Source organism: Cynocephalus volans, chromosome 1, assembly GCF_027409185.1.
Source record: "Cynocephalus volans isolate mCynVol1 chromosome 1, mCynVol1.pri, whole genome shotgun sequence".
NCBI lineage: Eukaryota > Metazoa > Chordata > Mammalia > Dermoptera > Cynocephalidae > Cynocephalus > Cynocephalus volans.
In genome coordinates, this window is record NC_084460.1 from 48,585,851 (window position 1) to 48,874,208 (window position 288,358).

The 288,358-nt window shown below is 38.0% G+C and overlaps 1 protein-coding gene across 2 annotated transcripts; it reads left to right on the forward strand.

Annotated features, from left to right (window-relative positions):
• The first annotated feature begins 7,791 nt into the window (after positions 1 to 7,791).
• Positions 7,792 to 176,861, forward strand: DOK5 (docking protein 5). 2 transcript variants are annotated; one of them, XM_063102212.1, is made up of 9 exons: positions 7,792 to 8,096; positions 86,466 to 86,573; positions 91,925 to 91,982; positions 122,047 to 122,161; positions 122,255 to 122,374; positions 125,114 to 125,303; positions 140,018 to 140,153; positions 169,840 to 169,960; positions 176,389 to 176,861. In XM_063102212.1, exons 2-9 carry the CDS (start codon positions 86,539 to 86,541, stop codon positions 176,451 to 176,453), a joined length of 840 nt encoding a protein of 279 aa, XP_062958282.1. In that variant the 5' UTR covers positions 7,792 to 8,096; positions 86,466 to 86,538; the 3' UTR covers positions 176,454 to 176,861. The 2 variants fall into 2 exon arrangements, with proteins under 2 accessions (XP_062958282.1, XP_062958273.1); XM_063102203.1 differs by lacking the exon at positions 91,925 to 91,982.
• The last annotated feature ends 111,497 nt before the right edge of the window (positions 176,862 to 288,358 follow it).

The following is a 288,358-nucleotide window of genomic DNA, read 5'->3' on the forward strand; positions in this document are numbered from 1 at the left end:
ATTAGGGAGAGCAATCTGTTTTACTCAGACTGCTAATTCGAATGTTAATCTTATCCAGAAACACTCCCACAGACACACCCAGAATAATGTTTCAACAAATATCTGGGTACCCTGAGGTCTGTCTTCTTCAGCAATAGACTCCCAAATATGGCTGCATTGAAGAAAGCCTACGTTTTCCTGCCTCTTTGTGAAGACAAAGTCATGTGACTAAGTTCTGACCAATGAGGTAAAAGTGGAATTGATGCGTGCAGCTAATTTATAGTCATCAGTCTAAGAAACGAGCTCCTAAAATTGCAAACGGATCTGTCACATTATAATGTAATCATGTCTGGTTTTTTTTTCCTGCCTTATAACTCAGTACAGAAACTATGTTTTCAAAATAAAAACATTCCAGGCACAATTCAATTGTATTTTATAAGTGGAATTAAAATTCTTATTCTATGGATGCCAATACTGCTAATTGATTGCTAATCCTCTTACTGAAGCTGGTCACTTCTGTGTCTTTGGACAAGTCATTTAGTCTTTCTGCTCCAGGCTCCTCAGCTGTGAAATGTGGATAACATTACAGGGCTTGGGGGTGCTGTGATGATTAATTAATGTTGGCAGAGCACTTTGAGCATAAGAAGCGGTTCATAAGAACGGTTCATAAGAACATAAGAACATATGTTCATAAGAACATAAGAACATATGTTCATAAGAACATAAGAATGGTTCATGAGAACGGTTGCCTGCTTCACACATTTTATCCAGGGACCTCAACAGACTGTACCAGTAAGACTGGTCCCACTTATCTCTGTTTTCCAGATCAGGTTACAACGTAGAGAAAAATTAATGGGTTGCCGTAAGTCACTCAGTGAACTAGGGGAACAGTCCTACGGAGGCTTCTGGAATATTGACTTCTAATCTTCTTGCAACAACCACTGGATACACGCTTCATTTTGAAAAGGCCCTATAAGTGCCAAATGCCTTTGTTATCTAGTTACTTCTCTCTGGTCTTTTCCTCATGTATTGGTCCAGATATTTTTTGGATCAGCTTTGCAGTGACCTACAGAGAGAAGGGCTCTTCTGACCAGAAAAGAAACTCAGAAAATATCTGGGAGAACCTAATGATCACATGACTCTTTATTGTATTCCAATCAAGTTCATTAGAGGTATATATTTGCTTTTGTGTCCTTAGTTGTGAAATTTAAAACGTGAGACTCTCCCATGAAAATAGAGTCATTCTAGTTTTTAAAAATTGCATTTGGAACTTATTAAAAAAAATCACAGAGGAGAAAATGGAAATCTTCACTGTTCCTGCCAACAAATAATAACTACTTCTAGAATTTTAGTGTAGCTACATTCAGCCTGTTTTTTTCTATATAGAAAGCATATTATTAAAAATGGGACCATACTGTATAGATAATTTATAACATACAGATCCATGTATAAGAAACCCTTTTATCCTCTCTGGCCTCATTACCCACCACCCTCTTCCCTTTCTCCCAATCCCAGCCATCCTGACCTCTCATCTGTTTCAACCGGACTGTATGCCCTCCTGGCTGGCCCACTGCTCATGCACTCCTCCTCCCCACCACCCTCTCTCTGCCACTTTCTAGGTAACAGCATCTCCTCCTTCCTATCTCAGCTCCCTCATTTCTCCATCGTCCACCCTTCAAAGGGCTCAGTTCCTGCCTTCTTGTTCTACCCTTGCACAGCATCATGTAACCTTCCTTTGTGCATAACGTTACACTTACTTGACCATTTCATAATGTCGCTGCTCTCAGTGGACTGCTAACTCCATGAGGGCAGAGCGTCTGGTCTCTTTCTATCCACTCTATTGACTGCCCAGTACCTAGCATGCCTGGCTCAAATAATAGCTCAAATAATATTTGTTGAATGAGCAAATAAGTAACATCTGTTTTAATGGTTGTGATATGGATTGGTAAATGTGACTCTTCCTTTTGACTTTATTTAAGCAAATACCACCAAGAGGGCCACCCGGAAGTGCAAAGGGAACCTGACATTGGCCTGGGGCACTAGGATGCTGGGGTTGAGGGGGTAAAGTGTAGCCAGGCTGAGGAGGGAGCTGCCAGTGGAGCTTGTAGCAGGTGGATCTCTAATGAACTCACAAAAGCTCCATGAGAGAAAGAGCAAATGTTCACACACCTGCTACCTGTAGGGCATCAACTCCAAGGCAAAACCTGGAGCCAGCAAACCTTTCCTGTGTCTTTATCGTAAACAACAGTGCAGTGAACTTTTGTTGCAATTGTTGAGGGCCAAGGCTAAGCAATTATCAAACTTTCTAATTTTTTAATAGATACTATCACTTATGCTCCAAAACAGTTATGCCAATTGTTATAAATTCACTTTCTCTTCAGCAGTTTTATTTCTCTTTTTCTAAAGACTTTTGGGTAACAGCTTTTAGAAATAGATTTTTATATGACCTCACCATTTCCAGTCCAGTCTCTTTTTTTAATTCATCAGACAGGCTAATATTTTAAAAACATAAATTGGAAGCCCCTTCATGATTTCCTCTTTTTGAATAAGATGCAGTCTCCATGCTGTGTCTGTAAGGACGTGGACGACATCATCCTCTCCTTGCTCTAGCCCTACATTTCGCATCACTCCCTCCTTCTCTGGGCTAAGACCCTTCCCGCAGCCCTGCAGACTTGCCAAGCTCATGCCTGCATCCCGGCCTTTGCAAGCGCTCTTCTTTTTAGCTGGAATACACTTCCCTGATGTTTCCCATAGCTTCTTCTCATCTTTCTTACCTTAATTTAAATGTCACCTCCTCAGAGAAGACTTCCGTCACTCTCTCTCATCTATTGTAGGGTTCTTTGTTCCATAGCATACTGCTGATTTCTTTTTTCACCACCATTTGTAGGTATTTAAATTGTTTATATACTTATTTACTTCTCTCTCTTCCACTGAGATATAAGCTCCATGGAGACTGGAACCTTGTTTATGTATGTAAGTTGGGTGTGTGCATGTGTGTGTGTCAAAGCTTATTGTGGACAACCCCTGTCCACAGCAGGTACTCAATAAATATTTGCTGAATGCAGAAAGGAAGGAATAAAGAAATGCATAGCTGATGCAGACCTGTTCCAGGTTTTCTCCCACCTGATCTGGGGTCATCTTCCATGTCTTGCTTTTTAGCTGGGTAAGGACTGGTGGAGGGAAGACCTGGCTGCACAACAAACAAACTCCTTGCTTGGTGATAGCCAAATCATTTTCATTAGCGCTGGCTCACCTTGCCGGAGGAAAGGCTGCATATGTTTCTGTGACACTCCCACTGAGAGCAGCAGGCTGCGGGGCCAAAGCTCAAGTTATTTTTGGTAAGGGTATTGGACAAGTGCCATTTCAGCCTCAACCTTGGTACTTTGTGGTACTTGGTGAAAGTACAAACCTCCCTGGGTGAAGCTTGGGAGCCCATCACCAGCTCTGGAAAAGTACAGAAGCCTCTGGATTTCTGCATGTAATTTTCTGCTTTTAATAACTAAATAGTAATCATAATAATAATTATAATAATTGACTGAGTGGAATGCAGAGAGTAGGGCAAGAATTGTCCATATGTTTGAGCTAGAGTGAATTTCTGCTTTGAATGTGGTGGACCAGGTAACCCCTGGATTAATTTCTGGCTCTGCAGTGCTATGGTTAGAAGGTTCTATTTCAGTGCATGGCAGAGTTTTAAATAGTATCACTGAAATGCCCACATGGAAGAAGAGTACTACTATATGTATTCTCTCTTTAACACACACTCATTTCATTTAACTAATACTTTTTAAATAAGAGCAGGATCAGGACCTGTCTTGGATGAGGGAATTGAAGCCCACAGAGAGCAAGATCTGAAGAGGTGCTCACTCGCGATCATGCAGATGGAGGTTCAGCACTCACGCAGCCTGGCAGTGAGCGCCTGCGAAAATTTCGTACCCTAGGGGCCTCACTTCCATCGCCCTAGTCCCAGCCCTGGGAAGTGTGCTCGCTATAAGCCAAATCAAATGGGCTCAAATAAACAAGACAAAATAAAAAAGTGACAAAGTGGCTCATGTCACTGGGAAGTCCAAAAGGTGGTTCTGACTTCAGGTATGGCTGTATCTCTGGATCTGTTTGTAGTCCCACTTTCTCCTTTCTTGGCTCTTTTCTCAGCCAGACTCTCGTTTTGGAAACGAGATGGCCAAGGGCAGCTGCAGGCAATGTCTCTTTGTTATGAGCACAGTCCTCAGTGTTTGCATCTATTGGCCCCAGGGAAGACTTTGAGTGGATCTTCTAGGTCACATGCCTATCCCTATGTGCTGACGGGCCAACCTTGATCAGGTGTCTAGCCCTGTGGTGGGAGTGATTGGGGCCCAGGGCCACTCATGCCACCAGAATTACTCAGAGTTGGGAATGTGGTAGTTCCCAAATAGCAGATTGGACGTGTTGATTGAGGTCACTTTCATCTCTGTTAGTTTATAGCTTTATGGAACATGCCACAGAAAATTTTGGAATTTTTTTTTTGTCAAGTAATCTGGGCCTTATAGGAGTGTCCCTATACAGTTTAATTGGGATTCTTCAATCTTTAAGTTACCATGCCATTTTGCCTTAAACAAGACTCCTTAGGTGGCAAGTGACAGAATACCTCAGTCTGAGATAGTTTAAGCAAAAAAGGGAATTTTTTAGCTTGTGCAATTAAATAGTCTAGAAGTGACACTGAAGAGATAAAAATTGCTTAATTGACCTATCCCTTATTAATCCATTTTTCCCTTTAGTACTAAAACCATGCCCAAATGGAGACAACATTCTCCATTCTCCCTTGGAGCTAGATGTGGCCATGTGACAAAATATTGGTCCATGGGATGCAGGAGAAAGATGTTTGAAAATCTGGATCACATTTTTATTGGGAGGCTGTTTTTTATCCATGCTCTCCTCTCATTTCCTGGGAAGTGTCAGTCACTAGACTCAAGGATGGAGACCATGTCGGGAGGTGCCAGAGCTGACCCATGAGCTTGGATCCCTGGATGACCTTATGGGACTGAGCTTCCTATCCACCCAGGACAACCTACCCGCCTGGATTGTTACATGAGAAATAAACACACTTTAAAACCAACTTAAGTCGTTGCATTTTGGGATCTAATTGTTATGACATCTCATCTACTTAGTGTAACATGTTATTGGGGTGCTGGATAAGGGAGTTCTAATAGTGTCATCAGGATTTGGTTTGCTCCTCTTTATCTCTTTCTTCTACTTCTTCTGTGTAGCCTCCACTCTCAGATACACTCTCCCCTGGGGTCTCATGATGTGTTCCAGCAGCTCCTGGGCTTCTTCCATCCAGACTCCATTTCAGCCTAATGGAGTGTGAGTCTTTGCGTTACTGTTCAGTAAAAGCAAACCTAGTAACTCTTAGTTGGCCAGCTTAGGTCATGTGCCCACATTTGAATCAATCATAGTCTGAACGAAGGCAATGTGCAGGGCTGCACACCTACACTGGGAGCAGGGGACAAGTATACTTGAAGTGAAAATGGTGACCGCTGTTGGAAGAAGGGAGCCAGAAGCTAAGGAAGCAAACAGAAATGTATACTACAAAAAAGAAGTTCTAAGTGTTGAAAACTGAGTTAAAAGCAGGGATCGAGATAATGATTTTTTTTGCATCAGACATCTACAGTAAAACCAAGTTGTGACTATGTGTCTGTTTGGCAGTATACAGTTGTGCAAGTTGTGTACTATGCAACTCCAGAAGCAGAACTTACATTGTGCATCTCTGTGAATTGCTCTTTTTCCTTCCCGACATGGTCCTGTATTGCACAGTTTGAACAAATGTGCTGTTCTGTGAATGGTATATCACAGTCTGTATATTTTGCATGTATATCAATTGGATTTCATGAAACAAACAAAACCATTTACTGGATTTAATCTTGCAATTAAAGAAGATCACTTGTTTCCTCACCTCAAGTTTGATATTTTCTAGCTTGATTTTAGTTTTCTCACTTCTAGTTTAATTATTTATGGATGTTTGTTATACTCAAGGGATAAATTTTTCAGCTTTAGGTTTTGTTAGTAATTATTTCTGTTATTGTGGGCCATTCACTTAAAGCTCTTTATACCTAATGTTTTTCTTTCTTTGTTTCTATGCTACTGTGAATTTGGTCCACAAATCATGTGTTAGATAAATGTCTTCCATGAACACCTATATTTCATGGCAACCATAAACGACATTTATTTATTTATTTATTTATTTAAGTTCTAACCTTTCAAAAAGAGCTCTCCAAATGATTCTCTTTTGGTGATGGTTTTAAACTTAAAACATCATTTTCCATAGAATGGCAAGATGAAGACAGAGTGGATGGTTTTCTATTTAGCAAAAAGCCTTCTCTCTGCTAGAATATTTGCTTCTTGATGGTGTCAGTTTAGTCTCAGCTCTCCTATGAGACATTCTTGGGTGATTTTCTTCTTTAACTCATACCCATCAAGCCAAGGTGACCAAAAGCTAGTGTTCTCAATGAGAAAGGAGGAAAGTTCATATTATCTGAGTCAAAAGTCCTTCGGATATCATCAGGTCAAACAGTCCAGTCGACGACAAACGAATCCTCTCCTCAATTGCTCTGACCAAAGCTCATCCAGCCTTGATTGTGTCACCTCCAGTGAACAAGAATTGACTAATTTCTGATAATCATTTTGCCTTCGTGGACAGGGTGATGATTAGAAAGATCTTCCTTGGAGACCAACCAGTAACTTTTCTCCCCAGTGACATCTGTCCTTCAGGAGAGGTATAGGGAGGTGTCGGGTGGAGCAGAGCTGGGCGCCTTGCCTACCTCCCTTTCATCCTAGCTCTGATGGCAGCCAGCCGTGTGACCTGGGGCAAGTCCCAGGGCTTACTCTTCTGAGCTTCAGTTTCTGTAGAATGTGGATGCTAGTACCTAATTCATTACCAGCGTTAACAAGATTAGCATAATGCCTAGCAGGCAGGTGCTCAGTAAACGTTAGCGGGTATGCTGTCAGGGGCAGGTGAGTGTAAAATTCAGTCCCTCTTAATCTTATTTTGAAGGCAATATCCCATAACGTTTTTGAGAGTGAGCTCTATTGCCAGGTTAGGGAGGTTTAAATACGGGCCTGTTATTTACACAAACGGATACCTGCCCCCAAAGGAGCAGGGGAGTTTAAATGAGTTAATCTATGAGAAGGCCTTAGAACAGTGCCTAGGTAGCCATATTGATAACTACGACGGATTTATTGAGCACCTACCATGGGCCAGGCTTTGGGGACACACTTACAATGAGGCCAAGTCTCAGTCCCTGGGAAACTTACATTCCAGCGGGAAAGACAGGCTCAAACAAGGAAAATATGGCACATGGTACACAGAGGGCTGAGCAAGGAAACCCTAAGAAACACTTAGCTTAAACCATGACAATATCCCTCTCCTCACATGCCAAGGTCAAGGCAAACCATGGCAACCTCTCCTCCCGGACACGCACGCACAAAACATCAGCCCTTCTCAGGGCAAGGATCGGGACTGAAGGGAGAGGCGGGGTAGGCGGCGGCTGGAAAAAAGTGAAATTTCCTGTCCTCCTAAAAATAAGCCACCGGAGTGAGAAGAGAGGCAGGTGACCTCGGCGGCGGTCCGCAGCAGCGGGGGCGGGCCGGGGCGCGCTAGGGTCAGGAGGGAGGTGGGGGCACCGGGAGGGGAAGCTGGCGGGGAAAGGTGGGCGGGAGGCGAGGGCGGGCGGGTGGCCGCGGCCCGGCGGGCGCTGGCACCGAGCGGCTCCTCCTCTCCGTCCCCCGCTTCCTCCCGCCTCCTCCGGGCGGGCTGGCTGTGCAGTCAGCTGACGCCGGCGCTCCTGCCTCGCCGCCCCGCGCCGCGCCGCGCTCTCCGCGCTCCCCCAAAGTGGCTGCCGGCCGGACGCCCACTTTCGGGGTTCGGGGGACACAAAGTGATGAGCGCCTTCTAAAGCCTCGCCGAGCAGCCGCCGGAGCAGCTCCGCCTCTCACTCCTCGTCTTGACCCTGCCCTCAACCCTCCCCAAAGCCACTTAGGGTCCGCGCGCTTGGGGAAGGGGGTGTCGCCGGCTGTCTGGGATGGCTTCCAATTTTAATGACATAGTGAAGCAAGGGTACGTGAGGATCCGGAGCAGACGCCTAGGGGTGAGTATCGATCGCGTCCTTTTCTTCTGTTCGCCCGTTCGATGGTCTTTATCATCAGCCAGCATCCCTGGAGGGTGGAAGGAGGTTCCCAGACCGCGCGCTGGCGAACCGCGCTGCGGCTTTCTCAGCCGAAACCCGCGTCTGCCGGGGCTGTCCCTGTAAGGCCAGCGTCTAGGTTTGCAATGGATCTATCTTTATCTCTCGGGTGACTTGGCTTTCTGATGGTGGCCGCATGTTCGGCTTCGGTGACCACCGGAGCCCATCGACTCGAAATAAATATTTCTCGGTAGCCATGGGAGTTAGAGCCGGGAAACCCGGGCGGGGGTGCTGAGCCTGCCGGATGCCCCCCGAGCCCCTTCTTCCCACACGCCGCCAACTTAACTTTTCCGGGGGAGCGATCGGCTGGCTGAGAAGGACACACATGCTCCGTGTGACCGAGGCCAGCGGCCCTCTGACCTCAGGGAGAGATTTCTGCCAAACCAAAGGTCCCTTCCGAGTGCCGGTCCTGGACAGTGACTCACCGCTGTCTCAGGTGTTGGCAGAGGCGGTGCGCGCTGGCCTCTGGCCAGGGCCACCTTCGGGTGCGTAACCCGAATCTCATTTTTTCTTGTCTTTAAACCGGGTCGTGGATTTCTATTGCTGGAATACACATTGGAGACGCGCTGGAAGGTTATTTAGTGCGGAATATAATACCTGGCATAGATCAAGTGGCCCCTAAATATGCACTGAAAAAAAAAAAAAAAAAAAGAGTGAATGAATCTGAGGGCACTTGGCGACAGATATTGACACAGGATGGCCCTTTTCTTAAAACTCCCTGTTGTTTGCCCCTTTTTCTCTTGGCTCTTTGGGGGCTTCCTTCCTTCCTTGGAGCGATTGTGAGGGAGTTCTTGAGCGAGGAATTCTTGAGGGAAGGGGAAGATACTGGGATGATTTTTTCCCAATACCTCATTTCTCTTTGCCTGTGTCAAGTGTTGTTGCTGTTTTAGTTGATTGGGTGTGTTTTGGCCAGGCACAGGGGGTGAGAAGGGGGCGGAGAAGGAAAGTTTACTTTGATGATGCCTGAAATAATAATAATGTCAGTAATGATACGGAATGACCCTGTTGAGGGGGAGTGATACATTGAATATCTTTCTCTACAAATATATGTCATTTGGTATCTTTGTCTTATTTGGTCCTTTGGACTTTTCTTATGTGCCAGATAATTTTACTGAAAATTGGAAAGAAATTTTGAAGTAGTAAACTGAGCTAGGGAAGAAAGCCTGTTGGGGAGAAATATCCGTAATTATTATAAAACCCTTGCCTGCTTTGTTTTGGTCATCCCCCCCCCCCCCCATGATGTTACCATGTTTTAGCAATTATGCCCTGTATTATTGTGAATATATAAATATAGGATTAGGGAGAAATGTAATAGAACTAACCCGTTTCTATCTGCTCTGCTAAAAGTTTCTTTGGCTTCCTCTTCTGCTATGCAAAGGTTTTTGTCAGCAAGAGCAACCATTGTTGGGGTACCTAACAGAGTGACTTCTGTGAGGGCAAGAAATAATAGGAACTTTTTGTTTTTGATAACCTTATAGGCCAGCTGACTTTTACAGTTTTAAAGGGTGCATTAAAAAACACTATTCTGACTTAGATTTACTCCATCATGTCAATTGAGGAAATTGGTAAGTTACATCCATTCTGTGTTACGGAGCATTTCTATGGAAAGAGAACATGCATTATTAATGCACAAAATATGAATTATTTATAAGGATCAGAGTTTATGCCAAATTGTGACACATGGTGATTTATTTGAAAAACTCGTTACCATCACCCTGCAGTTTGTGGTAATTTAGTTTTTTTTTTTTTTTAAATATTATTACAGTTAATATAATGTAGTCCTATGTGTGTGCCAGCATTTATGGGCAGATATTTGAAGCAGAAGGAAGGGACATATAGTTAGTTTGCATTTGTTTTATATTTTACAGTATCTTGGTTGCCACTGAGCAGTTTACTTTCTCAAGATTTATTTATTTTTTTTCTGTCTTAACACTCAAGTAGGTTTTAGAATATTATTATGATTATTGCTGGTGGAGAGTGAAGGTAAAAAATGTGATAAAATAAATCTAGTCTTATTTGTTAACACTGGTTTTATCACCAGTTAATTTTTTAAAATGTTTGTATGAGATAATTTACAGGGAAAACTGATTATGTAGCTGTCAGAACAAATGCAAACTAAAGTTTTAATGGAGGCTGCAAGTAATGGTGAAAAGGATGATTCAGGGAAATATCCTAGGGAGCTTCTGTCCAAAGTAAGGAATGTTAGTGGTATTAATCTAGGCTGCATACAGCCTAGAACAACGTGCAATATGTATACTCTGAGAATGTGTGTAAATCTCAAAGAGAGGTAGGGCACTTGGTGTGGCACAAAGCAGGCACTCGGTAAGTACAGGTTGAAATATGCACTGAACTGTATAGCGAATGCATGGCCTTGCAATTCATAACCTCTGTAGGAATTAATATGACTGGTTTTATTAATGGAACCCAGACAAGCGTCTGTGGATTATAACCATGTTTGTGATGGTTTATGATCATGCAAGAAAACATTTTATGGTAAGCAGCTGTTGTGCCAAGGAATGCTTCCTCGGATTTGGAAAAAGTGGAGAAGGGGACAAATTCTGCTTCTATTACTCGTTAGCCCTATAACTCTTGACTTTTCTTGGCCTCGATATTCTAGTCTGTATTATATTTAATGATGTTCTTGGGAGCATTAAATACGATATCTGTGAAAATGCAGTGAAAGTACAAAGCATTGATTCTGATTGTATTATTTTCTTTAGCATAATTAAAAATGAGTTAGAACTGGTGGAAAGATACAGGGATTATTGATTGCCTTATCTCTTTCTATCTAGAAGGGTCCAAAGGCAATGAAAGTTCATGTTAAAATGTTTATGTAAAAGTAAAAGTTTATGCATGTATATTTAAATAATTGTTCAGTGGGACAGGAAACATTCTAAGAACATCCCCATTTAAATGGGTCACAGATAAGTGGTAATCTTCAGCTGAGATCCTAAACAGTTTAAATAATTAAGCAATCAATTATGTATAGACTTACTCTTTTATTTTAAGCATCAGAAAGCTTAATGAAATCCACCTTAGTTAACTCAAAAGTCTCTATATCTTCACATCGGCACACCCCAGCTTAATCTCCATTGGTTCATTGAGATCTCAGACTGTGTCCTGGGTGCAGTATTTGTTCAGGAATGCCGATGTTACTATTTGGGGGGCTGAGGGCAGGGATGGGGAACAGCTGTATATAATTAATAGACCAATCCAAAAAAGGCACTAAACTCTTCTTCTTAGATGAGTGGTGAATCAGGCAATTTGCACATCGTTAACCCGCTGAGTATGTGACTTAGATGGCATCACATAGGAGCCCTCAGTTCATTTCTCCCCTTGTAGTGGAGACAATTTTCTAATCACTAATTACTATGGCTTGTCCACAATGCAAGGATTTATCAGCTTGGACTTTGTATTAGTCTGTTTATGTTGCTTATAACAAACTACATGGATCTGGGTGATTTATAAAGAAAAAATTTATTGCTTATAGTTTCTGAAGCTGGGAAGTCCAAAGTCCATCTGGTGGTGGCAATGGTGACCCAGGGGTCTCACATTGCAAGATGCTGAAAGCAAAGGAAGCAGAAAGACAGACTCTCCTCTTCTTTTAAAGCCCTCAGAACCACGCCCCTGACCACCATTTTTAATCCATTCCCTATGGCATAGTCTTACAATCCAATCACCTCTTCAAAGCCCCAATTTTCAATTACCATAATAGGATTTCCCTCCCTCTTAACAGTCACAGTGGGGGCTAAGTTTCTAATACATAAAACTTGGGAACACAATTCAAGCTTCAATGAGTTTTGGGTGAACATAATTCAATCCACTACAGACTTCTCTGAATTCCACTCTGGCAAGTTCTCCAGTCTACTCCACATTTCCACTTGGATGTCTAACAGATATTTCAATCCTAATGCTTCCAAACCCTTTCATGCATCTACACCTGCTTTCTTAGTCACCTGCATCTCAGCCACTAGAGGTCCCAACATTTTGGTTGCCTAGGTATTCATCCATCCATCCATCCATCCATTAATCAAGTAATCAACCTTTGGTGTCATTTCTCTCTTCTCCCGTTATTTCTCACCCCCTCAACCAATCCATCAGGAGATTTTGTGGGCTCTATCTTTGAAATGTCTAAAATCTGACTCTGTCTCACGCCATCCACTGCCACCACCCTCGTCCAAGCTCCCATCATCTCCTCCCTGTAATACTGCAGTAACTTCCTAATTTGTCTCTCTTTTGGTACTCTTGCTCCCTTCAGTCCATTCTCAATACAGCAGCCAAAGTGATTCTTTGGAAATGTAAGACAGATCATGTTGTCTGGCTCCTGAAATCACCAATGGCTTTCCATGCAATGCAGAGCAAAAGCCTTAGAACTGGTCTTGAGAGCCTGTGCTGACTCAAAACCTTTTCTCTTGCTATTCCCTCTGCTTGGATGCTGTTTCTCCAGGTAGCTCCTCCTGGTCACCCCCTCCCCTCCTTCAGCCTTTCCTCAAATGTCACCTTCTCAGTGAGACCTTTCAGACCATCCTAGTTTATTTTTTCCCTCCCTCTTCCCCTCTATCCCTGCCCTTTTTTTCTCCCTGGACTTATCACCACCTCATATATTAGTCTGTATATTTTACTTATTTGCTTTTTGTCATTATAACCCAAAGAGCATGTTTAGTTCAGGAGGGCTAGAATTTCTCTCTCTTCTTTAATCATAGCTATACCCCAGTGCCTAGAACAGTGCCCAGCACAGAGTGGGCACCTGATGAAGATTTGTTGAATGAATGAATAAATGAATGAATAACTCCATCTCTTTGTAGTGGTTTAAGAGCATAGACTCTGACATGAAACTGTGTTAAAATCCCAACTCGATAATTGGTTGGTATGTGACTTCTGTTGAGTCATTTGATATTTATGAGTCTCAGTCTTCTGTAAAAATAGAGAGACTCTTATTACCCACCTAATAAATGATCATTGTAAAAAGCTTAACACAATGCTTGACACAATAAAAGGCCAATTAATGTTTGTTACTGCTCTCTCTTCTACTACTAAGTGCTGTTAGAGGACAGTGACACTTAAGTAGCTATTATTTTCACAGTTTTACTGCAATAGCTCTTATCATTAAAGAACATGTTGTTTACTTAGGAAAACAAACTCAACATTTGTGAAATAGTTAATGTACAAGCACCAATATTGCTTGTCATTGATGGTAGATATAGAGGGAATGTTCACCTTTATAAAAATTTTCACTATTCTTGTATAAATGACAAAGATACCAAGTAAAGAGAAGTACATTCCCATGTAACTTCAATTTGAGTGGACTCACTGGTCTAGGAGTTATTTCTGTTAATATCGGGGTCTTTCTCTTGGATGGTAGAGAATAGATATCAAAAATTGGTCAGTTAATGGCCAGATTTTAGGAAGAAATATTTTCCGACTCTTTCGTTTCCCTGTTTTACCTGACCCAGTATGCCAGAGAGGCTTTAATATTTCATTTAGGGCTTTTAGATTTAGATGTTTAGGAATCTATGCATTTTTATATGGCAAAGTCATAATCATAATATGAAAATCATCAAAGTAGAATAAGCTTATCATATACATCATTACGTATGTATATGTACACACACATGTGCACACACAAACACATGCAACCATTCACTGAGATACATGAAGTACTGTTCTTCCTCAAGTAAAAGAGGCTTTGGGATAACTTTGTCAGTAGTGAAATTCATGGTCACGTAGGCTGCATATCCACACACGTCAGTTACGCGTCCGTTAGGACGTCTTGGTATTTCTGCTCCAGTTGGATCAGCTTCACTGACATAATTTCCATGTCAGAAGCTTTTTTCCAGCTGGTATATTTCAGTCATCTTCACCCTGGTGTCCATGTGGATGATGTGATTAATTCTGCATAAATCCAGCCTTTAATCATCACAAAAATTGGTTTAGGCAAAGAATGGCCGATTTAGTGACTTTGTAGACATAAACCAAATGAGTGATATGATGATTTCCCACTTATCTGCTGATGTATTTTTTAAATGATATTTATTAGGAGACTGGAAATATTTATATTTTAAGCAGCTTTGTAATTTTTGTGAAGAATCATTATCTTTGGTACTTTAAGAATTTAGTTTTCATTTACGATATGTTTACTGCCATTTATTTTATCATTCATCAAATATTTATTGAGTGCTTACTAGTGTTAAGCTCAGAGTAAACCACCTTAAATAAGGTGGATACTGTCACCGTCCTCAAGGAACTGACAGTCTAATTTTGGACTTGTATCGTTAATAAGAGATTAATATATTCACTATAGTAAAGAGTGAACTAGTTTGAGTAACAGGTCAAATACTCAAGTGATGCAAAAGGTATCTGCAGGTATCTCTCTGTTCCATTTTTGGAGGAAGGACAGATTTGATTTTCCTCTTACTCTAGGAATTTGATCCTAGTGGAGTGGAATAAAAACTTTGGGGTTTCTAGGCCAAGAAGAGATAATTATGCCTCCTTTTCCTGTAACCTGTTCCTGTGGAATTCAAAATAAACACTCGAATTTAGAAATGCCAAAGATGTATGTGAAAATTGACATTATAATAACTTCTTTGTAGAAAGCAGATGACTAAATTTTGGATAAGTATTTGGAAGTTGTTTTTTGCAGTGTGATTGGGGAACTGTCTTTATTTTACTAGTCTCTGTTTATGCCATGGATCCTAGAGAATGTAAATGTTAGCTGTGTGTATTGTGTTCTTGAGTGGAGTTCTTAACCAGACTGCAGGGATAGGATGTAGAAGCCTTTTTTGAGATGATGCTTTGTAGCTTTTATCATATTCTTACAGAGGTTGGGACCTCCCCACCTCAGGCTCTTCCCCCTCTCATCCTCTGTACTTTCCAAAAGGTTGAGAACCACTGTTTCATTTTTTAAATTAAACTTTTGATTTTTAGATAATTGTTTGTTTACATGCAGTTATAAAAATAACACAGGGAAGATATCCCATGCGCTTTACCCAGTTTTCCCCCAACGTTAACATCTTTCAAATTTGTAGGACATTATCACAACGGGATACTAACATTGACACGGTTAAGATGCAGAACACTTTCCTCACCACACGGATCCTCTGCGGTGTCCTTTCATAGCTGCCCCTCCTGCTTCCCATTCCCATAACCCTTAACCCCTTACAACCCCTAATCTGTTTTCCATTTCTACAATTTTGTCATTTCAAGAACGTTTCATAAATGGAACCATATTATATGTACCTGTAAACTTTTGGAATTGCTTTTTTTTTTTAATGGTTTATGCATATTGTTTAATGGTCACAAGAAATCGTGTTTTAGTTTCCCTGGGATTCATCCAGATCATTGTATCAATGTTTTTTCCTTTTTCTTGCTTAGCCGTATTCCAAGGTATCTTCTCTCATTTTGTAGTTTTCTTCATCCTAACAGGGTCTTTTGCAGAGCAATTTGTAAAATGTTGAAGTATGATTTCTCACATTTTTCCTTGTGTGAGTCATGCTTTTGGTACGAACTTTATCCAGCTTGATATCCCAAATACTTTTTCCTATTTTTTTTCCACACTAAAAGTTTTAGTTTTACCTTTTACACTTAAATTCATCATCCATTTGTTGATTTTTGTGTAAAGTGTGCATTTGATGTCAAGATGCACTTTTTTTTTTTTTTTTTTTTTTGCCTGTGAATATCCAATTACTCCAGCTCCATTTGTTGAAAGGCTGTCTTTTCTTCATTGAGCACTTTTATGTGTATCTATTGCCGGGTCTTCTGTTCCATTGCTCTATATGCCTATATATGTGCAGCAATGTGTCGATATATGTCCATATCTGCAACTATAAAATAAGTCTTGAAATAGGTTAGACTGATTCCTCCAATTTTCTTCTTCTTTTTCAAAGTTGTTTAAGCTATTCTAGTTCCTTTGCCTTTTAATATAAATTTTAGAATGACATTGTCTATAACTACTAGAAATTTTGCAGTGATAAAGTCTCATTTTTTTGTTTATATTTAATTGATTTGATATGTTAGTTTTTCTGTGGTGGAAATAACATGAGTTTGGAACTCACACTTTAGTTTGGATTTCAGCTTGGCCACTTACTGGCTCTCTGGCCTTGGGGAAAATTGCTTATTCTTTCTGATCTTTAAGTGAGCATAATACTACACTTCTCAAAAAAGGCAAGTACTCCAGGCTTTTAATCCTGTGCCTGATCATAGTAGGAGCTCAATGCATGGCCCTAATATTGATTTTTACTTTTTTATCGGTAAGAGGTTGAAACGATATTTGTGGTTCATTGTCTGTAAGAACCGCGGACTGCTAGAGATTAAGTCTCTCATATCCCAGCAGAAGATCATGTCTTTGGTGACGAAAAACAAGTACCATTCTACCTTCTCCTTGCTGTTGACTTCAGTGATATATTTTATAACATCAGGTTTATTTAGAAGCCACTAATGCAACACTATCTTAGAAAATACAGTGTTAAATATACTAACACAATGACAGACTTTTGATTAAAACACTGGCAACAACGTTTTTGCCTATGACCTCTAGCGGTGTTGCCCAAATGTGAGAATTATGTCTGGAGAGATAATTTTAGGGCAGTAAACAACATTGAATCATAAAATAAGAAAAAGCGTTACATGTTATTCAACATATCTCAAAGAGTTGATGACTAATATGCCTTTTAATAGAGAGAGAACCATCCTTAGGTGCAGAATCTTCAGGTTAACAGTATCATATTTCATTGTATTAATTAAGGTTATATTGTATTAAATTTTACACTTATCTTCAAGTGTTACTGGTTTTCCATTTAAGATAAGAATGTTTGCTTCCTTTTTAAATAAGCTTATTTAATTTAAAAAGTGAAATAATTTAGTAGATGATTAGCTTATACTGCCAGTATTACCAACAAGTGGCAAAAATTGTGGAGGCAGGCGGTGGAACACAGACAGTTGCATGACTGAGGTTTGGAAAACTCAGGACCATTGTATTTATCCTTTTAAGTAGATTTTCTAAAATTTCTTCACATATACCTGCCATATGGCTTTATTTTATACTAATACCTTAGAATTGGGCCCTAAAACAAAATCTCATGTACCCGATACCATCCTCTTGTGGACCTTCCTCTGATATCGCCATAGGTGTGTATGCCACCTCTCACACAAAAAACTGTTCAACTTCATCTCAAATTTGCCCAAGCCCCTGTCTTGTCTTCACTTCATCCAGATATACAATGAATATTTTAGTGGTTAATAGAAAGAGAAATTAGCATGTCTTATGAATGGACTAACTCAAATTAAATTTAAATGCTAGCGTTGAGTTATAACGTTTACAAAATTCAAGTTTAACTGTTTAGGAGAGCAATTAAACTCTTAAAATGGATTTTATTATCTTAACATCATACATTAATTCAATAAAAAAATTTATTTTCATATCCTTTAAGAAATTATACTTCTTTGAATCCCCTAGCAAAATTGGTTCTTCATCTGAACAATTTCTCAGTTATAAAAGATTTCCATCTACCAATATGCAGATATTTGGGCTAATCTGTGAAAGAACCACTTAAAATTTTTTTTAATTGATGTATGATAATGGTACATATTTATGGGATACAAAGTGATATTTCAATACATGTATATAGTGTTTGATGTTTAAATCAGAGTAATTAACATAACCATCACCGCAAACCAACAGTGTCCCCAGATCTTGGTGTTATCATGACATTAATCTAGTCTTCAACATCCATTAATTCAGATGTAAAGTGTGGTGTGAAGTGAAGTTTGAAAGGAACATTTTTGGGGGAGTTTGTTCCTCGGAGCGGTCTTAGTCCGTTTGAATCTATCTTCTCCATCAACCTCTGACTTTTTTCTGGCTGGCTTTTTCTTGGTAGCCATATTCCTGCCTCAGAAAGACCAGCTCTGAACACCACAGTTAAAGTCACCACCTCACATCTCTCTGGAACATTACCCTAATTTAAGTCTATGCATAGGATTTTCTGAAAATTAAATTTCTTATTTTTTGTGCCCCTTGTTTTTATATATATACTCATGTGTGGGTATATGAAGATATATATATATATATATATATATATACACACACATATGATATATATAAAACATGGATAAGAAGACATAACCTATGTATATAATACATACATATATATATATATATATATATGTATTCTATCTTCTCTCACTGGTATATAAGTTCTGTGCTAGTATGTAAGTTCTATGAGACCAGGGACTTTGGGTATCTTTTTCACTGCTGTCTCTCCAGCTCTTAGCCCATAGTAAATGCTCAGTATTTGTTGGTTGAATGTATGGAAATACTTCAGGTCAGAATAATGGAAGGGGATATTCAGATGTAAGAAGATTAGTAGACAACTGTACCTATATCCTAGCTGATTTTGTTGTATATTCTATGCTGAGTGATAGGATGTTGTAGAATTTCCCATAGTTGCTGTTGGTCTGAAATCTGGAAATACAGCAATTAATATGAAAAGGTTGAATTGACCCACTTAAAATTAAATTTTATTTTATTTATTTTATTATTTTATTTTTTTGGAACAGGTAATATGTACACTTGGTACAAAATTTGAGTGTAAAATGTTTGTACATTGAACAGGAAGTTTTCCTTTCATCCCTGTCCCTAAGAATCATCTAGTTCCCTTTTCCAGAAGCAACACTGTGAATATTTTCTTCTGGAATAGTCTCTATATAAGTAGTTTTGAGTGCGTTCGAGTGCATGTGTAAGTGCACATGCATGTATGTGTGTGCATGTGCAATATATAATTATATATTCTCCCAAGCCATGGTTTTCTTATTTAGCAATATACCATGCTTTTCAATAATTGGATAGGATTCCACTAAATGGATATATCTTATATATTTATTTCCTCATTTACTCATTTTTCCTTTCTTCCTTCTTGTGTTTATTGTTAAATATGTGCATAAAGTAGGTGTTATTTTTCTGCCTGTTTTACAGATTATGAAACTGAAATACATGAGGTTAAGTTTTTGGCCAAGTTGCACAGCTCTATGTGGCAGAGGCTGGATTTGAATCCAAGCTGCGTCTCCTTTGTGGAGCATAGGGGTAATTCTCTCTATACATTTTTTCTGTTACGAACAGTGCTGCAGACCAACCCTCATCACACCCAGTGGTGAGCCTCTAGGTGAATAAATTCTCAGAGGTGGGACTTATTGTTCAAAGGGCATTAACATGTAAAATGTTATGAATGTTGTCTTGGAGGGTGTTCCCCAGCAATGTATGAGAAAGCCCGTTTCCTCTTGTCTTGTAACAGAGTGCTTTGAGAGCTTTTTCAGTGTTTTGCCAATCCACTAGGTGAAAAATGGACTCACTTGTATATAGAATCTCTTAAGCATGAAACTTGAGTTTTTGGCCATTTTATAATTACAATCTTTTCAGTTTTGATATTTAAGAGTGACATTTACTCAACTTAAAAAGTAGTTATTAAGTGCGCATTTAGAAACATATAAATCATGATTTACTTTCTTTAAAAAAAAAACCTTCCTGGGAAATGGTTATTTGGCCTTTTTCCCCCTAGAAGATAAGATAAATTGTATGTTAACTGTGACTGTATTTATCTTTATTCTAAAAATAAAATTATAAAATTGAAATTTTGATTACTATGCATTGGGTGAAAAGGTATTCATTGAATCAAATGAATACATATTGGCTCATATAGCCCAGCCTATGTTTTTATTAGTTTGGTCAATCTTGTAAAATGCTTCAAATATGTCTAGCTGGACAGTAGGGGTGGGGGATAGGGGGTGAAATGAATCTTTTTACTGATAGCTAGATCTAATTTCTGAATATTGCATTCATGTTGTTTCTAGATATTAAGAACCACAAGGCTTTGCTTAATCCAGTAGCCCGAACCTCTCTTTTCCTCTCTCTAAGCTTCGACCACATTAGCTCCTTTCTGTTCTTCAAATGACAAGCTTTTTCCCGTTTATATCTTTTCTATCTTATTTTACCTTTATCAGTTATGTTCTTTGTTGGCTGGCTCTTCATTCATTATCAGCTCAAAAGTCACCTCCCCAGAGAGCTGTGTGACCATCTAATGTAAGGTGGCATCCTTCAGGTATTCTCTGTCTCATGCCCTGTTAATTTCACTGAGGATCACTCCTCACAAATGAAATTGTTTTTTAAATTATTCATTTCTTTATTGATTGATCCTTCTACTTACCTTTAAGCACTGAGAGGAAGGTCTTTTTTTGTCTTATTCATGGCTGAATTCTCAGTGGCTGGAAGAGCATCTGAGTACATAGTAGGTACTCAATAAATATTTACATAAATGTATAAAAACCTGAAACAACATTATGTATGTTAAATTATGAAACAGACAAGTAACCCTTGTATAGAAGATACACGTATTCCTAGATCCCAAGAAATTTCAAAAGTTTTGTGGAATTCTATTGTGTGACTTCTCTTTGTAGCCCTTTTGCAGAATCCAAACTGTAGTCTTCAGGGAAGGCTGCACATGCAGAGGAGAGAGACCTGGCTAGAATAGAAAGGGGCTGATTTTCACCCAGTCCTGCTACTGGCCATCTGCTGTGACCAGAGCATGTCACTGAACTGCTCACACCTCAGCTTCCATTGTGGCAAGATGGAGTGAGAAATGCCCGGTCTTCCCCGTTACCACCTGTCTGCCTCTGAGCAGGAAGTGTGATGTGAATGTGATGGGCATGTTCAAGTACACGAACTATTCTATGTAGTCCCAGAGTGATCTCGCCAATGTCCCACCATTGGCTTCCTGAGTAGAAAATAGCAGAGGAAACTTGAGATTTTTCTCCAAAATTGCTATGAGTTGTGTCAAACCCCAAACAAGAGCTGATAGCTTTTAAAGTTTATTTACTTTGGATCACAAATGTGACCACATCTTAGAAAAGTTAAGTTAAATTTTTGGGAAAAGAAAAACAAAAATAAAAAGAAAGGAAGAAAGAAGGGAAAGAAGAAGGGAAGGAAGAAAAAAAGGAAGAAAAGGCTCATTCTGTCTACAAAAGGCCTACTCTATATATCTATACATTTATATACACATATGTACCATCCTTTGTTGTAGATAATTTTTAAGTAACTAACATTTTATATATTTTAAAAGTAATATACATATAATTGTATGTAACTAGTACTTTATATTACATGTACATGGTCAAGAAATAAATCAATGCAAAAAAAAAAACGAAAAATAGAATGAAGAGAAAATTTTCCTTCCATCCCAAACTGGTCTTATCTCCCAGGTAGAGCCATTCTTAACAGATTCTTGTGTTTTGGGGCAGAGATTTTTATGCATAGGTGTGCATAACAATGCATGTGTTTGTGTGTGTATGTATAATTTGTGTTACACATATGGGCTCATATTACATAATAGTTTTATATTCTCTGTCCCTTTTAACATGTGTTGGGACACTTTTCAAAAACTACATATGCCCAATTTTCATTTATTTGGCTATGCTACGATTTCTTTAATTAGTCCACTAATAATAGACATTTCAAGGTAATTTCCAAGTTTTGCTATTTAAGCAATGAAGTGGTAACATCCTTGGGTATACACTTATGTATATATGATACCCTCTTTCTAAGACAAATCCTAAAAAGGAAATTATTCTTAAAAAGTTGTGTACATCTACAATTTGATAAATAGTACCAAATTTCCTTCAAAGAGGTTGTACCAGGTACTCTTTGACCGACTGTGCTCATATGTACTTGTTTCTGCTAGTCCTAACCCAGAGTGTATTTAACTCCGTTCATGTGTATTTAACTTTTAAAGAATATTCTTGTACCTTTGGCCCTGGGCTCAATCCCCCCTCCTCGATTCTATTCTGCTTACGGCAAATTGAGCACATAAAAAAATGAAACCTTATTTTATCCTACCTTTACTTGGAATGTTCTGATGCCTTTTCTTTACACATTAATATCTCTGTAATGTACTCAAGACTCTGTGATCTAGACCCTGGTGTTCTCACCTGCTATGTGTCCTACTACCCTCCCCCAAATCAGTGCACAAGCAAACACAGCTCCCTCAGTTCCTCCAGTAGCCACACTCTCTTTCCTTGGTCACTGCCCTTTCACATGCTTTTTCCAAAGTTCTTCTACTTATCTTAGTTCTCTAATTCCTTCTCATTCTGAAAATCCCAGCTGGGATGTCGTTGATTTGGAGTTGCTTTTCCTAACACCATCCCCCTTCTAAACAGTGGAAGTAGCCACTCCCCACAAGTGGACATTAAATTTAAAAATTTCAAAAACTCAATTCCTTAGTCAGATGCCACATTTTAAGTGATAAATAGCCACATAAATAGTCATCAGTGGCTACCATATTGGACAGCACAGATATAAAATAGTCTCATCATTGTGGTGAATTCTATTGGACAGTGCTGCCCTATATTATTTCTTTATGACACTCATGGCCATTTAAAAATATATGTTTTGAGGGTATTGTTTTGATAATTTTACCCTCACTAGACTGTGAGCTCCACAATGGCTCAGTTTGTTCTTGCCTTGTTTCTTGCTGTTTTCCATATAGTAGGAGTTCAATAACTATTTGCTGAATGAATTAATGAATGAGTGAGTGAATTAAAGAATTCCTCCCAGCTTTTAGCTTTATTGCTGTGCCTTATTGTTCAGTATACCTTCTGGGAAGGGGCTGGATACTCTATACTTTTACCCAAGTTCCCTTCAACATTCTGGTTCGATAACTTAGCCAAACACTAATTCTTTCACTGTCCTCTGGGAATATTTAAACTTTCCTATTGGGCTCAACATTTCAGAATCTGTTGACTGACTAACTGTGGAAAGGTTGACCGTGATCCAGCTAGACCTGTGTGGTTGGCATGGTAGTGTGCCTCCCAGATCCCTATGCCCCTCTTTCAGGATTGAGGCATTTCTTCCCCCAGCTGCTAGGATTGACTGACAGCTTGCAGCTGGCCTCCTGCTAGCTCTGCCCAGAGCTACCTTGCCAAAAGTCCTTGGGGACTGCCCGCACTAAGTGACCTTTTGGGACAACTCTGAAATCATCCAAGTTCCTAGGTGGGGGTGGAGGATTTTTAGAGTTCATCGCTGAGAGTGCATCACGACTGATCTGTGCCCTGGACTGCCCTTCCCGCCAAGTAAACATCCTGCATGCAAATCTCCTCACAAGCTGCTTCCTAGGAAACTCCATCTGCAACAGCTTGGTGTGTCATTGCAAATTTGCAGCTTTAGCCCAGCCTTCTGAAGAGGGATCCGAGACTTTTTGCATGAATCTGCTTTAATTTGTCGGCCCATGTTCTCTCCCTGTACATTTCCAAGTAGTCTCAAAACTAAAATGGTTCTTTAGTTTAATTTTCATAAAATGGAAATATGGTGGTTTATTTATTATGTTGTTAAAGTGCCCCAGTCTTTTCAATAGATTTATCCATTGAATGAAAGAAGAAAATACCTTAACTGGTTCTTTTCATTGAATTTGGACTGGGTAAATGATCAGTATCAACTGTGTTTTTCTCTGGGAGGAAGAAGTTCCAAATAAACAGTAGGAGGATTTATATGCCTTAAGTAATATTACTTTTCTTGCTCGAAAAGCCTGATTACAGCTCTTTTCCCTGAGTACCTGTTTATACAACCGTAAAAGGGGGATTCTGGTTATAGCTTGTTGTAGCCAGAGGGAAGGAAAATGCTTTAGTCTGCGGATTTGATTCCACTTTAATCCTGAACAGGGCATTTGGCCATAAATAGCCCACTCACTGAGAGGTGACAATTTGATTTTTTTTCATAACTGTCAATTTCATTGGGCAACCGTGAATTTCTGAGGAACATTTGTATAATATATGGAGTTACAGAAGTCATGCTGACTGGCAGATGTCTTGAGATTGATTAAAGATTTAGAAGGAAGCGCATATCCCGCGTTGCTGAGCTACCTCTTAATGAGAGTGACAGTTTTACACATAGGACTGGAAAAGTTCTTTTATCATACAGAAATAAATTTCTGAAGTTAAATTCATTTTAGACAGAGATGCAAGATCAAGTGTGTGTGAAGGAGATTGAACGTTTTATTGACATTTAATTTTGAAGCTTAGTTTTCAGATATAGATGAAGTTGAATATTTCAAAGATGAAAAAAAGTACTTTTGTTAGACTAATTGCTCTAATATTAACTCAAAGAATGGGTCAGCTTCCTGCAAATTAAGGTCATGTATTCCAGGGAATTTGTAATTGTGATTTTAAATGGGCATTAGGCATGCAAAGTTAGAAATAGCAATTTCTCATTTTATCTTCCAACGGTTCAAACTAAGAAAAGCTTTGGCATATTAGTTGGAGAAAAGACTAATATGGAGAGTATAAGGGTTATTGAAAAAATGTTTCTTATTATTCTCTGACCTAGAGAGGCATTCAAGAGAAGATTGTATTAAATTTAAGGGATAACATATTGAAAGAACAACATCAGTTCAAGTTTTGAAATCAGAGGTGGGAAAAAAGAGCCAGCATAAATAGACATTCATAGTAGAAAGAGATTTCATATTAACTTGGCTGATCTCTGTATTTTACTGATGGGGAAACTGAGGCCAAGGGACGTTCATCACCTCTCCCAGGCTCTGGCCTCTTAGAAACCATATTTTTAAGCTGTAAAGTTTATGACCTAAAGGCATCAACCTCTGTGAGAGGTGGCAGACAGATCTTTCTATGCCAGTGATTTGCTGCCATTTTGGAAATGTTCCTTAACCTCTCCTTATTTCCGTTTCCTCCATTAAATGGTGTCAGTGATTATGGTTCTTGTTTCATAGGCATGTTTTGAAAACTAAATAACATAATTAATGTAGAGCATTTCATAGCTTGTAGGTTACTGTGAATAGCAGATTCTGAAGTTGCAGACCCTGCCTGGTTGTTCACTTGGATTCCTGAGTGACTCACGTCTCCAGGAACATAGTGAGCCCTTAACAGCGGGCCCTTAACCAGTAAACGAAAGCACAAACCAAAATGTGGACAAACTGCTTCATGCACTTTGTAGGCTAAAATTGTCATCAATTTAAACTGTCAATTTAAATAGTTTTGCATTTGAACAACGTACGGCTGTTTCACTCTTTGAATACCTATGACCAAACTCTGGTAACTGAAGTGTAAACTTGAGTAATGGAGGTGTTGCTGAGAGGCGTCTTTTAAAGGGAGGAGTGGTAGGTTGGAATGTGGTATAATCCATTGCAAGGTGAAAAATCATCCACGAATAAATTTGAATCTTCGTGTTTTGCTCTATTCTAGTTTACTCCACTTGCTATATCTAATAGAAAATTGCTCCGATACATGTACTGTGAAGTGAGAGGAAAAAAACAAGTGTCAGAAAAAAGAATTTTGGCACAAATGCGTGCACATATATATTTCTGCATAAGTATAATAAAATGAAGAAAGGAAAGGTATCTTTACAATATTGTGAAGTCACTCTGTTCTATTGTAAATTCACTCTATGAACTGGGCTGGATGGAGGCAAGGTGAGTTGAGTGGTTATTTGCTTTTTTATTTTTATGCTTCTGTATTTATTTATCTGTTTGTCTAATAACCTTATTTATTTGTTAGCTTTTACAATGTACAATCATATCATTTGTAGTGTAATAAAAACAAATATTATGACCTTAATTGTCCAGAGACAAGGAACAATGATTGGAAGATGAAACATTTTAGTGAACCCATTTTATTTAAAATATACTGGGCATATATTCATATATTGTGTTGTCCTGAAACACATTGTCCAATAATGTCACTGACATTTTCTCTCATGTATCTGTTGGGACCTTGGAGAGTGACAAATCATGTTCATCCATATGTATAAATTCATCCATTTGTCACTTTCCCTGTATATTTTATTTCCCTTTGCAGGAGAGGTATGTAGGTAGTATTACTTTCTGCACATTAGCATAATTATTGTCTTTGTCAAAAACATTTATAGGACATCTTGACAAATAGAATAAAATGTATTTTCTTTTAGTGACCATTATAATCATGATTTTAATTAAGAGCATTGATAACTCAGGGTTTAAGCCACATCTCTCTTACTGTCTTAAATTAGAGGATTGTTTTATTTTTTACATATCATATTAAGTTTACCAAGGGTAATAGCAGCTCCAGTTTGTCAAGGAAGAGAAAAATGGGATTTGGATTCATATGCTCATGTATTTAAGTATCATAGCTTAGGACAGGGAGAGACTGTGATCTGATTGAGCAAATGAAAAGGGGGAGTTGGTTCAAATTTTCAGAGTAAATCAAGCAGATTTGGAATTAAAATTTACCTTGATAATTTGTGCATTTCCAATTTTCTGTGTCACTTCGCAAGTGTTGGTGTTTGCTCTTGTGTACCAAAATTTCATTGAATAGTTACAAGCCATGATCCTCGTAAACTATAAATAAACTGTATAACAAACATATTTTGTTTAGGGCAATAATAGAAAGTGAGGAAGGAAAAGAGCATGTCCTGTTTTTGCTTAGTTTTAAAAAAGTTTGTTTCCAAATGCTAATATTTTTATAGATTTTGGCTCTGCAGCCAAATAAGGATTTTTCTGTAAAATAAAGCCATTCCAATTAACATGTTAATGAGGTCAGTTGTAGTGCAATTGTAGAAATATAGAAGTATTGGCAGAAGTTATGAACTGTATGAATTAGTGTTATGAGTTTGAATTTAATAATGGTGGGACACTTAATCATAGCTGGTGCCATTTGGCCAAGCACTTTATGCATGTACAGGGAAGACTTGTCCAAAGTCATATAGTCAAGAGAGATGTACCTAGAATTTGAGCTCGAATGCATTTAATTAACTTTTAATTTAATTCTCGGAAGAATATTTAATCATTGGTGTTGCTCCATTTAGAAGGAGAGTGAGGATTCTTACATGCCACACTAGGTCATCTGTATTCATCATCTTTCTGAATTCTCTCTTCTCTAGTCCTCTAAGGCATGTATTATGAGCTGTATTTAAGTTTTTAGGCAACCCAAGCCCAAAGAGTTTAGAAGTTGTCCAGGTTTACAGAAGTGGTAAAGGACTGAACAGAATTTGAATTTGTAATGGTGGTGCCAGTGTCCGTGCTAGTTCTGCTACTTATGCCTACCCTGATACAGACAGACCCAGAATTTTCATCAGGATGCCGTGTAGACAGGGAAGTGTATTGAATCAGGCATAACCCACAAAGGGTGTTCTGCTACCATGGCAGTCACTGTACTGCTATGGAGCCAACCATAGTGGGATGGTTACTAAGTGCAAGGAGCTCGGCTTCATTTACATTGTTTCTTTGGCCCATTTAAAAGGATCTCTGTGCGCATTAATAGGATTAATACACAGAGAGGTTCATTTATCAAGGTTACACAAACACGACACCCACATCTGTTGAGTAAGTGGACATATAGCATAGTGGTTAAATCTGGGTTTGAATTCAGCTCAGCGCCTTATGATGTATTGTCATTGTCGTCATTTTACAAATGAAGTTGGGGCTTGAAGGGGATGCACAGTTTTCTCAAGTGTGCCCAGCTAGTGGCAGGAGAAGACAAGGGTTCAAATCCATGCCTGTCCCTGCTTAATCTCTGTTATACTGATGTGTGTTCTTATATTCAACCCTTGTGATTTAAAAATTAGTAACAGGATTAATCAAATACCTTGAATTACTGCTCTAAATGGTCTCTCTTAGATATTTTCTTGAAATACTTCATTTACCTGATTCTCTGAAAATGAGGAAAAGCTTCAAAAAAAGTTGCTAATAAGGGAAAGAAGTAAAAAGTGGATTTTATGGAAACCGAAGTGAGTATCATATGACTGACTTGAAAAGCGATGGAAGAAGAGAGCAGCTGGGGCGTTTAAGCATTCTTTATGAGTTTATTTACTCCTTTAGGAAAATAGACTAGAGCTAAATTCCATAAACAGAATGTTTAAAAGGATTTTAATAACCAGAACATCTCATTCATTATAGTGAACTAAATTTGAACACTGGACACAAAGAGAATAGGAAAGACCACACTGATGCCAATACATGTTTTCCTTCTTTTTATTGTTATTGTTTGTCTGCATTTTCCAATATTTTTACTGTAATTAAAATTATATGAACCTATTTCTCCAAAAGAAAATTATTGTTTTAGTGTATCTCTTTCCATTTTTCCCCTAAACATCAAAAATGTTACATGGTTGCAGTTATTACGTATTGACAATATCATATCCTGTATATGTTTTTAAATGTTGAGTTACATTGTAAACATTACTCCAAATCTTTAAAACCATCATTTTGAAGTCTGTGATGCCTAGGTACATAATTTACTTGGCAGTTGAAACTTTTAAATTGTTTCTAATTACATAACACTCAGACTTGTAACTTTGACCATATTTTGGATTGTTTCATTGAAATAAATGTAATTATGAGTCTAGAGAGTTTGAATATTGTTATGGCCCTTGATACATATCACAAATTGACTTTCCTATGGGCCACACAATTTATGCTACTGCCAGTAGTATCTGAGGGGAGAAAGACCAGTTTCTTGGACTAGAAACCTGGCCATGAGCCACAGACGAAGCTGACGTTCTATTTGTTTTGTAGTCATCTATGCTCTGGTTACCGGATTTGGCTCAGGATCCCAAAGTAAGTAATAAAACAAAGTGGTACCTACAGCCCTCTGTGTATGTTTTGGCCCTTAGCATGAAGACATATGCAGTGTTTTGTGACTTCTATAATTTAGAGACTCTGTAAATTCTTTAACTCATCTAGGAATTTTATGATAACCAGAGAAAACTTATGTATGCACTTTGCAATGGTGAGTTGTGCTGTCTTTAACACATTAATAACTTCCACCAGATGATTTCAGTGAAATTTTGATTTCATGTGTTCCAAACCTAGAAAAAGGATGCGTGATATTGGTTTCTGAATTTTGATCCAATTTTAGTTTTTCAGTTAATACTCTGAATGCAATTTACTTGTTATACTTTCTAACAAGGGAGAACATTGAATTTAGTTTTGTGGCTTATTCCCTTTATTAATTATATTCCATTGATAAAGCTATCTACATCCACTGCAATGCTGGGAAGGTTAATAAAGAGAGAGTGTGCTTCTTTAGTAAGTTCTGCACTGAAGGAATGTGCACCTCTGGCTACTTGTATATGTATGGCACTATCAGAAACCACATTAACTATTGAGACCACTTTAATAATTGTTCCACCTAATCATTCTTGTAGTTTAAAACACTTAAGGCACTTGCCTTTATTTGTAGATCCATGCATCACACACATTGATTCATTTGTTCAATACCTTTTCATTGAGTACCTGCTGGGTGTAAGACTCAGTTCTTGGTAACAGCAGATAACTGATGAATCAGAGTAAACCAAAAATGAGATTAATGGTAAATATTGTTCCTGTGATATGCACTAACTTCATCAGTCATTTTAATATTATTGTAACCTTAACACTGTTTAATTAATGATTTTACAGTTATTCATGCAGCTCGAAATTCAAGAATTAAAAGTTAAAAAGGGTACACAGCAAAAACTCTTTCTTTCATCCTTTTTCCCATAACCATACATTTCCTAAAAACAGGCAATTGATGTTATAGTTTCTCATGTATTTTCCCTGCTATATTTCAGACATATATCAGAATATATATTATACATATATTTACAAATATGTGGTATGTGTACCCCATTTTATCCCACAAAAATGATATATATATATAGTATTTATACACACACACTATATATACACACACACACTATGTATATTATTCTAAGCATTACTGAAAGATCACCCTTATTCCTTTTTTTCTGGCAACATGGTGTTCCATTGTGTTGAATATTCTATTAATTTTGAATTCTCAAGTTTATCATCTCCTTTTTTTATTATTACAAACAGCACCACAATGGACATCTTTACATAGGCTTCTTTCTTTTATATTTTCTTCTTAATAACTGAATTGTGAAATTAAAGTGGAGCAAATTTTTATATTTATTGAAAAATATTTTTCAAATTATAATCTGGGAGTACTGATCCACCATGTATATAGAATGTTATATTATGTGTAAGAAGGAAAGGATAAGGCCGTATGTTTATATTTGTATGTATGTGCTTGTGTTTGCACAAGGAACTGAGAAATGTAGTTCCACGTCAGTGGCAGGGATTGGTGCAGGGGTAGGAAACAGAGAGGTGGAAGTCAGGCTAATTAATACATATCTCTGAAATCATTTTGAATTCTGAGCCACCTGAATGTGTGGCTTTTTCAGAAAAAATATCTATTTTAACTATGGAATTACAGACTAAAGTTTAATTCTCTGTTACGCTGACATTTTCAATATATGGATGCAAATGACATTTTTTAAAAATTAATTTTTTGGACTGGGATATCAGAAGAGTGACGTGAAATATGGGAAGTCACAAAGTAGACGTGGTTGTGGAACTTGTTCATTGGTTGGATCTAATTCAGAGCTTTGTTGTTTTTATCCTTGATTCTTAAAAAAGAATGGAAAAGTAATGATGTGTTTCCCAAACATCATTTACATATCCCCTGACAGTCCTTGTCATATCCGTGGATGACTTTTATTGTTACTTAAGTACTATTCTTCCTTTAAAATAATTTACTTTTCTTTTTGTTGAAATTTTAAAGCAGTACCATTAATGAAAAAACAATATTATTTTCCATAAGTAGAAGCTGTATTAGTTGGAATTCCTTCAGAGAAGCAGAACCACTAGGAGATACTTAATAAGGCATTTGTTTGGGGGATTGTTCCTTTCACAGCTGTGGGAGCAGGTGTACAGAGTCTAGGTGTGCCCGGTGCTAGAGCCTGATATCAGAAATGAAGATGGGCACAAAGTGGGGGGAATGGAGGACAAATGAACCTACGAAGATGGGCTGGAAACATCTGATTCACAAGGTCTTCAATCCACCTACTGCAGCAGTGGGACCATTTGCAAGGAGCAGATGGTGTCCATAATCAAGGAACTAAACAGATACCTGGCTCTGGTTTCTGTGGAGCCAAAGGAGGACCTGGCAGGTGCCAAAGAAGCTGTGGTCCAGCTGCTGCCCCATGCCAACCAGGAGGACTGTCATATCACAGACAATGTGCATGAGTTGCAATAGCATGCACTACACTGATCTTCCAAAATCTAAAAACAATGTAGGTGCTTCACTTCCACCTTCCAGATCTCATGATCCACACTAACTCTCACCTAGGCAGGGAAGAATGGCAATTCTTTGAAAAACAGTTCCAGCTTCAATGAGTTGACATAATATGAACCCAATGCAAAAAATAATTATAAAAATACATACAAAAATACATAAAAATAAATACAGTGAAAACTAAACAATATTATTAAATTCTAATTAGACACATTGCTCAATGAAGGCACTGAGCCTGAGGCTTTCTCTTTGTTGAAAAAGAAGATTAGCAAGTTATAAAGAGGGTTTAAAACTATTGCTACCAACTGAATAGATTGTACTCCCTGACTCATTCAGAAGGATTGACATGACAAACCGGAAGTCTTTCTCACTGTGAGATTCCATGTAATTTATTGTCTCAATGAAAGATTTGTTGGCTTTTGAAATGGTGGATGAGAAACAAGCATAGCTCGGCTCATATTTCAGGGTTTGTTGGTTACCTCAGTATCCACTGGAGAACTGTGGATGGCTGAAGAAACCTCATGACTTTGAGTCTCTGGGGGACCTACCCAGTAACTGTGGATGGAAGAAGCCAGGGGCTCACTTCTCACTGAAATGCCTTCTTACCAGTATCATTCATTAAGTGGCGTCTCCTGGATCCTCTGCATCCTTGAATTTGTGCCTTAGTCCACAGCTCATAGCCCAAGTTTGAATTGGTTCTACAGTTTGCCAGGAGTTTAGTCTTGGGCAAGTCACTTAAAGTTCCTTTAAAGTAGGGATGCCACGCTCTCCAAATTGGGTAGATGTGAGGATTAAATTAGGGACTAGAAAACTATGATCCATGGGCCAAAAATGCCCCTCTCCTCTGCCTGTTTTTGCAAATAGACCTTTACCAGACCACAGCGTTGCCCCTCTGCTTAAGTATTGTCAATGGCTGCTTTCATGCGACACAGCAGAGTTGAATAGTTGTGGCCCAGATGCCCTTAAAGCCTAAAATATTTACCGAGAAAGTTCACTTATGCCTGCTTTAAATAAGTTAATGCATTTAAGTTCATCTCACAAATGTTTATTGGCTACTCTGTTGAGGCATTGGGCATACAAGAGTGAAGAAAAGGACAAAAATCCCTGCCCTCATGGAGCTTACAGTCCAAAGGAGGAGAAAAAAAGCAAAAACAAAACAAAACAAAATCCCCAAATGTAAAATATATGTCAGGTGATCCAGTGTCATGGAGTGGAAGAAGCAGAGAAGGGAAAGTGTGTGTGCGCGTGCACGTGTGTGCATGCTCATGTACGTATCTGTGTGTGCAGTTGTGTGCATGCATGTGTGTGTGTGTGTGTGCATGCACGTGTATGTGTCTGTGTGTGCAGTTGTGTGAATGCATGTATGTGTGTACGTGTAGGAGTGAATTGCAATTTTAGTTGGGATCATAGGAGCTCTCCCTGAAATAGTGACATTTATACAATAACCTGAAGGAGGTGGGGAATGGAGCCATGTGGACACGTGAAGAGGAGTGTTCCTGGCAGAAAGAACAGCTAGCACGAAAACACAAAAGCCCCGAGGTTGGAGCTGTCTAGAGTGTTCGAGGACCAACAGGGAGGCCGTTGTACTTGAAGCACAGTGAGTCGTGGAGAGGAGCAGAAGGTGTGGTCACTGGGGTAGGATTTCCTTGGCCACTGCAAGGACTTTACGTTTTGTTCTGCATGAGAGGGAAGGCACTGGAAAGATGTGAGCTGGGGAATGGTGTGCTTTGAATTACGTTTTGAAAACATTACTCTTAGGTACTGGCCGTTTAGCTCAGTTGATTAGAGCACAGTGCTGATAACACCAGGGTCATAGGGTTTGATTCCCATATTGGCGAAAACAAACAAACAAATAAATAAATAAAACAAACAAATAAATAAGAGCATCACTCTGGCTGCTGCAGAGTGTACAAGCAGGAGCTGGGAGTTCATATGGTGGCCACTGCAGTGCTCATGGCAGCTTGGATGGAGGTTATAGCTGTGGAGGTGATGCGAAACAGGTAGTTTTTGGATGTGTTGTAAAAATAAAGATATGAGAATATCTTTACACATTAGCAGTGCATCAGGAAAGAAAGAGAGAAGTCAGGATGAGTTCAATACTTTGACTTTGTCAACTGGAGGAATGGGATTTACCATTAATTGAAATGTGGAGTGGAGATAGAGCAGGTTTTGGAGAAAAGATTAAGAATTCAGAGTTGAACATATTAATTTTGAGACACTTATTAGACATGTAGGTGGGAATGTAAATGCTTAGGACAATGCCTGCCATATAGGAAATGCTCAGTAAGTGTTTGCTCTTATTATTGTTGGTAAAGTCACTACTGAGGACTCAGTGAATACTTTTGAATACCTACTATGTGTTAACACTAGAGAAACAGTAATGATTGAGTCTCTACCTCTGTCTTCATGGGGAGATAGATGAATAGCTGGAGATTATATGTGAGATCACTGTTCTGGGGCAGTGTGGCTTTGGGGGGATCACACAGACTTTGCCTGGGTGCAAATCATGATTTCTTTAAAGTTAGCCATTTGCAGTTTACTTCATCTCTCTGTTATGTCCTTGTACTCATCTATAAAACAGGAACCTCAACTTTATTTGGATAATGCATCTAAGTGCTCTGTAAACATTAGCTCTTAGTATAAAAGGTGCTATAAAACATTCATTTGTTTCATAAATATTTGTTGAGTGCTTACCATGTGCCAGGAACTTGGATGGCATTGATAATATAGTGAGAACAAGACAGAAGAAGGCCCTACCTTCAAGGAGATCATAGTGAGGCTAGGGTGGGGAACAGAAGGCAATTGAAAATGGTAGGTCGAGGTAAGAATTCCATAGAAAATTAAAATCTATGTGTTCTGGAGCAGTGCTGTTCCATAGGAACATTACACAAAGCCACACATGTGAGCTACCTATGCAATTTTAAATTTCCTAGAGGTCACATTAAAAAAGTAAAATGAAGTCAGTGAAATTAACTTTAATGACACATTTTATTTAATCCAGTATGTCCTAAATATTATCATTTACCATGTGATAAAAAATTACTAATGAAACATTTTTTATTCTTTTTTCAACTAAGTCTTCGCAAATCTGGTATTTTATTTTATTTTTATTTATTTATTTATTTATTTTTGTGACCGGTAAGGGGATCGTAACTCTTGGCTTGGTGTTGCCCACACCATGCTCAGCCAGTGAGCGCACTGGCCATCCCTATATAGGATCCAAACCCACAGCCTCAGCACTCCCAGTGCCGCACTCTCCCGAGTGAGCCACGGGGTCGGCCCACAAATCTGGTATTTTATACTTAATGGCACAATACATTCTGGTTCAGCCACAGTTCAAGTGCTTGAAAGCTACATGTGGCTGATGCCTACCATATTGGGCAGCACAGGTCTTGAGTGACCAGCTGTCTGCTTTGGATTGAGTGGTCAGGGAAGGCGGAGACCTTAAGACAAGACAAGAAGGACCCAATCATGCAAAATGTGAAGGAAGCCCTTCTGTAGAGAAGACAGAACTAGACAGAGAGCCTAGGGCAAGAACGGGCTTCCTATGGTAATTGAGAATAGATCAATAAGGCCATTGGGGCCACAGCCTAGAGGACAAAGATGACAGTTGTATGACATTGGAGGGCTATCTGTGTCCAGATCTTGGAGGAATTTAAAGACTCTACGGGGAGGATTGTGGATGCATTCTGTGTGTGTTGAGAACCAATGGACGATTTTAAGGAGAAGGGTGAGATGATTATGCTATCTCTTGCTGTATGCAGAGAGTGGAATGTTAAGGAGCAAGACTAGAAACATAGATTTATTAGAGATATATCCAGTCCAGCTTTGGAAGGACAGATCTGGGAAAGTGTAGCCTAAAGAGGACTGATGCAGGTAAGTAAGAGACAGAGGGTGTTTTAGAACCATAGTCTTCAAACCTTTTTGATTACACAATTCATTCAATTTAAAAAAGCAACTCCCAATATCTTTATATTTATTTATTCACTATCCATGTGGTCTACTGTCAATCCATATATTGCAGTATTATGTTTTACTAAAACTCGATTTTTTTATTAGTTCCAGACACATATCACACATACACACACAAAATAAAAGTTTTAATATATATTTTTTTCCTTTGTTTTACTGCACTGTACGTTGGAAATAACTATTCTAGGCAGACAGAACTGCACAAGCAAATTGTACAGATTTTGTGTCAAAGCCTGAGACAGGTGGGGGACGGCTCAGCACATGTGAAGGGAAGAGTGTAAAAAGGAAGGTGGGTTGGGGGTGGTGAGCAAGTGTTCAGAGTAGTTCTGGAGAGCTAGGCAGGGGCCACTTCATGAAGAGCTTGTAGGCCATGAGAAGGATTTTCATGTATTTCTATACATAATGGGAGGCCGTTGGTGGGTTTTAAGCAAGAAACGATGTCTGGCATTTTGGTGAGCACTTTTCACTCTTTTTTTTTTCCATCTTATTTGTCTTTAACACATGCAAAGCAAGAATACATAAAAGTTTACAGTAACATGGTGACAAGAGCATACATTATTGACCAATATTTTCTCCTTTCTCTTCTCTCCACTTTTTCTAATTAAATTCTGTAAGTTGAAAATTCATGCTGGTAAAGACAAAGCCGTAATCACAGAGAGAAAGCTCATTCTGGGACAGATTGCTTGCCAGCTCACCTTGACCCCTACCTGTACCTTGTCAGAGGCTAATCCACCAAAAACTGTCCACTTATATGGAGATCTGGAAATGTCCACTGGGAACAGTACAGACACTTTTAAAAATACTGATTTACATTTTCTTTTGTTTGCATTCTTTATTCATTTATACAAAAATTTCCTATAAAAAATGCTGCTGTAATAAACGAAACTATTCATTTTTCTTGGCTGTAGTTTCTCCTTTCTTCCTTGATGAGGCAGGCTTGTGGGGGAAGGGCTGTTTCTCCATCCACAAATGCTTACTAATTAAGAGTCACACTTTCTACTTAATTTTGAAATATGTGTATGCTATATAACATAACAGTTTAAAAAATGGGCCAATTTTAAACTTTGTACTTGTGCAATTTTTAGCTTCTTAGATTTAATGAGAGAATAAGCCGTTTCCTGTTAAATTTCTGGTCATGGTTAAGAGAGATGTTTTATTGCTAATCTCTTTAAACCACAGCCAGAAATATATACTTACAAAATCCCTTGGAATAACTGACAATATTGTTGAAACGTTATGAGAAATATTGGGGGACTTTCAAAATGTATTCCACGTAGGATCTGTGGCCTAGTTTCTCCTTCCTGATCTGCCAGACTCCAGTCAGCCTGCCTTCCTGCTCTGCTTAAGTTCACTCACATGCCCTAGGGTGTGTTGGATCGGGAGGCTGCCTGGCTTGGTGTGTTTGCTGGGCCAGAATTACTCTCCCTGCTTGGCCATTGGAAGTACACCCCATCTACACATTTATCCACTTGATTTCACTTCTGGGCCTCTGGAGTCGAAAGAGCAGCCCATTAAGATGGGAATGGGCCAGAGGGCTCAGAAAGGCTGGCTTCACCAACACTGTCCATTTTGCTCAGCATGACAATACCAAATAGCATTTGTGCCTAAGGACAGTCAAACCCACGCCACCAGACTTCAACAAAACAACTACCGCAGTAATGGCTACCACTTATTGAGTATTTTCCACGTGCTCAGTACTGAGCTAAACGTTTTCATATACTTTTCCATGAAGCTTTGCCATGACCTCATAAGCTAGATGGCATCACTTTGAAGGGCGAGAATGCTTAAAAATCAGACACTTCCTGGTATCAATGCTGTTTGACCACTTCCCAACTTTGTGACTTTGGGCAAATGGACTAACTTCTGGAAGCTAATGTTTATCCATCTTTAAAATGGGGATAACAATAGCTTCTATCTAGAACTGCTATATTAAGCAGGATACTAAAGTGCCTGGTACATGGTAGGTGCTCAGTAAAAGTTATTTGTTGACATTGCTTTGCTAATGAGGACTTCAGTTTAAGGAGGTGAAGTAACCTGTTTAACTTTCTTATGCTCATAGAACAAATATTTCCTCTGGCCTTACCAAAAGACGAAGCTAAAGAATGTAAAGTAGAAAAGGTGGCAGATAGTGGATGACTTAAAAAAAATGTATTTCCAATATGCTAGTTGGTTATGCATAATTCCCTGGAGAATTTAATAGCCATTTACTTAGTCTTGATATACTGTTGATCGCTAGGTAAAGGTTCATAGCTGGAGTTTTTATCAGTTATGGTGCAAATGGAAGAATATTCAGTCCGAACTGAGCAAAAAGGAAGGTATCAGCTCCTAAGATTCAAAAGTCGAGAGTGCATCTGGGCATGAGGAATGTCTTGTTGCTGGAGGTCAAATGACACTGACAGGATCTGATCTTCTCTTGGCGTTGCTTTCCTTCATTCTCAGGCAGGCTCTTCTTCTTGAGGTTGCAAGATGACGGCAGTAGTTCCAAAACTCATATCCTTTCACATTCTTATGCAATGAGATAGGATGTGTCTTCCTCTCTCCTGACAGTTGTAGAAGAATTCCAAGACTGGTTCTTACTAGCTAGAATTAGGTCACGTGTCCACCACTGAACCAATCATGAGGTCAGATGATGGGGTAGGACAGTTGGGAAAGCCAATCACGTTGCTCTGTAGAGCATGAGGCTGGGTCTGCCTTACATGTACTCACAGAGCAGAGCTGGCTTCACAAAGGAAATTTGGAGTGTTTGTTACCAGCATGAGTGAAAAGATGCCAAATGACACCAACAGTAGAAATCCACTAGATTACTGAGTAAATAATGAGTGGACTCACCTATGAATGTTGACAGAAGTCTATTTCCTTATTTTTCCTCTGTGTTCCCTTAATTTTTTTTTCCTGCAAAATATAGTTACTTAGAGAATAAAGGAAAGAAGAAGACATCTCTCCAAGGGAAAATAGCCAGCTGTAAAGCAACATTTTATATTTCCTGCTGATCCCCCGAATATTGTTAATAATCACTTAGACCATCATGGCATTTAATGGTGATTAGCAGAGACTCAAAAGGAATTGACAGACCTGGACAATTACAGTTTGTTAAAAATATGAATTGCAAATTTTCTCATTTTTAGGATCAATTTGGGAAGTTGATTCTGCCATTTATACATTGTTTATTTAGCCAAAGATTTAAATATAAGTCCACTAATTCACCTTTTGGACCATGAGGGAGGTCAAACATGGGTTTTGGTGAAAAGTCTGGCATTTTTAATAGTATTCTTTCATGTTAAAATTCTGTACTTTGTTTTACTATTTTAAAAAGAAAAAGCATTTTTTTATTAAAAAATAAATTTGCTATATAGGATAAACTCCATTTCAGTGATGTATACTAGATTTAGTTACTGTAGCATGGCTCTGGAGAGGCAATCATAAGAGCACCTGACAGCTGGAAATAGGAGAAGGGGGATGTAAAGGGTTAAAGAGAGGAGTAAGAACAAACATTTGCGGAGTGCTTAGCATGTTTCAGAAGTTCTGCATTGATTAGTTCTTCCTCGTAACAAATGCATAATGTAGGTTTGTTTCATAGACACTGCTGGGTATCTAATTGATGTCTTTTTTTCTTATTATTTACCAACAGATACCCGGGTTGTTTAGGGTCATGGTATCTCCAAATAAAGCAGCTACATTTCCCCGCTTCTGAGCTTGGGCTCAGTCACCCAGTGGGAATTCTAGCAAAACACTTTAAGAAGGTGCAGAGCCAGCTGGCAACTTTTCTTTTGACCCTTGCCCAGAGCGTGACAAGGAGATGCTCCTGGAGGTTGAGGAGTCACCTTGGCACTATGGGCTAAGTAATTGCCCATAGTAATTGGTTTTCTGTTACGTTAAGCTGAATGCAACTCCTGATAAGTAAAGTAATACTAATAGCAGTTTCCTGAATTTTACTGAGTGTGTGTTAACTGCAAGGCACTGTGCCAAATGTTTTATATTCATTATTTTATTTAATTCTTTCTGCAATCATATTGTTAATGATACTTGCAACAATATTTCTATTTTGCAAATGAAGAAACTGAAGAATAGTGATTATAAGTAATTTGTCCTTGAATGGTTAAGTGTGCGTACGGTTCTGTTCCATAGGAAAGCCTCTGCTCTTAAGTGAGATGCATGTTGACTTTTTATAATGGGGTCCTGTTATATTTTTAGGTAAAATTGAATGAAGTAATAAGCTAAACAAAGAGATAAGAAAAACCTCTGCTAGGAAGTGTTCACAGCTGTATGTAAATTCAAGAGAAAAAAGGAAAATGTTATATTTTATTCAACAAAGTAAAGAGCAGAAGAATTAGTTAAATTTCTTTGTTCCAAATCTTAAAACTGGTTAGAATTTGTAGTGAAGAATGGCCTCCAGGGTTTGGGAAACTTAATCCTAGTTCTTACCACTACTTAACTAGCTGTGGGCTAATTAACTAGCAGTGTACTAAACTGCTCCTTTTCATTATGTATCATGACCTCTCTGTTACTGACAGATCTTGTGAATCCATCCTTTTTTCCTCCATATCATTGACAATCACTTTATCTGTAGCTGGAGAGATGGCTCAGTGTAGAGGAAATACATACTTTTGTTTCAGACAACCTATGTTGATATCCCTAATTGAATTTCCTAACCTCATTTCCATAAAGTGGGAATAACCATGATACCTCGCCTTGTCATGAGAATTACAGGAATTAATGGGTAACTGACGCATAGTACTTGATATTAATTCCAGATGATTGACACATAGTAGGTATTCAAAAATGAGTTATGACTGTTGAAGACATTATTCCAAAGAGTCAAAAATTCAAATATCTTGAAATAAGTTGCCAGCATAAATAAGTGAAGAGGACTGGGTAGGGATTGTGATAAAATAGAGAACATCTTCCCTATTGTAATTAAAGAGTCACTTCTCATATCCAGCCTGGGAGTCCAGTTTTGTGAGTTTTTCCAATTTTTTGAAGCAAAACTGGATATGTGAAATTTTACATGAAATTTGATTTTTTAAATTGATTTATGTGTTTGTTTTTCTCTGCGCAAAGAAGCCCAACATCCATGTGCAGACCATCGTTTTGCCACCAATTCATTTCTTTCTTTTATTCGCTCAACAAACCATGAACAGGTGTTTCAGAACTGAGTCACAAAATAGTTAGAGAATAAGACTGTCAAAGGAAGATAAAAGAAACTTTAAGTCTTAAAGTTGGAGAACAATGGGCTGTGAGTTGATTAATAGTTTTCAAATATATGAAGGGATTTTAAACACCTGATGCTAACTATCCTTTATTTTTTGGAGAACAGTAGAAAAAGAAAATGGATTTATTTTTAAGGAGAAGAATTTGAAATACATATGAGAAAATTTTTCAGGATGCTGAGAATTATTAAGTTTTAGACTGAACCTTATTGTGCAAAGGTGTTTTTAATCAGGGCAGGTTATCAGAGGGAGAGTTGCTTGTATGGTTTGGATGACCTTGGAATGACCCCCCAGCTGGAATTTTGAGGCTCTGATGACTTTGAATTTGATGGCTGCATCCAGCTGTCTGCTCTTGCTATTCACTGCAAAGGAATAACTGAGAAGTCCTTAGTGATTTGGACTCTGATTACTTGAGAGGGTCTTTTGCCCCTCATCTGCCATAGCTGCTCCAGTTAATGGACACATGACTTTTAATACAAGGCTCCTTTTGGAGTTCCCGTGGGAAAGTCACATCTTCTGGCTTGACAGATGCCAAATCGACATTTTCCTTCTCTTTCTGAATAATTCTGCAAAGCCCTCATCCTCCGAGTACTATACTAAGCGTAAGAATTTTCCTTTTTCACTTGTCAAAAGATGTCAAGAGTCTCTAGGAGTCCATGGTTGTACTTCTGTTTTCAGACGGAACAGGAATTCCAAGGTTCCAGAAATGGCAGCAGATCTTTTTTCTTGCTAACTTTAGTTCAGGTGTGCTTTAAAAATTCAAACTTTAATAGGGTCTGACATATTCTCTTTTCTTTTGCCTAGGAACTTCAAGTTATTTTGAAATATATGGAGGGTTGCCTAGTAACTACAGCTGCACTAGCTTTCTAAGAGAAGTTTTACTTTTTCTTTCTTTCTTTTTTTTTTTTTTTGCTGTGGAAAGGCAGTCAGGTAAGAGAAGGGGAGACAAGGTTCACTGAGAAATGAATGAAAGATAAAGGGTCTCTTTGGGGCTTGAGGTCACATAAAACTGATGTTAGAAGGAACACGTAACACTAGGTCCCTGTCTGAGGTGGAGAGGGACCAGCTCAAGGCAGTCATCTTTTGCTTTATCTTCGCTTATGGAGTTAAATTATGGAAATGCTCGTGCTCCCTCCCTCCCTCTCTCCTTCCTTCTTTCCTCACTTCCTTTCTTTTTCTCTTTTTTAAAACAACATGGATAATCTTACTGTTTTATGGACATGACTTCAGGCTCTGAGATATGGGTTAGGTTTAACCCAGTGGGAAACACGACTGAACAACATGAAAACCTAGTTGGTATCGCCACCTATTTTTCTGAGTTGGTCCAGGTTTGTAACTAACTTGTCAATCAGTTCATTGTTCAATTTTGCAGAGTTCTGTGGGTTCATGGGAGTTTTGTGAACTTATAGTGGAGCTTGGTGTGTACCTTTTCACACTCAAGGACAGATTGTGTTTTCTTTCTTTCTTTTTCTTTTTTTTTTAATACACTATGATTTGTAAAGAAGAAAACTGAGGGGAAATATGATTTAAGTTAATGAAACTGTTAGTGTTGTGTGATACTGGAAACCTAGATTTTATTCACTTAAAAATAATAGTCAGTTTCTCAGAACCAGGTGCCATGTACTTGGGACACTAGGATCCTTGCCCCTGGAACATTCCTTCCACATTTAAAAATCTCACTCTTCTAGAAGTAGGAGGGCAATGAACCTCAAAAGAAGTATTTTTTAGAGAAGGTAAACTAAATGAATAGTTTATCAGAGAGCTGGTTGGTTCGTGACGACTTTAGGTATACTATAAGCACAGTACGTCCTAGGGAAAGCCCGCTACCTAACCTTTCAGAGAGATGATGACCTCGTTTTTCTAACTAAACGTTCTTTGCCGTCTGCTGGGGACATAGCCCTGAAGTGGGTGAATCATTGGGGCAGTGGTTTCTGTCTTCTATTCCTTTTTTTTTTTTTTCTTTTTCTTGTCTTCCTCTGTGGCCATGCCACAGACAACCCCCCTTCCCGCACCTTTCTGTGTCTGGCTGACTCTTCCTTGAGTTCTACCCAGTTGATGCTTTCTTACCCTGATGTGGGAACATATGCCACTATAATATTTTATTAGTAACTTTAATTATAATAATGCACAGTACATTCTCATTGTACGTAATTAAAACAAGATAAATAAATACCAAGGCCAAGTGTCCTTTGGTAGTATCTGCCAGCTTTCCATTTCTTACTAAAAGTAACTATTGCTATAAATTTGCCTAATATAATTACAGATAGTTCCTAGGCATTTATACAAACACTGTGTGTATACCCCTAGAAATATGATTATTTGGTATGTGTATTCTTTTATTTTGGAAGATATTTTACTTGCTTACCTAGAGAGAAACACATGTGCATAAGCAGAGATGTATATCACAGGATAACTATTGCGTTGCTGTTTGTAGTGGTGAAAAATTAAAGACAACATATATGTCCATTAAAAGGGGAGTGGCCAAATAACCATAAATTACCTAAAACTGAGGTGTCCCCAGGGCTCTGTTCCTTCTGGAGGTTTTTGGGGAAAATCGTTTCCTTGCCTTTTATAGATTCAAAAGGCTTTTCATTCTCTGGATCATGGTCCTTCTTTCTTCTTCAAAGTGCATCACTTCAGTCTCTGTTTCCATTGTCACATCTCCTTTTTCTGACGATGTCACTCTTGGTTGTCATTATAAGGACACTTGTGATTTCATTGAGCCCACCCAGGTAATCCAAAATCATTTCCCCATCTCAGGATCCCTAACATAATCATATCTGCAGAATATCTTTTGCCTCATAGGGTAACATCTTCACTGGTTCTGGGGATTAGGACACGGACATCTTTGGGGGTACGTTTTCTTGTCTGCCACAAGAGTACTAAATTCTTACTTTCAGATCTCATAACCAGGAGTATCCTACCAATGTCAGTTCAGATGCAAATTTGTAGAGTTTTGAGCTTGTGTTTTTTCTTCCTTAATCCATTTTATAAAGTTAATTCATTTACCAAGAACACAATTTCTTTTATTGGTTGCCAGTGAAGAGTGGCATGAATCAACCAAAAAGAACATGCTACGATGGGTTTTGTATATCTGAGGAGATGCTAGCTACAGAAGATTGCTGGCAATCAGCCAGTTTTTCAGGTAATGGCATAAATGTCCAGCACATGCTTTTATGCAAGTCTGTGATGCTGCAGGAATTGCGGAATGCGTTAGCTGACAGCAGTACCTGACATAATCTGTCCCTTTCTGACTCTAGTCACTTCTGACTCTTAAGGTGGACGGGAGGAAGCAAAAAGAGAAGTGTATATAATAGTAAGATGTTCCTTTGCAGCGTGTCATGCACCCTGAGGCTAAAGATAGACGGCCTCTCACAGTGCGGCTCCCACATTCTCATATGTAATTCCTTAAGTGAGCAGAAGTGTGTCTGGTTATATAATCCTGTTACAGTGGGAAGAGAAGCTATATTTAAATATGCCTGTGGAGAACCCATTGTCAGCTACAGATACATATTTAATTACTGTAAAAAAAATCTATGAATTTGAATATGATGTGGGGGCTGATTTTATTCAAATTGGGGTTCTAATTCAGTCTAAAAAAGAACTGAGCAGTGTTGTTTAAATGATTGCCTCTTAGGAAATAGTATGTGTGTATGTATTCTTTAGCTCTGCCTTATTTAAGGAGGCTTTTACAGCAGATGGAAAGACATAGTGAGAGAAGAAAATTTAAATTTAACCCTTTGGAAATATTCTAGCTTTGAGGACATTTTGTCTTCCTCGGGTCTTGGGGAGAGTATGCTATCATATCTGAGCTATATTTTCCTCTTGTAATATCTTGTGCTAAGAGCTTTATTCTCACAAAAATTTAGGCCCTTCCAAGTGATAAAGATGGGAACCCAAATCAGATAGTTTGACCCCAGATGTGTGCTCTGCACTGACCCGAGACCTAGCCTAGCAATAAATAATGAAAAAATCAACATTAGGTATTCACTCATTCATTCAGTTTCTAAATAGGTAGTAAAAATCAAGATTTTTTCTAGACCTGAAAATATAAATTTGAATTTAGTTTCTGCCCTCAAAGAATTTACAAGCTAGGGAATAGACCCACTTCTAAACTAGCAATTAAATATTTAACATCTTTGCGTTTATTCTGTAACACTGAATTTAAAATAGGTTTTTCTCAGAAGCAATTCTGTTTCTACAAATTGTCTCCTGGGCTCAAAATCCCTCATATTGTCAGGTTTATTGAAAGTCATGCTTTTACTTTTAAATATAACATATCTCAGGATTCATGTTTTTTGCTCTATAATAATCTTTCAATTTCTTTTTGTTTATTTGAGAATTTAAAAATGATTTTGCTGTGAACAAAATCCCTAAAGAATTAGCAGAAATGATTTGATTCAAATATAACTTCCCACACTATGTGCAATGTTAAACCACTGAGTTTAATAGACTTGAGTTCTAACCCCTTCTGTGTCTCTAGTTACAGTTTATTAGCATTTGGTTAACTCACTGGAGCTCACCTGGCCTCAGTTTCTTCACCTGAATAATGCACATAGGTATGGATTCTCACAAGAATCAAATACTAGTTTGTAGGAATTGTATGAAACAAGGTGATGCCATATAGGTTTTTCAAGTTTTGAAATAAATCTAAAGCATCATGATTTAGGTAACATGAGATAAAATAGTCTAACTTCTGTGTCTGCTGGAGTCCACAACTTGAATTTGAATTATATAATCTTGGAAGTTACACATGCCTATTTTAAAAACTGCCTTTGCCATTCACAAGCTGTGTGTCTTGAGTAATTTATTTAATATCTCCGTGCTCTGGTTTCCTTATCAGTAAAACAGAATAATAGTAGGTTTTCCTTCATAGGATTAATGATGACAATGATACTATGGATTGATAAAGTGATGATAATGATGGTGATGATAATGCCTCTGAATGTTTATGTCCCCCCAAATTTATATGTTGAAATCCCAGCCCCCCCAAGGTGATGGTAATAGGAGGAGACTAGGTCATGAGGGCTCTTGCCTATACCATGTGAGGACACAGCCCAAACGCCACTTCCTACAAGCCATGAAGCTGGCCCCTGCTAGAGACTGGATCCGCCAGTGCCTTGTCTTGGACTTGCTAGCCTCTGTAGCTGTGAGAAATCAATTTCTGTTGTTTGTAAGCCACCCAGTTTCTGGTGTTTTGTTATAGCAGCCTAAATGGACTAAGACAGCTCACGGTTATTAAGCCTGTATTCTTCACCAGGTACTGTGCTGAACACTCTACATGCATCACCTCATAGTATTCTCAGTGACCCTCTCTGGTAGCAACGATCATAATCCCATTTTTAATAAGGAAGTCTGGGTTAGTGGAGTTAATTAACATGTCCAGGTTCACCTAGGTGGGAATCAGCACATCTATGACTACAGCATAAATTTGACTGACTTTTAATGTGTACTGTGTCTCAGGTAAGGTTTTTATTGTGCTCTGGTAGTTAGAACTGCATCTTTTCGTATCAAAAGGTGAGGTGTTATGAAGATTAAAAGAGACATAATGTATGTTAAATGTTGAGCATCTGTCCCACTGTAAATGCTAAACATATACAAGGTATTTAATTAATAAATATTTGATCTATTTTTTAAAAATTTATAAATTATAATCTTTATTGATTCTATTTCTATTATTGTCTTTAAAATTTAAATCTGTCCTGAAATGATCAATTTTCCTCTATAAGGGCACAAAAGTTACCAGTGCCCATACCACTGAAGATGAGGAATGACAAGGTTTCTATAATCTCAACTGAAAGGAAAAACATATATTCCTCATTTAGGTCAGAGTGTCAAGTATGAATGTGACTTGCATTCATTTTTTTTCAAATAACTAGCTTGTACTTTAAACAAATACCATTAAGTCTATAACATCATCCTGTTGTGATCCAGTTAAGAGAAATGAGCTGTTTAAATATGTTATACCAGTTCATTTGAAAGTGAACGATGCATTCAGTAGCTATATTAGTGAATTTGGCTCTATGCTATGTACTAACCTATTTGTCTTTTTTATTTTTGAATTAATACTTGTTTTGGCTTTAAGGAGATGGGATGCATTAGAAATCACAGATTATCTGTGGCAAATATGACTCAAGGCTTTTAGTAACAGCTCATTTCAAATTCTCAGGAGAGGATTTTGTTGTCTTAACGTTTGGTCTTTAGTTATACCTACAGCTTCACTGAACATTGAATTCTTGTTTCAGTCCTTGTGTTATTGGGCTCCCCTCTTCCTTGCTACCATGGGTTGAATTGTGTCACCTAAAGTTTCTTGTATTAGAAACTTAACCCCCACTGTGACAGTGGTAAGAGCGTGGGAAATCCTATTACAGTAATTGAAAGGTGGGGCCTTGAAGAGGTGATTAGATTGTGAGGACCATGCCCTAATGAATGGATTAATCCATTGATGGTTAAGTGGTGGTCACGGGCATGGTTCTGATGGCTTTAAAAGGAGAGCATGTGAGAAACTCTCTCTGCTCAGCCTTCTGCCATGTGACAACCTGTGTTGCTGCAGAATCACCACCAAGAACAGGCCTTCCTCAGATGTGTTCCCTGGATTTTGAACTTCCCAGCCTCTGAAACTGTAAGCAGTAAATATTATCTTTAAAAATTACAGTTTTAGGAATTTCTGTTATAAGCAACAGAAATGGACTAATACAAACTTCTAATCCAACTCCCCAAATATGCTCCTCATAAATCCTTCCCATCCCAGCAAATGGCAACTCCATTTCTCCAGTGGCACAGGCTACCAACCTTAAGTCATCCTTGACTCCTCTCATTCTCTTACATTTCATTAGCAGTTGCTTAGCAAATTCTGCTAGTTCTATGTTCAAAACACATCTATGATTTAGTTCTTAGCACCCCTGTTGTTATCACTCTAGGTCAGGACTCCATATATTACCTGCTGGACTATTGCACCTGCTTCCTACCTTGCTTCCTTGCTTCTACCCTTGCCCATCTTTGATTGAGATTATTTTTGAGACCATGAGTTAGAGCATGCCACTCCTCTGCACAAGGTTTTACTGGTCTTATATCTTCCTCAAAACAAAATAGAGCCTGCCCATGGCCTCTGAAGTTTTACAGGATCATGTCTCTGGCTCCTTCTCTGGTCTGTCTCCTACTCTCCTTCCCTCTATGGGCTGCTTTGCTCTTTCTTAATTATGGAAGGCACACTTGCCTCAGGGCCTTTGCACTTACCCTCTGCTGGAACTGTTCTTTCCTTGTGCATGACTCAGCTTACTCTCTTACATCGTGTGGCTCACTGGTTGAATGATGCCTGTCAGGGAGACCTTCTATGAGCAACCTCTGAAGTAGCATGTCTTCACCCATGGCCCTTGCCCTATGTGATCTGGCTTCATGTCACTTATCACCAGTGGTGGTGTCTTTTTTTTGTAACATGACTTCTGACACCAAATATGTGATGTCTTTTTCCGTACCAATCCTCCAATTTTCCAACAGTAACTGGGTGTTCAACAATTTAATTCGATTCTGATACTGACTTCTGGAGTTAGCACAGATCCCACAAGTTAAGAGCTCAGTCCCACAAGATGACCCCTACTTCAGATGCCAGCTGCAAATAAGGTGCCTAGGCTACCCACATTTCTGCCTGGCTGACTACAAATTTGGGAGCTCCCACGATTTCCTTCTCAGGTCAATAATTCATTAGAACCATGCATAGAACTTAGGAAAACACTTTACTTGCATTTACTGGATTATGTAAATAGTTGTTATAGTGTATTGTTTATTATTTGTGTTATTTTGTATTGTATTGTTATGTAATCTATTTAATATTTTTAACTTCATTTTTTTAAAATTTATTTTTTTGTTTTATTATTACACTATATAAACATCTTTTGTGGCCCTTTATCAATTTCTCCCCAATTCTCTCTTCCCCTCCCCCTTTCCCACCTCTGGTAACCTCAGTGTCATTTTCTCCTTTTGAAAGGTCAGGGAATTATTGTGGTTGTTGTATGTTTCTTTCTTTGTTTTTTTTTTCCAGCTCCCACTTATGAGGGAAAACATGTGGTTTTTCTCTTTCTGTACTTGGCTTATTTCACCTAACATAGTTTTCTCTAAGCTCATCCATGTTTCTACAAATGGTAGAATTTCATTCCTTTTTATGGCAGAGTAGTATTCCATTGTGTATATATACCACATTTTCCTTATCCAGTTGTCTGTCAATGTATATTTAGGTTGGTTCCAACTCTTAGCTAATTTATATAGAGCTGCAATAAACATGGGAGTACAGGTATCCCTTCAACATGATGATTTCCATTCCTTTGGGTATATACCCAGTAGTGGGATTGCTGGATCATATGGCAGCTCTATCCATAGTTGTCTGAGGGTCCTCCATACTGTTTTCCACAATGGCTGCACTAATTTACAGTCCCACCAACAGTGTAGGAGGGTACCCCTTTCTCCACATCCTCATCAGCATTTGCTATTCTCTGTCTTTTTGATAATGGCCAGTCTAATTAGCATGAGATGATATCTCCATGTGGTTTTGATTTGCATTTCCCTGATGCTTAGGGATATTGAGCATTCTTCATGTGTCTGTTGGCCATTTGTGTTTTTTCTTTTGAGAAATGCCTATTCAGCTTTTTTGCCCATTTTTTTTAATAGAGTTGCTTGTTTTTTTTACTGTTATTTGAGTTCCTTGTATATTCTGTATATTAATCCCTTGTCGGATGTATAGTTTGCAAATATTTTCTCCCATTATGGTAGGTTTTCCTTTCACTCTGTTAAATGTTTCTTTTGCTGTGTAGAAACTCTTTCGTTTGATATAATCCCATTTGTTTATTTTTTCTTTTGTTGCCTGTGCTTTTGAGGTCTTGTTCATAAAGTCTTTTCCCTGTCCTACTTCCTGAAGTTTTTCCCTTATGTTTTCTTTTAGTAGTTTTCTAGTTTTGGGTCTTAAATAAGTCTTTAATTCATTTTCAGTTGATTTTGGTATGTGGTAAGAGTTCCATTCTTCTACATACGGATGTCAAGTTTTCCTTGACACTTGTTAAAGAGGCAGTCTTTTCCCTAGTGTATGCTCCTGTTGCCCTTGTCAAATATCGGTTGGTTGTAAATATGTGGGTTAATTTCTGCATTCTCTGTTCTGTTCCATTTGTCTAAGTGTCTGTTTTTATGCCAGTACCATGCAGTTTTTGTTACTATAGCTTTGTGGTATAATTTGTGGTCAGGTAGTGTTATGCCTCTGGTTTTATTTTATTTTTTTGCTCAGGATTCCTTTGGCTATTCTGGGTCTTTTGTTGTCCCATATGAATGTCAGAATTGTTTTTTCTACTTCTGTGAAGAATGTCATTTGTATTTTGATGGGGATTGCACTGAACCTGTAGATTGCTTTGGATAGTATGGATATTTTCACAATGTTAATTCTTCCAATCCAGGAGCATGGGATGTCTTTCCATCTTTTTGAGTCCTCTTTAATTTTTTTCAGCAGTGATTTTTAGTTCTCATTGTAGAGATCTTTCACCTCCTTGGTTAAATTGATTCCTAGGTATTTTATATTTTTGGTGACTACTGTAAATGGGCTTGCTTTCTTGATTTCTTTTTCTGCTAATTCATTATTGTAGTATAAAAACACTACAGATTTTTGTTTGTTTATTTTGTATCCTGCAACTTTACTGAAATTGTTTATCAGCTCTAAGAGTTTTTTGGTAGAGTCTTGAGGTTTTTCTTATATAGGATCATGTCATCTGCAAACAGAGAGAGTTTGACTTCATCTATTCCAATCTGGATGCCCTTTATTTCTTTCTCTTGCCTGATTGCTCTGGCTAGTAATTCAAATACAATGATAAATAGGATTGGTGAGAGTGGGCATTCTTGTCTTATTTCTGTTCCTATCATTCCAGGATGATACTGGTGGTAGGTTTATTACAGATGGGTTTTATTGTGTTGAGATTCTTTCCTTCTATACCTAATTTGCTGAGTCTTTATCATGAAGCAATGTTGAACTTTGTCAAATGATCTTTCTGCAACTATTGAGATAATCATATGGATTTGTCCTTGATTTTGTTGATGTTGTGTATCACATTTATCACTTGCATATGTTGAACCCTACTTGCTTGGGGTGAATCCCACTTGATCATGGTGTATAAAGTTTTTGATATGTTGCTGTATTCTGATTGCTAGTATTTTGTTGAGGATTGTTGTGTTTATGTCCATCAGAGATAATGACCTGTACTTTCTTTTTTTTTGCTGTAATTTTGTCTGCTTTTGGTATCTGGGTGATACTGGCCTTATAGAATGAGTTTGGGAGAATGGCCTCTGTTTTAATTTTGTGGAATAGTTTGAAGAGAATTGGTATTAATTCCTCTTTAAGGGTTTGGTAGAATTCAGCAGTAAAGCCATGTGATCATGGGCTTTTCTTTGTTGGGAGACTGCTGATTACTGCTTCAATCTCATTGTTTGTTATTGGTCTGTTCAGGTTTTCTATGTTTTCTTGGTTCAGTCTTGTTAATTTGTATGTGTCCAAAAATTTATCCATTTCCTCCAGGTTTTCAAATTTGTTGGTGTATGGTTGTTTTATAATAGTCTGTAATGATTCTTTGTATTTCTGTAGTATTCATTGTAATATCTCCTTTTTCTTTTCTGATTTTTGTTATTTAGGTCTTCTTTTTTTTTTAGTTAGCCTAGCTAATGGCTTGTTTATTTTGTTTATCTTCTCAAAAAACCCAGCTGTTTGTTTCATTGATCTTTTGTATTGCTTTCTGAGTCTCTGTTTCATTTCGTTCTGTTCTGATCTTAATTATTTGTTTCCATCTACTAATTTTGAGATTGGATTATTCTTATTTTTCCAGTTCTTTGAGATGTTAGTGTTAGGTTATTTATTTGAAATCTTTCTGTAAGCATTTATTGCAATAAACTTTCAGTACTTCTTTTGTAGCATCTTGCATATTTTGGTATGATATGTTTGTACTTTCATTAGTTTCAAGAAATTTTTTGATTTCCTGTTTAATTTCTTCTTAGACTCATAGGTCATTCAGGAGCATGTTGTTTAATTTCCATGTATTTGTATAATTTCCAGAGTTTTGTTTGTTATTGATTTCTAGTTTTTATCTTTTGTGGTCTGAAAAGATACTTGAAATGACTTCAATTTTCAAAAATCTGTTGAGACTTGATTTGTATCTTAACATGTGGTCTATCCTGGAGAATGTTCCATGTGCTAATGAGAAAAATGTATAATCTGTAGTTGTTAGATGAAATATTCTGTAGATACCTGCCAAGTCCAATTGGTGTAAAGTGTAGTTTAATATTTTTGACCAGAGGTTTGTTGAATCCACAGATGTGGAACCCACAGGTACAGAGGAGAAAGCTACCACACATTTGATTGCTAGCTATTGTGGTGCTGAAATTGGAAACCCACTAAGTACTCTAAAAGGAGCCACCAAACATGGCCTCTTGGAGGGCATTTAACTTGAAAACTTCAACAGAAATATTACAACTATGAATTATATATAGTCGTGCATCACTTAACAATGGGGATACATTCTGAAAAATGTGTCCTTAGGCAATTGTATCATTGTGCGAACATCATAGAGTGCACTGACACTAGAAGGCACAGTCCATTGTACACCTAGGCTATATGGTATAGCCATTATAATTTTATAGGATCACTGTCATATATGCAGTCTTTCATTATGTGACACATGACTGTAACTGTATTTAAGGTCAGCACTAGGGACTGAATTCCTTGTGGCCCCAGAATTGAAGACTTTGCATACCATCCTGCTAATCTCCTGCATATACCTACCAGCTTTGAATGATTATTTTGGACCAAAGGGTTGTGAAATGGGGGTGAGCAGTGGTTCACTCCCTCACCTCTCAGCCCTGCCCCCACACCTCCCAGATCTAACCCAACTTTAATGCCTTCCCATTTTGAGGGGGTAAAGGGCTGAAAGGGAAAAGCAGTGTGGTGGGAAGGGGGGATAAGACTGTGAAAGGTACATCTGGGAATGGAGAGAAGGGGAGAGGCATTAATGCTACAGCAGGAAGAAGTGAAAGGGCAGCTTGGCTGCAGATAAAGATCCAACTTGGGGGTTTTCTCCTTTTGCCCCTTTTTCTCATAGAATCAATCTGTCCTCCTTGTGTACACATATTATTTACTGACAAATGGCCTCATTAGAATGCAGTGAAAATGAGGAGAACTTATCCTTTGAAACCTCTACAGCTCCTTGAAACCCTTGACTCTGCTTTTCAGACCACATGCTCTCCTAAGTGATCTGATTTTAGGCAAATCTATTCCCTGTGACTAACTTTGAAATAGCCCATTGTATGCTGTGGGGACCTGTCATTTCTCCTGTAATCATACTATGAGATAACTATGAAAATGGCTGTATTTTCTCCAGTATTCAGTGAGGAAAACTGAAACGAAGAGGAGTTAGGGAATGTATTTGCCCAAGGTCAAATAGAAGGATGGCTGGGTTTCAAACTCAGCTCTGACACTTAAAGCAAATTTACAACACACACTACTTGTTGGAGTTTTGATATTCTCCTTCTGCTATCTTATTTTGTCTTTTTAAATAATTAATTAGCATTAAGACAATTAGCGTGCTCTTGAGCTTACAGCTGAAACTGATCTAGACCAGTCCTTCTTTGATTAAAAATTGGACCCTCGAAAGAGAATGAGAAAAGTTGAGTTTTTGTCACTCTTTTTGGTTTGTACATTGTGGTGCTTGGTTGTGATTTGTTTTCAGCCAGAGGACAGCGCTTTGGAGGAGAACATTACTCAAGGCTGTTACTAAGTGGCAATGGTCACTGTCTGGTGGGAGAGCAGACGAAGGTTCTTGCTGCACTCACGTGTTAAATATTCCAAGTTGCATTGCTGTGAATCCACAGGTTATTTATAGTGTATCTAATTATGAATGTCCTTGCCCTGAAAGGAAGCATTTTCCCAAGGGTGGGAGATGGGCTAGCAAACTATTAAGCTCCGGCAGGAGAAGGTGTAGTCCTGCTCCCTTAGTTGGTTGGGATCCTTTGTAATTAGACATCCATTTGACTATGGGGTACAGAGGCATATTACAGGGACAAATGGAGATTTATCAAATGGGGCAAAATGAATTCTCTTTTGGACTTGAGCATTGAAATTCTTATTTCAGGAAGGAAGGCCACAATAAAACCTTAAACTTTCTAAAGGAGAGAACAGACCTGTAGTTACTAGAGGTGGGGGAGGGAGAAGGAAGTTAAGGAGTAATTGGGTAAGAGACACAGAATAATTACAATTTATAATGATGAACATGTTAATAGCATTAATTTGATCATCACATACTGTACACAAATACTGATAGTCAATTCCGTACCCCATAAATATGTATAATCAAAAATAAATAAATAAATATTTTAGGAAAAAAATTCTCATTTTACTTCATATGTATCCTTTGAACATACTTATGCAGGGAATAAGTATTGTGAGAGAAAACATTCATCAACCTGCCCCAAAAGTAGGTTACACGTACTTTTGTTAGTTTTGATTACTTTATTTCTTCATGGCTAATAATGATTGTGAGACCTATGGTTACAGGTGAGAGGAAATATGGAAAAATCTAAATGCTGATCTGGTTTTGAGTGTCAGAACCAGTTACTCTTGGAAGTTTCTTTATCTATAAAATAAGAGACAATAACACCTTGTTGGGAGAGTGAATTAGGCAGTGTTTATGTAGAAGCCCAGAGCTGAGGCTGTTACTAAATATCGACAATTGTTATTCATTTGAAAGTTAGCTATACAAACATTTTTTTACTATTTAAAAGTAATGATCTTTTAAGAAGTTAATTCATGCAATCCTTTTTTCTTTACTGAAATCGTTGCGGGGTTTGTTAGAAGTCGTGTTCAGGCATTCTAATGCTTCCCATTTGCTGTTTTAAAGATTTGCCAGAAGATGTGGGGCAAAGGTTAAGAAACAAATTGACTTTTTGTTGTAACTTCGTGCACAAATGTGTGATTTCTTTTTTTCTTGCCAGTTCCCAGCTCCAGGCTGCATTGTTTCCTTCCTGCTTTAACAACTTTCCCTCACTAACTTTTACTCTCAAGTTTGGCTGCTTCTCCCGGTTAAGGTTCACTCTTCTCTGATCTCTGGCCCAGAAGCCTGTTTCAAAGCAAACCAAGACTTTTTTTTTTTTTTTTTTTAACCATTTCCTGTTTTCCTCTCTTTCAGGTTGCTGGGGTTAGATTTTAGAATTGCCATGCTGACTGTTTTCTCCTTCCTCTATTTGTAATGTTGAATAAAGACAGGCTGTTTAAAGAAAACTGCCAGTCAGGGGGTGTCTTTTCTCTACATTGTGAGGGACGAGTCCGCAAAGCAGGGACAGTGTCAGTGTGGCGCCTGGATCCACAGAGTCCTAACTAGTGAATATTCAGAAAAGAAACATATTCGTTCCCTTTGATTCAGAACCGGCTGCCCAGGATGCTGGGTGAAAAGGGAAAGGAAATGTGGAAGCTGAGAAGTCCTCTGTTAAAGAGCATTAGGAATCATGATTGTTTCCTTAGGATTTCAAAGATCTTGCTGCAGACTTGTGGTTTGATTATGAACCAAGTATGTATTTGGCAGAAACCAAATACATGTGGTTAAAAAAAAACAACCCAAAACCTGAGAATACAAAAAAAGATGTCCAATTTCTGGAAGTCCCCTAGAGCCATGTAATTAAATTAAGCTGTGTTTTGCAGAAATACCTGGAGCAACTCCATCTTCCAATAATAGATATCTCTGCATACACATGGCTATGTCTGAACTCCCAGAGAAAATGGTAGAAATGTCTGTTATGAGAAAGCAGCCTTTCTTATTTTCCCTTTTCTGAACGCTAGTGTGGAAGCAGGTGCAGTTTTTTATTCAGATGTAGAGATGCTTTAAGGTCAATAGCTTGCCATAAATAATATAAATATAAGCAGGTAATGTTTATGAAATAATAAGCTTTTATTTGTCATAGACAATGTTTATTAAGGTACTGTTTGCCTTTTAAAAAATTTTTTTTCCTCGGAAGTGGTTCAAAATAGTTGAGGTTTCTGTATAGTTCTGATAAGGATGCTGAAATAATTGTCCTTTCAGTAGAAAGAGCAATCCACAGAATTTCTTTTGTTAATATTTCTCTCTAAAATTGAAAGCTGAACACCTTGCCTGAAAACATGGATTTGGTCTTTCAGTGGTGTATGAGGCCTGTTTTACTCATACCGTTGCGGTTCTAATTCCAGTGGCAAACTTCAGGATCTGTGGTTCAGAATTTGCCTTCTCTCCAGGAATGCACTTTAAAATGTTTATTTTATTTTATTTTATTTTTTTGCTGATGATTAATAGCTATATTGTGATCTGATCAAGGAAGATACATTTTGATTTGTGTTCCTGTGCTTAGGATTTCATGAAGCTTCTTGACACTTGAAATACCCTGGTTGTTCCCAAGGAACAGCCCTCAGCTTGCTTCCTATGTTGTCATGGCATCCACAGCTACATTCAAGTCTTAAATGATGGTACATCCCTACAGTGGAAAGCGTTGTATCCATTAAAAAGAAATAGGGCTATGAATATTTAAGTTGAAATGTGCCTTTGATTTGTTTTCAGATGGAAAAGTGAAGGAGAATGCTGCAGAACATAATACTTGATGTGATCCTTTTAATTTTTTTTAATACACACATAATTATATATAAATAGAAAGGTAGAATTACATCTCTGTTTGAGTTAGGTTTGGCTGCGTATACCCCAAAACTCAGAATAATAGGTTGTTTAATTTTCTTTCATGGAAGAGAAGTCAACATTAGTATGGTAGTTCTGTGGTCAACAGGAAACTTGTTTTCTTCTATGTGTCTGTGCCACTGTTCTAGTATATGGCTTCCCACCTAAAGGTCACCTCAGGGTCCAAGGCGGCTATGAGAGCTCCACGCATCATGTATCTTATAGGCCAGAAAAAAAAAAGGAAAGCAGAAGGGAAAACTAATTTTGTCACCTCCCATTTTAAGAAGCCTTCCTGGAAAGCCCACATGAAATTTTGTCTTATATTTCCTTTCTCAGTATTTAGTCACCTGGCTTCATCTGGAAGCCTAGAAAATACTGTCTCTCAGCTGAAACATTGCCCAGGGTTTTATTACTATCAAAAAGATGAGAATGGTCATTTGGAGGCAGCTTTCTGGAACTGCTCCGAGTGGCAGCTCTGGGCACTAGGAGTGGAGATGAGGAGTAGGAAGACTTCCGTCGTCTTCTGCATACATTTCTGTATTGTTGAAATTGTTGAATTTTAAGAGTCTGATGCATTACTCACAGAGCTAGCCGGGCACCCCTGTATTGTTGCATTTTAAATTGATTAGTTAAAACAAACAAACAAAACCAAGAAATGCACATTTTAAAGAAGAAATAAAGGGAGTTGTGGTAACCTGTTAGTCCAATCCAAGATTAGTGACATAGGAGAAATGGTAGTTCTCTGTCTTGTTTACAACTACTTTTTTATGCTAAAGCATCTTTGCATCTTTGAACAGACTGCCTTTCTCCCGACCCCATGCTGGGTCCCAGACAGGATCAGACAACAGGTACTTGCTCAGTTTGGATTTCATGTTTTGGTTTTTTTTCTAAATATCTTTTAAAACTAATATTTGCAGAGATACAATTCTAATGAAAGTTCTAATTATTAGCTGTCATTTAGCTTCCTAACGGCTAAATGCAGAAAGCCTTTGGTTGTTGAAGAGGATAGACATAATTATAATAGTAAGACTAAAACATATTGAATGCTTTATGGAGGTAGTATTTTCCAGTGGACAAGAATGTGGTTCTTTAATTGTGGTTTTAATATTCAACCCTCAATTTCTCACCTCTGAGATGGTAATAGTAGTGATAGCTTCTCTCTGCATCATGGGACCATTGAATGAATTAAAGACGATAATGACCATAAGGTGACTCGCTCTTGTAAATGCTCAGTACATGCGAGATGAGGATGATTTCGTTGTGTGGCCCTATGTGCCATGCATTCTAAAATTATTTTGAATTTTAATCCCCATGACAAGTCTATAAAGTTGACTTCTATTATGGTAGGTTTACTGAGATATAATTCACATATCATAAAATTTATCCTTTTAAAGTGTCCAATTCAGAGAAGGAACCGGCATCGTGCAGGTGGGTCTGCCAGTGCCAGCCAGCGGAACAGTGGCTCCACGCGGCTCCATCATCTCATCAAGTTTGGCCCAGCAGAATTCCATGAGCTAGGGGCTCATTCTATGATTGCAGAGTCTAGAATGGGAACCAAGGTGGTTTAACATAACTACCACCACACCTACTGTCAAGCAAAGAAAAGTCACCGCCCATAGTAGCAACCAAGGCCACTCCATAGCCAACCTCAGTGTAATAGAAGAAGCACCCCCCCTAACAAATGACCAAGCATCAGTGAAAAAACAATAGAAGCACAAACAATCAAGAAGAAATGATACCACTGAAAGGATACAGTAATGCCCCAAAGTCAGACTCCATGGAACAGGGAATCCTTGAAATCTCTGAAAAAGAATTTTGAGCAATGATCTTAAGAAAACTTGAAGAAATAAAGGAAGACTCAATGAGAGAACACAATGAAACAAGAAAAAACATCCAGAATATGAAGGAGGAAATCTGCAAAGAGATTAATACCATAAAAAAGAGTGTAGCAGAACTTCTAGAAATGAAAGACTCACTCAGTAAAATAAAAAACACAACTGAGAGCTTGAGCAGAAGGGTAAGCAAGCAGAAGAAAGAATTTCAGAGCTTGAAGATGGTCTTTTTGAAATAAGTCAGGCAGACAAAAAACGGAAAAAAGACTTAAAAATAATGAGGAAAACCTACGAGAGACAGCAGACAACCTCAAGTACACTAACATCTGAATTGTGGGTATTCTTGAAGGGCAGGAGAAAGGAAAAGGTATTGAAAACCTACTCAAAGAAATAGTAACAGAAAACTTCCCAGCTGTAGGGCGAGATACAGACCTTCAGATCCAGGAAGCTCAAAGGTCCCTAAACAGATTCAATCCAAAAAATCCTCTCCAAGACACATTATAGTTAATTTCACAAAGCTCAAAGACAAAGAGAGAATTCTACAAGTAGCAAGAGAAACGTGTCAGGTCACTTATACGGGAACCCCCGTCAAACTAACAGCAGACTTATCAACCAAAACCCTACAGGCCAGAAGAAAGTGGAATGATATATTCAATATACTAAAAGAAAAAAAACAGCCTGCCAAGAATTCTTTACCCAGCAAGACTCTCCTTCAGAAATGAGGGAGAAATAGTGTATTTCCCAGATAAACAAAAGTTGTGGGAGTTCACCACCACATGACCAGCCTTGCAAGAAATGCTCAAGGGAGTCATTCATCTGGATTCTGAATAATGCTGACCATCATCACAAACACACAAGAAAGAGCAAAACCCACAGTTAAAACAAAAATGCCAGCAGGAAAGAGAAAAAAGCTAAACCATTCTGCCTTAAACCCCCAACTCACATTGAAGAAGAGAAATAAAAGGGGAAATAATGATCAAAAGATATTTAAACCACCTAAACAATTAGCAATTGAATGACAGGAATTAAGCAACACTTCTCAATAACTACTCTGAATGTGAATGGACTAAACTCTCCATTCAAAGGACACAGACTGACTGATTGGATTAAAAAGGTGCATCCAAGTATGTGCTGTCCTCAAGAGACCCACCTCACCTGTAAAGACACTCATAGACTAAAAGTGAAGGGATGGAAAAAGATACACCATGCAAATGGAAACCAAAAATGAGCAGGAGTAGCTATTCTTATATCAGACAAAATAGACTTTAAACCAAAAAAACATTTAAAAAGGCAAAGAAGGCCATTATCTAATGATAAAGGGAACTATCCAGCTAGAAGACATAACAATCATAAACATGTATGCACCCAATACCAGAGCACCCACATATATTAAGCAAACACTCTTAGACCTAAAGAAGGAGATAGGACCTAGTATATTAATAGTGGGTGATCTGCATACCCTTATCTCAGTATGGGACAGGACTTCCAGGCAACAAGTCAACAAAGAGACACAGGATGTAATCTACACCCTAGGCCAACTGGACTTGGCAGATATATACAGAACATTTCATCCAACAGCTAAAGAATACACTTTCTTCTCATCAGTTCATGGTCCATTCTCCAGGATAGACCACATATTAGGTCATAAATCTAGTCTCAGCAAATTAAAAAAAAAATTGAAATCATTCCAAGTATCTTTTCAGACCACAATGGACTAAAACTGGAAATAAACAATAAGGAAATCACTGGAAGCTATACAAATACATGGAAAATAAATAATAGGCTCCTGAATGACCTATGGGTACAAGAAGAAATTAAACAGGAAATCAAAAAATTTCTAGAAACTAATGAAAATAAAGATACATCACACCAAAACTTGTGGGATACTGCAAAAGTAGTACTAAGGGGCAAATTTATTGCAGTAAATGCTTATATCAAAAAAATGGAAAGACTCCAAATAAATGACCCAACGCTAAGCCTCAAAGAACTTGAAAAGCAACAACAATTCAAACCTAAAGGCAGTAGATGGAAAGAAATAATTAAGATCAGAGCAGAACTAAATGAAATAGAGACCCCCAAAACAATAGAAAAGATCAACAAAACTAAAAGTTGGTTTTTGAGAAGATAAACAAAATAGACACACCATTAGCTAGATTAACAAAAAAAGGAGAGAGAAGACCCAAATAACAAAAATCAGAAATGAAAAGGGAGACATTTCAACTGACACCACAGAAATACAAAGAATCATCAGAGACTATTATAAACAACTGTATGACAACAAATTTGAAAATCTGGAAGGTATGGATAAGTTTTTAGACACATATAAATTACCAAGACTGAAACAAGAAGAGATAGAAAACCTGAACAGACCAATAACAAACAAGGAAATTGAAGTGGTAATTAGCAATCTTCCAACAAAAAAATGTCCAGGTCCAGATGACTTTACAGCTGAATTTGATCAGACTTTTAAAGGAGAGTTAATACGAATTCTCATGAAACTGTTTCAAACAATTGAAACAGATGCTACTCTCCCAAACTCTTTCTATGAGGCCAACATAACTCTGATACCAAAACCAGATAAAGACACAACAAAAAAAGAAAATTACAGGCCAATATCCTTGATGAACCTAGATGCTAAAATCCTCAACAAAATATTAGCAATTAGAATACAGCAACATATTAAAAAAATTATACACTATGTTCAAGTGGGATTTATCCCAGGGATGCAAAGATGGTTCAATATATGAAAGTCAATAAATGTGATACATCACATCAACAAGCTCAAGGGCAAAGACCATATGATCATCTCAATAGATGCTGAAAAAGCATTTGACAAAATTCAATATTCCTTCATGATAAAGACTCTCAACAAATTAAGTATAGAAGGAAAATATTTTAACACAATAAAAGCCATTTATGACAAGCCCACTGCCAATATTATTCTGAATGGGGAAAAATTGCAGGCCTTCCCCTTAAGGACAGGAACTAGACAAGGATGTCCACTCTCACCACTTCTATTCAGCATAGTACTGGAAGCACTAGCTAGAGCTATTAGGCAAGAGAAAGAAACAAAGGGAATCCAGACTAGAAAAGATGAAGTCAAACTTTCCCAATTTGCAGATGACATGATACTATATATAGAAAAACCTAAAGACTCTATCAAAAAACTCCTAGAGCTGGTTAATAACTTCAGTAATGTTGCAGGATACAAAATAAATGCCCCCAAATCAGTAGCATTTATATACTCAAATAATGAATTAACAGAAAGAATAATAAAGTAAGCCCATTTACAGCTGTCACCAAAAAAATTTGATACCCAGGGATCAATTTAACCAAGGAGGTGAAAGACCTCTACAATGAGAATTACAAACCACTTCCGAAAGAAATTAAAAAAGACACAAAGAGATGAAAAGATATTCCATGCTTTTGGATTGGAAGAATTAGCATTGTGAAAATGTCTACACTACCCAAAGCGAACTACAGATTCAATGCAATCCCCATCAAAATACCAATGATATTCTTCACAGAAATGGAAAAAACAATCTTACCTTTCATATGGAAAAACAAAAGACCCTGAATAGCCAAAGCAATCCTGAGGGGGAAAAAAAAAAAAAAAAAAACACCCAAAAAACAAAAAAACAAAGCCAGAGGCATAACTTTGCCTGACTTCAAATTATACTACAAAGCTGTTGTAACCAAATGAGTGTGCTACTGCTATAAAAGTAGACATTCAGACCAGTGGAGTAGAATTTGAACCCAGAAGTCACTCCTCAGGCTTATGGCCATCTGATATTAGACAAAGGCAACAAAAATCTACATTGGGGAAAAGATTGCCTCTTCAGCAAGTGGTGCTGGGAAAACTGGGTATCCATATGTAGAAGAATGAAACAAGATATGCATCTCTCACCATGCACTAAAATCAACTCAAAATGAGTTAAAGACCTAGGTATAAACCCAAAACTATAAAATTACTAAGGGAAAATATAAGTGAAACACTTTAGCAGTTAGGTCTGGGCACAGGCTTTATGAACATGAGCCCGAAAGCACAAGCAGCAAAAGAAAAAATAAATAAATGGGACTATATCAAACTAAAAAGTTTCTGCATGGCAAAAGAAACAATCCACAGAGGGAAAAGGCAACCTACAGTGTGGGAGAAAATTTTTGCCAACTATGTGTCTGACAAAGGACTAATATCCGGAATATACATAGAACTCAAGCAATTATACAGTATAAAAATAAATGACCCAATTAAAAAATAGGCAAAGGAGCTGAATAGACATTTTTTAAAGGAAAACATACAAATGGCCAACAGATACATGAAAAAATGCTCAGCATCACTAGTCATCAGGGAAATGCAAATTAAAACCACATTGAGATACCACCTCACTCCAGTTAGACTGGCTATAATCGAAGACGGTGAATAACAAACGCTGGTGAGGGTGTGGAGAGAAGGGAACACTACAGCACTGTTGGTGGGACTGTAAATATGTACCACCACTTTGGAAAACAATTTGGAGGCTTCTCAAACAACTACAGATAGATCTTCCATATGATCCAGCAATCCCTCTTCTGGGTGTATATCCAGAGGAGTGGAAATCATCATGTCAAAGAGATACCTGCACTCCCATGTTTATTGCAGCTCTGTTTACAATAGCCAAGATATGGATCCAACCTAAATGTCCATCAATAGATGATTGGATAAGGAAACTGTGGTATATATACGTTATGGAATACTACTCTGCCATAAAAAATAATGAAATACTCCCATCTGTAACAACTTCAATGAACCTGGAGAAACTTATGTTGAGTGAAACAAGCAAAGCACAGAGGGATAAATACTGCATGTGCTCATTCATATGTGGGAGCTAAGAGAGAAAGGAAGGCAGGAAAGAAAGACCACAGTAGTGCCATGATCCAACAGAGGGAGGGAACATTCCTAGTGCTACAAATTGGAGTTGAGGGGAGAGGGGGAAGGGGAGGGAGGTTGGGGGGTAATTGGTACGGAACAAAAGGTACAAAAGTAATTTCTGGTAATGGATATGCCCCCAGTATGAATCTGGCTCCCACATCATGGGCAGGAGGGGGGACAATCAACTTTGTATCTCGTGAATATTCAAAATAAATAAAGAGAGAAAGAAAGAAATAAATAAAAAGTGTCTGATTCAGTATTTTTCAGCATATTCACAGGATTGTATGACCATCACCACAGTTGAAGTTTAGAACTTTTTCCCCACTCCAGAGAGAAATCCCCTACCCATTAACAGTAGTCACTCCCAATTTTCCCTCCTCTCTGTTCTTGGAAACCACTTATCTACTTTTTGTTTCTATGGATTTGCTGCTTTTGAACATTTCGTATAAGTGGGATCATACAATTATGTGGTCTTTTGTGTCTGGTTTCCTTCACTTAGTATAATGTTTTCAAGGTTCATTCATATTGTAGAATACGTCAATACTTCATTCCTTTTAAAGGCTGAATAATATTCCATTGTATGGATAGACTGCATTTTGTTTACCTGTTCATTCATTAATACACATTTGGGTTGTTTCCACTTTTTGGCTATTACAATGTTGCTATGGATATTTGGGTATGAGTTTTTGTGTGAATGTATGTTTTCATTCACTTTGCTTGTTCACTTATCAGTCTTTCATGGAGGAGCCCAGTTTATATTGATAGATGCAGAGGGGCCTCAGTCTTAACAACTGCATAGTCTTTCATGATAGTCTTATTTGATTTCACCAGTACCATAATGATGGATATTTCAGTTGTTTCACAGCTTTTGCCATGACAAATAGTGCTACAATGAATATCCTTGTACATCATTATTTCACATGTATGAGAGTAGAAGGGTATCTTAATCTGTGTTGTGCTGCTATAGCAAAATACTGCAGAGTAATTTATAATAAACAGAAATTTACATGGCTCATGGTTCAGAGGCTGGGAAGTTCAAGAGCATGGCACTGGTATCTGGTGAGGGCCTTTGTGCTGTTGAAGGCAAAAAGGCAAGAGAGCATGAGTGAGAGAGAAGAAAAGGGAGTCAAACAGCCATTTTATCAGGAACCCATTCCTGCGATAATGACAATAATCCACTTATGAGAGCACTAATCACCTCTGGAAGGTTCCACCTCTCAACACTGTTGCATTCAGAATTAAGTTTCCAACACATGAACTTTGGGGGTCACATTCAAACCATAGCAAAAGGTAAACTAAATTCCTACAAGTGGAATTGCTGAGTCAAAGGATCTACATATTTTGAGGGAATATTTTGCCAAATTGCCCCCATTGAGGTTGTCTGGACCACATCCTATCTGTTATGAAGACCCTGAGGTAACATTTCCATCTGGATCTAGTATAAAGAATTTTTGTGACTGTTGTCAGTAATTGGTTTTTTATCTTAGGTAGGATGTGACTCATAACTCATCACTTTTGCATTTGGGATCAAGTTTGAATTATGTCACTCGCTAGGATCCAAATTTGGTACACCATTAATAAGCATATGAAATTAGATTACAAATTTTTATGTTCGTCTCACTCCACTTTTGCCCATCATGTGGTATTGGAAAAGCCAATATTCACGTAGAGTCACATATCACAAAGACTATTCACATGAGCCTTGAGTCAGCTTCAATTCTAGCTCTAGAACTTAGAGTTTCAAAACTCTAAGTTTCTAAAACTGCAATAGAACCTAGCTTACAGCCAGGAAAGCTTTTAAGTTTGGGATGAGTTTGAATAAAATTCACTGTAGATGGGTTACCTAAGGATAAATTGATATTAAAAGCAGATAGAAATCACCAGCTTTGCTTCATCTTATAATCAGCCAGAGTGAGGACACCATTGCAGGGTCTTGCAATATTCAGCATCTTCCTACACAGCTGCTTTTTGGCCTAGAATAGGCGGAAGATAGAAGTTAATCCTCTTGCCTCCACATATTACTATCAGAAACAAAGTCTTGGGGGAGTTGGGTTCCAATTAGTTTCTAGTGGAAAGGCTCCCACTTTCTTCATATTCTTTGCAAAAGTAAAGGCAATTCCAGTAAAACTTTGCAGAGACAAGTTTCCAGGAAAGCACAAAGAAAGAATTTATGTGAATACTACTGGCACTGACGACAATATTATTTATTGTAAAAGTTAGGCATTCATTTCTTTCTTTATTCCACTTGGAAACTATTTTATTGTCTGTTCACCAGGATCCAATTACTCTAATTAGAGTAGTGCATAAAGCAGGCCCTGCTCCTCATAGAACTTATAGTCTGAAGAGAGATGATTAAGCACCTACTGTAAAGCATAGTTTGTTTATGATGGGTCAAGGTGCTCAGGGTGTACATAAAAGGGGCCTCTTCCATAACTTATTTGTGCAGCAGGTATTTATTGAGTACCTATGCTGTTGTGTAGTGGATTGAATTATGTCCCCCCAAAACTCACTGAAGCTTGAATTGTGTCCCCCAGGTTTTATGTATTAGAAACTTAGTCTGCACTGTGACTGTTAAGATGGTGGGAAATCCTGTTATGGTCATTGAAGGGTGGGGCCTTGAAGAGGTAATTGGGGTGTAGGCCGTGCAGTAATGAATGGATAAAAAATGGTGGTCAGAGGCGTGGTTCTGAGGGCTTTAAAAGAAGAGAGAGTCTCTCTCTCTCTCTCTCTCTTGCTCTCCCCACTTCCACCATCTTGCAATGTGAGACCCCTGGGTCACTGTCACCACCACCAGATGGACTTTGGACTTCCCCCCTTAGAAACTGTAAGCAATAGATTTTGTTTTCTTTATAAATAATCCAGTTCCAGGTATTTTGTTATAAGCAACAGAAACAGACTAATACATATGGTGAGCACTGTGCTAGAGCTAGGAATAAAGCAGTAAAGACTACAGACAAATACCCTCCCCTCCTGGAGGTTGCAGTCTAATAAGAGTGTCTATTATTTATTTAGTGATTATTATGTGCCAGGCATTGTTCTGAGGTGCTTTAAATGTAGTAAGTCATTTGGTCCTCTCAACAGCCTGATGAGGTAGATACTATTACAATTGTCCCAGGAAGGACAGAGAGGTCACATAACCTGTCCAAGGCCCCACAGCTGTACATTTTAGAATCAGCATTTGAACCTAGACAAGTGGCTCCTGGAGCTGTGCTCTTCACTTTCATTGCATGTGTTTCTCTGTGTGCTCTGCATGTTTGTGGGCATGGGAGTGTCAGGAAGAAAGCATTAGGGAAGGTTCCTAGAGGATGTAACCTGATTCATGAAAGATAAGTAGCCAGGAATAAGGGTGCGGAGTGGCGAGATTGCTCCGCACAGAGGCATTGCGTTCAGGTGCAAGACAGAAGATGGTGATGATTTCAGGAGAAAAAGGAGCCTGGTGGTGTGGGAGGCTGGAGGTGGGTGTATATCCACATTCGGCAGAAGTCTTGTAAGTCACATGCAGACTTGAGACTTTATGTGCAGGGACTGCTGCTGTTCTCGGCCTCTGTTGTATTTCTTTTCCTACTGACTGATCTTCGCCATGACACTTTTTTTCTTGCTTTCCATGTCTGAGTGGCTGGCAATGGATTTTCTAACCAGGCTCAAGTTTGGGCAAGATGCCAGGAGGCTCAGAGCCCTGTGGTCTAAGTGGCATTTCCTCGGGCTTTGTCCAGACCTCCTGGTCCAGAACTAATTGTTGCCACCTGAGTTTGAAAATTCTTTGAAGTTTTGAATCTCTTCTCCTGGGACAACCGGCATGTCTCGGCTTAATAAATAAGTTGGTATCTGTGTCTGCCTGACTAAAGAGTTCTCCTCATTAGCAAAAATGGTCAGTCACCTTGACATTTGGCTTCCAACATGGTGAAACTTGGTTCTACTGCGTGTTAAAACACTTTAGCTGTACCTTCAGGTAGAACCTAATCCTATCAGTTATTCCCTTTTAACGTGGGATAACAGTTTCGATTTTGAGAAGACTCTTCTTTATCTAACGTCTTTTTCTGAACCTAAGCACTATTGACATTTTGGGCCAGAAAGTTCTTTGTAGTGATGGCTGTGCTGTGCATTTTAGGATATTTAGCAGCATCCCTGGTCTCTACTCATGGAGGTGCTGGTAATTTCTTTCCAGTTCCAGTGACAACCAAATATGTCTCCAGACATTGTCAAATGTCGCCTGGGGGTAACGTCACCCCCAATTAAGAAATACTCATGTAACCCTAAAGAAGTAGTATTTATCATTTACAATCCCATGTCATTCAGATGTAGATTGTTTTTATGAACTGGGTAATATGTAGCAAAAGGCCATTTCATAGCATTTCAATAATTTAAGATTTAGACTTTTTTCCTAACTTGTTTTAATTAAATTAATATTAATAGTGATAATAAAAGAATAAAACATGCAATTAGGAAAAGAATATATAAAAAATAAAATAATACCAAACCTTTACAGAGAACTTACTAATCGTTGAGCATGTTATACACAAAAATGTGACGTACGTACTGCTATCATCATCATTTAACAGACGAAAAACTGAACCTTACCAGGATAGGTTATTTGCTCAAAGTAGAACTGATAGTATTTTTTTTAATCTTTATTTTATCCCAAGATTCTCATTTTAGGGATTGGTTTATACCTCTCTTAATATCAAATTTGTAGTATAAACAATATTTTAATTTTTTGATATTTTTGTTATTATTTGATCACTTCCACAACAAAAATCATTGCTTTTTCTAAATAAAGGTCAAAATTAAAAGATAAAAATTGTATTTTTTGTTTGATAATGTAACTTTAAAGAAAACACATTCCCAGAATGCTGACTGCTGTTTTCAAGCAGCAGTGTCTACAGACAGCAACCATGATGAAACCTCCTCTTTGATAATCATTCATTTTTGATTGTTCTGCTAGTGACTTGGTAAAGTATAACGTTATTGTCAGGAGTAAATGCAATCACCGAAGAGTGAATTCAAAACAGAAAATGGCCAGTATGGCTGGGTCACCCAAATGGATGATCCCAAGGATTTGCTTTTGATCAGACGTAGGGGATTTGACCTCTGCATGCAGAGTGTAGCCTGGGAGGCAGACGGACCTGATTTCAAATCTTAACTCCATTATATATTAGCTGTGTGACCTTGATCACATTGCTCAAGTCTCTGAGCCCTACTTTTTCATCTGTATGAAGAGGTCCTAGCTCACATAGCTTGGGTGACATTTAAATGAGAAAGTGCATGTGAATACTCAGTTGAGTACCTGTCGTATAGTAAGCACTGCACATGGGTGAGGAGGTAGATGGTATGTTATAGTTAATGTGTTGGATGTGCTTAATATCTCTCATCCACAAAACAAAGCAAAACAAAATAACAACAACAACAACATCAAAACTTGAAGGTGCTGTCCGTTTCTCATCTCTTCACAACAAGAATAGATTTTGAAAACATGTTTCTTTCCTGGAAGTCCTCCATGAAAATCTGCAACTGTTTTCTCTATGGCCACCCAGGTCTTCTTTTGAATTCTTGACTTAGAATTTTTTACCACATGACTATTACTCCTCTATTACCCCTTCTGCCCTTTTCTGGCAACATCTGTTCCATGTGGGTTTTTTTAAAGAGTGCTTTCTCAACCATGGAATGCATTCCTTTTGCTCTGAGAGTGACATTCTAATTTTCTGTCTGGAGCCCTCTCTCAGAATGTCTTCTACTCAGCATTGCTCCAGTAACGTGGAGGTGTGGAGGGCTGAGCCTCACCAAAATGTTTCCTTCTGAAATCATTACAGTGATTCAATTTCAGAGCAGGCATTTTAAATAAAAACTCCCTAATTTGGGATTTTTTTTTATTTGCCACAACAGTTATATGTCTCTCCAATTTTTTTAGAGCCTGTTTCTAATTACAGGAATATATTTGTTTTAGTCTGTATGGAAATTTATTCATCTTGAGGTTCTGTAGTGTTAGAACAAAATCCACTGATATTTGAAAATATTGATGTGATACATGGCTACCAGAACCTTTCTCCATGGGATCAAAAAAAAATAGCATTTTGAAAAATTAACTTTTTAAGGAAAAATGTGTTATATAATTGTTTAAAAGACTTTTTTTTTTTTAAACGGTGTCTCTCAATATGACTTGGATGTTTGTCCTCTACCTATCCTGGGCTTTTTTTAAGCTCTCTTTTATAAATATTTTAAGGCTTGTTTGTAAATGTCAAGTTCACTTTAAGGCTCTTTGATATCCAAGGACATCATTTATGAAATTCTGGGAATCTCACAAGTTCTTAGTATGACTTTTCCCATCAACTTACGTGCTCATTTGTTTATTCACTCAATCATCCGAAACTAAAGAAATGAGAACTTAATGCTCTCCTAGGCCTTGGGCATCAGTGATTAATATATGCTTTTTTTTTTTTATTCTAAGGAGGAAGGCAAAAAATAAAAATGCAGACAAATCAGTAAGCAAAGTTATTTCAGACAATGATTTGAAGTCAACGTGTGGAGGGGAAGTACTTTAGATTTGGTAGATAGGAAAGTTTCTTTGAGCAGGTGACATCATGGTAAATTGTGAGTTCAATAATGGCCTCAATTATTTCCAAAATCTTTGCTCTGCAACTTTATTGTCCCCGTCCACTCTGCCTCTGGGCTCATTCATGTGAGATGAAATATCAGTAAGCTTGACATAAGCAAAGGCTCATAAAAGCTTTTACGGACTTCCACTTTCCAGAAGAGTGAGCAGAGGTACCTTTCCCGATTTCTCCTGCTAAGACTATAAACCCAGGACATCATACAGCAAACTCTTGAACAACACAGGTTTTGACTGTGGGGGTCCGCTTATAAGCAAACTTTTTTTCAATAAATATATTGGAAAATTTTTGGTTAGGTGTGTCATGAATGCGTAACATAAATAACCAAACAGTTCAGTAGCTTACCTAACAGTAGGCTATGAGCAGGCTATTAGAAGTTAATTAGTTAACTACTTACCTACTACTTCAGTGAGATGTAGCACCCCACCTCTGGGCTGGGGGGCAGGGGGAAGAAGGGAGCAGGCAGTGCTGGTGCAACCCTGTGGAAAGTAGTAATTAAGTAGTTACAGTAGTTAGATTTTGGGGAGAGTCAAAAGCTATACCGGAATTTTTGACTGTGGGGAGTGGGAGAGGTGGGGGTGGTTGGCACTCCTAACCCCCATGTTATTCAACAGTCAACCATATAGAAATAAAACCTAAGATGACTCTAAAAGGTGGAGAGAAGAAGTCAGGCTGGCTAACTTTATTTATTTCTTTATGTACTTATTTATTAATTATTTTTTAATGTTTTGTTTTGTTTTTATTGGTTATGAATATTCATGGAGTACAAAGCAAATTGTCACCATTCATGTCTAAGATGTAATGTTCAGATCCATATTGGCAGCATGTCCATTACCACAAATTATGATTATACTCTGTGTTCCTCACCCAATTATCCCCTCAATTATCCCCGACTTCCCACCCCCTCCCTCTTTCCCCACTCCATTTTGTATCCCTAGGTATGTTCTTTCCTCTGCAAGTCCAATGTACCACTGTGGTCTTTCTTTCCTTTCTTCTTCCTCTCTTAGCTCCCACTTATGAGAGAGTACATATGGTATTTATCCCTCTGTGCTTTGCTTATTTCACTCAACGTAAGTTTGTCCAAGCTCATCCATGTTGTTGTGAATGACAGAATTTCATTCTTTTTTATGGCAGAGTAGTATTACATAGTGTATATATACCACAGTTTCCTTATCCAATCATCCATTGATGGACATCTAGGTTGGTTCCATATCTTGGCTATTGTAAACAGAGCTGTGATGAACATGGGAGTGCAGGTATCCCTTCGACATGATGATTTCCATTCCTTTGGGTGTATACCCAGAAGTGGGACTGCTGGATCATATGGAGGATCTATCTGTAGTTGTTTGAGAAACCTCCATACTGTTTTCCATAGTGGTTGTACTAATTTACAGTCCCACCAACAGTGCAGGAGCGTTCCCCTCTCTCCACATCCTTGGGCTGGCTAACTTTTGATTCATATCTCCTGCACATGAAGCTGAAGAAGCTGGTGACCCAGAAATACCAAGAGGCACAAACAACCCCCCACCTAAAGCCTACTCTCTCTGGCCAGAGGGCCAGGAAATGGGGAATCCTAGCAAGACAGACAACTTTTACAGAATAACTGGTCTAGATCAGCTAGATACTACAGAAAATATTATGGCCCCAACCTCACCTGTGGAGGTCAAGTGGAGGACCTAGTCTTCCCCCCTTGTAGGACTGTAAAGTGTTGTCCCAACACTCCATCAAGATGATATCTACAAAGACCATCTAGGGAGAGACTTTCATCTGTGCCAGGCAATAATGAGCCCTTCCCACCATGGTGTTCATGGAGACCACATAAAAAGCCTGGACTTCAAATCCTACCCAGCAGTAATGAGGTGCTCTTCTCTGTCCCCACTGGAGTGGTGTCAGAGGAGACCTAGTGGAGTCGGCATCACCAGGTGGTAATGAGACCACCCCCACTGCAGAATTTGTGGAGGTCGTGTGAGCAGACTGAACTACCACCCCTGCCTGGCAATAATGAGGAGCCCCCTCAAGTATCAATGATTCTGAGGGGAAGTCTGGATTTTTACCAGCAGTAACAAGAAGTCACGTTCCCTTACCCCTTTCTCTGTCATAGAAGAATTAGAGGAAGAATCCAGCCGAAATAGGTTTAAGATCCAGAATCTTGTAATATAATGCCCCAAATGCCCAGGTCTCCATAAAAGTGTTCATCATACCAAGGATAAGAACAATGGATGCCCACACTGAGATGACAGAATTATCTGACAAAGATATTAAAGGAGTCATGATCACAATACCCCAATAAGCAATTACAAACATGCTTGAAACAATTTTAAACAAAGAAAATCTCAATAAAGAAACAGAAAGTTTCCCCCAAAAAATAAGATATAAAAAAGAACCAAATGGAAGTTTTAGAACTGAAAAATACAATAACTGCAATAAAAAGCCTAGTGGATGGACTCAACAGCAGAATGGGAAGGAGAGAGGAAAGAGAAAAATAGCAATTACCCAGTTGGAACAACAGAGAGAAAATGCACTGAAAAAATTAAAGTTACAGTTTTAGGAGCCTGTGGGACTATAACAAAAGACCTAAAATTCATGTCATCAGAACCCAGAAGGAAGGAAGAGAGAGGACGGAACTGAAAGAGTACTTAGCAGAAAGAAGATCACTCCTCAAGTGCTAAAAAAAATAGAACTGTCAACCGAAAACCTCATACCTAGAGAAAACGTCCTTCAGAAATGAAGGAGAAATAAGACATTGTCAGATGAAATAAGACAAAGAGAACTTGCCGCCCCCAGATCCACTCTAAAGGAATAATTAATGAGAGATTTCTAAAGAGAAAGGAAATGATACAGGAAGAAATCTTGGAACATCAGACGGGAAGAAAGACTCAGTAAGCAAAAATATGAGTAAATGTGATAGGTTCTGCTTCCCGTCTCCAGTTTCCTAAATTATGTTTGATGGTAAAAGCAAAAATTATATCTCTGTCTGGTGTAGTTCTAAATAGATGTAGCGGAAGTATCTAAGACAGTTATAAACAGGAGAAGGAAAATTGCATGAAGGGTGGTAAGGCTTATCCCAGGGAAATGACAACTTGTATTCACCCAAATATCCGTCTTATGAATGTTTATAGCAGCTTTATTCATAACACTAAGAAACAACCCAGATGTCCTTCAGTGACTGAATGGGTAAACCAACTGTGATACAGGAATACTGTAGAGAACTACCACCTGGATGAATGAACAAAGAATCATGCTGGGTGAAAAGCCAAAGCCAGAAGAAGCTGATTATATGTATGATTTGATTATAATTATGATTATATTTATACAATATTCTTAAAATGCCAAAATTATACAAGAGGACAGCAGATTAGTGGCTGCCAGGGGTTAAGGAGGGCATGGGGCAGGAAGGAAGTGACTGTGGTCATAAAAGGGCAAGTGAGAAATCCTTGGGATGATGTCAGTGTTCTGTGTCTTCACTGTATTAACATTTATATCCCAGTCGTGATGTCATATGATAGTTTTGCAAGATAGTCCCTTTAGGGGAAATTGGTGAAGGATATACAGGATCTCTGCATTATTTGCTACAACTGCATGTGACTCTACCTTTATCTCCAAATACAAAGATTAATTAAAACATGAAAAAGCATTTACATGTTTCTGCTTACTCTCCTGGGCTTTTGCTTACTCCAGGAGCATAAGCCCCAGCTAGCCTGCTGGAGAATCAGAGATCGTGCACCGCAGAGCTGAGTCATCCCAGCCAATTTCAGGACAACCTGATTTGACTTCTTACATGTGAATGAACCCAGCCATGGTTAAGGAAGCCAGGTCAGATCAGCAGAAGTGCCCCCTCAACAGATGTATCAGTTAGAAGTGATAAGTGGTTGCTGTTTTAAGCTATTAAACTTTCAGGTGATTTGTTATGCAAAAATAGCTAACTGCTACAGAAATCCTCCCTAAGACCTGAAAGATGAGAAGAAGCCAGCCATGTAAACTGCAGGGGAGGAGAGTTCTGGCATATTCTCTCATATCTTGTCAGAAAAGAACATAAGATTTTGGAGGCTGGCCTGTCATAAGTGGAGCAGGAAGTGGTGGGAAATGAGGCCTGACATGTAGGCGGGGGTCAGATTATAAAAGTCCAGGCTAAGAAATTGGAACTTAGTCTTAGTGATTCTGGCTTGGAGATCACTCAAAGACAGTTTCGCAGGTCCCTTTGGAAGTGCCAGGGAGGTCATTTTTTTTTTTTTTTTTTAACTCTGCCAAATTCTTATTGGATACATACAACCAAGTGACAGGGGTCTGCAAAGGTAGTCTGTAATCGTGACTGCCACATGCCAAGCGTTGTGCTATGGCCTGAGGTACTTGCGTTATCTGTCCCTGCGCAGTAGAAGGTGAACTTTGTGGACTTCACTTTGCACATTGCTATTGCCCCAGTGCTCTAAACAGTGCCTGGCGTGTAGTAGCTGCTCAGTAAATATTTGCAGAATTAACGAGTAAATGCAGGAAACAAAATGTGTGTTGGCTTTGTTTGCATTCAAATCACCATCTATTTGGAAGGTATGAACTACTAACCACTGTGGAGCGCTTACCATATGCTAAGCAATATGCTAAGTACTTTAAATGCGCTAGTTCATTCAATTTTTACAATAGCCCATAGGAGAGATAGCATTATTAATTCATTTAAAAAGTACAATAAAATATTATATATAATATATATATTATATATAAGCTCATATTTTCAACGTATACATAACTGCCTATTCATTATGCTTAACAATGTAATGTTTATATAAACTTGTATGTTCAGTAGTCATGACACATTCAATATATCCATCACCAAATTTCACATCCTTCCTACTAAACTTGGTCCTCTTCCAGGCTCTCTCAGCTAATGGAAACTCTCTCCTTCCACTTGCTTGAGTTAAAAATCTTGAAACCATCCTTGACTCTTTCCTTATTCTCACCTCTCCATCCAATTCCATCCACAAATCCTGTTGATTCTATTGTTGAAATATATGCACATTCTGACTTCTTCTCTCCTCCTCCTCCACTTCCATCCTTGTCCAGGTCACCATCACCCCCACGTAGTTTATTGCAACAGCCTCCTAACTAATTTCCCTGCTTTGCCTTTACCACCTACTTAAGTTGGATTATTCCTTCCATTCAAGACTTTTCATCTCCCCTCCAGTGTCACTCAGATAAAAAGCCAGTCTTTCCAGTGAGACCCATAAGGGCTGTCCAGTATGAGCCCCTCCACTTCCTGCTGGTCCTGACTTCTCTCATCTCATGCTGGCCTCCTTATTCTTTCTTCAACATGCCAGGCATGTGTCTGTTTCAAAGCCCATGGGTTGTTCCTTCTACCTAGAGGCCTCTTCCCCCACGTACCCACTCTATTTAATGTCATTGCTCAGATGTCACCTTTCCTATGAGAACTTCCCTGATAACCCTATTTAAAATCTCATTACCAGCCACTAACAATTCCTATTCACTTTCCTTGGTTTATTTTACTTCATGGTATTTAACACCATATGACATATTTATGATGTATTATCTATGTAGTGTAAGAAGCACACACATGCGTGTACACACACACACACACACACACACAAACACAAACATATATATCTTATTGATCGTCTGTAAGCCCAAGAAGGCAGCAGATTTTTCCCATTTTATTTACAGCCATGTATTTTGTACCTAAATAGTGCCTGGCACATGGTAGGCACCCAGTACATATTTGTTGAATGAATTAATAAATGATACCAGCATTCTGATTTTTGTTTGAATAGAATGCTCACTCAGTATTGGATTCTATGGCATTTCTTTAGAGTAGTTTGCTTTTTCTGGTTAGAAATAGCAGGTAGATAAACAGATGGCAACTGCTGATGGCTTCTTTCTGCAGATCTTTTGCTCTTCACTCTTTCTCCTGCTTTATAGATCTGGAAAAAAGATCAGAAAAGCATCAGAGACAGAGAAAGAAAAGGCTACATAACTTTCTCTTTTACTGCTGGCTTCCTTGACACTGGACACTGGTCAACTTTGTAGTGATGAGGGAAGGGTGTCCTGTGTGTGGAGAGCATGATCTCAGCAGTTCATGGCAGATATTGACTCCACGGGAATTTTTTTCAAAACAATGTATTTCTTGTTTAATTATACTAAAAAATACATATTTACTACAGGACATGTATTTATAAGTGAAGAATATAAACTGAAGAAAGCAGCAAAATAAGATGATAAGGTAGAGTGGCCAGTTTTTGAAGATTCTGGAATGTCTGATTAAGATGTTGGTTTTTTGCCTAAAGGCAATGGGCAGCTGCAGAAATGCTTTAAGTGGAGGAATGATGTGGTTAGGTTTGTGTTTGAAGACAACTCCAGATGTTATGTAGAAAGAGGATTGAAAAGTGGCAAGCATGAAAGCAGGGGGCTCTCTGAAACTCAGAAGATGGGGGCTCAGATGAGGGTGGCAGTCCCCTGCAGAGATAAAAATATTCTAGGTTTAGCTAGAGGGTAAAATGCACAGGACTTAGTGACAGATGGATTGTATTAAAAGATAATTTTCAAAAACAGGTAAAATCATGACTCTCATACAGATGTAGAATGAGTATGTGTTAAGATTCTACTTAACTCATTAATTAAATGAAGGAACAAAGCAGAATATTATAACTAGTTCAAAGGGCAATTCAAAGAACCTACACATTTATACATCCAAAATAGTGAAATAAATGTTGGAAAGGAGAGAGGCCTAGCTTTATGGAGAATGGTGGGGGGCAAGCAATTGAACCTCTACTGAACAAGACAGAATGTGCATATAGACTAGAATTATTTTGCACTGTTATCAGTTACCTTCAATGTACAGAGTTATAGAATAGCTCCCACAAAATCATAAGCAGCTAACCCTGAAAAGGTGCTTGCTAGAGAATGCATAGATTTTTTTTATTGAAGCACAGATTTTTTTTTCCTAGAATTGCTTTTGTGTGTGTGTGTGTGTGTGTGTGTGTGTGTGTGAGAGAGAGAGAGAGAAGAGAGAGAGAGAGAGAGAGAGAGAGAGAGAGAGAGAGAGAGAGAGAGAGAGAAGATCAAATATAGCTCATGATCTTTCTGCATGAGCAACTGGCCCTATTTACTGAATAAGTATACTCTATTTGTATACATACTGGAGGAGAAAGGTTAAAAAAACAGGAATAACATCCTTTTTATACTTAATAATTTATTAATAGTATTTTCTATGGTATAAATATTATTTTACAAGATCATTTTTAATTATGGCAATTTTCAATTTACAGATATGCCATAAGTAATTAAGCCAGTCCTCTGGAACAGTTAGAGTATTTCCAGTTTTTATCCCGTAGATTGCTTTTCCCATATGTTTGCATATTCCCTCAGTTATTTCCTCAGGGGGAAATTCCTAGAAGTAATATTTCTGGGTCAAAGTGTCGGCATAATTCCGCCTCTGGAAAGGTTGTGCTAATTTACTTCACCATCAGTAAAGGGCCGACATAGCTAATTTATTGCCTGTGGATGCTTTTTAAGTATTTTTATCCTCTTTATGCATATTTTATTTTATGATGAATTATCTCATTTTTGCTGGTATTTTTCTTTGCAGTGAGTTTAAAATGTACCTTCTATCCACCATACAACCTTCTCCAAATTAGCATTTCTTTCCTTACTAATGTACGGTATGTACAAAGGATAGGCATCATAGAATCGTGTTGTTCACTCATTAAAAAGATTTTTTTTTTCATTCATAAAATACATGATTCTGACCCAGCTCATTATATTGGTTAGCAAAATTGGTAGCAGCCTACAAATTATGATTCAAGGATGCCAATCTCCCTCTTTTGTACTCTTTATGTACCAACTTCTGAAATCCTGCCATGACAGAGTCATTCACAGGACTGGAAAATTGTAACCATCCCGGTCTCAGAAATCATCCAGGTCAAAGCTTTCATACTGTAGAAGGAGAACTTTGCAGACAATGGCAGACAGGATGGAGAGGGAATTATCCGCTGGGATAGCTGCTATCTCCTGTTTCTTTCTGGTTAGTCTCCTTTGACTTCCAGATTTTATCAACGAGCATCATTTTCTATGGCTGTTGGGGAGTCCTGGGGTTATGGCATTTCATCAGTCTCAAAGTGACAGAGAACCCTGAGACTCTGGGAGGATCAGGCGCTCATGGCGAAGTGACTGGTCAGCCCCAGGGAGTGATCTGCACAGGACAGCAGGGAGTAGTAGCCTGGACATTAGTTTCCTGCCACTGTGACTAAGGAATTGTGAGAGGTTGTGGGTTGAGAGATACAAGGGAGGCCAAGAAAAACTGAGAAGTTGAGTGAGATATTTCTCAGGTAGTTAGAAATACTTAGCACATTTGGGTTTCTGGACTCCTGTTGAGGATACTGAATATATTGTCACTTAAGGAGAGATAGTATGGAGTTCTATTCAAAGCATATACTTCTTACAGACTGCTAGGATACCTGTGAGCCCTGTATTAGGATCTTAAGTTCCCAGTTTCAGAAATACTCCCTTAAAAACTATCTCTGTAGGTGAACACTTGCTGCCAGTGAACTTAAAATTACAAATGCAAATGTCACACTGAAATAGTTAGCTATAAAGTAGTCATCCAGAAGAAAGAGCATATGGTTACAACTGAATGTCTCTTTTTAGATTATGATAAGCATGAAAATAAACTTCCTACAGATGGCTCGACCCTCAGCATGAGTTCGTGCATCCCTAGTAGTTCAACTTTTCTGGAAAAGTCCTGGAGTAATGTATAAGAGCTTGTTTTCCAGAGTCAGGCAAACCAAAGTTGGAAGCCTGTCTTGTTTCTACTAACTTCATGCGATTGAGTAAGATACTTAACCTCACTAAGGCTATATTCTCTCTTCTGTAAAATAGGCATAATAGCACCTGCCTCACTTGAGATTTTTGAGAGGATCAGTTGAAATATGCACACGAAGGGCTCAGCATTCCGCAATGCACAGAGAAAGAGTTCAGCCAAAGCTAGGCATTGGTATTCACATCCTGGATGAGAAAATATTTGATTTGTTTTGGAGGGTAGGTGAAAATAGGAGTAGTGTATGAGAAATGAGGCTAATTCAGCATTGTAGGGATGAGAATATATTTTAGAGGTTGGGGAGAATGCTCTGAGAAGAGAAAGTTGCTGTGATTACAGAATAGGAATGATGACAAAATGGAAAACAATCATAACCTCCTTCCCCTCCCCCATGTTCACCTTAACTTCATAAAATAAGATGACTATAAAAACCTAACTACATAACCCATCACTAGAAACAGACATGCTAATATGTCTGCAAGAGAAAGAACTCTTCAGGATTCATCCACATTACCTGTAGAATTGTGATGTGGACAGGGAGACCAGAAATTTGGTGGAGGGGGTTGAAAAAGACTCAGGTCAACATTTTAATATAATTTTATTAAAGTAAAATTTTGGCTTGTTGAGAGATGTGAGCATATAGGGATTCTCACCAGGGCATATTCACTTCTCTGTTTCCCACAAGACGGACTTGTCAAACAGATTTTTATGTTCATCAAAGGTGTCCTGAACCTAAAGAGTTGAGAAATACAACCATAGACCACAGGTTGGCAAACTATGACCCACAGGCCAAATCTGGCTGACTGCTTGATTTTGTAAATAAAGTTTTATTGGAATATAGCCACACACTCTCTTTTACATATGTTCTATGGCTGCTTTTGTGCTATATCTGCAGAAGTGAATTACAACAAAGACCTTAGGGCCCTTGAAGACTCACATATTTACTGTCTGGTCCTTTACAGAAAAAGTTTGCCGACTCTTGGGGTAGACCATAAAGGCCTAAATAGTCACATCTTACTAAGGCTTTCCTCTCTCTACAGCTTACATAGAGGGGGGTGTACTGTTTCCTTGTAACAGGAATTTTGTGACCAAAATTTGCTTTCTGTTATTTTATAAGTGTCCATGCATCCAGAAGAATAATTGTGATTCTGTTCAAGACACTGTGATGGATTGCTGATAAAATTAGGAACTCTAAGCAAATTCTTAATTGTTTCAGCTGCTTCGTGGCACTGAAAATCTTGGTGAACCTACCAGAATATTCTGTTAGGAAAATAAGCCAGTAAAAATGTCAGGGATTTTAAATCAGGGCTAAGCAATTATTATAGATACCAAGTTTTAAAGAAAGAAAAGACCATGGAAAAGTAGAACAAATTCTATATGAATTGGTGACAATTTAAAGCTGAAAATTAAGTATAATAACATCATCATTATCACCAACAAAATACACACTGAATGCGATTTTCACATAACTACTAAATCTGCTGTGTATCCACCCAAGTTGTCAAAACCGTATGACATGCTTATCTGTTTAAGCTTTGGCAGAGGTTTGTGTGAATTGACTTGTCCAAATCAGGGGCTTTGAAGATATTCACAAAGCCTCACATTCTTCAATCCCAGATCATCATGTATTCATCTATAGCACTGCTTCTGATTTTGCCCCCCCAGGGGACATTTGGCAATGTCTGGACACAGTTTTGGTTGTCAGCTGGGGTAGGTGAGGGTGCTACTGGCATTTAATGGGTGGAGGCCAGAGATGCTACTAAATACCCTACAATGCACAGGGCAGCCTCCACCCCACCCTTCCTATCAAAAATTATCTGGCCCAAAACGTCAACAGTGCTGAGATGAAGAAACACTAATGTATTGGAGGTGAGATATCTCAACATGAAAATTATTCTGTCGTTGAATTCTCTAACAATGTGTGGATCATTAGGATTATCTACTATTTATGGCCAGTGAAACTACTCTTTCCTATTATGGTTGGGATAAGAGATTTCTTTTTTAAATAAAAACATCTGTTAGTTGAAAAAGTCAATTTAAAGAAAAATGTTAATTAAATAATACTACACCTGGCAAGTAGATTTGTCATGTAAAACATGGAGACAGTTGAATGAATTTTTAAAAATTCAGTAAACTATTAAGTGAATGGGATTATTTTTAAGTTGTCATCCTTTGAAATGATGTCAGTGTTATTCCAACTAGTCTTCATGTATTACCATGTTCAATGTTTCCCTGTTTTATTTCCTCTAAACAATACTGAGATATTGAGGATAAGTTTTTAGTCCTCTGGGTACCAGGTGGCTCTTCTAGTGTTCTTAGGACAGAGCGTGCTGGCAGTTGAAATTTACTCTAGCTCAGCTCAGTGTATTACATTTCACCTTCAGTGTCTCTCAGACTCAAGACGGCATCTCCCCCTGCTCTATTTCAAAGGCCACTGTGCGCCACTTGTTGGAAACCACCCATCTCAGAGGCCCTCATTATGAAGCACTTGGAGAATTCTTTGTCTGCAGTCCCAAGTGGGAGGCACCGTGTAGTCGGAAAGTTCTTTATGAATATTTATGTCATTGGCTTGCAGATTAAAAATAAAATAAAGGGGGAACATGTTAAAGAACAAATTTGTCTGGCCCCACCCCAAGAGGTTCTGATTCAGTAGACCTCGGCTAATCTCTAGGCATCTGCATATTTAACAATTTCCTTGAGTGATGCTGAACCACATCCTGAGAACCACTGATGTATGATGTCTGACAGAGTAAAGGAAGCATCGTGATTGAACAGATTGCTCTCAACTTTTGTACTGTTTTACTGTCTGCTTTATTATTATTATTATTATTATTTTGGTGGCTGGCTGGCTAGGGGAAACAAACCTTTAAACTTGGGTTTACAAGTCTCTTCTCTAACCAACTGATCTAACTGGCCAACCTGTCTACTTTTGTACCATGTGTTTGAACCTTACAGCTTGACATTCTAAACTGCCTTTTCATAATTGAGTTTTCCTTATCTCCCAATAAACCAGCATGTTTTGATTTATTACACAGTGACTTCAGCAATATTGCATGTGAAATTATATGATAGCATTTTTGCAATTATTTGATTGTAACATTGCATTTTTGCCCTTACTACTTAGTAAAAAAATGAGAAATAAAAGTTTCCTAAACTTAGTACAGATGGGTCAAAGATGGAAATTGTTAGTCATGCTGAAATTGAGGAATCTTTTGCTTGTGTTCACCGGCCTTTGGACACAAGCCAGGCAAATATTGGTTCGACTATGAAAAAAATGAATGAATTAAAAAAAAAAAGTTAGAAATGCTCTTATTGAAGATTGGGTCTGAAACTGAGGCATAATTAGGAAATCAGAATATCTTCCTCGGTGAAAATATCTTTTTCTTGTAGTGGGCATATTTTTTGCATACTGTAGCTCATTCAGTTTTTGAACACATTCTCAGGAGCATGTACAAAAGAGAAAGGTTGCCAGTAATAGAATGATAGTGAGAAAACTATTCTCCACACCCTTTATTTGAACAAGCAGAGTGACAATCATTTCCACTGTAACCACAGTCCTCTGGTGGTGGTAGAACTTTAAGAGAGCTGATCATCTCATTTGTTATTCAGATATATGCAACATGTTGATAAGACTGTCTTTGCCAACCCTAGGACTGAGAATGCTAATTTTCATGGCTGAATCTCCATCCTGAAAAGGGTTTTGTGCTTGAACTCTTACTAATGGCTCTTGTAATTTGCCTTCTTGAAGTTACTCAATCTAGTGGTTAATTAGACTATGATCTGATGGCCAAAAAAAAAAAAAAAAAAAAATAGGACTGGAGAAGAAAGTAGATGTCAGTTGTTAAATTAAACCATAATTTTAAGATCTTGGTCAAATATCTCTACATCTTTCCATCTTTAAAATATTTAATTAAACATTTTATTTTTAGATAATTGTAGATTCACACTGAATTGTAAGAAATACTATACAAAGATCCTATACCCTTTACTGAGTTTCTCTGGTAGTATATATTTCCAGAACTAGAGTACGACGATCCTAACCAACATGTTGACATTATAAAATACTTTTATATACTGCTTTTAATATATACTGCTGATACTTTTCTAAGAAATGGCCACCTGTTTTTCAGTATGGCTGTACTATTTTACATTTTCACCAGCAATGTATGAGTGATCCAATTTCTCTGTGTCCTTGACAGCATTTGGTAGTGCTATTATTATTATTATTTTAATTTCAGCCAATTTGATAGGTGTGTAGTGATATCTCATTGTGGTTTTTATTTACATTTCCCTGATGACTAATGATGTTGAACATCATTACATGTGATTCTACACCATCTGTATACACCCTTGGGTGAAATGTCTGTTCGTGTCTTTTGTCCCTTTTGTAGTTGGATTATTTTTTCACTGTTGAGATTCAAGAGTTCTGTGTATATTCTAGATACTAGTCCTTTGTCAGATATGTGGCTTGCAACTATTTTCTCCCAGTCTCTACTTGCCTTTTCATCCTTTTAACGGGGGTTTTCACAGAGCAAAAGTTTTTAACTTCGATGAGGTCCAATTTATTAAGTTTTCTTATATGGATTGTGCTTTTGGCATCAAGTCTAAGAACGCTTTGTCCAGATTATGAACCCAAACATCATTGTCTCATACTTTTTTCTAAAAGTTTTATGGTTTTATTTTACATTTAAGTCCATTTTGAGCTAACTTTTGAGGTGGGTATTTTAAGTCAAGGTGGGTTTTTTGTTCATTTGTTGTTGTTTTTTATTCTGCCTGTGAATGTCCAATTGCTTCAGCACCGTTTGTTGAAAAAGACACTCCTCCTGCCTTGAACTGCTTTCTGCCTGTTGTTATATCCCTTCGTGGAGTCAATAACTGTGCAGATGAAAGCCAACACAATTGATTTTAATTACACTGTTGCTCCTGGGTATTTAGAAATAACATAATTCTTTCATTTAATTTACAGTATTAACTTTTATTACACAAAAGAAACCTAACAAACCAAAATTAAAACTTATTCTCTCAACTCAGAAAACATTGTTAACATTTTGAGATTTATGTATATATATATATATATGTATATATATATATATATATATATATATATTTTGGTCTTTTTCCATGCATTTTTAATAGAGTGGAAATTATGACATACAAAGTTTTAAATTCTACTCCCCCATAACATATTATGAACACGTTCCTATGTCATTAGAAATGCCTTCTAAACATTTGAAACTACCTATGTTGTCTTATAGATAGATAACATATGTGTTATAGATGTAGTATAATTTGCTATGCATATATAATGTATACTATCTGTATCACTGTATTTCAATATAATGACTACCTATGTTATTTTGTAGATGTTTAATGCATATTATATGTGTACTATATATCATGTACTATCATATATGCTATATGTATACCATGTTTACTCTAATTAACTACTTATGTTATTTTATAGATGACTAACACATATTACATTACATATTATAGAAGTATTATAATTTACTTTGTCACTATTGTTGAAGATTTAATAGTGTCTAATTTTCATTATTATAAGTAATAGTGCTAACATTTTATTATACATTCAGTGAGATCAGACACATATCTTACCCTCTGTATTTAGAGCTCAAACTCAGGTGAATTTAATCTTTTTTATCACCTAAAAGAAGGCAATTAATGTATGTTCATGTTAATGAGACAGAAGAAGAAAATAAAATATATTGAACTTTATAGACAAGTAGTAGTGATCCTGAATTCTTCACTCCTCTGCCAAGACCAGTAGAATCATAAGAGGTGTTTTCAGTTGACTGCTGTTTGAATGACCAAACATTTTATGTTGACTTTGTTTAGCTTCTTCGTACTGGCCCATAGGTTCTTAAGCTTTATGGTACACAGATTTATTTACCAGTTGAATGTACAAAACCACATATATATGGTACTTCAAAGGTGATTTTCGGATCAAGGATAGTCATGGCTTAACAGCACCCACCCATCTGCGCTTGAATATGAAATCCTTCTTTCATTGTTGGTGGCATTTTGGACTTTTTCTGTAGAATAGATTCCTGTTCCTTTAAGGTTATTTGTTGTCAAATGACCTTTAAAGATCATCAGTGAAGTTGAGTGGTGCCACTCAGTTCTTTGCCATCAGTGAACACTATTGTTAATTTAAACACTTATTAAGTTTTAGGCTTAAAAAAAAAATCCCATTTTATTTTGCTTTTTGTTTTTCATGTGCTAATTAGCTCTTGGCATTTTCTGTCTTTGGCATTATTTATATTTTAGTGTACTAATTTAGTTTATATTGGTTATTCCCCTCAAGGTGGTTTTGGTTGCTAGAATGAGATCCCCATTTATGCTAGCTCAACTAAAAATAAGTTTTGGTGTTCAGTTGCAGAGTCTAGTCTAGACTAGATGACTAGAGTTAGCGATATTGTATTGTATTTCAAAATAACTAGAAGAGAGGATTTTGAATGTTCTCATCACAAAGAAATGATAAATGTTTAAGATGATGGATATGCTAATTACTCTGATTTGATCATTACACAACGTATACATGTATTGAAATATCATGTTGTACTCTACAAATAGGTACAATTAAAAAATAATAAACTTGTATTTTCTAAAAAAAGTTGCAGTGATGTTGACAGTGATAGGCTCCTGGGGATAGGGATACAGATGATTTCCAAGAAACCTGAAGGAAGGACTGGATCTCAAAATTAGGAACTGAAAGATAACAAAGAACTAAATGTCTTCTTTACCATGAGTAGAAATGATCTTTTTCTCTCTAGCAGTTTTACTGCTTAACTACTGTGCATATTAGTCAACATGACCCCCAACCTCAGTTTATTACCTACCAGCATCGATCTTTTAATTCAGTCAGCACCTTTGGCAATAATCATCAGGCCCCTGGGCTGAATTTTCTAAGCAAGAATCTGTTTGGTGTTGACCAGCTAATTATTAGCTAGTTCAGTGTCTGGCCCACCTGTTCCCCGTCAGTTATGAGGAATATCATCACATGACACATATGAGCTGTCTCATTCCAGGACTGGCAACTAGATCTGTAGCGTATATCAAGTCCATCCTTTTCAGATTTAATTGCTTTTGAAGTTAGAGGTAGGGCCATTGATGCCTATGTAATTGTGATGATTTGGGATTTTATTTCTGGGACGTTTTTGAAATGTGATATTGTTTATAAAATGATATTGTTATAAAATCATGACCAGATTTGCCTTCAAATACCTTTTTTCATCTCTTTCTTAATTATATCATTACACAGTTTAGTCATTTTTTGTGGCCCTTTACCAATTTCTCCCTAACTCCTCCTTTATCCCCTTCCCCCTGCCTTTTCGCACCTCTAGTGGATAGTTCCATTGTTTCCTTTTGAAAGTTCAAGGACTTATTGTGATTGTTGTATCTTTCTTTCTTCTTTTTTTTTCTGAGCTCCCAGTCATGAGTGAAGACATGCCACATTTTTCTTTCTGTTCCTGGCTTATCTTACTTAACATAAGTTCATTCATGTTGCTGCGAATGGCAGAATTTCATTCCTTCTTATGGCGGAGTAGTGTTCCATTGTGTGTGTATATATACCACCTTTTCCTTATCCAGTCATCCGTTGATGGACATTGCAGTTGGTTCCAGCTCTTGGCTACTGTAAATAGAGCTGCAATAAACATGGGAGTCCAGGTATCCCTTCGACATGATGATTTCCATTCCTTTGGTATATACCTAGAAATTGTGGGATTGGATTGGTCTTGTTCTTCTAGTTCTTTGAGGTGTAACATTAGGTTGTTTATTTGAAATCTTTCTATTTTCTTTTGATGTAAGTGTTTATTTCAATAAACTTCCCTTTTAGTACTGCTTTTGCAGTATCCCATAGGTTTTGGTATGATGATGTGTCTTTATATTCTTTATTTTCTTTTGATTCCAGTAATTATTGGAATGACATAATACATCCATTTTGAAAACAATTTTAGTTTTTTAAATTTTACTTTCCCAAAGTAACACCACATTTCTGATTTCTGAATATTTAACAGATAAAAACATCAAAATGAAAACATCTCAATGCAAATGTCAGTAATAGACCAGTCAGTGGAGATGCTGAGCTCAGTCTTTGTATTTCCTTCCAGATTTATCAAAGATGCTGGTTAGTATTCAAGAAAGCTTCAAGCAAAGGCCCCAAAAGACTGGAGAAATTTTCTGATGAACGTGCTGCATATTTTAGGTGTTATCATAAGGTAAGTCTCAACTGCAGTAGCTTTCCAGAAATCTATTTACAGGGAGGTAACTTTAATTCACTGAGTCTGAATACCTGTCTAGATTATTTCACAGAGGTACAAATAATACTTTTTCCAAGTACAAAACATTCCTATAATGACATCTCATTGCTAATTGTTTAAAATAACTGACTAATGTGAAGCCAATCTTCTGGGTTTCTAATGTTTTGTTGTTGTTGTTTTTCAAGCTGTAGTATGGAACTTACCAGGTTGTTCTATAAATTTTCTATTTGGATAATAGGCATTATCCCAATAGTGAAGCCCCTTGAGGGTAAGGACTAGATTTTATTGTGTCTAGCACATTGTCTGATGCAGAAAAGACACTCATTCCACGCTTGGGGAATTTGGGGAGAAGAGAGAGGATGGAGCAGAAAGCAGGTGATTGGTGGAAGAAGAGCAAATTCCATCCATTTGTTGATTCCTTTACATTTGGTGACTAAATTTAATTTAGACTTGCAATTTTCTTAGTAGAAGTAAGCCTTCCTCATAGAAAAATAGTAATTGTGTTGAAATACATCATTCAAGGGCAGAACACTAAGATAAATACAAGTTTTAGTTACCATTTGGATTCACAATTTAGCTAATTCTTTCCTTGTACATGGCTGCTATGGGTCGAATATGTGCTTCCAAAGTTCATGTATTGGAAACTTGGTCTCCACTGTAGCAGTGTTAATAGGGTAGGAAATCTGACTATAGTATTTAAAAGGTGGGGCCTTTGAGCGGTGACTGGATCATGTTAACTGTGCTCTTGTGAACAGATTAATCCGTGTATGAAGTGATAAGTTATCATGCGTGTGGTTCAGATGGCTTTGTAAGGAGAGTAAGTGAGAAGGTTAGCTCTCTCACTCAGGCCCTTCTTGTTATGTGATACCTTGAGTTGCTGTAGAGAGTCACCCCACCAAGAAGATGACCCTCACCAGATGTGTTCCCTGGAACTTGGCCTTCACAGCCTCCAAACTGTAAGAAATAAGTTTAATTTTTTTTATAGGTTACCCAGTTTCAGATATTCTGTTGTAAGCAACAGAAATGGACTACTACAATGGCAATATATTTTTCTGGTTCTTGTTAATGTACATGCTATGTGTTCTCTCTTTTCAGGAAAATGTGTAAAAGCACATGTGTAATACTCCCCCAAGGCTCCGGTTATTTCCATATTGAGAAAATACTACTCTCTTGTATATGGAGAAACTATGCTTATTTTTATGACAGAACATTTTAATTTTGCTTTTCTGTCTCTAAGATTCTTTAATCCTCATTTGGTGACAATTCACTGGGGCTGGGACTTTTTGCATTTAAAATTGTATGTAAATCCAGTAGATCCGTTAGCACAGTGACTTAGCCAGATGGGGGAAGTGAACATTCTTTCCTATTGTGCAAATTCTTCAAAAGTAGTGATTTAGAACATCTTACCAAGGGACTATGTTGACACCGTGATTGATACAACTAGGAAAAGCAGTAGGGGAAGCTATATTCCTTCTCAAATTAGAGAACTAGAGTATTCTATGCTTTATAGGCATATCTATACATACATAAGGGAGGAAAGGACACAAAACTAGCCTTTGTGGCAAGTAGAAAAGGGAGTCAAGGACAGCATCTTCCGTGTATTTTATTTCCCCACTACCAGTGAAGAAGTTCCACCTTCTAGGGCCAGCATCATTCCCAGCCTTCCTTCTCTCCACAGGAGAACTCAGCTATACTCCTTATGAGTCCAGTTATCCTTTACCATTTATCTTCTGTATGTTAGATACTTCCATTATTTAAATAAGATTTTTTTTTTTTGTCCTCAGAAAGGCGTTATTGAATTGCAAATCTACTACTTAGGAGCAGTGATCCATGAAGCCAGTGATAGCATAACTTTCATCCCTTGCAAATAATCTTGAGGCAAGCTCTTCATTTCTACAACCCTTTAAACTAGTGGTATCCCATCATTTTGGACCAGATAATCTATGTCCCAGTTATCCTATAGGTACCCAGTATTTTACCTAATAACAAAATGTCAAACAACTATAGGAATGGCTTGCTTCATATTTGCTTGAGAGGACTTACCTTAAAAGGGGCTTCAAGATACCCGAGGTGGTGATTCTTTTATCTAGTGGAGCAAGACCGAGCTTAAGTGGCCAGAAATTATAGTTGCACATCAGCTCTTCTCTTGAGAACGTCAGCCAGTCTATAACTTTACAACTGACCGTCACCCTCGTTCTATCTGGTCATTTTGGTATGGCCACAGATGCCCTTGGTCTTTCCTTGCTTTGGTAGAGTTCCAGATATATCCAGAAATACTTGATTCTTCACAACTCCCTATACCTACCTTTCTGAATGTAGAAAAATAAAGAATAGGCTATGTTTTGCCAACAGAATGCAGTGGATTGAATTATGTTCCCCCCAAACTCCCTGAAGCTTGAATCGTGTCCCCCAAGTTTTATGTATTAGAAACTTAGCTCCCACTGTGACTGTTAAGAGGGTGGGAAATCCTATTATGGTAATTGAGAGGTGGAGCCTGAATTGGTGACTGGATTGTAGGACCATGCAGTAGTGAGTAGATTAATAATGGTGATCAGGGGCATGGTTCTGAGGGCTTTAAAAGAAGAGGAGAGTTTGTCTTTTTTGCTCTCTCTCTGCTCTCTCTGCTTCCCCATCTTGCAGTGTGAGACCCCTGGGCCCCTGTCACCACCACCAGATGGACTTTGGACTTCCCAGCCTCAGAAACTGTAGGCTATAAATTTCATTTTCTTTATAATTCACCCAGTTTCAAGTATTTTGTTATAAGCAACAGAAACAGACTCATACAAGACCTATACATATCTAAGAGAGAGGACAAGTAAAAAATTCATTATTGGAACTCCTCAGACCTAGTCCATCAGCACTCTAAATACTTCTGATAACCTTGACTGCTATCACTGAGGCACAAGCCACTGGGCTGCTTAATTCTCCATTCTCTGGAGTCTATTCAGTACACTTATACCATGTCACAATTGTCTTTACCTCAAAACCTTCAGCCGAGTCCTTACAATGTCCTACATGATCACGTGATTGGACTCTCTGTTGCCTGTTCAACCTCCTCTTCCAGTTTCCTCAGTCCCACCTTGCTCTTGTCCTGGTGCCCTCGGCTCCTTACTTTCCTTAGAAGATGCCACCCATGCCTACCTTTGTACTTGTTCTTCCTGTTTCCTGGAATGACGTCCCCTCTGCATACCCATGTTCTCACTCCCTTATTTGTTCAGGGCATTACTCAAATTGCTCCTCCTAGTGTGGCCATTTCTTGACCCCCTTATTTAAAATTAAATTCACCTGTTCACCCTCTTCCACATCTCCCTGTGGTTCTACTTGGCACTGTCACTACTTGGTTGTTTCCTATTGTCTTTCTCCCCACCCCAACCTCAAAATAAGTTCCACAAGAACAGGGATTGTTTTTGGTGGGGGCATGGTTCCCTATTAGTTAGTATTGAACACATAGTAGGAGCTTTTTAAAGCTTTAGCTGAAAAGTGATGAATATGACCACTAGAGAAAATGGAATTCATGCAGATGTCTATGCGCCATGCTTTTATTTAGCTTACCAAAAGAAATATGTGCCTGAGGCATCTGAAACCAGGAAAAGGAATTTTGATTTGGGGGAAATGGGGTGGGTGGTGATGGGGGTAGAAAAAGCCAGGATTTGGAGGTTTTAGGAGGACAGACTCAAATGTAAAACTAAAGTGAATTGAAAAGTTGTCCCTTGAATGTGAAAGGAGTAAGGGGAGGTTGAGCACAAACTTGCCCTATTTCAGACTTCTACCTGCTGGCTCTGGAATTTAATATGTAAATCTGTAGGGATCATGGTAAGCCACATTCTCTTTCATCTGTAATAATCATTAACCAAAGTTCAAAGCATTAGAACGGAAGAATTATCTACATTAAGCCTCCAAGCCCTTGATGAGTTCTTGTAGCTGATTCATCCTCCACACTCTTTTAGATCTGATACATTTAGTATTAATCTCTTGGGGGCGTATAAAGAGCTGGAGGAATTTTGAGATATGCATTTTTTTTTAATCTAAAATTCTGTGCAATTTATGAATCTTGATAATAAAATACTGGGGTTACAAGTAGCACACCATGACCAGATTTCAGAGTTTATTCTAATATAAATAAAGCAATTTCCCAAAGAAAAGAGGAAATGTACATTCTGCTATTTGATTAATACAGAAATGGTGTGGCGTATGTAGACATATTTCTCCTTTAGGAAATCTGTAGTATTTATGAGAGTGCAGTACTTCTTCCATTTCACTTTTAAAGATATTATTAAGAAAAAAAATGACAATTTTGCCTATCTGAATCTTTTGAGAAGTTTTAACACAAGAAATTGACTGTAGAATTTTAAAAACTTTGTCCCTTTCTCACTGAAAATGTAGCTGAAGATGCTGTCATGCAACGGTTGGGAAATAAATATATGAATAATGCACACACGGAACAACTGAGTTTTCATTTATTTACGTCTTCCACGAAGTGCCCCTCAAGCACCCATAGCTGTCAGAGATGGCTGTGAATTTGATTAACTGTAATTGCCACAATATTAAGACTCCAGTGGCTTTAAATGTAGTTCCTGACCTTGTTAAATGTGAGTTCCCTGTTTTTATACAGGAAATAAAGTTGCTCACACTAATCAGAAGGGGTTGAGAGTTTCCATGCATAGTTTTACTTTCTTGAGATGAATAAAAATCAAGAAGAAATGTAAGTGGAGGGAAGACCACCTGCTGCTTTTGAGACCAGGACAAATGGTGTGGTGGGAAACACACTGAACCGGATTTGGGAAACCTGGGTTCTCATCCTGGCTTACCACTACATGTGTCTGACAAGTTGCTTATTTATGTGTAGAGGTGACCTCCAAGGCAGGTCCCAGACAGTATTAACTTCCCCATCACCACATATTGCTGAGCCTGCAGCATTCAGCTCTCCTTGGACCAGAAGGACATTTCCAACACTTCCTGATATACAGCATTTCCCAAAATGTGTACCAGAGACGGTGGCCAAGGAGACTGTGATTAACAGGGTTGTGTGCCTAAAGAAATTTGGGAACTGCAACATTTGCATTTCCATCTTTGAGATTCATAGTCCACTGTGGTTTCTCACAGACTCTCAGAAGTCCTAAAGTTAGGAAATCTAAGTAACTTTGAGTCAGAATTTTAAAAACAGATTGGGACATGGAGCTCATTTTTTTTTAAATCACATGTTCCATGGAACAAATAAATTGATTTCTAAAGAACACAGTCTGGGATATGCTGCTTTGGGTGTTACTTTATTTGTTAAACATCCATTTGGTCCATTATTGTTTCAACAGTGAACAGAGGGATGATTGTTCCTGCTTCACTGAAGTCGTAGGGTTGACCATGTATCAGGTGAGTAAATGTTTGTGAAGGTATTAGAAAAACGAACAACCTCCAACTGCAGGGAACTCTTGCCATTATTACTTTTGTCATTCTGCCAAATCCCTCTAGCCTTCTTTGTTCTGTCATTCTGTCCTTCGTGAGTGACTAGGAATGCCACACCTTGTTCTTGGTTTCTGCAAGAATAGGATTCTAGGTTTCTGCATAGTGAGGTAATGTCCTAAAAATGGTTTCTTTGGAATTTCTGCCAACTTCTCTTTGTGTGTGTGTGTGTGTGTGTGTGTGTGTGCGTGTGAATGTGTGTGTGTGTGTGTGCACGTATGTGTGCACGTGTGTGTGTGTGATAACTTTTTTGTACTAATGACTTATTCTTTTTTACTCACTTTCCCCCTCTGCTACAACATTTCCTCTTCTGGTTTAGCTATCTACGATATGTCTTTTCAAAATCTTAAAATATGTCATGGCCCCTTCTTTCAATACTCAAATACCCACTTTGGAGTCATCCCTTTCTTGTGTAAGAAACTACCCACCAGACCATGTTCTGGAAGTTTCCTTCACTGATGCCAAAGAGGATGTGACTGTTTACATCATCATAAATTAAATTATAGTTGATTAATCTGATGCTTTTCCCAAATGGTAAATGCTCCCATACCAGCATTTCTAAGGCATAGGAAGAGTGGATAGGAGAGGTTAATTGTAGTGCAAAAAACCACATTTTTCTGATTTAAGTGCTATTACAGTCAAGGAGGTACATGTATGCACCAGTGGGCTGAAGGCTCCTGAAACATGTTCAAAACTGAATTAACTCTCTTTCTTACCCAAGCTTGGGTTTCCTACCCTGGGGGTTCCCTGTCTCATCATATGGCACCAAGGTCCATTCTGTTATTTAAGGCCAAAGCACTGTCTTAGTTCACCCCCTTCCTTATCCCCTCCCATATCCAGTCCATCACCAGGTTTTCCTCTGTGCGGATACCCTTTCCTTCCTGGTCCATGTGGCAAACATTTATCAGTCCCTCAAAATTTCTGCTTTGTCTTCACCTCTCCTGTGACTCTTCTAGACCCATTCTTCGCTAGTCCATCTACTGGCTCCCTTCTGCATGGATGCACTGGCCACACTGAAAGCAATGCATTATTTTCATGGTGGTGGCAGATTCTGTTTGATCGGGGCTGATCCGTGCATCAGAGCCTTCTTCCTTGGGAACGGATGTCTGACACAAGACTACTCAAAGTAAAGACTCCTGTGCAGCAAAGTGTGGTGATATGACCAAATCCTGGCCTACAGGATATAAGCAGGGAAGATGCCACGTCCTTCTTCACCTTTTTCTCTTTCCTGCTGCTTAGAAGATGCTGGAAGGACCATGGAGGGACGATGGCACAGCAACAGCTCATGTCACATAAAAGAAGCCCAGAGGTGGGAGTCCAGGGCTGGTCTTTTCTCCCTGACACCACAGAACACCAGGTCAGCTCAAGATTTCCTACCTCTGGGAGGGATAAACTTCTCATTTGCTTAAGTCTCTATAATTTTGGTGTTTTTCTCATGCACAGCACAGCCTAATCCTAACTAATAGTGATACAATAAAATTTCCTCATCATCCAGTGCATCTGGATGGGGTATTCTGTTGCTCACACCAGGCGTGTCCTGACACCATCACTCTCAGCTAGATTTTGAATTCCTTGAAGATAGAAACTGTGCTGTATTCAGCTTGGCATCCTAGGGCTCCAGCGTAGTGTCTGGCACCAAGTAGCTGCTTTGGATCCCAAAAATGCTTAGGGTGCTCAGGAAATTATTTATGGCCTGCTTATACTACTATTGCAAAATGAAATTGTTAGGAGAACCTTTGGTGTATTGAGAATAAAAAGGGCTGTGTAAATTACTTACCCAATTTTCTGTCATCTGAATGGACACATGGTTATGTCTTAAGAAGAAGACCATCTAGTAACGGATATAACCCTATCACATTTGTACAGAAATTTACATTTAAAAATGTATATAAAACGGGCAAGGTTAAGAAATCAAATGGTATTTAAGAGCTTATAATGAAAAGTTAACTGTACTAACTTTATGCCTCTCCCCCAATTGTGGGTTGAATTATGATCCCCAAAAGATGTGCTCAAGTCCTAACCCAGGACCCATGAATGTGAGCTTATTTGGAAATAAGGTCTTTATAGATGTCTTCAAGGTAAAATGAGGTTACTGAATTAGTAATGGCTGATGTTCTTATAAGAAGAGACACAGACACAGGGAAGAAAGCATGTGAAGAGAAGCAGAGATTAGTGTCGTGTCTACAAGCCAAGGGTAGCACGGACTGTCAGCGGCCATCAGAAGCCAGGAGAGAAGCTGGAACAGATTCTCCCTCAAAGCCTCCAGCAGGAACTAACCCTGCTGACACCTTGATTTTAAACTCTAATCTCCAGAACTGTGAGAGACTGCATTTCTGTTGTTCAAGGCACCCAATTTGTGGTACTTTGTTAGGACAGTCCTGGGAAGCCAATATACCTTTCTAGGCCTGGTGACCACCTTCAGTTCTTGTATTCATGTTCTTGGTGGTTGCTGCTGAAACACTGTGGTATGTGTTTATATCTCTCTTTCTTGTTTTATCAACTTCTGACATTATCGACAGATTCCCCCACTTTAGAAAGTTAATGATTTGGCTCATGTATACAATCTTTCACTGACTCTTTCCTCTTTCTTATGAATTTTGAGGATTACATTATTTTCAAAAAATATCTTACTGATTATATGACTCACATTCAATAACATACTCACCCCTCCATGCTTTTCATCATGGATGTGCACACGTGTTTCTTGACAATTTCCCGATGTGCTGAAAGTGTCATTCCTTTACCCTTTGCTTTTCTCCAACTTGCCAACTCTTTTTACGTCTGCATTGTCCAACTCCAGGTTACTGCTGTCTCACGGAAACGTGGGCCCACTGTTGTCACATGTTCCCTTGTTTCAAGGAAAACCGGAAATATAGATTTTTTAGTTGAAAAATTCTAATATTAATATTTTTTAGTTGAAAACTTCTAATCACGTTGTAATTTTAAAAAATACAACGTGAGCCGAATTGAATATTTCTCTAGGTTGCCTTGGCCTATAAGCTGCTTTTTAATTTTTTTTTTTAATTTTTCAATCTCTGATTTACCTCCTGAACAAATAATCAAAAGAGAAAGTGATCGACTTCCTAGGAGTCAACATGTGACACTATATTTAGTAGGTTTACTGTTTTAATACGTGTAAATTACAAGCAAAACTGTCATAATAGCCTCTTATTTCCTTTTTCTTATTTATATTAGTTTACAGTAGTTCCCCTTAAGCATGGAGGATATGTTCCAAAAACCCCAGTGGATGCCTGAAACCATGGATAGTTCTGAACCCTATATATACTATGTTTTTCCCTATACGTCCATACCTGGGATACAGTTTAATTTGTAAAGAAGACACAGTAAGAGATTAACAATAATAACTAATAATAAAATAGAGCAATTACAACAGTATATCATAATAAAAGTTGTGTGAATGAGGTTTCTCTCTCTCCAAATATCTTAAAATTTTTGGACCGTGGTTGGGCCTTGGTAACTGAAACTGCAGAAAGCAAAACCACGGGTAAGGGGGGGGCCACTGTACATATACACATTCATTGTGATGGAAAACATCACAAACACTTCAGGTACGATAAGATTTTTTTTTAGATATACTCATATTCTTTATGAAATACTATTTTAGTAAAAAACCCCATCCTAACTGTCAAAGATAAATTTCCTTCTCAATGCCTCCTCTGTTAAGAGTGCCCTAATTGCGATTGGAAAGCTGAATGTGTTTATGTGTCAGTTTTGAGGAAAATGCAAAGAATAAAATCAGAGAGAAAGAATAAATATACCATGTAGTGTGGCCATGGTTGAAACAGGATTGAAGGTGGTGTGAACCCCATGTTTTAACATCTACAGTGACATAAGTCACAAACATTGGATCATGTATCACCTGTGAGTTGCAAGTACAAGGTGGTTTCAAAGCTATACCTTGAAGTTTTTTTTTTCTTTTTTTCTTTTTCTTTTTGAGGCTACTATCAGCCTTAGAGTTATGTCAAAACTCATTGCCACTACCACAGACTCCAAGGCCTTGCATGATTCTATTCTAGCACCTTTCTCAGCCTATCCCATGCCTCTTGCCACCTTGCTACACTGGCCTCCTGTCCCTTGTCCAATCTTGGGGCTTCTACACTCACTGTTCTTTTGGTTTGCAAAACTTTTTCCCATGGTATCTTTTCTTCCTTCAGTTATTATCCCAAATGCCATTGCCTCAGAAAAGCCTTATTTGAACACTCCATGGAACTCAAAATCACATTTCGTTAATATATCAAATTCGTAGCACTTACCACTGTTGAAATTACATCATTCATTCATTTGTGAATCTTCTCACTGCTGGGAGACAGTAAGCTCTAAGAGGCCAGAGAACCTGTACTGGTGTGTTCAGCTCTGTGGCCTCAGCATCTTCATCAGTATATGGAATCCAATAAGCATTCATTAAATATTGGTTGAATTAGTGTTGGAAGGGTGAATAGCGCCAATAGGAGCATTGATTCTAGGTCAGAAAGACAGCTCATGACCTATGTGGCCTTGAGTGGGACATTTAAATTCTCTGTGCCTTAAGATACTAATCTATAAAATGGGGATAATGATAATAGGACTGGCCTCACAAGGTTAATGTGACTATTTAAAAATAAATAATGTAAGACAAGCACTTTAACTGTGCTTGACCCATTCTAAGCCCTTAGTTAACCATTCTTAATAATTAACCTATTCTTAATAAAATTGATTTTAAAATGCACTGCTCTTTTGGACAATACCATTAAGCTAGGGGTTTTACTTTGGTCGTCATGAAGAGTGGTATTTATTAAGGGGTTACTGTGTCCCAATAGGCACTGAACAAAGTACTTAAATATGTTAGTTTAATCCCACAATAGTCCCATGAGACAGGTACTATTATTTTACCCATTTTACAGATGAGGAAGCTCAGAATGAGTGAAGTGTGAGTAACGTGCCCAAGATTACGCTGATGTGAAGTGGTAGAGTTACAGACAAGAAGTTCTGGCTCCATAGCCCACGTTCCTAACCACCATGGTGCACTGCCTCCCTGGAGTAGAATCTTTACTTCATATTATTCAAATGGCCCAATATTCAAACAGATGAAAAGGGGAACCATTCTGATTGAAGCAGTCTGGAGGATGGAGACGGAGAAGAGAGATCCTTACCTCACTCTTCCCCACATTCCCAGAGGCACATGGAGATATTATATGGAACATATTGTAGATTTGTGTGCAGTTATAAGAAATAGCATAGAGATAATATGTATCTTTTTCTCAGGTTTTCCCTAATGGTAACATCTTGCAAATCTGTAGTACAGTACCACAACCAGGACATTGATGTTACAATCATCTTGATTTTATTCGGATTTCCCCAATTTTACTTGTGCTCGTGTGTGTGTTTGCATTTAGTTTTATGCAGTTTTATCACCTGTAGGTACCTGTATCCACCATCACAGTTAAGATGCAGAACTGTTCCATCAGCAAAAGGATCCCTTGCGTTGCCCTTTTATAACCACATACCTCAACACTCCCATCCCAGCAAGCACTAATCTGTCATACATTTCTGTATTTTTTTTTCTTTTCAAGAAAAGAATTATATAAATGGAATCATACAGTATTAATCATTTGGGATTGGTTTTCTTCACTCAATATAGTTCTTCTGAGAATCATCCAAGTTGCCCTGTATATCAATAGTCCATTTATTTATTTATTTATTTATTTATTTATTTTTTATTGCTTAGTAGTGTTCCACAGTATGAATTACCACAGTTTGCTTAACATTCACCCTTTGAAGGACATCTGGGTTGTTTCTCGTTTTTGCTTATTACAAATGAAGCTGCTGTGAACATTCATATACATGTTGTTTTGTGAACGTAAGTTGTTTCCTCCCCCTACTCTCTCACCTCTGGGATAAATTCCCAAAATGTGATTGCTGGGTCATGCGGTAGTTGCATATTTAGTTTTATAAGAAACTTCCCAGCTGGGTTCCAGAGTGGCTACACCATTTTGCATTTCTTTGAGCAATGTATGATTGAAACAGTTTCTCCACATCCTCACCAGCATTTGGTGTTTGGTGTTGTCACTGTTTTTATTTTATTCTGAAAGTGGTATCTCATTATGGCTTTAATTTGCATTCCATGATGGCTAATAATATTGAACATGTTTCTGTATATCTTCTATGAAATGTCTCTTCATGTATTTTACCCATTTTATTTGAATTTTTTTTTTTTACTATTGAGTTTTAATAGTGTGTGTATATACATTTGTATACTAGTCCTTTGTCAGACATGTGGCTGAAAAAATATTTCCTCCCAATGGAAATAACTTGTCTTTTCATTCTCTTGACAGTATCTTTTGCAGAACAGAAGTTTTAATTTTGATGAGGTCCTTTTTATGAAGTTTTACTTTTATGAGTCATGTTTTTTGTGTCAAGTCTAAGAACTTTTTGCCTAGCCTTAGATCCTGAAGGTTTCCTCCTTTTCAAATAATCTAAAAGTATGTAATTTTAAATTTTATATTTAAGGTCATTATTTATGTTGAGTTTAATTTTTGTATAAGATGTGAGATGTGGGTTGAGTCTCATTCTTTTTACCCATGGTTGTCCAATTATTCCAGTATCATTTGTTGAAAAAAATTATTCTTTCACCACTAAATTGACTTTTCACATTTGTCAAAAATCATTTGCTTGTATATATTTGTGTGGGTCTATTCCTGGATTCTCTATTCTTTCCCATTGATCTATGTATGTTTCTCTGCCAAAATCATAGTCTCTTGATTACTGCAGCTGTATAGTAAGACTTAATATTGTGTCAAGTGATTCAATTCACTTTAATTTCTTTTTCAAGGTTGCTTTTGCTATTCTAGTGCCTGTGCCTGTCCATAAAGTTTTAAAATAAGCTTGTCTATATTTACAGAAAACCCTTGATAGGATTTTGAAAAAGAATTATATTAAACCTATAGATCAAATTGTGGGAGAACTGACATCTTTTCTATGTTGAGTCCATCCATGAACATAGTATAATTTTCTATTTATTTTAGGATTCTTTGATTAATTTTATCACCTTCTTGAAATGTTCAACCTCCATATCCTGTACATATTTTATTAAGTTTATACCTGATTATTTCATTTAAGTTGGATTAAATTGTAAGCCCTTTTGAATTAAGTACTCTGTTTATATAAACCAGTTATTTTTAGTCTGTATTCTGACATAGCAGTCATCTTGTTTAAGTGATTTTCTTTCCTACTCCATGATTATTTGACCAATCATTAGGAATGATTAGTTGTCCTTGTATTTTGTAAAGAGCCTCAGGTTTCTGAGGGTTTATGAAAAGTTGATCTGTTTAGTCTGTCACTGGATTTGTTTGACTTAGTTATATTCTTAAGGAATACCCACGTACACATAGCAAAATAAGAAAAACAAGGCAGGGCTTGTCTGTTTGCTAGAATGTGGTGCTGATAATACCAACATCAAGGGTTTGATCCCTGTACTGTCCAGCAACCTAAAAAGAAAAAAGAAAAAAAGGAAAGAAAAACAAGTCAAAAACAAACTTCGCGTACAAACCTCATTGATTGTAGATGCTTTCTTCCCCATTCATATGTGTCTCTTACGTGAATTTCTTAATAGCATATATCTCTTGGATTCAATCTTTTTGGTCTCACATTTATGTCTGTGTGCATGTGCGTGGACACTTGAATATCATCCAAGTACCCATAAAAGCTCTCTATAAATAATGCCAAAAGAAAAGGGGTGGGGTTTTTCAAGTTGGCAAAAAATTAGTCAAGTGGTTTTTGTGTCTAGGAGAAATCATAGGCTGTTATTAGCCAAGAAAATCACTGCTCAAAAAGACATGTTGATGAGATTGGGTGTGTTCAGAGTGGTATGGCCATAAAAAAATGTTTACACTGTGTAATGATAAAACAAAAAACCAAAAACAGAAATGAAAACAAAAAGTCATGTTGCCAAATGGTGGAAATCCACTTAGCTCACTTTAAAACATTTTTGTAGATTTCTTCTTTTATCTCTTCACAATTATATTTTTTAATTTAAAAAATCACACATGTTCCTTGCAATGAATTTTTTAAAATTCTGAAATATATGAACTAAAATTAAAGAAAAAAATCTGAAGTGAAACCCTCAGAAAAAAATGCTGATGGATCAGTGTACTCATTTTAGGCTATTTCCACTGTCGACATAAATAGAAACATATTTTCACACACATGTAGATTATAGTGTTAGAGCAAAATTGAAGCAATTTATTGTATATTACATGTTATATTTAAGTAGATCATAAATCCAGATTTTTTCAGGACATACTTGGTGAGCCTGTGGTTCTTACATAAATTTTAGAGATTACTTTCACATTCAAAATATTCTGGTTTATGAGAATTATGAAATATTCTGGTTTGTAACTTGTATGATCACATTAATTATATTAGTTCCCTTTCCCTCATGTTTTTTTTTACCTGTAATTCTAAGTCAATAATTAATGGCTATACCTCATTAATTTAACAGCTCTAGAGATCTCTTTAGTATCAATATATCATAATCTGTTTATGCATACCCAAATTGATGGATAAAAAGGTTTCCAATTTTTTGCTCATACAAATTCTGTTTTAGTGAAGAACTTGTGCATTTATCTTTATGTGCTCATGCTAATGTTTTTGGATGAAAGAGTCTTGGAAGTGAGGTTATCAGGTAGTAGCCTGCACCTTTAAATTTTGTGTAGCTACTGCCAGCTTGTCTCTAGAAAGGTTATACCAAATCACACACCCACTGACAGCTTATGAAAATACCCCTCCCGCCAGATTCCATTCTCTCTGTAATCTTCAAATGTAAAATTTTCAGTTTAAGCACTATTTTATTTTAGGAAAGACACAAAGAACAAATGGATTATTTCAGTTATTTCACATGTACAAATAAAGATCCACTCTTCAGAGAGACAGTCCATATTTATAACTCATACAGGCACTAGTCCAATTTATTTTAAGGGACCAAGGGCATGTAGATATTTTTGGAAAGAATGAAACCGTCTATATGGAGGTTGGGATATAACTGTGTAGTCTCATTCTTTCTTCAGAAATCTTTTATAAAATGTTTGCTTAAACTGCTGTGTTCAGTGGTCCTGAGGGGACTCTTGTGGATGAAATATCCTGTGCTTACAAGTTTTGATTAGAACCGAACATCTCTCTTCTTGTTTGTCTGTTCCTATTTACTGGCACTGTATTTTCAAACCATTGGTGCTTTTTTAGAAAAGATAATATAAAAAAGTTAGAAGTTTTAAAACACATAATACAACGTCTTTTGGAAATTCTTCATAGAAATGTGTATTAAAATATTTTAGAGTACTCTGAAATTTTAAACATAATAATTATATAATAATAATAATCTGATTGGTCACTTATTAATACTTCAGAAAATATTGTGGACCCAGAAATGGATTGCTTTTATATTATTTTTATTTTCAAAGACAACCTAAAAAAGGGGCTTATGCCTCTTCGTATTTAGCAGGATAATAGCTTTAATTTTTTTTTAAGAATGAAGTAATCTGAAGCTTCTGCAGAGCTTGCAATTTGCATATACAAAGTGAATTGCTCGCTTAATTCATTCAGTCCCACAAGGGAAAAAATAATTAGGATACAGCCTACAGAGGCAAGGCAAAAATTGCCTTTTAGGTAGCCGTCTCATTTTCACTTGGTAAACATAAGTAAATCATCATCTGTAAATTACCATCAGCAGTAAAAGGGGAAAAATTAGAAATCAAATCCTTGTTTTCCTAAATGGCTTTTGACTTTGCAGCACACCAGAAACATACTTAATATTCCCACACAATGTCGATTAATTGCATAATTCTGACAGGAATATACCCGTTCTTCAAGGAAATGTGCTTTTTAAAATCCAATTGTATTAATCTTCTCTGGAAGCACCACAAGAAATTTCAACAATTTCTCTGTCTAGTTACAAGATAATTCATTTGGAAAATTAAATTGTGCAATTTGCAATTGTTTTCCAAGTTGTTAATGCAAAACTATATCGGTAGTAAATTAAACTTTTGAAGTATGACCACTTTGTTAATTGCTGGCTGTTAAACATTTATTTCAATGAATACTATCCTTTATGATGAATAAGACATCTGGAGTATGGCTTTAAACAGATAGATTGATTTGGCATTCCATTTTTGGGGATTCCTAATTGGATGGCATACTTAAATATGTATCCGAAATTTAGGAGAGTGTTGAGTATTTCATTCCTTTGATGGAATCACAGTACATTGTGTATTTGATACTCAGGATACTAGAAAGCAGGAACTGCATAGTAGTTAATTAGCTCTGAACTCTCTCCTTGCTGTTTCATTCCTCCCCATTAAGTGAAGGTCTTAATCACTTACTGCCTCGTCTGCTGGGCTCTCCAGACCCATCTCCTGCCCTCAGGTCCTGCTGCCACCCTCTCCAGGGCTAAGGCCAACATGAATGGCCTTAATCAATATGAAGTACTTAGAAACCAATACCTGGCATACAGTTAAGAACCAAATAAATGTTAGCCTCTGTCATTGTTGTTGCAGTTCTGTCGTCGTATCTGCCATGTAAGGGTCTGCAAATGGTCCACAGGCAAGGCAGACAGCCCCTTTTGCAAGTCCGGGAGCCTTTGGAAGTCTTGTAGACCAGATTACTGGGTCTTTCCCTTTGTGTGGTTCTCCTGCACTTGTGTAGACTTGGTCTAAATAATCATTCTCTAGAGTCCACCTGCCTCGAGTCAAATCAGTGCCTCGGCCACTTGCGGAGAATGGTTCAGCCCTGGGCATGTTAATGACATCACTGTGCCTCGGTGTCCTTGCTTTTTCCATGGGGATGACTACAGTGGCCACCTCAGGAGGAAGAACTTTCATTTAACAAGCACTTAATGAGGATCTACCCTGTGCAAGGCATGGTTCTTGGTACTGGAGGTATAGTGGTAAACAGAGCAGGTGGCCCTCTGCCCCTACTCCAGTGGGAAAGAGACGGACATAAAGGAAATATGTGTAAAATATAAAGTGTGTTGGTGTGACTGATAAATTCCAAGGAGAAAATTAAAACAGGGAAAGGGGATAGAAAGAATGGAATGAGAGGGTTGCAGTTTTAAATAAGTAATCAGGAACAGTGTCACTGACAAGATAATATGTGAGTAGCGGACAGTGGGATGGGTATGAGCCAATGCTATATCCAGAGGAAGTGTTTCCAAGTGCAAAATCCTGGAGCAGGCGGTATGCTTCTGTGGTGGGACTGAACAGACCACATAAATGAAATCGATTTCTGTTAGGCTTTAAAGATAAGATAAAGGTGGGCTTTTAAGGTAATAAGGTCAATTATGCATTAACTTTGTTTCAGTAGAGTTGTATCTCTTTAATATAATGTCACCATCGTACTGTGTCACCATAAGACTGTATTTGCAGAGAGATGTATAGGATTGCTCTGAAAGTTCCAAAGAACTGTCTGTCCACTAGATAAACAGGGCTTTGATGTGCAGCTTTATTTCTTACTATGGAAAGAGAGCCATTTCTCTCAGAGGAACTCAGAGAGTGTGGGAGGAAAACACACGGTTGGAATATATCTCAAGAAGAGTGAATCAAAGTTTGTTCAGACTGATTTTCAGGCAGTGCCATCCAATGTAATCACATGCGGGAGCTGGAAAGCATGCCACCAACAAGGCAGCCTTCTGTCATTCCTGCACTGCTCCAGGAAAGGCGAGCCCGGCCGCCTCCACCATCTGCCGTGAGTCTCTGTTGAAGGAAGGATGTTGCCATGCGGGGAAAGGGTTTGAAGCTCAGCTAATGACGGGATGCAAGTGCCACCAAAGGCTCGGGAAGCAAAGCAACACTCATATCCCTTTTTGGCAGGTCTAGAAGTGTGATCTAGATGGACCCTCCTGTTCACCTGTGTTCATTGTACTTCACATCCTAAATGAGCACAGGTTAGAACATGTGGTTGTGATAAGAGCTAGCTGGCAGTTCCTGCTGAAATTCCCACGAAAAGACTGATGGTGACAGGAAGTCACAATAGCATGGTTCCTGTCCCGCGTGGGCTACCTGGGTGTACACAACAGCTCGCTATCGACACATCTAAGTTAAAAATTGAAGATGAGGATGTCCAAGTATATAAAGACTGTGTGGTGGGCACCTATATCAGCTAAACACAGAGTAAATTCTAGAGTTGGACTTGCTCGCCTGATTAAATGCAGTAGTTGCACATTATTTTTTTAATTAAAAATAATAATAATTGAATAACAATCAAGATCTGTGTTTCCAGATTACTTTAATAAAAAGCAGTGTGTGCTGGAGACAGGGAAAGCAGCCTCAGCCAATGCTTATCTGAAATCTGTCAATCATGCATATATGGGCTTAGGGTGACAAACCAGTGGGATTACAAGGAACAGAATTTTGATGCAGAGGAGAGTCTTCAGTGGATGCTAAGAGTATTCGCTGAAATGTGGTTAAGGAACAGGATATTCTTATGATACCAAAGCATCACGCAGCTCTAGTTACAAATAGGAAAGTTGCACTTTTACTACAGCGAGAAATGGCAGCTATCTTTAAGTGATCACACAGAGCTTCACAAATAGAGAGATGTCTGACGTCATTTGCCATCTGACGTGATGCAGTGTGAAATCCACAGCATCACTTACCAAGTATTCCCAGCAAAATTGGTTATCTGGATCTCAACAAACTTTTTGATGTAACTTCCATTTTAGAAAAAGTGCAGGGGATAGAAAAATTAAGGGAACCATGGGAAAACAGACATATCTGCAATACAGAACATTCTACAAGAAAACTGACATGATCTTTCAAGGAGCAAGTATCATTTACAAAATGTGGGGGACACTTCTAAATTAAAAGAGATTCAGAGATATAAGAAGACATGCAGTGTGAATCTTCATTGGATCCTGGATTGGAGTGATGGGGACAGGCAGGGGCACAGCTCTAAAAAATGTTCTGGGGATTTTTAGCGAATTTTCAATACAAAAAGGATAAATCTTTATCTTAGGATAAAGATTAGATGATACAAGGAATTCTTGCCTATTTTCTTAGCTGTGAAAATGGCATTGAAATGATGTGGGGGCACTTTGTTATTTGTGAGAAATATTTACTGAAGTTGACCAGGCAATGTAGGTTAATACTTATAATTTACTTTCAAATAGTTTAACCAAAACCAAGTGTGTGTGCATGTGTGTGTTCACATACTCAAACACAAACACTCATTACATCTATATGTAAAGAGAGAGATAAAACAAATAAAATAAAGGTGGAAAATGTTAATAATTGCTGATTTATGTGGAAGACACATTGGTGTTTATTGTATTATTCTTTCAGCTTTTCTGTGTTTGAAAATCTTCAAATAAAATTTGGGAAAAGAAAATCATGAACAGAAAATTCTTGGAGAAAAGAGCAGAGGGCAGAAAACAAAAACATTTTCTAAAAGTGAAGCATTAAAGAAATTAGAAAAATTAAAAAAGGACTGAAATAATCCCCAAGCTGTCAGTCATAATAATTAAACTGATTTAACACCTATATCAACAGACAATGTCCTAGATTGGATAAAAATATAATAATCTGACTATATGTTTCTTAAAATCAGTTATATGTTTCTATAAGAGATACATCTAAAATGAAAGCAAACAGAAATTTGAGAGTAAAACAGTCATTCACACAATGGAATACTACATGGAAACCAAAGTCTTATATATGTGATAGCATCAATGAATTTCACAGACATTGTATTGGATGAAAGATTCCAGACACAGAAAGGTACATATGGTATGATTCCATTTAGAGAAAGATTTTAAAAGACAGAACTAAACTGGTGACAGAGATCAGAATCGTGGTTTTATTTGTGTGCAGAACTGACCAGGAAGAGGTGGTATTGTCTGAACTTGTTTTCATATCTCAATCTGGGTGTTGACTACACAGGTGTGTACACACCTAAAGATTCAGTGGACTATAGTTTTGACTTTCTGTCCTTTACTGCATGTGCTTAATCCACAGGACCTGATATTCAGATTCCTATGCTTGGTGTCTCAAATGGAATTTCACTTGAGCAATAGCCTGGGCTTCAGACCATGGTGCCCTGTGTACACACATAAAAGCAAGTGGCTTTGAAAAGCAGAATTTTCTTCAACAATTATAAGGTTCAAGTAGGAAAAATGTGTCTAATTCAAGCTCCTTCTTTTGAATTGATGCATACTTTATTTTTACTTAGAAATTAAGATTCGCATTCCTTTTCTCAATCCCAAGTGATGCACTTTTAAAGATATAGTTTATAATTTGCAGAAATACTCTTTAACATATGAAGGTAGTGCAGAAAGTTCATGGAAAAATGTATTTTTAATTGTTTTACATATACTAAATGACTTTGTTTACATAAACTGTTAATATTATCATGTAATAAATTTATTTGCAAAAAAAGATTCACATTATTTTTTAATTCTATTTTTCCAAAACAATCTGCATCTTTAGTTTTATTCATTTGTTCATTTACTCAGCCAGTAATTTATTTATTAATTTATTATTTGTTTTTTTCTTTTTAAGGAGCACATGCTATGGAATGTATCAGGGAAAACATACCCATATGGAAGCCAGAAGTTCTAGGTTAGAGTGTGGCTGCATGCCTCCTTTCTATCTGTGACGTCAGAATTAAGTTACTTCTTTGATTCTCACTTTTTTTTTTTTTTTTGTCTTTTTGTGACCGGTAAGGGGATCGCAATCCTTGGCGCAATCCTTGGCTTGGTGTCGCCCGCACAGCACTCAGCCAGTGAGTGCACCGGCCATTCCTATATAGGATCCGAACCCGTGGTGGGAGCATCGCTGCGCTCCAAAGCGCTGCACTCCCCCGAGTGCGCCACGGGGCCGCCCTTTGATTCTCACTTGATTCATCCTTGTAATGGATTTATAATTGTACCACAATGTTAGATCATCCAGATAATTTAGTTTCATGTTGTAATCATTCAATATTCTGTGGTTGATGAAGCCAGTAGGCTTCCTTCTTGAGAAATGGATTTGTAGCTGTTACTATTAGCAAGTAGAGTAGAGTGGGACTCATTTCTTCATTTAATTAGACTAGCTCTACTTTTATATAACAGGACACTGTGTAAGATTTCCTTTGAAAAATTTTTTTAAAAAGGAAAACGAATGACTCAACTGCTGAAATAAAATTGTTATCCAATATTGTTCTTGTCCATTTGCCTGATTATTATGTATTTGGCTAGGAAATCTGGTCTCCTCCATACAACAAGTAATATTGTTACATAGTGGGATTTGAGAGGAAAATTCTTAGCCAAAAGGAAATCAAACACAGTGTGTATTAGTCAATGTCTGCTGTCGCAATAATTCCAAAATCTTAGTAGCTTATAGCAACACATCCTCATTGCTTGCTCTTGTTACATGAGGGGTCTGGATTGGCTGTGGGTGTACTGAGCACAATTGGGTTGGTTTAACTCAGCTGAGATTCACCTGTCTGTTCAGGAAGAAGCAGAAAATGTTCTTAGGGTGGAGGGTTGAAGCCCAAGGAGGGAGAAACTGACCTGATTTTTAAGTGGACAGTACAGTATTGTTAGTTATATGCACATTGTTGCACAGATCTCTAGAACTTTTTTCATCTTGCAGGAGAGGAACTCCATACAAATTGAATAACATCCCATTTCCTCCTCCCCCAAGCACTGGCAACCACCATTCTACTTTCTGCTTCTATGAGTTTGACTACTTTAATTACCTTGAATAAGTGGAATCATACAGTATGTGCCTTTCTGTGACTAGTTTAGTTCACTTGGCCTAACGTCTTTAAGGTTCATTCATGTTGTAGCATATGACAGGATTTCCTCCTTTTATAAGGCTGAATAATATTCCACTGTAGATATGTAAAATCATTTTTGTTATCCATTCATTGGTCCATTAATATTTAGTTTGTTTCCCCCTCTTGACTGTTGTGAATAATGCTGCAGTGAACATGGAAGTTTAAATATCTCTTCAAGATCCTGTTTCAATTCTTTTGGATAAAAACCTGAAAGTGGGATTGCTGAATCACATGGTAGTTCTATTTTTAATTTTTTTGAGGAATATCTGTACTGTTTTCCATGTGGCTGCGTCATTTTACATTCCCACCATGAATGCACAAAAGTTCCAATTTCTCCGCATCTTTGCCAACATTTATCATTTTTTTAAAAAAATAAAAGTCATCTTGATAGGTGTGAGGTGATATCTCACTGTGGTTTTGATTTGCATTTTCCTGATGATTAGTGATGTTGACAGTCTTTTACCTGTTGGTCTCATTGTATATCTTCTTGGGGAAAATGTCTATTCACATCCTTTGCCTATTTTAAATTGGTACTTATTTATTTATTTAATCATCTGTTTGCTATTGAGTTATATGAATTTCTTATGTATTTTGGATATTAGCTCCTCATCATATACATGGTTTGCAAATATTTTCTTCTGTGTTGTAGGTTGCCTTTCACTCTGTAGATTGTTTACTTTGCTGTGCAGAAGATTTTAAGTTTGATGTAGTCCAACTTGTCTGTTTTTGCTTCTGCTGCCTGTACGTTTGGTGTCACATCCAAAACATCATTGTCATAACTGATGTCATGAAGCTTTTCTCTTATATTTTCTTCTAGGAATTTTATAGTTTCAGATCTTACTCATAAGTCTATAGTACATTTTTAGATGGTTTTTGTGTGTGGTGTAATATAAAGATCCAATTTTATTATTTTTCATGTGGATATCCAGTTTTTCCCAACAGCATTTGTTGAAAAGACTAAACTTTCTTCATTACTTAGTCTTGGCACCCTTGTTCAAGATCATTTGATTGTGGACGTGCTAGTTTATTTCTAGGCTCTCTATTCTATTCCATTGGTCTATATGTCTGCCTGTATGCCAGTACCATACTATTTGGATCACTGTGGCTTTGTAATATATGCAGAAGTAAGGAAGTGTGAGGCTTTTAGCTTTGTTCTTCTGTGTCAAGATTGTTTTGGCTATTTGGGGTTCTTTGTGTTTCAAGTGAATTTTAGAATCATTTTTTTCTATTTCTGCAAAAAGAAGCCATTGGGATTTTCATAGGTATTGCATTGAATCTGTACATCACTTTGGATAGTATCAGCTTTTTAACAACATTAAGTCTTCCAGTCTATGGAAGCAGGACGTCTTTTCATTTATTTGTGTGTTTAAATTCTTTTGGGACTGTTTTGTACTTTTCAGTGTACAAATATTTTAGCACATTGGTTATGTTTATTTCTAAGTATTTTATTCTTTTTGTTGCTATGATAAATGAGATTATCTTCTTAATTTCCTTTTAGGATTGTTCACTGTTAGTTTCTAGAAGCACAACTGATTTTTGTATGTTGATTTTGTATTCTGCCACTTTGCTGAATTTGTTAGTTCTAACTTTTTGGGGGAATCAGAGTTTTTTACATATAAAATCATGTTATCTGCAAACAGAGATAATTTTACTTTCCTACAGATATGGATACCTTTTATTTATTGCCTAATTATTTAAGCTAGGAATTTAAATAGTATGTAGAACAGAAGTGATGAGAGGGGGCACCTTTGCCTGTTCCTTTTCTTAAAAGAAAAACTTTCTTTTCTTTTCACCATTGAGAATGATGTTAGTTAATGGGTTTTTCATATATGGTCTTCATAATGTTGAGGTAATTTTTTAAAATTTCTAGTTTGTTAAGTGTTTTTATAATGAAACTGTTGAATTTTGTCTGGTGCTTTTTTTGCACTTATTAAGATGATCATGTGATTTTCATCTTTTGTTCTTGCTATGGTTTGAATGTCCCCTCCAAAACTCATGTTGAAACATCATTTTCAATGTGACAGTATTGAGAGGTGAGGCCTTTAAGAAGCAATTGATTCATGAGGGCTATGTCCACATGAATGGATTAATTCATTTATAGATTGATGGGTTATCATGAGAGTGGAAGGGTTAGCTTTATAAGAGGAAGAGATATCTGAGCTAATATGTGAACACACTCTTGCCCTCTGACCATGTGATGCCCTGTGCCACATTGACCTTGGATTTCCCAGCCTCCAAAACTGTAAGAAATAAATTCTACTTCTTTCTATATTACCCAGTGTCATGTATTCTGTTATAAGCAACAGAAAATGGGCTAAGACAGTTTTGTTAATGTGGTGTATCACATTGATACATGTTCATATGTTAAACCATTATTGTATCACAGATATAAATCTCACTTGGCCATGGTGTATGATCTTTTCAATGTGCAATTGAATTTTTGCTAGTATTTTACTGAGGAATTTGCATCTATATTTGTTAATGATATCGGCCTATATTTTCTTTGCAGTGTCTTTGTTTGGCTTTGATATCAGGTAATGTTGAGCTGGATTTGGAAAATGACTTTGGAAGTGTTCCTCCATCTTCAATTTTTTGGAAGAGTTTGAGAAGGACCTGTATTAATTCTTTTTTAAGTGTTTAGTAAAATTCACCAGTGAAGCTATCTGGTCCTGGGCTTTTCTTTGTTGGAATGTTTCTGTTTAATGATTGAATCTTCTTACTAGTTATAGATTTGTTCAGATTTTCTGTTTTTTCATGATTCAGTTTTGGTAGAGTGTGTGTTTCTAAAAATTTATTCATTTCTTCTAGGTTGTCCAATTTGTTGGATTTTTTGATATATAATTGTCCATAGTAGTTTCATAATCATTTTCTATTTCTGTTGCATCAGTTTTAGTGTCTACTTTCATTTCCGATTTTATTTGTCTTCTGTTTTTTTCTCATTCTAGCTTAGTGTTTGCCGATTTTGTTGATGTTTCAAAAAATTAATGCATAGTTTCATTGATTTCTTCTATTGCTTTTCTACTCTCTATTTTTTAAAATTTCTATTCCAATCTTTACTATTTCGTTCTTTCTGCTTACTTTGGGTTTAGTTTGTTCTTCTTTTCCTAGTTCCTTGACATATAAATTTAGGTTTATTTGAGATCTTTCTCTTTTTTAAAATTTAGGGATTTACCACTGTAAACTTCTCTTAGTACTACCTTTGCTGCATCCCATAAGTTTTGGTGTGCTGTGTTTTTGTATCCATTTGTCTCCAGATATATTCTAATTTTTCTTTTGATTTCTTCTTTGACATATTGGTATTCTTCAAAAATGTGTTGGCTAATTTCCACATATTTGTGCATTTTCCCTTTTTTCTTCTGTTATTAATTTCTGATTTCATGCAATTGTGGTCAGAAATGATACCGGGTATCATTTCAATTTTCTTAATTTGTTAAGACTTTTGACCTAAGATGTGATCTATCCTGGAGAATGTTCTGTGTGCACTTCAGACAAATGTGTATTCTGCTGCTGTTGTCCGGAATGTTTTGTGTGTATTTGTTAGATTTTCTTCAGTGTTGTTCCAGTACTATGTTTCCTAATTAATATTGTGTCTGGATGTTGTATTCATTATTGAAAGTGGAGTATTGAAACCTACTATTATTGTGTTGCTTTCTATTTCTCTCTTCAATTCTGTCAGTGTTTGCTTCATATATGTGGTTGTTCTGATGTGGGGTGCATTTATGTTTGTGATTGTTATATCTTCCTGATGACTTTACTTTTATATAATATTCTTTGTCACTTGTGACAGTTTTTCACCTCAAGTCTATTTTATCTACGAGTATGTCCATCACTACTTCTTCTGATTATCATTTACATGGGATATCTTTTTCCATCCTTTCACTTTCAGCTTACCTGTGTCCTTAAATCTAAATCACATCTTTTGTAAGCAGCATCTTGTTTTTTATCCATTCAGCCACTGTATGTCTTTTGATTGAGTTTAATCCATTTACATTTAAAGTAATTACTGAGAGGAAAGACCTTGCTGTTGCCACTTTGTTAGTAGTTTCTGTCTGTTTTGTAGCTCTTTTGTCCTTATCTACTGCTCTTGCTTTCTTCCTTTGTGATTTTTAGATTTTTTTTGTAGTGTCATACTTTGATTCCTTTCTCACCTTCTTTTGCATGTCTCCTGTAGGTATTCTCTGTGGTTACCGTGGGGCTCACATAAAACATTTTATAGTTATGACAATCTATTTTAAGCTGATAACAACTTAACTTCAATCATGTACAAAAATTGTACTTTTCTACTCCCCTCATTATGTTATTGATGTAACAAATTACATCTTTTTAAGTTACATATTCATTAACATATTTTACAGTTACAGTTATTTTTTACACTTTTGTCTCTTCCTTTTGATATCAAAATTAAAAGTGATTTATACACTTGTAATATTACCTGTAATGTAATGTTACAGTATTATAGTATTATAAATCTGTCTATATCTGTACCATTACTGGTGAGTTTTCTACTTTTATTTGCTTTTATGTTACTGTCTGGAGTCCTTTTATTTCAACTTGAATGACTCCCTATAGCATTTCCTGTAAAGCAGATCTAGTCATGATGAACTCTTCAGTGTCTATTTATCTACAAATGTCTTTACTTCTTCATTTTCAAAGGACAATTTTGCCAGACATGTAGCATCTTCAAAAAATTCATGAAAAATTTTTTTGTACCAGAATACACTTGTCCTAACTTGTTATAACATGTCCAAACAGGATCTAGTCTGAGGCACTAAGAAAGATAAAATATAAGTTCAAAAAGAGCTATGTTCTATTAGAGCAACATAAATTCTGCTAAAATTAAAGAAAAAACATTAAATTCATGGTGAAGCTTGGGTGGAAAAGTGATGAAATCATTGATCTTTATGAAAAGTTTATGGGGACAGTGCCCCAAAGAAATCAGCCATTTACAAATCCATAGCTCATTTTATGAAGGGATGAGATGGTGTTGAAAGAGAAGCCCACAGCAGGAGACCACCCATTTTACTTTGTGAGGAAAAATTTAATCTTGTTCATACCCTAATTGAAGAGGCCTCATGATTAACAGCAAAAACAATATTAAATATGATAGGCATATCAATTGGTTCAGCTTACACAGATCTGACTGAAAAATTATAGTTGAGCAAACTTTCTGCTTGATGGGTGCCAAACGGTTGCACCCAGGTCAGCTGCAGACAAGAGCAGAACTTTCAATAAAAATTTTAAACAGGTGGGAACAAGATTCTGAAGGATTTTTTCATATAATCATAACAGATGACACACGGATTTACCAGTATGATCCTGAAGACAAAGCACAATCAAAGCCATTGCTACCAAGAGGTGGAAGTGGTCCAGTCAAAGCAAAAGCAGACAAGTCTAGAGCAAAGGTCACGGTGATAGTTTTGGGGGGATGCTCAAGGCATTTTGCTTGTTGACTTTCTGGAGGGCCAAAGAAAGGTAACATATGCTCATCATGAGAGTGTTTTATTTATTTTTTTAAAAAAGATGACTGGTAAGGGGATCTTAACCCTTGACTTGGTGTTGTCAGCACCATGCTCACTCAGTGAGCTAACCGGCCATCACTATATGGGATCTGAACCCGGGGCCTTGGTGTTATCAGCACCGCACTCTCCCGAGTGAGCCACGGGCCGGCCCATGAGAGTGTTTTAAAAAAGTTAGCCAAAGCTTTAGCAGAAAAATGCCTGGGAAAGCTACACCAGAGAGTCCTTTCCCACCATGTCAATGCTCCTGCTTATTCCTCTTATCAAACAAAGCTAATTTTGTGAGAGTATCAATGAGAAATTATTAGGTATCCAATTTAAAGTTCTGAGTTAGCTCTTTCTGACTTTTTTTTCTTTCCTAGTCTTAAAAAATCTTTAAAAGACACCTACTTCTCTTCAGTTAATAATGTAAAAAAGACTGCATTGACACAGTAATATTTCCAGGACCCTTAGAATCCCTCCATATAGTATTTTTGGTTGGTAGTATTGTTGTTGTTGTTACTTTTTTGCACTTTTAATATGTTAACCTACTGTCTTATGACCTCCAAATTTTCTGCTGAGAAATACTGTGATAGTCTTATGGTATTTACTTTGCATGTGACAAACTGCTTTTCTCTTTCAGCTTTCAAAAAAATTTTTTCCTTATTTTTATTTTTGATAATTTGATTATAATGTGTCCTGGTGTAGACTCTATGGACTCATCCGAGTAGGTGTGCATTGGGATTCTTTAATCTAGATGCTCATTTTCTTCCCTCCCGCATTGGGAAGGTTGAGGCCATTATTTATTCAAATAAACTTCCTGCTTCTTTCTCTCTCTGTTCTCAGTAAATTCCAGAATGTGTAGATTGGACTGCTTGGTGATGTCCCATAAGTCTCTTAGACTTCTTCCTTTCTTTCTTTCTTTTCTTGTTCTCTTTCTTTTTGCCCCTTTGGCTAGGTAATTTCAAATGACCTGTTGTTCAGTTTGATGGTTTATTCTTCTGCTTGATCAAGTTTGCTGTTAAGCCCCACTGTGAGTGTTTTGATTCAGTTATTGTGTTCTTCAGCTCCAAAATTTGTTTGGTTTCTTGTTATATTTTTTCTTTATTGGTATTTTCTGTTTGTTTATGCATTTTTTTCATTGAGCATCTTTATGATGTTTATTTTTATTTTTGCTAGTAGTTTATACAACTCTATTTCTTTGGGGCTGATTCCAGAGATTTAGTTTGTTCCTTTGATTGAGCCATGTTTTCGTTTCTTCATGTGCCTTGCAACTTTGTGTTGGTATCAGTCATTTGAGAAAACAGCCACCTCTCCCAGTCTTTATGGACTGGCATCATATAGGGAAAAATCATCAATTAGCCTGGTTAGAATTTCTGGGGGCTTCTCAAACTTTTCCTGTGAATGTGTCTTCCCTGGAGTTGTGCATGTAAATTCCTAGTTGTAAGAATTTGCCAATTTATATTTTTCGGAAGCTTGTAATCTCTTGCTCCTTCTGAGGTCTGTCTGCTTGTAATACAGTTTTCCTGAAGCTGCTGCAAGGAAGTCAGATCTCTTTTGTGCTCAGTGGCCCCTGGACTTCTGGGTGAATATGCAGGGTCCTGTCAGGGATCTGAGTTGATAAGACAGAAAGCAGTTCCTTGGGGTGCTCCCCCAAATCTGGAACATTAAACACATTCCATGATTCTTTTTCTTTTGTGAGGGAGAGGCCACCAATCAGTATCACCTTTGTCTGCTGTACCACAGGTCCTTCAGGGCAGCAGCAAGCCACCTAGCTTTCTTTTGTTCTTAATGGCCCCAGGCATCTAGAGTATACGTGGTCTCATCTGTGCTCCAAGACATGTGAGACAGAAACCAATCCCTCAGGCAGCCTTCTAAAAGTTGGATTGTTGGACACACCAGAGTGCTTTTTCTCCCAAGGGAGAAGCCAGGAATTGAGGTTTTCTGTTGTTTGTACTGTGCTGAGTTAGAAGGAAAGATTATGACAAGTGAGTGTATACTTGTCCAAATCATTGCTTTTGTTCTCATTTGCCCCCAGACTGGCTTCCTTTTGTTTCAGTGTTTAGATTTAGGCAAGACAAAAACCAGATCATCTAGCACCCCCCTAAAAGTCTGAATGTTGGACACATGTTTGCATATTTCAGTCTTTTTTTCCCCACCCCAGGGAGAATTCAGGAGTTTTCTCCCAATTGTACTGTGCTGAGCTTGGCGGAAGGACTATAATGAATGAGTTCCATGAATTTTTCTACCATCTTCAGTGTGGCTGGTTTCTGCACTTACCTGAGGTGCAAGAGTCTCTTTATTGGTTTCTCAATTTCTCACAAAGGGAATAGTCTCTGTGTTGGTGTTGTTATTATTATTGTTGTTACTATTATTATTATTGCTATTATTATTACTTTTTGGTTGATAAAGGGATCTAAACCCTTGACCTTGGTGTTATAACACCAGTCTCTAACAACTGAGATAACCAGCCAGCCCCAGTCTGTGCACTGTTGATGAGTGGGTGTCTTTATGCAGGGAAGGAAGGACTGGGGCTTCGTATTCTGCTATCTTGCTCATGTCATCCCTTGCCAACAGTTCTTAATACCTGCTACATCTTTTTTAAAAGTAGTTTTGTAAGTGCTGGAGATTATTCCTCTATATAAGCAGAATTCAATAGATTGGAAAAGGGAATTACTTTTTTAATCTGTGAAATATTTTGCCTGTGAACCACCTAAAGTCATCTCTTATACATGAAATATCACCTCTTGGTCCCCATTCCAAACTTTGGGATTCACTGAGGTATTGGGAACTTTTTTTTTGTTTTAATCAAAAGACCTGGGTTGGGGACTGCATTTTATATGTATGCATATTCTCCCCGTGACTTTGGGTTACTGTATCTCCAAACTTATGTTCCATGTCTAATGGGAGTAATCATACCTAACCGAGTTATAATGAGAAGTAAATCAGATAATGTATATACATAAGAGCCCTGATAATCTGGATGATATTAACCAGATTTAAGTCAGCATTGTGTGAAGAAAAATTGTCAGGAAAAACACCGTTGTTTCAGACTAGGAGATATTGATTGGCTGGGAAAGAAAGATTGGTAAAATAACCATATTTTCTCAGTAGGTTTTTAGGACTAGTCATGGTGCTTAGAGACAGGAAAAGGATGAAAGGAGACAATGCTTTTCCTTCATTGAATCTGCTGGGGAGATGTGACCTATCTTTGTTCACAGTCTATAGAAACCAAGGCTGGCTAATTTGGACAGAGAGGGAATTTACCCCAAGGCTATGGAGAAGCTCCCATAAAATCTTAAAAATCTTAAAAATAAAAATCATAAAGATCTTGGGAAGATCTTTACTCCTCTGAGGATTCAATTAGTGGTAGCCAATTGTCTCTTTAGGTTGGCATTGCAGGGATGGATCAGCTTATTTTTTCCTCCACTCAATTTCCTGGGAAAGAATTTGATTCTCTTAAGGAAGCAACTCGATTGATAGCTGGATCAGAAGTGAAAATGACTGGGAAAGGACATAATGACAGAAAGAAATGCAGGTGCTGTGACTCAAAGAAGTGGACATGGATGGGGGCAGCCAAGATGGAAACACAGGGCTGTGGATGTCATGGAAGAACCAGGGAATTGTATTCTGGGGAGTGGAATGTTTCTCACAACCTGGGAAAGAACTCAGTTACCTGGGATGACTCCCCACATGTCTTAACAAAACAATAGCTTACTTCCTACAGAGAGATTTATAAGTTAATCTAAGAGATCTACACTCATTGCTTAGAACATGTCTAGTTAAATCCCTACAGCACACTTTACTTCCACTGATGTAAAATTAAAACTTAAAAATATAAATATAAAATGTTGAAAGTCCATATTCAAAACAGAAATAGTATCATTGTGGTGTGCACGTTTGTTTCTATTTCTGATTATATATATATATATATGTTTTTATATGTGTATATATGCATATATATGTGTATGTATGTGTGACTGCACACTTACATATTCTTGTAGGTATGTGTGATGAGAAGGACTAAGAGTTTGGGTAGACTTTATATTGTTTGTTTGTTTTATTGCATTTTCTCTACTATGCACAAGTACTGCATTTTCATTTAAAAACAAAAGACATAAAAGGAAGTAATTAGATAAGTTTTGACTGGATTGAAGAAAAAAAAAGGCTTAAGGATAGATGCTGATCTCCTTAGGTCTCTCTGCCTTACCCAGCCTTATGAGGAATGTGGGTGGGTAGATACAGGGGAGCTGCAGGGATGGATTATCCTGGAAAGCAGACATCATGGGAAGGGGTTAAATGCTAAAACCCATAAGCAAACTTAGTCCTTTCCAAACAAGTTAATTCCCACCTCTGTGCCTTTGTGCTTGTCATTACCTGTGTCTGGAAACCTGGGCCCAGATATCCACATGATTCACTCATTCAAATACTCTCTTCTCAGAAAAAGCTTTCTTGGTCCTTTATGCAAAATAGCAAAATTACTCTGAGCTCAGTTATCCGGAATTACATTCCATATATCCTAACAAAACAACAGCTTAATTCATACATACACTAAATCCTTTTACATACATCACTTTATTTGTCCTCATAGCACTTCCTAATCCCTTGCTGGTGGTAATTTTTTTGTTTGTTTTATTTTCTCTCCTTATCAAAATATAAGCTTCAAGAAGGCAGGAACTTTATCGTTCAACCTCTAATCCACAATGAATAGAACAGTACTTAACACAGAGTAAATGTTAAAAAAAATAATAAATGAGTAAGTAAATAGTAAATAAACAAAGAATTAAAAATTTTGAGGAATGAATGGATGCAAGAAGATTCTTGGAGAGGTGATGTGTTTCTACTACAATTGTGCTTAAGTGTTTTTTTCCTTGAAGATTGTTACACCTTAAAGAAATTATTTTATCTGTGAATTCGTACACAAAGCCATACAATATAGATCCAGCTGCTTTAATAGAGAATGAAAATAATATAAAAAAACATAATTCATGTAGAGTTTATTGTGTGTCTAGTCTTTTGTGCTGCAAAAGAAGAATAAAACCCTTAACCACAGAAGCTCAGGAAGGACTTTTCCTAAGTAGTTTGGAGACTGGAAGGAACTAACTTCTGGTTGATCTGAGATATAAGGAAGAAACAAGAAATTCAAACTGAAGGTTAACCAAAAGAGTTACTCTATGTACACATCCTGAATGTTTATCCTCTCCAATGTAATGCTGAAGATCCAATACAGTCACTTTTGATGGTTAGGTAACTTATGTAGCCCTTGTTTGGAATAACATTGATATTAAATGAGACTTTATCAAAACCATGTTTGTTTCAAAGTAATTCTTCTGGGGCAAATTATTTCTTTGTAAAAGGAATATTCAAAAATACATCCTGCCTCAGTTTTCTCATTTGCAAAATGGAGTGATGGTAGAAATAAATACATCTTATAAAAGTTTCATGTGACCTATATGAAGATCTTTATAGGAGTTATCACAATTACTACTTTAGCATGTATATCGAGAAAGGCTCTATTATAAGTTAATGTAGATTACAACTCTTTTGAAAGTAAGGTGCATGTGTGTATGTGTGTGTATGTGTGTGTGTGTGTGCATGTGTGTGTATGTGCACTTGCTCATTGAGATGTAGCCCAGAGGTAGGGAAAAAGACCATTGCTTTAAAACCCAATAGTCCTTTGTTGCATAAAATCACGACCCTGTCTGCTCTGTGAACAGTCACCTGCCTCCTCTGAGCGGGGGTGTTGAGTTGCTTATTACCTAAGCCGATTTCCAAAATAGGTAATTGTGTTCTGACTCATACAATTCTCCCTACATCTCCTGACTGTTTCAGGTGACTTTTGTCTTCCTCTTTGCCATTAATGGATATGTAATGAAGTGGCATATTTCAAAGTCATTGCTGGGTTTCAGGCTAGGGTGGACTACTCTTATATATGTCTCATAGAGGCTTGAAATAAGCCTGGTACACAAGTGCCCTACTCTAACCCCCAAGAAAAACCACGTTGAAAAGAAAGAGATCTTCAAATGGGAGATGACTTTCAGAGGCTAAAGATCCTCTGGACTGAAAATTTTTAGAGTTAGCTATTAGTGTTTTGACAGGTTAGGGACACAGACTCTGGGGGTCAGTTTCCTTTGTTTGAACCTTGATCTCACTGAGATCCCAAGCTGAGAACTTGGTTGCGTGACTGTAACCATTCTCAGCCTCAGTTTCCTTATTTGGAAAATGCTTACAATAATAATATCTATTTTATAGGATTTTTATGAAGATCAAATGAGACATTCTATATAAAATTACTAAGTACAGTGTGTGGCATACAGTGGGGGCTCAATAAATATTGGTTCTCAGTACGATTGTTTTCCTTTGATTAAGTCCATCTGTAAGTTATTGCTAGGCAACTCACATCTAACTGGGAGATGGAGAGATAAGTAGATTAATTACAACGACAGATAATAAAATAGAGCTTTATGCAGCATATATGGGAGCATAGAGAGGGGAATAATGAATTCACACTGAAGTGAGGGCAAGTTTCCCAGAGGAAGTGGGCCTTGAAGGAAAAGTGAAATTTTCCTGGAGAAAAGAGACAGGGGCAAGAGATATTCACTTTGCAGAAGCACCGTGCAAGTAAGTTGATGGGTGCATTTGATCTTTTTGTTCATGGAGTCCACATATATTTATCGTTTTCACTATGTGACAGGTTCTGTATTAGACTGTATTAATAAATTCTGTATTTCACAATGGTGAGAAAAAAATACTGTCCTGCCCTGTAAAACTTCCACTCTTGAGACAACCTGGACTCTAAACCAATAACCCAAATAGCCATTGGAAGGTTATGAGGAGACATACAGGATGCCATTGGATGATACAGCACTGGATGATATAAGAGACTAATGAGACACTGGGGGTGGAGGGTGTCCAGTAGGGCCTCTGTGGGTAACTGAAATTTAAGCTGAGACCTGTGGAATGAGTGGGAGTAAGGTAAGGAGAGAGTAGAGAAGGCTCTGTGCCAGGAAAATCATGGTGCCTTCTGGAAACTGAATGAAGTACAGCATGTCTGGGACACAGAAAGTGCTGGTGAAATAGCTACGGGGAAGACCACAGAGGGTCTTGATGTCCACTCTATGGATTTGAACTTTGGTCCCAAGTGCAATGGGAAGTTGTTGAAATCTTCTGTTTTATGCATAAAAATGCTGAAATTAGACTTACGTTTTGAAAAGATCGTCTGCTGTGTGCACAGTGAATTACTGGGGAGTAGAATGGAAGTGCAGAGACCACTAAGCAGCTGTAGCAAAGTGGTATAGCTTGGATTAGGGGGTGGCACAAAAATAAACAAATGAAAAAAACCAGTGCTTTCCTTTGGTAAACTGTGAGGAACTTGGTGTAGTTGAAGAATAAGATGTACCCTCGCTGGTACTGAATCCTTGGTGCAGATTGCTTGGGTCACCTTTTGAGACGCACTGGTATGATATTTCATGCTGAGAAATTTGCATTTATACTATAAAAAGGGCCAATGGAGGTTAAGAAGCAGGAAAATGGAATAATCAGATTAGAGTGTGCATGGAGGATGTTTATTTCTCTGCCCACCTACTTCTTGAGCCAGGCATTTACTGAATTTAGAGAAACAGATGGGAAGAAATGGTAGCATCACTGCAGGCAAAGATTTATGGGAGACAGATTCCTTTGTATAATATAACAAAAGAGATATAAGGGGAAGTTAAATTTGTCAGTGTGAAAGGCTTATTTATCTTGTAAATTCTTACCCTGAAGCCACCTAAGCCTTCTCTCAGGCAGGAGCCAAATACCCCACTCCTCAAATGCAGCAGAGGATCCCAGTGTAATTGAATGAGGGTTGGCCATTGTGGAAACATCCTCTGTGGGAGGGAGGAGGTTTACAAAAGTGTTAAAGGGGCCAAGAGATTGTTGGAGAGAGGACAGAGCAGGAGATCATCTAATGGAGACAGTTTTCCCTAGTGACAGGAAGAAGGTGGTCCTGTGCAGAGTTCTCAGCCTCTAAAACAGAGTTCCCATTACCATTGGGAGGCTAGGAGTCAGAGGGAATGGGAAAATAATTGGGAAGCCACATTTGTTATGGACTGTCTGTTGGAGTGTATGACTTGAACCTCAAGCGGGGCACCATTTTTGAGATTCCTGACCCTCACCTCTGATTGGCAGAGAGTGAGATAACTTAGTTATTAATTGGACCACCCTTCCCTTCCATTCCTCAGGGTTGATGTGTTTAACATACTTGCACTGAGAGTGGTCTGAAGAGATGGAGTACTTGGAGGCTTTTGCAATTGGCTTAGAAAGAAGGCTATCCACAGTGGTGGAGGTGAACATGAGAACGATTGACAAGGCAGAGTCTTTGGAGGATAAAAAAAAGAAGAAAAAAACATAAAACGAGGTTTTTTTTCCCACCTCTATGAAGTTTTAATCCTGTGCCACTTAATATGCTTCAGAAAATTAAATAAGGAAAGATAACATGTTAACCTTCCTTGCTGTATATTAAGGATAACACTGAATTCACATAAATAATTCTTTGCTTTCAAATATGTAGACACTTCCTGTGAAGTCATGCTCACCTGTGATGTGCCTTTCTGCTTTCTGTGCCTCACCTTTGGTGGTGTTGATGGGCAGCATTCATTCAGAGAGTGAGATCAAATTTCCCATTGTTCATTTTTCAGGTGACAGAACTCAACAACGTGAAGAACGTAGCTCGATTGCCAAAGAGTACTAAGAAACACGCCATAGGGATTTATTTCAATGATGATACCTCCAAGACCTTTGCTTGTGAATCAGGTTTGTCTGAGGTGGGGTTGGGGAGCTTTTGCTTTTAGTTTTTGAGTGAGTGCTGGGCACGCAGGTTAATCTTTGGGGTATATATTTCCACAGATCTTGAGGCTGATGAATGGTGCAAAGTACTCCAGATGGAGTGTGTAGGGACACGGATCAATGACATTAGCCTTGGAGAGCCTGACTTACTGGCTACCGGGGTTGAGAGAGAACAGAGTGGTATGTAAAGAAAAATCTCTCCTTTTCTCTCTTTTTAAACTGTTTTAGCCTCCCTATAATGAACCATAAGATGTCATTATGTAAAATTTTTGAAGTTATAAACATGTATTAAAAAAAATAAAAATAATCTTTAATCTAACCCACAGCCTGTATAAACATTTCAGTGCGCTTATTTTCTTAACATATGTTTTTTCAGTGCATATAATGAATGCATCTACATTAAGAATATCTGTTAGAATTTTGGGGAAACCTGCTTTGTGTCGGTTTGGTGAAAGGTGCTTTACCCGTTTCACAGCAGCCCTATGGCATAGATATTATTGCTTACCCCATTTTACAGATGAGGAAACTAAAGCTTAGAGGAGATAAAGGTCTTGCTCCAACTTCAATAGCTAGCTTGTGTTTGATTCCAGACAGTACCCTTGGGCCTGTATTTACAATGTGCAGATTCTAAAGTGTAATGAATTTTTGTCTTGCCTTTTTCACTTAAGATGTCATCGAAAACTTTCCAATGCTTTTAATAGGATCCAAACTCCATGAATATTTTATGAAGTATAAACTTACCTAGAAATCTGTAATTTTCTTTTCTTTTTTTCCTGAAACACTTGAGCCAACTCTGAGCTCAACACTCAACCTTTTTAAATCACTCAAATCATTTTAAATAATAATGACCAAAATATTCATGAACACTTCAGCAAAAATCAATGTTGGTTTACAGTATGAGCCTGAAAGTGAGAAATCATTTCTTTGTCTCCAAGTAGCTGAGCCTTGTGACAGTGTAGATTGGATCCTGGAGTTCTGCTTTAGCCGCTGACTTGATCTATGAAGACATATCACAATTGAAGAGGCTATGGGTCACCTGGCTTAATTATAAACATGGCAGGGGCAGAATTGTGCTGACCTTTTCCATAGGTGCACATTCCAATTAGTAAAAAATGCTCTGCCTCCCAATTGGAGCTATGTGTTCATGACACATTTGCAGTCTGTGACTCTTTTGGATACACCATATCTACCGTAATCCATCTCCACAAAAGTGTTATTGACCAAGACCTAGAAATGCTGGCTAATTCCAAGGGGCCTCTTTGTAGATTAGGAAATAGAGCTACAGAGAGGTTAAGTCATTTACCAAGGTCGTACAACCAATCCTTGGGCTCTTCCTACTATGGTTCACTAAATCAGGACTCCCCTGGGCTGAGAGGACGCACCCATAGTGTGTCACAGACAGATGCCGAAGGACCAAAGAAGAAAATGTGACAGGTTTTGATTTTTTTCTTAATCTAGAATACTCAGATCAGCACTTATTTTTCACAAATTCGTATTTTTGAAGCAGTATCCTGATAGCACTCCCAACTGAATTTAAGAATTTACTTTTCCCATGCCAGTTTTCTGTGCCTCGATTTCCTCTTGCATCAAATGGAAATAAGAATAACTCTTGTATATAACTACTAGGGATTGTAACATGTCTTTTAAGGTACTTTACAATATTAATTTGTACGACTGCAAGTAATTGCAATTAAAATGGTCACTCCCACCATTACGGCTGTTATTCTTGAGTGAGGCGGAATTATGGGAGAACTTATAAGCACATAAATTGGTAATGATCTCTCTTGATTTTTGCTTAGTGAAGATAGTCTTTCTTACTTGGTCTAGAACTCTCAAGGGGTAAATTTACTCCATTAGAAAATATTTTTCAAATAATTCTTACTAGAAAGCAGAAAATATTTGCTTATTGGGAGTTTGAAATGATTTAGAAAATTTAATAGTAGATATATGAGTACATTTCATGAATGCCATCATGGCATTACTATTTACAAATTGAACTAAAATCTGTGAAAATTCGAATAATCATCTTATTATAAAACAATCAATTTAGAATACCACAAATATAAAATTAGTTACACACTATTTTGTCAGATGTCAGAAATCTACCATAAAGATGGATAGGTGGAAATGTGTTTGCTGTAGTGGTAATACTTAAAGATTTTGACTCTATAACATCTTAAATTAATGAATTTTCTAGAAATGTAACAGAAATACCATGATTGTATCTGTGAGGATGAAAATTTGGTGGCAGTAATCACCTAGACAGTTTATTTAGAATGATCTTGGCTACATTTTAACAATTATCCAAATAAGGAAATAGAGATTTTTTTCCAGTATTTGGCTAAAGGAAACTCTTTGTTAAAACTAGTTCAAACATATCCATTGGTATTTCCCCAAATTGTTGGTCAGTTAAGTGCATAGTATTAGTGTGTTTTTTTCTAAAAAATAATTTAGAATAGAGTTGTATTCATTTAGTTATAGAAATTATAAGTTAATCAATATAACGTTAATATCATTAAACTATGTGCGATTATTTTACACCTGCATCTTTGGTGAACACAAAGATTAATGTGTGAGTGCCAGGAAAAAAAAGTTGCTTTTAATGGTTTCATTACTTTAGTCTTTAATTGGCATACATATTTTTTATTATGCAAATTCAAAACTTTTAAAATGCTCTTTGCACATGTGAATAGTGTTTAGTGTATGTTGACAGCCAGACTATATCATTATTATGCAGGGTCTGCATTTAAAAAATCATTTTCTGGGACTGTCAATTTATTAGAAAGGTTTATCTCTCTGAATATTCAACCAAAACCTAGAATATGAGCTTGAATTATTTTTAAATGCCTCTGTGTTCCTACAATGTCTTTGATGTTTTATTCCTGGGGATTTTAGACTAACCTTTTGTTTTTCTCCCAGAGAGATTCAATGTGTATTTGATGCCATCTCCTAACTTAGATGTACATGGCGAATGTGCCTTGCAGATTACATATGAGTATATCTGTCTTTGGGACATCCAGAATCCCAGAGTCAAACTCATCTCTTGGCCGCTAAGCGCCCTGCGGCGATATGGACGTGATACCACGTGGTTCACTTTTGAGGCAGGGAGGTGAGTTGAATGAATTTTAATGACTCTTTTCCCAGTGTTTTGTTAATTTTTTTTCAGGCTCATTTGAGGCCTGGGTTTATATGTAAGATCTAACCTGAAGTACACTTCAAGAAATTCATAGAGCTGTGGTTATGTCATGAGAAGGGTATTGTAAAATATGCATATATTCCATATGGCTTTTCTCCCCCAGGAGGATTCTAATGTTTCATGAATATGATATGAATTTTCATTACACAGTTTGATTCCATACCACAAACTGAAGTTGGACAAGGTAAAAATACTAAAACATACCATTTACTAGGTCAAGCTGATGAACAGAGGCCAACTTGTTGGCTTTTGGGAAACCTCCATATTGTGTTCAATGCATGTTTCCGCATCTGAACTAACTGTAGTAGACTGTCCACGTGGAGTTTATTGAGGTCCATTTATTTTGCTCAACGTGTAATGAATGACTCTAATACCGAAAAAGGTTAATTCTAAAACCTGCTTATCGTGAGTTTAATAAGCACATTTAGGGCTTTATTATTATTATTTTTTTCCTTTTAAAATTTAATCTGGGAGAGAGGTTAACAGTGCCAATAACATTTGGGCTGGTCATTACCTACAAGAGACTCCTCTAATCAGTATCTCATTTTCCTCATCTTCCTTTCCTCCTTCCTCAAAATTTAGGCTTTTTTGAAACACTGCAGATAAATTTTATATTTTAGAATTTTAAATGACTAAGTTTTAAGGAATATGTATTCTTGTGTACATGGCCTGACATTACATTCAAGTTGAAAACAATCAACTTGTGACATTAAAATTGCTTGGATAGTTCTTCCTGACAGGAACAAGATACTTGATATGAAAATAGAGGCACAAGTTCTAAACACCTAAGATCGTAATTCATGTAGGTAGATGGCAATAATGCTCCCCTCAAATTAATCTGTTCACTCCATTTTAAACAAAGCCCAACTATTTAAAATTTAATTTTCAGAAATAGGATCAATTTGATGTTCTTGTAACTATCCTAGAAAGTTTTAAAATCGGTCTTTCTAATACCTCTCTTTTCTGGACTATTTTATTTTCAAGTATCTAAAAGCAGTTGGTGAATCTCCCAAAGACTGCAAAGAACATCACTTAAAAAAATAATAAACCTTTAATGTTTAGAGCAATCCTGTTCTTTCATTGAAATTACTTATTTATTATCCTTATGGAAAAATCTCTATAGAAAATTAGAAATTTGTTTGGTCAGGTTGGTATATTTCCTTCTTTGGGTCTCAGAAATTATTATTAATTGTAGCCAGTGAAAATGGTATGGAAAATGTTTTACAATAGGAATAGACTTTTTTTTTTATTAACTATACACCTCATATCATTTCCGTTTATGTTTTATGTTGATGCAGAGAAGAATTTTGCATCCATCAGGACTTTTTGGGCCTTCTTGGGGCAGCACTTATTCAAACATTAATAGTTTTCAATCATCCTTTGATTTACTGTTTGTAGGAAATAGTAGTAAGAAAAGATATAGCTTTTTTGTGGGAATATTTGAGAGCTAAAATCTTAGTAAACTTTTCTAGTATCTCATGACTATTTGAAATTTTTTTTGAAATTATCTCATTAATTTTTCATGTGTAAAATGAATACTACTCATATCATGCAAAAGTTTAATTTATTCATATTAACCTCTAGTAGAACTGCTAACTATCTAGGAGATTATTTAAAAGACATTGATATTTCTCCTAAGTGCTGTAGGAAACCATAAAAATTTATGTGCAGGTGTGTTTGGGTCTGTGTGTGAGTATGGGATGTATGTGTGCAGTGGTGCTTATGTATGTGGTATAATTGTATTTGTATTTTGTAAATGTCACTCTGACCTCATTGTGAACAATAGGATAGAGGGGACAGGTGTGAATGTGGGGACATTATGAAGTAGCTCAGGTGAAAGAAATGGCAGATATAAAGTATGGATATGTTGGAGACATAAATTCTAGAATTCTTTTAATGGTCTTTGACCAAAAGCTATAAAGTGCTGACTTGGAAAATGGAAGAGTTTTAATCCATGACTTTGATGCCTCTTTATAGTCAGCCTTTTTGGATATTTCACCCAAGAATTCCAGCAGTTAGATGATTATAATACCTTCAACCCAGGCCAGTCAGTGTTGTGCCTCCAATATTGTAGGGACATAAAATATTTATGGATTTTGAATACCATTCTTATTCAGTGGTCATGCTTTGTAGGGCTGTGTAAACTTGAGACTGAATGGTCAGAAGAGAAAGTATGGGGATTGTGTTCTTAGAATCTCACACATTTCTTAACAGCAGGGAGTAGTATAAGGAGCACTGGTTCAGGAGTAAGAGAGACCCTAGATTCTAATCTCTATTCTTTACTAGCTGTTGACCTTGTGCAAAATGCTTAACTTCTCCTGTAAGTTTATCTGAGTGATAACTTCCTTGCAGGGTTCTTGTAAGGTAAAAGCAGCAATGCATGTAGATCATCTAGAAGGGTGCTGGGCTTTTTCTAAATAGTATTTTTGATATTCTGTTATGATTATTTTTGGAGCAGGCTTGCAGGATACAGACAGTGTTAAATGCAAGGTAATATTACTATTTTATATTTTGCCTGAGAGCTCAAATAAAGATGAATTTTTATAGTTACCATCAAGATGTTCAGGATAATAAGATCATTTGTGTTCTCCCAAGCATGACCGTTTCATATCTGCCTTGCTTTATTAGTAAAGGTAATTTTTTTCTTGGCTATTTTTAGATGTGTTCAAAACAAGGCAGTTTTTTATTAACTAATATATATTTTTCTCCCTCTCATATCAAGAGGTGAGCAAGAGTTAAGTCTCTTTAGGCAAATAGTTTTCACATATCCATCATACATCTGTAAAAGCTTGACAATGTCTTCCTTGAGCACACAGGGAATCTTCTTCTGAAAGACATTGGGCAAAGTTTGTCTCACATTAAGCCTCTCTTAGAGCTTGAACTGAGTGTTATTCCTGCTCAGTGGCCCCATTTCCAAAGCCAGCAATGGGGCATGCATAATAAACAGGACTGAGAGTTGGAGGAAATAAAATATAATTACATTTCTACCACACAGTGGCTGTGGGAACTTGAGTATGTCACTTAACTTGCTGAGTTTCCATTGCCACCTGTAAAATGGGGACAATATATAACTTCTCTCACAAGATTGCTATGAAGATTAAATAAAGGCACATTTTAAAACACCTGGACTAGTGTTTGCTATGTGTCAACCCAAATTGACACAGAAAATAAATTCATTGGCTTATGTTACTCAAAGTGCAGGGAGTAAGGATGGCTTCAGGCTTGGTTTGATCCAGGGTTCAAGTGATGACCCTAGGTTTTATCTGATAGCCCTGTTTCTTCTAGAATGGCTTCCTTTTAAAGGCTCCTTCTGGTGACTTGCAGGAGCTTTGGGATCTTCCCACACCATCAACCAATAGAAGAGAGATAAATTACTACTGTGTGTTGGTCATTACATTCACTTTGTATCAGGCATTGTACTGAGCACATACCCAAAGCCCACAGGGTACAAGTAAAATGGGGATGGTTCTCCCAAGGCACGAAGGGGACTTTATTGCCATCAAAAAAGAAATGGATGTGAAGTTTTAAAAAACTAGCAAAATGTGTTCAATATGGTATTTAATGATTGCTCAAACAAATAAGGTCAAGAGGCTATTTGACTGTAATTAACAATATCACTCATAGTGGTGCTGATCTCCAGAACAGTGGTTCTCAACCAGGGGAGATTTTGCTCTCAGAAGACATTTGGTAATGTTTGGAGACATTTTTTGTTGTCAAAACTTGGGCAAATGGTGCTATTAGCATCTAGGGTGTAGGGGGGCCAGAAATGTTCCTAAACATTCTACACTGCATAGAACAGTTCCCCATAATGATGGTATATCAGGTTCAATGATCCAGTTGAGAAACTTTGCAGTAACAGGTTTATCAGCCATTGAAAATAATTACTAACATTTATTGAACCCTTATTATATGAAATTAACTGTACTAACCATTTTATATGCACTATCTCCTTCAAGCCACTCACTGATCATAGAAACTAGGGGGTATTCCTATCTTAAGAAGAAATTTGGGCAAAGGCATGAGGTCCAAAGGCATGAGACTAATCAATGGAGGATTCAGGACTCACGCTCAGATCTTTCACTTCCAAGCTATATAGATTTCTAAGAAGACATATTTCTACTGGAGTTTAGCCCAGTTCTCAACTTTTGCAGAGATAAGGAAGAGAAAGCATACTTATACAACCAAAGGCTGCTAAAATCATTTTAGATGGTCTTGTCAGACTGTTACCCCTTCCCTTTGATGCCACCTCAATAAGCCATCCATCAATAAGCCAAAGACTTGCAAAAATGTTGGTAATTTGAATATGTCTCCTCAGCCATGTATAAATGTTCTTAGTTTGACTTTAATTTTGGAACCCTCTGTTTGTTCTTTTAGTTTGGAGTGTAGGCACATACATCCAGTGTTGGGCAGAAGTATGAGGATCGTAGGTCATCAGGGTGTTCTACGTGCTGTTTATCCTCCCCCCAATTTCAAATTTCATCATATTTCTATTTTTTTTCAAGAAATTCAGAGATGAAATATAAAACTTTTAATAAGGTGCAATTACACAATTAATTGCCCCTGGAGATAAAGAACGGTTAGTTGATTTTGGGGATCGAGAGACCTGTTTATTTTGTTTGAGACTTTTCTAGTTTTTTATCTGTTTCTTTCCACTTCAAAGCCCCAGAACTTCACTGAAGCACTTCACACTGGCAGGAGCTCTGACGTTTTTATGCGAAGATCCAATTGACATGAAATTCTAACTGCAGCAGTATCCCTCCTGGAGCCATTCTTGAAATGTTATCGTTTAGAGAAGGGTGGCAGGTATCCAGTAAGTTTCCCTGTTAATTTTTTAGCTAGCTGCTGGGTAGCATGCTTCAGTATCAGACTCCAGCTTACCACCTGACTGATTTAAATTAATAGCCTGGGTTTTGCACCTGTAGGAGGTAGAGACGCTCAGGTGACATTTGGCAGAACATGCTAAATAATTACCACACCTGAGTGCAGTTCTTTACCAGCCATAGAGAGTCTCTCTCATGCTTTTGACATCATTTTAAGAAAAACTTTTAGGTGTGCCAAGAATATGTGAAAATCCTAATTGCATATACAAATACTTTTCTTTAAATGGAAAATAAATCATTTGCTTTTTGCATATTTCATTCTCAAAACAGTCTAATCGGTGAAATAACTTTTCATCGAAGAAGAAAATTGCTTTCTCCTCTAATTAGTGAGCTGACAGGTCAAATGACAATTTTTCTAATATATTTTGAATATTCCCTATTTGTCTATTTGGATATCTGAAATCTTTGAACATCCTCTGTCTTCCTGACTCTAAGCTACTTAGTAATCTCTAATTTCTGCATGTTTTATAGAGCATACACCCATTCTTAGGAAAGACCTGAAAGCAAATGAACAGTGTAATGTACTCAGTTCTCCTTACCATGTTGAGCAGCACAAATCAAACACCAGTGTGCTGAATCTCCCACACAGGCTTGTGCAGAGGTGCAGTTCTCTTCTTTGGCAAGAAAACAGAAACTGCAATTACATCGTTCATATGGCCATTCACTGTTCATTAGCAGTTACCTAAAAAAAGAATTTTAATTATAAAAGTAATGCTCACTTATTATAAATATTCCAGTAGTGAAAGCATGTATAAAATCAGAAGGGAGCATTCCCTTTTCTTCTCCACAGAGTAATTTCTTTAATAATCGTCTTAATAGATGTTTCATTATTGCATGCCTACTGTCTACCAGATGCCGGGCTCAGTGAGAGGGTAGGAAGTTACACAAGATGAGGCCACCACTGTAAGAAGCTTTGCTGGGTCCTATCTACCTTTGAGTTTCTGTGATTTTAGCATGTAAAATCCCTAAAGGAAAGGATGACTTTCTTCTGACATTTAGGGAAAAATTAGGCACTCATCAATGTGCCTTGTCTTGTGGCCATCTTAATGTAGCTGATGGCCCACTGGTCTATGTGATGGCTTTGTACGTGAGGTCACTTCCGAATTCTAGAAAGGGCTAGTAAAAATAAATTATTCTTTCTTTCATTAACTAGTCACTTAGTGCTCCTTAAGTTCCTGGCATTGTTCTAAGCATGGCAGATGGAACAGTGGACACAACATACAGGTGTCCGTGCCTTTACAAAACTTACTGAATAGAGGAGATTAGATACAGACAATAACAAACATTCAAGAAAGTAAAAGAGATGTGAAAAATAAAGTTGGAAAGCACAATAGAAAGGGCCAAAGAAGGGGAGCAGTTTTGAAGAGGGTGAGTGGCTGGTTTTGTGGAGTCAGTGATGTTTGAGTAAGACCTGGAAGAGGTGAGAGAGTGAGACATGGAGGAATCTGGGGGAAGAGCATTCCTGCCAGAAGGAGAATAGGAAAAGGTGCTGAGGGGGCTGTGTTCCAAGAGGAGCCAGGAGGCTGATGTGACTGAGCAGAATGAATGAGGGGAAGCAATGAGTGTTAAAGGTGGACACACGACAGGGTCAGGCCATGTGGGGCATGAAAGTGGTCGTAAAGATTTGGCTTTTAGTCTTAGTCAGATGGGGAGTCCTTGGGGGCTGCAGAGAGTTGGATGACTACAGAGTTTAAAGGAACAGTCCTAAGGCTGCTCTTACTTCTGACACCAATTGCAAGTTCATGGGTTTCCAAAACCACCTGAAGTTGTGAAAATTCATTAAAATGACTCACAGAACTCACTGAAAGCCATTAAACTCGCAGTTACAGTTTATTAAAGCAGAGAATACAGATTGTAATCAGCCAAGAGAAGATGTGCGTGGGATGGAGTCCAGAGAAGTATCAAACATGGGGCTTCTGTTATCCTCTCCCCATGGAGCCAGGTCATGTTCCCTTCCTCGTATCCAGGTGTGATTGTACATACTACTGCCGACCAGGGAAGCAGTCTTGAGCCACAGCTGCAGATGTTTCACTGGAGTTCCATCGTGTAGGCATGATCAGCTGCTCACATAAGTTGATCTCAGTCTCCAGGTTGACTGAAACCATGTGACCTGAAGCCCCACCTTGAACCATGTTTATTCTACTTGGCTAGACCAAGGCCTTGGGCAAACAGAGGTCACCTCCCAGGAGCCCATGGCAAAGGGCTCTTTTTTGTAAGAGATTAAATTCTTTACTGCACAGGGGGTGTTAAGCAAAGTGACAGGAGACATGGTCTAATTCTTTTCTTTTTGTTAGACTCTCTTAGGCTGAAACCAGTTAGAAGCACGTTGCAGTACTCACGTGAGGGACAGGGGTAGCTGTCAGCAGCTGCTCACAGAATGCCAGAAAATACCCCTCCCCACAAGGAGTTAGGTCTGTCATGTCATTAAAATGAGAAAGCAAAAATGGAAGAAAAAAGCTATCTTTCTTTGATTTTATTTACACATTAAGTGATTATGAACAGGTACTATACTAGCCACGTTCTATGACTTTGGATAGTTTATTCGTTTTTTTGTTTTTTTCACAAACCTTCCAGTCCACACAATAAGGGCTAGAATTTATATCTAAATGTGATAATGATGGTTTCTGTACACATTTAAGGGGACTATGGCTGTTAGGAAACGTGGGTGATAGTGATGACGGAGCGGCAGGAGGAAGGTCTGTGTGTGGCCACACACAATCTGAATTTGGACCTTTACCTTCTTCCTGTTCTACCAGAGAATAAGCTTTACATGCTGTGTGATGTTGCTAATATGCTGGAATAGACATGGTATACTCCACTGCAGCTAGAGAAACAAAAAACCCAACTATGTGCAGCATTGTTCTTTTTTAATTAAAGCTGATGTTTTGCTTAGAGGGAGATTCATATTTCTGAATTTACAGTTTCATTCTCAAGGAGGCGGTTCCCCTTATTCTGTTTTTGCAGGCATGTGAGCTCGCAAGATTGATCTTCCCCAGCCACACGCATTTCATTCCCATACGTCCTGGTTATTCTTGCTTCCTTGCTGTTGTTCTGGAACGTGGTCACCCACGTCTTTTTCAAGGCAAGGATAAGTTGTGCCTTCCTTATGAAATTTTCTCTGATAATCTTGTCCTCATTGGCTTTGAAATTTTAAAGGGTTAAAATAGCAACAGCAACAACAAATCTTAATTAAATGCTTACTTGATGCTAGATCCTTTGCTGAATAGAAAACACAATCACCCACCACCCTATAAGATCTGGGTGATTTATTCACACTTGGAATATGAGGTTACTGAAACCTTGTGAAGTCAGGGAACTTTCCCAAAGTCATAATTTCATTTGGTGAGAGACCTGGGATTGCTATTTCCTGTCTTCCATACCTCACTCCCACACCATCTAGAGCAGGGCTCTAGGAACTGCACCTGTGTATCCCAAAATGTGCAATGATTTTAGGAAATAGAGATATAATGTTAAATAAATGAGTCTCACAGTGATAAAGTCATTTCTTTTTAATTTACTTTCTTAATCCTTTTGATCGATTTATGGAGAAACATTTGGTTGGGTTCTAGTATGTCTTACACTTATCTCCAAGACTTTCTAATTTACCTGTGTTACTAAGAAGTGAGCAACCTTCCAGCTCGGATATTGACAGCCACAGGAACTAGGCAGACTTTAAAAACATTGTTTTGTTTTCACTGTATTTATTTTTACATCTGTTTTCAATTTATGGCAGAGCATACTGGTCTATGATATTGAGTTGATGATTCCATTTACAATGCATTTGTTTAAGGGAAAAAAATGAGTTGATTTAAAAAAGATGACATAAGTGGCACGAAGATTTGACAACTATAATGAAAGTTGAATGTGGATGATGGATGTTCCCAAGAGCCATCCCATGCTTAGAAGCCTCAGTGGCACAGTGGTATATGATGTAGTGTCCTACACTGATTCCCATTTCTCACCCTACTGGTCATAGTAAGGACCAGAAAAGCAGTCACAGTGGCAGGTGGGCTAGGTTGCCCTGGTCTCCAGCCAGGGTACATGTGAGTACTAGGAGAGTGGACTGCTGCCTCAACTCAAGCTGGGATCAGCCAGGTAGTGATGGCAGTGATTGGAGCAGGAAAGACAAGATGCACAACTGCAGAGCGTCTGCGTCACCCCAGTTCATAATGAAACAATAGACCCCCCGAACTCAGAAGCTGCCTTCTGTAGCCTCTTGCCATCTAGGCATCACTCGGGTTCTCCCTCATTCTCTTGGTTTTGGTCTATTTCAATGGTTCCAACTGGAGGCGTTTTGCCTCCCAGGAGACATTTGTCAGTGCCTGGAGACATTTTTGGCTGTCACAACTGGGGGGTGCTACTGACATCTAGTGTGTAAAACCCAGGGATGCTGCTAAACATCCTATAGTGTCTGGGAAAGCCCCGTATCAGAGAAAGATGAGGCCAAGTTAGCATTGCCAATGTCAATAGTACTCGTGTCAATGGTCTATATCACAAGCTCCTGACAAACCCCTCCCAGATTTTTCTTCAAGATAGAGCTTCCCATCTTAGATCCCATGTGGTTAAGCTTCTTGTCAACTTTGTGTCATATGTGTGCATGTGTGTTTCCTTGTTACCGTGTTGTTGGCACTACTGTAGCCCCGGGGCTGGGGGTGGAGCCATTGTAGTCCATTTGTTAAACCGTGTTTTTAGTTTCCCTCACTTTCACAGACAAAATGTAAACATTCTGCAGGGTTCTTTCCTCCTAATTTTGTGTCCCTTTCTGTCAAGTGCTTCTGATTTGTTTCTCTCAGGTCTTTGGCTTCCTAATTATCTTTTTACTACCACTGACGTCCCTCCACTCAACTATACATTTTCTTTTCTCATTGCTCTTCTAAACCATATGGCTCATTCAGCCATTATATTATTCTTGAATCCTTTCACATATGTAGATCATGTCTCACTGAATAAATTCTAAGCTCCTCGCAGACAGAGCCCATGTCCTAACTTGACCTTGTGCACGTCCTTCACAGAGGTTATATTTTGCCTTATAGTGGGTGCAACAAGTATCTCATTCTGTCAATTATTGTAAATGAGAAATTCAACATGGATTTAATAACTGCTTTTGCAGGAATGGAGAGAAGAAAAGACTATCTTAAATGTGCATGTTGAGGACAAGATGCATTTGCTTTTAGCGATGTATTCTAAACACACACACATACACAATACACCTGGAAGTGAGGAAATATGAAACATTTTGCCTAACTTATTTCATAAGTTTAGTTATGAATGCCATTCACCATGAGGTAATTTACTTTGGTTTCGATAATTTCAATCTCATTAGTATTTCTCCAGTAGTGTGGTTGGAGAAAAATGTCATTGGCAAAAGCAGAGTAAAGAGTTTCCAAGGTGGGGCATTCAGTGCCTGTGAGAACGGTGGTTTCTATGGTCACAATTGATGGTAGTAAAGACAGTCATCTCATAAGGCTCCTGCTTGGTCCACTGGGCTCCAGCCATACAGGCTCCTCCTGCTCCTGCTCCCTCCCCAGCACATTGGATTCAGTCATCTCTGTCCCACCTAAAGGCTTCATGTGTGCAGTTCTTTCTGTTATGACTGTTCTTCCTGCTTTCTTTCTCAAACCACTCCCCTCCCCAGGGTGACTCAATGGATTCTCAATTTAACTTGCTTAAGGAAGCCTGGGTCAAGTTCCCAGTTACGCCCACCTAGCAATGCGTATTTTTTCCCAATGTATTTTACAGTTATGTGTCGAGCTCCAAATCTAAGCCAGGCCATGGTCTAGGCACAAGTAAAAAAGCTGGGAATAAATAAAAAAAAAATCATTGTCTACAAGGGGCTTATATTCCAGTGCAGTAATGGAAGTCTCTTTACTCGAAAATTTTATTGTGTACTCTGCATATCATATTTAGCACTTGCAATGAATCTAGGTGAGAGTTATCCTCATCATTTTTGCTTTATAAATGAAAACACAGGGTTAGGAAGTTTAAATAACTTGTGCTAGGTCTCAAAGCTGTGAGGGCCAATTCCAGTCAGGGCATCCCTAGCTCCAGCTTGTAGACCTTCTACTTTGCCTGGACACAGAGTTGGTACTTGGATGAATTTATGAATTTCCCAGTGTGAGCTAATTGTTTCTTCTGGATTCTTGACTATTGAATAATCCATGGTTTGAAGCAACAGGCATATTGTTTAGGCAAAGTAATTATTTGGAGATTCAGAAGTATGAGTACACCAGTATGGCCACAATATTTTGTATCTGAATCTTTATTTTCACAGGGGACATAAGAAAGGCCAAACTTAAACTAATTATTTTACCTTTTGGGGATTTTTAATCCACTGGTTTCTGTTAGTATAAGGCCATAAGGAAAGAGTGTTGGGCTATTTGGGCTTGCTTTGGATGCTGGAAAAGTGTTCAAGGTGAAAATAAATGGGTAAAAAGAACGAAGAAATTGGGACTATTAAAAAGTCAAAACATGTAGATTTGCTGTTATTCTCTTATGGGTAAACCTATTGAAACATCTTTGTCCTGAATTATGTTTTCTCCGAGGATGAGAAGCAAAGACTGTTGTATCAGGTTATGTAAGACCATTAGCTTCTTCGATGTGCTTTTTATTTTCTTTCTTTTTTTCCCCGTTTTCTTCTTACTGCCTTGGGGAGTTACCACATTATATTATTTTGACAAAGGCCTGTAGTAACGTTGTAGTGTTTTGTACAGCTGCTTATGAAACAGTTCCAAACAAATCAATCAGGACGGGTGAATCAAACAAAAGAACTTGTGGACAGAGGTTAGGAGAGACCATATGGAAGGGTATCTGAGGGTCAGTTTGGACTCCCTGGGTCTTGCTGTCCAACTGATGGACACGTGCCTTTGAGCAGAATGAACAAAAGTCCCAACAATTCAGACCGAAGATCTAATTTCTGCTCTGTTTAGAGCTCTTTAATGCATCTTGCCTGTTTCATGCACATGGGTGACTTCATGGCCAGATCTGGTTGGTCAAGCCCTTACAGCTTAAACATAATGCAACAAGTTGATAACATTTATAAAGTTCAGGTGATTTCACATACAAATCAAGATTTCTGGCTTCTGTTAAACAATCAGAAGCCATGGCTACACTGGACTCGTGTTCTCACATGTAAATACCTGACTAGAACTGACTCGTGACTACTTTCTTTAAATAGGACCTGTTCTCTCCGTTACATGTCACCCCTGCTCTGTGTTGTAGTGGGCTTGAGCAACCTTATCCATTCGGGTTTTCTGCCTGAATGCTAAGGAGTTTGATGTTGTTATTCCTGGTCCTTTCTGTAAGTGATAAGTGGTGCGCATGTGCGTGTATGCGTGTGTGCGTGCGTGTGCGCGCGCGCGTGTGTGTGTTTTAGACCCTCAGGTGGAGGCAAGGGAAGTCTATGTATATTGTGAAGAATGTTTGATAATTTTTCCCCAATTGTTTTGATTTCATTTTTTTATCATGATGTGTATTTAGAGATTTAAATGTCATTAACAGAAGGGTGTGGATTCATGATGCTTATCAAAAATGGACATTGTATAAAAGAATGATTTTCAAAGAGTAGGCCTTGCCAATTAATGGGCCATAATATAGATTAAATATTCCACCACCAGTTTTAAAAAATAAGATAGAATAGAAAACAACAGCATGTTATACACTGATGATAAATAGATCAATAAATAGATTGATATATTGGGTCACAATACAAATTACTTCTTGCTGTGGGTTGCAGTTGCAAAAATTTTAGAAGCCACTAGATTATCAAGCTTAAGAAACATAGCTAAAATATTTAATATATATTAATCAATCATCCTATAAGTATTTCTGACTAACTGGTATCTTTATCTTTTATGGAACCAATGTTGGCATTTAAGTAAGTAAATAAATAAACAATGACCTTTGCCTCAGGGAAAACAGAAGGCTATTTCCTCCTCTTAATGAATTAATGTTTCCATATTTGATGGAAGAAAGACATATGAAAACCGCAAAACCTTGCAGAATTAGGTGCCAACAAGTAGAGTCAAGTTTCTGTGGTGGTTTAAATAAGGAAGAGGTATCCATAAGAGCTGAAGTATTTTGGGATGTCTTCAGAAGAAAATGGGACATGATTTAAAATGCCTTGAATTTTAGTTTTAGTTTATTGAATTATAATGACTTAATAATTAAGATCACGTGATCAACCTCACGAGCTAGTTCTTTATATCAGCTTTTTGAAAGAGCTATCTTTTTTATTTTTTTCTTCTTCTTCTCACATAGCCCATACTTGTGAAATGCAAGCTAGGCAGGTTTCACCAGTTACTTAGGTCATGCTATATGTACAGCAAACTGCCATAAGGCCATGAACTGGGCTAACTGCGAAAAATTAGATGCAGATAAATCTTCCTTGTTTTATTGCATTAGTTGCATAGACTGGGGTAGATAAAAAAAAAAAACAAAAAACAGTGGTTTGGGCTAAAACTTTGCTTAGTTTACATGTTGTGTTAAACAGTTCTTTAGGTGTGAGCAGAATTCAAGGACTAAAGCCAGTGTTCAGTTTTTCAGTATGAGGTTCTGAAGTGGGGGGAATGACATTCTTTCTTAGAATAATAAGTTTCTTTAAAACAAAGAAACAAAAACAATCTCTTAGTTTACTGTTGACATATGTATGTATCAAAATCAGAGCTTCTTTTTAATGTCCCTGAATATGGTTTTGTCCGCATTCTTTAAAAATATTTATAATAATTAAATATATTTTAGTGTAGTTATATATACATACACACTAAAATATAATTTATATATTAAAATGTATCTAATTAAAAAGTATTCTCTGGTTCCTGCCTAATTGTTATACCATTCTCCCCTTGTTAATGGAATCCATTTCCATTTTTTAAGGGTTTGAGGTAAAGATGATCTTCCTCTTAATACTTGACATTAATTATCGAACTGATACAGCTTTCCTTGAAGAACTTCTTTTATGTTCCACACATTAATTCAGCACAGTCATGCTCATTTAAAAAAAAAAAAAAAAAACCCATGACTGATTTGATCCATCACAGTGACTGGAAGCTGGAGTAAAATTTGATCTAGGATTTTAGAAGTGAAAGAATCCTTAAAGCTGTTGTCTATGAGAAGAGTTAGGATAGAATCTAAGAGAGACATAGAATCCTTCCTTCACCTCTGAGCTGCCTCACATCGTTTCTGGTGAGAAGTTACTCATGGACTGTGAGCAGCTGCACAGGTATTCCTCTTTGAGGGTGGCAAGGTGAAGTATAGGGATTATACCGAGAATCAAAAAACAGCTTTTTAAATTAACCTTCTGCTTTGCTCTGTGGTTTAAAAAAAAAAAAAAAAATCAGCACATTATTAGCCTGTAGGATTGACTCCCTGCCCTTATTATTATTATTATTATCATTATTTATTTATTTATTTATTTGTCTTTTTGTGACCGGCAGCGTACCGCGCTCAGCCAGTGAGCTCACCGGCCATCCTTATATAGGATACGAACCTGCGGCGGGAGCACTGCTGCGCTCCCAGCGCCGCACTCTCCCGAGTGCGCCACTGAGGTCGGCCCATCCCTGCCCTTATTATAACAATTAATTGGACACTTTGAACATTTTGATTCTAGTTGACTTTGTTTATCGAATGTGGACAAGAGTTCTAATCTCATAAAAGATAAGTGGGAGCAAACTTATGGAGTATTCTAGACTGTTAGTGCACTGAACTTCTAGGTGCTGGATTTTCAGACACTTTTTGTCTTTGTTTTCACAGGATGTGTGAGACTGGTGAAGGGCTGTTTATCTTTCAAACGCGAGATGGGGAGGCCATCTATCAGAAAGTCCACTCTGCTGCCTTGGCCATAGCCGAGCAGCATGAGCGCTTGCTACAGAGCGTGAAAAATTCAATGGTATGTTTGGAATTTCTTCCTTATGACCTAAAGTATGACACTATAGAATGGAATCTGTTAATTTTTTGTGCTGAAAAATATGGTCAGCATTATTTAAGCAGATGGTTTACTTCTACACTCAACAGCATATGCTTGGAGTAAATGCCATCCTTGCAATGTCTGAAGTGGCCTATTGGTAACACCATAACCAGACATCTCCATCGTCTATTTTGTGACTCAATTATTGCACATGTGTATCTACATTAAAATCCATTTAGCTTTGTATGGACATCTATAGACACAGCTATGAGGATTATCTACCTATAGATATACTTGTATTGTTAGTTGTATCAGAAGTTATAATGTCAAATGTCAACAGGGGCCAGAGAGAAAATGTGAATGAGAGAAGGCTGAGAGAAACTAGAGTGAAATGTCAACTGTTGACATGAAATTGTGGGATCTGTGCAGGTGGATGGCTTGATTTTTCAAGGGAAGCCAAGGACATGAGTCTGTATATAATACCTAACAGTTGGTAGCTGTTGGAAATTAATTCTAGTTAAAATGGCAACTCTTTGTGGGCCAAAGAGAACCTGTCTGTAGACAACGTGCTGCACACAGCCACATACTTGCTGTCTCTGATTGATAAACCTTCATAGTCATTGATGTTTAAAGATGCTACAAACACAAAGACTCATGAGTATACATAAACATGCCCTCAGAACACCTGCTTTTTTTATTGAATTGTGCTAGGGACTATGGACTGCACAAAAAATTATGATTTGTGAGTTTCTTCTTTGAGGAGAGAGAATTCATGACATCTTAAGTGAATGCACAACAATTAAATAATGAAATCATTCATCATGGCTGCAAACATGTACATATAAGGATCTTCACATCAGGAAGGAAATATACAAAACCAAAAGGAGCTGGGTTGGCATTGTAAGATTAGAGTAGTTTGAAAAGTTATGGTTTAAACAGGAGGGATGGTTGGATTTAAAGGGTGGGGGCAAAGCACCCCAGTAATATGTCCTGTCTCAAAGCAGCCCCAATTATTTCCAAATGACCTGTACGTATAGCGCTCTGGGGTTTTAGAGCAGTGGTCAGCAAAGCTTCTTCTAAAGGGGCAGATAATAAATGTTTTAGGCTTTGTGGACTGATATTGTCCCTGTTGCAACTACTTAATTGCCATCATAGCACAAAAGCAGCTGTAGAAAATATGTAATCAGGGGCTGGCTTGTTAGCTCAGTTGGGTAGAGTGTGGTGCTGATAACATCAAAGTCCAGGGTTTGATCCCTATACCCACCAGCTGCCAAAAAAAAAAAAAAAGAAAGAAAGAAAACATGTAATTAAATGGGCATGGCTGTGTTCCAAAAAAACTTTATTAATGTACACTAAAATCCAAATTTCATGTCATTTTTACATATCATGAAATATTTTCTTTTGATGTTTTCCCCAACCATTTAAAAATATTTAAAAAAAAACCAAAACTTGTTTATGGGTCATACAAAAAACAGACAGCAAGCTGGATTTGGCCTGCAGGCCAGAGCTCACTATTGGAAAGAGCAAGGGTACCCCGTGAGCTGGCGCTGACCTGAGCACTCATGAGACACGAGGGCTGGACTCTCAAATGTAGGTATGATTTCAGAGGTGGGAGGATGCGCGTGCTGTAGAGGCCTGGAGTGAATTGAGGAGTTGGGAGGGTTAATTAATTTTACTTGTGTGTGTCAATCAGACTGGGAAAGAGCTGGTCAGAAATTTGCTTAAACTTTATTCTGGGTGTATCTGCAAGGGTGTTTCTTCACGACGGTAAAACTTGAATTGGTACACTGAGTAAAGCAAATTGGCCTCCATAATGCGAGGGGAACCTGTCCCATCTGCTGGAGGCCTGAATAAAACAAAAGGTGGGGTGTGGAAGAATGAGTTCTCTTTGCCTGATGGTTTTGGGCTGTGGCATTGGTCGGCTCCCACCTTCGAATCTGGACTAGAACTTAAAACCATCAGCTCTCAGTCCTTCTGACTGCAGATCTTGAGACTTCTCAGCCTCCGTAATTACATGAGCTATTTCTTGATAATAAATCAATCTCCTTCCTTCCTTCCTTCCTTCCTTCCTATTTTTTTCTTCTCTTTCTCTCTCTCTCTCGGTCTATATGTATATATATGTGTTAATATTCTCTTTGTTCTGTTTTTGGAAGACCCTGACTAATCTAATACAAGGGTAGACATAAAGAAGAGGTAAAGGTCAATTCCCAAAGCGATCACATTGTTTTAAGATCACTGCCCATGAAGTCAGACCTAGTTCTAACACCAACCCTGAAGTGTTCCAGCTTTGTGGAAGAGAGGAAAGGTTTTGGTATCTCTGAGCTCCAGTTTTCCCTTTTGTAAAATGGGGAAGTTAATAGTATTTATCTTAATGTCTTCTTGTAAGGTTTAAGTGAGATTTGCTCATAACACATTCAACACAGAGCCCATCACGTAATAAGATTCAGTGAAATGTAGCTATTTCTAGGACTGTTATTAATAGCTGAGCCGTCATTAGTATTGCTATTAATAGCTGAGCAGACTAGTTGGTCCAGATTGATCCTAGCAAAGGCCGACAAAAATGGCTGGAGCAGATGATTATCCAGCAGCAAACATCTCATGTTTATGTACACCTCATCCTGCCCCCCGCCCACGCTTTCTCTGAGTATCTAAGTAGAAAAAACCTGAAGACGAGATTAAGACGGTGTGGGATAAGATATAATTTGATAGCTCCTAGGGAATTAGAAACTACTGTAAGAAACTTTAAGAAATAGTCATATTTACTATTTCTTTATTTCGAAAGGAATCCGTATGTCATTGAAAAATTGCAGACAGCACAGCAGAACAAAAAGAACAAAGTAAGTCGTGCCTCCTCCTGCCACACAAGAATACACCCATCGCTACCTTTCTAGTGTATAGCTCCCCAGTATTTTAACTGTGTGTATACAGAAAATAGAATTATATTAAACCCATTGCTTGTGACTAGCTTTTTGCAGAAACCTATCTACATATTTCTACCTCATTAAAAATCATCTGCAACATCATATTTCAGGGTTATATAGTGTTACATTATGTAGATGTTCCATAGATTTTTAAAACTATGCTTCAGCTGTATGCTCAATCTGTATGCATTGATGATTATTTGTTTAGGAGGCCATGAATGTTTTTAAGGATTTGATTTTCTTTCCAAGTAGCCTTCCAGAAAGACTTCCTTTTTGAATGAATGTAGTCTTGGTATCAATTTTCCCATATACTTACCAATTCTGGATATTGCAGTAGAGAGAGATAAATGGAAGGAGGGATGGAGGTAGGGAAGGGGGGATGGAAGGAGAGGGGGAAAAAGGGATGGTTGAGAGAGAGAGAGAGAGAGAGCTCAACAAAGTAGAATTCAAGTCCCTTAAAACTCACAGAGCAGTGACTCATTGAGTTAATGTTGTTTACCAATCCCATTAGATGCCTATAAGCACCTGAAGAAATATTTCCAAGATTACTTATTTGTAGAGCCATCAATTAGCATACTTGTAAATTGTTTTGTGCTTGAAAGGCGGGTTCTGTACGCACATGCACATGTTTTTCCATTTACAACCTCCTCATTATTTCCGCTAAAAATTAATCATGGATATGAGTAATTCGTTCAGATCATCCCTTTGCAAATTTAACTAGAAAATAATGTCACTTGCTCTTAATTTGCTGTGTGCTTAATGAGTTCTATAAAATGAATGTGATTTTAAAGCAACAACATCCTGTTTTAGATGGAAATGAGAAAGCTTCAAAATGGGATCCGAATCTCAAGAACGTTAAACTGGGGATTGTGAAAAGCTTATAATTAATGTATTTTAATCAATCCCTGATTAGGGGAAAAAAGAGATCCAATGTTAAAATGAAACAAATGCAGACAACACTACTGGTCTACGGTCCCTAGGTTAGTGTTTTGAGTTTTCTGGTAAACAATGGATCCACTCAGATCTGGCTCTACTCCCACTAGGAATTGCCTTTATTCCACTGCTGGCTTGCTTCTCTGAGATGGCCAATGTCACCACTAGAGAAAGATGGTGAAACTCACCCTCATGCTTAGTCTTATTATTAGGAAGGCCTAACTCACTGTTAACTACCATGGTTGTAAAATTCCCAAGAGGGCATCTGCAGTCAGGAGTACTGCACTGTGGGATTCATACCAATCTGAGGTTATAACCTTGGGTTACTTGATTTGGATCAACCTATTACCCTGAATCCCAAAATTCATAAAGAATAGGCTTGTGGGTTGGATAATAACAACAATAATAGTTGGGGCAGGCTGAATAATGGCTTCCCAAAGACGTCTACATCCTAAATCTCTGGAACCTGTGAATGTTACCTTTTATGGCAAAAGGACCTTTGCAGATGTGATCACATTAAGATCTTGAAATGGGAGATTATCCTGGATTATCCTGGTGGTTTGAATGTAATCACAAGGGTCCTTACAGGAAGGAGGCAGGAGAGTCAGAGTCAGACAATGTGATGATGGAAGCTGAGAGACAGAGAGAGGTGGGGTCGGGGGAGATTTAAAGATGCCACGTGGCTGACTTTGAAGGTGGAAGAAGGGCCATGAGCCAAAGGATGTAGGTGCCCTCGAGAAATTACAAAAAGCATGTAAATGGATTCTCCCCAGAACCTCCAGAAGGAGCCAGCCCTGCTGATGCCTTGACTTCAGCCTAGTGAAACTGATTTTGGACTTCTGACTTCCACAACTGTAAGGCAATAAATCTGTGTTGTTTTAAGCCACTAATTTGTGCTAACTTGTTACAATAGCCATAGAAAACTGATATGCTAATAATACCAATACAGATTGAGCATCCTAAATCTGACAACCCAAAATCTGAAATTCTCCAAAATCTGAAACTTTTCGAGTGCCAACATGATGATCAAAGGAAATGTTCACTGGAGCATTTTGGACTTTGGATTTCAGGATTTGAGATGCTAAAATCTGAAAAAGTCCAAAATCTGAAATACTTCTGGTCCCAAGCATTTCAGATAAGGGATACTCAACCTTAATAATAAAATAAGAATGTATGGTGTCTCTACTCTGTGATAGACAAGACTTTAAGGACTTTTTATATGCTTTCTAAATCTCACAAAGACCCTTGGATTAAAGTCCCAAAGCCACCAGTTTAGAAGTAGAGGGGCTCAAATTTAGAACAGGCTTGCTGGGATATTCCACCCCACCCATGCCATATCTCTGAATCAAGCCCCTCCTTAGACATGTGTTCTCCACCCTGCGCTGCATGACAGTAGCTTACTGCTGTTCTAAAAACTCAAAATTAGCGGGCAACATTTAAAACGTAAGAGGTTTCTGGTTCTGGATCTCCTTTCCAGCCAGCCACCAATAAATAAATAAATAAATAAATAAAACCCCAAACACACACACACAAAATTAAGAAGTTTTACGTAAAACTCTGATGTCTGTATTATCTTGGAAAGAGATAAGATGTGGCAACCCTCATCTCACATCCAATATGGCAGTAGTCAGATACAAACAGATAGCCCAGCAGTGTCTGCCCTCTTTAGACAGAATGGGGATCTTCAGTTCTCCACAGTCCCTACCATTTTCTATTATTACTGCTCAGCAAATGATCCTTCTCTGGGAATCTGCTACTGAGCTGTGGCCTATTGATATCTCTGTTACAACATATATTAATTTTCTATTGCTGTGTAACAAAGTACCACAAATTATGCACCATTAAAGCAACACACATTTATTATCTCATAGTTTCTGTGGGCTAGGAGTTTGGGCATGACTTAATTGGGCCATCTGCTTCAGTGTCTCACAAGGCTATAATGCAAGTGTCAGTTGGGGCCACAGTCTCATCTAAAGGTAAGGCAGGGGAAGGATCCACTTCCAAGCTCACATGGTTATTGGTGGAATTTAGCTCCCTGAGGGTGTAGGATTGAGGGCTTCAGTTCCTTGCTGGCTACTGGATGGAGGCCACCGTCTAGTCCTTGCCACATGGGCGTCCCCAGCACAGTAACTTGATTCATCAAAGCCAGCAAGACAGTCTCCTTGCAAGGTGGAGGCCACATCTTATGTACCATAATCATGGAAGTAACATCCCACCTTGTCATATTCTCTTGATTAAAAGCAACCCACAAGTCCTGCCCACACTTGAGGAAAGGGGATCACACGAGGGCATGAATAGCAGGAGGAGGAGATCATGAGGCCACCTTAGTGTCTGCTGCCCCTGCGCCATGCAAACTTTTGAAATAATATTTATTTAGTGCTTTGATTTTTACATTTTTAACATTGTGTTTGCTAATGATATTATTTATTTACTGAACATCTGCTACATGCCAGGCTCTTTAGTAATAATGCTGGCCACTAGCATTTATCAAGCCTCCTGCAATGTGCTAGATGCTTTACTCGCTTTTTCTCTATTACCACAATAACTCTATGAGGTGGATTCATTCATTCGTATTCACTCCTTTGTTCATTCATAAATGTTTATTGAGAACCTACTGTGTTCCATTCTGGGCTGCAGAATGCAGTGGTAAACAGATATGCAAGGTCCGTGCTCCCATGGGGCATATGATGGGAGAGAATGTCTTATTATGGTTGCTGACCTGGAAGGAATCACTGTCCATTTCACATAGATGAGAAAGTGATACTGAGTGCTGAAGTCCCCTGCCTGCAGCTATATAGCTCATTACTATGGAGCCAGGAATGAAGGATGGTTTTATCTGGTCACTAAACCCCTACCTATAGGCACAATTCCTAGAAGGGTTTTAAAGCTCTTATGTCCCCACTGAGCACGATCTTAGCATAGTCAAATTACCTCGAATATCAGAGCACCTTTGAGAAACATCTATCAACTTACATCTAAAAAAAAAAAATCACTGTTTAAGGAAATCCCATTTCTTTTAGTAGTATTGGCACCAGATTGCAGTCTTATCTTTTACAATTCCTCCCCCACCTTGCCACTTTTTAATTTCAGTGTACTATGCTTATTCACTCTACAGGGGGTGTCAGAAGGAAGTGGGGGCTGGAGTGTTGGGGAAGGACTAACTATTGAGAGAGAGGGGTGGTGAGCTCACCAGCTGCCAGCTGCTTCGCTGGAGAAGCAGCAGAAAGACGGCCAGACAGCTCGGGTGCTCCCTGGGCGGCTGGCTATTTTTGCCACCTTTGAGATCAGTGTCTGTGACAAAGTCTAATTTTGGAACAAGGAGTGGCAATATGTGGGATGTTCCTCATTCCACGACGGGGCCTGCCATTTTTAGAATTTCCTTCAAGGCAAGAGCCTCAAGGTGAAGAATCCCTGCAATTTAGCAGGTTTCTCAGGGGCTGTAAGTGGAGCATCACTGAAGGTGACATTCAAGCCCCAGAGTGACGTTCACCCCATGCTCTGAAGCCCTGACTACATACAGGTTTGAGACTTAAATCTCAACTGTCCTTCATCACCTCTTTTTTGTTTTTTTGTTGAAAGGATTGATTTATTTCCAAAGTGGGTTTCACAAATAACATTTGCTCCTGAATTTGTAGAATTCAAATGGCATTCTTCCACAATTCTTGAAATCAAATTATTTTATATTCAACCTAACTTTAAAAGCAATATGCTACCCATTTTATAAAATATAGAGGGCATCGAAGAAATCAGAATCAACTTCATTATTCAGACTCTGAAATAGACCCTTGTGTGGTGGGTTTTATATGTATCAACATTCTTCTCACAACTTAACATCCCCCACTGTCCCCACCCCTTCCTCTGCAAAAGATGTTTTTACCTTTTCTTCTGTTTATGAGCTCTGGTTAATTGGGTTAACTTACTGATTTCTTTTAATATACTGCTTAAAGCAGTTATCATCTGTCCCCCCTCTTGAATTAGACCCTTTTTATATCCTGGCATTCAAAAAACTTATATGGAATACCTATCTACTACTTGCAAAGCATTGTGGCAGATCTTAGAACATACAATAAATCATAAAAAATCTTTTGCATCTTTAAAAGAGCTTAAAGTTTAGGTAAAAGTTCTGATTTATACTTCTCAAAACATGCAACGATATTGTTTTGTGGGTTCAATTTGCTGTAGTCTTGTTGGAGGGCACATTGGGGGGTCTTTGTTTATCAAAGTTAAGTTCACACATCTTTTTACCCAGCAATAGTACTTTTAGGAATTTGCTCTAAAGATATCCTGTACTAGAAGAAAGATGATACGTACACACATGCTCATGAGGTCAGTCTTCCCTTCATTCTTACATTCCTCTTTTTAACAAATATTTGCTGAGCCCTGCTGTCGACTAGACAGTATATGAGGTGCTGGGGAAATGATCTGAGGAAGATGAAGATCCCATACTTGGGGAGCTTATTTGTAATAACAGAAATAACTAGACAGAGCTTAAGTGTCCAGTAAAAAGGGGTTTATTATGGCATATGATATAACAGCAATTATATGAAGGCGGTTAACAAGAAATAGAAGCAAGTCAGATATTGTAATGACTATATAAAGGGAGTTGTATATAGTAATATCAAAGGTATGTAAAGAAAATGAATGAATATGAGGCAGAACAATAGGCAGATTCTGAGACACATATGCTTTTGTAAGCACAGAAAATGAACTTCTGGCAGGATACAGATTTACATGTTAATGTTGGCTACCTTTGGGGAAGAAGACTATGGTTTGAGCATCTGAGAAGGGACTTGTATATATCACTTTATGTCTTTCTCTTCCATTTGATTTTTTTAAACAATAGCTGCATAACTACCCTTATAGAAGTAAACAGTGCTTGAACTTCTGGCATATGGCAAACTGAACTGATGCAATTGTGGGAGAGAGAGAGGGTTCTCCCACTATGAATGTGTAAAAAGGCATGATAAAGAAATTTTTTATCTTTAATTTTTTTAAAGTATGTGGCTGAGCTTAAAAGCTTGATAGGGAAATTTTCAGAGCTATAAATAGGGTGTCTGTCAAGGGTCAAGAACATCTTCTTGGATAAAGTTATGCCTGAGCTGAGTTTTAGCACGAGCAAGCATGAGCTCCGTGCTGCTGTTGCTCTTGCTGTTGGTGACGGTATGTCTGTCATTCCTCGACAACTTACTCTGTGCCAGGCAGTATCCCCAGCACTAAACACGTGTTAACATTGAATCTCCAATATGCTCTATTGATGTGGGCACCATCGTCCCATTTTTGTGGCTAAGGAGTTTGAAGTTTGGACACACAGAAAGTGATGGAGCTGAGATTTAAACCCCGGGTGGCTGCTGGCTCCAGTGATCACACTTGAGCATCATGCTGTACTTACTTAGCTAAAATTAAATGAACCGAATTAAGTCACAAATCATTAAGTGTGAATTCTTTAAATATTAAAATAAGCTGAATGGAATTAACGTACCTTTAATGACTGACGTTTAGGACAGACTGAACTGTTTATTCATACAAGATAGATTCAGATGAAACTTAGGTTTCTTCCTTAAATTTGCTATGACTTTGTTCCTGTATATTAGGGAAAAAAAACCTCGTTATCTGAGCCCTTCCTTTTCAGTCTTTTGTAACAACATAATAACTTACAATGTGCAGTGGTATGTTTTAATAGTACTTTCACCTGATTATTAAATGCCGCCTGTTTTAGTCCGTTTCTGTTGCTTATAACAAAATACATGGAACTGGATACTTTGTAAGAAAATGAAATTTACTGCTTACAGTTTCAGAGGCTCAGAAGTCCAAAGTCCAGAGAACACATCTGGTGAGGGTCTGTCTTGGTCGTGACTTCAGTGATACAGGGTATCACATTGTGAAATGGCAGAGCAGAGAGAGCAGAGCCAAACTCTTCTCTAATTCCATCCACTACACTGCCTTACCTTATACAACTCCTCCCACAGCTGTAAGCTCCTGTCACTGCACCATGGTTGTTGTTTAGTTTATGCTGTGCCTCTACAGGAAAAGGGAACAAACTGAATGCTGCAAACAGGTTGTAGCTTTGCTCATAAATTCTAACACTAATATTAATATTTAAAATGGTGGCTCCCTAAGTAGACAGTACACTGAGAGCCTGAAGGTGTCAAGTCAGCAGCTCATGCCATGAATGGTTCCTCCTCTGAAGATGCTCCTTGAGATCGGGATCATAGGAGCACCTAGTTGACCATGTGGACACTGGCGAGTCACCCGGTTTCCCAATGTCAATTGTGCCAGAGAAGATAGAGGTAAGGATGGTGATGAGAATGGTGAGATGAATGAAATCAACCCAATGCAGTTTCTTATCTGTTTTGAGAAGTTAAGAAATAAATGACTTATTCATCTTCACCAGGGGTTGGCAAACATTTTCTGTAAAGGACCAGGTAGTAACTATTTTCAGCTTCATGCTACATGTGTGGTTTCTGCTGCTTCTCCTCCTCCTCTTTGCCTCCTTTTCTCCTCCGTCTCTTCTTCCTCTTCCTTCTCTTTTTTACTTTAAACTTATAAACACCATTCTTAGTTTGGGCCATACGAACATGGGCCACTGGGATTTGGCCTGCAGGCTGTAGTTTCCTGACCACTGCAGATACAGATGTACTTATTTAACCAGTCCCTCTTCTCCAAGCCATGTGGATTCACTTTCTCCTAGGAGTTTTCTAAAGGCAAAAGCAATAATCCCAAATACCTGTCAGTTAAATGAGAGGCCACTTATGGTTTTAACCAGAATCAGTCATTTTTGGAGACACACAGACATCATGCAAAAGGGGTTCTATCTTGTGGTTACTGCGGCAGACACATGATTTGTCCTGCATGGTTTTTTTGTTGATGATATAGAAATGTCAGACATGACCAGCAGATGACAACCAGAAAACAGCGTGGATGGGGCATTCAGAGGTGGAGCCATGATGATTGTCACCAACTTCACCATATAGGTTTCCACATTTGAGGGAGATCCAGTTGATGGTTTCTGCAGACCTGGAAATTGGCCACTTCATAGGTTCTTGTCCCCGTCCAAGCATGAAACACAAGTCCTTGTCCCTTATGTAACTATCAAGAGAGAGAGGAAAAGGTATCTGTTGGCTCAACCTTAGATAGAAAGGAAACGATGTTGATGTCTCAAATGGCTAGACCAGGGACAAGGAGTTAAGATTATCAAAGATTATAGGGGAGGTGATATGAACTGGTATATACAGACCACTTTTTGTTTGGTCTACAAAGTATTGGCTCAGATGATGTTTTTTCAAAAAAATTAAATTAGTTCCCAATGTTTAAAATGGGAGATCTCATATAAAATACAGATTTCTATTGTTTTCAAAAGCGAGAATATCTGATAATATGGGGCCCGAGTTAAAATTGAATAGCCACTGCTATTTTGAGATAGTGAATGCTCTTTAGTTTTTCATAATTCTTATAATTTCTTGTTGTCTCAATAACCAGAAGGCTTACTCATGTATGTCACCTGCACGACCTGTGTAGGTATTCAAGTTTGTAACCCCTGGTTTAGGGGAACAACAAGCCCCTTTTTGTTCCTTATATTTTTCCAAGACGTTTATTTCTCTGATATCTCTTTTTATTGAAGATTATGGCCATTGCTCTGATTGCAAAGGCTGGCTCTTATTGGGGAAAATGTCAGGGTAGATGTGCATCCAAGAGTTTATGATTGAAAATGCAAAATGTGTGAGTGTAAGCGTGCCCATTGAATGAAGCCAGCTGGACAGTTTGCTACAGAAGAGAAAGCCAGACTCTCGTGTTTTTCAGTCAATAAAGCAAAAACTGCATGGCAAGCTTTTAAAGGCACTGTTAGGTATGATCAAAATGGTGACCATGGGAATTTTTTTCTAAGCTGGGACACTTTTGAGTGAAAGTGGACTTTATTAAGAAGAACATTGACTAAGTAATTTGTAGGGCTGGTTTAAAATGAAAGTGCAGGGCTCCTTGTTAAAAAACTATTAAGATTTTGTAAATGGCAGACACAGAGCATCAAATCCACTGTGGGGCCTTTCTAAGCACGGGGTCCTGTGCTACCACATAGGTTGTGCCCCCGTGAAACCAGCCTTGATTAAGAGTAATGCCTGGGTAGCAGGTGTAAACAGGATGGGATCAAGCAAACTGGGGTGTGTAGTCAGTCACCCTAAACCAGTGGTTCTCAATGGGTAGTGATTTTGCTTTTTTGCACATTTGCCAGTATTTGAAGTCAACACTGGGGATCCTTTTGGTATCTAGTGGGTAGAGGCCAGGGATGCTGGCTAAACATACTGCAATGCATAGCCCCCCACAATGAAGAATAACCTGGCCCCCAATGTCAATAGTGCCAAGGTTGAAAACCTGTTCTAAAAAGAGGCAGATTCTGCTTGAAATCTGGGCTAGAATTTGATGGGTCAGTGTCTGGGATTGAATGTAACTTCTGAAGCTGTGCAACTTGGCTCTTTTTGCTTTATTTACTTTACATGTAATATGTGGGTGATGATAGTGTCTATGCCCTGCAGTGTTAGGTGGTTCACATGAGCTACTGTGAGTAAGACAGTGAGAGGGGGCAGGTTCAACAAATGTGAAGTGTTATAATGATTCCATTTTTATTCACACAAACCGGTGTGGGATGAACCAGGAGAAAGAGACTCAAGTTGAAGCAATAGGCATATGAACAGGCAACACCAAGAATTCGGGTGATGGGACCAAGAGCTATTGTTTTTTTAAGACCCTGATGTTGTTTGTGCAGTGTCAAACAATGGAGCAGGCATAACCGTGTCAGACGAGGAATCCAGGCCCCTGCCTTCTGTGTGGGGCTACGGCAGAACCTAGCACTCAGCAGGAACCCTGTAAATAGGCACAGTTAGTTCTACCTGCTTTGCAAAGCAAAGTGCAATGAAACAAAGCACAGCACATCAACATGGTGCAGGTGACTCTGGCCACCAGACCACCTTGTGTCTACAGGGGACATAAGACAGGAAGCATGAATTGCCCCTTGGCTCTGGCATGTACTCGGCATCTCTTCACAAAAGCACCTGCTTTCATCCCAGTGTGAACCTGGTGTTTGAAGGGTCAGTCTGACCATGTGGTTTTTTGCCTTATGCATTAACTTTAAAAGCTGACCTCTGAGTGAGTGGCAGCTCCACTCGAGGCCGTAAGCCTCTGGAAGGCAGGGAAAAGGCTCCACTTGTCTGTAATAAGCTCAGAGTCTGGCATAGGGCTTAAAGTTTTGTTGAATGAACAACATAGGGATCGGATATTTTATGAGCATAGAGAAAAAGAAAAATGAAGCCAGGATACCAAATCCAATTCTCTTCCAATGCCCAAACAAGACTCAGGACTCAAGCAGGTCTGCTTTAAGAGGCCATGGAAGACACAGTCCTTGAGGACATTTTTTCTTTGATGTACAGGTTGGGGAGAGGATTTCTTTAGTAAGGAGGCATAAAACTTACCAGAAGCAAAGGGAGCAATGATTTTGTTTCATGCATGTAGCTGAGAATTCAGATGGTTCTGAATAAATTGATGCAAATCACTTTCATTCCCCATGAAAATAACCATTTGAGTGCATCTGGTACTCAGCAAAAAGCTGCACTTAGAAATTTGGCCCCAAATGGTTGATTTCACTAACAGTCTGCTTTGTCAAAGCTGTAAGCCACAAAGGAGGCATTGTGCTAGCCAGAGTTCTGCTCACTAGCTAGTGTCTTTCTGCATTTTTTTTCCCAAGCAGAGAGGCAGTCTTTCTCTCATACACTTTTTCCTGTATTTTGTAACACTGATGTAAGCCTCTGCTCACTCTCTTTCCTTGACAGTTCCATAATATTCTGTGATATCTTGGTAACAGTTTGATGACAGAAATACCCATCACTTTTCTTCCAAATGTCAGAACAAGAGAGAGGAGTTGGAGAAAGTAAAGACAGCTCTCTGGGTGGTTCCTGCCAAACATCTGTCAGAGCTGGAATCAGGATTAGGCAGCCATGAGGACAAGTTTCATTAGAGAGTCAAGGAAGACAACATGTTTAGCAGAGAGTTCATTTCCACTTAAAAGGAGGCCCCTGGGACAGTGGGGGTCCAAGAGCCTTGTAGAATTTCCAGTATCTCTTTTCTCAAGATGGTAGGGACATTTCACCTCCTTGCAGCCTAGACTTTTGGCCAGGTGTCATTTCTCTAAGTGTTGGAAATAAAATTCAGGTGCCTTTTATCCTTCTGAACTGTGGAGTATACTATAAAGCAAATATATTTCACAGGGCCTAGTTTCTTGTACTTTCAGTTTTAGTCTAACTTCTTAAAAGTACATATAAAATGTTGACCTTGCAAAAACCAGAAAATATTCCCCAGAGTATAGTCTCTGTGGTAAGATAAAGAATTGTAACACAGCAAGGTTGCTGGTTCAAAGACAGACAAGTTACTGATTGGTATGTAAAGATACTGGGAAGCTATGTAGGAAGAAAGAATGTTTGCTAAGATCAAGCTTTTGTTGGTGGATTGCTTAAATTGCCTTATAAAGTGTCACTTTGCTTGTTTTATTGAATATTACCAGCTTATATTATTAAACTATAACCCCATCTATGTTCTCCTCCTGTAACTTCCTGGTCTGGAGAATAAATGCCAGAAGAGAACCCAAATTCCTGGTTAATTTCCCAAATGAAAGGAATACCTCTCTCTTGAGGGTTCTGGGAGATTAACCATTTTGGGGCTTCTCACTGCTCAGAAGAGATGGGCTTTGAGTAATCCTTTGAGGCTCCATCACCCAGGGGAAAAGGGGTGACAAATCCGTGAGGGGCAAAGCAACACTGAATAGAAAATATTTGAGCCCATCCTTTAGGGTCTTCATAACATCCTCTATACTTTCCACAAAAAAATAAATACCTAGAATTGTGGTATGAACTGTAACTCTGGAGTAAGAGGCCAGGTTTGAGAATTTGGCTGGGCATCTTCACCAGCTCCATGTCCTTGGACAACTTGCTTCGCCACCCTAAGTATTTTTTCCCCCCTGTATAAAGTGGGGATTATATTGGTACACACCTTTCCAGGTGAGATAGGCAAGTCATTTCTTGACACAATGCCTGGCACCTACTAAATACAGGTGTACCCTGAGCTGTTATTATTACTGACCTGTAGTAAGAGAGGATAAAGTGTGAAGAGGAAGGCAGATTGTAGAGGTTTCTCTTTCACATTCACGATTCATTTATTCATTGTCAATTTATCCAGTAATGATTCGGTCATCCAATCACCTTTATTAAGTGCCTACTATGTGCCAGGAATCATGGCAGGTGCTAAGTCTATAGAGCATACACAAGCCATCTTCCCTGCACCCAGGAAGGAGAATTCTGCTCAGAAGAGGGCCTGCTTTCTTTCACAGAGGAAGACACACCCTTGTGGAGGCAGCTGGTGGTGTGACCAAAGCTGGCCTTTCAACTAGCTCTCTGGCCATGCACTGTAAAATCCTGGGGCTGCAGGAACTGTGTTTTATTCATTTTTAAGTTTCTAGTCCCTAGCATAGTGAGCGGCTTAAAAATGACACCCAGAGTATATAAAGGGATAGAATGAGTGAAAGAATGAACCAAGGAACTCCAAGTACAGATTTCATCAAAAGGGGTGAGGAAGAGGGCAGGAGCTGTCAGGCAGTGAGTGTGTTAGCAGAAAATGGAGTTAGGAGGCTTCGTCTAATTGAGAGATAATTAGAGCTGGAACGTGCAGCTCCATCTGCTCTTTGCTCAGACTTTGCATGCTTTATTTCATTTAATTTTCACAACTATCCTTGGAGATAGGGACTGGTTTTTTAATCTTATTCAATTTATTTTTACATAAACACATGTATGTAAAGTGTAACTAACTGCAAATTTATAATCATAGAGATGATGATAAGCACTATATATTTTTTTCTTTTCTTTATTAGTATGCATCTTTTCCCCCCTCCTCTCCCTTTATTAGTAACTCCTAAACCTTCTTAAGAAGTTCATATGTATCTTTGCATGTTTTCTTGTGTGCCCATATAATCCTATACAGATATTGATATTTGCATACACACATAGATGTACGCACACGGATACATACAAAAGATGGGTGTTCGGGGGTCATTGTTTATTACACGAAATTGTGATCACATCACACATTTAAAAATTACCCCCTAGTTTTCTCATTCAGCAGTAAATACCTAATGGAAACAGTTTGAAGTAATATGGCATAGCTCTTATTCAGGGGCTGGCAAACTACGGCCTGGGGACAAAATCTGATATGTGAGTATTTCTTAAGTAAAATTTTATCAGAACATAGCTATGCCCCCATTTATTTGTGTGTTATCGGGGCTGTTTTGACATTAGAACAGCAGAGTCGAGCAGTCAGTGGTAGAGACTGTAGAGCCTGCAAAGCCTGTTACTACCTGGCCTGAAACAGAAAAGTTTGCCAACCTTGGTTTTGTTCATTCCTTTCAATGGCTGCAAGATGGCTAAGGGTCTTGATGTAACAATTTATTAAGCCTATCTATGGGAATATCAGATTTTTTTTGCCATTAATAAACAGTACTACAATAAACATCCTTGCATGCATGTTCTTATATACTGTTAACCTCATTGAACCAAGTTTCTAAACTTCACTTCAGTTATCTGAGTTTTCTAAACTCAGGAATAGGATTGCTGAATTAGAGAGTATAATTTTTTTTTTTAATTTAAGTAGGTGTGGCTGTATTGCCTTCCAAAATACTGGAGTACTTTAAATTTTATTGGTGATATTAGTACGTCCATTCCATAGAAGAGTTAACTGAGGCTCAGTGGTTCAAAATTAGTAAGCAGAGAGTCAGGACAGGAACATAAAGCCCTGGACTTGTACTCCATGGGAACTGAAAGGAAGGAAAAGATGTGGGAGACTTTTCAGAGTTAGAAAGCAGAGAACACCTCCAGAGCCCGAGTGTCAGTGTGTTTGTGGTGTGAGCAAAGGTGACACAGGGAGAGAGAGGGTAAGGAAGATTCAGTGAAATCTCCGACCTTAGTGTGCACCAGTCACCTGCAAGGCTTGTTAAGCCACAGGTTGTTGGGCTCCACCTCCAGTGTGCTAACGGGTCTGGGGAGGAGTATTGGAATTTTCATTTCTAATAAGTGCTCAAGTGATACTGATGTTGCTGGTCCATGGAACACATGCTGAGAACCACTGCTGTAAAGTGAATCTGATGACCTGGACCCTTGGTCCTGGAAAAAAATGATATATGCTCTTAAGAAGTGTGACTCTGTCAAGAAAAGACAAGGAAAAGAATGGAAGTTAGAGAGAGCATAGCATGGACTTTGTGCTTTGATGCCCTTTATACATACCCAAATTTATACATACAAAATGTGTATGTACAAAAATTCACAGTAGGACATCCATTGTGCTGAAAATAGAATGTCAATTCAGGTGTTATTTCCTACGTGTCTAATCATAGTGGACATTAACCAGTCTTTACATTGTATCAGCAGTATGTGTTCACAAGGTTTCATGTGCTTATGGAAGCAAGGACAAGTTGTAAGTTGTTAAGTCTTCTCATTGGAGAAAACTAGATCTTTTTAAGAAATCATTCTTCCTGTAACTGTAACGCAAAGGGGAGTGTGCCTAATCAAGAACGTGGGGGAGATGTGGGCAGAAGAGCCGAAGTGCAGGTCTCTGGACACCTTCGGGGTGACTTATCTCTTCTCATCAACAACGAAGTTGTCCCACATGATTACAAAACTTGTTCAATAACATCTGCATCTTTGTTCCAGAGGAACTGGTTACTGCCACTTAGTGTTGTGATTAGCATTTTAAGCAGTTTGCATTGATTAAATGAACCTGCTTCATCAAGCGGAAAGAGTCCCAAAGAATGCAGCAAATGTATTTATCTCAATAAATTATGCCCAGCACCAAACCACACATGATGAATTTGTGAGAACTTTATGAGGGTATTTGATAAACCTCAGAAACACAGATTTGTCAGAGTTGGTAAAAAGATTACATCTACACAAACACATGCTTGATTTTTAATGTCTTTTTTAAAGAAAATTTATTGTTTAAGACCATTGTTCTTTTAAGGGACACCATTTGGTCTAGATTTTGTAGAAATAAACCTATCATTTTAAGATTCAGTTCAAAATGTATTTACTGTTCATGAGATACTTGGAATACGTCTTTCTAGTTAGAGACTTGAAATTACTTCTGGTTTCTTTGAGAACTCTTTTCTAGTCTCCTTCTGGCTTCCCCTGGTTTTCATTTTCTAGAGTCATTTGGAGAAGACCAAAAGGTTTGGGGCTGGAGGTTAAGAGAGGACCTATAAAACTCCACTGTGTGGAGTGGGATGATAGTTCCTCTTTAAAACCCTGTTCTTGGAAGAGTGGTATTCTTACATATCCCTAAAGGCTTATTCATAGTTACAAAGCTCTTTAAACTAATGAATGAAATAGTGTGCAAGTGAACAAGGAAGCTGTGATTTATTTTGAGATGCATTAATTTCAAAATAAGGCTTGTAGATTAAAATAGTCTATTTGCACATGATATAAAATGCAAACAGAGCAAAAGAATATACACTGTAAAATAAGTCTCTCTCGCTCTCATGCTTAATCATCCCAGACGCCCAATTTAGTTTTCAGAAACACACTTTACCGGATTCTTTGGTATCCTTCCAGGATAAACATTTCTTAATGGATATAAAGCATATCCACTTATTAATAAATTAATTCATTCTACAAATATGAGTACCTCTTTTGTGTCAGGCTCTGTTCTAGGCTGCAGAGTAAAGCTGAAAACAAAAAAAAGTCCTAGTCCTTAAGGAGTTTATTACATTGTTGTAGGGATAAACAACCAATCAACAATCCACAATCAGCATACAAATATATATCAGAAGTTGATTAATGCTGTGAAGAAGACAGCAGTGTAAGCAGAAGAGAATGACCGACGCTAGTCATGTGGTAAAGTGACACTCAGGGAGAGAGCTGAGGGATGTGGGAGGGAGCCTTGAACATTTCTAAGGGCCAGTTGTTCTGCACAGAGGGGACCTTAAGTGCAAAGGCCCTGTGGCGGTCTGTGTGTTGCATGTTCATGTGCGAGGAGGCTGGTGATTTGGGAGCAGATAAAATGAGAAGAGTATAGGAGGTGAGGTCTAGAAGATACTATAAGCCAGGTCCTATCTGATCTTGTAGCCCTAGGAACAACTTTGGATTTTTCTTGAGGGGTGTAGGGAAGTCATTGGACAGTTTTGAGAAAGGGTGAGATATGCTAGCTTTGCTTTTGAAAGGATCACTCTGGAAGCTGTTTGGAGAAGACTGGGGGTGAGTAGGGCAAGGGTACAAGCGAGAAGAGTTATGAGGTCATTGCTGTCATCTGGGCATCTAGGTAAGGCATAGTGACGTGGACCAGGATGGGGGTGATGGAAGTGAGAAGAAGTGGTGGATTCTGGGTATATTTTGAAGATTAGACCAACAGGATTCATTGATAGATGAGAAGTCTACTAGAATATTAGATGAGAAGTCTGATAGGATAGAAAGAGAGGAGACAAAGCCGTCTCGAGGTGGTGGTGGTGGTGGTTGATGTTATTGCTGCTGTTAACAGAGGAACAGGGCAGAATGGAGGAGACATCTACCTAGAAGAGGTTTTAGGGAGTGGAGCAGGAGAAACAAGAGCTGAGATTGTACATGTTAAACGGGAGATGTCTGCTACATATCGAGGTGGAAGTGGAAGTGGGCTGTTCAATACACAAGTCTGAGGTGTAGGAGAGAGATGGGGGTTACGGTATACATTTGAGAACCATCAGATTGTGGATAGATGATATTTAAACCCATCCCAGTGACATACTTTCCACGCGAGCCTGCACAGATAAGTGATTGCCTTTATTCCTTTAAAAATCATTTTTTTTATCGCTTCACAAAGCATATAAAATATTTTAATGGCTACAGGTTAGTCTGTTGCAGCATGATGTGAAAGTAAGCCTTCTCTGTTTAAGAATAAAAATGAAATTACCAACGCATCAACTTTTCTGATATGACAACATTTGCAAGTAATTTCTAAGTAAGTCTAAAATGCACTGGGATGTGAAAATTAAATTTTAAAATTTATTTAAAAACTGGTAGTCAGAACATCATTGATATAGTGGGCCCCAGAATAAAAATTCTGGATCAGCAGGAAAGAAAATGTTATAAAGGAGATCGAGTAAGAATTTAACCCCATTATATCATCTGATAAATAAAAAATGGCTAGGGAAATGAACTGTAGCCAAAGAATGGACTACAATACAGACATTAAAATGACGCTATAGAAGAGGGTAGACTTAAAGAATTTTAGGATATGTTCATAATATATTAAATGATAAAAGAAGATGGCATAACAGTATATACACTATCATCTATTTTGTGGTTGAGTATACATTATGTACGCGTATTTTAAAAAGATGTCTAGAAAATATACTAATATGTTAAAAGTGCTTTTTATTTCTCTGTTTTTGTTTTTTCTTAGTAATGGATGTACAGCTGATATAAAATCTACTTTATATAATTTTCTATATTTCCTGAACACGATAAAAATATAGATGCTTCTTGACTTGTGATGGGGTTGTGTCCCAAAAAATGCTTTGTAAGGTGAATATACTGTAAGTTGAAAATACATTTAATGCACCTTGTCTACTGAACATCATAGCTTAGCCTAGCCTGCCTTAAACATCCTCAGAACACTTACGTTAGCCTACAGTTGGGCAAAGTCATCTAACACAAACCTATTTTATAATAATAAAATAACAATTTTATAGTAATAAGTTAAAAATAATAAAAACATAAGATCCAAATTGAAAATCTGAAGTATGGTTTCAACTAAAGCGTATCACTTTTGCACCATCATGAAGTCCAGAAATCTTAAATTAAGCCATTATAAGTCAGGGACCATCTGTATGTCAATAATAAGAAAGAACATAACTTATTGCAAATCTTAAAAAATGGGTAATAAATATTACAAAAATGTGGACCTCCCTCCCCCCTTTTTGGTGTCAAGCAAAGTAGTCCCAGAACCAAAGATAAAGCGAGGGAATGTAAACTCCTGGCAGGGGTTGGGGGGAACTTGAGGACCCACACTATGCCATGCCTGTAGTAAGATCTTAGCTCAGGCTTGTTCATCATATTCAGTATATACCAACAGGAACCAAGTGATTAAATATGTTCTCTAAGCAAATTTACTTACCTGATTTTATGTTTGGCATTTTTTTTTGTTGTTGTCTGAAAACTTTTTAAAGCTTCTGCCCTCAAGCCAGAAACATAGTCCAATATCAAGTATTTAGATATTTTTTAAAAATGTGAATGTCCCTATTACGTCCTTGCTCAGTAACCCTTGCTAAAAGTAAGTATCGTGATAGAGGGCAAATTATAATATTGGTAATATTTATGGAACCTCATCATGAATTATGCATGCTCTAGGAATTAGCTGCAAAGTAGGAACCATTTTTTCTCTTTTTTTTCCTGACGACATATTAAGGACTAAGGGAGGTTAAGTAGCTAGTCTAGGGTCATGCAGTTATTAGTGGCAGCTTCCGGACTTTAATACATATTTTCTGACCCTCAAGTGTGATTCCTGGATCAGTAGGATCAAAACCACTTTGGATCTTGTCAAAAAATGCAAATTTCTGGGCCCCACCCCCAAGAATCTGCATTTTAATGAGTCCTCCAGGTGAAGCCTCCTTCTGCTTGCTGAAGCTGGAGAATTGCTGGTCAAGGGTTCAGCAACATTGGTAGATTATATTTTCAAATATTATTTCTACAGGAGAGTAAGTAGGCAATATGGTTTCATTTTAATGCAGTTTTTCTCTCTTGCACTAAGTTGTCATTTCTGAGTCAACTTTGCCCACATTTTGTGTTTAAAACATACATAGAAAATTCTTTGGTTTACATGTTTTTTTTTTTTTTTTTTTTTTATCAAGCTAAGGGTATTATCAGAATTGGGTGAGTTTTGGAAGTTTTTTGTTTGTTTGTTTTTTGTTTTTTTGGTGGCTTGCGGGTGCAGGGATCTGAACCCTTGACATTGGAGTTATAACACCACACTCTAACCAACGGAGCTAACCTTGAATTTTTTCAAATTGAGAAGATATTCAGTCATGGTGGATGTGGCTTATGACTCAGATGAATCATATTGTCAAAACAATGTCCTTGTTCGGTTGCTCCAGGGCCCACGTTGAATGAATGGAAAATTATGACATGATTTGCATATTCATGGCTGTTACTGGCAGAAACCTTACTTGAGTCACTGTTAGGAGCAATCTGATGGAAGTTTAAGAGTCTGATGAGGATGGAATTAGGTCTGAAATTACTGATCTGTTTGCCATCGTGATGATTTGTGCTTATTTCTGAATAGGTCCAGACCAGTGTCACAAAGACGGCATATGGTCCTCATGACTGACTGTAACAGCAAACAATTACATCCTGTCATGCTGTTCAATTTTGCAAAACACAATGCTCTGCTATAAAAACAGTGGGATTCTACAGAAGGACGATATGGTGCAGTATTGAGGCTAAGACCCGCTACTTCTCTTCACTCCTGGTCTGAGACTCGTAAAAGAAGCACTAGCCACAAGTTAGGGTCAGTTAAACCAAGTGAGAACTACAGAAGCCAGAAATGTGGTTGGCAGGTGTGGGGGGCAGTTGCTTTTCCTTTCTCACTGACGTGCTATGCATAGTGATCCAGTCATTAAATTTTTTTCTCACCCGAGAGGGTTGATATGATTTTCTCATCATTGTGAGGGAAGGACCTTGGCAATCAGCCATTCCCTCACTGTAAGTATTGGGGAGTTTTTGAAAGGATCTTATGGTGTTGTTGATATTGATAATAATAATGGGGGACTGTGCTTCAGCAAGTTGTCACTCAGGTCTTGGTTTAAATGTTACTTCCCTGAGGACTGCTTGACCAGAAGTAGTCACCCACTAACTCATCAACTCATGCTTTTTCAAACAATCTTCATAGTACATACTGCTCTCTGATTTTTTTGATGACAGCTTTATTGAGATGCGAATGTACCATACATACCTTACCATAGATGTGCACCCTTTTAAATGATACAATGTAATGGTCTTAATATATTTGAACTTGTAAAACCATCACCACAGTCAATTACAAACATTTTTGCCACCCCCAAAACAAATCCCATTTATTATCTATCACCCCCCAAGGCCTAGGCAACCACTGATCTACTTTCACATGCCTGTTCTGGACATTTTATATAAATGGAGTGTCTTAGTGTGTTTTGTACTTCTATCACAGAATACCAGACTGGATAATCTATAATGAACACAAATTCATTTCTCACAGTTTTGTAGGCTTGGAAGCCCAAGATCAAGGTGCCAGCATCTGGCAAGGGCCTTCTTGTTGCATCATAACAAGGTGGGAGACATCACATGGCAGAGGGGCAAGAAGAGAGTGAAAAGAGAGAGCAAGAGGGGGCAAAAAAACCCCACTCCCACGATAATGATCCCACTCCCACAATAACGGCATTAGACTATTCATGAGGGCAGAATCCTCATGATCTCAACACCTCTAGAAGGTCCCATCTCCCAATACTAAAACAATGGCAATTAAATTTCAACATGAGTTTTGGAGGGGACAAACATTCAAACTATAGCATTTCACCCCTGCCCCCCCAAACTCATGTCCTTCTCACATACAAAATACATTCATTTCATCCCAGTAACCCCCAAAGTCTTAGCTCGTTCTACCATCAACTCAAAAGTTCGAAGTCCAGAGTCTTATTTAAATCAGATATGGGTGATACCCAAGGCGTGATTTGTTCTGAGGGAAATTCTCCTCTCCACAGCTGTGCACCTGTGGAGTCAGAACAAGTTAACTACTTCCAAAATACAGTGGTGAGACAGGCACAGGATAGATAGACTTCCCATTCCACAAGGGAGAAATAGGCGGGATAAATGGTTCTAAGTAAGTTCAAAACCCAACAGGGAAAACGTCATTAAATCTTAAGACTTTAGAATAATCTTTGACTGTGTGTGCTGCCTTCTGGACACACTAGGGTGGGGGTAGCCTCCAAGGCCCTGGGCAGCCCAATCCCATGACTTCCTCCCATGACTTCGTGGGAGGAGCTCACTCAACAGCTCTCAGGGGCTGGAGTCTCATGCCTGCAGCTTTACTGGGCTGGGGCTGCATGCTGGTGGTTCTGCAGTTCTGGGGTCTTGGGGCTGTCCCACTTCCACAGCTCCACTTGACATTGCCCTAGTGGGGACTCTCTGTGGCAGCTCTGCCCTCTGGCAATTTTTGGCCTGTACCCTGAGGCTCTCTGAGGCATCCTTTGAAATCTAGGTGGAGGCCACCTTGTCCCCACAGCTCGTGCACTCTGAGCATCCATGGGATTAGCATCATGTGGATGCCATCAAGCCTTACCACTTGTGCCCTGTGGAGCAGTGGCCCAAGTCAAACCTGGGCCTGCTTGAGCCATGCAGCTGAGGGGTGCTGCTCTGCAATGTGGGAAGCAGACACTTGACTTGATGCATGACAGTAAGTGCTGCCAAGGTCCTGCAAAGATCTCTGAAGTGCCTTCAGGGTCATTATCCCATTATCTTGATGAATAGCACCTGGCTCTCTTCTGTTAGTACTGATCTCTTTATTAAATGGTTGCTTGGTCAAACCCTTGGTGTTTTTTCCCTACTAATCACACCTGTTTATTCTTTACGGTTGTTGTCTGTCTCTTAGTTCCAGAGAAAAGAGACCTTCAAGGTCAAACAACTCACATAGAGCAGAGCATAATTTGTAACATGGGTCTCTTACTCCGTGGTCAACTTCTCTCCCCAGCACCAAAATGCTTTTTGTGAATTCAAACCCCAATTAATTACATAGGTTAATTATTTCATGCCACAGGGCAGCATCAGGACTCTCTTAGGCTGGGTTAGGAGGAGACCTACACGTGTCCCTGCCATTTAGGGAAAAAGTTGGAGTATTGAATTACAAGAAGGCATTTGTTTGACTTTCATGAAGCCTTGTCTTTTTTCCCTAGTGAAATCTTCAGCTAACACTGCTAATAGGATAATAGTGTAGTGCTAAACGTCCTGCTGTTGGAGTGCCCTAAACTATTGTGCATACACACATAAGTACATCTTTCCCAGGCCCTGCTTCTGCTCATCACCTGCATGACAAAGCAGAGTGGAGGAGAGTCTTATTACCATGGCTCCCACAGCCTGTGACTGCCATGCTAATTTAACATGGACCTAAAGTTTCAGCATGAATTCAGTTTTGAGCTAATAGTGCTTCTAATTTGCAGGGTTGATTAGTATTTCTTTTTGTAAACTACTCCTTGCTACTTGGGCAAAGGCTGGGTTCATTCATTCATTCATCCATCACACATTTATTGAGTCTCTGGAGGTCCTAGCTATGTGCTGGGGACGCAGAGGTAAAAGATATAATCTCACTTTTCAGTAGTTTATGTCTATGGTAAGCTAGTTTAGGAGCTGTCACAAAACAATGAAATGATTGGAGTAGGAACAGGGCTGTGAGATATCTGATAGGAGCACCTGATCCTGTTAAGGGAGAAAAAGAGTTGTAAGGGCACTATTTAGAGGAGGTGATTCCTAAGCACACTCCTGAAGGGATGGTTAACCAGGTTAGACGTGGGGAGCGCTCTCGGGTTTGGGAACAAGAGTGCAATGGCATTCCATGGGTGACTGGTAATGGCTGGACTGAACGGTGTGGTTTAGGCCCTGGTGAGGCTTGTGACTGGAGAGGCAGCAAGATCAGAGTACCCCATTGTGTGGACTGTTAGACAAGGATGCTTAGTTTCTCAGCTGGGTAACCCAGGAGACTGGGCTAGATGCTTTCATAATTCTTCCAACTCAATGTTTCATGATTCTATTAAAATTTCCTGACACAGGAAACAAAATGGATGATTTGCAATGCTGTTGTTCATCTTCTTTATTGAGTTCAAGGACATGTATTTAGCAGAATGTGTGGGGTTAGGAGTGTGGGTCAGGTATGGTATACAGTTTGTCCCACTATAACAGCATTTCTTTATTCCCACTGAGCTCAGATGCATGTGATATATTGGAGAAAGATTCATTATAACACTGAGACTATATTGGTTCATAAACAATTTTTTCTAGTCAAGGGAAGCCCAGAGTAGCAGGAATAGAATTATAATTTTGTGCTGGAGCAGAAAGAGTCCTTAATAAACTACTGCACAAGCAGGGTCTCTTCCAGATAAGAGATGACCACAGGTGCCAAGGGCTCCCTTGCCAGAGGATGTGCCCCAGCCTTGCCCAGTCCTCATTTTTTGCTGATGTGGCTGCGCATTCACCAGGGCCCTCCTTTTTGGAAAAAACCCTTCCTTCATCTCTACCACCTGGACTTCCTCCAGCCGGCATTTCTACCCATGTGCTTTTCTGAATTTTTTGTAACCCTTAGTCAATCTCCAGAGCTGCTGGGCTATCCCGGAAGTAACAATGACTCTGGTGGTAAAGGGTGTATGTTTTGACTGGTCATCCCATTACCTGACCTTTCCCACAAATGTGCGAATGGGTGGTTTTTCAAGAATGTCTGTGTCATGTTATAGTAGAAATCCCCATACTTTACAATTCCATAGTTTGGGACAATTTTTATTTCTACAGAATACTTAATGTGAAAGTATTATGTTTATTTTAAAAAATCAAGCTATATAGAAGTGTATAAGGTGCTGTAAATTGGAGAAGGACTATAATTCTTCTCACCAGATGTTTCTGGTTACTCAGTTTTAACTACTCCAAAAGTGGGTGCTAATGGACATTCCCACGAGAGGCGTATGTGAGCACCGTAGGCTGTCCCTTCACTAGCTGTTGACGTCAAGGGTAAGAGTGACTTCCAGCAATACAGAAGAATGACTTGTCACCAAATGAATTCCCAAGTCGTCTCACCCTCAGAGAATTATTCAGACATTCCCTCAGAGAATTATTCAGACATTTTTACATTGTTAAACAAGAAGGCTTTTCTCATCATTTTTGTCCAAAGACAATGAAAATGCTCCTTTCGAAAGATTAGATATTCTTTCAAAGGGTTGAGGAAGAAAGAGAGAGCCAGGATTTGTACTATTCTCTGCAAAACATGGCACTGGTGTTATTTTATTCTTGTTCCTAAATACGCTTTCTAAAAATACAGTCAAATCATGATGCGCTGCCTAAATATACTTGCAGTAAAGTAGTGATAATTTGAAGTGATAGTTGTTTCCCAAATGTTTTCTTTATATTAATTTTTAAATTATATTAAATATACTCTCTTTATATTGAGAAAATCAAATAACCAGTACCTCTAAATTCAGTTCTTTTCCAGTCTTTTATTTCTTGCATTCCATATAAATGAGGTTGAATGTCACTGGAAGTCCTGGAAAATAGGTTTTTTTTTTTTTTTTTTTTTTTTTTTTTTTTGAGACTTTTATGTATACAGAAATAGTCACAATGATAAGCTGGTGAGGTGATAGGTATGTTAATTAGCCTGATTGAATCTTTCTATAATGTATATATAGATTAAAATATTGCATTGTATTTTATAAATGTATACAATTACTATTTGTCAATTAAAAATAAATTTAAAAAATAGCCACAGAACTTTTTTACTAGCTTAGTACGTAGCTTTTTGACCTTTTGATCTGAGGGTAGTTTTAGGAAAAACTATTCCCTTGAAACCTAGTGCTTTATAATTTCACTTGGGGATACACTTCAGAAATTGTGCTATTATGATAGGGAAGGTGAATTCAATCCAGCAAATGCAAATGCAACGCATATTAATTAAATAATCTTTTGAGTGAATGGTTATAATCTTATTTTCAAGTTGAGTCTCATCAACTGCAATGAGTTTTGGCCTCTTGGGTGTGAAGCCTCCTATGATTTTGGCTTTGTTGAGTGCATATCCAAATATTATGACTGAAACCACCACCATGCTGATGAGATGTGTACAGTGGACTTTTCTTTAAAAAAAAAAATCTTTAAGTGAGCATTGCAATTTATAGTAATCATCACCATCATCTCCATGTTTTTCGTGTACCTATTTTGTGCTAGGCAAGGCTAAGCAGGTATCATCTTACCAAACTCTCATACAACCCAAATGGGTAGGTGTTTATGGGAACGGTGCCACGGTTCTTCAAATGAGAAACTAGAATGGCACTACACTAGGTATAGTGGTCTGCAACTCACTGTGTCTCCTTCGGGTACAATATATAAATGTTTCTTTTTCAGTTTCTGTAAATCGGATCTTCAGGTTAACTGTTGCCAGGTATGCTCTTGTGCCTGTGTGCAATTAACCAGGACTTGATTGAGGGATACTTAAGTTGTCTCCAGTTTTCACTGATTGCAAATTATATCCTAATAAATATCTTTTATAAATATGTGTATTTGTGAGTGCATTTTTTAAAGACTGGGGAGGATTATTTGATAATCAAGTATCCGGGAAATCAAACTTTGCAAATACAGAGGCTCTTTGACTTACGATGGGGTTATGTCCTGATAAGCCCCATCATAAATTGGAAATATGGTAAGTCGAAAATGCATTTAATACACCTAACCTACTGAATATCATAGCTTAGCCTACCCCACGTTAAATGTGCTCAGAACACTCACATTAGCCTACAGTTGGGCAAAGTCATCTAACACAAAGCCTGTTTTAAAGTTGAATAGCTCATGTAATTTATTGGATATTGTACTGAAAGTGAAAAACAGAATGGTTGTGTGGGTACTCGAAGTATGATTTCTACTAAATGCGTACCACTTTTGCACTGTCATAAGGTCAGAAAATCCTAATTGAGCTGTTATAAATTGGGGACCATCTGTAGTCACATTTTGTGCAATGGCGAAATAAAACTGTATCCTGACTGTGCCTAAGACCAGGGTTCAGATGAGAGCACAGCTGGAGGGCTGCTTCAGGTTGTGCACGCTTTGGTTTTTCTTGCAGGTGCTGTGCCATTTACCTTTCCTTTTATTCTACCCCTCCTGCCCATCCCACGAGGCCATCTTCTCTCTGAAACCTCCCTCGTATGGTCAGTTCCCCTGATGCAGCCGGGTAGGCCATTGCCACTCTCTGATGATCTGGGGACTTGCACTGTGTCTTAGAGATACTCTCAGCTGCCTGAGACCATGAGCCACATCTTCCCTTTTCTTTCCTCACTATCAGAAAAGTAAAAGCACTCGTTTAAGCAGAAGGAATTTTTTTTTTCCTGCTGGTGATAGAAAACCTGACTCAAACCAGCTTAAACTGAAAAGAAATAATTGGCTCATATAACTGAAAAGTCTGGGTTCCAGTGGGATGAAGGTCTCTGTGGAGCCCATCAGGATGTCCCTGTCCTTTTCTTGGCTGTCTTCTGCTGACAGTGTCCATGGGCTGTCACGTTCTCCCTTCATTGTTCTAGGATAAGCTCCAGTCCTGTGTCCTATTCTCTTAGCAGCCACCCAAGAACACTCATTCATTCAATTCAGCAAGTACTTTTTGCACACCTACTATGTGTAAGGAAATATTTTAGACCCTGGGGATAGAGCAATGAACAGACTCAAATCCTCAGCTTACCTCTACCAATTCTCTCTTCCAAAAAAGTTCTAGTGAATATCTCTGGGGATTGTGTCTTATTGGCCTGGCAGGGGTCACTGGCGCAACTAGCCCAGTAGTGAGGTCAGCCCCATCAGGACTAGAGGGATTGAGCTGAATTGAGAAAAGTTCCCCAAAGGAGAGTCAATGCACTGTTGACAGCAGAGTGGAGAATGGCTGCTGCCCAGTGAGCTGAAGGTAGCCTGGCTGCAGGGTTCTGGGGCTCCTTGCTTTCCTGTTTCTTGGATCGAGGCTCTTTCAGCCCCAGCGTTGCTGACATACCACTTTCTTCCCTCTGACTGCAGCTCCAGATGAAGATGAGTGAGCGGGCTGCCTCGCTGAGCACTATGGTGCCGCTACCGCGCAGCGCCTACTGGCAGCACATCACGCGGCAGCACAGCACGGGCCAGCTCTACCGTCTGCAAGGTAAGTGCACCGGGTGCATGCCCCGCCGGTCAACCCCTTCCTCCCAAGCCCAGGGCCCCCGTCTAGGCCTCATGACATGGGGCACTTTTTCTTTCTAGAGCTGTGGTTCTCAGATATTTGCATCTATCCCAATGTTTGGGGGCAAATTATTTAAAAGGCAGATTGTTCTGCCCTTAACCCCAGAGAGTCTAGATCTTCAGGTGTAGGATGTTTCTGAGCAATCTGCACTTGTAACACACCCCTACACAGGTCTGGGCAAGGGTCTGAGTCCAGATTTCGAAAAATAGTCTAGTGGACTAATGACAAACAGCATTGGTATTACTTGGGAACTTGCTAGAAATGCACATTTTCAGGCCTCTCCCCAGACCTATGAAATCAGGAGCTCGAAGGGTGGGGCCCTGCTCTCTGTGTTTTAAGGAGCCCTCCAGGTGATTCTCCTGAACACTCAAGTATAGGCACCGCTGTTCTAGTGGACAGTGCCCTGGACTAAGGCAAGGAGTCCTGTCTCCTGGTTCTGTTGTATGACTTTAAGAAGTGGTCCTTGAATCAGGACGCTCACTGGGGAGACAGCAAGAACAATGAAAAATCCTATCTAAACATCGTCTCCTTTTTAAAAATGTGCCTTTTTACATTTTCTAGTTTATAAGAATAGCTAATGCATATATCATTTATAAACAAACAAACAAGCCTGTGTGTGGGAGATCATTGCCGACGAACCTTTCACTGATGGGTGCAAGATCACCAAACTTCAAAGAGCATGTAGAGGACTGCCCCTAGTCCCTGTGCAGACATTTGCTGAATAAGTGAACTCAAGGATGAATGAATTAACACAGCCATTCATGCCTGCTCTTTGTCCCTGGTCACGCTAGCCTTCCTTCCAGCCCTTCCTGCTGGGCGCTTCTCTTCCCAACATGTTTTCCTGGAATGCTGTGTCCCCTGCCCCTTGTTCTAATGGACTCCTGCTCACCTTCAGCTCTCATCTCCAGGGCCCTTTCAGACTCCAGCCTTTATTGCAACTAGCTTGAAAATCTGAGGACATGCACTCAGAAGATGAAGATGATGGTCCTCTCTTTTATAGTCCTTACCTATCTGATGTTGCAGCCACTTGAATCATGGCTCACTCTTGCGGGAAGCAGTAGTGTCCAGGAGGGCAGGAGAGCTGTGCCTCTTCTCACCCTCATCAGTTTAGACCCCAGCACCTTGCATGGTGTAGCCATCCTGTTAGCGTTTGCTGAAAGAATGTATAATGTTGAAAAGGCACTGAGGGTATTTACCTTCTAGTCTTTATGACTCCATGCTCTGTTCACTAGCAGAGTATGGCACATAGCAGATGCTGTAAAATAGATTCAGAGTGCCTGTATGAGTAGCTGAGTGAACGGCTGAATTGATAAATAATTGACAAGTAAACTTACCTTTCAAAAGATACCTACAGAGAGGGAAAGTTGGGTTATATCAGGTTGTTACAGATTCCATTTATTTTCATTTCAAATTTAGAAATCCTTGCAATATTTAGGTTATATCATGGCTTTTGTCATATGCATTCCACTTAAAACAATTATTCAATTGTATTCAGTCTCTTCTATTTAAATACATTTATTTTTATTTTTTTAAGAAAAGTGTATTTCACTACCTTACACTGTTATACACTGGCTATACTTTTCTAATAGACAGTAAATAATAACTATTGAAGGTTTAAAAGATGTTCACAGGTTACCTAAAATTCTCTTGTTTATCAGGGGTGGTCATTTATATGACAAGTAAGTGGGAAAAGGAAGTTTATCCATTCTTCTATCTGTACTACCTACCTTCCCTGTCCCCCCAACCTCCTGCAAAAAATAAAATTGGGAAGAGTTAATGAGCTGGTGGCCCTGTGTCTGCCACATGATGAAGTTACAGAACACATATTTCTTCTTATGTTACTGGTGTTCATGGGTTGTGATTCCTCTGGCCAATTCCCCTACCTTGATGGATTTTATGCTGACTTTTCCTGGCAGATGCAGACGTTAACCTTGGAAACTGTACAGAGACATGGGGGAATTTATCAAACTCAGTTTGGAAAAGTGTCATTTTCTCCCCAAATTTTGTCCTTGAGCGTCATCTGCTGGTTTATTTCGGAATTGTCATTTCATTTCTGTTTTTGGTGGAGAAAGGGAGGTACTGGTTTTGAGTTAACAATGACATAGTTAATACAGTTCACTACTTCCACTTCATTTTCCAGTTTTCATATAGAAATTTTCTTCTATGGTTAGGCAGAGTCAACATGTGAGGAAGGTTTATCATAAAGTCTGGGAGAAATGTATAAAAGAAAATCATTCAAATTCATGTTCACTGTATTCACAGCATTCTTTTAGGAATGCATTGGCTAAAATAACAAGAGTAGGGTTTTCAAAATTGTGTCCTGTGGAGCACTAACTCTGGTAGATAGCACCCTCTCCCCCCCAAAGTACTGTGGTCAAAGAAGTTTGGAAAAAACCCTCCATGTTAAATTCTCCTCCTGGAGATTCAGAATTCAAATCAATATTTTCAAGGCTCTGAGATGTCCTGCAATAAAGAATCTGTTTGATCTTGTTTAAACCAAAGCTCTACAAATTTGTTTGAACATAAAACATTTTCTCTCCTTTTTCATGTATACAGACATTAACATACCACTAATGAAGTACTGAAATACCAGATTTGTTCTTTATAAGGGAGACAAGCCATATTTACTTGAGTGTTTTTCTTTAAAGCTGCCCTACATGAGGACCTGGTATACTTGGCTTGGCACTAGGTGCTTAATACACGTAATCTTATTTAGATCTCAAAACCTGGGAGAGTATTTATTCTCATTTGCTGCTAAGAAACAGAATTTGAAGGATTAGTAATGTGTCCAAAGCATCTGACTAGTACATAGTTAAGATTTTAAGATTTTTATCTCTCTATTCATTCATCCACTCATTTATTTAATTTACTCAGTAAATGTTTGTTGAGCGTCTGCTTTATTCTAAACACTGTGTCAGATGACAGACATACACTGGGCCTTCTAGACAGGCATGTTTCTTCCCTCCTGGCGCTTATAATATACTGGAGAGTCATAATCAATAATTAAGCAAACATATTTAATTTCAAATTTGGTACATGTAACAGTGGGGAAGAAAGTGTTTATAATAGAGAAAGTGAAGCGGTGTTGTTGATTTTGGAACGATGATAACAAAGGGAGTTCTTTAGATGGGGACGTAGTCATTGGCAGCCCCAGAATTTACCCCAAAACCTTAAGTCTAGAAGAAGTAGCCATACTGAGAGCCAGGGAAAAACATTCTTTATTGACAGATCAGCAAGTGCAAAGGTCCTGAGACAGAAATAGTCTGGGGACATTCAAAGAGTGGAAAGGAAGCAGTGTGTCTGGTGTCTCACAGGCATGAGGAGACAGCCAGGGTGCTAGTTACAGGTCGTCGGGACTTACTTAGTCTAAGTGTGAAGGGAAGACTTAGAAGGTCCTGAGCATGGCAGTGTCTGATTTAATTCATATTGTAATCCAAGAGATGGCAAGGGGACAAGAGCAGAAGCAGGAGACCAGCCCCAAAGCCATTAGCACATGAATGAATCTTTACCCCTATGCCAGAGATGCTCCACTGCTCCCATAATTTCAGAACTCTTCTATTGGAATTGCTTTGGAAGACAGCATCACATGTGTTGAAAGAAAAACAAGGAAAAATAGAGACCTATATCATTTATCAGATGTGACGTCAGATAATTTTAGGAAATCAAAGAGTGGCACCAAATTGGGTGTCACCGTCTTCCATGTTTTGCCTTATGTGGTTCTCCTGGCAACAGTTTGAGTTGGTAAGAGCAGGACTATCCTCTCCATTTCAATGAATGAAGATACTGAGACTCTTGGAGATTCGAGATCCCATGGCTAGTGGGTGGAGGGACTGGCATTAGAACTCCAGTGTTTTGACTCCTGGTCCAGGGCTAATTCCTTCATCAGACGATCTTACCTAAGAGAGGAAATCCTGCCCCATGGGTAATTCAAAGGCATGTGCCCTGAGATTGAAATGTTTCCAGAGGATTGATTCCAGCCCATTAAATTACTTATTTATTTTAGAGATGATAGATTCTTCGAGCAAATGGCTACTTTGGAGAAGTTAATATTGTTTTTTCTAACGCAGTCACGTACACCATATGTGCAGCAAAGAAAGAAGTAGTAGCTTAAGACCTGAGCAAATGTGAAAGAAGGACAAATAAACCAGAGTCTCAAACTCACGTGTTGGCAGGACATGCAAATGAGTGAAATGGGACAGGTGTGGGGGTGGCAGGTCCCTGGGGGATGTCAGGGAGAGTAAAGGCCATGTCTGCAGAGGGCAGTCTGTGGCCACTTCTAGATGGTCATGCCGTGGCAGAATACAGAGCCAGTTTTGTCTTCCAGTTTTCCAAGAGAACAGGGAAATTGACATCCTTATGGGAAGACTGTGGTTATTTAAATACTGACAAGCAATTCCAAATGTTTTAGGAGCCTCTGCAGGCAGGAGAACAGATCTGGGCTCAGATGTGGTCTACAGGCCAGCATCAGCTTGTGACCCTTGTGTGAACTGCAAAACTGTGGGAAGGGTTGGAAAGTCTTTCAGTATGTTTTCTGTCCTTAAACTAAACACAGCATTCAAACCAAGCCAGGAAGGTTCAGATAGCCATGATGATAGAGGCTGGAAGTGTTTTCATTTTGATTTGGCTCCAAGTGAATGCAACCAGTCACTTTTCTTGCAAACTCAGTTTAAGGAGCTACAGTTGAAGGTGCAGGCAAGGGCCTTGCACTTGAAGAAAAATTCGAATTTTCCATTAATACTATTTGTATGCTGTCTTCTCCCTGCAGGGAATTTTATCAGACTGTAATAAAGGTATACCTGGCTTTTTACTTATACTACTCAAACTCATTGATACAATTTCTGTATGTGTGTGTGTGTTGGAAAGAGAATAGAATACACGTTGAAACTGGCTGAGAGTCGGGAAGAAATTATTTCTCATCATTTGGAGTATTTTAATATTCATTACTTCTTTAATAATAACCAATGCTATTGTGTACCAGAGATTGTTTGACTGTAAACATCATTTTCTTTTGGTTCAGATATGAGGCTTGAGAATACCTGAATTCGTGACTGCCCTTTTTTGTTTATTTTTGTTTTGATGATGTGACTGTAGTAACTTACATAAGGCTTTTCAGTTCATAAAGCTTTTTCTATTTCCTTTATTCTTAAACAATACGTTAGGAGGGCAAAACAAATGTTTTCTCATTTTGTACAAGTGAAAAATGAGGCACAAGTTATGGCCTGTTTTGCTTAAGTTCATGCTTTTGGTAGGAAGATCAAAAGCGGGACTTGGACTGACATCTGTAATCAAGGCTGTTTGTGAAAACATAATAGAGCATAAACTTAAGGCTTAGAGGTCACGTGCCATCTTAAAACTTTTTGCTTGGTTCAGTGTTTAAAAACAACATCGTTTGAGTGGGTGGAGGTGGGGTGTCCATGCTCCCCTGAACCATGTCTCGCATCTACACCCACTTGATCCACACAGTTGGTTACCAAGGCTGCTGTAATCAGTTGTACAGGTTTTGTTCCGCTCAGTCCTGAGAGCTCTTCACAAAGCAGAGGCTGTAAATTTCTTTGCTTGTGGTAACTGTTGGCCAGCAGATGGCAGTAAAACCTCTTGTTTTTTAATAAAACGAAGAGCATATGTCTACAGCGATTGGCAAATTATGGCTTACAGGGCAAATCCAGCTTTCTGTCTGTTTTTGTTAATAAAGTTTTATTGGAACATCCACCACCATTCATTACTTATTAACTATAGCTGTTTTTGTCCTACAGGCAGCAGAGTTGAGTAGTTGCCATGAAACCATATGATCTGCAAGACCTAAAATATTTAGTATCTGGCCCTTTACAAGAAAAGTTTGTCAACCTCTGTGTTATGTCACAAGGGGGCTAATAGTAACCTTGTGTGTTGCCTTTTTGAATTTGCTTGATTTGGAACCTAAACCTGAAATAATAAGGGCTAAATGGATTTTTAAATGCCCTCCTTTATATTTATAATGAGATTGCCTAAGTGTAAGCATAATGTTGTCTTATTGCTGGTTAGGTTTTCAAAGAATGTCCAAGCCAAATGTTTCCATAATCCTATGTTTCTATCTCATCTCCCCTAAATACCCTGGGTATAGAGGTTGATGCAGATGAAAAATCAAGGAAGAAAATAACTGCTAATAGACTGACCATAGCTCAGGACAAAGGCTACATGCAAATGATATGTTAATCATGCAATGGCTCATGACGTATTTGCATATCACTTGGAAAAAATCTTATGTCATGAGTATGTTACTTATTTCTTTTATATAGAAACTTGTTACTGGCTAATTCGATTGTTGGCTTTCTTGAAATATAACTGTTGCTTTTAAATTCTTTTTGGAAAAGATGTTGCCAGCCCTCTGAAGCTTCATCGAACAGAGACTTTTCCTGCCTACCGATCTGAGCACTGACAGGAACTGCCAGGAGTTGTTAACGACTTGTGATGTGCCAGCCACAGATCTACCCTGGAGGTCACAGAATGACAGCAAGGGAGACGAGGACAAAGAGAAAGAGCTTAAAGTCCTGCTAATTGTGTGGTCATTGGGGAATTCTGCAATACAACATTTTTCTTCTCTTTTTCTTTTTTTTTCTTTTTAATTTTTAGCATAATTGAAACAGGCTGGATAGATATAGACTTTTTGTTCCCTCTTTTACAGTTGGACAGAAAGGAATCAATGCCACAGAATGATTTTCTATTGTAGATACCATGTCCCTTGCACTTCTCTGAATCTGTCCGTTTGTGGATTCTTGTGATTTTCCTTCTGAGTGTTTCAATTGTATGGCGGTCAGTATTGACAATAAAATGGCTCTTAATTATTTGTTATTTGTTTACAACCTATTCCTTAGTTATTAATACTGTGGTTCTGGTTAACTACTGGAAATCATATTTGATTATATTACCAATTAGTTAAATCAGTGCTTTGACCCACTCTTACCTATTATGTTCAGAACTATCCTTTCAATGGACGCTTTAGTGTTGTTTGCAGGTTACTGTTTCTCCTTCATGCGTTCTCCTCACCCCTGCCCCCTCTTTTTTAAGGACTTTATTTTGTTTGGAGTACCCTCTTAAAGGATTTTAAAATAAAAGATCATTCTTCACCCATTTTGTGTTTGGATTCTGGCAACATGGTTTTCTCTATATCCTTAATATTTCAGAAGGTTGCGTGAGAATTTTCCTTATGAGCTGTGAGCATGGTTCTTTTGTGCATCATGTTTGACATAAATCCAGCCTTTTATGCATTCACCTACTTATTCTTTAAGCTGGCCTGTCCTGGGCATCTGCTAGTTGTAGGTGCTGTGCTAGAGTCCGAGGATACAGAGATAAGACACAGGACCTGTTGCCAAGGACCTTAATTCCAGAGCAGTACAAGGATATAAGGTTGCAATTATAATACAGAGTGACACCTGCTAAATGGGAATTCTGAAGAGAAGGTCACTCTGTTCCCCGGGCTTCCTCAGTGAAGTGCCAGATGGGGATTGAATCTTGTGAGCACCTGAGGTTAGAGATCCTATAAAGGTACAGATCAAGGGATCCTGTCTGTCTTGTTCATTACACTATGTCCAGTAGTAGGGCTGCCAGGTAAAAGACAGGATACCCAATTAAATTTGAATGTCAGCTAAACAGGCATAGTTATAGAGTATAAGTGTGTTCCAGATAATTCACAGTACAGGATTATATTTCTTTCTTTTTTTTTTTTTTTTTTTTTTTGACCGGTAAGGGGATCGCGACCCTCAGCAGGGTGTTGTCTGCACCACGCTCAGCCAGTAAGTGCACCGGCCGTCCCTATATAGGATCCGAACCCGTGGCCTCAGCGCTACCAGCGCTGCACTCTCCCAAGTGAGCCACGGGGCCGCCCCCAGGATTATATTTCTTAAAAATATTCATTTTATATCTTAAATGCAAATTTACAGGGATGGTCTGTATTTTTCTTTGCTAAATCTGGCAAGCCTAATTCCCTGGCCCTAGAACCATGTCTGCCACATAGGTGGTGATTGATAAATACGTGTTGAATGAATAGATAGAGGAATAAACTCATATCCTTGGGATGGAGTTCTTCAAGGGGAGAAAAATTAACATTGCTCATATACTTTCTCTGTGCCAGGCACTGGGCTAGGCCCTTCCAAAAGCATTATTTTTACCAGAAAATAATTTCTTATAGTTTCTGGGGAAAAAAAGAAAATTTTACGAAGCCCCAAGAAAAGGCCAGAAAAAGCTTTATTTTTATTTGTGCTTCTTCCAAAAAGTGCATAATTTTTCAAAATGGAGATCAACAACAATTATATCCCAAAAGTCCTGCTAAAATCCAAGTGTGCCAATCTAAATGCCTTGGTCTGAGTTAACTGGGATTTCCAAGGACACTGTGTTTTTCTCAGGGGCTGAGAAACACCGGGGAAAGGAGCATTGAATTCAATTAACAATTAATGAGTGGATTAGAGATACGTAAATGGTTTAGTGCTAATGGCTTCACTAGAATTCATTTGTGCTCTCTCTCTGGGTTTTCTGTAGCTATTTTTTATATTGTTTTTACTCATCCTACTTCTCCCAGGTGTATTCATTTATGATTTTTTTAAAACTTTGGTTCACCATGCACATTGGATAATTCCCTCACTGTTCATTTTCCTGACTCCATCAGGGTCTTATTTTCTTTTCTTTTCCTTCTAAGACTGTCTCATAAGAGATTCTCCTTGATTCCCAGGGCCTTGGCAGTCAACAGGGGGATTATGTTGAAGAAGTAGATAAAGGAAATGGAATTAAAGAAATAATTATAATTTTAATGAAGTCGAAATTGCTGAAGCAAATCTCAAGCTAATGCGTGTGCAAAGAAATGTTACTCAACATAGTTAACTACAAGTGAGGACTGCTTTTCAGATTTTTAACAAAAGAAACATATGGACAGAAAAGAGTTCTATTAGATTATCCTAACAGCTTCTAAGTGCTTTAGCTGTATTATCTTATTTAATCCACACAATACTCCATGAGGTAAGTATGATTATTATCCCCCTTTCACAGATGAGGAAACTGAGCCTCAAGGAGTCTAAATAATCTAATTAATATGCCCCAAATCTCTTACCTACTAAGTGGTAGACTCACATTTGAACCCAGGCAATCTGATTCTTGAGCCTGCTCTATAAATCCCTATGTCAGGCTGCCTCAGGGGAGTGCAAACTTTTCCGGTAAAGGGTCAGAATGGAAATATTTTAGGCTTTGTGGGTTATATGGTCTTTGTTGTGTTCTAGTGCAAAAGCAGCCATAGACGATACGTAAACACACAGGCATGACTGTTTTCAGTAAAACTTTATTCACAAAACAAGTGGCAGGCTGAATTCACCCACACTGTTAATTTCCACAGCCCCTGCCTTGCTTTAGAAAATAAGATCCTCAAATACTATCTTTGATGAGTTTCAGGTTTTTAGGTAGAAACCATGAGAAATTTAAACACTTTAATTTCTGGATTTAAAAAAGGGAAATGAAGATTTAATCTGATTTTGGTTTTTGTTTCTTTAAATCACTAAGTTAAGTGGTGAACATACGAGTCTGAGAAAGAGAGAAGTTTTTCAAAGCTGCGGTGCATTTGTACATCATTCAAACTAAATTCTAAAGCATGCATGCCAACCTTGCAAATAAACTGGAATCTACAGACTAACCTACAGAATTTTTCTTAGACATATTGATGGTTCTGTTTTAATTGTATGTTGAGCAAAGTGACCTTCTTCTGGCAGGAGGTGAGGGAGGGGGAGGGAGTAAATCGCTTAGTCTGCTTTGCATGTTCGGCCCAGTGTTAGATCTTCTACCCAGTTTAAGGCAGAATAATGCAGTAATTAAAATGCTCTCTTGAGTAAGGCTGTTTGAGTTTCTGAAATTTATTCTTTCATTTACTGTGTGCTTATTCAGTGTTGTACGTGGGTGTGCTGGGGTGTGTGGTAACACAAAAGCAGTGGGCCTGCCTTCACATGCCTCATCCAAGGGCTCAAAGCAGTTAAGCCAACTGCTCAGGAATCAGAAAAACCTAAAGAGAACATAGATTTGTATAAAGAGACGTTTTGCTATTTCATTTTGGGACAGTCTTGACTTTGAGAGGGGTAATAGTGTACCAATCACTAACAAAGAATATCCTTTTCCCTTTAGTCCCAGAGAAAAAAATAGATAGTTTTTAGATTTCCATTAAAATGGCAAACGATATTTCCCTTTCATGTTGAGGTTTTAAGTTCTGTAGATTGAATAGTGTATAGAGGGAAGGCTACACATCCTCTGATGAAAGTCAAAGTAGGCTGGTTTCAATGCAAACTCACCGGATTAACCTATTGTGATTTGATTCAGACAAAGAGGGACCGTGCTCGTCATTCGCCTGTGTCTGTGCTGTATAAAGTGCCATTGCCACACTGTACTCTCTAAGCTAGTGTAAGACCCGTGCATCATGCACAAATCCCACACACATCAGGATGGCTCACCTCACAAAGACCACGAGACTGAGACCGCTGCAATCAAGCAAGAGGTTTTTATTCCAGCATGCTGGGGTCGCTCCCTTTTCAGGACCGAAGTGGCCCCGAGCTCTTAACTCAAGCCTTTTTTATACAGTTTGGTAGGCAGACTTTGGCAACAGGGTGAGTTGTACACAGCTTATTGGCCATCTGGGGTGACTTTTAATTTCATTGGTGGCCTTCAGTGGGGTGGTACACAGACGAGGAACTGGGGAATTGACTAATAGTCCACCCCTTTTGCGGTTAGGCTCCTCCTGGAACTGGGTGAACTTTGGGGTCTTTGGAAAGTCCCTTCCCCCTGGCAGCGGAAAGTCCTAATCTTCTGATAACGGAAAGTCTCAAGCACCTGGTAACAGAAAGTCCTAAGTATCTGGTATTGTTTACCAAAAAGGTTGGGGGTTATCTCTACCTCTACACTAGCAGTTCTCAAATGTTGGCAAAAGATGCTCATTCAATGGATCTGGGGGAAAAGCCCATGAATCTACATTTTCATTCAGGGTCTTTAGGTAATTCCCAGGTGGTAAATGGTATAAAATCCCATTTTAAGAAAGCTCGAGGAAACAGAATGGAGAGAGTACCCATCCGGTGAGGTTTTGCACCTGCAGGCAATCAGCAAGGTGTTCCCACCCAAGACACCCACGGAAAATCAGCTGGAAGAGCCATGCAAGCTGCCTATTCCAGCAGCCTGAGACGCTTCCCTGGCCAGGAGACCTGGGAATGCTGGCACTCAGTGCACATGTGATTCTGTGCGTGGTTACAGGAAGGAAGATGAGCTCTGGGAGTGGGCTCCCGCGTGGCATTTTCACTGCCTCTGCAATATTTTCTTTGTTGCTATAACAACGAATAAGGAGACTCAGTTTGACCTTCTTTGTTTCTCTGAGATGCCTGAAGTGCAAGGGCTTTCCTCATTGCTCTTTTTAACAGGAACAAGCCAGCCAGAAGCTGCTTGGAAAAGCAGAGCGCAGACCACAGAAGACAGACCAGGTGAGGACGGAAGCAGCTGCTGCAGCTAATGAGCCATCAGCCCACCAATCTCCCACCCCTGCCGCCTTCCCCCGAGTTCTTCCATTTTTATTGCAATAGCGACTTTATTATCTTTGGCTTTTGATACTGCAGCAGTACCTCCTCTGCCAGAAAGCAGGGGTTGCTTAGGTGGATTTGTATATAGTGGAGATGGGTAAGAATTAGTATTTTTGCTCTAAGGACAGACCGTGACTGTTCCTCTTTATCTTCCTATGTGGAAACCCTAAAAGGCCAAAGACTACATTTAATCATTTGTTTGGTTTTACAGTAGACAGTTACCCTCTCTAGGCTCAACTCTGTAGCAGGACAGATGAGAGACACGTGGAAATCCTCCATAGCCAGGTTCTACAAACTCTGGTCCAAGAGCCAAAGCAGGTCTGTTCTCTGCTTTTGAAAATAAAGTTTTATTGGCACATGGTCATACCCCCTTGTTCACATTATCATCTCTGGCTGCTTTTGTACCACAACAGCAGCCAAGTGGTTGTGACAGGGACCATGTTCTCTCTGTTGGGGAGTTTGGCCAAGGCCTGCTCTGTATGACCCCCCTCCTCAAGAACCACCTGATCATCTGGGTTTCAGGCTCCTGCGCGCATGTCCTGCCACACTATTACCTGTGAAATTAATTTCTTCCCTGGAACAGAACCTTTGGCCATTCCCTGAACAGGGTGTGCTCTCTCTCATTGCACACGTCATTGTTTCTGCTGTTTCTTTTTCCTAGAAAAATCTTCCTTCACTCTTTGAAAAGGGACATTTCAGACTTCAATGTAAACACCAGGCATTCAGAGGCCTTTCCTGAGACCCACAGGCCAGACAAAGTGGCCAGCTACACACTTTTTAAGTACTCTAAGCACTGCCTGCATAGCACTCATAAGAGTTTATAGTTACACGTTCGTGTGGTTATTGCATTCTCTGCCTTCTACAGCCTTCTGTAAGCTCTCCGAGGGCAGGCACTGTATCTACAGTATTTTGTGTGGCTTTGTACCCCCAGCACCAAACGAAATGCCTCCTAATTTAGCAGGTGTTCTGTAAATACTCATTTTGTAAGTAAATAAGTGGAAAGTGAGACCACAATGAATGCACTATTAAATCATGGTATAAGGTATAGATTCAACCTCAGACAAGTGGTATAAAGAGATGAGTGCTACGGAGCCCTAACATTTCTGGAACTCCTGCTGTTTGCTTTGCATAATACATAACACTGATTTCTGTGAGGTGTCTGCCCATTTCCCTATTTTTTGCTTTAGAATCTAAAGCACTGAAACTTGAAGTAAAATGCCTCTGTGGCTTAGGAGCCAGGATGCAAATCCAAGACAGCCCACGGTCCATACTCTTGTATACTTTTGGTTCCCGAACTGTGTAAAATAATCAATGTGCCCCAAGGCACCACAGTGAACTCACAGAGGTGCTGGGTGGTACATTACATTGTTTCAGGAAACAGTGATACTGAACATCTGTCGGACCCTTGGGAACAACTGGCTTGAGGCTCTTCCATTTCAACATGGTATCGCACTAAATTCATTTTTGTGATGCCACATTTTTTTGTGAAGCTGGGTTTCTGGCACTTGCTCTGGTAAAAAGCAAATACTGTGTGAAAATCAACATGGATCAGGAAGTGAGCATTGTTGAGTCTCATTCCCAGTTCTGAGGAGTCTCAGTGCCCAACAGAGAGACACATCCCATTAGTAAGTAACTGTGGTTACTTAAGAATAAAATAAAAATGCTTTTCTTTTGGTTTAGGTTTATTTCTTTGATGACACAAATTATATTAAATTAGGACATGAATAATATTAAATTGATTGGGACCTAACAACGTAATAGATGGAACTGCTGGCTGTTTCTTTTGGCCTTAGGGTACTGGGACACTAAGCTCGGTGCTCAGCAGCGCTTCCTGCTCCCTCTGAGTGTCCTGCCTGGCAACAGCCCTCAGGGTAGCTTCTGTAGCTTCAGGCCCTGGCCTTATATCTAGTGCTTACAAGTGGGGCTGGTTTCGTGGGTGTACACCCTGGGAAGTTGCTCAGAAGGGCCGCACACTTGGTTTAATGCTTTGCTGTCACCTTCTGGAAATTCTCAGCACTTCTATCCTTGAACTTGTGTTTTGTGAGTTGAGGTCCGATGAGACAATGGAGCTGCTTATGAGCACAGGAGAGCCTGCAGCATGAGCATCTGCTCACTGTTCCTCGCATCCCTGTTTGCTTGTGGCGTTCGTCATGTCCCACGAACACACAGATCCAGAGGGAGACCCCAAGCAAGCACAAGGTAACTCTCATGTCTACTGCTGAGTAAGATGGGCAGTGACAGCCCCAAGATGCTTTCCCTTTGGATCAGAGCTTGCTTCAAATGCAGGAAGAGTGGTGTGCTAAGAAACACAGATTGGACCCTGTCCTCCTCACGTCACTTCCCTGGGCAACGCAGAAGGAAAAGCAAACACCGAGCCACCCGTAGCTCCTTTTCCTTTCAGCCCTTCCTTCTGCATCAGCCAGTGGAAGGCAGAGAGTGTTGCTCACAGAATGTGCACACACCAAGAGGTGAGATAAAAAGAGCTGAGGTAGCTTTGTGCAGCGTTTCTGCTGTTCTGCCAAGAACAAAATTTGTATGTATGTATGAGCTATGAAATATGAGTTGTGTAATTTTAGTGATTCTGCGTGTGAATTACATGTTTTCATATTAACATTTAAAATGGACATTGTACAATATAAATTGAATGGTAGCATTCATACTGATAATTTAAAATTTTAATTTTTCTTAACTTACAATGACATTAAGTAGCAAGTAAAAAACACCATGACAAGTTGAGAGAGTGAGGAAGAAAGGAAAGCACTATATGTTTTAGTTCCTCTAACAACACATTTTTCCTTCTTTTTGAACAAGGAGCCTGTGTTTTTGTTTTGTACTGGATCTCACAATTACCTAGCTGGTCCTGCATAGAAGTTGCTCCTGAAGGAGAAATGTTGGGGTGTAGAAGGCTGTCACCCCAAAATAGGGAGCTTTGACATGCTGGAATAAAGAAGCAGCCTCAAGGTCTCTCTGACCTGCCCCCCTACCCATCTCTCAGTACTCTGTCACTCTCCAAAGCACAGAATGATGCTGTTCCCTTATCTGCCCAAAGTCCAGACCACCAAGGAAGAAGACAGTGACCTCTGGTCCTTCCCTGAATTTTCATTAATTTAACTCATCTCACAGGAAGGAAGACTGGAGTCTAACAGCCCTGGACTAACTTCTGTTACAGACTCTTGTCCTCTGTGTCAATTCCATTCAGTATTTTGAAGAAAATCACTTACCGGTCACTGCTCTGCAGGCCAAATAGACTTTGTTCCAGGCCATTGTGTGTTCTCCAGGCCCATTGCATCCCCTAAGAATTGTTTACTCCCACACCCCCTTGTCCACTTTTCCTATGGAGGGAGGTATATAAACTTCTGTACCCCACTGGAAAGTTGGGAAATTATTCTCTTATGATTCCTCCGTGCTTTACCCCCTCCCAGTATGTTAAATAATAACATTTGTGATACCTTTTCTTCATATCGATTTAAATTTGTCAGTGATTTTTATTAATGAACCTTCAGAGGTGAAGAGACAGTTTTCTCTGGGCCCCAATAGAAGGCAAGTAAGAGACTGAGGACTGACTGCTTCCTTGACTTTCTCTGCCTCTTGTTCTTCTGCATGTGGTGCCCACCAAGGAGTGATGCTCACCTTTTAAAACTTCTAGCCCAATCATCTAATAATTGACCTAGATTGAGGACAGAAGCCACATAGTTCCTATTTTGAGCAAATGCCCCAAGCCAGTCACAGTGACTGCACAGAGCTTAATACTGTAGAATTATTTTCCTCATCATTGAATGCCTTTTAGAGTTGTACCTTCAGAACAAAGAAAGAAAGAGGAGCATTTGGTTATCAAAGGAAACCAGCCCCCAAATTTACTTTCCTTTAGCTGTCATGCAAATTTCAAGCCAGAGGCCTAGCAGGATGGCTTTGAAGATAAAGATCACAGTGCAGTCCAAAAGAGGCTTCAATAGGCTTTCTGATGATCCTGTGATTTACTTGGAGAAGGAAGAAAAGAGCAGAGAACAATAGGAAGAACTCAGCTCTGTAAGCATGAAAGTCAGTGTCTAATTCTGGTTCTCGCATTGCCTGGAGGAAATTCCAGTTAATAGTGAGGGGTCAGACAGGGCTAGTCCAGGATTTCCCCAAGCGCACTATGAGATGCCAATTGAGGTTCCTGGAAGGGGGGTGGGTGTGGGGGGGGGAGTTTTGTTTTGTCTTTAAATGAATTTTTGGTAAATGTTGAGTCGAACCAATTTCTTTACTTCGTAGACTTCTTGGAAGCTTACATTTACTAAACACAATGAAGGAGGCATATCCAAGATGCAGAGTTTTTTGTTGCAACCTGACCTAAGCCGATTTGGCTGGTTGTTGTTATTGACTCAGTAGCATTCAATAATTAAGGGTAGGTGAGGGCAGGTGTCTTCACCCTCAAACATGGTCACCAGATAGTTGTTTATTGAGAGTTGCACAAAATTTCCTGACACTTGACAGAATTTAGCCAGGAGGCACAAAAACAGTGATATGGACCAAGCAGTGAGTTCCCTGTTCTTTCAGGTGTTCTGACTGTACTGTGTGGGAAAGATTGCCTTGAGACAGGTAGAACAATATTCTAAGGCAAGATTCAGTGGAGGTTTTAGTGGGAGATGGAGGAAGTCCACAGCTATAAGCTGAAAAGACCACCATTGGAAATCCTAAGTCTGCAAGGGCATTGTATTGGTCCATTTCTGTTGCTTACAACAGAATACCTAAAACTGGGTAATTTATAAAGACATGAAATTTATTTCTTACAGCTTTAGAGGCTGGGAAGTCCAAAGTCCAGGGAACATGTCTGGTGAGGGCCTTTTTCTTAGTGGGATCTCTCTACAGGATCCCGTGGTGACCTGGGTGTCACATGGTGAGAATGGCTAAGAGAACTCACTTGCTGACCTTACAAAGCCATCAGAACCACACCCCTTACTGCATGAATGGATCAATCCGTTCACATGGGCACAATCCTCACGATCTAATCACCTCTTAAGGGCCCCACCTTTCAAATACCGTAATCTGACTTCCCACCTTCTTAGCACTGTTACGATAGGGTCAAGTTTCCAGTACATGAACTTTTGGGGAACACATTTAACCAATAGCAGACATCGTTTTGTAGGGGGCAAGTTCTTGGGTCTGCAGGAGTCTTTTTCCCTAATTCTGCAAGGAATGGGAAGGTCTACGTTTCTGGCTATTCTGTATATTCTTATATACTCTTATTCACCAAGAAAAAACACTTTCAACATCCATTATGCTGATTAAAAAGCTTCTCGTGTTGACAAGGTTTAAAGATCATGGAAGAACTTCTAGAGTGATGGGTTTTGGATTTGTGGTTTCTTTTTATTCTTTTTTAAGATGCCAACTCACAACTCCTGAAATGTAGATTTCTAATTAAAATATTGCAAGTACTAAATATATAGATTAAAACTAACATACCCGTGTATCACACTGTCTTTTTTGTCTTTGCTATTTTAAAGTAAACTACAGGTACTCCAGTAGTTTATGAAACTCAGGAGAATTCCTTTCCTTGAAATATCCTTCAGGATTGGAGTTCTTAGGACCCCCTGCTTTAGGAACTGATGGGTGAGAGAAAGGAATTTGCTCTGGGAGTCCTCTCTCTATGATTATGTGGCTGTGTTACCAAAAGTCACTTAACCTCCCTATGCCTGATTGTTTTCTCACTTAAGTAGGGATAATAATGATAACAAAAAAATGCCTTTCAAGGTGCCACGGGGGAGAAAATATCTTTCCTCACTCATTGCTAGGATTATGGCTCAGACCCTTATAACAAAAGATAGATTAACAAGAGACACACATAATACATTTATTTAATATAAATTTTATATGCCGTGGGAGCCTTCAGAAACAAAGGCTCTAAGATTCAGGGAAAATTATTTTCCCTAACAATTTATGGCCATTTGATCACACTTTTTGGTGCTACAAGTATGGTTAGAGTGCAAAGGGTATGATCAAATGGTAATAAACTGGGGAGAACTCAGCAATTTTTCTTCTTGGTGTCCCTGTATGACACTCCTTCCCTCTGGGCATAGGGCAGGATACCTGTCACATGAGAATCTTCAGTGGGGACGGAAGGGGAAGGTCAGAAAGTGACCTTCTTAGGTTTTATGGCCTGCTTCAGGAAAGAAGGGGCAAGGGGAATTCTAGTTTCTGTGGCCTGCTTCAGGGAAGAAGGGGTAAGAGAAGGTCAGAGGGACCTTCATGCTATTGCTGTTTTCTCCATTTCCAAGGTGCTATATTTTGGGGTAGCATTTCCTGCATCCCAACAATACCATAAAAGAGATAGTAAGAGGTGGAAAAATTCCAGAGGTAGCTGAGATGCAGAGCTCTTGATTAAATATTTCCATCTACAAAATAATAGTAATAATTTTTCTATCCTAGAGGCTGGTTAGGACCCAATGAAGTCAAACATATGAAAATTCTTTGGAAATTGTGAAAAGAATTCAAATGGGAGGGGCTTTTAAAGTTCTTCCCAAATCAAGTGCCTCCCCGCAAGATGGCATGAGTGTATAAAACGAACGATTCTGTGGCCTCAAATAAAGACAGCCAGACATTTCATGTTGTAGGAGAAAGAGAGACAAGGGAATTAATGCTTGCAAAGAAAGTACTATGTTCAGAAATTTTAAAAAATAATTTGATTCTCACACCTGAGTGGTTATTATCCTCATTTGCAGAAGAGGAAAATGAAACGCACAGAAGGAAATACTTAAATTCTCATAGCCAGTAAGTAGGATGGCCTTGAAGTCAGCCAGCAGGAATCCAAAACTGGCACCATTTCCACTATGCTGAGTGATCACATTGCCCTACTTGGCACTGGTGTTCCTGGCTGCACAATGGGACAATTCCAGCGGCAAACCATATAAGAAGTGAGCGGTCTATCAGCAATATTAAGAGGCAGGATACTTTTTTTTTTTCACTAAGAAAATTAGTCGTTCTTATATTTAAACTGGCGACCAAATTCAAATGCTGGGTGGGGAGGTTATACATAAATGAGTGAGTTTGGGCCTGGTTTGGAAAACGGTTGAGTCTGCTGAGACTGCAGAATGTAGCCCCTGTCCAGTGAACAAATCTACTCACATCCAGTCCATTTCTGCAACATGGGAATGTTGGCCCAAGAGTTGCTGAATCTTCATGGTTTTTGTTCTTGTGTTTTTGATTTATTAGAAGCTGGGACTCTGGGTTTGTGAAATTTCCCAAGTTTTAAGAATTGGAAACTAATTGAAAAAGAATCTTGTACTTGTTAATGCCTTTGTGGGTTGAATAATAGAAAAAAGTGTAGGCGGGCCAAAATCAGCAGCAGGCTTTCCATTTAAACTCCAAAATTAGATTAGGTTGTCATTGAAATCATCAGTTGTATTAGCCACTTACAATATTATCATTTTACAAGTGGAGACAAAGTGGTAAATGCATCATGTGCTAGCACCTACTGGTTGCACTGTTTCCAGGATAGGGTAAGGGGATTTTTCTTCCATTAGTTTTGTCTTCTAATCATTTAATATTTTTGCTCTTCTTCTTCCCCAGAGCCACTCTGAGACTTTAAAACTCTGACCCTCTAATTCATCTTCTTTAGCACTTGACAGCATGGGAAGTTTTGTCATAGACCTGACAGTCCAGTAAGAACCTTTGTCCAGATGTTATGAATAGACTGATGGATGTGATGAAACTTGACCACAGTTATCTGGAAAGTCTGAAAATTCCCTGACCTTGGTCTTTGCATGAAGTTCCCTTAAATCAGTTTTCCGGTTTTCTTTTGTTATTCATCAACCTTCTTATGGAAAACTAAACTGATATAGTATTGCTTTGTACTGTAATATTATTTGATATGTAACATCTAACATCTGTCAAAACATGTAAGATATATTTCTTCAAGTGGCAGCAGTAGATTGGATCCAACATTTAAGTGATGACAAATAGTTGTTGAAGGCAAGTAAATCAGAGAAAACTTAAAGGGAAGTAGGAAATAAAGGCGTCCCTCACTATGGGAGGTAGTGTTCCTGAGAGTTAAAACTATGGGCCATGGAATCATATAGGCTGAGATTCGAATGCCACCTTCTGCCATTTATTACCTGCATAAACTTGGACAAGGAACTTTAACTGTTCATGCCTCAGTTTCTTCATCTCTAAAGTCATTAAAATGATACCTAACTCAGAGTGTTGTTGCTGCATGAAATAACAAGTCCCTAGGACAGGACCTCACACATAGTAGGTCCAGGAATGGTATCAATTTTGAAACAATGGTTATATAAGGGAGGAAAATAATATTTTTTCCTCATCTGTCCCGAGACTCCTGTAACAAAAGATAGATTAAGAAGAGAAAATCATACACATTTAATTAATAAATTTTAAATGACACAGGAGCCTTCAGAAACGAAACAGATGAAGGTGTGTATTTTATGGATGGTTGTGCAGAAGTATGATCGAAGGACAAAATGGTCTGATCTAATGGTAATAGACTGCAGGAACTTAGCAAGGCCTGTTTGTTCAGATTCTTCTTAGAGATCCTGTGTATAGGGCAGGACACATGCCATCTGAGGGTCTTCGGGGAAAAGGGGAGAGAAGGTCATAGAGTGACCTTCCTAGGTTTTATGGCCTGCTTCTGCAGAGAAGGGCTGGGGGGGTGGGGCGGGTAAGCGTGGCCTTCCTGCTCCTGCTGTTTTCTCAAATGCCGAGTTGCCGTATTTTGGGTGTCATGTTCTGAGCCCCATCAGTCATCAATTTTGAGGCTTGGCCAATAAAGGTTCAGATTCTTGGCTTCTTAGGCCGTTAATCTGAGTATTCCTATAACAAGTAGTTTGTATGCCAGGAAATTCCAAATCAGGTGGAAGAGTGGGATAACAACACTGGTGCTTACTCACCACCACGACACTCTTCTTTTAAACAATCAGCTTCACAGAGTTCTAACTAACATATGACCCACCCTTCCTTAAGTGTAGTTTGATGAGTTTTGACAAATGTGCATAGTCATATAACCACCACCACACTCAAGAGGCCAAGATTTAGAACATTCCATCACCTCAAAAATTCCCCTCCTGACTTTTGCAATCCCATCCTTTGGCCTTGGGAAACTATTTCTCTGCTTTCTTGCTTATAGTTTTGTTCATTCTAGAATTTCATATAAATGACATTATATAATACATAGTGTTTTTTCAAACTGTGGGTGAAATAAATTTAATGTGTTGCAACCAGTGTTTTTTTTTTTTTTTAATGGAAAAAGACGGAAAATATCAGAATGACTCACACTTAATTATGGTATGTTTTATAAAATTTTTGTCCTGTATGTCTGCATGTATGTGTCCCCATATGTGTCCCAGAGTATAATGGAAACTATGTTTCTTAGTGTGTGTCACAAAGTTTTAAAAACTACCAATGACTACTCTAATAATCCTAAAAATATCACCGATGTTTTTAGACTATCACAGCTTCCATTTCACTTATTATCCGAGCCAGTTTTTCATCCAGAAGACTAGGAATTGGAATGCTGAGAGCTAACATACTGTGTTGTGCTCCCCACTGTGCCAGGCACGATGATGCTCACGCATTATCTCATTCAGTCCTCATCACAGCCTGTAAGAGAGGCACATCTGACTTTTACGAATGCAGATACCGAGGCTTAGAGAAGTTATGTTCAAGTTCTCATTGCTAGCGAGAGAAGCAGCTAAAATTCAAACCACGGAAGACTAACTCTAGAAACAGCCTGGACCTGTGGTTAGACAGCTGTCGAGAATGGAGAAGAACAATAGGGATAAAAATATAACTTAACAAAACCCACTTCTGGCTGTTACAAGTTTATCAGATTGCTAATGGACAAATACTAGGTACTCAATGCCAAGCCCTATGCAGGATGCTGCAAGTCAGAACAGGTGGAAACTGACATGTTGTCTGCACACAAATAGGATGTAACGGTATCCAAAACGGATGGCTAAGAACATGGGCTTTGGTGTCAGACCCAGATTCTAGCTGCTGTTCTTACTTACAGGTCTCTTGTGCCTTATCTGCACTCTTGGCCTCTCTGAAGTTCAGGTTCTGACTTTGTGAAATGGCGATCATGATTCTCATTTCACAGGATCCTGGAAGGATTCAGATAAGGCAGGATTTCTCCACTTCAGCACTATTAATAATTTGGGCTATATCATTCTCTGTTGTAAGGGGCTGTCCTGGCACTGGAGGATATTCTGCAGCATCTCTGGCCTCTACCCACTAGATGCCAGTAGCACCCCACCAGTTATAATTACCACAAGTGTCTCCAGTCATTGCTGAATGTACCAACCAAGGAGTGCCCACGTCTGGACTTATTTCATATAAAAAAATGCCTATTCGGTTAAGCCATTATAGGTGGGTCTCTAGTATATACAAATAAACATAATCCTAATTTAGCTGGTAGGTATTTATTTCAATGGTGTTTAGCAAAAGTTTTTAGCATGATAACCTTGCAGATACATGAATTCATAACTTGTAGCAGATTTTCTTTCTTTTTTTTTTTTTTTTTTGGTGTGTGTGCAGCGTTTTTAGTTGATGGAGTTTTTACATAATACTGTCAAGACTGTCTTCTCTTTAGGCACCATAGGCGTGGTGTCTGGAACCCACGATACTTGTTAAGGGTTCATAAAAATGTTTTACTTTCTTTGAAAATCATTAGGAAAAAACCCCAATTTGGATTATATTCATCTTTATACCAACTCAGTCGTATAATATAATTTTTAACATTCTTGTATGGGGGAAGGGACCCATGAAGGCAAAAGTATTTATAACCCATGAAAATCATTATGCAGCCCAGGATACGTCCTCATCGCAAAAAGGAATCAGTCTCATTTCCTCTTACTCATTTTCCATTCTGGATTCTTCCTTCTATGAATAAAGGGTCACACACCTACATTCCACAGAGGAAGTGGGGGACACCGGCAAAGGCTTCAGCATCTAACAGAATTGGGTTTGAACACCAGCATGACTTGAGGCAAGTTCCTTAACAGTTTTATGAAACTGATTGATTGATTCATTCATGTGTTTATTCAACAGAGATTTGGATGCTCACGATGTGTAGCAGACACTTTCTTTTGTGGGGGGTACTCTTATGAGCATTATAGGAACTTGCATGTGAAACCCCATATCTGGCACATTGAGCACTCAATAATTATTGTTTTTAATTACCTTCAATTTGGCCGTGAGCTCCAAGTTTATTGCACAGTCCAAATTATTTTCTCTTTTGCTGTGTAGAACATTGAGGTTGAAAGTGGCTTTCTCTCAGACTGGAGTCTGCTATTTCTAGCAAAAGAGCAGTCCTTCTCACTTGAATTTAATTAAGACCCAGTGCTGCTTCCCACAATCATTACTGTGATATACCAGTATCTCTTCTCTAATGATTTTGTTCTGTACAACTGTTTGTGAAATTCGTTCTCCAAGCACAACAATCAGACAGCAGTGCAGGATCACTTAATTCAAAGACCCATTTAAGCAACTTTCATTGGAAGAAACTGTTAGAATTTCAGATTTGTTTTTTTTTTGTTGTTGTTGTTGGGGAATTTTTTTTTTCTTCTTTCTTTCTTTCTTGTTATCATTTCCTTACAGATCCATCTGGGGAAAAAAGCAATTGGTTATTAGAAAAATGAGTATTTCTCCATTATAATATTATACTGTGTCACATCAGAGTGCACTGAAGATTTTGTAGCATGTTATAAAAGTGCCAAATATAATTTGTATGTAAATATCCTATGCAAAAGGTTACTTTTATTTTTATTTTATTTTTCAATGGCATGCAGAGAACCATACCAAGCGAATGTGAGACAAACACAAGATAGATCCTGCTGTGATAAGAAAACATCCTAATGCAAAGTTGCCAGTAGGGAAGAAGGAGAAATTTCCCTTGTATCAACTTATTCAGATTCTATGTAAGAAACATCAGTGCTTCTTATCTCCAGGAGACAGACTTAGAATTTCATTCTCTCTGCTAGCAAAATGTGCCCATTTCAACCCATTTACCCCCTGTCTGGTTCAGGAATTTCAAAGAGGACCCAGAGAGAAATGTGTGTGTCAATGTATTCCAGCCTGGGCAGGAAGAATTCCACTGATGCTACTTTGTTGATGTGGGAAAAGTTAACTTGATAATTGCCCAATCTCCTCCACTCTCCCTTTGTGTGGACAAGGCATAGCAGAGTGGCACCACTGCTGGGATAAATGCTCATCGGACCCTCCTGGTGACTGGACATACCCTTCCTTATTTGACCTGTGATGGGATGTCTATGGAGTGCCCACCTATGGCACTCGCTTTTAGAAATCTGGAACTTTGAAGCTCCAAAACATTCAACCAACTATTTAACTATGTATACAAGTAATTTGGGGAAGCTAGGAATGCCTGAATCCCTCACATATGCTCCTGTTGGGTTTTTCATTTCATCTTTTCTCAACCTACTCTTTTGCTTAAGGATGAATTTTCCTAGAGGAGCAGGGAATAATTTATGGAGTGATCCTATCCTCACAAAGAAGTCCAGAGTAACACATTTATATATATATACACACTTCATTCATATATTTATTCATCCCTCAGATGTGACCTTGACATGTGCCAAGCATTTTGTAAGGTCCTAGGAAATATGAGGAACTGTATATTGATGTGATTTTTTTTCTCAAGCAGCTGAGCACCACATGGGAGAGCCTGTGAGGACTGAGGTGCAAGTTCAATGTGGTGATGGGGCTGTGAGGACAGGTGAGTCCAGAGCAGGGGGACTTAGTCCTGACTGGAATGGCCAGGGAGGGCTTCCTGGAGGAGGTGATACCTGATGAATGACTAAAGAAGAGCATTGAAGCCTCAGCAGGCACTGCCCACTGTGCAGGCAGGTTTAGTAGAGGGAGAAAGAGCAGCCTGGAGAAGGGCAGGGGGACACCACAGAGCATTTTGGAGCCTCAAAGGAGGGCAAGGCCATGGAAGAGAAGGAAAATGTGAAAATGATGGAAAAGAAAGGGAGGTAATAAAAGCAACTTGGTAGCTTTGGCTGTTTTGCCTTGGATGGTACAGTACCGATTGCCCTTTGCCTGGAGGGGTGGGCTGGAAGCCTGTCCACCTCTGCTCCTTGCACAGAAGCTCCTTCTGACCGTATTCCAGGGAAGTTTTCAATAGGTCTCCACAGAGGAGACACTAGAGGGTGGATACTGTGATGGGCTCTGAAGAGGCAAAATCGTATCAGGTGTGGCTTTTTCCTTCTGGGAGCTTGGGCAAATATTATGGCTGTTTATTCATTCACTCATTCAACAAATGTTTATTGAGCATCATTTAAGTGCTTTAAACACTAAAGATATGATGGTGAATAAACTAGACAAAATTTCCTGCTCTCCCAGTGCTTGTATTCTAGTCAAGAGAAGAACAGGGAACACCTGTGTGATGGCAGCTGTTGAGAGGTCTGTTGAGAAAAGCAAGTGGGGAGCTCTGAGTGGGGTATTGTGATTTGAAGCAGGGTGGCCAAGGAGGGTCTCAATGAAGAGGTGACAGCAAGCACAGACCTGAAGTGGGTCAGCCTTGAAGATATTTAGGGGAAAAACATTCCCCAAAGGGGAGAAGCGAGGACGAAAGCCTTGGGACAGGGATATCTAAGGAACAGAATCTTGGGGGGTGGGGCAGCGTTGTTTTGTGGGAGAGCAGTGAGTTTGTTGGGGGAACGTCCATCTGGGTTTGGGGATTGGCATAGGCAACGACTTAGAGGAGGAATCTTACAGGTGGCATCTTGCTCGCTCTCGACTAGGTACAAAATTACAAAACGGGGCAGCTGTAGGAGATGTGTGAGTGGAAGACGTGGGTCTCCAGCCCCTAACTGCTGAGGGATTTATACTCTCTAGTGAAAACATTTGTGCCAATTAGCTCCTCTCCAACACGTGTACTCAGAAGAAGCTTTTCACCCTCCTCTTTGTATGTGTGCATGCCGGCACCTTTTTTTTTTTTTTTTAAATCACTGCATGAACATGGAAATAGCAAAATCTATTTTTGACTGGTATGTTTGAATCCAGTGTTGGAGTACTCACCGTTCCCATCACAGACTCAAAATACAAAGGGTATGTTGCATAACTTTTCCACCATGCTTTCCTTTCCGCAAATTAGTCAGCTGACAGGTGATGTCTGATGATCCAACCAAGTTCGCCTTCATTGTTGGTAGTGACTAATACCCTGAGGTTGCCTTCATTTCTGTATTCCTGGCAGCTATTGGCAATCAACCTTCTTTCCTGCCAAGCTTAGAGGAAGGTCAACATCCTTACAACGTCCTTCAAAAAGTCCTATGCGATCTGCCACTTCAACATCCCCTGTCCCTGCTATATCTCCCGCTCCTTCACCTCCCACTCCCCCCGCTGGTCACTCTGCTCCCTCTTCAGCCCCTTGCTTTCCTGACCCCTCCAGGCATGCTCTGCCCCAGGTCCTTTGCACTGTCTATCTCCTCTGTGTGAGCCCTCCTCCACCAACGATCCACATCCCTGATTTGTTGATATGAATCCTTCTCAATGTGGTAACCTGACTACTCTAATTAAAAATGACCGCCCCCCTGCACCTGCTGGCCCTACCTCTGATCTGTGGTACTTTGCACTATGTGTTTGTTTGTTTCCTATAGTATTTATCCCTTTCCAACATATTGTAAAATTTAGCTTCTTTTAATTATTTTTGTTTATTGTGTTTCTCTTCTCTGGAACATAAGCCAATGAGGGCAAAGATCTTTGTTTTGTTTACTGATCTATTCTAAGTCCTCAGAAGAGTATCTGGCACTTAGTAGGTGCTCAGTAAATATTTGTTGAATGGATGATATATTACTAAATGGGAGAAAAAGAGAGCAGTGCACCTAAATCACACTATTTTGGTGATAAATTGTGAGATTATGTAGGTGCAAATGTGTGTGAATATTTACATAGATGTATGCATATCTGTGTACGAGTAGTGAGTATACATGTACACACACAAACAACTCAAAGAGGGTTTAACCATACCAAACACCCTAAATATTGCATTAATATCTGGGTTGAGGAACTGGGGGTAAATTTAAATTTATTTTTTATGAGTGTCAGTCTATAGTGTCTAATTTATACAGAGAAAAATAATATTTTATAATATGGAAAAACATAAAATCTATAAAATATACGTTTTCTGGCACGTTTACTCTGATTTTGATTTTATTAAACAGAGTGGTTGAAACTGAAAGTGTAATTGGCTTTTTTAAGATCGTTAATTGCATTTTTGATGGAAGTCTCCATGATCAAATCTTGTAGGTCAGATCTGTGGGGCTAAGTAGAACCCAAAGTTTGGGCTATTTGCAGGCAATGAGGATACAGCTGGAATTCTAGATAGCAATGTTATTGAATTCAGCAGTTCCTTCTGATATGGAATCCCTGTGAATGTCAGACTAAATAATTTTTAATTTCTAACTCTGTTTCAGCTGAAGACCCCACAATTTCACTTTCTGGAATTCCTAAACTCAGTGTTTGTGTTGTTTATCCAGACTTTTAAAACGTTTTTGCTTTCTTGTTTAAAAATTCAGACAATACATTGTTAAAAATACAGAAATATGTAAGAGTAAAGAAGAAAATGAAATAAGCTGTATTTGTACCTACCGAATCTGACCACTTTTAACATTCTGGTATTTCCTTTGTCATTTCTATGCATATAAATAGGTCTCATTTTTATTTACAAAATTATTATTATATTACTCACATAGTTGATTTCTTCACTCAAATGATATTATAAGAATTTTTAGATCATTAAAAGATCTTGAAACACATGCTTTTTATTGCTTTTATCACATTTCAATATATGAATTTTACATAAATTAATTATTTCTTGACATTTACTCATTTAGGTTGTCTCCCCAAAAACTTTCCTGTTAGAAATGAGGTTGCAATGAGTATTCATACATAAGCGTCTTCAGCTGTGAGTCCTAGAAGTGGTACCACTATGTCAAGGATGCATATTGCCCTGGACATTTTAAAAAATAGCTGAACAAATTTAGTCTTTCAACTGTTTTTCACTATGCCTATTTGACTATTTCCTTGCCATGAATAAATATTTCCACTAAGAAAAATAAAACAAATCTTTTTGGCTAAAGAGATTAATCATGGCAAACCTACTTGGAGGCACTAGAAAGAGCAGAAGTTTCCATGTGGTAGCCCTCATGGAACTTGCTCTCTTGCTGCCCTGGAGCAAGAATAATTCCTTACACATTAAGGGATTGCTTCGTGGTGGTAAAGAACATGTATGAGCAAAGGGCTGACATAGTCCTCTCCTCTTAAGGGACATATTTGACTTTGCATTAACTTTCTTCCCCTGGGTGCCTGATAAGGACGGCATACCAGCTGTGTTACCTACCAGACAACATTGGTCAGGATAAAAATGACCTCTGAGTAGAACACTATATGGGCCTGGAAGCAGCCATGAGCGAACCAGTTCTATGATGCGAAGCCACAACTTTGCGTGTGATGATTCTTGTCACTAGGCATGTTCCTTCCATGGAACCTCTACTCCCACTGAAGAGAAATGCCCTTTGCTGCCCTCCTGGCTTGCTGTGCCTCCCCAAGAAGGCTGAATGTAGTCTTAGGAGTCTTAATATTTAGTTGACCCTGAAAAGATGACCACTGTTAGTGTCACAGTCGTAGACTCATAAAGAACTGGATCCCAGACCTATGTCACCTCGATCACCTCGCTCAACTGAACTTGAAACCTGGATTCCTCGTTTGTAAAACAGGGAGAATGATGTTGCAGATCTCCTAAGTAGTGTTAAGGATGGAATGAAGTAATAGACACAAATTAAGATGTCAATGAACAGTGGTAGTAGCAGTCATGATCATTTTGTAAAAATTAACTATATTAATATGATTAACCTGCTATTCCAGTCAGGGCTGGCTTCTTGGAGTGACCTGTGCAGTCACACAGGGCTCTGCCTCTAGAGGGGCCTGATGCTTGGTTTAATGCTTAGCTGTTACCAACCTGAAGTCCTTAATAATTCTGGAACAGGTGGCTCCGCATTTTGATTCTGCATTCGTCACCACCAATTATGTAGCTGATTTTGATTCCAGTGTAAACATGCCTAACACGTCAAGCATGCTTTAGATAGAGTCTACATATTCAGTGCTTTAGGAGCTCACTCAGAAGTGGAAGAGGGAAAGGGGGAAGAACTGGAGGAGGAAGGATTGACAATAGGTATGCACACAGAACACCTCATTCATTCCTCTCTACCACTTAGTGAGGGATGTCACACTCTTATGTTCATTTTATTGATAAGGAACTTGAGGGACAGAGAATTTAAACTTTCCCAAATTGCTGGGCTGATAAGCAGTACCTGACACTGCTCTCTAGACTGGAGGATCCCAGGGAAGACCATAAGTGCCCATAGGCCTCTGCAGGTCTGCGCATTACTGGTCTCCTCAATGGGGTCTTCTCTGCTTGAACCTGGTGGATAGGGGTCCTCTCGTGCAAAGCCTTTCCTGTGGGCTGGACAGTGCATTAAGCAAATGGTAAGCTCACTGTGTCTGGGGCTTTAGAGACTTTGTGCAAATAAAAAACCCAGCACTCATAGAATGTCAAAGGGTCTCAGTTTTGTTTCTGTGAAGCTCTGAACAGTGCATAATAATGTGACTGCTTCAGGCATTCAGAGCTTGGGTCTCCCTGTGATATTTTCCTGTCCTCATTAGCTTTCACAAGGATAGATTGATCCACAGTGGGTTCTGAACACTAATAATGCATTTCTGTGGACTCTGCTCTTGTAGCCCTATTTAGCTTGAAAACAGTTGCTTTCTTTCCAATTAAATTAAATTCCCCTCTGGGAATTAGCCAGATTGGTGGGTAAATCTATCTTTGCTATCATCAGGGCTCCTGCCTTGCCTGGATTGTGCAAAGGTCCTGGGGTCTTTTGCTGAAACACTTAGCAGAGGCTGCTGGTTACCTCTGAGATACCCTCTCTTTACTTCTTATTGTCCTCAGAGGTCCAGCAGCTCAGCCAATTCTGTATAACATTTAGGGAACAGAAAATTTTGGCAAGGCTGGAAGTCCCTATTGAAGAGAGAGGACGCAGAGGTGGCATTCATTATAAAGGGGAGATAGTTTTAACTCAGAGAAGTTTAATCACTGATTAATTCTAAAAAATTTACTTAGATGTTTCAATTCCAAAAAATTAATCTCAAATTGATTCTAAAAATTCTTAGTGAAATTTTGTCCACTTTCATTCAATTAACATTTCACTTATATCCTTTTTGGAAAGACAACATATAAATAGTAAATACATTTTTAAAACATTGAACTCATGAGTCTCTGGTGTATAGTGAGATGATTAAGACATTGGTCTGGAATCCAGCTGCACAGACCTTTGAGGAGAAAGCAATCATCAGCAGAGCTCTAATGCAGGGTCAGTGGGCAAAGATAGGTGGGCAGTGGCTGTGATTTGAGCAAGAATGTTTCTCTTATTGCTGGAATTATAGCAAACCAGAACTGTCGGGGTGACCTTGGGCTTGGGATACTAAGTTCTCTGTGTGAATTATACAGAAATGAGATGTCTCTTTTTCTTATATTCCCCATTGTGATATGTCAAAAGTGATTTATTTATTCATGTATTGACCGGTATTTAATGAAATACCAGGCCTTTCCTGCCCTCACGGAGCTTACAGTCTAGTAAGTGAGACAAATGATAGGGGAGTAACCAAATAGAAATATTAGACTGTGATAAGTTCCATGTTAAAAATCATGGTAAATTGACAGAGAAAGAAGGAGGGGTGCTTTCCATGTGTTGCCAGGAAAGGAGGTTCAAAGGAAATTTTAAACAACATTCCAGACAGAAACAATGCAGAAGTGTGAAGTAGTGGAATTTTAACAATAACTAATCCTTATTGACAATTAATTTATTCAATATATAAATGAGCAAATAAGATAAAAATGGTTATGGAAGAGTCTCTTCCAGATATGTCCACTGACATTCACCTGTATTTTCAGAAACTAGCTTTAGAATTTGATCTCTTTTGGACAAACACGTTAGTGGAAGCTGGCACAGCCATCCAGACTCTGGGGAGGGAGTTGTTCATTAAGTTGACAGAGTGACAAGTTAGAAGGAGCCTGAGTCCCTGACACATTGAAACTTTCTGCTCAGATTTGTTATGGGAGAGACAAGAAGCAAATTTCAGTCCTGTTGAAGCCAGTGTTCTTTTGGATGTTGCTACAGCAGTCTCCTGCTGTCCTTCCAGGTCATTCTTTTAGTTCCCTCAATATGTACAGTGGGGCTCTGGATGGCACAGGAGGTACAGGAGTCCCTGCTCTTGGAGTCTGGTGCTTTCAGTATAGTAGGGAAGAAAATATTTAAAGTTAATAGTTCTTTAGTTAAAAGGTGTGTTCGATTTTTTCAAGGAGAATAGGGTGCTCCTGAGAACACACTATGGATGCAGCCAACCTAGGCTGGAGGAAGTGGTGTTAAAAGGAGGATCAGAGGATGGATAGGTATGCTATTGCAGGGATTGGCAGCCTGTTGTCTGTTTGTGTAGATAAAGTTTTATTGGCACATAGCCTTGTCCATTGGTTTACATGTTACCTAAGGATGCTTTTGTGCTCCAGCAGTAGAGGCAAGTACTTATGTCAGAGAATGCATGATCCACAAAGCTAAAAATATTTCATATCTTAAGAAAAATATTTTCCAGCCTCTGTTTTATAGGCAAACTGTGAGAAGAGCATGAGCTGAATTGGGCGGGGAGAACATTTTGGATTGAGCAAAAATCTTGTGGGAGGTTCAGAGCTTTTTATAGCAAACCAGGGATTGCAAACTGAAATGTTCGCAAAGGCCAGATAGGTAATGCAAAGAAATAAAGTGGACTGTATGTTTGTGTATTACATGGGTAAGATCACCAAGAAATATGCTTTTTTGCTTTTTAAAAATATGTTCTGCTTGAACTATTACTTATTTTCCCATTTTTAATAGAGACATGGATATACAAATATTTCTCAAATGTAATAAAAAACTCAGAACAAGAATAACAATTGGCAACTGAAATTCAGACCCAGTATTAATGGGGCAATAGGGTGTGGTGGGGACTGTGGAAAACGAAGAACATGCTTGCTCCCTGTGGACCCAGCTTTGGTAGAAATTAATATTTTTTAGAAGGCATTGAAATCCAAATTTTTATGTGAAATCTCCCAAATTTGAAACAATGGCTTTGTTTTGTTTTTATAATGTGTATGCCAAAACCACACCTATCTCCAGGCTGGATTGTCTATGTGGCCCTCAGTTTGAGACCCTGGCATAAACATTTAAGAGACTTAGGAGCTCATTTAGGATTTAAGAGATTTAGTTGAGGAGAAAGTTCAAACAGCTCAAGCAGTGAGCACAGAATTTTATCAAGTCGTGTGCCTTGTGGCACACATAGCGTACTGGGAGGTCAGAAGAGGGAGAAAAGGTGACTGGAGTGGTCTCAGTGATCTCTCTGAGGAGGTGGGTAGTGCACTAGGCATTAAATAATGGGTAAAATCTAAGTAAGTAGCAGCAGGGGGAATAGGTGTTCCTGGAAGACCACATCCAGGGAAGACGAGAGTTGTAGAAGAACAAAGGGTTTGTAAGGGATTTGGTCTCCTGGGAACAAGCCATATATAAGGGACTCTAAAAGGTCAGCAAGTAATTTGAAATCTGAGCTCCTTTTATTATCTATAGTTCGTTCTCTGCCAGTTGCTGACCTCTGTGGTCAGGTTTGGGTTTAAATTCTCTCTGGGTTGTTTTGGATACTGCTGGTAAAGACATTTCCCACCAGGTGGCGATGTTCTCATTTGGAAAAAAAGGAAAAGGGCACAAAAGAATGAGCAACTTTCTTTAATGATGTTGGCTGGGTTCTCTGATCCCCACCTAAGCCTGGTTTATAGATAATAAAGTAAAAATAGCTTACACACTTTTCTTTTTTTATTTATCTTAGAGCACTTCCTACAATTCCTGCCACACCAAAGCTGTCATATTTATTTCTGCTGTGATTGCTATGCAAACTATACACAAGGTGAACGTCTGTATTATGCTAGTAGGCATCCTCTCTAGGAACATAGCTGCGAGCGAGAGAGAACAGAACAGAAGCACGTGTTAATAGATGGTCAGAGAACTGTATCGAGAGCAAAGGGAGAAAAACATAAGCTGCCGCTTCCGTCTTTCCTTTGTGCTTTCCGAGACGTGGATTTCAGCAGAAGATCTGCTGTGGAAAGACCTATTTATAAGTAATAGAATTATGGAACCATTTTTTAAAGAGCTTTTTTTTTTCAGCTTGTGAGTGTGGAGAAGCCCCAGAGCACCTACCCGGGTGTGAATGTCCATTGACTTCATCAGACGACAGAGCTGTGAAGGGGTTGGGGAGGTGGAAAGGGAAGGAGAGGGCAGTTAATATGCAGGCTTTCAAATTTTCATTTATTTCTTCGACCCCATATATGGTGCTCCCATGTGGAGTTCCACAACTCCAAAATGGTAATGTTGAATCCGGACAGTTCATTAGAAGGGTGTCGTCAGTCCTCACAGCAAGAAACACTCACAGTGATCCATATTTCTTTTTAGAAGTTATTTTCTTTTCCCCTTTTCTCCTTTTGTTTTTCTTTCCCTCACATGCACTGGTCTGCTTCTGGAAAATGGCAGAACTTGCGTCTGGCTGTCCACAGCCTTTCCAGGCTATCTCTGACTCTGTGTCCTCATCTACAGTGAGAGGAGGGTGGTGGGAGCTGGTTCACAGGCTAGGGGGTGAGGCACGGCTGTGCGGTGCTTCCATCAGGCCAGCGCGTGCAAGTGCCCAACAGGGGTCGTCACGCCTCCTTGGGTGTCAAGGATGACAGTTAATATGATTTAATTTATTTATTCTACTGAGACTCACCGACCCAGGCTTCATTCCTCTCCTGTGCAAGGAGTTGGGGTTATCGAGATACTCCCCCTACCCTCAGTTCTGTTTTCTTCCTATTTTTTCCCCTTTATTCAATTCTGTTTCTTATGCTTGTACATTCAAGACCTGCATCTCTCCCCTAACAGTTTGTCCTCTCTTTGTTCCTCCTTCTTGGAGCACTTCTAACCCTTCTGTGGGTCCCTTGCTGGCTGGGTCTCCCTACTTCTCAGTCCCTTCCTCGCCTCCCCCTCCATTTAATGGAAAGGCAACGATAGCCATTGCTGCCTACAAACCTGCTGGATCTCCCACTGAGGAAACCAGGGTCAGGCCTGTTCCTAGTCTACACAAAAGAAACTCTCTCTGAGGGGGACTGGGCCCTTCTAGGGTGGGACGAAGTAGAAAAATGGGGAGAGAGAACAGGAGATTCTGACCAGGAGACCTGCCTTTAGCATGTGACCTGCCCGCTCTTCCCTGTCCCGAGAGGTCCTGCTGGATAGTGGCAGGTGGAGCCCACGTGAGTTGGGTGTCCCACGCTCTGCCACATTCTGCCCTGTGAGCTTCATTACTTTGTGACTGCATTACTTCGCAATGGGCTTTGTCTGCTTGGTCTGCCAGTAGCTGGTCCAGTTTATCACTTGACTTCTGGGCTTTAGGTTTTTATTAGTGGGTCTAGCTTCTGGAGGTTTCAGCCAACCTGCCCAGAGAGAGACGCCAGGACTGAAAACCAGGGATGAGTTTCCCATTACAAAGGAGTACGCAGCCACCAAGTGAAGAGGCCCCACTTACTCCTGCTTACTGGGTACGGCAGCTGTGCCTGCGGGTCTGAGAACACCAGTCACCTGCTCAGCGAGAATCTGGCATCTAGAATCTCCCCCACTGGCTGTACTGCCAGCATGGCTGGCTCTCTGAGCTGTCCTTTCCAGACTGTGATGTTTCTCCTGATTTTAATTTCAGGGCATGGGCATGGGTTTAAGCCACATGAGTCAGGTGATCATTTTCTCCTGGCCGAGGGGGTGAGTGAGTTGCCATTTTCAAATCCCTGCCAGCTCCATGTGTTGCGATTGGCAGCAGTCTAGTCCAATTAAATCAGATCAAGCCTCATTAGTTCAAAAAATATTTGAGAGCCTCCCTGGCACTGTTCTGGGCACTGGGGATCTAAGATGAGTAAGACAAACTTCCTGCTGTCATAGAGAATTAATTAGCAGGGAGAGGCCAGAGGCAATATGTGGAATATAAATAGTGTGTCAGGTTGCAATAGGGCTGGTAAGTAAATGAAGGGAGGGAAAAGGGGTGGTTGGGGAAACCTGTGTGGTAGCAGTGCTGTTTGACAGATGAAGGAGCAAGCCCAGCAGTCTCTGGGGGAGGAGCATTCCAGGTGGAGGGAACAGTAAGTGCAAAGGCCCTGAGGTAAGACTTGGAGAAATGTCTCGGAGAAACAGCAAGGGATCCAGCATGGCTCTGATGAAGTTAGCCGGGAGAAGCTGGTAAAATAAGAGGTTGGTAAGTTGAGGGTAGGGATCATGAAGATTATATAGGGTTTTGCAGACCTTGGTGAGGCTTTTGAATTCCATTCTCAGTAAAATGTGAAGTTTCTAGGGATTTGGGGCAGAGGTTTTATCTAATATGACTTTGACATTTAAAATGTCTCCTTCATTTTTCTCAGTTTTCTAAGGTGGAAAATCGTATGTGGGTGTGTGTGTATGTGTGTATACACACATACGTATATAGATACATGAAGTTACATATATATGTTATACATAGCATTTGAACATAGTTGGAATGTATGTCTGCAAACTTCTTTTCCAGTAAATCTCTGCTGCACACAGCTGCTTGCTCTCCAATTCACTTACCTCTGAAGGCAGAAACTCACTGTGGGAGAGGAAATGGGAGCCCAGGAGCCCCTCTGGAGTTCTGACACGTTCCACATCCTCCATCAGATACCTCAGCAGAGAACGATGACCTACACCCTCTCTTTCCTAAGGAGCAGGTAGAAGTGGAGATGTTTGAGATGGCAGGGAAAGGCTAGAGAAGGAACATGAAACCCAAACAAGGAAAATGATTGATCGGATGTCTTTGATAAATACATCACCCTGTAAGAACACACGAGAAAAGTTGGTGCCCGTCACACACACAATTCTTGTTTCTCCACAAACGTAAAATGATTCATGGGGGCCTTCTGGTGTTAATGAAGCACTGTGTATGTTTTTGGAGGAACGCAGAAGAATAAAAGAGGTGATTCGCAATGAGATCACAGGATGTTTTAGGTAGAACGTGTGTGTGAGCATGTGTGTGGACATGTTTTTAAAATGGAGATTTTTAAAAAGTAGTTCTTATTGAAATCAGATTTTCACATTCTTCTGTCTAAAGTAATCTGGTTTTTGATCTAAGTGTCTGTGAAGCATATTTCGTCCAATCAAGCATCTGTCCAGATACCCTTGGCCCAAATTTCTAAGGGTTGGCTGCAAACCTAGATATTCTACCATTGTTATCCTCTAAATGAATATCTACTAAAAATTACCGATAACTTACTGGTGATAGTGAACTCATTTAAAAGTCTTTTTATAGGTATGGGGAAATTTAAGGAGCTTTTCTTTAAATCTTTCGATTAGGGGATGAGCCCAGGGGCTCTCCAATAAGTTCACCTGGATTCAAGCGTTTTATAAATCAAATTTGCATAGCAGGGCACTTTTCTGATTCCTTCTTAATGTAATTTGTATCAGCAACTTACAGGACATTGATCAAGTGGAGTCTCTGTTGGGATACTATGCACAAACTCATCATTTTGGCTAAATAGAAGGAAAAGAAATAAGGTAATCTAAAATTGGCTTCCACGACAGCTTCCACATTAGTCATGCAGGGACTCTAGTCCAACTGTCTGCTCCAATCCCATTCTCCACACTGCAGCCATTGGTGGTTTTCCTAAAAGGCTTAAGTGACTGAGTTCTGAAATGACCACTGTGGTTGTCACCCCATGCCCTCCTTCAACATCACCTCGAGCGTCCCCCTCCTTTCTCAGTTCCTACAACAGTCCACATTGCTGTTCTCTTCCTGTTCCCTGAGCCCCCACATGCTGTATCTTCTACCCTTACCGATCCCCTCCCTGCCCACCTGCAATGAGCCCAGTTCAAGCAGCCCTTTCTCAGAGACCTGGTTTCTGACCAGATGGCAGGATGGGGTAGCCTCTTTTATACTTTCTCAGCATCATGGATTTTTCCTTCATAGAATGCATCACAACTGGAATCAAGTAAATAATTGGGCAATTAGTTTTTTAAGGTCTGTTTCTTCCAAACAGCTTTATTGAGGCATAACTTATATTCTGTAAAGTTCACCCATTTTTAGTAAATTTACAGAGTTGTGCAATTATCACCATAATCCATTTTTAGAACATTTCCTTTTCCTTTAAAAGATCCCTATACCAATTTGCAGCCATCCCTGTTCCAAACCAGTAGTCTACTTTCTTCCTCTCTGGATTGCCTATTCTGGACATTTCACAGAGAAGAAATGATACAATATTCTATCTTTTGCATCTGGCTTCTTTTACTTGGCATACTGGTTTCAAGGTGCTTCCATGTTGTAGCATGGGTTAGTAGTTTATCCCTACTACAATTTAACCTCACTGAGGGCAGGACCTGGTGTATTTACCCAATTCGTGTATATTTGCAGTGTAGCACACCTACTATGTGCTACATGCTGAGGATACATCTGTGAATAAGCAATATTCATTTTTGCCATAAGTTATATATTCTCTTGGGGAGACAAGCAAAAAGTGAGTAAACAGACAAACTTTAAAATAATTGCAAGTTGTGGTAAGTGTTATAGCAACCACAAATAAGGAGATGAGTAAAAAATAGTAGTTGGGGGTTTACTTTGGCTGGGGAAGGTAGTGCTTAAAGGGAGTCAACAAATATTTATTTAAATGAATATTGAATAAATGGGTGATAGATAAGGTGTTCACGAAGGTACCAGAAGGTAGATAAAATTATGTTTGTTTTTTCCAATTGATGACTATTACTACCCTTAGTAGCTTTTGGTTCTGAGGCCCTGGTGAGCAGAGATCCCACATGGGGCTTGGCATGATGAGTCTGAGCCAGAGAGAAGATGACTGTACAGCTGAAGGCTGAATTGCAGAGACAGTGCAATTGTGAGTGTTTTTCCCCTTTGAAACTCATGTTGAAACTTAATCTCCAATGTAAGGGTATTAAGAGGTGGGCCTTTAAGAGGTAATTGGGTCATGAGAGCTCTGCCGTCAGGAATGGATTATTTCATTCATGGATTAATAGGTTAATAGATTAATGGGTTATCACTGGGATGGGTTAGTTATTACAGGAGTAAGCCAGTTATAAGAGGCAGTTTGTCCATCTCTCGTGCACACCCTCTCCATTTGAGGCCGCCTCAGGACTCTGCACAGTCCCTCACTAGCAAGGAGGCTGCACCAGATGTGGCCCCTTGACCTTGGATTTCCCAGAGTGCACAACTGTAAAAAATAATTTCCTTTTGTGACAAATTACCCAATGTCAGGTATTCAGTTATAGAACAGAAAATGGACTAAAAAAGTGAGAAAATCAAATGATTGTAGTATAGCCTATCAGTTCTGCAAAATGGTACAGGCGTGGGGTGAAAATTCTCAGCCTCTTAACTCAGCTCTGCCGGTAATTTATGCTGTAGCTTTGGCAAAACCGCTTAACCTAGCAAAACAATTAATAATAATCAATGAAATGTATTGAATAATTTCTAAATATTTTTATGAAGTATCTTACCTAAGTTACTGATTTGACCTTCATACTAATCCCATGATGTGGTGGTTGTATATTATTATTAAATAATTATGACAACAATAATAATAGCAACAATGATAATTATATAATGTTTATTGTTACTACAATAATTATACTTATTATCATTATTATTACATGCCAAACACTGATCTAAGCACTCTACTAATACTTCTCACTTAATTTTCACAGCAGCCCTAGGAGGTAATTACTACTGTATCCACTAGACTGTAAGCTCCACAAAGGGCAAGACCTCTGTTTGCTTATTCTTCCGTGTAACTCCTATGCCAGCACAGTGTTTAATGAGTATCTGTTGATTTGATTTGAATCAATGACTCCCTGTTTTATAGATGAGGAAACTGAGCCATGCTGTAGTACCTAATCACTTTCCCAAGATCATGCAGGAAGGAGGTAATCAACTCGGATGCAAACCTGGGGAGTCTAAACCTTTTTATTTGTTCACTTATTGAGTTGTTTTCTCTTCTGCAGAATGCAACTTGTGCTTATAATAATCTTTGAGGTTCTTTCTTGCTCAAGTCTCTGCTTCAAAACTACATCACAGCCCTGCATCCCCAAATTATATGCTTACATGTTGGGGGTAAGCCAGAGAGAGATAAATTTAAGGATGGAGGACTAACAAATGTTGGCCAAGGAAAGGTACTTGTGAGGAAACACCCCTAGAAGTCTCTCTGGGACATTCACAGCATGTGATAATGGGGTGGTTAAGAAAAGACAAACAGCTGTTCCACCTGCACAGCCCACAAACTGGAACAGCATTTGAGTTAGTCACCCAGCCTGTTACACCCTCAGCCCCATGTGAGAGCAAGGACCGGAGTTGTGTGACAACCCTAGCAAACTCTACGGATAAAGGAAAGTTCTCATTAAACATTCCCAGGGAATTTCTCATCATCCCTGTTTTTCTTTTAAATTTAAAAGCACTACTCTTCAAAATTATACAAACAAAACATGTTTATCACAACTAGTCATATCAAGAATTCCTTCAGATGACTGCCACTCAGAATCAAAGAATTCTGTGTGTCTGCCGTTAAATGAACAGGTGACATTTGTCTAGAATTAAATTCTGTCTTCCATTCTGGAGTTTGTGTTTATAACTTTGGCAACCCTAAATTGTGTTCTAAGGGTTGAAAACTAATAAACACAAAAACACAAAACTGATTGGCATCCCTATTGAAAGTTTAGCATTAAAAGGTGCCTGAAAATATCCTGGTATGGAATGACAGGGATTCGGTTAATGGGTAAAATCACCTAGTGTAGATTATCTTCTATTATATTACTTTGTCTTGTGTCTCTATAGCAACTGTTCTTGCCTGATATGATCTTGTTTATTTATTTGTTTATTAAATTATCTGGCTCCTCCTACAGCAGGATTAATTACAGTCACTTCCAATACCTAGAACAATGACTGGCATTAAGGATGCTGATTAATTATCTGTTAAAGAATGAATGATAATATAATGGAAATAAACTTCCATATTCTGCCTTTCCCCACTGTCCACTAGTTCCCCACAACCTCAGTTAGGTAACCAATATTACCAGATGGAATCCTATGTAACATATCAAGTATTCCTCTGTGTTCATCTGTGTTCAATATAAACAAGCAAACATACATTTCTTTTTCTTAAAAACAATATGTATTATTATGAATCACTTTTAAAACTAAGTTATTATGAGTATTCCTCTAAGTTAATAGATATTGAAAACATTGATTTTTAAATCTACATAATAATCTGTAATGTGAATAAATTACAAGTTATTCAACCATTCCCCTATGATATATATTTTGATTATTTCTATTTTTTGCATTATAAACAACACTGACGCAAATATCCTCATGTGCTTTTACCTCATTTTAATAGGCTACAGTCCCCCAAATGGGCTTGTATTAGTTTTCTCTTGTTGCATAACAAATTACTTGAGATGTAGCAGCTTAGAACAACATACATTTATTATCTCACAGTTTCTGTGGGGGCAGGAATGGCTTCGCTGTGTCCTCAGCTCAGGGTCTCACGAGGCTGCAATCGAGGTATCTGCTGGGCTGTGTTCTTATCACAAGGCTTGACTGATGAAATATCCACTAGCAAGCTCCCTCTGGCTGTTGGCCAAATTCATTTCTAACAGCTGTAGAACTGAGGCCCTTGTTTTCTTGATGGCTATGGGTTCAGGGCCTCTCAGGCTGTAGAGGCATCCACATTTCTTTGCTATGTGGCCCTCTCCATAAAGAGTTTACAGCATGGCTGCTTGCTTCTTTGAGGTGAGCAGGTGTATGTTAAAATGGAGAGTTATGTAACATAATCTAACCATGGGTGTGGCATTCCATCACTTTTGCCGTCTTCTGTTGATTCAAAGCAAGTCGCATGATCTGCCTTCACTCAAGAAGAAAATGTTATATAAAGGTGTGACTCACTGGGAGTCACTTAAGATGTGTCCACCACAGGGTTGCTAGGTTAAACGACAGTGGTAATTAAATAGTACTAGATGTTGCCAAATTACATAGCACAAAGGCAGTAAATTCATGCATCCCCAGTGTATAAGACTATCTTGCTCCCCAGTTTCCTTGGTAATTATTTTTGTAATTTACGTATCTTACTCATTTAGAAAGATTTAAGATTTTAATTGCTAGGTTTTGCTTATTTAATGCAGAATCATGTGTTTGCTTGAAAACCACAAGTGAATGGATTACAGCACAGAGCACTGCTTGAGAGGTCAAGAGTTTGATTTGAGCTCTACAACTTACTGGCTATGTGACCTTGGCAAATTTCTCAACCTCTCTAAACCTAAGTTTCCTTTTCTGTAAAATAAGATAAAAATAATACCAATCTTATTAAGTACTTGTGACTATTTAATGGGATAATACATGTAAGTTACTTAGCCTCACGCCTGAAAAATATCTCTAAATTTACTGAATGCCTGCCATGGTTGTGGACCTAGCAGTAGCAGCAGCAGCAGTATCTTCAGCATCATTGCAAACATGTATGTAACACCTTCTTGGCCAACATTATGTGTCATGGTTCCTATTCTCTCTGACCTCAGAGAGCCGAGGTTGGAGTCCGTGCACTAAGTACCACTGTCCATGTGATTATATCTCTCTTAAGTGAAGACTATCCTTAGAAAGACTTAAGTGATAAATATTTTTAAGCCACTTTCTTGAGGTAGGATTGAAAATATAAAAAGATGTACATATTTAGTGTACAAATCAAGACTATAAACATATTTATCAAGACTATGAACACGTTCCTCATCTCCAAAAATTCTTCCTGCCTCTTATTATTATTATTGTTTTTCCTTTTTTTTTTTCTTTTGGTGAGAACACTTAATGTAAGATCTACTTCCTTAATAAATTTTAATTATACATACCATATTGTTACCAGTATGTTGTATAGTAGATCTCCGGAACTTATTTATCTTAAGTGGTATTTTTAAGCCTGGCTTTGAAATACATTTGTTGTGTTCGGTGATATTGAAAAGCCCTTCTCTCCTTCAGAAGGCCTTGAATTTCTCAACCTGACATGTGTCAAGCATTGGCTTTCTATTTCTATTTTTTTAAAACTCAACTTTCTCTCTCTATCATAATAATCCCTTGGAATACCAGAAGGGATTATTTAATGAGTTTGTGGAGCCATTTTGCTTATTAGTCATGTGGAATAAATGCCTTAGACTGAATATGAGCACAGTTCTAATGTAGTTTGGGTGAACTTTTTAAATCTTTTGACAACTTATAATTCACCAATTTGGGTTTATATGGTCAGGTGGTGAAGGTGGCAAAACACACAAACACACACACACACACACACAAAAACAAAAAAAAAAACACCAAAGGGAGAAATCTGTTGTCTGTCTATCTATCCTTCCATCCATCCATCCATCCATCCATCCATCCATCCATCCATCCATCCATCCATCCATCCTTTCTACTTACCTACCTATTTATCTCAGGAGAGAGAGACTAAGAAGACCACAGGTTGAATACAGAACTTGAATCTATGGCCTTTCAAAATCTTGCTTCTTGACTGTTTTAAAACCCTATTTATTAAAAGTATAACTCTGCAGAGAAGTGGCAGACCATTGTTTAAGGAGAGAAGGTCTTTGTCCGATTTGTGATTTAAAATTGGTTGGAGATTCAGGCCCTGATTCAGATGGACTTACATTTGGATTCTTTATGACCTTTGGCAAGTTATTATATATTTTTGAGCCACAGGGTCATAATTCATTAGAAGAGTTAACAAATACTCAGTGAATAAATAACTTTATAACCTGAAGGACTTTACATGCTACCAGAGAAAGACAATGAAGAAGTAGCAAGTACACCTGTAATGTGGTGTCAGGTGGTTGTCACTGAGGAAGGACCAGCACGATGGAAGTAGAGTAGATTATTTTAGAGACAATGGCTAGAGGAAGCCTCATTGAAGAGGTAACAGTTAGGCAAGAACCAGACAGAACCTGCTTTGTAAGGTCGTCATGAGGATCAATCGAACATACAAAGCCTTTAGAAGAGAGCCTGACACCTATGCTTGAAAAGATCTCTACTATTTTTTGTGTTTGTGTGTTCTTTCATATTAAATGATACAAATCCGTTCCTATCCTCTTTCAATGAACACTTGAATTTTGGAGCTAGACGAAGCAGACTTATGAACATTAAAATATGAGTCTGTGAACCAAAATGTTAAGGTCGGGGAGGCGGAGCTAGGATTCCATTAGCTGGGCAGAGTGATTTCAAGTGACGCTCCAACTTTGTCCCATCCTCTCTGAGACCAAAGGAAAAGCACGTATGTCAGTGTGTCCACATGTGTGTATGCACATGTGCACACACATGAACGCACATGCACACATGTGTTGGCAGAGGGGAAAGTTTAAGAGCCCTAAGTGTCTACTTTTTAAATATTCTCTCCTTTACCATCAATATCCTGAGAAACTGAAAGTTTGTTCACAGGGTCAACCTACTTAACCCTTCTCTGGCTGGGGATATTTTTCCCTGCTTTGCTCTATCCTTTATTTGTGAAAGTAATCTTAAGCAGCCATGTGCAATGCAAATTTCATTTAGACTCTATTTGGGGCAGAGCAGGCCTGTTAGTTCTGCCATTTGCTTCTCAAATGGATTATTTCATTTACTTGTTTACACAGGGAAGCAAAATCAATCCAAAGTCGTTCCCCCCTCCCCCAGAACATGTGACTGTCCAATCCCAGCAAAAGACTGCTTAAATTGTGTGATCTATTGCTTAAAGTGGTACAGAGTGTTTAATTACAGTTTAATTATCCTTGCAGATGTGGAGCTCAGTGGTGATTTGGTTGGTCGGTGGGCAGCTGCAACATTTGGGTTTCCTGCTGTCTTTTTTGAGAGTGAACTTGTTTGTAACACAATCAGATCTGCCTGCTATAGCTTCCCAGGCCCTATCAACTGAGAATTTCACTGCTTTTAAATTGCAAACCTTTTGTTATCACTTCACCTGTGAACCAGACAGCCAGAATCAAAGAAAAAAAGAAATGCCATCATATGAGGAGGATTGATTCATAGCTTTGGTCTGGTCCAAGTTACAGAGAATGCAACTTTCAGATGATTATTTCAGTCCCTGTTCCTTATTTAAATTGTCATATATTAATCTTTATTTGCAACTGCCAGTTTACATTATCATTTTTGATTGAAATTTAATTGTGGCCTCTTTGCATTTTTGCTGAAGATGTGTCTGAAATTTTTAATATACATTTTTCCCTAACACAAAGAAAGGAAGTAAAAACTGTTTTCTTAAAAAGAAGATACAGGAATAGAAACATTGCATAGATGACTTCAGAATCTGTCTGCATCTGGTTAATAGGATAACAAAAACAGTTATCGGAGATACGAGCCGAAGAATAAAATGTCATTTTGCGGAACCTGGGCTACATTTCTTTTCGTGATTTTAGCTTGGTAAGCATTAGAACACAATTGAGCCATCAGGAGGGAGTAAACTTCGTGGTAAGAAAGTTTCAGCTGCTGTTTGTCAGCTGTCGCCGGATGCGAGGGTGCCATAGCAAGAGTTGAGCTTGTCACTTAAACTTCTGCTATGAGGGTACCATAAATTGGAGGCAGGGACAAAAAGCAATGAAATCTAAATGAATCCCCAAGATTGAGGAGAGACATTTTAGGACCAGAGGGCCCAGGAAGATGTTTTGGCATGCTGGAGAACTGCTGGCAAAATGGTCTCTTTCTCCAGCCTTCGCTTCCATTCTCAGGAACTGTGTTCCCATGATCCTAGCGTCTACTTGCTGAGTTACATTGTGGGACTTTGCACAATATTGAATGCTCAAGTAGCAGTTGTGTGGCATTAATGTGCTCTTATAGGTAATAAAATGTTACTTGCCTATTGCTGTATTTGCACAAAGCTATCTCCAACTTTATTCATATTGATAACTAATCTGGGGTTGCTCAAATAGGAAATAAAAGGGTAGAATTCATCAATGCAGTTCCAATAAATGAGGCAAAATTGAAGAATCACTGTTCTTTCTTCTCTTATTCCTTGCAAATTCACTGGAAAGCCTGCTGGAAGAAGAAAGAAACTCTGAGATGCAGACCAATGACTAACCATGACAATAAACGAAGGGAATTAACTTAGTCCCACGTCTGCCTCGTAATGTTTCATCTTTGCCATTATCCCATGATATAAGAATATCTCCTTCATTTTGGTAGAAGACAAAACAGAGGATTAGAGAGGTAGAAGCCTGTATAGCTAATCAGGAAAGATTTTGTTATGACCAGGCATGGCATTTTCCTATTGCTGTTGTAAAAGAATTATCACAAACTTAATGACTTAAAACAAAACAGAATTATTTTTTTAAGTTCTGAGAGTCAGAAGTCCTAAAATCAATGTGTTGGCAGGACTGTGTTCTTTCTGGAGGATGTAGGAGAGTATTCGTTTGCTTTCCTTTTCTAGAGGCCTCCTCCATTTATTGATTTGTGGTCACTTCTTTCATATTCAAAGCCACAGCTGAGCATATGCAGATCTCTCTGTCCCCGACCTCTGCTCCGGTTGTACATCTTTGCCTTTGACCCTTCACGGGGCCCACCTGGATAATCCAAGATAATCCTTCCATCTCAAAATCATTATCTTAGCCACATCTGTAAAGTCCTTTTTGCTGTGTAAGATTACATATTCACAGGTTCTAGGGGGTGGTACATAGACATATTTGGGGAGCCATTATCCAACCTTTAATACCATGCTACAGCAAATAGTGTCATGAAAAGAAGACCAACCCTATTCTTACTGGTATCTTCAGGCAGTAGAGTCTTTGGTCCCATTTTTTTTGAAAATTTTTATCACTGTGCAGGATTATTCAAAAACCAAGAATAAGTCTTAGTCATAATTATTTTTTCTATTGCATAATCCTTAAATTTCAGATTTTCAGTTTCAAAGCCTTTCGACTAAGCCAACTTTTAAAAAGTTGACCTAAGTTAGAAGCAGGTATCTGAGGACATTAAATGCAAATAATGGAAATGCCTGGATCATTGGGACTTTTGGTTTGTGTAGATGAAGACTTTGATTATAGATGTGGCTTATACATAGGTCCAATTTTTTTAAATTTATGTTTTTAATTGATACATAATTGTACATATTTACGAAGTACAGAGTAATATTTCAATACTCGTACACACTGTGTGATGGTCAAATCAGGTTAATTAGCATATCCATCACTGCAAACATTTATTATTTCTTTATGATAAGAACATTTGAACTCATCTCTTCCTGCAATTTGAATATGTACATTATTTTTCATTAAAGACAACTAACACTACTATAGATTACTAGAACTTATTTTTTTCCTTCTAGCTGTAATTCTGTATCCGTTGACCAGTCCTTCCCCGTCTCCTCTTTTCCCTCCCCTTCCCAGTCCCTTGTAACCTCAATTCTACTCTCACTTCTATGAGCTCACTTTTTTCAGTTCCCTCATGTGAATGAGAAGGTGCGGCATTTATCTTTCTATGCCTGACTTACTTCACTTCACACAATGCCTTCCGGCCTCATTCATTTTGCTGCAAATGATATGGTTTCATTCTTTTTTATGACTAAATAGTATTCCATTGTGTACATATACCACATTTTCTTTATCCATTCATCTGCTGATGAACTCAGATTAATTTCATATCTTGGCTATTGTGAATAGTGCTGCAATAAATATGGGAGTGGAAATATCTCTTTGGTATACTGATTGCCTTTCCTTTGGATAAATACCCAGAAGTGGGATTGCTGGATCATATGGTAGTTCTGTTTTTAGTTTTTGGAGGAACTTCCATACCATTTTCCATAATGGTGTTACTAATTTACAGTCCCATGAACAGTGTATAAGAGTTTCTCTTTTTTTGTCTTCTCACCAGCATTTGTTGTTTTTTCAGTCTTTTTGATAATAACCATTCTAAATGGAATGCGATGATATTTCATTATGATTTTGATTTGCATTTCCCTGATGATTAGTGAAGTTGAGCATTTTTTCATGTATCTTTTGGCCACATGTATATCTTCTTTTGAGAAATGCCTATTCAGGTAATTTGCCCATTTTTTAATGAGATTATTTGTTTTTTGCTACTGAGTTGTTAGAGTTCCTTGTATATTCTGGATATTAATATTTTCTCCCATTTGGCAGGTTGACGCTTCAATCTGTTGATTGTTTTCTTTGCTCTGCAGAAGCTTAGCCCCACACTTTTTTCTTATGTTTGAAAATGCAGAGATAACCTATAGCTGGCTCAGGAGGCCTTGGCTGACCTCATTATTTCTGCAATCTCTTGTTACCACAGCGTTCACATCTCCAGGAGGTCCAATGCTGAATCTGGAGAATGTCTTCCTGAAAAGAACAGAGACTCTTAAGAGCATGAGTTCTGGAGTATATTCCTGGGTCTTTATTCTGGGATTAAAATTTTATAACCTGTGTCACTTTGGACAAGTGCCTTACCTGTTTCATTATCTTTAACTAATGATGATAATGGTGCCCCCACAGCATTAATGGAGTAAGGTTTATGGATTGAGTGAGATGGTTTTACTATACAGAGGATGCTCAATAAATGTTAACTCTTATTAGTATCACTGACTGACCATGTCAGTATTTAGTGGACACTCTACACAGAGGAGAAATCATTTACAATGCCCACTTCTTTCTTGTTTTTTTTCTTTTTAAGCTGTCTAGAAAGTTTAAAAAAAAATCTTACTTTTGGCTTGTTTAAAGCTACCTTTTATAGTCATTAGTTTTTATAAAATTATTTTTACCCCATTTCTCTCTTAGAAGCCTCTTCTCAATTCAGGTGTCTTATTTCAGTCTCTTCAAAGCCCGTCTACCTCCCTCATGGAGTCAGTGATTACTGCACATCTGCACTTTTCCACTGTAACCTTTTCCACTCTACCACATCCTTTATGTGTTTTTCCTCATGCTAGGAATCAGATCCTACGTGCATTGAAAATAAAAACATAATTCTAGAAAAGAAGTACAAGCGCTACATTTCTTTCTAGTTTCATATGCATTTCAAAGTTTGTCATCAGTTCACCAGCTGGGACTTACCATGTCTAATGAAGACCTGTGATCTTGTATGTTTGTGTGTTGGATATGTGTTGTAGGCAGAATTTTGGCTCCTATGATTTCCACCCTCTAGTTTCATGCTTGTGAATTTGTTGTTATATAGTAAAAGATGCTTTTAAGATGTAATTAAGGTTGCTAATCAGTTGGTCCAGAGATTATCTTGGATTGTCAGGGTGGGCCCAGTGTAATCACATGAGCCTTTAAAAGCAGAGCTTTCTTTTGCCTGAAGGCAGAAGTCAGAGAGATAACTGAGAAAAGGACTGGATGCATTGTCATTGATTTTGAAGATGGAGGGTATAAATAAAGGAATGTAGGTAGCCTCCAGAAGCTGAGAATTATTCCCGGCCAACAGCCAGCAAGGACAGGGACCTCAGTCATACAACCACATGGAACTGAATTCCACTGGCAATCTGAGTCTGAAAGTAGATTCTTCCCAGAAGCTTCCAGATAAGAGTCCAGGCTGGCAGACACCTTCACTTCAGCCTTGTGAGACCCACAACAGAGAACGCAGCTGAGCCTAGCCAGACTTCTGACCTACAGAACTGTGGGGTAATAACTGTGCGTTGCTTTAAGCCACTGCATTTGTGGTAATATGTAACAACAGCAATGCAAAACTGGTGCAGGGGTTTCTGAGGGTGAATCTATGAAGTGAAGTTATTCCAAACACGCCATTGATGATGTCTTTGTTTTCACTTATAGCTTCTTGGGTAAGTAGAACATTTACACATTTTTCTCATATCATTTCAGTTGAAAGTCTCATTCCTACAAGTTATTGGACACTTACATCTTTAATAACTTAGTGGTGCCTAAAAAGCGTGGCATAGAAGTAATAGTGTCAGCCTCTGACCTGCTTCTATAGAAGACATAGTCAAGTCTATACAGATTCTTACAAATGTAGAAAGAGAAAACAGAGATAACAGAATTGGAAAATACATAGAAGAGAGCTGGTTGAACAGCCTCAAAGAGAAGGACAGCAGAATTTGGAGCCCAGCTGACTGAGTTTTAACCCCATTTCTACCACTTGCTCTCTTTATGATGTTATGCAAACAGTGTTGTTGCTTTTGCTTCTGTTTCTTTTTCTGTAAAATAAGTAGTAAATATTTTTTCATGCTGTTAAGCTAATTTGTGTAATGTGTCTGTTATGGACTGAATTATGTCCCCTCCCAAAGTCCATAGATTGAAGCCCTCACCCCCATGTGACTGTTTTTGGAGATAGGGCCTTTAAGGAGAGTATTAGGGTTAAATGAGGTCATAAGGGTAGGACCCTAATCCAGTAGGACTGGTGGATGTCCTTATAAGAAGAGGATGCACCAGAGTGTGTATGCAGAGAAAAGACCATGGGAACATGCAGTGATAAGCCAGCCATCTGCGAGCCAAGGAGAGAGCCCTCACCAAAAACCACCCCTGCTGGCACCTTGATCTTGGACTTCCAGCCTCCAGAACTATGAGAAAATAGATTTCTGTTGTTTAAGCAACCCAGTCAGTCTGTGGCATTTTTGTCATGGCAGCTCCAGCTGACTAACACACTGCCTAATTATAGTGGATTGAATTATGTCCCCCCAAACTCCTTGAAGCTTGAATTGTGTTCCCCAAGTTTTATGTATTAGGAACTTAGCTCCCACTGTGACTGTTAAGAGAGTGGGAAATTCTATTATGGTAATTGTGAGGTAGAGCTTTGAAGAGGTGATTGGATTGTAGGACCATGCCCTAGTGAATGGATTAAATATGATGGTCAGGGGCATGGTTCTGAGGGCTTTAAAAGAAGAGGAGAGTCTGTCTTTCTCGCTCTCTCTGAGTTCTCTGCTTCCACCATCTTGTAGTGTGAGACTCCCAGGTCACTGTCACCATGGCCAGATGTACTTAGGACTTCCTAACCTCAGAAACTGTAAGCAATAAATTTCATTTTCTTTAGAAGTCACCCAGTTTCAGGTATTTTGTTATAAGCAACACAAATGGACTAATACACTAATGAAGATTAAAACATAATAATAAAGCTTAGTAGGTGTCAGTTGCTTTGCTTAAGCATATTCTGTGTATTAGCTCATTTAATCTTCATAGAATCCCTGAAGAAGGTTCTATTACTGCCACTCTAGAGACAGGGTAGCTGAGGCTCAAAGGGGAAAAACTATACATAGCTAGTACAATGCAGAGCTGGGAGGCAAATGTGGGTCTCTGTGAACCCAGAGACCATGTACTTAACTGCTGCATGTATCACCTCCTGTATGGTGGGGAGTGTTGTGAACAGGAATACCTACAGGGCCTGGGCAGCTAAACTTAAGGACTGAAGCAAGCTGGCAGCCAACAGGACCATCTTTTTAAATAGGGGAAGCCACCACCTGCATCCAGCTGATTATTGCCTCTTGGAAATGTGGGAAGAATTTTGTCCTATCTTTTAACTTTGCAAGAGAAGCTGAGATTCTGGATTTTCATGTGGAATTTTCTAGCATTTACAGCTACCTATTATTGTCAATGTATAGTAAAGGTACCTATTACTGATTACAGTCCAGGTCAGACCAACATGCCTTCAGAATGGAAGTAGCCTGCAGGCAGCCAGTTTGAAATCTCTGGCACACTACTGTTCTTCCAAGATCCATAATGGGGAGCTAGGTTAGTTCATAATACATCTAAATAATGGATTTGATTCATTTGGCCAACCCATGAGTTTGCAAAATTTTAGTCCACCTTGTTTATTAAGAGATCACCCTGGCAGGGTCTTTTTCAGAGCCTGGATCATGGAAGATATCCAAGATGTATTTAATCAGTAAGTGAATGACAGAGAGAATTTTCATTGACCAGGAATATAAACAGGGAGGACAGAAGACACAGTGATGAAAACAGAGTTTAGCAGCGGCCTTGGAGGAGTAAAATACTTTGAATAAATTACTCACTGCAGTTTGATTTTTTTTTTTTTCATTTACCTTATTTTTCTAAAATACTTTTTGAATGGGTTAATTAAGGGTTTAGCCCATCACTGGCTCATTCTGTTGATATGTAAGTACTTATACTGCAGCAAGCATGGTGCCAGGCACTGGTGATATGGGCATGAACTTGGCAACTTGATGTCTACTTCCATAGAGTTAGTCTATGCAGTCTAGGAGGTAAAAGAAACATACCTACTTCCAAATCACAATGTGTAAGACACCTAGATTCAATTTGTAATATCTTGATTAATTGAGGTTTTATGGTTATGTGTGGAAGAGTTCCCATTTTAATCATGATGTCTTTAAGATTTCTATGTATTTCAGACCATGTTCCCAGAATTTAATGGAGGTAAGATGATTCTCATGAATACAATTGAAAGTGACTGCAATTTTCTATGAGTAATTGACATAAAATCTATTTTCCCCTACAATATCCTCAAAACAAAAAAAAAAACAAAATATAACACTGTGTGGTAGGGATTTGTAACCCCTCATTGCAGGAAAGTAATGAAAACTCAAATTAAATATTTTGTTTGAAGTTACTCTCCTAGCAAATGGTTTATTAATTGAGATGCTTTAGTCACAAGAGGGGGAAAAACAACTCAAAATAGACTGAGAAAATAAAAAATAATTTATTGATTTGTGGAGTTGAAAAGCTCAGCAATAGACCCAGGGACCATGTTATTAGATCAGTGTCTTTCTATATTTCTTGGTTCTTCTGTATTAGCTTGATTCAGCATGCATGTTTCATCAGAAGCTCCAATATCCTTCTCAGCCTCTGCATATCTAGAGAAGAAAAAGACCATTTATTTTACAATAGTTCCAAGAAAAGTCTTAGGATTCAGTCTTGGAATGAAATTCCAATTCCTAAACCAATGTATGTGGTCAGAGAGATGCCATAGGCTAACGTGGCAGATGTTCTTTTCCAAAAATGGTCACAACAATAATCAGGTCTGATAATTATATTCTAGACCTTTGTCATTCTCCATCATAAGGTAGATCCTATGTCTCTTCTCTTTGAAGTCGGGTGGGTTTTTGCGATTGTCTCAGTGAAGACAAGGTGGTGGAAGTGATACTGCATGACTTCTGAGGCTGTCATAAAAAGTGAGACTGCTTTTACCTACGTCTCTGACTCTTAAGATACTCACCTTTGGAACTCCTGCCATGTTGGGAGGAAATCTAGGCCACATAGACAGACTTCATGCAGGTGTTCTGGGCAGCAAAGGTAGCTAAGGTCTCAGGTGACACAAACATCACTGGCCAGACCTGTGACTGAGAAAGACACCCATCATTCCAGCCCCTGCCTTCAAGCTGTCCCCGCTGATGTTGCGTGGAGCAGAGATGAGCTGTTCTTGCTGAACCCAGCCTGAATAGTGTATTTGTGGGCAGAAAAATATAAGATTGTTGTCTTATGCCACTAAATTTTGGGGAAATTTGTTTTGCAGCCATGCTAACAGAAACTGACTATAACTGAGTTGAGTTACCATCTATGGAACTAGAGTTGGGAACTGTAAGGAGAGAATGGACCTGCACCATTTGTAGGGATGGGAAGAAAGGCAGGCGGGTTAGTAATGTAAGGATTAGGGTGATATAGCCAGAAGAAGAGTGATGAGGATTAGCAGAACAGACAATGGGTGTCCTTTACAGAGGTAAAGAAAGCTTCAAAGATTTTCTTTAAAACACATGCTCTTTTTGCTTCATGAGAATTTTCTTCCTTAGCCTAAGTTGCTCACAGTCAAGTTGGAACACAGTGTAAAAATATAAATTACAATGTAGCACCAGCGGTGATTATCCTTTCCTCTAGAGCGGATAATTGAAGATTGGATGCATTAGATAACATGCATTCTGTTTCCAGATCTCAGCCTGTGATGGTACAGTCCAGCAGGACTGGATTGGCCCTTGAGATACAGTTCCTTGCCCTAGTGTCTGTGTGGGGACTGATCACTCCACGTCATGCTTTACATTTTCACTGCATGTTTATGTAAGGTTTCACATCAAAAACCAATCTGGGTCTAGAAGGCAAATGGTAAGCGTTAATTAAATTATTTTGAACTCAGTTTGTGAATTGTTTTACATTTTCATGCTGTATTTCTTCCCTGGTATTGGTCTCTAGGCATCAATGGTAGAATAAGCACATGTTGCTTACACAAATTTCACTGGAGCTTGGGGAAGAACTGGCTACCACAGCATGGTGATAATACATTAGTAACTTGTTATGAGCCCCCAAATGGCAATATGCTTCAGAAATGCCTTCTGATAGCTGCACAGTGATGGAATAATTTATAAATATAATCAATCATTCAATATTCCATTTACTGATGGCAAGGCACATTAACACATTTCAGCGAAATTAAAATTCTTCCCAAGTTCTAACTGGTTATCTGTTGTATTGCCAGTGTTCAAGTGAGAAAATATATCTGGGCAATATTTTTACATATTAGATGGAATAATTGGTTTCCTGCTTCTAGCCTGTCCACACAACTTTACTGATTCATCTTCCCCATTTCCATCCATGGTATCTTTTTATAAAAGCAACTATTATGTTAACTGCTTATAAAAACACAACAAAACAGAACAAGTCATTGGCTCTCTGTTGCATAAAGCTTCTTTGAGGGCCTTTGAGACAGCTTTTGTGTCTTAGCCCCATCCTATCTACTAACCTTGTCTCTTTCCTGTCTATTTTGTAGACAGGCTGTCTCAGTTGTGCGCTACCTTACTCATGCTGATTCCTCTTTCAGAAGTACCTGCTGTTCATTTTCCACATCCTATATTCCTATTCAGTTTTCTAGATACTCTTTAAGACACTTCTCTTACTTCCTCTATATTCCAACAACACACTGTGTGTATGTGTGGGTGCGTGTGTGTTGCTTAACAAAGGGGACATGCTATGGAGAAGCGCGTCAGGTGATTTTGTTGTTGTGGGAACATTATAGAGTGTATTTACACAAACCTAGATGGCATTGCCTACTACACCCCTAGGCTATGTGGTATAGCCATTAAAATCTTATGAGACCACCATCATATATGTGATTCTTTGTTGACCGAAACGTCATTATGCAGCGCGTGACTATATATTTGTGTATTTGTAACTTAATTATTTGTTCTGTGTTCAAAGCATCAATTAAACTGAGAACTCCTTGACAAATAGATCATGTCTAATTCCCCTTTGTATATACAGTACCCCATTCGGTGCATGAATTACAATAAATAAAGAATGAGTGAATGAACGAATGAATGGATAGATAACTCATTGACCAGTGAATCATAATCAAGTGAAGGTGACAGAGTATTTTTTTTTTTTAGTAAAGTATACATGTGCCTAGTCTTTTTCCCATCCTCCAGCTGAATAATAAAAACACTGTTTTTGCACTTTCATTTTCCCATTTTCTATTGAAGAGAATCTCCTTATCAGACCTTTTCTGGACATTGGCCATGCAGAATGAGAAACACTAGGAGAGAAGCAAGACCAGAGAGATTGTAAGGGGGAAGGACTTAATAAAGAAGATTAAACCCAACCAGAAATCCAATGGGTTATGGACTTCCAAGCTGGCCCCAACAGATTTGTCATTTTAGATTTGCCTTTCTCACTGAAAGTTTATGTCTCCAGGACGATTACGAACCTCCATCTTATTGCAGACTCCACAGCTCTCCTATGGATTTACAGGCAATTGGGAATGGGAAACGGGATTAAAACCTAGATGATCTGCTGCCAAAGTCCGTGTTCATACTATTCCACGAGATGATTCCTGGATTTTCTTTTTACAATGTTTGTAGTTTATAGGACAGTGGCACATCTTAACTTGAAACTAGATTGTTAGGGATGTCTTCAGACAGTAGGAAATGTCATTCAGGGAGGGTGAAAGTAGAAATCTTGTTGGCATCTTTTCTTAAAACAAGTGAATTTTGACCAAGTATAGCTTAAATCATAACATTTTTCTTTCGAAACTCTGCATGGCCATCACGTACAAATTTTCTGATTCGTTATTTTCAAAAGTTGAATCTAATCTATTTTTTTCTCTCTTAAAGTTATGTTTTTGGAGGGACATTTTATTATGATTTTTTTTTTTTTTACCATGAACACTTGTATAGTTACCATGTAGGTTCCACAATTAGCATTTTTCTATTTTTGCTTTGTCATATATTTTTCTAACTATCCATTCTATTCTCTATCAATCCTTCTTATTTTTTTTAATGCAATTGAAAAAGATAAGACATAGATATCATTACACTCCACCCTTGAATACTTTGGGTTTCTCTTCACTGCCTTCAAGCAGTTATTTTCTATATTTTGTCCAGAGTTTATAGTTGTTACTTGTAGGAGAGTGGATCCAATAGAAACATTCCTGTCAGTAGTAGAAGGAGAATCCCCAGGTTACCTTTGTTTTCTGCATTTTTGTGGAACTTTTTTCTGCATTACTTAGGAAAAAAGAGTCACCAGAATAAGTCCAGGTATTAGAATCTTTTCATTCAATTGCTTGACATTAGGAGGAGCCTTCTGATGTTCAGCCATGATTAGTCATCTGGTTAGAAAAGATTGCTTTAGTCTTCCAATTGCTACTGATTTAGCTTCAACATCTTTCTAAGTTTCCTTTTATATTTGAGTGTGGTTTCTTCAGCCTGTTTTTCAAGTTTCTCTGTCTCTTTTTCTCTTTCTCCCTCTCTCTTGCTATGGCTCTCCCATTTCCTTTAATATATTTTTTTTATCCTAAAGGTAAAGTCTTTCAGTTTGTGTCCTCTAATTCTTTTTTCTACTGTAGCCAGTCTGCCCTTCAATGCCTCTGTCGTGCTTCTCAGTTTAGCAAATCTGTGCTTAATTTACTTGCAGTGATTCATGATTTCAAAATGCTCCTTTTTCTTGACTGCATACCCCCAATTTAATAGATATCATGTCTTATCCTCCTTTATTTTGTTGATAATACATATAAAATCTTCTCTAAAACACTGCATGTCTTAGTAAAAATTTAGCTTAGAAAGTGACATTTCTTTGGGCAAATGCTTCATTTCATAGGTTGAGAGTTTCTTCCCAGTTTGCTTACTCTGAAGGACCCTTGCCCTTGCTGCCACTCTTTTTGTGGCTCTATTCTGGGGAAGCTCCCATCTCAGAGGCTTCCTCCTTATTTAGCATGTCTGATTCTAAGAGAAGTTCTGGCACTGCAGGAAACTTCTCTTTTTTCTGGCCTCAGCTTGTAGCAGCCGTCTTGCCACAGGCCATGTAGCTTGTTACAGTTGGTTCCAGGGGAAACAACCAGCATGTTACCAGGCATTCTTTCTGGCTCTCACTGCTATAAATCTTGGTCTTCAGCTGTGCAAAAAATATTAACTGTTAGTTTTTTAAATCAGCCAGAATTCTGATTCTGAAACGCCATTCTGGCAGACTGGCAGGAAAAAAAAGCAAGAATCTTCATTTTGGTCTCCAGAGGGCTCTCTCACTTCGGGGTTCAGACCAAATTTCAAAAGTCCTGGACAATGTGATGATGTTGGAGACCTGATGTCATTTGTGACTTGGTAGTTGACCTTCCTGGGAACCACTGAGACATCAATTGTCCTGCTATGAGGCCTTCCAGGACCAGCAATCCATTGTTCGATTTGTTTCAAAATGCTTGTTTGGTGCATCACAAGACCGATACCCTTCTTCTAGAGTTGTTTTTTTTTTTTTTTCCCCTCCTCCCTGGAAGACACCTGGGTCCCAGTCCCCCAGTACTATTTTATGTTTGTTTGTTTGGCAGCTGGCTGGTGCAGGGATCTGAACCGTTGACCTTGGCATTTTCAGTACCACACTAACCAACTGAGCACACCAGCCAGCCCTATTCTGTTTTGTTTTGTTTTTAAAGTTCATTCTGATATTCTGACTCATCTAACCCTTCTCTTCTCTCCTTTTCTCCTCATTTTCTTTCTCTCTTTGTACCTTTATCTCTTCCACTCTCTAGCTTTCTCTCTTTCTCTAGACCCAACAAATATATTTAAATTCTGAAGCTAAGAATGTGCATTATGTGACTTCATGTAGTGAATATTTTTCCAGGATCTTCTCTAAGTATATCCAAGGCAATATACTCTTTCACAGAAGGGAAATGGTTTTGTAAGACTCCTATTGTTTATTTCATCTACTCTCTCACAATAATTTCTGGGGATTCTAGGTATTTGTATGACAATTTTCTTCATCTCCAACTCTGAATCTGCCTTTTAGTTCCTTGGCTATTTCCATGGAGAGCTGGATGAATGATAGGTTGCTGCCTGTCATTAAGATACAACTTTGTCTCAAGGACTGTTATCACTTTTTAGGATACATTTCAAAGAACATAAAGGGGGGCCTCCAAATAAACTGAAATCTTTGTAGTTTTTTAAACTATTATACGAAATAATTGTACTGACAGAGACAAGAAGGTCTTTTTAATACTGATGATTACAGACGGGATTCTTTAAAAAACACTGGTAGCAAGCAGAGATTCTACAGTCATCTGATTTGTAAAGGCAAATGTAGGGATCACTTAGAATGTTGATTTCAGTATTGCTGTCATCAGGATTTCTTGCTTTGATTTTAGGTTTTATTGGTAATGAAAGTTTATCATGATTTTAGGTTTGATTGAGTTTTAAATTTGGATCATTCTAAGATGTCAGGTTGAAACATATAAAACTAGTTTGTGACTGTCAAATACTGTCAGCTGGCTGGTTAGTTCAGTTAGTTAGTGCACTGCCTTATAACATCAAGGTCTAGGGTCTGGATCCCTATACCAGCCAGCTGTAAAAAACAAAACAAAACAAAACAAAAAACCCCCTCAAATATTGTTAAATATCAGCAACTTCATATGTTCAACTCATAGATAAGATTTTTGCTTTCTGTACCTTTTAGAGAATGAATTACACATTTACTTACTTGGACATATTTAAGAGTTGACATTTATCCTTTTTGGAATTTTGGATGAGATGTTATGCTCCTCAGATGGCCAGCTAGGTGATTTCATTTCTCAGGAAAGCCTTCAGAGCCTACATCAACTTTGCTCACATGTCTTTTTTCTTCTTTACTGGAAAAGATAGGCAATCTGGGAGAAATCTCTTATCAGAATGCATTGTCTCATGTTCTTACACTGAGAAATAAAGGCTGTAATTCTAACAAATTACATTTTGATTTTTTAAAATTTCTGCTGACTGCACAGCAAATCCTGAGCAGGAATTTTCCCTGTTTTTTCATCTCTGGAAAGTAGAGAACTTTACTGAACTGAACCTGTAATTCAGAAACCTTGCAACTTTAATAAATAATATTCTTTCCTTTCTGGTAGAAAAGGGATGGATTTCAGTTTAGAATGAGGGATTTCTGCTTCTCACACTGTGAAACTAACCCAGGAGTGGTTCCAGACTCTGACAGGTCTCTTAATCTCCTACTCAATAAGAGGTCTGAGATCACACTTGTGTTGGGGGCTGGGTGAATAGCACACTCATATATGAGTTTTAGCACCATCCGCTATGCATAAAGAATTACAGAGTGGAGGGTTGGGTTCATACAGGTTTGATCCCTACACTTGCTTTTACAAACCCTTGATCTTGGTGTTACAAGGTGGCATTCTAACCAACTGAGCTAACCAACCAGCCCTTATCCCTACACTTGCCTTTATAAATTAGATTTTTAAAAAAGAGTAGCCATAGTAAAATCTCTTGAAAAGATACTCTAAAGCATATTGGCACTAAAAGAAGGTGATCAATGGTTTAAACTTAATATGTTGATTATCCAGTCATGTGGAAAGGAAATGTCTGAAGAAGCTAATGTGTGTGGGCAGGTAGATTCGTGATGTATTTGCCAACATGAACAGAGGATGGAAGGAGAAGAACACAAATGAGGCCAAATACAAAAGAGAAAAATGTCACAGACCTGTAGGAATATTTCTAGGAAGGCTAAAGGTGATGATGCATTAAAGCTTGTCCAAATGTTATGTAAAGTGCTTTATAGTGATATGTAAGGCAAGACCATGCATTTGAAAGAAGCGGCATATCTGCTTGGGGCATAGTAAAAAGTCAAACAATGGCATAGCCATTCAATCCTCATTTTGTCTCAATCTTCTTTACCAAGGAATCTGATCTGCAATCTGGAAGTGTCAAGGAAACATCATTAAAGGGAGAATTAAAGATGTACCTACAACATGAAGATAAGTCAGGTGTTGGAAAACTCTTTAAGTGGCCAGAATGTAAATATTTTTGGCTTTGCGAGCCTTATGGTCTCTGCTGCAATTACTCAGCTCCACTGCTGTAGCACAAAAACAGACATAGACAGTATATAAATGAATGAATGTGGCTTTGTTCCAGTAGAACTTAATTTATGGTCATGGAAATTTGAATCAGGTGCAATTTTCAAGTGCCATGCAATTTTATTCTACTTTTTATTGTTTCAAACATTTAAAACTATTTAAAAAAACAATTATATTTTGATTCCTATTAAAATATGTGGCGGGCTAGAGTTAGCTGATGATCCATAGTTTGATGACCCTGAAATAAGAAATCACTTACACATTTTTAATGTGATGATGACATTCCTATTATTAAGTGAAGTATACCAGCAGACTGAAAAAACACGAAGATCTGACTAAGGAACCGTCAGTCCGTAACAGATGGTGTTGGCTGAATGAAGGATCAAATTTGGAGACAAACTAGTGTGCTAATTTTCTAAAAGGTGGTAAATTGTCACTTCTGGGACCAGAATGTTTGAGATCAATCCCTGGAATATATTGGAACACATTATTAAACAAGCAGGCACACTAAGAATTGATTATTCCTTAGTGGGAGTTAACAAAAATAAATATCAAACTTAAAAAAAATTGATGGATCACATTATTAAAACAGTTGAATGGCAGAGATATAGAGTATAGTGAGATTGCAGGAAAACATTTGGCAAATATCTTTCAATATATACTATTTCAAAAAGAAAGAAATTAGCTAGATAATAGAACAATTAAAAATTAGAGTTATAATTAATTTGACAATGTCCAAAGTATAGTAATTGATGAGTCCACATTTGGTTGGCTGTATCAGATAAATCCTAATATCGTATGATGCTCAGTATTAAATTAGATGCCTAAATGCCAGCTGAGCGTTCTAAATTTCCTTTTGTCTGAATGTCAAATTGAACACCAAAGCCATGCTCCTCAGATTTTTGAATGACCTGTAAGACCCGTGCACCATGCACAAATCCCACACGTCAGGGTGGCTCACCTCACAAAGACCACGAGCTAGAGGCCGTTGCAATAAACATGAGGTTTAATTATTCCAGCATGCTGGGGTCGCTTTGTCTCCAGGACAAAAGTGGCGCCCCGTTTACAATACAAGCACCTTTTATACAGTTTTTCCTGAACAGATTTTTATGACAGGATGAGTTGTTGGTTATCTGTGGCGCCCTTGGATTTATGGGCAGACTTTAGCAGGCTGGCACCCCGATAGATCTAGATCTGTGGCACCTTTAGATTTACAGGTGGGCTTTAGCAGGCTGGTACCCTGATAAGTAACGGCACTTCTCTCAATCGTATATCTTCCCTCAGGCCAGGAGGCTCTTAGATAAGGTACTAGCCAATTCCTGGAACCTGGTGGGGGCCATTCCTTTCTTGGAACGTTTAGTGTACTTGGGCCCGCCTGCCCTTTTAGAAGCTGCTTAATGGCCCCTTTGAAGCTGCTTTACATCTCAATAGCCCCTTAGAAGCTGCTTTACTTAGAATGTCATTAGCAAGCATTTGTCACAAAACTGTGTATACTGAAGTTTATATTTTTCTACCCTACAATTTTACTAAAGTTTATATTTTTCTACAGACCAAGTTTAGCAAGGGCTTCCAAAGAAATCACATTGAAAAATATCTCAGATTATAAAACTATGGATTTAAACCAAAAAGACAACGTGAAACAGGCATAAAAGCAAAAGTTCAATTAGTTTAACACAGACCCTTTTATTAGCAAGTATAGATAGCAAAGTACCTGGCATAACTGCTTTTGTCTTCGTGTGTGTGTGTGTGTGTGTGTGTGTGTGTGTGTGTGTTATTTTTCCAAAAAAAGATGAAGAAGTTTAGTTAATTATAAACTCACAATTAGCCAATAGTTTGACATTAGATAAAGATGTATTTTATTTTATTTTATTTTATTTTATTGTTTTCCTCTTTCCAATGCCTCGTGTTGCAATTTAGCAAACTGCAAAGTAAAGGAAGAATTGAATTTATTTGTGGTTTGGTAATTTTTCTCATTAAGATGATAACTTGGAAACATTCTTGATACCTATATTGCCTAGTGAGATTATGTCTTTGGACATCTTGGTTGGGTCAAATTTTCATAAATTACTAGATTCTTCCAAATAGACCATCTGCAGTTTGAATTGTTTAGTTGATTCATCCAACTGTGTATTAAATTTACCAGGATATCAATGTGGGAGTCAACAGGGCTTGGCAATACATGCCAGAGTGATTATGGTAAGGATATTAAGAAACTCAGAGTCTTATAATGGAGTTTCTAGTAATTCACTTCGTAGCATTGTGCAAATTATTTAACCTCTCTGAAGATAAGGGCTTCAGTTTCTTTATCTTTAATGGAAGTATGTTTGTAATTGGGGATGAGATGGGAGGTGCCACCTTCCCTGTATTCATAGCTAGACTTTTTCTTCCTGCATGGAGACAGCCTCAGAATTGTTCCCAACACAGATTGGAATCAGATAAATTTGGCATGGCATTTGAAGAATATTTGTCATGCCTGGATGAGATGGCCTGTAGAGCTTGTTCCCTCCTAGAGTATGTAGATGACTTCCAAATTTGGGGTTTGAATATTTCATTATTGTTATTTTGTCTCTTGACATCTTTCCCACATATATCCATATACTTCTCTTTTATCAAATATTACATAGTAAATCCTCATAGTTTGTCAATGTTTTAATAGTGTTATCATTTTTTTAGAATACTTCTGAACATGCTTGGATTAACTTTGGGAGCTTTACAAAAACTAGTCCCTCAGAATCTTCTTTTATAATAGCCATCCTAAAATCTGAAGGCTGGTATCTAGAAAGTTATCGTAACCAATGTTATATGAAAGTCTATAAAGCAGAATTCCTCCTCTCAACAGATGTTAAGGTCAATCAATATATCTATGGGTGAGAGTAATTCTGATATCTCAGAATGATAAATTGGAACATTAATTTCCCACTCTAAATTCAAACTAACCTTTGTCCAATATTCAATATCTCTGCAGTTCAATATGGTATTCATTCATTAACTTCAAATCAATAAAGTGTGGGTTTCTAATCTGGAGACATGCCAAGCAACAGTTAATAAATTAGCCTAGGGAGAACCTCCCCATTTTCCATCCATACCCTTTTCTCAGCATTTCCATTCTCCATGGATCTCCTTTTCATTTTATTCCCTTATATTCCTCTTCTTCCTTCCCACACTTTTGTGTGACCTTTGCTCCACATACATCTAAACAACTTTGTGGCATATCTCACTGTGGCGTACTCATGGAGGTAAAGACATGTGCTGTGGCTGTCTGCCCAGATGTGTGCAGATGTCTGTGTAGATAACATAAAAGAAATATTTAGCAATATTTTGAAATTATGCAGTAGCTTTGATTTTTGGTCCTGGGTCCTATTCCAAAGAGCATTTTCCTCCTCTATATGTCAGGTCACTAGAGGCCCTTCTTTCCTCCCCAGCAGCTCTCTTTCTCTTGCACACGCCAGCCACACAGGATGCATGTCTGTGTCTGTGTGTGCCCGTGAAATAGCGCTGGAGGGCAGGCCTAATGCCATTCTTAAGTTTAATTTGTTTAAGGCTCTACCAAATAGAATGCCATTAACAACATTTACAGGTAATTAAACCAACCCTCTTAGTCCAAGGAGGAGCCAGAGTGAAGTGGAGAGCTGTTGTAATCACACAGTTAGTCCGGTTGAGGGGAAAATAACACAGTACTTCTCCACTCGTAAAGAAAATGAAGTGTTCAGTGGGGTTGTTTGTGCAAAGCAAGTTATTTTTCTGAATTCTCCACTTTGCCTGATGCTCATTCTGAGTCCTCCCTGGTCACTTCCCATTTATCGCCTTCTATAAAATCCAGTCAGGCTTCAATTAGGGGAATAAACTGGATCACACCCACAAGTCTCCCTCTGCTAATCAGACTCTCCATGTTTTATATTTACCTACCGCTTGGAATTTCTTTGTTGGGAAATTATTCACTGGAAAAAGTCTGGGTGATGCCGAAAGTCCTCTTTTACAATTTAGGCATGCAGTGGAAAGATTTACAATGTATTTTCTTTTTGACTCCTTCCAGCTGCTTGGAGCAAACATTCATCTTTTGCTTCCTTTAATAGGATTTGACTTGTGACATCATGTTCTGAAAGGCTGCAGTTTAATGGGTGTGCTTCCTTTCTAGCACATATACATTATACAGGGACTCTAGGATTTCATTTTTATTTTATCTTATTTGTTAAGGCTGTGGAAACCAACTGCCTTGGGGTCTCCTCTTAGAGACTCTGGCAATGCCAAGGCAGCATTCTGATTAGGTTGAGGTGCATCATAAGCAAACATCTTACATAATGTACATTTGGGGCTTGGCTTGTGCAAGAATGGCTTGTTCTGACAGTTGAGCACAACACTGAGATGTCAATGACATTTACCTTCATTAAATTTCCAAAGCAACAGCCTAAAGATGTGTGCACAATTTTTGTATTTATTTTTAAGAGAGGTATCCACCATTCTGAGGTTTCTGGAATGGCATCTTCAATGTGTTTGAAGCCCCTTGTCCAAAATATTGACCTTGGATGAGAGAATAACGTGATGCCATGCTATGTAGGGGTAATTTATTATGTATTCTTCAGGGAGAATTAAAGTAGCACTGACCATTTAAGGGGACCAATGTGGACCATTTGAGTGAAGCAAAATGATCCTCACAGTGTCTTCAGATATGAGACATGGCTATCTTAAAGTTTAGTGACTGGAATACTTGCTACTTACTAGAAATATGGGAAATTTGTTCTTGCATGGCTTCAAAGAAGTCAAGGACTTTTACAGTGAAATTTTAAACAGGACTTCTTATGCCTAACCTTGTTCTACGTGCCAATAATTTTTTTTCCTCTTGTTTCTAAATAAGAAAAACTCAATGCAAAAACTGAAGAAGTTTCAACATCTCCATATTGTAGAGAATTCATTAGATGGGTTAGGACTTTTTCAGTTCTAAGGGAAAGAAACCAACCTAAGCTCACTTTACAAAACGTAGCTGAAAAAGTCTGAGAGCATACTGGATTCAGTACACACGTGATGTCAATAGAACTTTTTTCCTTTGCTTCCTTCAGAGGGATTGGTGTTATGGTTAGAGTCCATGAGATGTACCATGCCTCCTGCCATCCCATTCTAGGCTCTCCCCCATGGCAAATTGATGGCAAATTGGCTGCAGCCCAACCTCACAGATAAAGTCTAGCCCCAAACAGAGAGCCCCAATTCCACTCACTCCTGCAGAATTCCTGAGATCCACTCTGATTGGATTAGTTCTTGAACCTATTACTGTGGCCTGGAGAATGTGATGTGCTTAAGTCAGGCTGGATCTCTCCTCAATCCAGGTAGACCCAGAGGAATCCAGTAGACTCCAAACAGGAATCCATTCACCTGCTGAAGAATATATATTTAGTGCTTATACTGTACCTATCTGTAATGGGCTGAATTGTGTTTCCCCCTCCAAATTCATATGTTTAAGCCCTAATTCCTGGTACCCCAGAATGTGACTGTATTTGAGACAGGACCTTTAAAGAAGTGATTAAGTTAAAATAAGGCCCTTAGGATGAGCCCCTATTCCAATCTGACTGGTGTGCTTATAAGAAGAGGAAAGTTGGACTCATAAAGAGATTTCAGAGATGTGTGGGCACAGAAGAATAACTACATGAGGACGCAGCTAGAAGGCAGCCATCCACAAGCCAAGGAGAAAGGCCTCAAAAGAAGTCAAGCCTGCTGACACCTTGACCTTGAACTTCCAGCCTCCAGAGTTGTGAGTAAATAAACTCCTGTTGTTTAAGTCACACAGTCTATAATATTTTGCTATGGCAGTTGTAGCAAACTAATACAGCATCTCTTTTTCTTGTGTCCAGTCACTTCTATTAATTTGGGGGTAAGTGTCTTAAATATATGTGCATATGGTTTCTATAATGACTTAATGAAATCTTGTTACCATTTTGATTTCCAGGAAAGCCAATTGCTAAAACTAGTGCTTGAATTCCATTCTTTCTAAAGTCAGATTAGAAGCCATACTTAAGAAAAGGAATTATTATTCAACTTTTGTATTGAAGTATCATAGTTTATTTTGGGGCATGTTAACGAAGAGATTCAAAGAATGCTATCCTGTTTCGGTTTAGGGTTTCTTTGATGGAAACTAAACATTCCTATCAAAGCTGGATTTTAGGAAACATATTTTGATCAGAAAGAGTAGAACGAATAAAGCAAAACACTTTGGAAATGCTATTATCTGAAAAATCAGATTCATCACAGTAAACTTAGCTTAATATTCATTTACATAGCAAATAACATATTATCCACAATGTGGTTTGGGAAAAAGTTAAGAAACTGGTCCTTCATTTTTTTTTTCCACTTTATTTCTATGGTAGAAATTGTCTCTTAAGACCTAACATAAGAGGATTTCTGTGGCTGGCCAAAACCTTTTAATAGATTTCTCCTGGTTACAGTGCACTGTTCCCAGCACCATGGAGAGAAACAGGTAGTGGTATGACTGTCCTTGAATTCAACAAACTTACAATCTAGACAGCCAAGTTGACCTAGAAAACATCAGAAAGTGTAAATGCAATATAGGAATTCTTAAACGACCTTTATTCTAGAGAGTTGTGGCAAATTTATAGCTTTAGATAATGATCCTTCACTGGAAGAAAGAATATGCTACTTCTTTTACAATTTAGGTGAATGCTGTTTGTGAGACTGGTAAGTTATAAACATGAATTGCAAAATATTAGTTTGTTTTTCAAAATTATATTTACCATATTATATTTTGCTTTTAAAATTATTTTAAAAAAGAATTAAGCAAATTGTAACAAAAAATGGAAATAAAACTTTTGAAAGAAAACTCCAATCCCATTACTCATTTTTGTGTCTATTTTTCCAGAGATTTTTTGAAGGCTACACAAACATACCTCTGTCAAACACATGAATATTTCTCAGACATGGCACAAATGTATGTTCATATATTGAATATTATACATTTTATATCAATATACATATATAATTTAAAATAAAAATATACTTAATATTTTCTTTATGTAGCTACATAGCAAACTATTATTTGGCTGTCACAAAATTTACTTAACCAACTCTCTATTGATGAAAAAATTTAGGATGACTTTGTTTTAAAATTATTACCCGTAAAAACATAATGACTATCCTTGTCCACACAATTTTTTTGTACTTGTGCCACTATTTCTGAAAGACAAATTCTTAGAAGAAAGACTGTCAAAGGGTATGTCCTCTTACAATTGTGATTAACACTACAAAATGCCCTATAAAAATGTCGTAAGACTATACACTCCCCCCAACACTCACTCCCTCTCACTCTAGAAAATATTAATGAATAAATGTTTTATTTTTTAAAAATTTAAATATCCAGCAAACTGCATGATTTAGGCACTACTTTTTCCATCTTACAGATGAAGATGCAGGGCATTTGGGTGGAATTTTGCCTTGCAAAAGGACACACAGACAGTAAGTAGAGAGATGGTTTGGAAGACAGGCTACATTCGAGAGACACCTCTTAGCTGTTATATCCCAGTCACAGTTATTAGCCAAGCCCTGCAAGTCTGCATTCCCTTTTTTAATCCCTGTATTCATACAGCACTTTTTCAATGTTTGCCAAAATCTCCTACCACTTCTGCTATTACTCTATTATTTTTCTTTCAAGTTGTGGTGATTAATTTTATGAGTCAACTTGACTGGATCATGGGGTGCCCAGATTAAACATTATTTCTGGGTGTGTCTTTGAGGGTGTTTCTGGGTAAGATTAGCAATTGGATTGATGGACTCAGTAAAGTGGATTGCTCTCTGCCATGTGGGTGGGCATCATCAAATCCCTTGAGGGCCTGAATAGAACAAAAGGTGGAGGAAGAAGAAATTCACCTTTTTTTTTTTTTTTCCTACCTCACTACTTGATTTGGGACATTTCATCTCATCTTCTCTTACTCTTGGACAGGAATTGACACCATCAGATCTCGTGGGTCTGAGGTCTTTGTACTCAGACTGAATTATACCACCCACTTTCCTGGGTTTCCAGCTTGCAGAGAGCGGATTGTAGGACTTCTCAGACTCCATAATTGAGTGAGTCAGTTCTTCATAATCAATCGATCTCTCTTTCCCTCTCTCCTTTTTCTAAGCATTTAAGTCACTGTTATTTTGGACCTTTCTCAGGTACTCAAATAATATCCCAAACAGTACAGTAATAGTCTCTCCTTAAAGCTTGCTGACTTCAATAATAAGATTTTGTCATTCTCTTTAATTTCCCCCTTAAGATATTATTAGCTTGACTTTTTCAAGGCCTAAACAATTAGCACAGAAAATGGCTGAACCTCAAAGCCAGAAAGCAAATGATTGAAAGTCAGTTTTTCCAATTCCTTGTACTTAGTTTCTGTTTGTTTGAACTTAGATAATAAAAATGTACTGCAGAATGCAATCTTTGGATAAGAATTTGAAAGCAAGACAGCACAATCAGACTTCTCTACTCCTCATGTCTTTGATTCTGTGAAGGATTGTTCTTGTCGTGGTGCTTGTTGTTTTATCAGCTGTATGAAGAAAATGTTTTTAGCTGACAATATAAGATACACCATTTAAAAAATAAATAATGCATGGTGTTTTCAATACTTCCTTCAAGACACATAAAAATATCTTGTTTCAATTATTTTAGCAGCTCTTTTAGCTGCTGAATACTTGGATTCTAGGACTTGTCTATCCCTACCCGTCACCCTCACGAGAAATTTGTCTAGTATGTGAAATTTATTCTTGGCGTGCGTGCACACTGCTATTGTGTTCTATTAAATGTAGGGTATCGTTATAGCATGTGTCAGTCATAAGAAAAAAATAAACTCTAAGGCTTTATATATGTGTGCGCCAGCTTAATAAATTCTAGACAACAGATGTAGCTGCCAGTTCCTCCTTCTGCCACTTTCCCCCAGTTCAGTAAAGAGATGCAGATGGTTCTTTTCATCTTGGTATCTTGAATCTTGGCACGAAGGCTCTGGCTTTGCTGATCTTTCTCTGGAAACTTCCTTCAACCCAAAGGACCATGGCAAGCTAAGTGTTGAATAAGACTGCCTTGCACAGATCTGGCCATTTGGAATCCGGGAGCTCTTAAAAGTTGAAAAACAACCCAGTGTACCTCTCAGCATTCTGCATGGAGAAACTGTCGAGTTACATTTTCTCCTCTGCTTTTGATTTCTTCCATGCTCGGCCTGTAGAAGCCCCAGGCTAGGAGAAAGGTCATCTGGATCTTAGCCGTGCCTTAGAAAGAGCCTGAGCTAATCTTTCAGAAAGGCAAGCGAATCCAGCCATGATTTATAGTTTCTCCAGTTCAATCAAGAGAAGCAGAAGCAACCTGTTTTTGGTGTTAACAAAAAAAGTTTAAGGGATTACAAAAGTAAAAGATCTTCAATTACCTTATCCTATTGAATAAATGTAGTTTTGTTTCTTCTGTGTAGTAAATGTTTGTTCTTTGAGGATTAGCGTTAGTGGTTTGTCTTACTGATGTCACCAGAGAAGTCTGTGAGAGGGGATCTATTAATGATGCTGGGACAATCTATAAACTGGGACAAGCCTGGGCAACCTGAGCACAGGCATAGAATAACGATGACGTTTACCACTTGGGCACTGTTCTAGATGCCTTTCCATATACCAGTTTATTTAATGAAATGTGCTCTGAAAACACCCCTTTTATGCCCAGGTAAATTGAGGCACAAAGAGGTTAAGTAACTTCCTAAGTTCATGTAAAATCAGGAAGTGGCCAAGTCAGAAGGGAAGGCCAGTTTCTGGCTGAGAAAGCTGCTCCACTCAGGGCATGAGTGTCGAGCACCATCTGATTCTTTCTCTCAGAAGGTTTGGCATGCAGAGAGGAACACTGAACAGAGTAGGAAAGTGGAAGCACATGGCAAGAAAACAGGGGATTGAAGAAGAGCAGAAAGTGTCATCGATCAATAAACATTAGAAGATGACCCAGTTACCCAAGAGGACTGATTAACCAAGATGAGATTGTGCCCGATGGCCACCAGATCATAAGAATAGAGATGGACAGTGGTCCTGAGGTCCATGAACTCTGCTTACCTGCTGACAGTGGGCTTCCTCCTTCCTTCCCTCAGGGTGTCTGCTCCACTTGAGGCAACTGTGAACACTCTGCTTTCTCTTGAGACTTGGAAGAATCTAATGGGTGTAGGAAGCCACTGCAAAGGACCTTGAAAGGCAGTCATTGGCTGTTGTGCTGAAGTTGAGATTTAAATCTTGAGGACTGTGAGCCTGAGGTACAGAAGAAAATGAGCAAGATCAATTGCTTGGTGAGCATCTGTATATAAACAGGGCTTTTCTGGTCTCTATCATCCCATAGGAAAAAAACCTGAATATGCCACAATGTTCTTTTCTGGAATATGGCCAACTAGTGCTCGAACTGAGGGTTCACTCTAATGCTCCCATTGTTTTTGCCTTATGGGGGAATGTTATATTTTAATTGCTGTTCTTGCAAGTGGGATTCATGATAGTCTCGAGATTTATACTACCCAGACACCAAAGGCTTCTCACAATGGGTTGCAATATTTTTCTGTGGAAGCCTAGAGTTCTTCAGATTTGCTGAGGGGTACTGTGAAAACTTGCTATATTTCTTTCTAAAAAATTGTAAAAGCTAGTTTGAAAACACCAATGAAAAAAATTTATCCAAGTGTAGGTTTTAGACAAAATCCAACCCGTTGGAGAATACTAGGATTTTAGCTGCTGCTGGCAAATTGACTCCTTAGTTAAGAATACAGACTTTGGAACCAGGAAGCCTGGTTCAAATGCTGCTTTCAGCACTTTCTAGCTAGATGACTTGGCAAGTTGCTTACATTCTTCTTGATGCACTTTCTTGTTTGCAAAATGGGTGCAGTAATAATAATACCTAACTCACGTAGCTATGTACAAAGTGAAAGAATTTCAATAGGTAAAGCGTGTGGAACAGTATTTGGCATATAGAACACACAAAATAAATGCCAGTTCTTATTTGTTATTGTCATTGCTGCTGCTACTCAGAACTCAGATTCAACCTTCTCCTGACAATTCACTCATCCATTTGAGCTTCTTGTGAACACATCATTCATTTGGAACATTGAAGCTCTACCCTGGTGCTTAAAAAGTTAAGAAACTATATAAATATATATAATTAAAGCTATGCATGTCTAATTACATAAATTGTTCTAGTATACAAATGTACCCTGACTCAGAACAGGTGTGCACGGATGATTAGTCACTACACAAGGGCAGGCAGTAATGAAGAAATGTGTAACATCATATTGGGGTGCTCTCATATTGTTTTTTGGGGTACTTACTATTATTTCTCATCTTACTATAAGGTATATTACTATATTTCATAATTTTTTATCTTTACAAATTATTACATATATGTTAAACCAAATACATGTTGTATATTTTATATACTATATTTTATGTATAAAGTATCTTTTACAATTATGTTATATATTTGTAAAAATATGTTATATATATGTATTATATGCATATAATATATATAACATATATAAAAATATATATGTTATATATTTACAAATATGTTATATATATATCATATATTTATTTATATAAATAAATAAATAAATAAATAGATAGATAGATAAATAAATAAATATATATCTATATAAATATACATAAAGGCTGTTTACAATCTTTCATTCTTACAGGGAATGGTGCACTGCGTATGGTTGTGCTGGTCTCCTTATGTGAATGTGTGAGAGCTTTTCCAGGACATGCAGGTAAGAATGGAATTACTGGGCTCCGATTTCTTGTCTCACTTGTATATTTCAAAACATCAAGCATTCGTTAGGTAGTCCTAATTTTTCAACTTTGAAACAAATATGACTATCTCTCACATTTTTAAATGAGTGAATGGAAAGAAGAGTCTCTAGAGTTTGCAAAGAAAACTGAAATACTTAGCATTTGGATCTGCTTAGCTCTATGATGCAAGTACTCAACATCGTAGGGCATGCAAGCATGTAGGGCATGGGCCATGAGGATCATGAGCGTGACGATCATGAGGAGGACGTGTGAATATGTTATGCTCTTCAAAACCTTTGCATTTCATATAAAGTACTTAACCCTTTAGCTGCAAATGTTTCTTTCCTAGATTTTATTTTGATGATACATAATTATGTAACTACATTTGAAAAGTGTGTAAAGGAAGAACAGAAAGACTCTTAAATCTTTCCCCTTCAGTTTTAATCTACAAAGGCAACTACTGCAAACAGTTCGGTATATGGAATCTTTTAGATTATTTTCTGAGCATTTTTACAAATATATGTGTATCTGTGTGTGTCTGTGCATGCATGTGTACTTTTTAACAAAGAACATTTTAGTGTATATATCGCTCTGTAATTTGATAATTTAAACCGCAGTCTCACTTTGAGTTTATATGTAAAATAATACACATAACTAATTAAAGGGTATTAATTTTATTTATACTAATAAAATACTATGTTCTGCAGGTTCATAGATTCCAGATTTGTTTACCACAAACAATCCTCGACAGATCAGGAACATCCTACCAAAAGTATTTTGTAGATAAGATGCTCCTTCATATGAATGCTATTAGTGAGTCTGCTAGTTGGTCTGTCACTGTTTTGCATATTGTGTCATTGATCAAGTTGTTAAGTGAGACTCACAGAAATAAAGTTCTTATTCAGTGCCTTAGCTGCTATAACAAAATACCTTACACTGGATAATTTACAAATAATAGAAATTTATTTCTCACAGTTCTGGAGGCTGGGAAGTCCAAGATTAAGACATCAGCAGATTTGGTGTCTGGTGAAAACTTGCTCTCTGCTTCATAGATGGTGACTCTTGCTGCGTCCTCACATGTTAAAAGGAGTAAACAGCTCCCTCCCACCTCTTTTATAACATCACTGATCCCATTCATGACTTAATCACCTCCTAAAGGCTCCACCTCTTAATACAATCACATTGATGATCAAGTTTCAACATATGAATTTTGCAGGGAAGCAAATGTTCAAACCATAGTGCCCAATATCAAGTTTCCTAATTAATTCAAGGACATGAGTGGTCTTGAGGTATAGGGGAAGCAGAGAGAAGCTGAGCACTGTCAATATGGCTCCCTAGGTCCTTTCTTGCTATATTTGGGTGTGCTCCAGCCGAATTTAACATGAGGGATGTCTAAGAAATGTATGCAGGTACACGACTTACACAAACATTCCATTTTATACTCTGATAATTACATAGCTTATGTAGAATTTTCTAGGGAGCTGTATTCCATAGATTCATAGATTCCACATTTGTTTACCACAAACAGTCCTAGACAGATCAGGTATATCCTACTGAAAGCATTTTGTACATAAGGATACTCAAATTAGTGAGTTTGCTAGTTGGGCTGTTATTAACATATTGTCAGAGAGATTTGACTGGGTCAATTTATTTTCCTGAGGCATACACAATAAAGATAGAAAGCCTTGCTGGATTGCTGCTGCAAACAATTTTTTTCCCATACACCATGAAAGTATTCATCAGGACTTAAAATAACCATAAAATCATCAGTGGTCCATGGCTAAAACCACTTTCAAAGTCTTGGCCTATTTGGTTCAGTAGCCACAACTATAACAGTAAAGTTGATCATCTTTGTTACATACTTTCATTTTCTTCATGTCTGAGATAAAATTTTTATTTCTCTCTAACATTTCCAAGTAACATTTAGTCCTAGTTTCCAATTGTCATTCTTCATGGAACTGGTCAGCAACTCTTAACTGAGATCTTCACTGAATCTTCTCTCTACATAGCATGTTGGACTTGCTCCGTTTAGAGACAACACCAGACCTATTATTACTTCTTTTAAGATATACCTTAGTAGGGGTAACAACACTGCCTATTCTGGTTCCTAGCTGTAACTCTCCATATTTTTATTTTTCTGTGTAAACATAAACTGCTTCAGAATGGAAATAGAATGTAGCTGTATTCTATTTATGTCCAAATGGATATGGAAGTGCGGGATGTGGTAACTTCATGGCTATTTGAGTATTTATTTAAAAGAAATAGAATTATTCCACTGGAGCTCTTCTCTACTCTTGGTCTAGTTCCTTGGTTCCCAGTATAATCTGCCATTTTTCAGAAGGCACCTATGATTAACAGTTGTAGGCAGATTAATGCAGAATGTTGGAACCTGGTTACAAGGAGATGGTATTAATATTTATGTAGCTTATAAACAGTGGGGCTTTCACATTGAGAATGCATATTCAATTGTGCCAAAGCTGAAAAATAAATTTTGTTTTGAAACAATGTGGGATGAAAAGCAAACAGTTAATTCAAAAAAGATAAAGCTAACATGCTTCAGAATAGGTGTCTGAAATGATTATCACTGGTGTAGGATAGAAAATTCCCTCTCACATATCAAGAATTTATATTAATTAGGGAATATGCTGAAGATTAAAACAGCAAAATGTCATAGTATATCTGCCACATGACCTCACACCTGGTTTTCAGAATAACAACTGAAACTATAGAATTACTAACCAAAATATGAATCATACATGGAAATGCAAGAGAGCTGTTTTGTAACATAATATATTACCATCTCTAAAATTATATATTTTCTCTGTTCTGGGAGTTCCTACCCTAAGGTCTCAAAGGCTACCTGAATCAAATGTCAATACTTCCTTTTTTATATAGCAAAGTGGCTTCCAGTTTTCTGCTTTCAGATGTTAAACCTCTCACTTCATAAGGTTACTACTGATATAGGAGGTGCTCAGTTTCCCTGGGCTTGAGTTTCAGGACATGCCTCTGGGTTTCCAGCCACTCCCTGTGGTCTCAGTCTCCCTCATCTGGGCTTTTCCCTGGAGGAAAGTTACTGTTCCCAATTTGACCTATTTTCAGCACCAAAGATGAGATCACAAGGGGCTGGCTTATGCAAATCTAGTGGCTGGGCATGTTCAGTAGACAGCACAGGATATTCTTGAATATGCCTGGTGCATGTGATGGGATCTGACCAATGAACATGCTCCGGGAAAAGACTGACTAAGCATGTGCAAGACTAAATGTTACATAACTTGGAACCACCCCCTTAACTGAATATTCGTTAGATATAGAAACTAAGAGCTGAATCCCAGCTGAAGGCAAGATTGTTACTCACTTTCCTGGAGGCAACCCGCACTTCTCTGACTGGGGTGTGTACACTTTACTTTGTATGGAACTTACTTTCAGCAAGTGGCGGCTCACTCTCTTGAGCCATCATGCACTTTTGTACTGAACTTTAAGAATGTTTTTCTTGCTTTTGTGTTAGACTTGATGTCTGTACTGAACTTTTGTGTTGAAGTTGGTGTGGGCCCTGCTCAGTCTCTGGAGCTATGTTGCACTCTTTCCGTGGAACCTGTATTTCTTATTTATTATATTAAACTTGTTCTCACTTTCTACTGTGACTTTGCCCCTGAATTCTTTCCTGCGGTGGAGTCAAGAACTTGGAAAGAGGACTTGGTGGATTGAGGACAACCATTGGGACCCCTGCACCCTACCTCCAACATCAGTATGTTCACCTAATCGGATGACACTTGTTTATAAGCTGAGCTGTGGCCCATCAGCGGATGTAGTGGCAAGAGGCATTCTCAGAAGGAGACAGAGCAAGAAGGCACTTTCTTCCACATGAGTCTTCTAGAATTTCTTGATCTCGTGAGGCCCGTATTCCTAGGAATCTAGGATTTGAGGGGTAGGAAACAGGATCTATATGAAAAGAAAGCAAAGCAAAGACAGCCTTTGGTTTTAAATGTTATCCTGAGAAAAGACATGATTGTAATTATTAAATATAAATAATAAACAAGTGGATACAAATTGATTCACAGTAGGAGGGGGACAATTTGTATTATCTGATTTAACAAGCGGCAATGAAAAGTGGTAGGGACTTCTTACCAGGGCAGAAAGGGATGGTGACTCACATTCATTGAGCACTTAATCTGCACTAGCAGCTTCTCCAGGAATTTTAAAAGCATCATCTCATTTCATCTTACAATAACCTTACGAAAGGGTGCTGTGATTGTTCTCATTCCACAGCCTGGAGACTGAGGCTCGGGGTAGTTGGGCAGCTTGCTGAGGTTTATGCAGACATTCAAGGGTAGTACTATTAATATCCCATCCGTCTGGCTCCAGAGAGCTGTGCTCATACCCATAAACCCACAGTGGTCACCCTGCATTTTGTTAATGCACCAGCTGGTGCAGAAGTAAATATTCAGTCATGATGCAAACCATTTAATGACTGAAAGGACTACAGAAGGCTCCTAACACAAGTTTACATTTTTAGCCAGAGAAACTATATGTCTCTCCTGAGATGTCCGTTGGTGACCTGTGAGTAACACCTTATAAAACCAAATATACATAGGATTTCATAGAGGTGTGAGCCATAGAACTCTTGTGACTAACTCAGACCCCTAATTTCAGATTTCTGACTTATTAGATCTTGACCATATGTATTTTATGACTCTAAAATGGTCTACTAGACTCTGTATCATCTCTTAGACCTAACCTGTGATTCGGAAGCCACACCAAGCTCTCTGCCTCCACAAACCAGTAAAAGATAAGCATTTATGTATTTTATGAAGTAAGGGAAATAGGGCACTTAGCCAACCTATGTAACAAAGTAAATTACAGGTGTCTGATTGTTTTAAGTATCACCTTTGTTGACTGAATTAATAGTAGATAAATGCTAGCATTTTATCTGTAAATAGAAGTCTCCACAGAGCAACTGGCTTTGCTGCTATTTTTGTTATACTAATTTTTATTATTGTTTTCAGTTATTTTTGGTTCCAACTAATAGAGACTTAGTGAAACTCAATTAAGTTTTTTTTTTCATGCTGAGAATGTTTATTTAGTTTTATTTTTTATTTATTTTATTTTTTTAAATTTTATTTTGTCGATATACATTGTGGCTGATTATTGCTCCCCATCACCAAAACCTCCCTCCGTTCCCCTCCCCCCCTCCCCTCCAACAATGTCCTTTCTGTTTGCTTGTCGTATCAACTTCAAGTAATTGTGGTTGTTATATCTTCTCCCCCCCCCCCCGGTTTTGTGTGTGTGTGTGTGTGTGTGTGTGTGAATTTATATATTAATTTTTAGCTCCCACCAATAAGTGAGAACATGTGGTATTTCTCTTTCTGTGCCTGACTTGTTTCACTTAATATAATTCTCTCGAGGTCCATCCATGTTGTTGCAAATGGCAGTATTTCATTCGTTTTTATAGCTGAGTAGTATTCCATTGTGTAGATGTACCACATTTTCCGTATCCACTCACCTGATGATGGACATTTGGGCTGGTTCCAACTCTTGGCTATCGTAAAGAGTGCTGCGATGAACATTGGGGAACAGGTATACCTTCGACTTGATGATTTCCATTCCTCTGGGTATATTCCCAACAGTGGGATAGCTGGGTCGTATGGTAGATCTATCTGCAATTGTTTGAGGAACCTCCATACCATTTTCCATAGAGGCTGCACCATTTTGCAGTCCCACCAACAATGTATGAGAGTTCCTTTTTCTCCGCAACCTCGCCAGCATTTATTGTTCAGAGTCTTTTGGAATTTAGCCATCCTAACTGGGGTTAGATGGTATCTCAATGTGGTTTTGATTTGCATTTCCCGGATGCTGAGTGATGTTGAGCATTTTAGAGTGGGAGAAAATATTTGCAAAATATACATCTGACAAAGGATTAATATCCAGAATATATAAGGAACTCAAACAACTTTACAAGAAGAAAACAAGCAACCCAATTAAAAAATGGGCAAAAGAGCTAAGTAGGCATTTCTCTAAGGAAGATATACAAATGGCCAACAGACATATGAAAAAATGCTCAACATCACTCAATTAAGTTTTTAAAAGTGTGTGTGTGTGTGTGTGTGTGTGTGTGCGTGTGATCCTGTTTAGGAGGATCAGGATGTCTTAAGAACTTAGGGGCAGGAAATACACACAAGTTTGAGGGAATGAACTAGAAATATGAATTTAAAAACTAAAGTTATTCTCTTCATCTCTCAAAGTCAAATGGGATCTCATTTCCACTTATCTCTGTAGATGTAATTTATTTTTCTCTGTCTCCATAGCCAGGTCCTTTTTGTTTCTCCATGCACACGGCAGAAAAATGGCCCTTTTGAATTCAAGTTAGTAAGGCTATTGTGGAAAACAGTTTGGAAGCTCCTCAGAAAATTAAAAATAGAAGTGCCACATATTCCAACAATCCAACTTCTAGGTATATATCCAAATGATACGAAATCAGTATATGAAGAGGCACCTGCACTCCCACGTTTATTGCAGCACTATTCACAGTAACCAAAATGTGGAAGTAACCTAAGTGTCCATCAATAAATGAACGCGTAAAGAAAATGTGGTGTATGTATGCAATGGAATACTATTCAGCCTTGATAAAGAATGGAATCATGTCATTTGCAACAGTGGATGAAACCGGAGGACATTATTTTAAGTGGAATAAGCTAGGCACAGAAGGACAAACTGCATCATCTTACGTATACGTGGAATCTAAAAAACTTGAATTCATAGAAGCAGAAAGTAGATTGATGATTGTCAGAGGCTGTGGGGTAGAAGAATTGGAGACATGCTGGTCAAAGGATACAAAATTTCATTTGGACAGAGAGAATAAACTCAAGAGATCTATTGCACATCATGGTGACGATGGTTAATGTATTGTGTTTTTGAAAATTGCTAAGAGGTTAGATTTTAAGTGTTCTCCACACAAAACAAGGTAAGGCATATGCTAATTAGCTTGATTTAGCCATTCGCAATGTATACATATGTCAAAACATGTACACCATAAATATATGTAATTTTTATTTGTCAACTAAAAAATGAAGTAAATAATTTTTTAAAAAGGGGCAAATAAAGAAAATAGTCACCCCAACCAACCTGTAAATCCCTTTTGAAGTTCAGAGTGCAAGTGAATCTCTTAAACCAAATTCCAAAATCTCTGGGGTAGAGAATTTGTTAAGCCTAACTTAGATCCTTGGTGATCTTGGGGGAGTGAGGTTTGACGGGCTTCTGCTCAGTTATCAGGGGCTGTTGGAAATGAGCCTTGGAGAGGGTCCTCTTCGTGGCGTACAGAGGAGGAGGCAGTGATTAGTGCAGGGGATTATGCAGCCTGTAGTCGACCTGTCTAGACCTTACCTTGTGCACAGTTGGTTTTTAGATCATCTAAATGTACTGCCAGGGCTCACCTCCACTGCATTCACTGACATTGTATTAGTTAATGCATGATGCTGTTTAGAATTTTCTTTTGTATTAGAATGAGGGGATATAATATATGGAATGTAAATATTGTAATTAAGGGTGTGGATTTTGCATCCAGAATGCTTGGATTTGCATCCCAACACCAAAGGTTACTACCTGTAAGACTTTGAGAGAATTACTTAAACTCTCCATCCCTCTGTATACTATTCCCTGAAACAACAATAATATCAGTGAGTACACCGTGGGAGATTTGTGGATGCTCTTAGGACAATTCCCATCATGGAGGGTTCTCAGTAAAGTTGTTGTTTGGTAAGAGATTTAGTAAATTATGAGATTTTATAATTATAAGATTAAATATGCTTAGGGATTTTTACATTTTAATTCATTGAAATAAAAATCAGGGAATTAAAGAGAATATGTATGACTTACACACTGAGAGAAAAATAAGCAAGATGAAAAAGAGGAGACTGTGGAGTGATGACAGTCTCCTAGTGACAAGAGAGTTGTTTACCCAAGTAGAACAAGGGTCCAGTTAAGCTTAAACTGTGCAGCCCACTCCCCGTTTCCCTCAGTTAAGAGATGTCCCTCCCCCATCCTTCATACCAATATGATCATGAGAAAAGACAGATGCAAATTAAGCAAATAGTAATGACATAGAGCAATGGATAACCCAGCTAACACTGCCTTGTAGGAAGATGGGAAGAAGTCCGAAAAAAATTTGAGTGGAGGACACAGGATGAGATGAACAAAGAATGGGTGTAGTTGTAAATGTAAGACATGTGGCTTCTTCTGTTCCAGCTGAGGACTTTATCATTTGGGAGACATCTTGGTATGTAGGATAGTGAGTCTCTGTTGCCTAGTGGCTTTTTGAGGTGGCCTGAGTTCCTTGCAATGTGGCCACTCCTATCTTAATTTATTTCCCTCCCTGGTCCTGGCTGCTCTCAGGAGAGTCAAGCTTTGCTAAGGAATATAGAAAATGTAACTATAGTTACTATAAAGACAAAGGATCATTTTAGATAAAAATGGAAAACAAATATGCTGTGTATTTTATATACAAAGAAGTGGCCAAACATTTCAATCTCTGAAGCAGTTTTGTTGATAAGATACAATAATATCAGTTGGATTGTTTGCTAAAGTGTTAGCCCCCCCATCCCCTTCTCAAGAACACTCAGCACTCTTATGGCTCATGCAATCTTGGGAGAAAAGTGAATGAAGAATTTGGAATATGAGCATTTCCGTTCTGAATATGAGCAGATTGTATCATGTTTTTCCCTGTTTTACCTTCTCCAATTACTTAAGATAATTATTAAGGGAAAACTGTTCTGATTTCTGGTCCTTAGAAGAAGCAAGTAAATGTATTTAGCCATGTGGTTTTTACCATCTGTAGTGGATTGAATTATGTCCCCCCCCCCAAACTCCCTGAAGCTTGAATTGTGTTCTCCAAGTTTTATGTATTAGAAACTTAGCCCCTACTGTAGCTGTTCAAAGGGTGAGAAAACCTCTTATGGTAATTGAAAGGTGGAACCTTAAAGAGGTGATTAGATAGTAGGACTGTGCAGTAATGGATGGACAAAAAATGGTGGTCGGGGCATGGTTCTGAGGGCTTTAAAAGAAGTGGAGAATCTGTCTCTCTCTCTGCTCTCTCTGCTTCCACCATCTTGCATTTGACACCCTGCGTCATTGAAGTCACTACTAAGACCCTCCTCTCCAGATGTGTTCTCTGGACTTTGGACATCCCTGCCTCAGAACTGTAAGCAATAAATTTCATTTTCTTATAAGTCACCCAGTTCCAAGTATTTTATTACAAGCAACAGAAATGGACTAATATACCATCCTCATCATTTCTATTCTAACATTGGGGGTTAGCCCCATGATATAGAAATCCTTAGTCAGTTCAAATGACTCACTGAAAAAAAATAACTCTGCATGGGTTTTGTATTTTATTTATTTATTTATTTTAAAATTTTTATTGAATCAAAATTGATTATACATACTTTTGGGGTTCAACATTGAGATATGTTGATCAAATCAATATTATTAGCATATATATATTTATAGATCGTAATTATTCTTTATGCCCCTTGTCCAATCTGCCCCATCCCCCGCTCTGTCCCCTCTTCCCCCTCTAATTACCCTAGATTTCTTCTCTCCCTCTGAAAGAATAATGGTTACTCTGTTGATTTGTTGCCTAGATGATCTGTCCAATGCTGAGAGGTGTGATCAGGTCCCCCAATATTATCATAGAGCAGATGCTTCTTCTGTCACTCTGAAATGGGCTTTGTGGAGAGAGACATCCTCTTCTTTTCTTTGTCTCTGCTGGTGACTCTCCTTGTGTCGATGCACTCCAGTGGCTGGCAGACCATCTGTGTGGTGGTTGTGGCATCTAGCCACTTTTGTGGCAGCCATAGTTACTGTGGTGGCTGTGGTGGGCCACTGACATGGAGGTGATATTCTTGGCATGCTCCTTGGTGCTGGCAGTGTGCCTGGTTGTGGGAGGGGGGTCCTATTCTCTATGATGTGGGTCCCTGGGTGGGACCCGAGGTGCTGGTGCAGTGTGCCTGGTTGTGGGAGGGAGGTCCAGTCCCCTTCTCCATGACTTGTGTCCCCAGGTGAGCCCCGTGGCACTGGTATGGTGTGCCTGGTTATGGGAGGTGGTGTCTGGTCCCTGGATCCAATCCTTGGGTTCCTGGGTGCATCCCAGAGGTGCTGGACATGTGAGTGATTGTGGGAGGGGTTCCTGTCCCTGGATCCAAGCATCATGTCCCCTGGTGGGCCCCAAGGCACTGGTGGTGTTCCTGGGCTGGAACTAATTTTTTGCCCTTTGCTTACTTCTAACATGGGGGAACTTCCTGTGGGAACCAGTACTTGAGCTGTGTTGTTGAGCTAAATTTCTGCTTTGCTGCTGTCTCCCTAGGGAAGGCCTGTTGTGCAGCTCAGGGTTTAATGGTTGACCTTATAGGTACTTCCGGCTCTCCAGAGACTTGGTGCACCTGAGTTGTATAGAAACTCTGATCTGGGCCTGAGTGTTTTCATCAAAGTGCATTCCTTGCAATTCTGCGTTACCAACCAGTCTCCTGTGAGTCATCCTGCGCTGATTGGTGGGAAGATTGGCTGTCCTTGCTGTGTCCCAGTGTTCTCCTGATGGGCCTGTCTCTCCCACCGCCCATGCTCCAAACACTTCCATGGGATGGGCCCTGTGCTGGTCCCTTGCTTTGTCTCACCAGCCTCTGAATGGCTCCCCTTTTTCAGCTGTTCTGTCTCCTCACTCCTGCGTGGGTCCACTGGAACCCTATTAGTGGTCTTGTTGTCCTGGGGGCCACCAAGGTCCTCTTCTCCCCTGCTGCCTCCAAGCAACTCCATCTGAAGGGTACAGCTGAGGCTTCTGCCAGCTCCTGCTCCATGTGCTCAGCAACTCCAGCCTTAAAGCAATTGCAGCCTGAAATGCTCTGAGCAGTTTTTTCTTCCTCTCATCATGGTTTCCCCAACCTTCATGAACTCTGTAGGTCTCTCCTCCTCTTCCTCTGAGCTCCAGTTGGCCCAGCTTGGCTGATGTTACATTTTTATAATTGTAAATTGGTTGATTTGTGGGAGAGAATGACGCTGGGGACCATCTATTCTGCCATATTGACCAGAACTCCTAGGTTTTGTTTTTAAGTAAGTACTTTTCCCCTTTTTAACTAGTAGCAGGAATAAACTTTGAATTATTTCTGAGAAATAAAAAAAAAAATGAACAAAAAAGATGTTCACATATTAAAATTGATTCAGATACCAGTTTTATTATTGTGTTTTGAATCTGATAAAAACAAACACACAAACACCTTAAATAATATTTTCACTTATTTGGTTTTAATGATGTTGAAAAGATAAGTTTTGATAACAGAATTTGTTTAATTTTGTGCTTGGTAAAGCTTTGCTTAAAATGCAACTAGGCAATTGTTTGGCTTCTTGAATTATTTATTATATGTTGCCCTCTACAAAGGGTTCAGTTAAAAAAGATCTGACAGATTCTAGAATAGTGATTTGAAGACCATAGAAACATAAATTTATCTGGAAATAGGAGCCAGGTTCCTAACGGATTTTCAAATGCAAGGTTTTATTCTATTTTTTATTTATAATTCCTTCTTTAGTCCCCCAAACCTCACCTAAGAAGTACTGTTTCCTGAACGTACATGTCCAACTTTTTTTCTGCGAATCTATGAACTAGTTTCTCCATGAGCAGCCTCTCTCTGATGGCCTGAGGGAAAATAAATATTTTTTTGTGTGTGTGTGTTTGTATTTGTGCGTGTGCACATGCAAGAAAAAGAGAGGAGATATATACATGAATATACATAACTTACATACAAATTATATATGTGTATATATATTAATATATAAAGATACTTCAAGGAGTTTGTGGAAAAGAGAATTAAAAAAATATAAATTTTCACATGAGCTTTTTGAAGTATCCTCATATATGTATTTATTTCTGTGTATATACACATATATATGTTTATGTTTCTTTGAGAAAACTAGAAAACTTAGAACTTTCAAGCTTTTGGATGGATTTGGAAACTTGGGCTTTAGATTTTGGGTCTCACTGTGGTTTTGTGACATTGAAACGTACTTCCAGACAATTAGGATGAACGCTTTTTCTCCAGAAGGGTGTTACTTTTGGAGGTTTTTAAATATCCATCTCTCTACATTTATTTATAAGTGTGTGTCTATACACAGTTGAAGTATTGCTTTGAGTGTCCTCTGTTTATTTCTCAAAACTGTATACTTTCCATTATTACAGTTTGCATAGAATGTACGTAATGCTTTTGTTTCAGATAAGTATTCCCATTTTCATTATTTGACTTAAAATAAATCCCCTTGCTATTAATGTTTAGGAATCATTCCTTATATTTTAGGAGGTATTGTATGTCAGACACTGTGCTAGATTATGCATATATTATAGTTATATATCCATTTAGCCAACTGATATTAATGAGTGATTCTTTTGTGTCAGGTATTATTTTAGGTGCTGATAATATAGAGGTAAGTAAAACAGATATGGTCCTATCCTTCAAAGAGCTAACCATTTCATTTAGGCTTTTTTTTTTTTTTTTCCTGGTGGCTGGCTTGTATGGAGAACCAAACTCTTGGCTTTGGTGTTACAAGGCTGCGCTCTAACCAGCTGAGCTAACCGGCCAGCTCCATTTCATTTAGTTTTATAAAATTCTTTGAGGGTTCTATGATGATACTCAATTGATAAATAGAAAAACTGAGGCACAAAGAGGTTATTTGTTTAAAGTTCTAAAGCTGATGAAATGGAGGAGCTGGGCTTTGAATCCAATATTAGTAGATAGTTCATTCTACCATCTTGTGTAATAAATGGCACAAAATAAAAAATAGGATACCAAACACTGACATTTTTATGGCGTGGTGGTGGACTAGAGAAAAAAATTAGGATGCTAAGGAAAAATTGGAAGCTAATGAGACCATATCACTGAAAGACAATCTAATGCAGTGCTTTTCAAGCATTCTGATTGGAACTGATAACAAGAAATACATTTTACACTGCCACCCACTCTACCCACACATGAATGTGTAGGTGTACACGTATGTATGTGTATATGTGTGTGTGCATAAATATACACACATATGTATATCTATATAAAACACTAGTACATGAAATAGCATTTACCTTAGTTTCTTACAGTACTTTCTAATACTTTCAATTATGCTTAATTTTGTATTTATTTCACAACATGATAATGTGTTATAACTTACGGTTGAAAATTAATATAATTAGCAGAAAATTGAAAACAAATTAAAGTATTTACAAATATCCATGATAGGCACATACATATGTGTACCCATATCTCATTATAGCTATAAGCAAATTCTAAAAAGTTATTGTAATACTGTGTGTCCTATAGATTGAATCTTTATGTACACCCTGAGTTCATGTGTTGAAATCTCATTCCTGATGTGATGGTATTTGGAGGTGGAGCCTTTGAGAAGTGATTAGGATATGAGAATGGAACCCTATAAATGGAATTAGTTTTCTTATAAAAGAAACCCCAGAGTGCTCCCTTGCCTGTTTCACCATGTGAGAACTCAGTGGGAAAACAGACATCTACGAACCAGGACACCAAATCTGCCAGTGTCTTATTATTGTACTTCCCAGGCACCAGAACTGGAAGAAATAAATATGTTTTGTTTATAAGCCACTTTATAAACAACAGTCTAATATTCTGTTATGGCAGTTTACACTGACTGAGACACTATGGGTCAAAAATATGAAAACGTCTAAAAATTTAGGTCTAAGGGCAAGTTATTTACTTCTTTAGATTTTCTCAGTTATTTTCTAATAATCGGATGAAATTTGTTGAACACCTACTATATGTCAGTACTATTAGCTTGTTATAAAATGAACACAGCCCCTGACCTCATAGCTTAAAGACTAGTGGGAAAACAAATATATATGGACATTGATATATTAAATATATCATTAAAGATTATAGGAAGCGTTGAAAAGAAAATAGAGAGTATTAAATTAAAATATGAGAGGAGCCTAAATTATTTTTAAAATGCCAAAGAAAATTTCTAAGTAAATTGAATGTAAGCAGAAATTTGTGAGAGAGGTTGAAATTACTCAGGTGAAAAGTAGTTAAAGAGAATTAAAGACCGAGGAAGCAACAGATAAAAAAGGCCTAGGGCTGGAAGAAACATGGTGTTTCAGAAAATGAGAAAAGTCAGAGAATAATGCCGTAAGGGCAGTCTAGAGAGATAAAAAAAAAATGGGTAGGCATGTGTCAGAACATGTATAATCTAACAGACTAGGGTAAGAACTTTTTATTTTATCCTAAGCATAGTGGAAAAGTGCTAGGGTTTTTTCAACAAGGGCATGCCATGATTTGATTTGATTTGATTTCAAGATATCTCAGCTACTGAAAAACAGAGTGAAAAAAGTAGAATAAAGGCACTGACAGATAGTCCCTAAGGCCATTGAGGTGTAGAGAGTCTATGTTTCTATAACCTTTATACGATCAAACGTCGGAATGATCACCCTGGACAGCTGCTTTCTTCTTTCTGTCCTGTTGATCGTTTGGCTTGCTTGACCAAAGAAAACCAATTACAGATCCTTTTCTATGACCCCAGGTGATTGTTTGGTGCTATGTCTTCTTGAAATTTCTTCTTCACCAAACTGGATATTTCACTGGTCCTTTTGGCTTTTAGAAATTTGAAGCATGGGAGGGGGGACATTGCTCAGAGGATAAATCAGGCTCATTTTAAGCTAGCATTTCTAGAGCAGAAGATAGGTTTCCAAGAACTTTTGGCAAAGTTACCTAAAATTGAGTCTCATTTGCTTCACTTGGCTCACAGACCCATCTCTGAAACATCAGCTATATGGCATATGAGATGAAAAATGTTGATTGGTCAGGGCTGGGCCATGTTCCTTAACCTTTTTTGCCCATTCAGCTACCAGAGTTGGGTGAGAACTTTCCAAAGCGCATGGACTCAAAGAGGCAGAGTTTTAGAATTTCTAAAAGGACAATCAATTTTCAGTAATAGTAGAAGGAGTAACTAAGACAAGAGATGCCCTCTAGAGTAAATCTCTGTGTAATTAGAATACATATCTCTCTGGGTCTTTGTTATACAGCACCTGGCAAGACTATGGTACTCTTTTAAAAGGAATTTAATGCATGAGATTCCTCCTAGATAGAATAAATTTTCTTCTTTTCCAGTGAATGTTATTTAGTTGAAATTTGATTATAGTTTATTTATAGCAGAAATCAGGTGGGACGTGATGTTGAGTCTTTGAGTCCTTCAGCCTAAATAAGGAATTTTGTCTGATGAACCACAATGTTAAACTAAACAAAAAGTGGAAGTGATTAGTGGAAGAGCAAAAAGAAGTGAGAGACAAATACAGTCTCCTCTCCAGTGTGCCCAGAGCCTTTGACTCATTGTCATTGACCTTCTCAAGCTTTAGTCAATCCAGTTGGAAATTCTGATTAAAATCAGTGTGTCAACACTAAGCAGACATTGAGTTTGAAATGACCTTTTTTGATTAAATAAATTAGAAAAGACAACAAAATTAAGCAGCAACCTTGAAACCAGAAATCTGCATTAAGGATCATATGACCTTCCAGCTTCTGGCCTTTATCTCATTGTCCTCCAGCCACCAGATAATTTTTAGCTTCTGGTTCTCTGCTTTGTGAGGGCTCCAAGCTTCAATCACATTTGAGGATGTGAACCTCTGAGTTTAACTGCTGCTGATCTTAAGTGAATGTTTCCAGCCTGTGATAGTTTAGTGCTGCGATGTTCATGGATCTGGAAATGGGAAAGGAGGTAGAAGAGCAAAGTGATTAAGAACCCAGGCATTAAAGTCAGGCATGCCAGGGTTCAAGCCATGTCTCTGCTCCTTGCTCACTGTGTCTATGGGCAAGGGACTTAAAGTGTCTGAATCTGTTTCCTCATTTGTACAGTGAGGATATCTACAGCTCTGACCTCACAGTGTTGTTTTAAATGTTATATAAGATAACTGATTTTACCAGTTCTTAGCAATGAGTATTTGGCACATAGCAAATATCTGGATGTCCCTCAGAAAATGAAAGTTGCTGTGCTTAGAGTTCTATGTACAGCTTCCAATTAAAGGCATCATCAACTTCTTTTCAATTAGAACCACTAGGTAGACAACCCAGCTATTGATTATCATGTGAGCCATAAACTCATGTCATCACAGAAAGGTGCATCTTATTTTACTTCATTTCCTGTGAGAAAGAGGCAAAGGGAAATACTAATCAGGAATGGCATGATTTCCATAATCAGATGATAAAGGACGAGAATGAATAGCAAATCAGATTTATCAGTACCACGGACAGAGACATTTTCTCAGGCTGTAAGAGTACAGATACTTTCTGAACTATCTTTTTTACATGAACACTTACAGTGGGAAGGGCACATGTGAGAACTGAGCGCTTTATTCATCATCTATGTTAACATATACTCAAGTATGAAATGAAGATAAAATGTAGTTTTCATTTATTCATGCCAGTAGACACCAGCCCAGATGCTTATATCATCTGCTATAACAGATACTTGGTTTTGGAATGCATTATTTAGTTTGACTGTGTTTTGTTTCAGCAGACTCACCTAATTATGGTTTGCCGAGACTCATGCTAAAACAAGTGCAAATTTCCCAAGTATATTCCAATCAGCAGTGGAGGAAATTGGCCTAGAAAACTGCTTGGCAGAAGGATAATGGTAGACTGGGATAACAAACACATCAAAAATTATTTGCATATGGGTAATTGAATCTCCACTCTAAGTAGCAGCCATTTATGTTCTTTGCCAGAACACGCAAATATTTAGTCATTTTGCCAAACAAAAAAGAAAGTGGTAAAATTTGGGGGGGAGCATCCTCCCCCACCAAAAAAGATAAATATATTGTTTGATGAGGTATATGGACAGCAGCTGGTTATATGGATTGTTTTCTTTTCCCTTGGACAATATTAGACAAATAAAACATTTCTAAACATATGTTTGATAAGATAACTGTAGACCTATTCTAAACTCTTTGGAAATTAAAATAGACTTATATATGTTTATATAGAGAGTTATGTATATTGTTTAGGACTTAAATTTGAATCTTTGTAAGTTTAGAATTCAATTGACATTTTTTCTTCCTCCCAGCATTAACCAAAGTAATTTTTATTGTTTTTCCCCTTATTTCTGACACTATGTAAGTATTCTAATATACCTTTTTTCCGCCTCAGAAACATGTAGTTTTAGTGATGTTTGAAGTACCATGATTTGGTCTTATACTTTTTCTAACTTCATTTTTATGATTGCAGTACTATTTGGCATACCTAGTATATACCAGTCCCTCTGTCTCTCTTTGTAGATAAATATAAATATAGCTGTATTTTAGATGACTCTCTGTGTCTTTCTCTGTTCCTCCCTGTCTCTGTCTGTCTGTCTGTCTGTCTTTCTATATCTTTATTTATCTATTTATCTATGTCTATATATCTCTACATTTACAAGGGTACTTCAGAAAGTTCATAGAAAAATAGAATTAAAAGGTAATATAATTCTTTCCATAGACTTTTCAAAGACCCCTCCTATATATATTTATACATGTACATGGGTATATACCTACATAGAATGATAGATACATATGTAGGTGTACCTTTGGATGTTCCTCTGTCTCTCTGTCACTCTCTGTCTTTCTTCTTTTATATTTGTCTTTTTATAAATAAATATATATTCTCCTACATATATATGAGAGAGACAGAAAGAGGAGAGACATACCTTTTACAGGAAAGTTCATCAGTTTGGCCATAGGATTGTTCAGTTATTTTATTGCAGTGCTGGAATTTGAATTCAAGTCTTCCTGCCTCTGAGGTTTAATTTTAAGGCATGCCACTTATACCTTTGGTAAATATAAGTTGCATCTTTGCGAAATTCAGACATAACATTAAGTAGCATTCAATGGTGAGACATCTATTTTCTTTTCTTCTGTATTTTTTTTCACCCTAGATTGTGTCAGAAACAAACTCCTAGTTTGATTCTAGTAAGTATTTTTAAAAAATTTTAATTGTCAAATAATAATTGCATGTATTTACTTATCATACAATGTGATATTTTGACATATATGTCCATTGTAAAAATATTAAATCACATTAACATATCCATTACCTTACCTACTTATCATTTTTTGGTTCAGAAGGTAATAAGCTCTCTTTATCTCTTGTTAATCTCCATCTTTAACATTGATGACTGAGCTCAGGCAGCCAGCAAGACCTAGGGAGAATTTAATCATATTGCTTTGTTTTCAGTGTAATTTTATGTCTACTTTCTGTCTGTGTCAAATAATACTTCTTTTGGTTTGTCTGTAATAGTTTAAAAGTAAAATGTAAAGGGTTATAAAGAAAAAATGGAGAAGCCCCTGGAATCATGAGGTTGCAGGTAGTGGGCCTTGTCCCCACCCACCACCGACAACCACCAGGCCAGCAACACAGCTAGCTAAGGGCCAGCTCCACCTTTCCTTCTCCCTCCCCACCAACAACATCTAAGAATATATTTATTATATAAAAAAAAAAAAGAAAAAAACTTCAACTTATTAAAAAAAATAAAGTCAGTGAAAAGGAGCTGATATGCAAACTTTATAACAGTGGTACTGGTATGAATAAATAGTGAGAAATAATGACTTTCTTCCTGGGTTTTGATGAATGCTACTCTACAGATACATGCTTATGTTTTCCTGTAGGAACAACACATTTTCCAACTGCCATGCCGTAGTGTACTGTCTTCTCTCTCTTGCCTCAAAGACAACATCGCAAAATTCTAGTCATAAAGATCAAATTCACACTGTGTCCATAAGGTCTTCCTTTATCTCATAGCTAGAAATGTTCTTATTCTGTTTTCCCAATTTTCCACCACTTAAGTCTTCCCTTACTTTTTACATTTCCTTATAAATATATGTATATTTTTCATTTTATTATACCTTGAAATGCTGAGGGCAGTATTTGTGTTCAGTATATCTCTCTGTACAGACTGGCATCTGGAATAGTGCTTTAGGTAAAGGAGGTACTACATAGAAATTTGTGGAATCAGTAAATTCATATATGAATGAACAAAGGCAGTCAAATAGCTACTTGATTTATAAGGCACTTCATCCTTTTGCAATGACTAAGTCTCAACTTTAGGAATATTCAGATTTTGCTTTCTAGAATATAGAATAAACTAATACAATAACCTAATTAAATTTTTATAATTTATAGAAAGAGAAGAGAAACTAACTCAATTGACGTGAGTTTTCCAGTACCAAGTTTTCTCCAACATTCACTAGAGGTATTTTCTTAACATTAACATGACTCAGTCCTTCCTGAGGTGGATGGACTCATTGTGCTTCCTGCAAGGGGATGTAACTGATGAAAGAGAATGCAAGAGGATGCAGTTCAACTTTGTAAACTGCAACTGTTTCTCCAGTTGATTAGCATTCCAGATGCTCAAGGCCCTACTGCAGAATTTAAGTGAATCCTGTTCTTTAATAAGCCTTGAGAGGATGTAGCTGCTGATTGGGGAGGGGATGCTATTCTTCACCCGTCAACTGCTCTCTCGTAGCCTCTCCTTTGTTTTGCCACTGCTAAAATTTCTTCTCTGCTGCTTTATGTCTTTTCTTCTCTCTCAGTAAGATGACTCCCAAAATACCTTGGGGTATAGTCGCACTTCTGGTTGTTCATTATCTCCAGATGCCCTCAGCTGCAGATATTTATTTTCTGCAGACCTCAGTCTGCAAACAAAAATATAAACTCTGCTGCTTGTTATGGCAGCAGAGCAATCTAAACTGTTTTTCTTTTTCTGAGGCTGTTCAGAGACCTTAGCGTCTGTATTTTTTCCCTCTAGGTTTTCTGTTTCTCAAAATTATATGCCAGTAACCATTTTTCATGCTGCTTCCTCTTCCTCAACAATCAGGACCAATGGATTTTCTGATCTTTCCTTGATCATTACTGCAAAGCCACTTACAAATGAAGATTAAATTTATGGAAATGGCTGGTTTTGAGCCAAGGATGCTTGAAAAGTAATGAGTGGGATTTCAGAATACTGAGAAATTACTTGAATGTGCGCCATCCTTTAAAAACCTTACATTCCTTTTCATAAAGAATGAACTTAAGTACCAGTTGAAGTTATTTGAATTTAAATCAGACTATATCTGAGGTTTGGGTTGCATAATTTACATTTATTGCATAGACATTTCAAAATATTAATCTCTACCACTTTATGTATTTTTAGGGCCACTATTTTTCACATAGCTGTTCAATAGAAAATAGAATTCAAAGAGCAACTTTATTTCTTTAGTAGTCATTTGGTACAATGTAATGAGTAGAGAGATAACCAAAAGAAGGAAGAGTGCTTGAAACGGTAGGGAAGCAATTTCTAGTAATCTTTTTTCTTTTTTTGCATGTGATTGCTTAAAATATGTACCTCATGCTTTATTCAATAAAATTTTGTCAGTGATAATATTTAGGATACATGCTTAATCGTTATAGTAAGATATTCACTGAGAAAGAAGAAACAACATCAATAATTTGCCTACAAAAGTCAGTCTGTTTTTCACTTATGCTTGTTTTCAGGTGCATGAGACGTAATTCTACTACAGTGGATTAACCAATGGGTATTTATTTTTTCAAACATAGTGACCAAGCTGAGGAAAAAAACCAAAAGTGAACTGGTAGCTCCATGATTCTGGCATTGATCTAGATTTCATCTACAGTTCTGCTTTGCTTTCCTCAGACATGTGGTTTTCACCTGTGACTGTTGAAGCTACTGCTATCGTGTGTGCATTCCAGGCAGGGAAAAGAACAAAAGGCAGAAGGCAAGTATCAGCCAAGTCTGTCCTTTTTTTCAGGAAAATAATAGCTTTCCATGAATCCCCATGCAGTAGATTCCCACTTACTTTTTATAGATGAGAACTATATCACAGATCTACCCCTTACTGAAAGAAAGTTTGGAGAGACATACCTTTTACCTCAGTATATTACTGCTTAGAGAAAAGACAGAGACAAAATACTTGTACACAACTAACAGTGCCCGCTTAACACATAAAATCAACATGGTGTTGGTCAAAGCAGAAAAAAATGCCAAGTCATTTAAGGTTAGACCATTGATATATTTTATTTAATAAGGAAAACATCAATGAACACAGAAAGCATAGTAAAAACATGTTCATGAGAAATGTTGGCAGTTACCAAGTACTGCCCAGGAGAAAATCTGAATGCAAGGACTTTTGTGCATTTATATGAAGATGGCATTTGTGTGGGGGGGGCATGGTGGGGAAGGAAATGAGAATTAACAGTTCTGTTCTTAAAGTAGAATGGATAGTGATATCTTGGCTTCACTATTGACTGGGTCTATGATGTTAGGCTAGTTACTTAATCACATTTTGCATTGGTTTCCTCATTTATAAGATGGGGACATATTAATATCTACTTCACTATGTGTTTTTGATAATTAACCATGTTAATATTTACAAAGAATTTAGTACACTGTCTTATATAAATCTTTATTACATAAGTAAAACAATCTTTACAGTAGGAGAAATTTATTAAGTTATGTTTTTGTCACACATCAGGTTATATCTTTATCAGATTTAGTATGTCTCATTTATTATTGTATTCCCAACTTCTCCATATTTTTAGAGTTCAGTCATTGCTTATTGAATTAATAATTAAATCTTAGCTGATGATAAAGTATTCTCAGTTCAGTTAGCTCTACTTGTTTGTTGCATGTTTATGAATAATATTATGATTCCTAGGTAATCTGTTGAAGGACTCAACCAATGAACTTTGAGTAATTCCAGTTTATACAAGAGCAGTTTTTATAATAAATTCATCAAATGTCTTCTGATTATGATTTAATTTTGTATGAAGCTTGACTTTTATATGACAACAAAGGCAGCATATACCTATTACACTGACCCAAGCATTCATTGTTCATTTGACAGCTGGATTTTTTTTTTCTCTGAAATTAATAATTTGTCATTCTGCTACCTACCTTGGTCTTTGGGAATGTTAGCTAGTGTTAAGTCTGTCTCATGGTCTGATAATCTTTGGAAACAAGAAAAGCAGAAAAGCAGATATCTGGGGATTTGTATGGGGCCATATGTGGACATTATCTTGGGTGACTCCATGAAAAAGACATTGTTTTTATGCAAGTACCATGCTATTTTGGTTACTATTGCTTTGTAGTATGTTTTGAAGTCAGGTAGTGTGATGCCTCCAACTCTTTTTTTTTTTTTTCCCCCAGGATTGCTTTGGCTATTCAGGTCTTAATTTTTTGTGTCTCCAACCCTTCTTAGCTGATTTACAAATTAAGCAAATTACCTATTTGGCCATGTTCACCACTCTTAATCAACCTAGTACTGGAAGTCCTAGACAGAGCAATTAGGCAAGAGAAAGAAATAAAGGGCATCCAATTGTAAAGGAGAAATTCAAGTTTGTTTGCAGGCAACATGATCTTATATTGAACCTAAAGACTCCATCCAAAAACTGTTAGAACTGATCAATGAATTCAGTAATGTTGCAGGATACAAAATCAACATTCAAAAATCAGTAGCTTTTCTATGATGATAGCAAACAATCTGAAAAAAAAAACTTAAGAAAGCAATCCCATTTGCTATAGCTACAAAAATTAATTAAAATATTAGGAACAAATTAAGCCGAAGAGGTGAAAATTCTCTACAATGAAAACTATAAAACACTAATAAAATAAATTTCAGAGGACATGAAGAAATGGAAAGATATGCAATGTTTACAGATGGAAAGAATTAATATTGTTAAAATGTCTGTACTATCCAAAGTGATCTACAGATTCTGTGCAATCTCGATTAAGATACCAATGACATTCTTCACAGAAATAGAAAAAAAAAATCCTAAAGTTCATATGGAAAAACAAAAGACCCCAAATAGCCAAAGTCATCCTGAGCAGAAAGAACAAAGCTGGAGGCACCATGCTACCTGACTTCAAAAAATTCTGTGAATGTATAGTAAACAAGATGGCATGGTACTGGCATAAAAACAGACACATGGACCGATGGAACAAAATAGAGAACTGAGAAATAAATCCATACACTTACTGCCAACTGATTTTTGACAAAGGTGCCGAAATGCACATTGGGGAAAAGAGAGTCTCTTCAATAAATGGTGCTGAGAAAACTGGATATCCATATGCAGAATAATGAAACTAGACTTTTATCTCTCACTATACACAAAAATCAACTCAAAATGGATTAAAAATTTAATTATAAGATCCCAAACCATTATGAAACTACTAGAAGAAAACATAGGGGAAATACTTCAGGATATTGGTTTGGGCAGAGATTAGTTGGATAAGACCTCAAAATCACAGAAAACAACAGCAAAAAATAGACAAATGGGATTACATTAAACTAAGAAAGCATCTGTATGGCGAAGGAAGCAATCAACAGAGCAAAGAGACAACCTACAGAGTGGAAGAAAATATTTGTAAACTATCCATCTGACAAAGAATTAATATCCAGTATATATAAGAAATGCAAACAACTCAGCAATCAACAGACAAAGCCCAAATAATCTGATTAAAAAATGAATAAAAGACCCAAATAGATATTTCTCAAAAGAATATATACAAATAGCCAACGGGTATATGAAAAAATGCTCAACATCACTAAGCAACAGGGAAATCCAAATGAAAACCACAATGAGATATCATCTCACCCCGTTAAAATGGCTATTATCAAAAAGACAAAGAATACCAAATGCTGGCAAGGATGTGAAGAAAAGGGAATTCTTTTGCACTGTTGGTGGGAATGTAAATTAGTGCAGCCATTATGGAAAACAGTATGGAAGTTCCTCAAAAAGCTGAAAATAGAAATACCATATGAGGATACTTCAAAAAGATCCTAGAAAAATTAAATTAAAATATAGTATAAATCTTTTCATGAACGTTTTGATGTACCCTCATATTTGATGTACTGGGTATTTATCCAAGGAAAGACAAATCAGTTTTTCTGCCTATCTGCACCTCTCTGTTTACTGCAGCAGCACAATAAACAACAGCCAAGATGTGAAATCAACCTAAGTGTCCATCAACAGATAAATGTATTTAAAAACTGTGATATATATACACAATGGAATACAATTTAGCCATAAGAAAGAATGAAATTCTGTTATTTGCAGCAACTTGGATAAACATGGTGGAGGTTATATTAAGTAAAATAAGCCAGGCACAGAAAGACAAATACTTGGTGTTCTCAGTCATATGTGGGAGCTGATAAAGCTGATCTCATAGAATTAGAGTAGAGACAGTGAAGCGTAGAGAGGAGGGGAAGAGGGAGTGGTTGGTTTATGGATACAAAATTGAAGATAGATAGAAACAATGAGTTCTAACGTTCCATAGCATAGTAGGGTGACTATAGTTAACAATCATTTAATGTGTATTTCAAAATAGTTGGAAGAGAGGATTTTGAATCTTTCCAACAAAAATAAATAGTAAATATTTGAGGTGATGGATATGCCAATTACCCTGATTTGATCATTACACATTGTATAATATCACAGTACCCCATAAATATGTGCAATTATTATGTATCAATTAAAAAAATTTTAAAAAAACCCCAAATCAAAAGATGTCATTTTAGCTACACAATAGCATACATGGTATAGCTATGTGATAAATGCTGTACTACATATGCCGTAGCTACTCTCTGTATACTGCATACTACATGCAGAATACTACAGCTATACTATAGTTTATTTAGTGAGTGTTGATCACTCATCAGGTGTTAGGCAGTTCATGTATAGATACTGGGTTTCACATTAATTTGGAATTCGCTCTTTTGAAAACTACTGTCTTTCAGGCCTCCTGTGGTCAAATATATCTTTGTGCAATTTTAAAAATGGGAGTGGTGAAGGAAATTAATAAAAAAATGGCATAAAAATGACTAAGAGCAAATTTCAATCAACTTTCCTATGCAGTTGCCTTTATATTTGTTGAATATACTAAAACTTTACAAAGTTTGCTTAAGATGGCTCTCTTTATCCCATTTCTGGTAGTATTCGTAAAGACACTTGAAAGTTATAAAACTGTAAAAGTATTTCTAATTTACAAGAAAATTATAAATTTAAATTAATCCAAATTTGAGTTTCTTTCCTTCTCATTTAAGTGATTTGGTAAGTGTTTAGTATATTCACTTTACAATGCTATTTGCATTTTTCTTATATATTTTCATAATCAAATTCATTATTGGTTTTCCATGAGGCTGTGGACATTTAGAAATCAGATTTCTTTTTATTGTATCACAAGCATTCAGTATTCATTCATCCTTTCACCCACTGAGAAATAAGTAATACAGAAGTGTATCCATAAAATATTTATTGAATAAATAAGTGAAAATGTGTATAGGAAATTGGAAAAATAGATGTACATGGAAAGGTAAAATGAGAAATTATTGTTAATAACACCCTGCTAACAATTAGGTCTATTTGCCTGCCATTGATTTTTACTGTGAGTATACTTTTAGACTTATGAAATTAATTCTTTGTATTTAAAAGCTTAAGCAGCTTTCTTCACTCTAAACAAACTTGTTTTTTATTGAAACATAATTGATTATACATAATCATGGATTACAGGGTTGAATATAAATACCTTAAAATCATTGGTAACGAGATTTTTCACTGAATTTCTGTTACTGCATATGTTTCAAATCTAAGTGTAGTAGACCAAGGCCTTCTCTCTTCATTAAGGAACTGTGGAAACTCAGAATCTGGGTTTTTGCAGCAGTAACCTCTATAGAAAGGGCTGTGGTTTGCAGGAGAGTCAACTCCGGAAGTCAGAAGGGACCTGATATGTCTTGTGCTTCTGGGTTAACTCTACACACAATAAGTCAGCACTAGCTCTGACTTAAAAAACAGGCCCACAAATTCCTTATTTTTAATTTTCAGGTATGAAAAGTTCTGAGCATCAACCACTTTGTTTTTGGTAAAATAGTTGTCAAAATTAACACGGTGGTAAAACATAACCTAAACTGAGTGGAGGTAAGCAGTAACTCTCCTTCATACATTTGACTGCAGAAATAGTAAGATGATTGCTTATTGGCACAACATTATTTTTCTGCATATATCAAAACATCACATTATACCTTATAAATGTATACAATTATGATTTAACAATTAAAATAATGTTAATTAAAAATAAATAAATAGAAACAATGCAGGATCCAATTTTTCTCCTTGGGTTTTAGATAAAGGATTGCAGACTTGTGTTTGCTTGGAAAACACTTAGATTTTTTCATCAGGAGATAGTATGGTCTGGTTGTTAAGACCTGTACACTAAAGACAAAAAGCCAGCTCTACCATTTACCAGCTATGACCTCTTGAGAAAGCTACTAATCCTCTTTATGCTTCAATTTCCTCCTCTGTAGAGTGAGGTTAATAACAGTACTTAACTCTTATCCATACAGGGTTATTGCATGAATATATACAGAGTGCTTAACGTGATATATTAGTTAGTCCTCCATCAGTGACGGCAACATGCACAGTCTGGGCTAACAGTGTTTTACAGATGTGTTGAATACAGAAATGAGAAGGAATAACCAGGACTGATGCTGAGTATGGAATCTTCTCATAAAACAGTAACTAATGAGTGACAGAGGAAAGGCTCCAATAATTCACCTTAAAATCGAGAAGTTTAAAAAACACACCCTAGAAAAATACTACTTTGCCTCTCTGAACAAATATTGAATGTCCAGGTCAGCAAATATCCAGAGATTATCCCACAATAATTATCTGATAACTAGAACTTTATAAACTGATGTTCAGTTTAACTGAGTACAATAATTTATTAATAACTATTTTAAGAGGAAAAAGCAAGGCAATGTAGGATAACATTTTATAACATATCCAAATATGCTTATTCCTTATCAAACATGCAACACCAAACATTCTTTGTTAAAATAAAGTACTTCATTGAACATTTTAGTGAATAAAATATTGATGGGCTCATTTTAACAGTTTCCTAGTGGAATTCTCATCTGATTTTCAATTGTAAAGCACAGTATCTTTTTTTTTCTGGGTAAAACCATTTCCAGGTTCCAGGTAGTCAATTTCTTCTTTAACTTGGCTTTTGATGACTCTTACGTAGAGTTAACATTGGCTTAGTCCTGCATTTCCCAAGTACTGGTAAAAGACGGGCTGCAATATTGTTTCTTTGCAGATGATTCAAGATGATTTTTTCTAAGGCAAAAACATTTCTACAGCTTTCCATTATTTCCAATGCTCAAACTCTTAAATATGTATTTTCTTCTGAAAACAACTGAAATATTTAAAACATCAGTTTGTTACTTATTTAAAAAGAAACGAAATAAGATTGTATCCCTTGATAAATTAGACTTGAACTATACTTTTTTGAGAGGTAAAGTATTCATTTGTTATAGGTGTTTTTTTTTTTTAAATTTCAGGATAAATTTGCAAAAAATCTAGAGCAGAAATAACTAAAAACCTTGGCAGAATGAATTTAAATATCTTGGTGAAAGAAATGTATTTTTATTTTCACTTATTTCATGTGGAGTATACTAACATTTATAAAGTGAATGTATCTCATAGGGCCTAACTTTTTAGAATTACATGTAGAAATGTTAAGCTTGTGAAAGACAGGAAACTTTCCCCAGGCTAAAGTCTCTGTTGTAGATAAAGAATTGTAACACAGCAAAGTTGCTGGCTCTAAGGGCAGATGTCCTTGGTGCAGCTAAACCTAATGATTGTTGCCATGACAATTATCCTACTGTTCTTTTTGTAACCACCTATGTTCCTTTTCTGTAACTTTCTGGCCTGGAGAATAAATACTCAGACAGAACCTTAGTTTGGGGTTTTTTTTTGAAGGAATGCCTCTCTCTTGAGGGTTCCTGGAAATTAACTCCTTTGGGGCCTCTCACTGCTCAGAAGAAATGAGCTTTGAGTAATCCTTTGCATCTTCATCACCCTGGGAGAGGAGACAATTTCATATGAACCTTTTTTCAAAAGATAACCTCATGAATTCTAAAAATATTCTTAATGTGATAAAGTTTAATTTTTAAAAGAAAGTTTTTAGTGGACTTCAATTATAGTGAAATATCTGTTTCACTCTACCAGATTAATAGTATCCCAAACAGTTATCATTAATACTACTCTTTACGGTCAACTTAAGAAAACTAACATTTTAACTGGGTTAAACCTCATTTTAACTGGTTGGATAATCAATAAAACAGAGTCAAGGATGTGTATATATATATAGTAATACCACATTCTTTACAATGAGACATGGAATGGATTCTTTGATACAGGAACTATTGATGACTATTTCCTTTGTAAAGATGTGTTTATCTCCTTCATCTCTGTGATCCTAAGTAGAATATGTGATAAATATGTTTTTGATTGAATTTACTTTTCCTAAATAGTAGTTTTCTCATTTATGTATATTTTTCTGACTAAAAATACTTGGGCACTTTGTAAAAAATTAAAACTTATGCACAAATCAAGAAATCAAAACAAAACAAAAGAACAGATTGGGAGAAAATATTTGCAAATCTAAGGAATTTGTATACAGAATATACAAAGTACTCATATGACTCAATAATAAGAGAAAAAGTAACCCACTTGAAAAATAGACAAAGGATTTGAATAGATATTTCCCTAAAGGAGTTATATGAATGGCCAGTAAGTACATAAAAAGATGCTCAACATCATTGGTTGTAAAGAAAATTCAAATCAAAACTACAGTGATATATGACTCCACACCCATAGAATAGCTATAATCAAAAGACAGGTAATGAAAAGATTTGGTGAGGATGTGGAGAAATTTGAATTCTCACACACTGCAGGTGGGAATATAAAATGGTGTTGTCACTTTGGAAAACAGTTTGACAGTTTTTCAAAATGTTAAAGATAGAATTACCATATGACCCAGCAATTCTAATCTTTGGTATATACCCAAGAGAACTGAAAAATATTCAGATGTCTATACAAAGACTTTCATACAAATATTCCTACCAGCATTGTTTGTTTACAGCAGCCAAAAAGAGGAAATACCCAAATAGCCATCAAATGTTGAATCAATAAACAAAATGAGGTATATCATAAATAAAAGGAACAAAGCATTAATACATGCTATAACATGTACAAGCCAGATATGCATATTAAATAATTCCATGTATGATAAATAAAGGCAGATCTATAAAGACAGAAGGAAGATTAGTGGTTTTCTAGGGCCAGGATGGGAATGGGCACAGAGTTTCTACTTGAGGTGATGTAAATGTTTTCTAAAATTAAATTGATGCAATGGTTGTATAATTCTGTAAATATACTAAAAATCATTGAATTGTACACTTAAATGAATGAATTTTATGGTGTGTAAATTATATCTCAATAAAGCTTTAAGGAAAAACATCTGAGAAAAAATTAAATTCATACAAGAAAAATGTTACCCATAATCGTCTTTTTTTTCCAAATTGTTACTAATAGCAAATTGCTGAAAATTGTCATATATTTTCTAAAATGGCTACTTCTTAAAATTTACTAATTTTTTTATTAATTTTTTTTCATATGAGCATTTTGCACTTATTTTTTAATAGTTGACTAATTTCTACATTATTTATAGTGACTTTATAGAATTCCATCTTCTGAATGCATCAGAATGATTTTTTTCTTTTTTGTTAAGATACGTAAAGTACACACATTTAAACTGTACATCCTTATGCATCTCACATCTGTGTACCCTGTTAACTGCAACGCAGTAAAAATTAAATCACTCTGGAAGGTCCCATGTGACTCTTTCCACTACATACCCTCACTCTCTGTCTCAGGACTAAATACTGTTCTGAGTTATGTCAAACATAGGTCAGTTCTGCCTACTCTTCAACTTTATATGAAGATTCATATGGTATATGATATATATGGCTTATTTTACTCAATATCATGTTTGTGAGATTTATCAATGTTTTGAGTTATAATAGTAGTATTTCATTCATTTTCATTGCTGACTAGTAGTATTTCATTTGTTTTCATTATACAGTATGAATTTACCACAATTTTACTATCAATAGACATGTGGGGATATCTCCTCCAGCTTTGGATGTAATGAATATAGCTTTTATAAACGTTTTTGAACATTTCTTCATAAGAAGTGCTTACTATATACCCATGAAAGGAAATCCTTGGTTGCAGAATATATTTATGTTTCACTTAGTAGATGCTCCAGTTTTCCAAAGGGGAAAATTTATTTTTGATTCAAGCACTTTCTGGTGTACTTTTAATTATTTACATATTTAACTTTAGAAATAACTCTGAAAAGAAAAATCCAGATTAAGCCATGTAAAGAGATATTTGTTTGTACAAAGGGAAACAATCTTCACAAAGTTTATAATAAATTTCATCAAAATCTTCTCCAAAAATTAGGGTCAATTTTCACTCCAATCTGCAGTATTTGAAAAGTTCTGAGTCCTTGCATCCTCAATTCATTTGGATACTATTGTTATGATTATTGTTATTATTGTTAAGCATGCACATATAGAATGACTTAAGAATGTATTTCATTTTAATAGGCATTTCTATTTAACAATAAGATTAAATTTAGCTTTACATATGTATCGGCTCTTTGCATTTCTTCCTTTGTAAATTCCCTACCTTTATCCATTGTCCATTTTTAATATTTGAGTGTACACTGTTTTAATATTTTGAAAAGCTCTTTCTATGGTAGGATCATGCCCATAATATTTATCAATATTATTTGCTATTTATTTAACAAGCATGCTTTATGAGCCTCCTATATGTCTGTGAGACCAAAATGGTGAACAGGAGAAATGATCTGTGGTCTTCTGGAATTTACAGGCTAATATATGACACTAATAAACATCCAATTATAATTTGAGGAATGCTGTGGTTGGAAATTACATCATAAACTAGGGGGTTCACCCAGACTGAGGCATCGAGTGAAATTTTACTCAGGAGGACTTTTTATTTTTTATGTGTACATAATTTTCTTTACTTTGAAGATTTGAATATTGTTATGGTTTGAATTGTGTCCCCTCAAAAAGATATGTTGGAGTTAAAGTCCTCAGAAGCTCTGAGTTTAAATTTATTTGGGTCTTTACAGGTGTAATCAAGTTAAAATGAGGTCATTAGAGTGGGCTCTAATCCCATATGACTGGTGCCTTATAAGAATTGGGATTTTGGACACATGCATGCATAGAGAGAAGATAATGTGAAGACACAGGGAGAAGGCAACCTGCAAGACAAGGAGGCCTCAGGCTCCCAGAAGCTAGGAGAGAGGCATGGAACAGAGTCTTCCTTGTAGCCTTCAGAAGGAACCAACACTGCCAAAACCCAGATTTTGGATTTCTAGCCTCCAGAACTGAGGTAGTAAATTTCTGTTGTTTAAGTCACATGTTTTGTGGTACCTTGTTATAGCAGTCCTAAGAAACTATTTCAAATATCTCAATTTCTTAAATCATGTTCCTTTAAACAGAGTCCCTAATTTGTACCCTCAGTGTGTTTGAAGAGTCCTCAAGCATAGCATGCTTTATTTCTGTTATATAATTTAATATCGTTGCCATTGTCCCCTCTCCCCTCCTCCCCACTTAAAAAAAAAGTACTTGACATGATTTCAACTTATGAAATAGCAGTAGAAGACTTCCACTGCCAGGAAGATGGGTTAGACATACTTTTTCCTACTCCTGTTACTAAGTACAACTAAAAATTTTGGACAATGTATATGAAACAAACACAAGAAACTCTGAAAGGTGGAGGGAAGAAGCAGACATTTTAGGGACTTTGGGACCAAGGAAGAACATAGTAGTGAGTTCCTTGGGTATTCTGGGCAAGTCAATAAAGAAAGGATAGACTTTTCAATAAATGATGCTGGAAAAATTGGAAATCTATATGCAAAAAATCAATTAATCTTGACACAGACCTTACACCTTTTGCAAAAACTGATTTAATATTTGATAATATATTTAAATGTAAGATGCAAAACCATAAAATTTCTAAAAGGAAATATATGAGAAAATATATGTGATCTTGGGTTTGGTGATAAATTTTTAGATACACCACTAAAAGCAAAATCCATGAAAGAAAATATTGATGAGTTAACTCTATTAAAATTAAAATCTTTTGTTCCGTGAAAGTCAATGTAAAGAGAATGAAAAGATAGCCATGGACTGGGAGAAAATATTTGCAAAACAAATATCTGATGAAAGACTTGTATACAGAATATACAAAGAACCCTTAAACCTCAATAATAAGAAAATGAACAACCCAATTATAAAATGAGCAAAAGATCAGAACAGATACCTCATCAAAGAAGATATACAGATGGAAAATAAATGTTATAAGAGATGCTCAATACCATATGTCATTTGTAAGTCAAAACAATAATGCCACATCACTACATGCAGTACAACAGTTAAAATCCAGAAAATCTGACAATACCAATTGCTGGAGAGGATGTGGAACAATAGGAAGTCTCACTTATTGCTGGTGTAAATGCAAAATTGTAATAGCCACTCTGTAACACAGTTTGGCATTTTCTTAAAAGGCCAAACATACTCTTAGCATATGATCCAGCAATCTCTCCCCTAAGTATACCCAAGAGATATGAAAAATACATCCACAAAATACTTTCATGTGAATGTTTATAAAACCTTTATTCATAATCACAATTTTTTCCCCATTTCTCTTTTCAGTTCTATCAGTTGTAATAGACATTTTGATGCTTTGTTGTTAGGTGCATATATTTAGGATTGTTATATGTTGGATAATTGACCCTTTTAACATTATATAATGCTTCTTTTTATTCCTGATAATTTTCTTTGTTCTGAAGTCAGCTATATTTGCAATAAATGTAACTACTTCTGCTTTATTTTGATTAGTGGTAGCATGGTGTACCATAACCCATCTTTTATGTTTTTAAACCCCTGAGTCTTTGTATATTTAAAGTGGGTTCCTTCTGGAAACCATATAGTTGAGTCTTTTTAAAAAAATTTACTGTGAACTCTTTCTCTTTTAATTAGGTATTTAAGCCACTCATATTTAAAGTCATTATTAATGTAGTTGGATTAATATTACCATGTTTGTAATGTTTTGTTGTATTTGTTCCTTGTTTCTTTTTTCTCTTCATTTCTGCCCTTCCTGTCTGTAGCCAAGTATTTTGTATGATTCTCTATTATTTCCTCTATTAGTACATCAACTGTTTTCTTATATAAATTTTTAGTGGTTGCCCTAGAATTTGAAACATTTTAATCTAATCTAAGTGACCCTCAACACTGCACTATTCATGTGTACTGCAGATGCCTTATAACAGGGTATGTGTTTCCAATTCCTCCCTTCCATCCCTATGACATGGCTGTCATTTCATATCACTTATCTATATACTATAATCATCTAATATAGTGCTACTTTTATTTTAAAGATATTTTAAAATTATAAATAAAAAAATAAAAGATTTTATTTTCCCTTCATTTATTCTTTGTCTGATGCTTCCTATCTTTATGTAAGTCTGAGTTTCTGACTTACATGCCTTTACTTCTTTCTGAAGAACTTCTATTAATATTTCTTTCAAGCCATTTTTGCTGGTGATGAAATACCTTCAGCTTTTGTTTATATGAGGAAATCTTTATTACTTCATGTTTAAAGGATAATTTCACCAGATCTAGAAATGTGTTTTTTTTCCCCCCAACACTTTAGATATGGCTTCTGATGAGAAAGCTGCTGGAATTCCTAAATTTTATTCTTGTCTAGTGCAGATGTTTATTTACATTTTTGGTTTCTTTCAACATTTTCTCTTGGTTTACTGCAATTTGAATATGATATACCTAGATGTAGATGTATTTTTGTTATTTATTCTATTGGTGTTCTCTGAACTTCTTCGTGCATGGCATTGATCTGTGGTTTGCTTCCTGTCACTAATTTTGAAAAGTTCTCAGCAGTTATTACTTTAAATATTTTTCTCCTCTATTCTCTCTTTTTTCTTCTTGTGGTATTCCAATTATACATATAATACACCTATTGAAATTATTCCAGAGTTCTTAGATGTTATTATTATTGTTTATTATTATTATTATTATTATTATTATTATTATTATTATTATTATTATTATTTTGTCAGTTTGTACTTTAGTTTGGAAAGTTTCTATTGAGCTACTTTTAAGCCCAATGATTCTTGCCTCATCTGTATTTAGTCTACTTCTGATTTGATCTGAGGTATTCTTCATTTGTTACTGTGTTGTTGTTGTTTTTTATTTCTAGCAATTCCTTTTGATTTTCCCTCAAAGTTTCCATCTTTCTGTTTACATCTTCTATCTGTCTTTGCATGTTGAATACTTTTTTCATTAGAGCTCTTAACAGACTAATCACAGTTATTTTTAATTATCTGTCATAATTTCAACATCTGTGCCATATTCGAGACTGGTTCTAATGCTTGTTTTGGCTTACTTTGTTTGTTCAGACAACGTTTTTTTTTCCTTGCCTTTCCTAATTTTTTTGTGGAAAGCCAGGTATGTTGTATTGGGTAATAGAAACTGCAATGAATAGGCTCTTGGCATGAGGTTTTATGTTACTGTTCCTATGAGTTTAACTGTGTTTGATTTTTGCTATATCTGTATGTGTAGGAGGGTTGAAATTCCTCTAGTTTGTTTGTTTGTTTGTTTGATTTCTCTTCTGTTGACTTTGGGAATCCCTAAATTCTCCTCCTTAGAAAAAGCCTGCCTGTGCAGCTCTCTCAGCTCAAACACACTCTTTTTACACTGGAGCCCTCTTGGTGTGGTTGTAAAGTATGGGGGAAGGAAAGGGTTCTGTAATCTTATTAAATCTCAGTTTTTTAGAGAGCTCGTGTCTCTGGACTGTGGCCTTTACAAGTGCTTCTTAAGGTTTTTTACCCTCTTGGGTGAGACCCAGAGGTTAGACAGGGCTGAATGAAGAAATCTCCTTCTCCCACCTGGGATGGATAAAACCTTTTCTTCTGTTAAGGAGGAGGCTCTAAGTGTATTTCACAATGATTAATCTTCTCTTCACCCTACCAGAGCCATAGGAGATTTTTCTCAGATCTCCAGCATGAAAATCTGCTACTGTTACTGAAACAGTACCTGCAAAATTGTAGGATCCCCTAAGACTGGGACCCATAGGATTTTTTTTTTTTCAGACTAGTCTACACTCAATTACCCCAAATTTATCAAAATTGCTATTTAAGTGTTTTTACCAGTTTCTGGCTCCAGTGACTTCTGCTCTAAGTAAAGATATTAGATGTGATTCTCTGGATTCATTGGTACCTCTAGATTTGGGGAAAGTGGTTTGCCCTGAAACTTGGTTTTTTGATAGGTCCAAAAAAGGTTATTCATTTTCAGTTTATCCAGTTTTCTCTTGTAAGGATAAAGTGATGTATTCCAAGATTTTCACATATCAGAGATAAAACTACAAATTCGTAACTGACTGATTCTGACAAAGTAAAAAAAAAAAAAAAATTCTCCAAAAGTAGGCTTTTCAATAAATGCTGCTAGAACAATTGGACATCAATAGGCAATAAAATAAATCTTGACCTAAGCCTCATACTTACACCAAAATCCTCTCAGAAGAGATCATGGAACTAAATGTAAAATGTAAAGCTATAAAACTTTTGAAAAAATATAGGAGAAAAGCTATAGGATGTAAGACTCAGCAAAAAGTTCTTAGACTAAACGCTGAAAGTGCAATTCATAAAAAGAAAACTTGATAAATTGAACCTCACTAAAATCAAAATAAAAATTCTTTCTTCAAAATCACCTGCTAAAAAGATGAAATGACAAGTGGGAGAAAATATTTGCAAATCATATATTTTGCAAAAGAGTATTATTATGAATACAGTCGGTCCTTGAACAACATGGGCTTCAACTGTACAGGTCCACTTATGCACAGATCTTTTTCAGTAAATATATTGGAAAATTTTTTGGAGGCCTGTGACAATTTAAAAAAAATTCATAGACAAATCTTATAGCCTAGAAATATCAAAAAACTTAAGAAAACATTAGGTAGGTAATGAATGTATAAAATATATGTAGATATTAGTCTATTTTATCACTTACTACCATAAAATATGAGGCTACTTCAGAAAGCTCATGGAAAAATATAATTAAAAGATAACATGAATTTTCCCATGAACTTTTTGAAGTATTCTCATATACAAAAATGTATCATAAAAAGTTAAAATTTATCAAAACAACGCATACAAACACAAACGGTACATGGGGCATTTGCAGTCGAGAGAAATGTAAAGATGCAGTGTTAAATCATAATTGCATAAAATTAACTGCAGTACATACTGCACTACTGTAATAATTTTGTAGCCACCTCCTGTTGCCATTTTGGTGAGCTCAACTGTTGTGAATATCCACTTAAAACACCGTTTGACACAGATGGTCTGCCAGCCACTGGAGTGCATTGACACAAGGAAAGTCACCAGCAGAGATAAAGAAAAAAAGAGGATGTCTCTCTCCACAAAGCCCATTTCAGAGTGACAGAAGAAGCATCTGCTCTATGATAATACTGCGGGACCTCATCACACCTCTCAGCATTGGACAGATCATCTAGGTAACAAATCAACAGGGTGACCATTATTCTTTCAGAAGGAGAGAAGAAATCTAGGGTAATTAGAGGGGGGAGGGGAGAGAAAGGGGGATGGGGAGAGATCGGACAAGGGGCATAAAGAATAATTACGACTTGTAACAATATATATGCTAGAAATATTGATTTGATCAACATATCTCAATGTTGAATCCCCAAAATATGTATAATCAATTTTGATTCAATAAAAATTAAAACAAAACAAAACAAAAAAACCCCACTGTGTTATACTAATCATCTTCCTGAGCAGTTCAGATCTCTAGTAAATTGCTTATTGCTGTAAAAAGTGATCTCTTGGATTCTTCTCTTCCTTATGATTTTTTCATAGCAGTTTCTTTTCACAGCTTACTTTATTGTAAGAATTCAATATACCGTACATATAACACACAAAATCTGTGTTAATCAACTGTTTATATTATTGGTAATATAAACAGGTCAATAGTAAGTTGTTAGTAGTTACGTTTTGGAGGAATGAAAAGTTATATGTGGATTTTCAGCTCTGTGGGGGCTCAGCACCCCTAACTCCTGCATCATTAGAGGGTTTATTATATATAAAAATACTCGAAACTCAACAGTAAAAAAAGGAAACCACGTAATTAGGACATGTGCCAAAGATATGAAGACATTTCAGTGAAGAAGATATACAGACATCAAATAAGCATAGGAAAGATGTTTAACATTAATTCTCAGGGAAGTGCAAATTAAAACCTCAATGAGATATCACTACACACCTATCAGAATGACTTAATATATATATTTATATATAAAATGCAATACCACATGGTGGCAAGGATTGGGAGAATCTTGATCACTCATACATTGTTGAGGGGAATGTAAAATTGCACAGCCATTTCTGGACTGGAAAATAGTCCCTCCATTAAAAAAAAGAAAAAAAAAATAAAAGAAACTAAACATGCCACTACCATATGACCCAACAATTACACTCCTGGACATTTATTACAAGTAAATGAAGATTATGTTTGTGCAAAAACCTGTACACTTATTTTCATAGCAGCTTATTTACAGCAAACACAAATTGGAGACAACCAGTTGTTTTTTAATGGAGGAACGGTTAAAGAAACCGAGACACATCCATGCTATGGGATGCTACTAAACAGTAAAAAGGAATAAAAACCTGGGTGAATTTCCAGGGGATTATGCTGAGTGGAAAAACTCAATCCCAAGACCTTACAAACTGTGTGATTCTCTTCATATAAAAACCTTAAAATGGGCATGAAAAACAGATTAGTGGTTTATAAGGTTTAAGAGGACTATGAATGGGAAGGGGTGTGTCTATAAAAGGGCAATACAGGATCCTCGCAGTGATGAAAATGTTCTGCATCTTGAGTACCTCAATGTCAATATCCTGGTTGTGATATTGCACTATAGTTTTGCAAGATATTACTGTTGGGGGTACTGGGTAGAGTGTACAGCTGATATCCCTGTATTATTTCTTGAACTGCATATGAATCTATAATTATCTCAAAATTAAAAGTTTTGCTTTAAAAATCCTGCAAAAACAGGGTAAAGAATTCCCATATACCTTTAACCTAGATTCACCAAATGATAGCATTTTACTACCCTTCTTGCTTGATAATCTACCCCCACATTATGTGTGTGCATATACACATACACTCATTCATATATATTTATATATTTTTAATTTTCTCTAATATTTGAAAGTAAATTGCAAGCATGATGCTGCTTATGAATATTTCAGTGTATATAATATTTCCTAAAAACAAAAACGTTCTCTTAGATAACCAAGTACAAGTTAGGAATTCATGAGATTAATGATAGCGATGCTATTTTCTAATCAATAAGCCTTTTCAGGTTCTGCCGATTATCCCACTAATGTCCTTTCTTGGTCCGGGAATCAATCTAGAATTATTCTTTGCGTTAATTTGACATGTCTCTTTAATATGGAAGAGTTCTTCAGTCTGTCTTTCTTGACCTTGCTGTTTTGAAGAGTACTGGCTACAGAATGTCTCTCAGTTTGGGTTTGAAGGTATTCCCTCATGATTAGCTACAGGTTATGCATTTGTGGCAGGAATATTGCAGAATCAATGTTGTGTCTCTTTCAGTGCATACTTTCAGGAGGCTTTGGAGGTGTCTGCCAGGTACTGTTCTGTTAACTATTTTTCCTTTTTATTTTTTTATTTTTTATTTTTTTATTTATTTTTTTTTTTTAAATTTTATTTTGTCGATATACATTGTAGCTGATTAATGCTCCCCATCACCAAAACCTCCCTCCCTCCCCCCTCCCCCCCTCCCCCCCAACAATGTCCCCTCTGTTTGTTTGTTGTATCAACTTCAAATAATTGTGGTTGTTATATCTTCTTCCTCCCCGCCCCCCGGTTTGTGTGTGTATGTGTGTATGTGTGTGTGTGAATTTATATATTAATTTTTAGCTCCCTCCAATAAGTGAGAACATGTGGTATTTCTCCCTCTGCGCCTGACTTGTTTCACTTAATATAATTCTCTCAAGGTCCATCCATGTTGTTGCAAATGGCAGTATTTCATTCGTTTTTATAGCTGAGTAGTATTCCATTGTGTAGATGTACCACATTTTCCGTATCCACTCATCTGATGATGGGCATTTGGGCTGGTTCCAACTCTTGGCTATTGTAAAGAGTGCTGCGATGAACATTGGGGAACAGGTATACCTTCGACTTGATGATTTCCATTCCTCTGGGTATATTCCCAACAGTGGGATGGCTGGGTCGTATGGTAGATCTATTTGCAATTGTTTAAGGAACCTCCATACCATTTTCCATAGAGGTTGCACCATTTTGCAGTCCCACCAACAATGTATGAGAGTTCCTTTTTCTCCGCAGCCTCGCCAGCATTTATCGTTCATAGTCTTTTGGATTTTAGCCATCCTAACTGGACAACCAACAGAGTGGGAGAAAATATTTGCAAAATATACATCTGACAAAGGATTAATATCCAGAATATATAAGGAACTCAAACAACTTTACAAGAAGAAAACAAGCAACCCAATTAAAAAATGGGCAAAAGAGCTAAGTAGGCATTTCTCTAAGGAAGATATCCAAATGGCCAACAGACATATGAAAAAATGCTCAACATCACTCAGCATCCGGGAAATGCAAATCAAAACCACATTGAGATACCATCTATTTTTCCTTTTTAATAAACATGTACTTTGTGGGGAGATACTTTGAGATGATGTAAATATCCAGAAAGTCGAATTGGAAAGATGAGAAGTAATTGGTTGGTTATGCGAATCCTGTTTTGTATGTGGTGATGGCATTTTAGGAGAGAAACTGCCTGTGGGAAGTCCCTGAGGCAAAGAATCTGGAGTTTAGGAAGAGAGAAAAGTCTCGGTTTCACATACCATTGGGATGGTGGGGGTGGGGGGAGAGGGGAGAGAGAGAGAGAGAGAGAGAGAGAAACTGGCGAGTTGGAGTAGTTGGTAGGTACCATGCAAGACATCTAGGCCTCTAGGCCGTGTGGGTTATTTTTAACATTGTAAACTTTAATTCTAATGCAGTTGGAAACCTTTAAATGTTTTTAAACAGAGGAGAGTTATGAACAAATGTGTATTACAAATGTGTATTGTAGAAAGATCATTCTGGCTGTATGAGGAATAGATTGGAGGTAGGACAAGTGATATATCCAACCCTTTTATCTATCTGCAGTTTATTTTTGGTACATGATGTGATATAAATATCCAATTCTTTTACTTTACAGATGATTACTTTTCTCAACATCATTTAATTAAAAAAAATACCCTCCTTTGTTCTGGCTTATATTACAAAACTATACACATTTATGGCCCTCAAAAATGTATATTCTAAGTGTTCACTACAACTCAGGGACCACTCTAGAAACTGGAAACAGAAGTAAATAAAATAGACAAAAATCTCGGCCCTTATAGAGTGGTGTACTATAATATTTATTTTAGAAATATATAGATAACAGAGATAAGTATTCAAATTTCTTCCAGAATTTAATCTGTGTATTCTGCTGTATGTATATATTTATATAGGTTATAAAAAAACCCATAAACCCACAATGCAGTAAATATTACTACTAAAAGCTGTTCTCTATGTCATTATAAACATCAATGCAAATTAAATTTTTCCTTTGAAATGGTGTAATGCATTTTATCTTTTCTGTAGCCTACTATGTTACTCAATATATTTTAAGTGTCTTGACAGATTCTTCACTGTTCTTGTACAATATAATTTTGATTTGCTCTATAGTATTCTATTGTGTTACCATATCATAAATTATTTAACCAATCCCAGAGTCTAATCTAAAACAGAGTGATTAAATTGAAGAAGGTGAAATTTTCTGCATAGTAAAGGAATTGAATTTGGTTTCCCTTGGTGGCCGTAGAGTAGAAGATATAGGCCAGTTTACTGAAAGTCAATTCACTGACTGGTCTATTCACCAAAAGAGGGGGTGGGGGGCTGTAGCGAGAGAAGTGATTTGATATGAAAGAAGAACTTTCTAGAAATAGGATGGCACTGTGACCCAAGAAGAAAGATGACCAGTGCATGCCTGTAGTGTAGATCACCAATACACTTTAACAGATATGAAAACTGGTGTTTAATTTTAAGCTACTCCATTGCTTCAAAATTCTCCAAACTATTGAGTAAGAAATAGTCTTTTTAAAGAAATGTAAGCCAAAGTCTCAAGTCATATAATTTTAGTAAAATACAAAAGAGGGAGTCAAGACTTTTAAATAAAACTTACACTTCCACTGAAATTTGGAGCACACACTTGGTTATTTACTGTTGTGTAATTACTAGGAATGGTATGGCAGAATCAAAGAAGATGCACCACATTGTTCGTTTAGAGCCAATGTGGTGGGTGGGAGTTTGAGTCTCAAATCAGAAATGGCTGGCTTAGAATTTGGGTTTTGCCATTTGCTTACCAGGCAATTGAGCGCCTCTTTCCAAGATTCTGCTTTCCTGCACATGAACTTGGGGATAATATGAATATCTAGCACATAAGGCTGTGATGATGAATAATGACAGCACATATATGATGCACTTGGCACCGTCCTGGCATCTCTGCTGAAAGGTATTGACTTATGTGATAATGATGATGATGGTAATGAAGCTTTGAGCACAGGCTCAAAACTTTAAAGACATTGCGAGTTGTCCTCTACAAACCTTATATCAAATTATGTTTCCACAATTGTATATAAGCAGTCTCTTTCCCCCATTCACACTAGGAATTATAGTTTGTAAATCTTCAGTAATTTGTATTAAACATCAGGTGTCCATTCAATGACTATTGAACACTTGCTTTGTGCAGGTCACTTGGTTTAACACTGAGGATATACAGCGAATTAGACACATCCCTGTTCTCATGGCACTTGTAGTCTGGGGAATGTTCCCTTTTCCTCACTGATGACATTGATTTTATGAAAAGTTGACTTGAAAATAATGTATTTTTATCTAATTTAAATTTTATTGCCAAAATAAATTTGCTCAAGAAATACAGTAATCTATTAGAGTTAAACTTTCTTTACCCAAGCCCTATTTGTCAGCACATTGCCTTATCTTGTGCTAAACTTTTGTTTATGGGATTTATACTCTGCAGAATTCTTAGATTTTGTGCAGTTTTCTCCTGTTTCAATGCTCAGCCTTGAGAAGATGCCTTGTGGTCTTGCCTTTCTGCTCACTGGGGCAGGCTTCTCTGAAAAAGAAGCTGATGTCCACCTGTTAGAGATTGTTGGGCCTGCCACATATTTTCTGATCATTTTTCTCTATTACAGGAGGGAAGTTTGCAGGTGGGCCCTCTGTGACTCTACCTAACTGTGTCTCTCTTATCTTTATATAAAAGACATTTCTCAAAAACTTAAATGTGATCATGCTTTTCCCATTATCCAGAACTGATGGTTTTCTACATTTTCTTCTTTCCCTTCCTCCTTTCCTTACTTTTTTCCTTTCTTTTTAACATTGCAAATCTGCTGCAGGATAGGTAGGTAATATGGGCATCTGGTGAGAGGAAGCCAAGTTGCTCTGCTTGTGTCAGCATCTTGTCTATGGTCATGGATGTCACATGTCTACAGCATTTATTGAGCACATACTGTATTCAAAAGACTCATGTTTACTGATTTCAAAGAGCTTATCATTACTGGAGAGACAGACATATACAAAAATAATTAAAATACTTGACTGCATGTAAAAATAAGCAAAAACACAGCTGTATCACACATTCAAAATCGGGTCTGATGTGTTCTGACAGGATGGGATACATATTTGTGTTGAAGTTGGTCTTTCATTGTGCCTATCATCTTTATAGGTAAAGATGAAGGGGAAAGGGATTTAGGCAGTAAAATACAGATAATATGAAATGCAGAGCAAATCCTTCCTCCTGGCCCTCACTTCCACTGCTATTGTGCTGGGGTTATCTTGACAATATTAGTTTTGAGTTTTTCTGGCGTTTACGTCCATCACACTAATTTATTCATACATCCGTTTCTTGATTTACCAGTATTAAGTAACGTTACTGACTATCATCTTGGAAGATAAGCAATTAGGTTCACTTATATTCTCCTTCTTTCCACAATTATGTTGATTATATTTTTTTCTTTTTACATTCTTCTTTTGGTTATGCTTTCAACTTTAAATACCATACTCAAGCCTCCATATCCTCATTCATTACTTTTATTATTGTTATGCTATGTTATTATTAACTACCCTCTCTGAGGAAATTACCTCTGTCCAGTATAAAACATGTGCTATAAATCTAGGTCTTACTTCTGGATAAAGTTGCCATGTGACTCTGATTCCACTGGACTGAGAGAGGAAAGCATAGCTTCAGTGCAGAGTATCTGTCTCCCACCTGCCAGCTCCTGGCTATGAAAACGGCTGGAGAGGGAAGGTGTGGTTTTTAACAGTCTCTCCACTGGAAGGGGTACGAGGGAGAGGAAGTTCCAGATCGGCTTTGGGTGGTGGGTGAACAGTGGGCTTTGTCACCAATGGTAGATCCAAGTGCATCAGCAGCTTTGGTTTCCATGAGTGTGTCTTCTCAGCAAGTGATTAAAGGTGGCTTGTCAGCCAATAAAACGTGCTCACAGGGACAGGAGAAAACTCAGTTTTGCTCTGTATGCCCAGCTCAGATTTATTTATTAAACGTCATGCTAAACATTGGGAATCCAATCATGATTATATTTTCTATTAATACAAGAATAGCCCGAACTTCTCGAACCACATGTTCCCTGAAAGCACTGTATGAAATCAATTACAGAATTTGGCCCATTCTCCACTGAAACCTCTTCCCCCTCAAAGACGTCATTGATTGCTTCCTTCTCTTTCTGCCTTTATGGTGGACTATATTTGGCTTTACTGTATTGCATATGCTGCAAGTGAGTAGATGTGAGTTCTTCAAGGATAGGACTTACCTAAAAATTCATCTTTGTGCTATCAGCCTCTAACACAGATCTTGATTGTGAATCAGAATATAATTTTTAAATTAAACTATTGCATTGATTGCTTTTAAATTATTTTGGTTCTATCTTTCCCACTGGACTGGGAATAACTATATAATAAGAATCATAAATTTTTAATTTTTCTATCTCTACCCTCTATCAGTGTGTCTGTCACATGAGTTTGGGTCACACGAGTTTGAGTCAGGTGTTTCTTGTTTAGAATAATTAATGAAGGGCTCTGCAAACTAAGCCTTTGACTAGAAACTTCTCTTTGGGGATTATATATCCCAGTTTACCTTTAAAAAAATGACCATTTAAGCAGAATTATTTCTTATATCCTGGTAGTCTTCCTCTGTAATATTACAGCTACTGTACTAACCTACTTCTGGTCCCTCAGACTCCACTATTGTTGACTTATTCCTCTGTGTTAGAACATGTTCTTTGTTTTTTGAAAAGATGGATATGTGTGTGTGCGTGTGTGTGTGTGTGTGTGTGTGTGTGTGTGTGTGTGTGTGTACCAAGTGGTGTCAATGTGTTAATTATAACCAACTATTTTCACACGCATGTGAATAGTTTTATAAACGCCTTTCTATGCTTGTCTTGTTTGAGACAGGATGGGGAGAAGCAGGGAAACAATTCCAAAGTGTTTCTAATAGACACAGGTTAAGGATGGGGACCATCAGCAGCAGCAAATGTCTGTGTGTACTTAGCAGGGAACAGGTGATATTAACCACGGGAGAAAAATCTTATAAAATTAAAAATAGGTGTCCATACTTGATACGTACTCATGTTGATTCACAGAGAACATTCATTATAAATATGACAAGTGTCAGGCGAATGAGATTTGAAGACTGGCATTTTATTCGTTTACGTTAAGAGTATGTCAGACATTGTTCTGTAGTTTCTCATAAATTATCTCACTGTACACTTATCATATCCCTAGGAGGCATAGGCTATTATTATGCCCATTAGAGATGGAGGAACAGAAGCACAGGGATTTGAGAAGATTCATCAGTGTCATACAGCTGGAAGGTAGTTATTTAGGAAGGAATTTAATACAGTCAATCTGGCCCCATGTCTGTACTTTATGTGTTCCTCTGTATCAGATGGGTGCAACAGTCAGGACTTAGGGTAGGCAGCCACCGACAGAAGGTGCTTCCAGCCAAGCTTATCAGATGCACAGCATGGCCTCTTTCTGTTTGTCTTTTAATCAAAACAAAGGGAAAATTATCCATATGAATCTAACAAGTATGAGGAACTATATCTTTTAGCTAGCTGTTGGTGGCAAGTGTGAAAATATCTCATCCAATTTGTTCCAAACAGAAAAAATAAATAAATTTACTGCTCACACAACTGAAGAGAACAGGGCAGATCTAGCTTCAGGTTGGGCTCAAGCAGAGACTCAAACTGTCAAAAGTCACTCGCTTCTCTTTCTGCATCCACTCAACTCTCTATCTTCTCTGATGACTCCATTTCCAGGCAACCTATTCTTTTTTGTTTGCACTACAGTTGTCAGAACAATCTGGGGATAAATCCTTCCAAGGTCGAATCCAGTACAGAAGAGAGAGGATCTCTTCTCCAATGTTTTTCACAAAAGCCCCAGTGTTCGCTTTGATTGTTCCAGCAGAGGTAAAGTGCCCGTCCCTGAACATTGTCAGAGCAAGTTGGTTGGTTGATTGGTTCATTCCTAGGATTGAGAATAGATATCTTCTCTGATCATGTATAGAGAGAATGGACAATGGGAAGATGCCCTCAAAAAATCCATGGATGGCTGGAAAAGGAAGAAATAAATGCTGAGGAGGCATGCTGCAAATATTTACTGCAATTGTGGATTTAATTTCTGTGGGATAATAATCCAGCTCCCTTTTAAATTATCCCAAACTGTATGATCAGTGGAGGTTAATATCTGAATGTTCTTCCTTTATTGAACAACATCTAGCTTTACTAAATTAATAAACCACTGGATTAGTTTGAGGATAGGTTGGAGAGACAATTTAATGAAGTTCTGCAGTGTAACACCTGTAGATTTGTTTTCTCATCCTCCTACAGTAGAGAATACTTAATAGAAGTAAGGTTATGATTATGTGTCCAACCAGAGACAGGTGGTGCTACATCAATTAAGATCTCCATTGGATTACAGGGGACAGACACAATGCACCTTGGCCAAACAGGTGAATCAATTTTCCACCTCAGTGAGCCAGAGCGGTAGAAAGAAATATTTCTGATACATACGAAACTCATGACTAATAAATGTTTATTCAGACCAGACTCTCTTTCTATGCCCTTTTATTTCTTGCATTTGAGTTTTTCTGACTTAAGTGGTTTGCTTTTTTTGTTGTTGTTCTAAGTTCACTTAGGAGTAATCTGTTTATTCAAAAACAAATTAATATAGACTGGGGTGAAATCCATAGGATTCATCTTCCTCCACTGCAATAATGTTAGTCCTGAATGAGTGGCAGTGGGTGGAGAAAGGAGAGGGCAGTCTCCTTAAGGAGGTACAATTATTTGTCATGAGGAAAGGTGACCATCTTTCAATTGCAGTACCCAGTGACTCCAGTAATGTATATTTGGTAACTTCTGTTTTGAAAAGCATATCATGACATGAACAGTGACTAGAACTGAAGAGGAAACCCAAGTTTCTCCCTTTAAAAAGAAAGAGGAAAAAGAAAGTAGAAAAAACATAAATATTACTTACAGCAAAGCATAATCTTAGAAGACAATATGAGACATATCTTGCTTGTATCATGACCTGATAATACTGGGTGGCTAACATTAGCAGATAAATCCATTTTTCCAAAAAATGAAAAGTGCAGAGAAATCAAATCTTTGCCAAGGAGCAGTACTTAACAGTGAGCAGGAGGAGAGGGGAGGGGGATATGGTATGCTGGGTTGGAGTCAGCTCTAGTGTGGGACTGCTTCTGTGTGAATCTCTCAGGATCTGTGGAATATGGAGCAAGTTACTTGCTCTCTCTAGGGATTTATACCTCATGTATAAAATGGGTAAAATACAACTGCACTTTTGTATGGAAGGTTCAGTGGAGTAATGTGTAAGTACATTTTTTAGTCAGTGCCAAACACATAGTTGATGTTCAGTAAATGTTTTCTATCATTGTTATTTATTTATTGCCTGCATATTACGTACCAAATATTGTGCTAAGAACTTTACGGGCATTATTTCATTAAAATTTCCCCATGTGACCTGAGGCTAGGGGAAAATAATTTTCTCTAGTCATACACCTTGTGAGTTATAGAGCAGCCAGAATTAAACCCAAGTTTCTCTGGCTACAGGTCTTCTGAAATTTTTACATTAAAAACAAAAAGCTTGGAAATACTGACTGTTGTGGCCTGCATCCTGATCACTGTTGAATTTTTTATTTGAACACTGGTTTTCTACCATGAGCTGGCAGAGCTGGCAAGAAATAAAAAAAATGGCCACTTTCTTAGGCTGTATAAATGAGTGGGTTGTGAAAATAGCTATAAACAAAACCTAGGAATTACTGGTATTTTAAAGAAAATTGTGCTTTTTAGAAGATGTAATTAATAGTGTGACAAAGCTACACAGTACTAAATGTTCATAATCATTTTGTGTTTAATTCTTTACACAGGGAAAAAAATAATATAGCCAGGTTAATTGAAAAGAGTAAGACAAGCTAAGATATGGCTCAATTTGGATTTGTCAGAT

Excerpts from the sequence above, each read along its gene's own strand:
- DOK5 (XM_063102203.1), top strand. The coding sequence starts at position 8,031 with ATGGCTTCCAATTTTAATGACATAGTGAAGCAAGGGTACGTGAGGATC. Across the intron at positions 8,097-86,465 it reads TCCGGAGCAGACGCCTAGGG|ATTTATCAAAGATGCTGGTT; the intron begins GTGAGTATCGAT and ends ATTTCCTTCCAG. Across the intron at positions 140,154-169,839 it reads AGAGCGTGAAAAATTCAATG|CTCCAGATGAAGATGAGTGA; the intron begins GTATGTTTGGAA and ends CTCTGACTGCAG.